Below are 288,358 nucleotides of genomic sequence, written 5' to 3'. Positions count from 1 at the left end.
ATTTTTGCGCGCTTCTTGGTGTTAGTTGTACGCATTGTTTTGAAAACGTGTTTTGCTAGGTCTGATGGTCACTATACTGCAATTTTAATGACATTTCTTGTACTACATCAAGATTTTATATTTTGGTGTATAAATACCAAAGATACGATTACAAGGAATGCCCAAGAGGGGAAGGAATTAATTCAGACATCCTGGAGCTGTGCACCTATGGTTATGTATGTACACGTGAGTTTTAGATGTTGCACCAATTAAAATGTGGCTGCCGTGGCCGGGAATCAAACTCGCGTGCCAGAGAAACACCACGTCTTAACAACCACTGCAGGTGAAGTATTTCAACGCACGTACATACTCGTTGATTCAAATGCGGATCAAAAAATTTCAACAATACCAACTTGTGGCCGCGATAACACGTGAAGTTGCCAAGAGTCTAGCTAGCTGGTCATCAAAGGTGATGGTGTCTCTAGTGTAAGAATACGAGCTATTATTAGCCGATGTGGCGTGAACTGCAGACGGTGACGTGCACTTTTAAACCCTTAATTTGTGCGTTTCAGTTAATGACGTGCTTGTACAGACTAGATTCTCCGTCTGATCGCTCGGAAACTAATAAACAAACTTTCTTCAGCGTCATAGACCGGGCCTGGTCACACACGCGCGGGACCTCCCTTCCTCCGTGACCTCGTGGGCGAGATCTCTTGCAGTGAGATGGGCGTATCCGTCGCTTCTGAATTCACATCTGAAATCTGGCCAGTCGATCCATTCTGAACATACAAACAGTGCAAAGAACCCGAGGACTAGGAGTCAGGAAAACAAAAGCAAGCGCTGTGTTTTCAGCGCTTGTCTGCGGTTTCCTTATGCCTCGTGTTTTTTTTTTCGCTGTTTGTATGTTCGTTGCCTGTCATGAAGGAGTGGGCCGGGGTCTACACAAGACCTTTTCCTGTTTGGCGTGTTGTTTTTTAGGATGTGTGCCACCCATCCCGATTTGAGGCTGCTGCATGCCTCTCGTGAATCCGAGACTATGCGGGTAGTTTTTATTTGCGTCAAGGCGAGAGCGATGACAAGTTTGTCCGTTTCTTTAGCTGTCGCTCGTGAAAAAGGCGCATTGGTCAGGTGTTCCCGTCCGGTTGTCACCACGGCCACCATGGCACTTTTGCCGTTGTAGAGGGCTGCGTCGGTGCACGCTGTGGTAGGAGATTGGGAATAAGAATTGTTTGGCGCATTCGCGCGTGCTGCCCTGCGGCGCTGATGGTAGTTCTGGTGCATATTTCTCGGGACTGGATGCACTTTAATGTATTTACCCCAAAATTTCTTCATGGCCTGTGACTGGGACTGGCACTGCGGAATCCACTTGAATTTGGGTAGCGTTTTGCGACCTGATCGTGTGTGGCCGAGCCATGCCCTCTGATTTGACGAGTGTCAAGTCTCACCGGTCAGGCGTGGCAGGTGGCGTTTAGAGGGATTTCATTCTCCCAACCTTCGAACTACTAGTAGACGGGCTAGAAGGAAGGAACGGCTCTAATCGGGCTCACTGACTATAGCAAAACTTTGGTAATAGCAACTTGCCAATGACACTTCAGGGAAAGGTGACAGCGATTGGATTCTAGTAAAGATAGTGGCTTAGTGAATTCATAAGCAGTGGTAGTGGTCGCTGGTACTCCGAGTATGCAGAAGGGTAGCACAAAGGCAGATAAGCTATTGAGGAACGCTGTCCTATTTCCCTCGCCTCAAACCAGTTGATCGCTCTTCTTTTTCTGTTGTGTTGCTTCCAACTGCCATACCTTATATGAATAGTTGTTTCAAAAACTATTGAATGCATAGGAAATATGCATTAGGTAAGTATTTACTAACTTCAGTGCGAAAAAACAATCTTATGCTAGAAACAAAACCGCTCAATGCGTGTATAAAGGACATTTTATGGCATTTATGTTGCCGTCACCCAAAAACTGTCCGGCTTTTTGTGAGCACATAAATTTTCTGAAAGGTTGAGAGAGAGAGTGTCGCAAAATTTAGAAATGCCAACGCCCACAAAAATGTCGAGGTTAGTCCGACCGACTCGACACTTTTCCGTTGACTCTAACCGTTCCCAGAACCGTTTCACTAACCATTTCCGGAACCGATTCCGAACGATTCCTTCGATTCTTCCCGGTTCGGGTTCAATTTCAAAATGGTAGAAAAAATACAACTTCGGTTCGGTTCCCGTTGCTGGCAAAAATTCGGTTTCGGTTCGGTTCTGGTTCCGGTTCGACACCCTGATGTGAACCCCATTGGCTAAAGTTGGCTTTCCTGCAGTGCGTTTTGGTGCGACATCGAAGAACATCAGTAAGGCATAAGAAGCTTCGCTTTCAATAGCTCCGCTTTACAAAATTAGCCGGGGATTACGATACTCCCTAATGCGATATTTGGTCGCAGAAGCAGTTCGCTGAGGCACCACCCACTCGTAGGTTCTCTCGACGGCACCTGCGATGAGCCTCTGCGTCGGCGGCGCGAAGTGCGCCTTAGGAAGAGACCGCGAACGGCGTCTTAAGCGAACGCACATCATAATCACGCGCACGCTCGCCTCCTGTTTTCGCCAAGAGTCGCGCCGTCCAGCGCCTTGTGCGAACACAGCATACTGCCCCATTTTCGGACCGCGCTGGCTCACGCCGCCACGGCGAACCGCCCTGCCCTCCCATTTTCGCGACACTCTCCTCCTTTGCTTTATTTCATCTATCGCTTTTTCTTTCACTAGCCATCGTTCCCTCAGTTACGCCGACAACGCGGCTCAGCCCGGAGACGGCCGCCAAAGAGCTGCGCCCTGAAACTGTTAGCAGGTGGGATGCGATCATTTCACACATCCGCCCCGCACCCGGGAAACTTTGTTCAGGTCACTTAAGGAAATGTAACTTTCTAAGATGGCCGACGAGTATCTTGATGGCGCGTGTTCGCCCTGCACGCGGACGCTGTGAAGCCCACTGAAGAAGACTGCATTTTATCAAAAGACTAGAGGGACATTGTACGTTTCCTCTTGGTTTTGTTGGATTTAAAAATGTGAATAAAACAGACATATCAGCAAAACCAAAAAAACGTTAAAAATTACCTTAACAATTAAAGTCTGTTATAATCAGCACCCGTATTTATATAAACCCTATAATTATCTCTAATAACCACGCTTAATGTCCTAAATTCCTATTCAACACTTTCCATTTCCGCGTATCCTCGTGTTTTCGTGATAAAGCAACGGGTAGATTCTAGTTCTCTCAGTATTTTATGCGCGCATTGTAATGACCTCAAGTTCGTCATTAGAAGCTTTTTGTAATCTTTAAGACATTTGGAAGTTTTCGTGCGTGCTTTCTGTGGAACAGTTTCCTTATACTGGAAAAGTAAGATACAGTTGCAAGTTTTTGGTGCCCCAAATCACACCGCAAATTACTCTTCCAAACCGGAAACCGTTACCACTCGGGCACGATTCCGCTCTGATAAACAAATACAGTCGACTCCCGTTATTACGAACTACACAGGGACCGCAAGAAATGTAGAACTAATTTAACTTACAATTTAAAAAACGCGCAAGAACAGTTGTCATTAGCCCTCAACACGCCTCTTTTCTTGATTTCCTTAAAAATCTCGACTTGCGTCGCCAAGTCGAGCGTACGACTCGGGTTTTCATGATATTTGAGACTTATCGCTAAAATTGGGTGCTGAAGGGTTCACCCCGCAGGCTTTGTGCACAACAAAGAAGTCGAGGACCTCAAAATAGAGAGATTCGTATACGCCATAGAGTTCTATACTACTATATACTAGAGGGAAATCTGGTGCCGCTGTATAGAGAAGCCGCACTTCAGCGAGCGTTCCGTCATGTACTGGGCAGGCACGTTCCACTTGTCCTTAGCATGGCTCAAGAACAAGCTGAAAAGTTAACCCTGGTTGCACAAAAAAAAACATAACTGTAAAATATTATTCAAATTCGTTTTGTTATTGCAAAATTGAAGCTGGAAAAACATTTATTTGTCCTAGCTTATTTAGGAGCTTCATGTCCGATGAACAATAAAAAAATGTTACCCTTTTTTTATTGATTTTACCTTCGACACAAAAACAAAGCCATTTGGCTAGCTAAGCCAAGCAAGCGAGGAACGTCACTCGCTGCAATGGCGCCGCCCACAACGGCCAGCGATTGCAGCACTTCATTTCCGTCTAGTATATATTATACTCGGTGACAACTTAAGAACGGCACCGGAAGTTGCCGCTGTGCCTTATCACCGCAGCCGGATGTTTCTCCGCGCGGCGCAAGTAGGGCGTTACTGGGAGTATTTTGAACATGTCGTGAGCCGTTCCCGTGATTTTCTGGACTTAATATGCTTATAAACGACTCCAGCGACGATAAACAAACTGCGTGAGACAAGGCAGACGATATCACGCATTCACAGCAAACCCCTTCCAAAACGCGCGCGCACTGACGTCACGGGTCCGGCGCTTTGGCGGAGTGATACACTACATGAGGTGGTGCCGTTCTTGAGTTGTAACCGAGTATAGCATGAAGTTCTATTGAGTACGCCCGGTGCCAATATCAACTGGCCTACCCACCGCGGTGGCTCAGTGGCTAAGGCGTTGTGCTGCTGAGCACGAGGTCGCGGGTTCGATTACCAGCCGCGGCGGCCGCTTTTCTAATGGAGGCGAAAATAAAAAAACGCCCATGTGTACGAGATTTCGGCGCACGTTAAAGATCCCCAGTTGGTGAAATTTAATCCGGAGCCCTCCTCTACGGCGCGCCTCATCGACTGCGTTGTGTCGGCGCGTTAAGCCCTACAATCAATCAACCAACATCAACTGGCCTGCCGCATTATCAACTGCGCGCTGCCTCCGTTTCGATGGCGCCGACATAGTAAAAAGCACGGCGTTGTATTGGCGCTTGAACTACTTTTTTAGGTTTATCAAGAAAGGAAAGCCACGTCGATGATTTTTATTCGAAATAACTTCGAATAAGAGATGTAATGGGCTATAGCTTCGAATTATCGGTCAGTTTCTTCCATTCGACTGCACGTAAAAATGCCGAAACGAGCACCTTACTTCCAATTAACGAAAAACTTGAATTAAGCGACTTCGAATTATCGAGAGTTGACTGGATACCCGAAGGGAATGCTTCGTAGCGTGTTATCGGGACCACGAGGCGAAGAAAATAGATCATGACAACTCGATGGCATGACAAAATTCTGAAGTGTTAAATATCGGTTCTTGCAATTTTATTTAATGTGACTAAGGAAAGAGCTGATTTTTAATTCAAGCAAACGTGGAAAAGTTCCATTCCAAATATTCCTGTCCCTAGCATTCGGGATCAACTAAGCGAATCTTTAACATTTTTGGTGATGCACTTCTTCCTCACCTGCACTACCATCTGCATATCCCACATCCCTTACTTGTATTTGTTTCAGCTATCCCATTGCCATCACGGCCACACATCAGCTGTTCAACCCTCAAGAAACTTCTTACTTGATTTAGCATAAGTATTCGTATATTATGCTGGCGCAACACGTAAAGTAAATTGCCATAACGTGCAATCTGAAATGCGGCTACAAAAGAAATGGTCACACGCCCCCCAAAGTCATGCTGATGTTCCTTTTGTTACATACTTCCAATTGTCACGGTTCGAGACCAAAAACAAATGTACCTGTCGATTGTTTCTCATTTAAACTGCGTGTGATCTATCCCCAACAACCTCATTCGCAGGTGTCAGGTTTCCGAAAACCATTATCTGGATAAATGCTTGAAACAACATTCTAGTTTCGCAAGAGAGAAAACCAGCAAAAATCTAGGCCTTCAATCCAATTTCGTTCAGTTTCACTTCCAGGCACCCCCTCGCTTTGCGAAGGTATTCAAAGATTTTATTAAAAATAAAAATGTGTTCATTCCCGTGTAATTTCGACGCTTCATATTTTTGACGGCGACATTTCTTTGTTTATCTGGTTGTACTCTGTGCTTAAGTTTAAAAAAAAAATCTCTTCAATTTTAAGGAAGCTTTCCGGAACAACGTAACTCAATATCCCCAGGTGTTGATGCATTCGCCTACGCTAGCCGTTGTGGCGTGGACGGTAACCTTCGACGCTTGCTTGCTGAGAAAAAAGTGCCTGTGAAGCACTGTGTCGCGCGTCCGTTCTTCTTCAAGATGCACCAATCTTATTGCCAAAGCACAACGGTAACATTTCAACGGTTCTTCGCAGCTTCTGTTATTTGAGGACGCACGCGTTACGACAAGGCTTTCTTGAAATTCCATCACCATTGCTTTCACCTTTGCATCGTCGTCCGTCGACAGGAAACCCAGCTGAGAGCGAAGCCACGATTCTTCGAAGGCAGAGACCCTCGAAAGAAGGATTGGCGCACAAGATGAACGAGGGCCAATGGTACGACAACGTATAGTGCCAGCTACCCTAAAACCACGAATATAAACTACAACCTAAATGTAAACGACCGAGTTCATAGGTGTGCCTATCCGCACTCCCACCGTCGACACAGCCCCATCTTTCATGCTAGACCTCCAGGATTATGCAGAAATATTCGTCACCTTAAGGACGCCGTAATGTCGATGGCTCGACCCGAGCGCCTTGTGTGAGAGAACGGGAGGCCTAAGCGAGTTTGTAGGTCGAACTGACGTCATGAATGACGTCAGGGCAGTGTAGTGTGTGGATGGGGAACTAGTGTACCCTGCAGCCGAAAAAAAGGCTGCTGAGATACGGAAAGTTCGCAAACGCCGTGTCACTGAATTCCACTGCCAGCTTAGCAAATCAGTCACGTCTAAGCTAGTTGGAAGGTCATTGTTGTCAAGCGAAACGTTTTACGTATCAAAACTTCTCTGGCTATCCTACCTGTTTTGGGAAGTATAAAAGAAGTTTGATTCCGCACCCACAAATTCTAATCTCGCATTGCCAAATGCCTTCCTCCACTTGCACACCAAACTTATTTTGCCACGATTTTTGACGTCGTTGATTCCTGGTTCAGTTGTTCTTTTTCTTTCTTTTATCTCTACTTTGCACCAGGAGTCCAGCACATCATCCGACTATGCAACCTCTCATACCACTTTTGCAACTTTTTTTTATCCTGCACCAAAATAAGGTTGTTTCGGGTAGAGATTAGAAATGACATCCCAACTGGCGTACAAAACTACCAAAAAGATATCGGTAGGATTCAAACCTTTTCGCTCATTCCGAATTTTCTGTGACTTCGTTTCCAAATACCTGCATATTACGACATAAAACGCCTGAAGGAGTTCAAAGCTTTCGCTCGCGATGAAATCTTTCGAGTGCCGAGCAACATTTAAAAATTCGCGCGCGCGTAGCAGCAATGAAAATAACTTCAGAATGGATCGGAGGTAGAGCACTCGCAAATTGCACGTCATGATATTATCCGCCGGGTTACCTTCCTCAAACTCAAAATAAATAGAAAATAACGACATCGGAGAAGTTCAGAGATAACTTCAGGAGTGTCAATATAAGTTGCGACTTCTCGTATTGTTTCATTATCGGACGTTTGCGTACTTTTTTTTATCTCAAAGGCTCTTTCGCGCTCTTGTAATGAACGAGTTGGTTTGAGCCGCACTCATCGCCGAGTGCATTCCCGACTCATCGAGGGCAATTGTATTCGCCGATTTTTAGACTTCTTTGCTCGCCCGGTCGCCCGCCCTTCATACGTCCAATTATCCTTCGTTTTTTTTTCCTTCGTCGTCGCGGTTTCTCTTTCAGCGCGAATGCGCATTCCTTCCAGTCGCAGGGCACAATCTCGTATTCTAATTTCATGCAAATTCTTTACGAGCTCTCCACGCCATTCAGGGACCCTAACGTCGGAAGCACGAAGCCCGGAACGCAGTGCGACGCGGAAACGCGCGTGCCCCGAGCGCAGTCAGCAACCACGTCCGCTGGGCTCAGGACGACGGCTGAGAGCAGAATAGTCGCTCTCGTCGAGAGTGGAGTTCACGAGGGCGAAGCGAAAAGAAATAAAAATAATAAACATAGACGCAGAATTTAAACTGGTGCCGGTGAACATTGCGTTTGAGGCGTCAGGGAACGGGCCGTTTCACGGGGACACCGCCGAAGTGCATTGAGTTAACAATGAGCGGGAAGAGTCAGCGCAAGAATGCAAACAACTTGCGCGTTCAGAAAGTTGTGCAAACTGAACTCACTGCTTTGCTCCCTTTCCCCGCACAGCTCGACGCTGCAAACGCTCCCTGACTGGCTTCGGTTGGTTGCTGAACGTGCATTTTTTATGCGTGTTTGGCGGCGAGAAAAACACTTCGTAGCAGCCCTTGCCGTCCTTTGTGTATCGTACAGTTTATTTGCCCCTTAAAGGAAGCAATGGGAGTGTAGGCCTACTCCGCCCGTGAAGAGTTATAGACGAACATGCTCCGATTCTTGCGTTTTAAAAGCTTTCAATTTTCGGTAGGTCCCGCGCATTACCGTGGCTGGCATAGATTACGAACTCGTAGTCGCCTTTGTGTTCTCCTGCAAGTGTTAGGCGATAAATAAATAGTTCCACGGCTCAATAATCCCGTCACGGTTTGCATTGCATAGCGCGTTAAGATGCTGTGTCACTTAAAACCGATGACGTTCAGAGATGCCGGATTGTAGTCGTTTTATTTATTTATTTATTTATTTATTTATTTATTTATTTATTTATTTTTTATTTATTTATTTATTTATTTATTTATTTATTTATTTATTTATTTATTTATTTATTTATTTATTTATTTATTTATTTATTTATTTATTTATTTATTTATTTATTTATTTATTTATTTGAATACTCACAGGCCCCTTGAGGAGTTACAGAGGGGTTGGATACAGGACATGAAAGTAGTAGCACTGCAGAAGTACACGCAAAACGTCATTACGGTACATATAACGAAGGTGTATTTTTGAATGACGCAGGGGGAGAAATGAATCTGAGAGTGCCTTCAAAGCGAATATCATTATAGGGGGTGGGGAGGTGGGTAAGGGAGAGTGAGGAGGCGTGCTGCGAGGAAAAGATAGGTGCGCTTTATGTGGACACGAAAAAAATAGTACATCTTCGGCTGCAGTTCTCCTTCGCCAAGAGACCGATTGTCATTACACAGATATAACGAAATAGATGCCGAAACAGGTTAGGATGTGGTATTTTTTCACCATCTCCACCTATTTACACAAGCACGCAGGCACACGAACACGCACACGCACGCGCACGCACACACACACAAACACACACACACGCACACACATGTTTTTCTTCCCATGCAAGAGTGAAATGTTACACAAACTTTGGGAAACCGGCGCGGTGGCTCAGTGGTTTATCTTCTGAGCACGAGGACGGGGGTTCGATTCCGGGCCGCGGCGGCCGCTTTTCGGATGGAGGCAAGAAGTGAAAACGCCCGGGTGTTAGAGATTTCCGCGCACGTTAAAGATTCCCAGGTGGTCAAAATTAATCCGGAGCCCTCCACTACGGTGCGCCTCATCGTCTGTGCAGCGCCGGTGCGTTAGACCTCATAATCAATCAATCAATTATTCAACCAAATCACCAATTTTAGGGAATTGTCAACTGATGCGTAGGAATTATTTCCAGAAACTCTGCTGCACATCCAACCAATTTAACGTCAGACTCACTACGGTACACGAATTCATTGCCGCGAAGACATTTTACCTTGGGAAGCTTACACAGTCGCGTCAATACTTTAACGCCACATACTCACCTAAAGAGACACATACACAGTTTTTCCCAAGTCAGCTTCCCTACCATACGGTAGCGCCCTGCAGGCAATTGTGTGACGTGTTTTAAAGAGTCTTGGCTGCTTAAACCTGAACATTTTGGCCTGCCTGCCTGCCTGCCTGCCTGCCTTTCTGCCTGCCTGCCTTTCTGCCTGCCTGCTTGCATGTCTGTATGTATGTGCACCCTTTGTCAAAATTTTGTGGCCCAATCCTAAACCTTCTCGACCACAAAAAATTCAAACAAGCGGCTTAACCTTTAAATGGGACAAAAATATTTTATGGCAGTAAGAAAGAAAGGTGTTTTCTCTAGCTTTCCTGCATAAAAAGTTTCAGCCTCGCTCGGGACGTAAGCTTGTACATTGAATTTTTTAAAGCTTGCGCGTTTCCAGCTTGGCCCACAAAGTTTTGACAAAGACTGTACGTATGTACGCATGTATGTATGTATGTACGTATGTACGCATGTATGTATGTATGTATGCATGCATGTATTTATGTATGTATGTATGTCTGTCTGTATGTATGTATGTATGTATGTATGTATGTATGTATGTATGTATGTATGTATGTATGTGTATGTGTATGTATGTATGTATGTATGTATGTATGTATGTATGTATGTATGTATGTATGTATGTATGTATGTATGCATGTATGCATGCATGTATGCATGCATGTATGCATGCATGTATGCATGCATGTATGCATGTATGTAATGATGTATGTATGTATGTATGTATGTATGTAAGTGTGTGGGTGTATGTTTGTATGTATGTACGTATGTATGTATGTATGCATGTATGTATGTATGTGTGTGAACGTGCGTACGTACGGACGTACGTTTGTATGTCCCTGGGTTCAGAGCCAAGACTTGACAGATACTTGAACGATAAGTTATATACGCGAAACTTTTCCAAGCAACTAAATATGGAATCTCACCAAATACATGCTTGCCAACATAGTTGAGCAAAAAGAAAACATCACGCGTATTTGAGGTAACATATCCATGCATAACGGGTGCTGGCAGTGTACGTTTACTTGAAAATACCTGTGCGCTTGTATTTCCGATAGAAACTAAAAAAGCAGGCGTTGAAACAACGTTCTGACACAAAAATAAAAAAGCGCTTTCACCCCAGCCTAAACATAGTGGCCTCTTTGCCCCAGTTGGCCTTGCGCAAAGAAAAATCCAACCATCATAAACATATTGGCGCGACATTGCAGGTCGAAGAGTAACGAAAGGTTCAGTAGACGGTTCCCGAGCAGTGAAACGCGGTAAAAAAGAATTGACCTGTAAAAACCTCCAGCGTGTTTATCGTGGGGGGAGCGAAACGTGAGGGGAAGAGTGTAAGGGGTGGGTGGGAAGAAAAAGAAGGCATTTAGATGGCAGAGGTGGCAGAAGAGAATCGTCTTTCGACGACATTTGCAGCGAAATAAGCAAATGCACGGCTGATTGGTTGTATGTTGTTTACATTTTCTAATTTTATACAGGGGAACCCCGCTGATACGTCCCCCAGACTTACGACTACCCGCTTCTTACAGCGGATAACCTTGGTCGCGGAAAACTGCCCATAGAAACAAGGTATTAAAAACCCCGATGATATGACGCTTGGGTGCACGCAGTACGCTTCTTACGACGGACTCTGGCGTGGATAAACCGGCGTTTTTCCCGTATTTTACACCGCTTCGCCACCTCGACCCGACCTTCTCTATTCTTAACCCCCGTTTGACGCTGCTTGATGAGCAAAGGTCCGCAGGCGGGCCTGACCTCTTGCTGAACAGACGCAAGCAAGCAGGCGGGTATTCGCGAGCGGGATTTAACCTGCGACGCCCCACGCGGCAGCAGCACGCCAACGCGCCAACCGCGATAAGTCGAAGTTCAGGTGGCAGGTGAACCGTAAATTTCAAGTTCCCATCGAGCCGCGGGCGAACGCGAAAACACATACGACTCAACCCCACGGCGATGACCGAACACCCGCTTTTCCAGCCCGTTCAGTCCAAGATTCTTCCTTTCACGACGCTCCCTCTCCCTATATCGCTGCTCTCTGCTTATCAGTGTCTTTCAAACACGATTGTCATTCCGCCTCTTTCTTTGCTAGAATGCCTCAATTCACGCCTGTCTGCCGCGAGGGTGGAGACATGTACACGTTGGCACCGCCATTTCGCGTTACTCGCTGGCCGCCGCAGCAGGTCACTGTAGCAAGACTGCGCTATAATTGTCGTTGCAACATGGTTTACTCACGAAGTTTTAATCATCTTATCTCTTTCGCGTTGCTGGGTCTTGTGGGAAGTGAAAACAGTTATGTGTTGAGCACTTCGACTAAATAGCGACTGCACGGGCCCGTTCAAAGGGTATCTCCACCATGTATGTCAATGTCGTTTTTCTTTCATCTCCGCCTTGTACTATGGTTCGTTTCGCGTGGCCTTGGCAATTTCACACTCGCATGTTGCTCTCTCAATTCGTTTGACCACGTCGTCCTTATGTCGCGCGCGCAAGGCTGGCGGGTTATACATAGGGCCTGACGGCACGGGTGTCACGTAGCGTGCAGCGCTTGGCTGGAGGGCTAGCGCTGGACGCCAAGGAGATGAGGGGGGCACAACATATGAGTCACTTTTTATAGACGATAGTCTTTCTTGGGCTACTTAAACCCAGAAATTTTGGTCTGTCTGTATGTCTGTCCGTCTGTCTGTCTGTAACTCGATTCAGCCACCCGGCCAAAGTAAAATTGATATACCGCAATAGTCTTATATACTCACAGCCAAATGTAAACGTCTAAGCCCGGTTTATATGTTCATACTTGTCAACTTTGTTTCACAAGAACAAGACATTACGCAAATATAAGACAGGAAATTAGTACACAAGGAATATCTACAGTGTTCCTTTATTAAAAAATTCATGGATGCTTGCTTTTTCGATAACAAATGATATTCTACATCTACTGCAGAAAACCGCCGCCTCCTGGCGGCGTATGAAAAATCACGCGGGAACAGCAACGAAAGGTTCCACTAGCTAGGTTCCACGTTCTCCTTGGAACGCACGTGGAGCACGGCCACGCGGTTCTATAAACCTTGTAGTCGGCCGCGTATACACTCACGCGCGTCTCCGCCGTACTGCAGCGCTGGCATCGAGGAACCCGGCCTGTAGCAGTGGAACGCGGTAAATTCAAATCGCCTTGCGCAAACCTTTATTGTGTTTACCTTCGGATGAGCGCGACGGTACAGGAACAGCATGAGAGGTGAGCGGGAAAGCAAAGGGGGGCATTTCCTTGGCAAATGTCTACAAAGACTATCGTCTTTTGACGAAATTTGCGACGAAAGGAGGAGATACGCGGCCAATTTTTTATACTTATAATTTAATCGTAAGGGTCGCAAATCACGCGAGAAAGCGCTAAATATCGTAGTTTAAATAAGTTCTTAGCCCAACTGTCGGGTGAGACCGTCTACAGGTCAGCCTTTACCCGCACCGCGGTCGTACGACACCCCGGTCATACCATGCTCTCGCGCGGTCCCTTAAAAGTCGTATTATCGGGGTTCCACTGTATCTGAAACAACGAGGCGAATAGGACGCGCATATTCACGCTTTTACATAACAGTTCCCTATCGAAGGAAATTGTTTAACTGGTCCTATTAAACGGAATTATGGAACAGGAACTCGTTCCGACGGGAACTCGTTCAGACGAAATTGACTCAGAAAGAAACCGCTTCAGATGAGAGCCCGTTTCAACCAGAGCAGTGTAAGTTGAACCTGTATGACCAACCAGTTTCAAAACCGTTAATGAGTAGTCTCATCAACAGGTCGACACTTTTTGCTTGTCTTGCGTTAGTCACTTTTTATTCATCATAATCATCAGAATGTGTTAGACAGCAATCTGACGAATATGCTCGTGTTTACAAGCAGAACACTGCAGTATGAGGGCGTTTTTTTTTGTAATCGACAAAGGCAACATGCTTTCTACTTTATTTTCTTCTGATGTGTCCAGGCACGCCAGGTAGAGTAAGCTTTTTGATAGTCTGTTGGGGACATCTTGTCCATTGCATGCGCTAAGGCGAAGTGGTCAAGCATCCCTGCAGAGCAAAATATGGTACAATGGAACCCCGCTGGTACGTCCCCCGGACGTACAACAACCCGCTTCTTACGACGGATCACGGCGTTCCCAGCAAAGTCTCCATAGAAACAATGCGTTAAAAACCTCGATGACATGACCCTCGGGTGCATGCAGTCCGCTTTATACGACGGACCCTGGTACGGATAAACCGGCGTTTTGCCCATATATTACCCCGCTCCGCCGCCTCTTCCCGACCCTTATTTATTCTGAACACCCGTTTGACGCTGCTTGATGTGCATAGCTCCGCATGTGGGCCAGACCACTTACTGAACAAACGCAAGCAAGCAGGCGGGTACTCGTGAGCGGGAGTTAACCTTCGATGGCCCCATGCGGCAGCAGTACGCCAACGCACCGGCCGCGAGAAGTCAGAAGTTCAGGTGGCAGGTGGGCAGTGATTTTGAAGTTTCCATTGACCCGCCGACGAATGCGAAAACATACGACGCAACCCCACGGCGATGACCGAATACCCGCTTTTCCTGCCCGCTCTCATCAAGTTCCTTATTTCACGACGCTCTCTCTCCCTATATTTTTGCTCACTGCTTAGTCTTCCAAAGCCGCATTGTCACAACGCTCCTTTCGTTGCTAGTGTGCCGCTATTCACGCGCGTCCGCCGCAAGGGTGGAGACCACAAGTGGAGACACGTACATACAAGTTGGCACCGCCATTTTGGGTCACTTGCTGGCTGCCACAGCAAGCACCGTAGCAAGACAACGCTATAATTTTCGCCGCAACGCGGTTTACTCGGCAAGTTTGAATTATCTTATGTATTTCATTTTGCCGTGTCTTGTGGGAAACAAAAGCAGCCACGCGTTGAGCACTTTGACCCAATAGCAACGTCACGGGACCATTGAAACGGTGTCTCTACTATGTACAGGAATGTCTTCTTTTTCATCTCCACCTTGTACTATCGTTAGTTTCGCTTAGCCTTGGCAGTTTCACACTCGCTTTTCCCTTCACAATTTGTCGGACCACATCGGCGTTATCTCGCTCACGCGAGGCGCGGGGCTGGCGAACTGCAAATAGTTCCGGACGGCACGTGTGTCGCGTAGCCCGCGGCGCTTAGCTGGCGAGCTAGCTCGGACGTCGTGAAGAGGAGGAGGGACAAACATGGGCGTTTCTTTTTTTAAAACTTTGGATTTCAGCTAAAGATACGCAAATCATGCGAGGACACGCTAAATATAGTAGTTTAAATAAGGTCTTAGCAAACCTGTCGCGTGAGACCGTCTACTAGGCCGGAATTTACCCGCACCCCGGTCGTATACGACACCCCGGTCATACGACACTTTTTCGCGGTCCCTTGAAAGTCGTAGTATCGGGGTTCCACTGTAATGCTCTTTTTATTCACCATTGTACGAATGAAACATCCACATGTTCTAGTTTGAATAACTGTGCCCGTATTCCGCACATAGAAGAGTTCACACTTCGTGCATACGGACATTAATTTGTAACGTGAACCCGGGAAGAAAGACAGCAAGCACGTCAAAAAAAGGCAAGAGCGGGAAGGCCCGGCGTAAGAAGATGTTTGCGGACGAATACATGCGCTTTGAAAGAAATTCAAGGGGGCAAAGCACCTGGTGAGGATCAGATAACAGCAGACCTCCTGAAGGATGGCGGGCAAATTTTACTAGAAAAACTGGTAAACCTGCATACGCAATATCTAATGACCGTGAGTGTACCGTAATCTTGGAAGAACGCGAACAACATCCTAATCCATTATAAAAATGACATGAAGGACTTGAACAATTACAGGCCGAGCAGCTTACTGTCAGTCGTCTACAAGGTACTTACCAAGGTAATCGCTAATAGAATTTCTGCCAGCTTAGATTTCAGTCAACCTAATGAACAACCAGGGTTTCGTAAAAGCTATTCAACAATAGACCATATTCAGAGATCAATCAGATGATAGAGAAATGCGCAGAGTATAATAAACCTCCATTATAGCCTTCATAGATTATCAGGAAGCATTTGACTCGGTCAAAACCTCAGCAGTCATGCAGGCATTGCGGGATCAGCGTGTATACGAGAATTACGTAACAATACTAGAGGATATCTACAGTAGGTGCACAGCTACCATAGTTCTCCATAAAAAGAGCAGTAAAATACCTATAATGAAGGGCGTCAGGCAAGGAGACGCAATGTCTGCAATGTTATTCGCAGCATGTTTCCAAGAGGTATTCAGAACATTTGATTGGGAAAAGGTGGGGGTAAGGGTTAATGGAGAATAGCCCAGTAACCCCAGATTTTCTGATGACGTTGCTTTTCTAAGTAACACGGGGCCGAATCGCAAAGCATGATGACTGCACTGGACAAGTAGAGTAGTATCGTGGGCCTGAAAATGAATATGCAGACAACTAATGTAACGCTTAATCGCCTCTGGAGAGCACAATGGTTGCAGGTGGCGAGGTAGTGTAAGTGGTAAGCGAATATATCTACTTAGGCCAGGTTGTGACCCCAGATCCCAACCATGAGGCGGAAACAATTCGAAGGATAAGAATGGGATGGAGTGCATTCGGCAGGCATTCTCAGATAATGAATGGCAGCCTACCATTGTCCCTGAAGAGGAAAGTGTTTAAACAGCTGCATCTTATCCGTACGCACCTACGGGGCAAAAAGTTGCAGGCTCTCTAAACGGGTTCAACCTAAATCGAAAACTATTCAGCGAGCAATTGAACGCACTGTGATAGGTGTAACTTTAAGGGACAAGAGAGCGGAGAGGGTCAGGGAACAAAGGCGCGTTAAGGACATATTGGTAGCAACTAAGAAGAAATGGGCGCGGGCAAGACGGGCATCTATGGGAGAGGCGTCGGTAGCCGATCGCGGAGGCCACGCGTAAACAGGCTGATGCTGCTTCTGCTGCTCTTGATGTTGATGATGACGATGTTGTTATTGATGATGATGACGACGACGATGACGACGATGATGATGATGATGACATGCACTCAAAGCCAAATCCTCTGAATGAGAAAAAACCTCTTGCCTGCAGCCCAACGCTTTTCTCGCCAAATCCTTAGCCAACGTAAGCTCGCTCCTGGGATGCATTCTTGCTTCGCCAATACCTTTGGCCTAAGAGGCTACTCCGGCGCACAAACTGCTCTCCAGACGCAACAATTTTTTCAGACGTATTTGAAACTGAAACTGAAACCTCTCATCGCACAACACCTCGCTTATTAGAATAAACCTGCCTTGACATTTACTCTTTCCATTTCACTAGAAAAGAAATTCGCAAAATGGTTGTATAAGCCTTTAAATTTATAGCATCACAGTTTACCCACATGCTCTAATTAAACCACACGGCTTAAACTTTTTCCGCACGTCACCCACTAACTGGTCCCTATCCTCCGCAAATTAAAACTTGGTCTCCCATCTGGTTTCTGAACGACGTGTCACAGATCACACAACCTACGCACTCTGTAAAACTCACGTACAATGTTTTACACTGTTCGCATTGGTACGTTTTGAAACGCCGTAAATAAGCCACGTAATTTAAACTTCGCTTTCCCGTCAGGGATGACATGCTTCACCTACCCTGCAAATTTTAAACCTCTCCACATTGATGTACTTTGAAAAAGCAGGCAACCATTTTACGCCTTTCTCTTTATAATGCCTCCAAATAAACAAAAAAGTGCATTTAATAATCTCCTCTCCCCCCCCCCCCCCAAAAAAAAAGAAAACAATTTACCACCATCAACACTGGCGTTGTTTATTTTATTTGTACAAATTAAAAGTTTATGCACCGTTTTTTTTAAAGCGTAGCTTCCTATGCCTAAATGATGGCGATGTTGTCCCAGAACGCACTGCAGAAAAGCGAACCTTCGCTGACGATGATGATCGTGAATGAAGTGAAAGATGGGTGAAAGGCGAACTTCTCTGTGTTCCAAAGCCAATGTCTTCAAAGTTCAAAATCCAAATCGTTCCTCCCTAAACGCGCTCCAATAATGTCAACTTACACAATGTGTTTCCATAAAGGCACATTAAGCGCCTTAAAAGAAGAAAAAAAACGCTTCCCGTGGTCGGAATCGAACCTGGGACCCTCGCGTTATGAAGCCGATGTCCATCCGATTGCGTCATTCCTTTATTTTTATCTACTGCATGAAAAACTGCACTTATTACAGCCTACAAAAGTTATGAGTCATCCCAGAAGATGCACATCACTGCAGCTAAAATAAGTCGTCCGTCAAAACTCCGCCAAGCAGACGCACCCGTCCAACAGATCCAGCCGTTCTGGTGGGTCATTTTGCGCCGCATAAATGCTCCGCACCAACGCAGCTTGCTCCCGAAAAATGGACTTCGTTGGGCGAGGGGGTTCCGCATGCCTGTCCGTCATGCGGCACTTCCACAAGCTATACAATCCCATCACAACAAATATGTCATAGGGCACTCCAGTAACATCTCGAAAAGGCAAGAACCGAATTGTATAAGAGGTAATGTCCATGTCCTTTTTAAGAGTTCGTTGCAACACATCCCAGAAAAACACCGCATCCCGGCACAAAACAAAACAATGTTCTCTGGTTTCAGGTTGACTGCATAAACGGCAATTGTCAGACCAAGGAATAGACATTCCTTTCTCGCGCAACCATGTTTTCACTGCTAGTTTTGATGTATGCAGTTAAAAGAAAAACGTTTTTGCATTTGAAGGACAACACATACGTGTGGCACGCTTCAAAACACTGTCCTTATGGTGGCCAATTTAAGGCTGGCGATAAACCATCACTGGAAACAGACTCTAATAAAGTGTTCGTCAAAGCCTTCCTGGAAAGCGTAAACGGATATTGCAGGAAAAACCTCGCAGTAAGGAAATGAAAAGTGTCGACCACCTACTTTAAAAAACCCCATAGCGGCTTCGTACTAACTTCACCAGTGGAGACAAGCAAAAACGGTAAATGAAAACTTATGCGCTGTTGAATAACATTTAGCAGAAATGGATGGTGCGTCACCTTACAGAAGAACAACCGAGATACAAGCTGGTGTACAAACAAATGTGTCAGCCCAGCACCCCCAGACACTAATGGAAGAAACAAATTGTCCCTGCGCATAGGTTCCCATTGAGACCCCCACACAAATTTCGCGAAAACTCTATGTAGAGCTTGTACTTTAGAACGCGCACAATGAAGTACTTGCAGCACATAAACAAGCTTTGCGACAAGAAAGACATTACAAACCAGCGCACAAGCAAACACAGAAAGTTCTCGCCCCATCCATGCCTGAGAGGCTCGCTTGACTCTTTGGAGTGCCAATGACCAATGCCGCCCGGTGTTGCGTATTTGGTGCAAAGGTACACCTAGGTATTGAAGTGCGTCCTTATCCCAAGTAATGCCAGCAAATAAGGAGGGCTTCGCACCCCATTCACCAAGCCAAAATCCCTTTGTTTTTGTTTTTTTCATATTCACAGCCGCTCCAGACGCGTCACAAAACTACCTGGTCAGATTAAGGGCTTCTTGAACGCTTTTTGTATCAACACAAAATTAGGCAATGTCATCCGCGTAAGCAAGGACCTTAACCTTGCGGGGTAGTGAGCAAAACCCCGTACTCTTTGACTCTGCTGAATACTAAGACACAGAGGTTCGTGGTATAAGACAAACAACAAGGGAGAAAGGGGGCAGCCCAGTTTAACGGACGACTTAATCGAAAAAAAATGTGTGGTGCACTGTTTGTAACAAAGCTGAATATCTTTTAACAATATATCCCCTAAATTTGCCGCTGTCGATAGTGCAAATAGAAAGTCATGAGAAACGCGATCAAATGCTTTTGAAAGGTCAATTTGGATAAGGGCCACCTGCTCTGCCGAATCAGACACACACACTCCAATATTGAACCAGCAACGTGTATGTTTGTTTAAATGCTCCTACCTCGAATACCCCAAGTTTGGTGAGGTCCTACTAAACTAGTGATGACAAGTTTGAGGTGCCTAGATAAAATTTTTGCAGAAATTTTATAATCTACATTGCGGAGAGATATTGGCCGATAGCCGTCAACCGATTTCAGCTTTTGTTCATCTTGCATTTTCAGAATTAAAACTGTGTGTCCTGAATAAAAGGTTATCGGCAAAACGTCATGGCCGTATGCTGATGTGAATATGTCTAACAGAACGGGAGCAAGGAAAGCAGAGAACTTTGATAAAACTTTCCACTCAAACCATCTGGCCCAGGGGCTTGTTTGTCTTAAGGTCAGAGATGGCAGCCTTTACTTCTTCGAGTGTAATAGGCCCAGAAATCAGAGCGCACTCATCGACTGTCAGCTTAGGCGGTAAATCAATTAGGGAGCTATATTCCTGCCCCCGATCCTATAGACTTGACCCCTCAAATAGTGTGCTGTAATGGTAATGGAAAGCACTAGCAATTTCAGCTGCTTCGGTGTACCTAATACCTTTATGTTGAATTTCAATTACTTCCTTTGCAAGTGCTGACTCCCGCTCATCACTTAGTGAACGACAACTGGGGTAGCTATCAAAGAATTTTTCAGTTCTCGACCGAATTAGAGCGTCATGGTATTTTTCGGTAACATATTGCTGAAGTTGTGCTTTAAAGGGGCCCTGAAAGGCGTTTTGAGCACACTAAATTGACTAGCGCAATCGTTAGATTGGGTCGTCAACATCATCTGTGCCAAGTATTACTCTTTTACGCGCAGCGGAAAGCTCACACTTTTGTTGCAAAGTTTTTCGCCTTTTTCTCACCCTTCCCTTCGTGTTTTTGGACGCCGCCATCTTCACATGTCACCCCGCTCGCATCCCTACGCCTCAGAGGCCAACCAGCGCCAGCGCACTCTACACACAAACAATGGGGACAACTAGACCACAGGTGACCTCGAACATTTCCCCCCCACAACCGTGTAATAACCCATCTGATGATATTCTAGTTTGGCAATGGAACTGCAGAGGACTTCGAACCAAAAGAGGGCTGCTTCTCCAACACCTGCAAAATGTTTCACGCAAGCCCGACGTAATACTCCTAAAGGAAACAATGACATCGGCACGTGTCCCTGGGTACCAAACATTTTAAACCGCGGACATACGGGACAACACATGCAAGATAGCCACACTAGTAAACAAATCACTAACGGCCACCGCGGTGCACGCGCACGCCGACGACAGCCTGCACACCGTAACAGTTGAAATTATACCGCAGCCTACGAAAAAACGGAGTAAGCCGCAGACAATATTAATAACAAACCTGTACAGTCCGCCGCGGGCGTATGGAGCAAACTTCAATCGAATATTTGAGAATATTCCAAATAAGCGCGTTGCGCACCTTATCGGGGGTGACTTCAACGCTCCGCATGCGGCATGGGGGTACAGCCGCATCACTGCGAAGGGACGTAAACTCGACGCGCTTGTCAACAAACACGGGTACACTCTGCTCAATGACATCTATCAACCTACCAGAGAAGGAAACTCGGCCGAAAAGGACACAACCCCTGATCTTACCCTGTTCAAAGGACAGTACACATGCCAGTGGAGCAACTCCCACGAGTCACTTACAAGTGACCACAATATTATCGAAACTCGCGTCCAAGTAGCCAACCTCAAGCGCCGGAGAAAACAAGTCAAGATTACAAACTGGCACAGCTTTCGCTCACAGCAAGCGGAAGAGTCACCAGTCAGTTTAGACGAATGGATAAACGAATTAAACGAGAGGCTCGTAAAATGTACCACCATTGTTCAGACAACAGAAGAGCACCCGGACATCGACCCTCATCTCTTTCATCTCTGGGAAGCCCGGAGGGGTCTCGTGAAGAGATGGAAGAAGAATAAGCACAACCGCAAGCTCAAAGCCAGAATAGCTAAACTATCTGTTGCAGCACAGCAATACGCTCAATCTCTCACACGAAACAACTGGCACTCACTGTGCGAACGTCTCAGTGGGAGACTTGGAATGCGCAGCACTTGGGCTCTCCTACGGGCTCTCATACAACCTAATGAGACGAAGGCGGATCAAACCAACGCCGTCCTCCGTATCTTGCATCAGCAGGGCGTACAGCCCGATGTGCTGCTCCAACAGCTCGTTGCCAAATACCTACCTGCCGCAGACGCGCCACGTTACAGTGACTACACTGGACTCCAGCCAGACGACCAAGAAATCGAAGCCGACATCACGGTAGCGGAAGTCCGGGCAGCGTTACAGCAGCTAAGGCGCAACACTACTCCAGGTCCCGACAAAATCACTTACAAATTACTCCGCAACCTAACGGACAAGGACTGCGAAACACTAACGGGGTATATCAACAGCGCCTGGCAGACAGGGCAACTCCCCCAAGCCTGGAAAACAGCGAAGGTAGTCCTCATCCCAAAGCCTGGGAAGAAGCTTAGCTTAGACAATCTCCGACCAATATCCCTCACGTCTTGCCTCGGCAAACTGATGGAGAAGATAGTACTCGACCGGCTCCACAGACATCTAGAATGCACGAAAGCCTTCCCTCACACATTAATTGGTTATCGAAAATCTATATCTACACAAGACTGTCTCCTGCAGCTCAAAGAGGACATCCTGGATGACCCTAGCTCAGCGCAGATGCGGGCAATACTGGCATTAGACCTATGTAAAGCTTTTGATAATGTCACACATGACCTCATCCTACAGAACCTAGAAAGCACGAATTGGGGCCAGAAAATGTACAATTGCATTAGAGATTTTCTTCGAGACCGCCGCATAACGCTCACCCTCGGACCTTATGAATTGAGCATCCAACAACCCCCAAACAGAGGCACACCGCAGGGCTCCATCCTGTCTCCAACGCTTTTCAATCTTGCAATGAAAGATCTGTCCAAAATGCTCGCCCGCATACGTGGCGTTAAACATGCCATTAATGCGGACGACATAACAATATGGACCAAGGAAGGATCCCCGGCTGAAATAGAGCAGGCGCTACAAGAAGCTGCTGATGCAACCGCAAGATACGCGACCCGGGGCGGCCTCTCTTGCTCACCCGAGAAATCCGAATTCTTGGTGGTCACGAAGCACACGGCGCATCAGAAACAAGAAGAACTGCACATCACCATAGAAGGCAGACCAATTCCCCAACGCTCTCACATCAGGGTTCTGGGTCTCACAATCCAGAGTAATGCCAAAGCAACTATGACCATTCGGAAGTTGCTAGATCAAGGGACACAGGTGATACAAATGCTACGCCGCATAGCCGGTCGGCACAGGGGAATGCGAGAGGCCGACCTTGTGCGACTCAGCGCAGCGCTCATTGACTCCCGTATATTGTATCACCTCCCATATCAAAATCCCACGAAAACAGAGCTCGAACGCATAAATGTAGTTCGAAGGAAGGCCTTAAAACAAGAGTGCCGCAATATACATCGACGCAAGCGCTCAAGGCCACCGGAGTCACCAACACACTGGAGAAGCTCCTAAGTGCGCAGCGCCTAGGACAGTTCCACCGACTCCATAGCACCGACCAAGGCAGGGCCATCCTGCAGGATCTTGGCTACTCTGCGGACCCACCATCATCCGCATCGCAGGAAAAAAGATGCCTCTCCCTTGAACACCGAGCAAGCATCACCATCGCTCCCCTGCCAAAGAACATGGATCCCGACCGGCATGCTGAACGGCGCCACATCAGGACCAACGTCCTCTCGAAAACGCTGCAGCGCCTCGGCCCCGTCAAGCACGTTTACTACGTTGACGCACATCCTGGGGAAGATGAGCCGGGAGGCATCACGGCTGTCGTCGGACCCCTCAACTACGAACTAGTCACGCTTGAACCAGATGTACATGATATAGACGACCTAGAAACTCGATCTATTGCACGAGCCATATACGCCGCTACCACCCATATAGTTCGTCCGCAAACACCCATCATCATCGTCACCGATTCGCAAGCCGCCTGCAGACAATTGATCAGAAATGATCTGCACCACCGCACAGCCCGCCTTATCAAAGACGCGCTCGACTACAAACCGTACAAGTTCCACATTATTTGGACTTCTGGGCACGAGGGTTTGGCAGGAAATGAGCGGGCACATACGCTCGCCCGAGCAACTATTTACCGGGCACCTGACCAGCTCTCATCAACCTCAAGCGGTACACAGCCGTCCTTAAGTGATGCACAGCCGTCTGTTAGCCCGCGCGAATACCTCGAGTCTTTTCGAGCGCAGCGCAAGGTACATCCCTCCCCCCATCGTACACTCACAAGGCGGCAGTCCGTCCTCCTCCGACAGATTCAGACAAACACATTACCCACTGAACATCTCACACATCGCTTTCGAAATTCACCCGGCACCCCTACTTGCTCGTTCTGCGGAGGTTACCCAAACATAGTCCACACAATATGGGCCTGTGATCGACATCCAAAGTTGACCCCCATCCCGAATCCAACTCTAGCATCCTGGGAGGCAAGTCTGGCTGACCCCAGCGCTGCGACACAGCTCCTGCTGACGTCCAGAGCGGAGGAAGCCATGGCCACGGCTTCCCAAGACGGCGCCCTGGACTAAGGGTGCTCAGAAAAATAAAGTTTACTTCCTTCGTTCCTTCACATGTCTACGTCATCGATTCCCAGATGTTCGTCATGAGCTAGACATCCTGCTATTGGGCGGCTTTTTCACGCACTTCCGGCAAAAAGATGAGTCGTCTGCTCAGCGTCGGCTCGCCGGCTGATCTGCCAGCGGAGTGCCGGAGTGCTTGGACATTTTACGACAAACAAAACAAGTGTAAGCAAACGCTCAACCGTTTGTATTGAATGCAACAGGGCCATAACACGACATGGATATTCTCTTACTTGAGTACGTTCCATCAAGAAAGCGTTGAAGCCCCGTGGGACTTCTTTCTTGCAATCGCTGAGAACGCCCTGAGCCTAATGCCCGGGTTTGACGCATACATTTTATTCAACTTCCAAACAATCCAGAGATGCGTTTCGAACGAACACAACGTCACAGCATGCGTTGCAAGTCCGAACCGCGATTGACAGACGATGGGTTGCCTCCTCCTGCCCCTCGTAAATTCGGCACTCACCTCGCGCGCGGTTTGCGGGGACGAACAGCAAGTCACTTAACTCTGGCGCACAAGCCGAGATGGCTTTTAGCCACGCACACTGCACATACCCCATGCGAGGTTGAGTCGTACGCCGCTCGAGAAAGATGATCCAGACCATGGGAAGCACTATCCACCCGCAGAAGCACAACGTCGCATTTCATCGCGAAACAAAGGCGTCCGGTCCACAACACACACCATCGCCTCCTGTAATGCCAAACGCATCTCGCACTTCCAAATGGGAGTGAGTAGTATGCCTGCAGTACCCATATGCCGCGAGATGGGGCCCCAAGCTGAACCGGGATCACGCAACCGTAACTGACTTCTAGAGCGGTTTGTGCCTTGTTGCCAGGGCAACCAATGTTTGATATTGTCAAAGAAATGGTGCTCGCTCCAGCTCTAGAAAGCTCAGAGCCGCGGCGGAGCATGTTTTGCCAACGTTGCCGCTCTCCACCACGCGTCGCCCCAAGCTGAACTGGCGTTTTGTGCACGGGTTCTGTATCGGTTTAAAATGTCTTTTTCACATGCCGCCGGCAGGAATTACCACCGCCACAAAATAAGACCCGGCACCAGCGGGGCCACATCTGATACGGCGCTTTTTGGAAAAACAGTGCGCTGTGCATCCAAGGGAGCGAGCGCACTATCCTCCCCGTGCGGCTGCGAGTTTGCCGCCGATAAAAAGTCACGTGCTGCCGATAGCAAAGTTCTGCCTACACCGCGAAAGGGCAAGGCCAGGCCGCCGCACACATGCGGCCAGATTTTTCGTTCGCTTTTCCAGCCTTGAGCGGAGTGCGGGATTCATGGTGTCAACAAAGCTTGCCCGTAGCAGACGGCAGTGTGAGCAGCGCAATAGCGGAAGTACGTCACCGCCGAGGAGCGCAGCATCATGGGAGGTAAGGCTCGCTTGCCGTCAACAGCGGAGAGTAAGTTGAAAGGAGGAGGAAACGCGGCGCGACGATAATGCGCGGTTTATGATTTACGATTTCTCAGCTAATACTCATCGCTTTAACAAAATTCTTGCGGCAGGAGATTGCTAATACATGGCTTTATTTGGTTACATGTACATCCACGCATCGGCGGAAGGTATTTCAGGACCCCTTTAACAATGCCAATTTCCTCTACACCTGATCCCGGACTGACCGCTTCGAGTTCATGAAGCCCAACTAATGTACGAGCTAGTACAAGACAGTTAACACACCAAGTAAACTCTAGCAGACAGCAAAGGGTAAGCACGTCAGTACAACAAAGATCGGCACCATTTCAAAACTCAGGCAAGCAAACGCACGCATCCAAAAGAGGCAGCCACTCCGGTGGATCACTCTGCGCAGCATAAACGCTCCGCAACTCCCGAAAAATGTACTTGGTTGCCCTAGGGGGTTCCGCATGCCGATCAGTCATGCGGCACATCCACAAGCTAGACAATCCTAGGAGAACAAAAACGCCATACGGCACCCGATTAGCGTCCTCAAATGGCAATAATCGAATGCTGCACGGGATGATGTCAATGTCCTGTTTTAGTGTCCGTTGCAACACCTCCCAATAAGACACGCCCGAATTAGTTCGAATTTTATACGCGGCCAATTTTTTTTTTTTTTTCAACGTCGCCGGAAAACATGGTTTTAAGGCTTTGGAGTTCTTGCGTTAGGAATTTTTTTTTTCAAAGGCGCACTTGACTCATATTCTCGTAACTGTGGCAAGACACGACGCGTAACAGGCCAAACATTCTGCGCTGATATGAAGTATTCTCTGAATTCTTTTTTCTTTCAAGACAAGGAGCAGGCGTTCCGTATACGTTTCGCACGATGCCGCAACACGGGGCGAAAATCCACAATTAATAACTTTTTTGAAAAAGCTTATGTAACCCACAGGTCTGAAACTTTGCCCCTTCATCACCCCTAACGATTCCCTTAGTGAACAAAATTGAAACACGGTATACGAGTTTGGTGCTCGCCCTGTTGGGGCTCTTCTGTCAGTGGATCATTTTTTTTTTATTTCCCAGGCCAGCGGAAATCACCCGGGGATGCTTTTCAGCGCCCCTGTAGTGGCAAGAACAGCTGCTTTCTGAAAAATAACAAAGAAAAGAAGATGTGCGCCTTGTACAAACGTACGACTCTTCCGTGAAATTATTCCATTTTTACGGCGTCTGAATTTGTTTCTGACACTGCTTCAGGTGCCTTTAAAGGGACCCTGCAACACTTCTTTCAACTTTTTTGGCATCTAAAATGCTTGCAGAATGTAGTCACCCAGTACTTAAATTAAGGGGTGAAAAAGTACCTCAGCCAAAAATAACTGCTCTATGCCCATCAGAAAACGTGTAAACTTCCTCAAAAAATTCTCAATTTCCCGGGCTTGACTTTCTTCGACGGCTCGAATTACGTCTCTAAGGCCATGTAGCGGCTGTTGGCCGGTTTTCCTAGAGTTGCAGAAATTAACGCTTTTCGATAGCAACTTTGAAAAAAAAAAGCCACGAAAACAAAGCAGAAATGGAAGGCGTACCTAATGCGACGAGCAAATCACGCAGTGCCATTCCGCGCTGGCGATAACTATAGCTTTCGCAGTGGTTCCAGACGCGGAGGAAACAGTGAAAGCGCTAATCGAAAGTGTTTCAGGGTCCGTTTAAGTCATATCATGCCGCGTTTCTAGTGTTAGGTCTAGAATGCATTTAGCAGTAACCAAGCTATCTTCGAACTTCTGGGCGCGGCAACACGTGCGGGTGCACATTCAGCATATATTTAAAACAAAGCCCACTTGTTAATAAATGGGTTTGATCTCAGGCCGTACGAGAATTCTGGGCAGGGCACCCTAACTACCCGTTCACTGTTGTAATTCGCGTTCTAAAACGTACACCCTAAAGCAAATACGTATCGCTGCCAACATTACTCGAAATGACGCTGAATTTATTGTTTATTGACCATTTTAGATACTATTTCTCGATTCATATAACATTTGTGAAATTCTGCTCGAGTGTTTCGAGCGCTCGACCGCGGGGCACAAAGGTGGAGTGAAGGGCGCTCCTGCTGACGACGTTTCCTGTCCCAGTAGGTGGTCGCGACGAATTTAGGTCGGTGGAGGGCTCGAAAAAGCCGTATAGCCCCTGGGCCCAGGTGTCCATCATTCGTACAGTGGTGGTGATCCCATGGTTGCTTAGCCACCGACCAGACGCCACAAGGAGCACAAGCAGCAGGAGGCCGACAATGATGAGGACCAGGTAGGCTAGCCACAGCTCGAGACACGTGTCCTTGCACCGCTTATGCTGTGGCAAGTGCTGGGCGCGCTCGGTGAGCTTGTGGCCAGCTGGCATATGTGCCCCGTACTGCGTGGAAGAACCGCGGGAAAGTCACAACTCACCCGTGTACCTCTCAAGGCTTGGCAATCGACTTTAGCTGGAGTGAGTGAGTGAGTGAGTGAGTGAGTGAGTGAGTGAGTGAGTGAGTGAGTGAGTGAGTGAGTGAGTGAGTGAGTGAGTGAGTGAGTGAGTGAGTGAGTGAGTGAGTGAGTGAGTGGGTGGGTGAGTGAGTGGGTGAGTGAGTGAGTGAGTGAGTGAGTGAGTGAGTGAGTGAGTGAGTGAGTGAGTGAGTGAGTGAGTGAGTGAGTGAGTGAGTGAGTGAGTGAGTGAGTGAGTGAGTGAGTGAGTGAGTGAGTGAGTGAGTGAGGTTTGTCGTGCCGATCGCCAGCAGCCTCTACTACTCTTATAGCTTGTGTGTGCCGCGATTCACCAAATATAACCACTCCCTTCTTGCCGCACCTAAAAAAATATAGACGCCGACAACAGTAAAAAAATAACACAAGCCGTTGCGCTTAAGACAGGCTTTTTTCTATTGCGCCTCTCCATCTGTTCCAGCGCCTTTTTGAACAGCAAATTTTGAGGGCTTTTTGTTTACATTGTTCATGACAGCATCCAGGCCACACGACAGGTAAAACAACGTTGCAGTCAGCCAGTAATGTATTGTGATATATCGCATTTCTTGCATCCAAACGGCCTTTAAACATCTACTTTATCCTGCCAATATCTCTCATACGCACAGATAAAAAACATTTCGAAAACGCTATATTTTGCATACGCAATGTTCACCTTGATGCGAGCACTATAAGAAATACATTAGAGGAGACTAAATTTCACGTGCGATTGACCGTTAAAACGGGACGCCTGAAAATATATTAAGGCCTTCCTAATTGATTCAATATTTTGGAAACATGCTAGAATTATCTCTTAAACGTGTTACTACCCAGTAAGCAAACTCTGAAGTCTCAGTTAACGCCCAAGGTTAGTAATACCTGCGCGAAAATTCCTTACGTAACAATCACATCTTCTTTGTTTTTTCTTTATTTGTTTTCGAGAGCATATCTTCGGGAGCATATCTTCAGGAAAAAGCTTTGACGTGGAAAAAAGCTGAGTGTACTATGTCAGAAGTATAACGTCCATTAAACTGCCTTCTTAGGTTTCAGTAAATGATTTATCCTACTTAATTGTGTATTGACAACACGTTAGTTTTTGGTGACTGTCCCACTGGGCGATGCGGTTCATGTGAGATTGGCACCGCGGGAATCAGGGTAGGAATTTGGCTGTCTCCTAGATACGCCGTAAAAAAATTCCGTATTTTTACGAAGCCTACGTAAGAAAACGTAAACTGCTTCCGCAATGTGGAAGAGAGTGGCCATAAAAAGACGTAAACAGTTTGCGTCTTTCAGAAAAACGAAATGAGTTTCCGTCATTCCGCAAAAATAGTGATGAAAACAAAATTGATTCTGGCTAAACTGAGGTAAGATATTAGCAGAACGTAAATGCGTGACCTGTAGTCGTGATGGAGACCTCCTAAATGTATTGTCGCGTAGCGAAAAACGGCGCAGTTGTCTACCAAACATCTGTAGACTTGTGAGTAGCTTCACTGCCTATAGGAAGTGAAGCTACTCACAAGTCTGCAGGCGTCTGGTGCTCTTACTGCAAATAACGCAGCTTAAGTGAAACAGACGCTGCTGAAACTATCCGTCGAATTGAAACGCAACCGCCAGAATAGCCAATCAAAACTGCAAAATATTCAAAAGAACTGAACACCTTTCAAAGCGTACATTTGGATGTAATACCGCTGGCCAAATAAACTGGAATAAAAATAATTGCCCCAGCCTCTCAACCTCACGTTTGACCTCTAAGAATTTCGTTGCACTTCTATAGGTCCAAGCCCATTCAAAGCTTCGCGGGAAATCAGGCTTTTAAGTGCGAATGCACTTTATAAGCGACCCCAAACCATCCACCGCCGGCGGCGGCGTCGGCGTCGGCGGCGGCGTCCGCAGTGCTCCTCTATATTTAAAAAAGAAACAGCATCCGGCGCCAGGTTTCGATCCGAGGACTTTGCGGCCGCAGCGCGACGCTCTACCGACCAAGCCACGGACACGACGCTGATATCAGTGTTAGTGACGCGCCTTATATCTTTAACGCATTCAAACTACGTCGTCAGCGGCGTGCGTTGGCGACTCAGCGGCGTTATAGCGGCTTGATAACTGCGTGGTGTACACGTGATACTACAAACCCGATGGAAGAGATGGAAGAGAAGGCGGCGAGGCGGTGGGCTGCGGGGGCCGAGCGCAAGCGCCGCAAGCGGGCCGACAACCGTGCATTCGCACTTTCACATTCTCCCCCTCGGGGAAATGCGGGAGAATTTTTTTCCAGTTACTTCCAAGACCTTGCGGGCAACACGTTATTCCGGCTTCGCCAATGTACCTTACGCAGTATCGCTCATTACCTCAGGAAATGGGATGACATAGAACTCCGCATGCGCAGACAGCTGCGGGGTTTGAGCAGGGTGAAATGGAGGTAGCTCTTCGGCACCAGGCACAGCCCCCGGCTGGTGTTCCGAGTAGTGCTTCTCAGTGGTCGGTGCTGCAGATACATGACTCGGAAGCAGAGGCCGGGCCGCAGTCACTGTTCCAACGCTGGAGGAGCGCGCTTTCAAAGGAATGTCGGCGGGGCATTTCGGCGCAGAAACGTTGGACACATGCGGCGAATGATGGGCTGGTGGTGGTTCCATAACCGAAATTGATCGGCGCCGCTGGTAGCCTTCCATGCTTCCCTGTCTGCCGGTCTCGCGTAGCTGGTGGTGTCTGCCCTGCCTAACGCGCGCGCGTGCGATTCTGACGATGATAATGGGTGCGAGATTGTGACAAAAATGTGGTGTTGTGTGTGTTGTGGTCACGGTTGTGGTCAGCGGTGTTAAAACGAAGCTTTCAATGTCTTACTGATTCGTCCGTGAGCGCCGAAAACGCACTGTGCGAAAGCAAAATCGATGGTGACGATTAAAATAGAAACATTTTTGAGAATAGGACTCTTGAACATAGAGCTCTCCTTGAGTGCCTCAAGAAAAAAAATGCTTCTCGTTGTGGTAACCGAACCTGGGTGCCACGCGCAATGAAGCCGACGTTTATCCGATTGCGCCATTCATAGACGGACGGAAAGCACAACTTTCTTAGCCTCAGTGACGGCGAGTGCCGCATCTTAAACGCACCGCAGGAGAACCAACTCGTTGATGGTGGTGGCAATTCAAAACGCTTGGAGACGGGGAGGAGGCAGCCTTTATTGTGGGGCAGGAAGACTCTACGTCAAGGGGGGGGGGATGGGAGTAGAAGGTGGGGTATTTGTAGCTTGGGACATCTTAAAGGCGGACAGTTCGACCCAAAACAGGTGGGCTCCTTGAGAAGGGTGGAGAGGCCGCGTGTGGGGAGCAGAGCAGGCTCACGACTCTGAACTGCTCGCGCTAGATCGCTTTTTAGAGAAACGTGTGCAATTAAAGCAAGCATAGAGGGTCCCAGTGTACGAGGATTCGTACACAGAACAGGATTTGCGTGCACTCAGCTTGCATTTAGAGCCTCATAAGGAACTATCGATGCCCGTTTCCTAAAGAGATACGTTTAAATGCGAAGCTTTCTCTCATGCCAGCTGAATCAAAGTCCGAAGCCAACGACCACGCAACAAACCCAGGAACTGACGAGTAACCAGAATCAAAACACATCACAGAACATATCATTGCATCGGGTCGCTCAGCATTTCTTGGGTTCGTTGCGTGGTCGTTGTGTTTGAACTTTGATTCAGTTTGCATGAGAAAGCTTCGCGTTCGACCATCTTTCTTCAGGAGAGGGTCTTTCATTTCTTTTCAGCGCCTTTTTTCGTTTCGCAGTGCACTGTAACCTACGAAGTAGTGTATAAAGTGCTTTGCATGTGACAGGGTATCTTTTCTCTTGAAAATTCGTGTCTGGGTTTCTGAAGCCTGTAAATCGAGGCTCCTAAAGAGCTAATGTGAAATCATTAGTGTACAGACAGCCAAATCATTAACTGGCGTGTGCGAGAGGTGACTTTCCGTGCGTCAGCGCCGTATGACGGAAGCCAAGCTGCAAACAAGTCGAGGTTAAATGCATGCTCAGAAACCACGCTCAGCTGCAGGCCCATCGTCTGCTAGGCTGTTCCTTGTTAAGATCGTCATACGGCGGAAAAACCGCGGCTCGCTCAGCTAGTTAAACATTCAGCCGACTGTACAATAGCGGAGTGCATATGCTGGAATTATAGGCGCCGCCATTGCGTTTTGTATCCCTGGTGACTCCTACGCCGCCGGTTGAGGCAGCGGCGTCAGTGCGGCGTGCTGAAGGAGGACGTCCAGGTTATTGAAGGCACGCGTCTTTTAAAGATCATCATCATCCTTTTCCATTTGCCCTTTTTTATTCTTCTCTCTCTCACTCTTGACTGAGAAAATTTTCCAATCTTCCTCAATATTGGCTCTTATGGATCTACGTACCCCCTAGCGAGATTACGTTTCCTTGTGGGTATACAAGCCCGGCATTTCGTGTGCGCTCCAGCACCACCTACTGCATGACTTGGAACACTCCCATTTTTTCTATGTAACTGCTAAAAGCACTCCGCTGTTCTGCGTCAGCAGCCTCGGAGTAGACTGATGGGTTTTGGAACAAACGCTCCGGTTTAGAGCCTCTGATAATATTGGTTCCCAAGACCTGTGATTTTTGCGCTGTAAAATGTTTTCCTAGTTCAATTCTGCGCACTCTTTTTTTTTTTATAAATAGAGGTTTGTTTGGTACCTTCTAGGTCATTCTAAAGATGGGGCGGGGCAGATCAACGCGTTTAATTAACTTTTTGCGTCGCGCCGGTAGTGCCAGGAGTGTGTACCAATCGAAATAAAAGATAGCTTTCCTCTATGTCCCAAATCAGCAATTCCGCGAAGAGGAAGATGGCTCGAGGGAGACATACGGGCTATCCACCACGTTTTTTTCTCGATGCGACGCACGCACCTTGAATACACGTTTAATCGGCTTAATCGCCCGTTGTCTTCCATCGTTGTTCTTTCCATGGGTGCTTCCGTCCTAGGAGTTTGTCACAGAGATGTTGTGATCGCCTTTCACTCCTTTGTTGCGGCGACGGGCCGGATGCCGTGCTAGACAGCTATGTCTTCATTCGTGATTTTTTTCCTGACAATTCTGTTATATCGAAGATTTATTTTTCTTCTCTCAGTCTTTTTCTCTTGCTTTACTTTTTGTTCTCTAAAAATGAACCGGGTCACAGCCTAACCATTGCAGGCAGTTTCTTGGCCATTCCTCCGCGTGGGTATGCGTCATGATTTAAGGGTCCGACCAACAAACCAACCAATCAACCAACCCGTGTGGGTACGTGTCATATAATGTGGCATATCCGCCGCAGACGAGGGTGAAGATACATGCTGACCAGCGGCTCACATCAACTGATGTACACTGTCCCGCTTTGTGTGCAGCTAACTAGCCCCGTAGTTTGGCAGGGTGCAACACCATGTATGGTTACGTTTGGAAGGCGTAACGTTGTGCTTATACGATGTGAGAAGCAACGTATACACTTATTGTGCGTAAATATGTGGGTACTGGTAGATGACGTTGGAGCTCAAATCGTAACGTCAGGCGAACATCTGTCCGCGTTCGCATCGCCCAGCAAAAAGGACATTTAGCGATAATGCTACCCGCTTAATTGCTACTTCAGTAATTAGCTTTGTAAAATTGCTAATTTAGGCCCGAGAACATATCCCTAACACCCGTTTCCAAATCGAATACTCCGACGCATTTACTACGTCCACCATTCCCTTCCAGAACCCTCCATCTCTCGGGACATTCAGAATGCATACTGGCCGAACACTGCCGGTGCCCTCGGTTCGATTGTCACCCATAGCAAAATCTCAGAATTCTGTTTCCAACTCAATTACCGCAGTTTTGTTGTTCTGCGGGGCAGGCCGTTTTGGGTCCATATCTTGGTCCCGACGGCTAATCATCTATCTACCACGCCACCAAATGATTCCGCACGAAACGCCTAACATGCGAAAGCAAAAGTGGTGCGGTGTGGTGTTCAAGCGTGGGCAGGTCTCTATCCATAAAGCGAGTCGTGGTACCAGAGGAAGTAGTGGGTAATTAGCGGGCGTTCGAAGCCATGCAATCACGGCACGCTGCAAATAATTCACAGTGTCTCTAATGTTATCCGTACTCTTTTTCCACATTCTCGCCCCTCGTTGACATACCTTCCTTTCCTCTTCCGATGTGACTATTTTACAGGCAGGTCTTATATTGACATGTGCATAATTTTTTTTTAATTTGATTAGTTAGCTTAATTAGCTTCGCTGCTTGTATGTTCGCTCGTTCGCCCGCGTTCTTCCACTCTTTTCATTTCCAGTGTACTGGCGCGGACGGTATATTTGCCGACGTATACCTACTAAGTGCTTCATCTTACGCGTTACAGACAGACGGATGGGCAGAAAGACAGACAAATAAACGGGCAGGTTCTGTAGGCACTAAGCCTAAGAATGCTTACACATTAGAAACTGTAATCTTGCGAAGAAGCCCGCAAACTGTTTCTTACTGCTTTTTTTTTTTGTAATGTCAAAAACCACAATACTTGTTGCAGTCTTCACTTTGCTGTCTGATTGAGTTTACATAATCAAACGCGGTTCGACACAGAATCACCTCTCACTAATACGACGGCATACGTTTCCCTAGAGTGCCGGATGGACGCCAAAAGAATTTGTGCCGCTCGCTTGAGATGGAGTAATACACTCCCCTGCGGACATGTTGGGAGTACAATTCAATCTTTCGGTCTTTGTCCCCGAAACTTCACCTGAATAGCATAGAAATCGATAAGTATACTTCAGCTAAGACGTTCGGGCACTTACGCAAGACAGTAGTAAAGAATGTCGTAATACGAGCTAAGAGTTCCCGTGCGCGAAAGCGCGGTATGCGATGAATCGCATCCCGTGCGAATGAATAATTGCCCTAGAGCAATAAGGCGGCTTATGGTACCAGACATGCGCTCGTATGTTCGCTTCTTTCTGTATCTGGCATAGCAAGCTCCGCAGAAGTAAAGAGAATGGTGAGATGAATGCTCTAAGACCCAGTCTTTCTTGCTGCGGTGATGCCTTACATTCCACGTACATGGTCCCTGAAATATAAAGTGTCACGGTCTTACCAAGGACACCTGAGCAACTATTTTTCACCGTTGAAAAGAATGCGAATTTAGGTTGAATTTTTTTTTCTCTGGGGGCGAAGCAGCTCAGGAAACAGCGAACGTACGCCCTTGTTCCAATGAAGTTTCTTGCCGCGAAATTTGTAGAATTCGCAGAATTCGCAGAATTCTGTACTTTCGCTGCCAGTGCGACTTGTATTTTTGCAAAAGTTTCGAACGGGCCGCTTGGATCCCCGGACGGTCTCAGAACTTGAAGAACTTGGTCATTATTACCGCATTCAAAGCTAAAGATAAATGGACTCCTCTTGCTAAAAAAAACCGCTTGGGATGCAGAGCGAGTCCCAACCGAACGGCATAACATTTCATAAGTTCCATAATGTAGACGTACCAAATATTACTTCTGTATTTTTAGTTGCCGCTAGTTTTGCTATTAATTCGTCTTATGTGTGGTGTTCAAGGTGATATTGGTGAAGACGGTTATAACGTTGGTTTTACGATTCCTCCAAGGAATCTACTATATTGTCTTATCCTTCATCTGAGCTAACACAACAGTTGCGAACATTTCCGATACGGAACCCGACCCGAGAAGCCCGATTTGCCAGAATTCGCTGATCATTGTGTGGTTTCGGTTACAGACCACATTCCCTTTGCGGCTAAGCGAAGGATCTCACGAATACTCTGTAGCGAATACTCTTTACTCTCTGAAGATAAGTAGTTCTTGGGGGGGGGGGGGGGGGGGGAATTCGTTGCTTAGACGAATATAACATCAGGTCGCGTTCCATTTTCTCGCGATAATTAGTTGGTTCCTCAAGAAGTTGTAAACAATTCCCACGTCCCGTCAAGGGTCTATAAATGGTCTTTTACGGGATGCGTACGGTTACAAGACAAAAAGGCTGTAACCCATGTTTTATTGAAACCACCCCGAAAGATATTATATGACGTTACAATGCTGAAACGACTACATTACCACGGGGACATTTTATCTCAGCAGATAGGTGCCAGTCGCACTTTCAATGTAGGCTATGATACAAATTTGGTCCTTCCAAGTTCCATTAGGAAAGTCAGTCGAGAGGAATGCTAAATCGCCAATTAGAAGCAAATGCATTTTGTCTCTTGCACTGGTTGGAAATATGCTCCTAAATAAGATAATGTCCAATTGCAATTAAGCGCATTCGACATTCATTGTGTTATACCCTTCCCCTCGTTCTCGAAATGTCCCCCTCTCAAAAATTCACCAGGAATTTTCGAGAGATGAACATTTTGAGAACAAGGGGGAAGGAGTTAGAGGGGAAGAAGGCAAAAAGTTTAGCAATTTGAAATTTTTATAGCAAATATTCAACAACTTTGGTCAAATACCGGGCAGTGTGGGGCTACCGCGTGGTGAAAAGTGGAAGCTCTTAAACAAAACAAGAAAGGGATAAGCGCAAGCATTGTCTCCGAGATTTGCATGCAGCTGGCAATCGAGACCTCAAGGCCGCCTGTTCAGACTCCTTCCTTTTCACGTAACCAGACGGCGGGAGATGCGGCCCGCTGCTCTGACGTTGCTCTCGCACATTGGCCGTTTTCAGGTCCTCGGGTGCACATTTCCAATCGGTCAGCCGGTACACGGGGCGGACTATTGAAGGCAGTGTGTGGAGAAGCGAAGCACTGGGCGGCATGCATTTACATCGCCACCCACTGTGGGGAGACCCCTGACCCTTTTCAGTGGTATTTCAGCGGCTTCACGTGAGCAGAGCTGGCTGCCGATGTTTTCATGCGACGCTCAGAGCATCTCTTGTCGGCGGCCCTGTCCTTCCTGCGTGCGTCCGTTGTCCGCAGCCACTCTCCCGCTCTCCTCTCCGATAGCGAACACTCTCTCGCGAGGGGCATTGGATTGGATTCGATTGGATTCCATTGGAGTGGCTTGGCTTGGCTCGGATTGAATTTGGATTGGATTGGATTGGATTAAAGTGGATTGTGTTGGATTGTGTTGCGTCATAGCCGCGGCAGACGCACTGGCGCCGGCGCGTGCCCAGGTGAGAGCGTGTGCGGCCCAGCGCGCTCTCACTCCGCCGGTGGGCGGCGCTGCGCGCGGTGCTGCGCATGTGCAGTACTCTCTCTCTCCGCGGTTTCCTCTCCTTCGGGCGCGCTGCGCATATATAGTGCCTAGAATATAACCGGTGTGCCGCTCTCCGACGGCCTTTCGGTCGACGGTTGCTCTCCGCTTGCGCTTGAACCCCCCTCAGCGTCGCATCACACCAGGGTTCCCGCGAGGGGAGGTGGGCGTTATTTTTTTCTTTTTTTTAAGACAGGAGAGCTCGTTTCCAGGTTGGCTGACCACAGTACGGCGACATAACTCCTGCTGACGTACAGGCGGTATCTATACAGGGAAAATATACAGGGAAAGCCTTGGTCAGTGCTTTCCAAAACACGTCCTGGACAAAGGGTGTTTTTTTGTAGCAAGCATTAGGAACGATGGTCGAGGGAGTGCAACGCACACCGACAACGCATGAACAACCCCTCTCTCTCCCTTGAGTTAGTCGAGCGAAATTTGCCCACATCCGATGAGCCAAGTGAGGGGCCAAAAAATGGTAAGGAGTGACTGTCAAAGATAGCACAGAGTGCCCGTTTCTCCTTACATCGTTACTTAAAAAAGTATTCCCTCCCGTTTCCGAGCCAATAACAACAAAATAAAAAGGTCTAGCTGCGCACGGAACAAATGTCATGCCAGCGGTCAGATGGGAGCTTGAAATGGCTGCCGTCAATGATGCTAGTAAACACCAAAGCCGGCGACCGAAAAACGAAGGGAGAAAAAGGTCTACTAGTGTCAATTTTGTCACTCGGACAGAAGAAAGCCCTCAATTACGTTCTCTCTCGAAACGGTGTCGGTCGAGTGCGTGAACGAGAGCCACCAATGTCTCATCCCAAAATTACGGGCTTGAGTTATGTACCGTATCGAGTACGACACGTAGAGGCTTGACGGCAGAAGAAAGCCGTTGACAACGTGGCACGGAGCCTCGCTCGGGCCACTGAGTAAAGCAAAACGGGCTCTCGCGCGCATACTTCTGCTGACTGCGGCAACTGGAAGAAGAAGATAGAAAGCCGTTCGGGTGTCGGTTACGTCACTTGAATGCAACATACCGTAACGTAGATGCAACATGCCATAACATACCGTAACATACCGGGCCCGAGAGGGGAAGATATTGAAATTAAATGACGTTGGTTAGCAGGGTAGCTGGGAAAAATTTGCTAGAGCTAGAGCTCTAGTTACTGACTCCAGTAAACTGCACGCGGTGGACCCAAGGTGCCTCTAGCTGCCGCTGTAGCTTTCTCCCCTCGGCCAACCCAGTTTACCAAAATAGAAACCAGAAGGTAACACGCAAGGAAAAACTAAGGACGAAGAATAAAAAAAGGAGGGAAGGAAGCGATTTAACAAATGAACGAAGGAAGGAAGGAAGAAAGGAAGGAAGGAAGGATGGCAAGAACGAACGAACGAAGGAGGAAAGGAGCAAATCTCATGTTGTAATGAACTCTACTGGAGTCTCAAAAAACGAAGAAAGCTGGAGTTTCGTCCGGCAAAAGGGCGAGTTTAAATTCTTGCGCTTTATCGGCTGACACCGATCTTATTTCGGAGTCAATTTGGCACACGAAGGAGTGTCTTCTGTCGCTTCACTTTGGCGGCTGTCACGCGTAGGTGCGAGCGTCCTGAATCACGATTCTCCTCAATTTCGTTTTGCTGCTTTTGTCCATGAGGTAATAGTGACAAATTGATTTTCAAAAAGTGCACGCCGGACTTTTTTTCACACGACACAATATGAAAGGCACAAAAGTAAAAAATATAATAAATATTCGAGTTTGACTGACACTCAACAATTTTTTTTGCCCGTGTTAAATTAAGGGCGCTTTTAGTCGTACTTGAAGACCAATGCTATGGCAGCAGCCAGCATGTCCGACCCATCAGAGACAGCCACGTGAGAAATTAATTAAATAAAACTAGAACTATTAACTAAAACTAACCAAGTAAAACTACTAATTGAACTAACAAATTCACCCATAGATTACCAGATATTCTGCCAAACTTCCTGCTCATTCATAGTGACGTATAAGGGGTCTTAGCAACCATTGCATGTTTTAATTAACGGCAGCTTCAGTAAAACGCCATTATCATACGCAATATTTTAATTATGATCAGCATCAGCATCATCATCAGCAGCAGCAGCCTACTGACGTCCACTTCAGGATGAAGGCCCCTCCCCTAGGCTTCCATACACTTCTATCCTGAGATGCCCCAATCCATTCCTTATCCCAGAATATGTCATCCATTGCGTTCTTCTACTACTTCTATCCCGTCATCCATTGCGTTCTTCTACTACTTCTATCCCTGCCTATGCGCGGACTGTTTTGCACAGATGACCAACCATTTTCAGTTTTTATATGCCCGGCCGAAGTCGACTTCTTCCCTTAACTTGGGCTATCATTTATTCCGCTCGAGTTTCCTCCCTAATTTAGCACACTCGTTTCTTGTCCCCAAGCGTTACCCCCATCATCCTTCATTTCTACAGCTCGTTCGGCTGACCTAAGTTTTCTACCAGCGTGTTTGTAAGGCGACAAGTGTATGCCTCGGAAGCAATCTCAAGCATTTGCCGTTGGAGAGAGAGAGAGAGAGAGAGAGAGAGAGAGAGAGAGAGAGAGAGAGAGAGAGAGAGAGAGAGAGAGAGAGAGAGAGAGAGAGAGAACTCTTTAATGCGGGCTGGAGAGGTCAGCTCTGCTAGCTGCAGTGCTTGCTACGCCCGATGGTGATGATTACAATGCAGTGAACTGAATGTGAAAGATTGGGAAGGCAACAATTCGAGAGGAAACAAAGGCTAAATAAAAATGGTGCGCAATAAAATGCAAGAAAAAACTCTAAAAAAGATAAGTATTTTAATTACCAAAGTAGCTTGCAAAATCATTCTGCGAACATAACTCCAGTTCACAAGAAGGAGGACGTCAAAGAGTTCGAGAAATACAGACGCGGCAGCCTACATTCTCTTGTTTAAAAAGGTACAGAGAGAGAGAGAGAGAGAGAGAGAGAAAGATAGAAAAAGAGAGAGAGAGAGAGAGAGAGAGAGAGAGAGAGAGAGAGAGAGAGAGAGAGAGAGAGAGAGGGGAGGGAGGGAGGGAGGGAGGGAGGGAGGGAGGGAGGGAGGGAGGGAGGGAGGGAGGAGGAGGAGAAAGTTTATTGAAACGAGAAATGATCAGCCTCAGAGACTGCCCTGTGACTGCCCACTGGGGCTAGGGAACGGCACACAAAGCAGGAAGGAATCGAATGAACATAGATGGTATAAAAAGTAAGGAGCCATGAAGACAAAATACAAGTTTGTTTTATTCGAAAGATTTCGTGTTTTATGGTGTCCCAAGCGCTTGCTCGGCAGCAAATGACGCCGTATTCGCTGAGAAATTAATCAATTTAGAATAAAACATTGATTTCCCGCCAAATTGTGTGTTTTGGTGACGTCTACAATGAAGTCATAACGGCGCGTATAAAAAAGAACTTCCACTGCGCCATTCGGCTCTGCAGCCTTGCTTGCCGTCAAACCTCCCAGATGGCGCTGGCATACTCAGCACTTCGCCGTTGCTTTGTTTTTGGCCGTATTTGGACCTGGCTTGTTTTTTTACGGTAGGAAGTAATCGCTTCGTGAAACCGGGGGTATGCTTGATAAACAGGCTCACGTAAGGCAACGTCGCTTACGCCAATCGACCAGCGTCGTATAAGACCACTCCAAAGCGTCGGACTGCTGTGCAGCTAAAGCGAGCATAGTGCGCCCAGTACCAACAGCAGTGCGCATCGGTACTTCTATGTTTACGTGGATTTTCGTAACTTTTGCTGTTTAACGCACCATTCTTACTGCTGTGAAATGGATATGCATTACATTTAGGCGCAAATAGCTCGTTCAGCAAGCTTATAAGAGCTGCCTAATTGCCGTTTGCTTTTGCCGGCCTCCGCCTATCGCATATCACTCTGGTATGACATCATATGTTCTGTTTCGGGTACTGAGTAGTGGGTCGCATGGCCATTCTTTTTTATCCTAATTATATGGCTTATTTGAGCGAAATCTACGTTATAAGTGGTATCAGTATGATTCTGACGAGGCAATTTTTCGAATGAACCAAACTTGAGTTTTGTCTTCATGGCTCCTTTAACAAAGTAATAATTAACCACAGAAGCAACACCCTACACATTTCGAACACCGAGTGAACAGCCTGGATTCAGAAAGGCCACCCAACAATTGATTCTATTCAAGTGATCATTCGTGTGCTTGCAATATACCCTAAATAAACCCCTTCGCATGGTGTCGATTGACCACAAAAAATTGGCCGCGTATCTGCTGCTTTCGTTGCAAATGTCGTCAAAAGACGATAGTCTTTATCGACTTTTGTCAAGCAAATGCCTCCCTTCGCTTTCACGCTCACCTATCATGTTGTTCCTCTTGCGTCGCGCTCCTCCCAAGGTAAAGACGCCAAAGGTTTGCTTAAATCATTTTAAATTTCCCGCGTTCCACTGCTCCAAACCGGGTGTCCCGATGGCAACGCTGCCGTACGGCGAAGACGCGCGTGAATCGAGGCGCCCTACTTCAACGTTTATAGAACCACGTTTCCCTACTCCACGTGCGTTGCCAGCAGAACGTGGAACCTATCTAGTGGAACCTTTCGTAACTGTTTCCGGTTGATTTCTTAAAATGGCGCCAGAAGCTATAGTGGCGCGGGCGACAGCAGGCGACGGCGGAGTGAATTTTTTTTCTGCAGTTGATGAAGTATTTAATTTCGCAAAAGTCAAGCATGTATGATTGTTTATAAAGGAACACTGCAAACATCATTTATTTATTAATTTCTTGTCTTATATTTGCGTAATGTCTTGTTCTTCTTCAACAATGTTGACAAGTATGAACATTACACCGGACTTAGACGGGCACATTTTGCTGTGACTATATAAGACTATTGCGCAGGCATTGGTTTACTCTGGCCGGGTGGCTGAATCGAGTCACAGACAGACAGACGGACAGACATACAGACAGACCAAAATTTCTGGGTTTAAGTAGCCCAAGAAAGACTATCGTCTTTAAAAGCGTTTCATTGTGTAAACGCCGCAGCCTGCAGGCAATATGCTCGTGTTAGAAATGCATTTAACAGCGTAGCTGTTAAAAGCGCGTGGAAGGAGAGCATATTGTCAACAGGCCTCCCAGGAACCGGTTCCCAGACCCACCAATAGTGGACGCAGTGTTCTCGCCGGGACAACTTCCTATCCCGCCCGCTAGGGGAGGGAGAGGGAAAGGAGCCTCCCACCGCTGGCGTTTAACTTTCGATTCCTTTGCGCGCGAGAGAGAGAGAGAGAGGGAGAAATAACGTTTATTGGCTGAAAAGACTAGCTAAAACATGGTCCTTACCAGTATGAGGTGGTAGGTCTGCTCAGTTCCGGCGGTGGCTACCGTCTTCCCCCACTTCACCAGATTATTCTGCTTCTCCGGATCCTCGTCGACGAGCAGTGCCTTTCGCTTTTCAGCAATATAGTGCTGACCAGTTGTGTGGGTGCTTGCATTATCTTGTGGTGTGGCAGTCGGTGTTGTTAAGGCGCGGTCACACTATAGGCCGAAACGACGGCGACGACAACGAGTCGCCAAACCACCGGACAACTGCCGAGTTGTCGGACCGCGTTGTCACACTACGCCGACGGCGACACAAACACGTCGGCCGATGGAAAGTCGCCGTAGTGTGACTGACTCGCCGACCGAAGACGCCAAGAAAACCGGTCACGCGACCGGTCGCAGACGCGCCGTCGGGAATCGACCGAGAAGCGGGAACTGCACCCCGACAACATTCGTGCCGCAGTGAATGCGGCACTATTTTGTTAGTTTCTGGAGTGTAATAAACTCAGCAAGGTCCATGAAGCCCACACAACTCAACACTAGCGCTAATGCAATCCGTATTTTGGCTTTGGATGCTTCGGCCGTGCTCGTCGGTGACGCCGCTATACCCCGGAGCTGCAAACTGCAAATGCGTGTGCGATCGGCTCGCCTATAGAAAATATAAGGTCAGTTTCGTGCAGTAGAAGAGTTACGTAGGGTAATTTGGGAATAAGAGATCAATATCGGCCAAGCTTTTTAACGTAAAACAAAAAACCAAAGTACGGCAAGCACTATCCCTGCAGTGCAAAATCGCAATCGCAGCCGGGCACACCTATTTTTGCGAGCGCTTTCGCGAAGCAGCAGAGTTGATGGCGATAAGCTATTGCGGGGGCTTCGCGGAGCCTTGCTACGCAAGCGCTATTTAAGAAATTTCAGTTTACCAGCCAGGAATTCTGTAAACCAGCTAATAAACACTGACGAATGACTCGAAGGATGGACCTCCATCAAGTACACCGGCTATTTTGCAGTGGGGCAGTATTTGTGCGGTGGCGCAGTGGTCTCGCGCGTCGTGCCCGTTCGATCAACGTTGCGGGTTCAATTCCCAGCGGGGACAAATTTTTTTTCAGGTTTTTTAAGGGACTTGGTTTGCGTATTATATTCGCGAACCATTTTCTGCGTTATTTTGAGAAGGAATTAGCTTTGTAATAAAAAATGTTCTTCGAAACAGCGAAATTTACAATTGCCGATTGGGAGTCGCTGATGATTGTCTTGATTTTTGTGGAGGCAACCATGGCTAGAGCAATGGCTGCCTCTTCTCCAACCATCGAGTCTCTCGTGCGGATAGAGCAGGAGGCGATGGTGTTACCCTGATTGTTGACCACCGGTATGACTATTGCCTCGCGACCAGCGTAATCGGCCGCGTCCGCGTAGCCAACGTTCTCGACTTTCGCCAAGCGTCTTTGCAGGGCACGGGCTCTGGCCTCTCGCCGCTCCTTTTTATGTGTAGGATGCATGTTACGCGGGAGCGGAGAGACCTGAATATTTTCTTTTATCGTTCGAAATTTCTCACGAGGACACATATCAAGGGAGGCGTCCGCAATCCTCATTTCTGGTATCCACTTCGAAAACCGGACAGTCAAGGTCAACTTAATTTGGACACCCGCCCACTCCGGCCTTGCAGGGAACGAGTCTGCGCACGAAGCCGCTCGAGGCTTTACCGACCGATCGGATGGCGCTTCCGATGCGGAACTCGTCCCCATGTCAGGCAGGGACAGGCTATTGTCGTACAGTGATATCATCGGTCATTATCGTTAACGCCGAGCCCGCTTCCCACCCACGCACCCATCCCTCAGTAAGCGGCATTCGGTGGTCTGGCGACTGCTACAGACCCACTCGTTTCCAAACCCACTTGTGTATAGCTATTGCTATATACCAAGGGCGCTACTCCCCCCAGTGTCATCGATGTCAGGAACGAGCGGACCTGGCGCACGTGCTATGGCAGTGTCTGCAGGCGATCACAAATGGCCGCACAATCAGAAACAGTGAGCAGTGGGAGACCGTGCTGCTCAGCTCCAGCCCGGAAGATCAACTCGGGGCCGTCCAGCAAGCTGAGGACGCTGCCAGAGCCCAAGGGCTCACGGCCGACTACTAATCAAGACAGCTGGCAAATTGAATAAAGTTTACTCTCTCTCTCTCTTTCTCTTTTCTCTCTCTCTCTCTCTCTCTCTCTCTCTCTCTCTCTCTCTCGAAACAGCCAGTGGCTTCTGGAGCCACAACAATTATGTTACTTTTATGGCGCTGCGTTTCTTGAAAGGCCTTCTCTTTCAGAGGAGGCTAAATTTCTGCTGACGTACGCACTATTTATACACATATTCTACGTTCTACAGAAGTCTTTACGCCAGGGGTTCATCCATCACATGCGCATTATTACTGCTGCGGCAGCAGCGAACACCGCTCTTTTTTTCTTCTTTGTCAGTGATCCAACATGAAGTTACAAGCAGCGCACACGCGAGTACGCACGAACGACTTCAGTCGCGGAAGCGGCGCGATGCGATGCTCCAAGTTTGACTGGAGAAACACAGACATCTCCGGCGGAGAGGCGAGGCGACGGAGTGGGTAGTCGCGCGGTCGTCGGCGTGGTGTGACATGAGCGTCGGCCGACAGCGTGCAGACACCGACGCCCCGGTGATTTCTCGCCGACGCAGATGGTTGGCCAACGGTCGGCGTCGGCGCGGTGTGACATGGCCGCCGACAGCTCGCCGACATGGTGTTGGGCGACCAAATCGGCCGATAGTCGGGTTAGTGTGACCGCGCCTTTAAGGGTGCTTGGCTATCCACAGGTGGGTCTGGGCGGCGGTCCTCGTAAGGACACTCCAGGATCATGGGATTATAGCAATTTTCCCAGCATTCGCACTGCAACAACCGTATCTCTGGCACGAGGAGTCCGTCCATGATTTCTCCGGAGCTGGCATTCGGTGGAACGCCGTTGATGACTCCTCTGCTTATGCATTCCGGTGTTTTCACATGGGCTTACACGGTGAATATGTTTTGTACAAGTTGCATGCGGCTGATTTCTCCCAGAAAGTCGAAACTCAGATCTTTCTTTGGCGTACTTGCAAGGATGAGGTTTTCGATGCGACTTGAATAAGAACATTGTCGTAGAATCCTTCGGCTTGGTTTTGCTTGCTCTTCCGATGGCGCTAGTAAGTTCAGCGAGGGCCCATTTGGAGAGATGAAGGTCGACTTGTGGCCGATAAATGATTTTCGTGTCGTCTACTGGCAATGGTGGCGTCCGGGAACGTTTCCGCTGCGTCGTTTCCGGGGCCGAGGGTTGGGATGTAGGTTGTGCTGCTGTGGTGCTCCTTGAACGGCGGCAGTCTTGTTTCCTTTCCTTTCGGTTACTTTCCCTTGATTCCCTAAATCGGTTCTTCTGCCGCTATTTTCATAGTTAGCCCACTTCGCTGGCGAGCCGCCTTCTTCGGTGGAGTGTGTGGGCCTAACGTTGTCCTCCTCGTTTTGTTCCTTGCTTTGCGCGTGCATCGCCACGTCGGATGCTTGGCTCATTGTGGACCAGTGAGAGCTTGCGTCAGCGACAAGCAGCTGCGGTTGGACCGGCTCGTGGAGCTCTTCGACAGCCGCATCTTGCCGATGAGAGCTTGCGCTGCTGCTCATGCGTGTGGTGCGAGTATGTTCCACTGGCTGCTCGAGCCGCTCTCCTCCGTGAGCCTTGGCACGTTCCTCGCGTGAGGCTTAGCGTGATGTGGTATTTAAACCGAAATCTCGGCGTAGATTGCACTCACTGCGGCAAACGTGGCCACGGGAGATTTCTTGTGACTGGTCGGTGTTCCTGACGCACAAATGAGAAAGGCGAATGGCTTTTTTCTGCTGACAAGCTGCAAACGCGAGAGCTCGTGTGAAGCAGGTTATTCCTCCACAGCCCCATAACGGGAGTCTCCATTCCTTTAAGCGCGCCGTAGAATTAGCGCGGCGACGGCGCTGCTGTAATCGGGCCAGCGCTCGTTGACGTTCGAGCCGACACAAGGGAACCACATCTCCGCTGTTTCAGCAGATTTTACGATGGGTGGAAGTGAGTGTTTTTTATTTTTTCTAAAATCCGCGGTTACGTTGGCAGGGGACGTCTGCTAGGCTGATAACGTATTTTCCCCGTTATTTCAACCTTATTTTTTTATTCCTTCCGAGTTTGCGAGCTTGCTGTCTATTTATTTAGTGCTTCTCTTATATCTTTCCCGTCTCTATTACAAAGCGTTTCTTTTCTAATTCTGAACAGGGAAATTCTCTTACACTCTTATTCTCATATACTCTTATTTATCTCGTCAGTAAGACACATGCCAAGGAGCCAACAAGAGCCAACTCGAGTCAATGCAAGTGACTGCGATCGCCTCGGGCGAACGCCCGTCCTCCGTAACGCCCACATCGGTCGAAGGAACTCAAGGACGTACTTTTTGAAGCCCTTTGTGCATCTTCTCGATCGAAGGAAACGTTGCGGTAATATCGCTGCGTCGTAAAGCTGCAGTCGTACTATTCAGGAATTTCTGTTCTTGGTTGTCATGCCTCAGTTTCTTATTCCCTACAGGCCACGGCCTGTCTCCCGGCGCGCCTCTGTGTGTGGCTGTCGACATCTGCGACGTCGAACAAGCTGCACGTCTGGAACATCCGCGGGCCTTCCTCGGGGGCGATAGCTTACATCATGCGTGACCGATTCAATACTGTTTCTGTTTTTTTTCTTTTTCTGAAGTCTAATGCATTGGATAGACTGGCTTTCTTGCAACAAAGCCTCCGGAAGCTAGCGATGAATTCTACAACGACGAACTGTTAGACAATACGTATGGGTTGCCGTCCTGTAATAAAAGTTTGCAAATAGAGAAAAAAAAAGCAATTCGAGAAAGAGACACAGCAATATGTTCTTCTCACAGTGTCATTATCGATCAAGGACTCTGTAATCGAGACAGGAAAGCTTTTCCTGGTCGTTCGCGAGCAGACGCCTGCAATCCCGACTGACGACCTTTTTCGATTCATTGCTCGTTTACATTTTCGTGCCTTCGGTGACGACATGTGATTCGGGCATTTTTAGGGCTTCCAACAGCAATGAAAGTTTGCTATCGATTTCTTCGCGATGCAAAACACGCTGCGTGCGCACGTAACATTAGATACCGTCGCCTATTCGGCTCATGTTACAGTACGATTCTAATTTCAAAACGCCCAAATCACTAGAAGAGCTTGCAATGACGATGTACACCGAAGACGTACTCCGAAGGGGTTTCTTGTTTCAGCGAAGACACACTAAAGGTCTCCGACAGGGCGCATGACGCAAGACAGAAAAAACCATCAAATCGACCACCCCCAGTCCTCTTCCCTCACAAATGATCCTTCCCAGAAGAAGCCCCGTGGGTGGCACTCTGGGTCGATGGGAAGCCCCATTAGGGTAATCGGTCCATGTCTCGTAGAGACTGGAAGGCAATCTAATGAATGGTGCGTATACAATCAAAACTGCGCCAGAGAGCCAGGTTGGTATTGTAGTAAGCTGACAGGGGGAACTGGAGAAGACACTATATGAGTAATTTGACAGCATTGGATGTTAGCAGACACCACCTATAAAATAATAGCACAAGTAAGCCAACTTTTTGCCGTGATTCACATACAGCGTCATCTGGCTGCGCCACGAAGACACCCGATGCGCACTAGTTTAACCAGTAGTATTTCACACACACACGCACACGCTCACACACACGCACGCACGCACGCACAGCAATAACAATGAGGCAGCAGGAACACGAGGAATGTAGACAGCGTGCATCTAACCTCCTTTCCGCCACAACGCGGCGCCAAGAAATTTGCAACGCTCCCTGCCGCGAAAACCCCTTCTTCCACACGTGTGCATAACCACAAAGGGCAGAATGTCCGCAAGCGAAGAGAACAAAACTGTACCATTACGCTGGGTTTCATTTATTTGTCATAACTAGCTAGTTCACAGTTAAGTTGCAAGCGTTACAGAACTCTCGTCTGTTGTCAATATAGGGTCATCTACCGGAGGGAGTATGGTTGCGGGAAACAACTGTAACTGTTTCATCGAAACTATCCCGGAAACATTTATGTGACAATGAGCCGCTAAGACGACTCTAACATTAATTACAGATAACGTAACATATATAACTGAACATAGTTATCCTCCAATAGAACTTCACTGGTCTTCTGTATTCACAGCAGCGGAAGAGCTCCAAATACGTTTTTTTTTTTTTATTTTTGTCTTCGTTTGCAGGGAAGGTGTACACAAAACCTATTTTTGATTTCGTAAGCTCAGTTCTATTATTTTTGTAATATTTTACATTATGTACTTCGTATTTTTTACAATTTTTGTTGGCCATTATCTATCTACGCTACTATAACGATTATCTCAGTTAACTGGCTTTATGGCTTTCTGTGCGAATGCCGGGGTTACACAACTGGGGTTGTGGGGACGCACGGCTAAGAATGCTACGTATTAAAATATAAAGATAAAGGTAAAGTGTGCTTGCCCGTTTATACATTGATTACGTAAAAAGGGCGGAGGAAATAAGTGCATCTTACGGGGACCCTGCAACCCTTGTTTCAACTTTTTTTTAATCATAAATGCTCGCAGAACGTGGCCAATTAACACATCCAGTGCTTATATTAGGGGGTCGCAAAGTACCTCAGCCAAACATTACTGCTCTGTGCCCATCAGATAACTTAAAAATTTCCTCAAAAGATTTTTCTTTCTTTCCCGGTCTTGGCGCTCCCCGACCGCTGGCATTACGTCATTAAAGCGGTGTAGCTACAGCTATTTAAAAAAAAACATCCCCCTCGCGAGGGGCACGATCAAATGCAGAGCATTTCCGCGGGGGGCACGCCTGCAAGTCGTATGGATTACGTATTGGTTGTTGTTGTAATTGTTGTCTTCCAGCGTAGACATTGTCGATGAAGTCGCTGGTGAAACGTGAAACGTGCCGTGAACCCCCTGCCGTGGCTGTGACGCAACGTGGAGCGGCTATGACGCAACGTGGCGCGGCTATGACGCAACATAATCCAACACAATCCACTTTAATCTAATCCCATCCAAATCCAAACCAATCCAAGCCAAGCCAAGCCAAGCCAATCCAATCCAATCCAATCCAATGCCCCTCGCAAGATATAGCGCCAAAATCGCGCCACCACACGAACACGTGATGTTGACGTCACGATCACGCCACAGATGTTAGCGACCGGAGCACGCGCGAACGACATATGTGGTTTAAGCGCGAACCGACCGCGGCGAGAGAGCGCGATGCGAGCGCCCCCACCTGTTCTTGCGCGCGAACCGACTGTTGATCAGCGCGAACCCAACGCGGCGAGAGAGGGTGTTGCGCACGTCCCCACCTGTTGTGCGCCCGAACCGAACGCGGCGAGAGAGGGCGTTGCGAGCGGAGAGAAGGCGAGGAGGACGCGGGGGAGAGGGCGCACCTGTGGCCGACGGTTGAACGAGTCAAGGATATAAGGCGTGTTCGTAACCTTCCATTCTGTGTCGGCTTTGTGGTGCAGTGGGTAGAGTACCATGTACCTTGCGTTCCGCCCGCAGAGTCGTTGGTTCGAAACCTGGCGCCGGTAAGTAGTATTTTTTTATATAGTGTAGGGGGAGCGATGCGGACTACGGACGCCAACGCGGGTGACATCGTGAGTTACTGAAATGCTCTGCATTTAAAAAAAATAGGCTGCCAAAGCAGCTGCAGAGAAACGTTTCCACCTAATCACCTTCGCACCTCGGAAACGTGAACAATTTTCCGGCTTAACTATTTTAAGAGCTACTTCACCAAAATACCCGCTGGTTAGATACGACTGATCGCATTTACTAGCGTGGCGCAGCTTTAACGGCGTGAAAATGTCTGTTTCCCCCTTATCAATCCTTATTGAGCGCCGTTAATAATCTTTTGACGTTCGTCACAAGCAATAGCGTGTGAAAGCGAGTGTGCTCTGATTTTGGTTTTAAAGATGGGCGGGGAAAGGCGCGAACGCCGATCCCCACTACCAAAAATTGCATGCCCCATCATCCCCTCTTTGGGGAAGTGGCGCGTCTCAGCCGACCGCAGTGCAATGGAAGGCCTCGACCCGGGGAGCCGGCCATCGTGACCACCGAATCTCCCTGCACCAAGTAAGTATGCCTGGCCCGACAGGAATTTAGAACGACCCCTCACAGGATCCGCAAAAGCGTGATGATGAGGCAGCTAAGTTTTTTTACATTCTGTTCTCCGTCGGTCCCTGTTTGCTAACCAAAACAAATGCACATGCAGCTTTAGATCGCAACACACATATTATTTCATACAAAAGTGTGCGGCTCTTAGGGTTTGATTACAGGGCCTAAATTAACACAATTTTCATTGCGCTGTGCCTACCCTGGCTCCACCACCTCCCTGTTGGCTGGAACGGCACGTGCATGTGGTGCGATTGAGTTCCCTCATTATCATCATGAGGATCCTATTTCCTTTGCTGCATCTTCTTCCTTCTGCTACTACGACTGAAGGGATTGGCCAACGACCAAGTTAACCCTACATATACGTCAGTGCCGTGATCGGAGCGTCCTACATTTATAATTGGCCTGCGCAATATCAGAACGAACACATATTTCTAACACATAACTCAAAGACTAAGGATGCAATGCACTCACGACGTATACTTAAGTCAGTGAGAGCAAGGAATTATCCGTGGATAGAGGTGCGAGCTCGACTCGAATTTTTTGTTCTCGGGGTTCAAATGCCAGACCCGAATTTAGCCCATTTTCTCTTCCACCCAAAAACTTTACTTTCATGCTCTTTGCACAGTCGGCCATTTTTAATGCCTTTTCTTGGTCGCGCCGACGGTGATGTCAGGCTGTCGGCCGGCCATGTCAACTAATATTTACGCAGAAACAATTATTGGTGGGCTTTATCTGACGGTAGAATCAGTGCCTTTGTTCGTTACTCTCCTCCCTAACAATTCCGAGAATTTATAAAGGGATGGAAGGGGCGGCCAGACACCTTGCTACGCCACTGCCACATTTTCTTCTAAGAAAGCTGCAAATTACACTAGATAAACAGTTTATGTATTACACCTATTGTTATGGTTTAGCGTAATGATATATTTGGAATGAATGACTGCCGACATTGTCAGTAGTGCGATTTTACTTTTTACCCGTTCTCGTCTCTTATTTTTTGCGCTAATTCGTTTTGTCAGTAAGTACGTCGTATATGTATTGTATCTACACCAGCTTGGGCCTAAACGGCCTGAAATCTGAACAGATAAACTGCGGGCCTTCGTTCGGCAGGAAACACAATTGGATGGTGATGATCATTATTATGATGAGAGTGATTGATTGATTGATTGATTGATTGATTGATTGATTGATTGATTGATTGATTGATTGATTGATTGATTGATTGATTGATTGATTGATTGATTGATTGATTGATTGATTGATTGATTGATTGATTGATTGATTGATTGATTGATTGATTGATTGAATGAGGTTAGGTGAGGTTGCATAACGTACTTACCGCTTGCCGAAATGAGTTTGCCCGCCGAATGTCAACTTCAATGGTGGGGTTGATATAAAGGTGAGAGTGAAAAAGATGATTCGGGCTTGACTTAACCTCGTAGTGGGTAACTTCATTTGCCATCTACCCACTGCTGGCGTACTGACGGCCCCCCAGTGGGCCAGTCCATGGATGAGCCAGCACCAACCATGTAAAGCTCTGCATCTGCTCAAAAATACGCAAGTGGCACAGTTAACAAAGCCCACACATTTAATCATCATTATATTGTCGGGGTTGTGATAAAACACCTTTACTGAGATAACAAGCAAGAGGAGGGCAGCGGATGTGGTCAGTTTCGTCTGTCCACGAGGCCGCGGGTCTGCGCCGCCTCTATGCTCCGGCGCCACGCTGGTCAGCCTAGACTCCCACTGCTCAAGTAGGGTTGGGGGGGGGGGGGGGTTCAGTGGAGGCATGAATGCACAAGGTGGCAGATTGTGGGTGGGGCGCCACACTGTGGGCAGTTGGAGGAGAAAAAGAATGGGGAGATGTGGGACACGGCAGTATGATTGTGGAAAATTTGTCTGTAGACGCCGATATACGCGTGCTTGGTGGTTGTAGTGGTGGTGGTGGTTGCATGGCGTGGGGGAGGGTATGACCTTCTGGTGTTTGCGAAAATCGGTCAAAAAAGCTTAAAAACCAAAAATAACACTATTGAGAAAGTAATAGAATTGAGCTAACAAAGTCAAAAGTTATGTTTTACACCGCTCTTATGTTTTTACACGAAAGTTGTTTTGTTTTACTCGAAAGCACAAATAAAAAAAGCTTTGAGAAAGAGACCCAGACACAAATAAAAAAATCATTAACAAGCATCAACTGTGTAACGCCCGGCATCTGCAGAAAAACGCGTATTTGGCATAGTTAAAAGGCCAAATGCCCATATTAGTTTAACTGGCTAAAACTGGTCGACGACAATTTCAGAAAACAGGAAAATAAAAAAAAAACGAGAATGGACACCCGGAAGGTTCCCGTGGAAGAGTAGACTGTTCACTTGTGCGCGGCGCGCTATATCCAAATGTGGCAAACGCACATTAGTTTTATTGTAGTGTCTGTTATCCCGGCAACCGCGAGAATTTCCGTCCGCATTTCTCACGTCAGTCGCCTCTCGTCGGCTAAGCACGCTACGTGGAGGTTCAATGGGATAAATATTCCTTACAAAGCCGTGTTTGCAGCTCTCCCTGTAACCCTGTGGTATAGTACTTAGTTTTAAACCAGAAGGCTCAGTTCGAATCCCACAATGCCCTTGTTTTTTTAGCTTTCGCAATTTCCCGGTCATCGTGATTTTGATAATACTTTTTTTACTCTGGTTTTTACTATATCAAGAGATCGACGCACAGGGCTTCTAGAATGGGTTGAATTACGTTTGATGTAGGTTGTGTTCTGTGTCGTTTGGCTGGGTTAGATTAGGTTTGTTGCAATTGGGCTGGATTTGGGTAGGTTATGACGCGTTAGGTTAGTTACACTAGGTTCGGTGAGGTTATGTTATGTTAGGTTACGTTTGGACGTAATATTATTCAGCAAATTTCAGGCCAGCCAGCTTTTATGGGAACTGCCGGAAGAATTTCTCTGAAGTAATTCTCACGGCTGCCGTGAGATTAGAGGCAGGCTAGTTTCATTACTGTTTGAATGATCTCCAAGACGCAGCTTCCATCCTAACCGAAAAAAAAATGATCAAGAAAGCCGCCTTCCGTATTATTTTCAACTGCGTGATTTTTAAAGGAGCCGTAAACACCAAACGCATGTTTGGTTCATTCGAAATATTGCTTCGTTAGAGTCATACTGACACCACCTTTAACACCCACTTCGCTCAAATAAGCTATATAATTGGGTAAAAAGGAAGTGGCCATGCGATCCACTTGCTCATTTCCCGCAAAACAACCTGCGGGAAATGAGCTACCAGACAGCTCTGCGATTGGCGGAGACCGGCGAAAGCAAACGAAAATTAAGCAGAACTTATAAGCTTGCCGAACGAGCTATTTGCACTTAAATGTAGGGCGTATTCTTTTTATAGCAGTAAGAACGGGGGGATAAACAGTGGAAGTTACGAAAGCTCGCGTAAGCATTGAAGTACCCATGTGTACTGTTGTTGGCACTGCGCGCACTATGCTTGTTTTAGCTGCACAGCAGTCCGCCGCTTTCGAGTTGTCTTACACGCACTGGCCGATTCTCGTAAGCGACTTTGTCTTGCGTCACCCTGGTTGTCAAGGATATTCCATGTTTCCCGAAACGATTAGTTTCAACAGTAACAAAAACAAGCCAGATGCAAATACGGTCAACGAACCAAGATATGGCAGACAATGGTCCGCGCATGAGTATGGTAGCGCCATCTGGGAAGACTGATGGCAAGCAGCGCTGCAGCCAAATCACTCAGTGCCAGTTCCTGACGTCCCGAAAACGCAAGATTTGGCGGGAGAATCGAAATTTTAACCTAAATTGATTTATTTCTCATTGAATACGGCATCGTTTGCTGCCAGACAAGCGCTAGCAACACTTAATACACGAAATCTTTCGAATAAAACAAACTTGTCTTTTGTCATCACGCTCCTTTAAGTGCGGCTGACCTGCACCGTTATAAACAAAACTTTCGATTTCTAGTACAGCGCGTTCGTCGGCTGATCTCCGAAGGAGCTTCACAGGTCGCGGTTTCATAAAGACATGATCTAAGTTAAATCTGGCTGATGTCTCTCATAGCAAACCACGCTTTGCGAATGTCTTCCCCACGGCATCTTGGACTAATCATGCCTCTCACTGGGTGGAGGCTCCGAGAACATCTTCCTTCTCACCAGTATAACAAATGTTTGTCTCTCTCTCGCCTCCACCCCCCCCCCCCCCTCTTCCCATCCCACCGCCTATATATTAGTGTTATTGTTCAAGGTCCAGATTCCCCAAAGCACCATCTCCCCTCCCACGCCTTGCATTGACAAGCCACCCCACTTTGTTGCCCGCTTGCTTAACCCGCCCAGATGTCTATTACCTTGGGAAGAGAGGGGGGGGGGGGAGGGGGGTATTTCGACTGGTCGTATACCAGATCAAAATACGACATACTTTCACGACTCCTACTGTCTGGCTTCTCTAAAGAAAAAAAAACGCAAACAGCTTCTGAAAAAATTTCTTGCAGTTAACTTACGACAACCCTCCGCCAGTTTTTCCTGTTTTTTTAGCTGAACCATTGAGTAGCGCTTTGCTCAACGCACCTTCGCTTTTTTATTCAATTCAGCTCTTTGAAAGCTGTAACTTATATTCGATAACCTACGCCGATAATCCTTATGTGTGTTTTGTGTATTTTCTTTTGCCTAGGATTTCTTGAGGTATTCCCTAGGTTGGCCGCATGGCTGAAATATAACGCAACAAAAAGGATCCATTCGGCTGTCCATTATTGTGAAAAACGATCTGCGAAACATGGGTTCCTTTTGAGGCAAAGAGGGAAATCGAACATGCGACTCCAGAGGTTGAGAAAAAATTTAGAGCCGCTCTATAAGATGGATGACCCGAGAAGCCATGTTGGTGGATAACCATATTGAGTTGTGTATTGGGCTTTACTATATTGATCGAATAAAGGTACACACGGCCAACTTTCCTGCATTCCCGGTAGGTTTTGTTTTGGGATAGTTTTCGTAAAACAAGAGTTAAAGCCGTTTTCTGTAACTTTACTCCCTCCGTAGACGGCCAGGTATTGACAGCACGCGGGAATTCTGTAAAGTTTACAACTTCACTCAGAATGAACTAGGACAGGTAAATGAAACTAGGCGCAATAGTACAGTCGTCTTAGCAGCCAGTGCCAAGAAGACATTGCTAGAAAAAGTTTAAGGACTGTGTTCCAGGGGCTATTGCAGACTGAGGAGAACAACTGAAGCTAAATTTTGATGGTTTGATTCTCGAGGGCGCTGTTATAAATGTAAAAAAAAAATTAAACCCATTTCCACCCGGTGTGAAATCTACTGCACTGCGGAGCTGTGGTCCTCTTGTGGCGGCTCTAACGTCAACGAGCGCTTGCCTGAGAGCAGCAGTGCCGTCGCAGCGCAAATTCTACGCTTCGCGTAAACAAATCGGAAGCTAAGCGTCAGCGGCGGGAGGCTCCCTCCCCTCTTCCTCCTTTAGAGAGAGGGAAAGGACTTAATCATTTCCTGCCCCTGTGAAAGCACCACGCCCTCTATCGGAGGGTCTAATAACCTGATCCTACCCCCACGTGACGCAGAACATTCAGCAGGCGGACGAAAAAGCTTTATCAGCAACAGATCCGCTGTTGAAAGAAACGTGTACTCGGCAGGTTCATTAGGGTTGGCTTTACACTCAGAACAGCTTTGATATTAACAGCGAAGCTGTTGAGCAAATCGTTTGTGTATGGTGTCCGCAGTTGCAAAATTTAAAGCCGTTCCACTCAATGTGAACACTGTCGGAAATGCAGAGCAGTGATTAGCTATAATGGGCTGTAGCGCCGTTGTCCGCTCACTGCTACCACGCAATTTCATTCAAATTTCCCGCCTTCGGAGTGCTAGCGCGCTCCCAGTTGCGTCAGTCCTGTTCTTTTTGTGCTTGCTTTTCCTCCCGCACGTGCCGGCGTTGGACTGCCACTTTTTCTCGCTTACTATCGTAAAAACCAACCCAGGAGGAGGAGGAGGAGTAAACATTTATTGAGCAAAAGGGCGGGAGTGAGGGGTGGTGGTCAGCTTCCTACGTCCAGGAGGCCGCGAGCCTTTGCTGATTCCAGGGCCCGTTGCACAAGCGCTTTTTGGCGCTCCGGTGCCGAGCTGGTCAGCGCAGACTCCCACTGCTCAGGGGAAGGGGAGGGGACGGGGTCAGGGTTGCGTGGGCAGGAGTAGACGAGGTGATAGGTTGTGAGAGGAGTGTCGCAATGCGAGCAGTTGTAGGGGTATGTGGATGGAGATATGTGTGCGAGGATGGTGTGGTTGTAGAAGGTGTCAGTTTGTAGTCGGCGGTAGATATGTGCCCCGTAGTTAGATAACGTGTGGTGGGGGGGAGGATATGTTCTTCTCGTGTGGGTGTAATGTGACAAGAGTGAGCTGTAGCTGTTGTCGAGGGGTGCCAGGTGGGTAGCTCCACTCTCCGTGCCCCTCAGGGTAGCTTGCATTGAGGATGGGAATGCCCGGGAGTGGAGTTCTCGGGCGGAAGCGTGTGCCACTTCGTTCCCAGCAAGACCCGAGTGACCAGGAGTCCAGACAATGGATACTTCTATGTCTTCAGGCAATCGCTGTAGGATCGGGATGGCCTGGGGTGGTGCCAGCCCAGCTTGGTACATTCGGCAGGCTTCCTGACAGTCCGAGATGATGGTAAGATAGGGTTGATTGTGGTGAGTGGTGGTTGCATGGGCTATAGCTAGAGCTTCTGCCGATCTTGTGGATAAATCAAAGTACGTTGCTGCAGTGGCAATTTCTCCTTCGGAATCGACCGTGACCAGGGTGGTGCCGGGTATCTTGGGATTCTGAGCGATATCCGTGTATCGGGTATGACAGTCGTCTGCATATTTCTTCGTAAGCTGGCGGACCCTTGCCTCACGGCGGCCTCGATTAAAGGCTGGGTGCATATGCTTGGGAATGGGAGCAACCTTGAGTTTCTTGCGTATGTGTAGTGGGATTCGTTGAGGTAAGTCGTTGGTGGTTGGGCTTGGTCTTCCGATGTCATGAAGCACCTTCCTCCCTGTAGGAGTAAGTGTTAGGCGATGAAGTTGTGAATTTCGCTGGGCTTCAATTAGCTCTTGAAGAGTGTTGTGTAGCCCCAACCGGAGTAGTTTTTCATTGGAGGTGTATATGGGGAGGCCTAAGGCCGTTTTGTATGTTTTCCGTATGAGGACGTCCAGCTTGCTGATCTCTTGAGGTTTGAGTTCAATAAAGGGAGTCGCATATGTTATCCGGCTAAGTAGAAGGGCTTGTACCAATCGGCATGTGTCAGTTTCGGTGAGACCATGCTTTTGGCCTCTTATTCGGCGTATGAGGTGAGTAAGTTGGGTCACGGTTCTGTGAAGTTGCGGTAACAGGGCCGAACCCGAACCATCATGGTGGAAAGGCACGCCAAGAATTCTAAGTGTTCGCACTTTGGGAACGGGCTGCCCGAAAATTGTGACGTCTGGGTCCGGAGTGCGAGGGGGTGGGCGTCCTCGCGTTCTTGCCCTGAGGATGAGGAGTGCTGATTTAGAAGGCTCACATGTCAGTCCCCTTGGTTGAAGGTATGAAATAGTTTCATCCACTGCCTGTTGGAGGGCGTCCTGCTGCTCCCCGCTGGAACCTTCGACTGTCCAGAGGGTTAAATCGTCGGCATAGAATGCATGCTTGAGATTTGCTATTGCATTAAGTTTTTCGGGAAGTGCCAGTAGCGCAATATTAAAAAGTAGAGGGGAAATTACAGAGCCCTGGGGCGTGCCTTTGGCAGGCGTATTAAATGTAGGTGACACAAGCTGCCCACGTTTGATGGTGGCTGTACGGTTGCCAAGGAAGGCTTTCACATAGTTGAAAGCCTTGGATCCGCAGTGAGTCTGGTTAAGATTTTCGAGGATAGCTTGATGGGTGACGTTATCGAATGCACCCTTGACGTCGAGTGCCAGTATTGCTTTTGGGGTGGAACGGCTAAGATGATCAATGACCTGTTCCTTCAGTTGCAGGAGTACATCTTGAGCGGAGAGTTTCTGCCGAAATCCGAACATTGTTAGAGGATATAAGTTTTGTTCTTCAAGAAAGTTGACCAATCGTTGATGCACGAGGTGCTCGAAAAGCTTGCCTACGCATGAGGTCAGAGATATTGGCCGTAGTGACGTAGGCGAGATGGGTTTGTTCGGTTTCGGTATAAGCGTTATATCAGAGTGCCTCCACTGTGCCGGTAGCGTGCCCTCGTCCCAATGGCAATTGAAGAGCTCAAGTATCGATTCCAGTGTTTCGTGATCCAGGTTGCGAAGAATGCGGTCAGTGATTCGATCCCTGCCGGGTGTGGTGTTCCGAGTGAGATTAGCAAGGATTGATTGCAGTTCTTCAAATGTGAAAGGAGCATCAAGTTCTTGATTTGGTCGGCCTGTGTAACACAGTGTTGGGGGAGCTGGCTGGGTTGTGGGAGTTCCAAACAGGTTGTTGCGGATAGTTCGAAGTAGCTCTCTGGGGTGGAGGTCACAGTTTCTTATTAGTTGCTGTATCTTGTGGTTGACTTGAGTCCGAGAGCTGGAGCTGTCCAGGAGATGGCGAAGAAGGTGCCAGGTTTTTTTGGTGCTTAGGGTGCCTTTGAGTTTGTCACAGAACGAGTGCCAATTTTGTCTTTGTAAGGTGACGGCATATTCTTGCGCTTGTTGGTTGAGGAGGGCTATACGTTTCTTAAGCGTTCTATTGTGTTTCTGGTGCTTCCATCTCTTTGTCAAGCTCCTTCGCGCTTCCCATATGTTTAGGAGGTGTGTGTCTGCAGCTGGCGTGTCCTCAGTAAGAGCGATTTCTTGCGTGTATTTTTGCACCCGCTGCTCCAATGCCTGTGCCCATTCGGTTAGGTCTGTTTGTATGGGCGGGAGCGGGGTGATATCCTCGCGGAAAGCGGACCAGTTTGTTAGTTTGGCTACTCCTATTTTTGTGATTTTCTTCTTCATGTATAGTCGCAGAGAGATAATGTGATGGTCGCTCCCTAATGTTTCCGGCAGGCATAACCATTGCACATTTCGGCAATTTCTCGTGAAACTCAGGTCGGGGATAGTATCTCGGTTTACGCTGTTGCCAATTCTGGTCGGAACGGTGAGATCGTTTTGAAGCGTAAGGTGGTGGTTTTGTGTGGCGTGCAGTAATTGCGTTCCTTTTTTTGAGGCGTGCACGTACCCCCATGCATAGTGCGGGGCATTGAAGTCACCAACCAGGAGGAAAGGCTCGTTTTTCGTCTTCTGTGTGGCTTCGTGGATTAAGGCGTCAATTGCGTGAAGACTACCGTTGGGAGGGCTGTATATGTTAAGTATGTATGTACTTGGACAGGAGGGTTGTGCAGATATGAGTTCCACAAATGTGTTGGGTATTTCTTGGCTTAGCTGGTGCGGTTGGGCGGCGTGCGCGTTGTGAACAAAGATAGCTGTCCGATGTTGCGCGTCCTGTGTGAATGCGGCGTAGTATGGAAGGCGTGGAGTCGGGGTGTTCGTTTCTTGAAGTGCAATAATGTCCGGAAATGAAGATGCAGCGAGGAGGGCCAGTTGACTTCGTTTGCTATTCAAGGAGCGACAGTTCCATTGGTAAACGGTGATTGCATCGCCACTGTCCTTAGTCATGGTAAGGGTGATGTTTCATCTTTTTTGAAGGGTGGCTAGAGTGAATAGTTTCGTAGAGGCTTTGGATGGATTTTTCTAGCTTATTTTGCCGATCGGCGAGCCCTTTGAGGCTTTCGCAGAGTGGAGCGATGTTTGCTGCGTGCGAGTCAGTAATTTTCTTCACAATCTGTGCGATTTTGTCGTCAATTACAGCGTGGATTTGCGCGGGTTCGAGTGTGTTGGTTGGTGGACACGGAAGGGGAGACGTGATGATAGCGTTAATTTTCGTCGTAATTTCTGTTAGTTGGCGTTGAAACTCTTTTTGTTGTTGTTGGAGTTGAGTTATGGCGTGGGCATAGGAGGGGGACGTGTGGTCTGGTTGTGAGGGAGGTGGGAAATCATGGGACCTGCGAGCAGTGGGAGCATTTGAAACTGCATCTGACCAGCTCACCTGTGGTGGGGTTATCGGGCAGTCCTTAGGCCGGGTGGTTGTGGAGACGGGCGGTAGAGCTGGATACTCGTTGGCGTAAAACTTGGGTTGTTGCTTCTTTTGCTGGGCAGAGGATTGCTTGGGCTTCGTTGTTGCAGGTGTCGGGAGATGTCGTCTTGGGCAGTCTTTCCCCGCCGTGACGTGAGGTTCTTCGCAGAGTTTGCAACGGGGTGTGCAGAGGTGGTCTTCCTGGGGGTCCGAGAGGCCGCAGACCGGGCAATGGGGCTTTTCCGGATGCGGGCAGATGTCTTGGCGGTGCCCGACGTCTCCGCACCGCTTGCAAACTTGAATGGTGCGTCGATATGGACGGCAGCGTATGAGCTCACAGTTCACTTTTACATAGTATGGGACGCGTGTGCCGTTGAATGTGAGGAGGGCTGATTTGGTACGGCCCATTAGCCTAGCGTGGATGAGGTACGGGCGATTGTTCTCGGTGTATTCCAGGAGCTTCTCCGGAGTGATGTCGTCCGGCAGGCCGTGAATGACGCCACGGGACGTGCCCGGTGGAGGCTTCATGTAGGCGGTGATGTCATAGTTGACGTTGCGGAGAGGGATGCTTGTCAGTTGTGAGAGCCTGTCAGCGACGTAGGGGTCAGGTGTACCGATGACGAAGAGATTGTTTGCCGGTTGCACTTGGGTAGTAATTAAAGCTCGGAACTGTTTTTCTGGAATCCCGCTGGCCAGAATGAGCGCCTGGGAAAGCTCTTGGTTGGTCCAATCATGAACGCGGGGGCCGTTGAGTGGCCGGAAGACTGTGACATAGTGGTTAGCAGGAATGCGTGGCGGCGGAATGGCGCGCGTCGGCGGAGTAGGCTTTGGAGAAGTGGTAATGCTTGCCTGTTTGTCGGTGCGCTTGCTTTTGTTGCGGGAGGATACGACCTGTAGCCATGGGTTTGGTGGGTGGATGGCGCGGCCGCTTAGGGCGTCATATTCCATCGGTGCGGCGCTTGTTGAGGGCGGTGGTTCTGCTTGCGCGGCGCAGTCGACTGTTGTAGCTTGGGGAGGCCGAGAATCGCCTTCTCGAGCGGCATTTTCGTCTCCTAGCACGAGCGGAGTCGGTTGTGAGTGCAGCTGTGAGGCTTGCATGGTCGGGCTGCGCCGTCGTGGCGGGAGAACTGCTGTGCTCGCTAGGCCTGACGGTGAGGCCTAGCAGCGAGCCGGCGTGGTCGGTCGTTCAGGCGGCTGTAGTTTCGCCCCCCGATTGTCCTGGGGGGCAATTCCGCTGTCCTGCGATTCCTCTGGACGTCAGGAATCCGTTGCTCCGTGTGGCGTCGTGGTCGTTGGACAGCAGTCGCGTCTTGAAAGACAAAAAGCGGAAGCCGAAACAGTGCACGTCCTACTGTGTCGGTCCCCTGGTGGCGAATCCAAAACCAACCCAACGAGCGTTTTTACCTAAATGGACGCGGACGCTGCCGGTTAATTACGTATATTTTGCCTCAAATCTACCTACAGTTTTCTTTACGCTAAACAACGGGGAGGTTGATAACAAGCACCAGCGAGTTCGCGAGTTTTGAACGCTTTGGGCTATATAAACCGCTTGGCTTTCGAAGCCTCTGGGTTACGCCACGACGACAGCCGCTACGACGGAACACCGTGGTGCTCTAGAGCTACGACGACAAAGCGAGCCCCTAAAGGGCTCTGCACTCAAAATACCAAGAAAATGCCGAGCGCTCGTGCACGCCTGCCTCGAGCACACGTTCGTCAAGCTAAGCAAGCGAGATTGGTCAACATTGGCCAGAAAAAAGCTCCAGCGTTCGCAACTCTTGCTCGGAACGAGAAAGACACGTCATAGCGTACGTTCCTCCTTCGTTCGTCGTCGTGTCGTCGTGCGCATGCGCTCTGGCTTTAAGAACAATCACCAGCAGCCGAAACGTAATGAAAGAAGAGGACACGCTGAGGATTACCCAAGCCCTACTAATGAGCAGGGTAGCCTACAGCCTACCCTTCCACATTCGAAAGGGCAACCACCTGAAAAAGATCAATGCGACAATTAGAGCACCTTATAAAACTGCACTCGGCCTACCCATCTACACAGCTAACCAAAGCTGTACGATCTCGGAGTGTGCAACACTTTTGAAGAAATAAGGGATGCACAGACAGTGAGAAGAATACAAACAAAAACATTTTCACACAAATCAAGGCTGGCGCTTATATTCCCCGATAGAGTTAGTGTAGACTGTTTTCGATGTAACAAAAAAGCCACCCTTTTCCTCGCCGTATGGAACTGCTCAGTTATATGGGAAACCGAGAACAATACACCTCATTCGCTAGAAACATGGGAGGTTACTCTGGCTAGCGAGGCCTTGGAAGACCAGTGCCAGCTTTGTGCACAAGCTTCTGGGGCACTGGAAAAAGGACTGCACACACGTTTCTCCCCTAAATCCGCACCCCACACTCAATAAAATTTTACTTAACTAAACTAAAGGCGAACTACTAGGCAAAAACAGCCTTTCTCGTCTCTATTGCTTTAGCTTTCAGTGCTTATTTAAGCGTAACCTGAAAAACTCGCAATATTTTCTCAACCGGAAAGTCAAATTATTGTTCCACATTTGGAGCGATTGTCGCAAGTTTTGTACATAATATTCGAATGTTTGAAGAACTACTTCTTCAGTGCTCTAGGCTGGCAGTTAAGAAACAAATTCTATCACTAAATTCAACAAAATCGAACCACAAAGATTGTCGCCTCCTGGTTAGCCTTCAATTACGTGAATATGCCCAACGAGGCCAAGTCTAGCGAAGAAAATCCCGGGCCTTCTCCACTAACGTGAAGCCTGCGGAGGGGCGAAGCATCCAGTATATATGTTCAAATATTGTAAGAATCTCTCTTGCCACACAGCACGCGCTGATTGGGCGCCGTAGAAGCGCCGTTGGGAGTAGCAATCGCGTGCTTGCTGAGGCGGTGGAGCCCTCTCTTGCGTAGAACTGGATTTAAGCAATTAAATGAGAGTCAGACTGTCCCTAAGTTGTCTTCGTGTTACACGCCGCAGCATAGTAAGAAGTATGCTCGGCAGGATAAAACCTGGCGTTTGAAACCAATTTCGAGACGTAATTTCATAAATTAATGTTATTATTGTAACTGAATTCTAATTATTCATGTATTGAAAATTAGTTTAAGTTATGTTAGTTTATTCTGAACCGGTTTTATCCAATCCTAACTTGTTGTTTGACCATCGTTTGACAACTTGATTTACCGTGACGACATGGGACGACGTCAGGAGACGCCGACAGCCCGAGCCGCTGAGGTGCTTCGCCCCTGAAAGCAAAGAGAACGGGCGTCCAATGACGGAGTCATATGCAGCTGTTCAGGAACTCCGCCACTTGCGTTTCGTACTTTCGCCCTGCGGCGACCAGCTTGTGACATTGAGCTCGCCTGCAGTCAAGGAACCGTGAAGTGGTACGGCTGCACGCATGAACTTTCTGCTTAGGACTATCGCGGTAATGCCGTATTTTATATACCCATGACTATAGTAGCGTGTACTATGGTCGTTAAAACGGCTGTCTTGCTTAACTTGAACTACAAAATACACTCGCTGTCATTTTCGCTGTCGACGTCAGACGTTAGTATTCCCCTAGGGCTTGTGGCCAAAAATGGCGTGGACGACTCGGCCACAGAACCGAAGGTTATTTTGTGATGGCAAAGAATTTTGGAGCAAGCGAACCGTCGGTGGAAGCCTGCAGCAAGCCCGGAGGCCTCTCTTCGAGAGCGCCAGCTCACTCCAGTCGCACTTAGCTTCTTCACCAACTCCCTCCTGTGAAAAGAACCTCCTTCCACCCCGCCTTCTGTATTGCCGACGCATTCTTCTGAAAAAAACCTCTTCGCGCACTTCGCTTCTCTCGCCAACCTTCTCCTCTTTTCGTGGGTGACCTATCCGGGCCAAGAATGCCAAAGGGAGCATATGGAAAGTATTTCAAAAACGCCAACGGGGGCATGTGGGAAGCCGTCCGCATCTCTTTCGTGTGAAAGTGAAGAAATAAATGCGCCCAGGGTGGGCCACCAACACACAGGATTTGGGGATAGCACGTCCGATGCGTCGTGAAAGTAGGGCGGCGGGGACATCTGATTTTTCTTTACTTTTTGTTTTACTTATTTGTATGTCAGCGCGCCTTAGGCTATGTTCAGACTACCGACGCAAAAGCCGTATCGTGATATATGGACGTAAAAAAACGGCGTGTTAGGCAGTTCTGTTGGCTGAAATGTTAAATGGCGTCATTCATTAAAGTTATTAGGACACTTGCGGCAACAGTCTGAACCCTGCCTTACAAGTGCGCCTAAGGGGTGTAGCCAGCGCCCCTACTACAAAACGGGGAATGTGAGGGAGCTTCATTTTAACGTTAAAGATTTTACTAGCGATTGACTAGCGATTTTAACATCAAGGCTTTGACTATTCCTAGGCTTTGACTAGGACTAGCGATCGTCCTGTCTGCTTCTTTGTTCGTCCGTGCATTTTCTCGCTGGTAATATGTTTTCACTTCAACCCCCTGGCCGTGAGTAAAGTTTTTACGCCAGGTCAGGAACATTCGAGCGGCCAGACCACCGGAGCCGAGTCCCGAGCAATGCATATAGTTTAACATAATTGATACTGAAAGGCCCATTATGTACGTCTTATAACAAATATTTTTGTATTCGACGTTTGATTTCTCTCTGGCGGTGAACTATAGAAATATCACAGCATGAAAAAGTCGAATTATAGATCCATGACTACACAAATATTCGAGAACAATAACATTAAGTATGCCCCATTATGGAACAAAAGAAAAAAACCTCAACGTATAAGTATCCTACTCATAATAATTTGAAATTAACTCTTGATTCAATCCCGGCAGTTGTTCAATGTGGAATAGGTGTGGCGAGTTCATTATACATCTAAAACATCAGACATATACTGATGCTCTCGGTCACTTTTTTCTGGCTCTAATATCAGAACAACCGAGCGATATAATCGGGAATCAAGTCCGTCATTCAGCGAACAATGAATTATTTTCCTTCAATTCCACTCATAACCGTTATTGTGCTCCTAACGTTTATTCGCTAATCCCGTTATGCTTTCTGGTACAAGGAAGAACTTTTATTTCCATAGCCCACTTTACAAATCTGCCATTTTTTTATGGACTAGCCCCAACGCCGTTTTTTTTTCCACGCTGTCCACGCCTTTTGAAGGGCACGTCAGCCCGTACTTGTACACCGACTTCTCATTGCTTCGTTTCTCATTTCCCATCTTCTCATTGCTTCTGCACAAGGGAAATCTCATCACCTCGAACGGGAGGGCCGGAATAAGCCGTCCGCATCTCATATCCTTGTTCCGCCGTGGCTTGTCCAGCTATTTCCCCATCCGACGTGACAGCGATTAATTTCTCGCGCGGTATGGGTGACAGCACGCTATAATGGCATCGCCATCTGGGAATGCCTCAGCCCTCCTTCCTTTCGTATATATGAAAGCGCCGCAATGAACGAGAATCCAAGCGGAAAAGCGAATCCAAAAAGCAGTTGCGGTTGCCAGGACAAGGATGTATAAAGAAACACGACACGCTGATCTTGGGCCGGAGCATACCGGGACAAATAAGCAAGGCACAATGTTCGTTGAGGCTGAATACTCCATCTCTTAAATGACTCCTTTTTTCCTGCTTTTGTCTTCGTAGCCATACATTTCCGCACATGTCGAGAACCATCCGGAGCCTGACAGAAGAGGCGGTGGATGGTCTGCGCCCCTGCATCCGCTATAGTGCGTTCCTTGACTATAGCATCTTTGCGCGCTAACGGCCTGGAGTTCGGCGAGGGCATATGCCGTCCATTTAGGAGGAAACGTAAATGGTCAGGACATACTTTCCTTTATTTTGACAGCAAGAGCTTTCCCCGCATAATTATAGGGGGTAATTCCGTAGAATGTAGGTATGGGGCGTACGCTGTCTGCCTAAGCCTTATCACGACAGCGCGAACACGCGCAGTGCTCTTGGATATTATCACGCTCTTGCCTATATAACGACATGCCAATAAACCCTCCTTTCATTCTTTTTCCTGTCATCATGTAGTTGCCTCGATCTTTTACGAGCCGCACGTCGCTAACAATACATGGTGTTAAAAGTGAGATTGGAGCAACGACAACGATGGAACTGCTGAAGGCTCCGCCACCCTTGCAACTGACCCGCCAACCTCTCCGAGCAACGGAAACGCTTAAACAGAAGTTTGACCTGTTTCTCGTGGCGACCACAACGAAACAGCAACCTCGGAGTGAAGCGGCAACAGCGGCGCTTCTCCTGAGCGAGGCGGGTGACGACGCCTTGGACGTGTTCAACACCTTCACGTTTGCAGCACAGGAATGCAAGGAAAACTACGCAACCGTTGTATAGTAGTTCGAGTCCTACTGTTCCGAGGTGAGCAACGAAGTGCATGAACTATATGTGTTCCGCTCGAGGAAGCAGGCAGACGGAGAACCGCTGGAAATTTTTTTTCGAGATCTCAAGAAGCAAGCTGGGCAGTGCAGAAGAAGAATTTGCAGTGAAGAATTTGCAGTGAAGAATTTGCCGTGAAGAATCTGCAGTGAAGAATGGCAGTGCAGAAGGCAGAAGAATTTTGCAAGGTGGCCGAATCTGTGAAGCAAAGAAACGAGGTCTGGAACGCTACGCACAGCAATATAGATACTGTTGCAGGGCCCACATCCGTACCAAAAAGCAAAAACGCCCGGGATAGCAACACTCACTACCGCTGCAAAAAGTGCGACCGGCGGCACAGACCACGGTAGTGCCCGCCATACGGAAAGAAATACAACGTGTGCAACTTGCTTCACCATTTTGCTGTGTGCTGTTCAGGAACGTCTAAACGTGCCGATGTCAGCAAAGACGACTTTGATGATAACTTCGCCATCCTTGAGGTCGGCGTTGGGAAGGGAGAAAGCAAAGTCTGGATGGTAGAAGCTGAGGTTGCGGGCAAACAGGTCTCTTTCAAAGTAGACACCGGGTCACAGGACAGCCTTCTCCCATTTTCAGTGTACAGGAAAACACGGGCTGCCGAGCATCTGACTGCTACCAGCTCTGTGCTACGGGCCTACAACGGAGGCGTCATAGCGCACTTCAGAGCAAATTCGCAGAAAGTGACCATTGGCAATACTTCCACCACAGGGCAGTTCCTTGTCGTCAGAAATGGTCGTCAAGCCATACTAGGACTGGCTGCGAGTGAATCCCGGAACCTTTTTCAACGCACAGTGGCCAGTTAGGTGCTTAAGAGTATGGGCCATTGAAAAATTTCAAGCACCTTTTCCAGGGTTTAGGATGCCTGAAGGAACCGCGCAGCATGGTCTTGCAACCAACAGCTGTTCCTGCCGTGCTGGTTGGACCACATGTGGTCCAATCAGCGCGGCGTATCCCCCTGTCCCTGCGGGAGCCTCGCCAGGACAAGCTACAAAGACTGGAGCGAGAGCACATCATCGTCAAAGAAAACGAGCCCACGGACTGGGTAAGCCCCTTGGTCACTGTCAAGAAAAAGGACGGCAGAATTCAGATTTGCATGGACCCGAGAAAAATTAACGAGCACATCAAAAGAGAGCCCTACCAGCTTCCGATCCGTGAGGACACGGAAGGGAATTTGGCGGGGCCACTGTGTTTAGTAGCTTCGACGCGAATTCAGGCTTTCACCAGATTGCACTTCACCAACAGACATCCAAAATATGCACTTTTGCTACTCCATTTGGTAGGTACCGTTACCTCCGATTGCCATTCGGCATCGCCTCAGCGCCCGAAGTTTTCCAAAAACCGACGATTCAAGTATTTGAGGGTCTTCCCGGTGTCCATGTGTACATCGATGACGTGTTGGTGTGGGGAGGAAACCAGGCAGAACATGATCAGAAACTGTTGGCAGTCTTGAAGGCGGCCGAAAGGGCAGGTTTAACGTTCAACGCAAAAAAGTGCAAGTTTGGCGTTACAGAAATAGTTTCTTAACGATATAATAGGGCGTGAAGGCATATCGCCAAACCACAAGCTTGTAAAAAGCGTGCTTGAAACGCCGGAGCCCAAAAACAAATGCGACGTTCATCGCATGCTCGGTGTTCTGAAGTAGTTTGCCAAGTACGTGTCATGCTTGTCGGAGCGGACTGCGCTTCTGCGTGCGTTTATCAAACAGCGCCGCGCGGTGTTTGAGTGGACTGACAACCACCGGAAAGAGTGAAGAACCATTTCGCAAATCCTAAGCACGACACCCGTGCTTCCTATTTTTGATCTGCGGAATCAGTCCAAGATAACGTACGACGCATCAAAATATAGCGTGGGCGTAGCGCTTTTGCAGTGTCACAATGGCATATGCATCACGCAGTTGTGAATCACCTATGCAGTTGCCTATGCATCACGTGCGCTAACGCAAACTGAACAGCGTTACGCGCAGATTGAAAGAGACCCTCAGCATTTCCTTCGGCTGCTAGAAGTTTCACCAATTCATGTACGGTCACAAAATCGTAATTGAAACTGACCATAAACCACCCCTGTCCATTGCTTCGAAAGGTATTTGTGGCCAACCCACCTTCAGAGGTTCTTCGTGAGGCTTTTGAAATACGATTTCCTATTCCAGAGCGTACCATGAAAACCCCTCATCCTGTCTGATATGCTGTCGAGGTCGTCACCGGCTACTCTGGACGACAGCGCCGGTGCCCCGGATGACGTGGAGCTGCACGCTGTGCAAATCCTGGGCTACTTGGTCATGTATGCATGCGCCAGAAGCTTGTGCACGATACTGTTCGTGACTGCTATCTGAGCACGGTAATATCCAACCTGTCAAATGGTGAGAGCGTGCAGAGGGAACTGAAGCCATTTTCCTCGGAGCTTTCCATCGTGAACGTAATACAGCTAAAAGGAACACAAGTGGTCTTACCAAAAAGCATGCGAAGTGAAATCCTAGGACGAATTCATGCTGGGCACCTCTGATTGCAGAAATGCAAAGTGAGAGCACGGCGTCTGGTTTTTCGGCCTGTGCTCGGCAACGGCATCTCCCGGATGGTTCACAGTTGCTCTATTTGTCGGACGTTTTCACACAATCAACCGAAAGAATCATTCATGATGCGCCCAGTCCCATTGTGCGCATGGTTTTATGTTGGTGTGGACATTTTATTCGTTTGGGGGCAGTTCGTACATCGCAGCGTATGACGCGCATTCAAACTTCTCCGAAGTCCAGCAACTACGGGACACAACTGCAAGCACATCGATTGCGGCACTCGGCGCCATGTTCGCCAGGTACGGCGTGCCTCTCGAGGTTTGCACAGACAACGGGCCGCAGTTTTCGCGCTACGAATTTGCAGAACTCGCAAGAAAATGCTACTTCAGTTATGTCACGTCAAGTCCGCAGTACCCACAGTCCAATGGTCTGGCAGAGAAAGGTGTACAGATGGTGAAGCGCCTCCTAAAGAAAAGTGAAGACTCGGGCGAAGACTTTTGGCTAGGCCTCCTTGCCTACCGTTCTACGCCACTTGAGGATGGCAGATCACCCAGAGAACTTCAAGGTAGGCGCCTCAGATATAATGTACCAGACTTCGGCGACGTGGTCTACGGCGGTCAACAAGCATCGCCAGACCGGCAGCGGGAAACCTTTATCACACTTGGATAAAGGGTCGCTCGTAAGGCTTAGGAACGCAACATGGTCACCGAAAGGAACTGTAGCTAGAAGAACTTCTCCGAGGTCTTATGAGGGGCAAACGGAAGATGGTGGTGTGTTTAGACGTAACAGACGGCACTTCCTTCAGGCATGAACAGTGTGCAGCAGGCGCAAGTGATGATGACGACTACGTCTGTCGACTCTAGTGCACCTGCATCGAGCAGCGAGCGCCTTTGGTGTTACAGTGCCTACACCGTCGCAGCAACAGCCGTCATCCGCCGATGGCGCGGACCCTCCACGGACCCCTCAACCAGTGCTGGCAACCCCTCCAAGACCAACACAGGTGCCGAGGAGGTCGAGGCGAGCATTCAAGCCACCAAAGCGGCTTCGTTAAGATGATGACTTTAACCAGCTAACGTGAACTGTTGGGATTCTGTATTCCCCCCGGAAGATGTATCGGGTATGCGCTGTCTGCTTAAGCCTTATCACGACAGTGCGAACACGCGCAGTGCTCTTGGATGTTGTCACGCTCTTGCCTATACTGTATAACGACATGCCAATAAACCCTCCTTTCATTCTTGTTCCTGTCATCATGTAGTTGTCTCGATCTTTTACGAGCCGCACGTCGCTAACAATACTGGTATTTTTCTCGGCGAGTTTCTGTCCCGCGTGTGTATGTCGTTGTGTGTGCGCTGTCACGTCGGCAACGCTTGCCTGTCCGTCCCTGGTGCCACTGCGCCTGCGCTACCATGCGCACACCTGAAAGACAAAATTCTTAGGACATTACGCGAAGTTCGCCCAACCGAACCCGGGCCTCCCTTCATTTGAGCCGCAAGTAATAACCTCTCGATCAGCCACGAGCCCACGCGGATAGTACGCAATAATATCGTTGTCACAGCCGAAGGGGTAGGAGTGAAGTTTATCGCTGCTGCTTGTGGATGTCGGTGAAGAGGGAAAAATTAACCCTAGAATGGCAATGCCAGTACCAGACTACACAGACTTTGTCAGACGTTTCTAGGCCATGCTGTGATGACTGCCATCCCTGTAGCATGAAAGAAAAAGCATCTAGAAGACGACAGCGACACGTCTCAGCTCCTGCGTGTGTCGCGTTCTGTGCGCTCGGAGCCTGTGGCCTCTTCGCCAGTGAGCTTGAAACGTTCAGCGTTTTTCCTTACGCCTGGTATTTCTCGATTCGCTCACAGCAGCTCACAGTTTTGAAAAATCGGCAACTACGCCAAGCACAATACTACAAAATATACCACCCGCCAGTTCACTTCAACCCATGCGTGCCGTGATAAGTGTTTCGCGCTGTCTCTATTCGCACCTATGCGTGAGATTTGACATTTTTTTGCTCTTCGCTTGCATTATTTCCTATTCTCACTAACTAGAACTGAGATGAGTTGCCCTTCTGTTCGAATTAACAAACTTTTACTCTGATTGATTGATTGTAGGGTATAACGCACCGACGCAACGCAGGCGATGAGGCGCACCGTAGTGGAGGGCTCCGGATTCATTTTGACCACCTGGGGATCTTTAACGCGCGTTGAAATCTCGAACACATGGGCGTTTTTGCTTTTCTGCTTCGCCAGAAAAGCGGCCTCCGAGGCCGGGAATCGATCCCGCGTCCTCGTGTTCAGCAGCACAATGCCTTAGCAACTGAGCCATCGCGGCGGTATTTATATAAATTGCCCGCACATATTAGCGCAGGGTATTAAGTTACCCGCGTTTCGTCCGATCACTTTAGCATACCGGTATTTTTAGAGCAGTCTACGGCCGCGGCCGATGTTGCAAATCTTGATAATCCCGAGGCCCAGCGCACAGTTTAATCGAAAAACGGCGTCGGTGCTTGCGCGTCGTTTAATGCGAGAGTGGGGCTCTGATGCTCTGAATACCGCATGTTACATTACTTCCATGAGATGATTGATTAAAAAATTCCCCATTAGCTGAGCGGGCCTTCGGGCTCCAGATTAACCTGCAGAGATGATCTTGTGGTTGAATTTAAACATCAAGGTTAGAAGACTGTGCGCTTTTCCCAAGCAATGTCTCGCTTACCCGAAAAGTATTTTTCCGTTGCGATAAACGCCGCCCGCGAGGTGTCTTCCCCTTTGCCAGGGAAGATGTAAATTCCTTCTTAACAAACTTAGCCAGTGTTCTTCTGAACCTTGGCGTCGAAATAAAAGAAACATAATGTGACGAAAACCCGGAGTTATGGTTCTAACAAACTAAAATTAGCTTGTATAGAAGCAGTTCACCAGGCTGTTCTAAAAGTAGGCGTTCAGCCTTGTCGGTACGACTTGTTAAGGGAAAAAAAATTTGGAAACAAGTCCTATGCCGCCTCCCTGCGTGAGACTTCGAATGTGTGTCATTGAACTTTAGAATTTTGCTCTGACGAGCATTTCTAGCATTGAGGTGAGGTAATGATGAGATCGAGGATGACAAAAGGTTCAACAGAATGCACCTCCTCCCCCTCTTATTATCTGCTACGACTGCACTAATTCTCCTTCCATTCTTTTTTACCGCGCTCTTTATCAGGCCACTGTATCCCCTCCCCCATCACTCTCTTTCGGCTTTGCACGCTGAGAAGGTTTTCGCAGTGACGAAGTTTGCAAATAGACAACGTGAAGGGCTTTCGCCTTTATTAAAACGGCGCGAAAGAGTTGCTGATGATACAGCAGATCTAAGCCAAATAAAGCGACCGAACGAGGCAAAGCTTTCTACCCAAAAATTAGTCAGACAATAGAAAATTCCTCGCTCCAGAGTCACGAAGGAGCGCCCAATAAAGTGAGACTAACTTGCCGTAGTCCGCTGTCTCTATAGAAAAGTTGACTCACCGCAATCCTTTGGCTCAAACTGTAGTCTTTCGCGATGTCATCACATTCCGGGAGGGGACCCCATCCTAGACGTGACAGGAATTTGCCGCACGGACATCCGCCCACGCCTCCCTTCTCACGTGGCCCGGCGAAAGGGTGCCAACTTGCGAACGTGACCCGATCGGCGCTTATCCGAACCTGGTTGTTAGCTTATCCAAGTGCACGGTGCGCCAAAAGAAGGGATTTCCTTGGCAATCGCGCTTTTATTGGCGCTCGGCGGACCCAGGGGAGAAACTTCGTGGATGAGCAAACAACTCATCGAGCCCCTTCCGAATATATTGGGAAACAGGGAAGACAACGATTTTTTTGAAGCGCTGGCCAACCTGGCAAAATATGGCCATGCCATTAGCGGCCACTCTGGCAACGGGCAAAGTTGCGTGGTCGTTCAAGAAATGTGTTGCGCAGCTTCTATCGATGCCTTCGGCAGGATGCGGTCTTCTTTCCGTTTGGGTCTAATCATGCCTAATGGTGCCTGCGAACGGTGCCCGCAGGTGGCGCCACCCCCGGTCCGGTCGCTTGTCGCGCGTTAGTGTAACGATCCAAGGTGAATTATTGCCGAAACGCACTACTCGAATACCGAGCGTTGCGGCTATATATGACTTCTGTAAACGAGGCACCCAGGATTTCGTACACTCCTGTGATTCCAGTCATACCATCGTTTTGTCGTCGTCTGTCCAACGGTAATGGTGCACTCGCACCAAACTAGGGCAGCCGCCTCAGACCTATTCCAATAAACAAAAGACACGGGCATACACAGGGGGATTTACTAAATATATAGCTAGTGCTAGAGTTATGTCTATAATTCTTGATTTTATTGACATTATTTATCCATTATATTATCGACATTATCGACCATCTTGATAATAATCTGCCCCAGGTGATAACCGTAGGATACGCACATGACACACACCAGCGCCGCTAGTTTTGTTTCTTTTGCTTTGAAGCACTAACTTGAGGAGGCACCGCGCGACATATGGTCCTCGAAATATCCAAATCTTGGAGTGGCCTAGAAAACCGGGCTAGTTGGTACAGATTCATCTTCACAGCGCAAAGAATAACGGGACAAAGCTTGTCCTCTCAGCGCCTGTCCACTGTGTTCCTACTCTTTGTCCCGTTATTTTTTTGCGTTGTGAAGATGAATCCAAATCACCATAACCACATAGGTTGACGTACGAATATGTGCCTCCATTTACCAGGAAAAACTCTAAATGCTCTAAAAACTCTAACAACCAGGAAAAACTAAATGCTACAGGAAAAACTCTAAAGCTGTCGTTATCGCCAGCACAGGTCGGCGCTGCGTGATTTGCTCGCCCCGATAGATACGACTTCTAGTCTCTGCTTTGCCCTTGCGTCGATTTCTTTTAGAGTTGCTGTCAAATGAGTTTATTTCTCAACCAGAAGAAAAGCATCCAGTAGCTCCGATACGGCTTGAATGGCGTCACTTAAGCCTGCAAAGAATTTAAAGGGGCTCTGGAACACTTCCGATAAATGTTTTCACTCTTTACTTCGCCCCTGGAAGCATTGTGAAAGCTATTGTTGTCGCGAGAACGGAAGGGCACACCGTAATTTTCGTGTCGCAGCAGATCCGCTTCCCGTTTATTCTTTCCTTTGTGGCTTTTTTTTTAAGTGGCTATCGAATGCGTTCATTGGCGCAACTGAAAGAGAGCCGGCCAACGTCCGCCAACCGCTGCAATTGCGTAATTCGAGCGCTCGAAGAACACCAAGCCCCGGAAAGAGAGAAAATTGTCTTGAGCACGTTTCTAAGTTACCTGACGGTCACAGGGCAGTACATTATGGCCGAGGGACTTCGTCCCCACCTATTCTATGTACTGGATATGTTTCCTGACTACGTTCTGAAAGCATTTAGGACATTGAAAAGTTTTAAAGAAAGTGTTGCAGGGCCCCTTTCAGGACCAAAAAAGTGAGAAGAATCGTTTCAGCGAGCTGCTAAGCTATCTAATGTGCGTCGAGCAGTAATATTTGGCTCGGATACTTCGTGGTCACCTAACCATCGTACTGAACGTGCTGGTTGACACCGCCATTCCATGGCGTTGCTTACCCAGACCAAATTCCCGCGCAAACGACCCTTACCCACCCGAGGGATAGGGCATTCTCCAAAAAGAGCCTGGCGAACCTATTGTTTAGCCTGAGTCATTAGAAAGCGCTGGTGGCGCTAAATCTTACATCATACCGGTTTCTTGAGCTAAGGGCGTTGTAGTTGATCCAGCAGGCAGTGTAACTCTTTTTTAAGAGCGTCTTGCCGGGCCCTTTCAATAAGAGTGGCCCTTCAACTGGCCTTCCTCGAGCTGCTTTTTGGATGTGGCATTCAATTTTAACTGTAGACCGGCACTAATAAACAGCTAGAGACGGACACATCTAATGAAGATACGTCTTTACGACGCACATCTAACACTTGCCACATACGGAGAAATGTTCTCGGTAAGAGCCTCAACTCACACATGCACAGCCTCAAACGTTTCATTCACAGATGATTCATGGGAATCATGGAGACAAATGCTTCAATAAAGCCATTGCTAAGGCGGGAGAACAAATATGCCAGGTTTAAGGCAACTTGCGCTTAGATTCGAAGAATGTAGACATGTTCGACGGCTGGTTTCCAGCGCTCACTGAATGTAATCAATGGGCATGTCATGCCCAGTCATCCCCAGTCACTTAGGCATCCCCAGGGGAGAATTCAGGGACATGTATAGTTCATTTCCCAGAGAAAAAATATAGACCCCGACATATCCAGGTGGAAACATCACCCGCTGATTTGAATTGCTGGGACAATGGATGGGTTTACATCAATCAATCAATCAATCAATCAATCAATCAATCAATCAATCAATCAATCAATCAATCAATCAAAAAATCTTTATTTCAGAAACAAACTGGAAATGCTAGAAAGAATGGGAAACATGCTGCATATTTTTTTCCCTGTAAATTGCTTCCATCGGCCTGATGGTCTGCTTCAGAATAAGTTGCTGATGTCAGTGGAAGTGACAGTTCTACTGCAGTACTGTCGGTGACCCATTCATAACGGCTAGTTGTTGGGCAGAATAGCTTGCTTGCTCGGTGGTTACCCGCCGATGCTTCACGTGGGAAACCTTTGCATGCAAAACACACTGAGTGAGAGGAGAAATCGCATCGATCAGTCCTCTAAGTGTTCTTGATCCTGTCTTTGCTTGTTCAAGGACAAGCCGTTCGGGGTTAATGTTTGTGCAGACGGTCTTGAAAGCGAACTGAAGAGGGGATTCGCTGGTCGGTTAACATGTCGGGTACGTCTTGTGCTCGGAGTAAGATAGGTCGAATTGAGTTAGATAATTGAATTAGTAGTTCTGTCGCTTGGCCGCTAGCTGTTGTTAAAGCTCTTGATTTTTAGTGCGGAGTTGCTGCTCGTGGCTCCGAACTTGCGGTATATCTGCCCGTAGGGCAGAAAGGTCATAAGAGATGGCCCCCGCGTCTACTTTTTTTGGGGACATCGTTTGTTGTCTCAACGAAGATCGATGTCGTCGACTGATCCGTTTAAGTGACACGAACTGGATCTGCCCGGAATACCCCACGAGTGCCATCCTTCTGTGAATGTTCAGCCGGGTGTTTTAAGATTCTGCTAGCGTAGGTGGGGTCCGGTGCAGTGCGTCTACATACTATGGAAGCCCGCAGTATATTTCAGGTTCATATACTTCACTCTCGCCCTGTGGTTTTTCCGCAAAGGTTGCACTTCACGCAGCGTGGCATCGGACCATAAGACAAACATTTGTAAAGAAAACTATAGTGGCCCGTAATATTTACCTATTATGCAGTGAATGCAAAGGGATTAGTGCGTAGCCTAGTGTTTCTGAGCGTTCCCATGCCATCAAAGTTTTCTCTTAAGAGTGCGCTGTGGACGCAAACGAGAGACCGCAGTTCCATTTCGACGTCTCCTCTGGGTTGGCCTTCAGTGCGTCCCAGTCAGAGGGCCAACCCAATACGTTTCGCGTCTTCCCGTTCTGCTTTCTTCGTCGCTAGCAATTTCACAAGAAGTTTCTCGGTTGCTGCCTCTCTCTTGGCTCCTTTCGCCGCGATTCTTTGCTCTCAGAACTCGTCGACGATCGATTGCCGTGCTCGAGCACGTTTTCGAACTTGATGTAAAGTCCCGTTTCCTCTCGTCCTGGTCGCCCTCATGATCATAATCGCCCCTGTTGTCCGTTTCCTTGCGTAATTATGGCCAAAAAAGACCAAGCGAAAGCAAAGAAAAACACGCAAATTCGATGTAGCAGTAAACACGACGATGATAACTATCACCAGGCTTTCGCCTTCAAGTCACGTAAGCAGATTTAAGTGCCCCGAGAAATTTTTTATCAGTCGATGAGCCACTTATAATTGCTTTCGGATCGAAACCAGTCGCTTGGGTTGATGTGCAGTAGTTTTGATGGTGGCCTTTTAACATATAACGGTTTTGTAAATTATGGGTGTATCAAACATAACTGCGCGTTTAGGGCGCCCATAACATTGACACGCAAGTATTTTAGCCTGTTCACACCTTAATCATGCAAAAAGTCTCCTCCTTTGACGCATCGGGTTCTAGTGTTGTAACTCTCATGGTGGCGTTGGTTTTGTGTGATGTAAGCATAATTTTCTCTGGCACACATTGCTGGACGCCTTTGGGCTGGAATGTGTTTCCCGTGCTGCTGAAAGTGCGCTCCGGCATGACGCGCGGATTCACCGTGCCTGGCGCATGTATGGAACCACGTGTCTCTGACGTCAGAGTTGCTACTTAAACCGCTGTGAAATAAACGGAGGGACTGTTCATGATTCCCCATCGCCTGGACTGCCGTCGCCTCCTTTCTTTCGCCGATCACAAGCTGATAGCGGCGAGCGCTGTCGGAATAAGAAATTGACGGAATAAGAAAACTGACGAGGCAGGAAGGAGTGAAAAGGCATGTGTTTCGCCATCGATCGTAATGTAAATGAAATTACCAGTCACATCATGTTGGTATGAAACTAGTTCATCTAAATAAGATTGTGGGGACAGCCGCAACAATTACTTGCGCATTCATGTATATCGGGCACGTTGAGCTTGATGAGCGGCCTAAACACGAGTAGTTTCCTCATTACAGGACGGATCTACTGTAATCCGTTGAGGCGGTTGCGGGTTTGTTTGGGCTTGCGTCTTGTTGTGAAAGCCGAGAAAACTGTAGATGTGTCTCCCTACGTACGGGCACCGTTTCGTTTCGTGGACTAGACGACGATTAAAGGCCAACTGCACTCCAATTTCACCTCGACCTCGACCTACCCTCGACACGAGTGGTAGCCCATTGAAACGTATCATTAATCAGTCAGAAGCATTAAAAAAAGTCTGACGAGTACTGCACAAACTGGTTTTGCACTGTTCCTCTCGGTACCACTTCCAAGGATCGCTGATTTAACTAAGTTTCTTGCTTTGAGTTCAGATACTGGCAGCTCGCAGTTAATTAGGAAGGCATGCCGTCACCACTCCTTTTTCTGTTAGCATTAATCATCCTACCGTTGTTTGTACAAGGTATACGAGTGCAGCAATGGAAGCACTTTTTGCTTTTCGTAGTGTTTTCCCTGGCATGCCAAGATGTCCCCGACGGCTATTCTCGGAAGAGACGTAGGTGGGTTAGTAGTCGCGACAGGTGGTTCAAAGCCGTCGTGGCGATGGAAAGGAGTGTTTTCATCCGCATGCTTGAATGAGACCCGAGCGATGCCTTGTTTTGTCAGTCATGCAATTAAGTAGTTTTCTAAAACTCAACTAAGCGTTGTCTGAAGTAGTCACTCTCGTTATAGACCATCTGAAATGGGAGGGCGGGGGATCGGTGAAGATGAGCGCTGTTCCCCCGATGGGACAAACGATGATCGAAAATGGCAGCATCTCCACTCTGTGGATGATGGCGAGGGTGCGGAGTACGGGGACTCGAAATGACATCCAAGATGCGCCCCGAGTGACATCTGATTCCCCCCTCCCCTCCCTACCATCATTCGATTTGAGCCGCGAGTTGCACTTTGATTATTCCCTAAACGAAACTGCAACTCACGGCTCAAATCGAATTTCGCTTGAGCGGGTTCGATTCCCGGCCGCGGCGGCCGCTTTTCTGATGGAGGCGAAAAGCAAAAACGCCCGTGTGTACGAGATTTCGGCGCACGATAAAGATCCCCAGGTGGTCAAAATTAATCCGGAGCCCTCCACTACGGCGCGCCTCATCGCCTGCGTTGCGTCGGCGCGTTAAACCCCACAATCAATCAATCAATTTCGCTTGATTTTCGCTTGATGGTGGTGTGCGTACGGATGGACGCGGATGGACATTGGGAGGCCCTAAAGACTCCGCACCGTTACAGGCGAGGGAGTAAGCCGTTTGACGCTCGGGTACTAACTCGCGGTCGTAGCAGAATGGGTAAGACGACTGACATTAACTCTGTCTGGTCTACCACACACGGGCTCGAATTCTGCCGGTTCCTGTGTGATTTTTTTTCGATGGTAAATGCTATGCGCACGGACGCGCACGGACATTGTGCGGTCATAAGGTACTCCGCACCAAAAAGCTGTGCCGCCAGCTACGCTGCACCTGCCGGCGGATAGCGTAAACAGCCATGACGCGCCTCTGATATTCCAGCAGACGGAATCTTATTCCTCTGGCCAACAACGCTTATGGAGAACCGTTCGAGCTCTGCTGCGCACGCTTCAACCACGTGCTGCCCAGTGAGCGCGTAGAGCTTGCGCGCAGACTTTCTCCCGAGCTGCTGACCGTCCGGCCGCTCGGCTGCCACGTCACTACAACACTACAATGGCCGCGCTCTCCTGGGTTTCGGTTTCAAAATCGCCCATTTTCGCTGACCGCTTGGGGCGTCCATGCGCGTATTTCAGCTGCTGTATTTTGAATGTTGCTTTCTTTTTAAGCAGACTATGCAGAAATAGGTTTTTCAAGAGGTCGAAGTTTTGGGTGCAGTTGAAGTGGAGAGTGACAAGGCTTCGTATACCGCTTGAGCACAAACAGCGACTTTAAAGGGGCGGAGGTGCCAGGAATGGTAGTCATGGCTTATGTTCGTTATTCAAAACGCGGTGGTGACATAGTAGCACATTCCTACAGCTACAGCTGCAACACCGACAGCCGGTGGGTGCGGCGATTGAGTCACCGTCGTCATCGACGTTGCGCGGCTTAGGCTTAGCACCTGAGCCGGCTGTTATTTTCCTCTGTAACAAGGTGGGTGGTGTTCCGTGGTCGTCAAATAGATGAGACTGCAGCAATCGTGTGAGCCCGTTGACACCAACATGAAGTGTTGCTGAATTGCTGAAACAATTCTTAGGAGTCGAATTGGGGGAATCGACCTGGCTGCCACCGTCTGTTGCGGACAAAAAACGTGAAAATTAAGAGAACTATTACGTACACGATTGACCACTTTGCCCATTGAAACAAGCAGAGTTTGTTTGGGCTGTACTTGCTCAATTCTCGTCAAATATAAGCCTAACTTGGAGGTTCAGTGCCTAACCAAAATAGTGCCCGTGGTTACGCCTCTGCACAGATGAAACGCTCAAGTATGTTCAACTGTAGATTCAACTCCCCGATGCTGACTTTTAACTCCTGGCATACTGCTAACCGACTCCCCGTTTTCTTTCAACTCTACCCGCGGGTCACAAGAAAATTTCGGCAAGTAACAAGGTTTATGAAACCAGCGGGCAATTTTAAAATCCCTCCTTTTATATGCAAATTCCTCAGTAATGAACTAATCGTTTCCGCCGGGCAAAATTGCACCCTATGTATAATCTGCTCAAATAAAGGGAAATGGATTGTAGTCTTTGCGGGTTTTTTAATGTTTGTCGTCAGTATTACACTCCTGCAAGAAGTGCATGCATGTGCAGCTTTCCCGCTCATGGCAGTCCTTTCAACAGTGATTACTCTGTAATTTTTTAGCGAAACGAAAAGTTCTTTTGCACAGCTAATATTTGGGGTGAATACTTGCTTTGTGCACAGTTTCAAGTCGCGCACGTTGCGCGACTGGGTTCCTGAGCCATGGGAACTATCCCATAGAAATGCATGGGGAGTTAAATTCGACAGCAAATTACACAACCAAATAGTCAGAAAGCTGAAATCTTCTTTCAGCGTTTTAATCTTCACGTTGGCTTCTAGCTTTATGCCAAATATCATTTTCCTACAGTGGTTTTGCTTGGTACCCGAGAGGTTGTAATTTTGAGCGAGAAAGCTGGGTATGGACACATTTTGGCACAGCGCAAACTCTTCGTGCCTATCCCGAGGTCCCTTCTGAAGGTCCTGAGGTTCCATCTGCGCGGGAAGAGGACTCGACGGCATCGCCTGTGCCACAGTTGTAAATGCATGGCGAGGAGATAGGTGCCAGCTCCATATACGCCTCGAGCGCGGCCTGTAGGGGCTAAGGTCCCTAAAATTACTAAGGTAGCGCCATCTTTAGATCTCGCCGCCTTTCGCCCTCGCCCGCGCCCTTCTCTTACTTCGTTTTTTGCCATTTTCTTTTTCGCCGGCGAACGCCGCGCGCCATTGGCCAAGGGAAAAGTCACGTGGATTTTTTTTTTTTTTTGCTCCGCCGCCGGGTCGCCTCGCCGATGCCTCGCCGGCTGGGACATTGCGCAACGCCGCCGCTGCGACGCCATTGCTGGCTTCCAAGCCACCGTCGCCACCGTGCTTCAGTACCGGAATTAGCTGCTCGCTTCGAACTTCGAAAAAATGTCGCACCGGTGTCGTTTTAGGTTGCTTCTCGGTGTCGATGTGTTGTGCCTTAGGCAGCGCGAATATCGTCAGGCAGGGCACAAGACTTCGTTATTCCGTCCGGGAAACGCGACGCAGAAAGGAGAAAAGTTTGGTTGCATAGATTTGAACGGGCATACTTCAGGCCGACGCTACCATCACTCTTTTGCGAGGTAAGTTTCTGAATGCTTGTTCTTGCTCTGTTAAATTGTGCGCGAGCTTGAGCGGTCACTTACGAAGAAATGCGTATTCCCTTCGCGACCGTCGTCCACGCTTTGTTCTGAGTAGGCATTGCGCGCAGCGCCGAGTTCGTCCCGTCGTAAGCTTTGGTTTGGATAAGAGGCCGTGTATTTGTCATGTGCGCGCTTAACTTCCAGCATCAATATCAGCGGCGTAGCATGTTCAGTCAGTTGTCGTAAGGGTTTCGTGACGCGAGAATTGTTCACCTGAATTCATGCTTGTTTTGGCCGACGGCAGCTTGCGTCTGACCATGTATCGTGTGCGTCCCGAGTGCGTGTACGCTCTTTTTGGCGTGAAGTCATGTTTTGTGTGTTAGCTACCCGGGTGGTATTATAATCCCGTTGTTATGACATCGGAGTGATTTGCTGCGTAATATGGGCTTGGTCGGTGCGGCGCAAATTGAGGCTGTTGCGAGAAAAAAAAATTGCGGCTAGGTAAAACAATTTAAGGTCAGCTAATATAGTGACCGCGCCGTTGACGTACGTTTGATGCGCAATTTCTGTTATCGCTTTATTAAATTCGCGCACGTTTGAATGAGCACTTTAAATGCATATTCGCACCGTAACGGCTGTACGCCCTTTCTTCCGTGTATGCACAGAGGAACGTTAATTACGACTTACGTTTGCATTACACGTGATGCCGTACATTTGCAGTGTGCGCGCTTACTTCATCTTAGTAGTCAATGGCGCAGCGTATCGAGTCATTGCGATTTGAACCAAAACACACTGGGCGACTATATTATTTTCAGCAGACGTATTTTTGTCCAGCAAAGCGCTTGCTAAACGGGTTTAGTGTAGCGAGTTGAGCGGACGCGGCACTGAGCAGATGCGCGAACACGAATTTGACCATGCTACGGTAGAACAGTCACTAACCCCCTTCTGCAATGCATTATTGCCTATATTTGCGGAGTGTTTGTGGCGCATCTCAAACTCGGTGGCGACATTTCTTTTCCCTTCTCAATAGGATTATTTCACGGATCAATTTGAGCAACGGATATTGGAGAAGCTTGGCGTTAAAAAAACTAAACCCAAATGCCACTCCCAACATTTTTTCTCACGGGAAGCCACGTCAGCAGCACAAGCCACCTGCACGACGTCATTACGGACGTTTGTTCCAATAAAATATCCATTTGCTGGCACCAATTCATTTTTGTGATTTATTGTTTTCTCTTGATAATCATCGTGACATTGGTCCTCTTTCGAATTTCTTTCGGGTGTATCCCTGTGTTAGTGCAATGTACAAATCTGCCAGAATATATCCCAGCACAAAACAATTCTGTCCAGGCGCCTCCATTAATAACGGCTGTAAACGACCGCGCCCGGTGAAAAAACGTATTGCATGATTAATTAACTGCAGTAACTAGTTACATAATTTGTACCTAGAGGGACTGTAATTTCAGTTTACCCGATCGATTGATCGCAGTCTTCTCTGGCGCGTATTCCCAGAATTACAAGTCTGCGTTTTTCACTAGGTTCGCACATGAACGTACGGCCGCGAGTGTAGTTTAGTGTATCCGGCTGCGAAGTCGGGGAAGCAGGGGCTTTTCACGTTGCTGTACGTGCACACACGCACAACAGCATGTGTATGTTTTTAGTCTACTCACAGCAGCCTATAACGACATGAAGGTGAAGGAAACATTTCTACAAAAACGGCAAAGAACTCTAAACTGCGCGTAATTAAGGTAGGCTGTAGGTCGTTAGTAAAAGCGGGCGCAGAGTGAACGCCGCTGAGGATACACAATTATCGCAAGAAAGGCGAGTGCAAGGACGCCAGCGCAGCGCTCGAACTACGGCATTTGCGAATGAAGCGCACTGTATACTGCCGCGAACCGTGCGCAAGACCTCTGTGCAGTGATTGCACGACCACAGTCACGCGAATGCAAGAACGGAACTACCGTAACAGAGCAGTTTGAAATGTCCACGCTCGATCCTTTCGCATTCACGAGCTATCCTGAGGTGTTACAGAATGCCGCACACGTAAACAAAAACCGCGCTGTGCGTATGCGCCAGCGGCATCCGCCCCGCAAATATCCCCTTGTAGACAAAAATATAAAACAAAACACTATCACTCAGTGCCTGTTGGTAAAACGGGGCTCTAGAAATCCTATAAATGCTACCAAAGAGCGATTTCGGCGCGAAAACAAGAGCAAACTGCAGCGAGCGCCCTGAAGCGTAGCGAGGGCGTCTGCTCTCAAGTGGCCAACAAATATGGCGGCCCCGCCGCGGAGTTAAAGGGACGGCGGCGCCGCGGGTGAGGGGAGAGAAAAAAGAGGAGGGCAGCGGAGAAGGAGGGAGCAGTTGGCGCTACCTTAGTTCTTTCAGGGACCTTAGTAGGGGCGCCACTGAAATCCTCCCAGCGGCCCGTTTCGAAAGCAGGCGCGGGAGTCCGCGCCCCGCTCCCCCATGCCGCCGCTGCTTTTGCGGCACGTTCACGACTGAGATTTACCGTTTGTGGGCGTTTGAAATTCAGGTTTGTGTGGAGCAGTCACTCTGTTCGCAAATGGGGTGTGTTTACGAGAGTGTAAATGTTTCCGACGCGATCTTAGTGTGGTATTTTCGGTGTTTATAAGCGCCAGGTGTGTGTCACAGGCCAGCGTCGCGGAACCGGCGTATGATGGAGCCGATTGTAGTTACACTGACCTGAGTTTACTAGCCGTGTCTCCGTAACCACCGGTTCCTCAGATGTTCATGCTACGGCTATACACTACGATTTAAATAGGTTTTGTGCGCTTACATAATCAGCGGAGCACTCATACGTGACAGCACACCAGTCACGTTTGCCAATATTATACCTCAGATATTGATCACCACCATTTACAAGCCAGTCTGTGTTAATTTCTGGAATATTCAACAAAAGTACGATGGACAATGCATAATTATACTCGGGGATCAGCCCACGACAGAGTCGTCTTGTCGTGAGGTGCGCGCCCGCAGACCTTCATCTGCTACATATATCCTCTGCGAGCTGCGCGGAGACGGGCTTACAATATAATCCGCATCCGCGACTAAATGCTTCTTCGAAATATCGTCATATGGCACAGGGAGCCTGCTGAATAAACCAGAAACTGAAATCAGAGGTCCTTATCACATACCACACTCTTCCAACGACACATTTCATCGCTTGTTGAACAGCCTACCCTGTATACTTCCAAAAATGCGTCCGCCGTACGATCAGCTCTTCGTTGAAGTAGAAAAACAAAAGGAAAGTGAACGCGAGATTTATGTGTGGGATTACTAAAACGTTCATTGCTTGATTCCGCTCCGCATTTGTACACGGGGTCCCCTCCCCGCCCCCCCCCCCCCCCCCCCCCGATTTCTCGCGCAATAGCAGTGCATTTCGCGTATAGTTGGTCTAGTGAAACTTACCTGGCTTAAGTTTAGACGAACGTCTTTAGCATGCCAGAAGCTGCACTGTTTTGTTTTTTTTTTTCATTACCGTTAGAGCTGTTATGTTTCTAAATTCCGCATTGGCACAGCATTTATTTTTCTGTGGTTTTATTTCCTTAGTTCTTGCTATATGGCGTGTGTGGGCACATATTTAACGATGCACAGGCTTGGAATATACTTTACATTTTCGCATGGTTTATATTCTTATAAAAGGCATAAGTTATTGGCCGGGATTGGGTAATCACATCCCCGAAACTTATTTTTCTGCGGCGTATATATGCGAAACGAAGCCGCATTCGTTGTCCACGCTGCAAAATGAAGCCAACCTCTCATTGTGCCAGTATCAGGTCTAAACGAGGCGTCAGTAGAATTCATTTGTGCCTGATGTTTTGAAGGTGACATGGGTGATATGTTGCTGCCATCGCCGACGCCCGGAAGAGCGGCGACGACGCGCGCAGAACCGCGTCCCCGGGTAGCTCTTGCAGGCGATTGCGTACTCTACGAAGACGCAGCTGCTTTTTAAGTGACCTAAACGTACTCTTTGATTATAGATGTCATCGTAACAAGGTTTTTTTAGGGCGCGGAAAGGCGATAAGAAGCGAAACAGAACCAAAACACTGCACGAGCCCCTATCAGTCACGCAGCGCAAATCCCGTCAACGCCGCGGAGAAGCGGCGGCAGGCGGCGCAGCGATCGCGAAGCTCGAGGCGTATAGGCGAGTACAATATCGCCCTACTTGGCCGCGATCCGTCTTCAAAAGTGCCCTATTTTTAAAGCTGCCCCAATTTTTCCGCTTACTCGCGGCACCATTTAACTAGGCTTTATTGGACCCCCGCTTGCATGGCGCCGCAATTTGAGAGCTGATAGCCTTCCCAGAGGCAAGTGATGGCGAACATCCGTGGCTGAAAACTTTTCGACAAGACGAAGTTAAGCGAATTCCGTCATCAATAGCGGGAATTATATCAGAAAAAGTTTTACCGGCATCAGATGAATACGTAAGAGAGGGGCCCGCAAAATTACCGCTTGTCTTTACTTCGTTTCCTTTGCCCGGAACTCTAAGATTAAACTCTGTTCAGTTATTGCTGCTACGTGCGGGTGATGAGGAACAGGCAAAAGGAGGAATAAGGATCGAAAGCAGCCCCTACCAACGTCCGAACGGTTTTAAGTACGTTTAAAACAAATTTTAGGGACAAGGAAGATGGAAGACTTTGTGAAACTTCGCTTCCTCTTTCTTTATTTATCCAAGAACGCGCGACCGAATAGCCCACCGAGTCAGTTCTTCAGTTTTAATGCATGTACGTGTGCGCGCATATAAAGTGGCGAAAAACCCCCTTACCATTGATCGGAACTCGCGACCTTCGAATATATAAGGGCGAGATGCTGATGACAATACAGATGAGGCCGATGACATTGGTAGATGGGACAACAGTCATAAGTAGCCAGCCACAGTGACTAAGTGGATAAACGTTGTACTGCTGAGCCCAGGGACGCGGGTTCGATTCCCGGCCGCAGCGCCCACTTTTCAGATGGAGGCGAAAAGCGAAAACACCCGTGTGTTCGAGATTTCGGCGCACGTTAAAGATCCCCAGGTGGTCAATAGTAATCCGGAGCCCTCCACTACGGCGCGCCTCATTGCCTGTGTAGCGTCGCGCGCTAAAAACTCATGTTCAATTAACAGTCATAATTATTCTTATGAGATTTGTAACGGCTGTATATATATATATTTTTTTTTTTTTTGCTATCGGCAAGCCCAATCTGGCGGATGACAACAGATCTGTTGGCTAAAATAGAGCGGGAGCTCCTAACTTCAAATTTCAATCATTTGAATTTATGGATAATTCAAACTCTACGATGTGGCCCTGCCAAGCTCTGTGCAAGCCCATGTATAATAAAACCGGTTAGTTGAAACGCCCGTAGGTTCCGCCACAGATAATTGGAAGCACGCGCCAGCGCACCGGTGGCTTCGCGCCCGCCACCAGGCCACTGAATAGCACCCGCTGCTTGCACATGAGGCAGCCTCGCCTCCGGAACGCAGACAAGAACGGAAAGAGGAGGCAAAATAGGGTGAAACCAATTCTAAGCACGTCGCGGAGATTTTGGAAGACGTCTCCTTTGCAAACTATGTCGATGTGGATGCGACGATTGCAGTGGCGTGTACTGCGCTTACAGGTGGGGACATAATTTCTCAGGCCACAAGCGCAGAACTTGTCCCTGCTAGTGACGACGAGGAGGAAGACGAAGCACCAGTACGGCCATTCGCTAGGAAGTCTTGGTCGTATTGTATGCCACGAGTCTATGTCTCAGTTTTGAACAAGGCGAATCGGACGTCCTCGAACACGTTTGCTCGCGAGAGCAAAATGTGCTTGCTGCGGCCTTCAAGAACATAAGGCAGATTGCAACCGCGGACTTTTTCAAGTGCCGAATGATTGACATGCCGTACTGCTTTCCAATCTCACAGTATGGTTTTTATTCTTCCCGTTCATTACTTTGCACTTCTGTTATTCCGGACTGAGATGGGTTCCCCTTGCGGTTCGAAATTGCGAGATTTTACTGTACCTAGCGTATTGTAGGCAAGGCTTTTGACATTTCTTTTTTTACTTCTTGCGATAGATGGCCCTTTTTGATACCATGCGCTGTGGACGGTGAAAAACGACGATGGATTTTTTGATCAAAGAGTCATGCAACACTTTCGCATTAAAAAAGGGCAACAGTAAGATCGGAGGCACTTCTGCATGTACTGACGATACCCTACTCTGACACGATTTCGCATAAACTTGTTTGCGAAGATGCATTGCATATGCATTACCAAACATCCTCAACAAGCGGTGTGAAGGAGTGCTGCACCGACTGCACCTGAATGTAGCGTTTATTCAGAGTTTTAAGTTTAACACAGGTTGGCACAATTCCCCCCGCGCCGTACTTTGCGCTACGCGTGAGACTGTAAATCATTTGTTGTGCGTCTGCCCTCGATTCGTTGCTGCGCGCAAAACTGCAGCGAGCTCCTTGTCTTGTGTACGTGATGCAGGCAGGCTCAAACTTTGTCATTTTCTTGGGTCCTGGGCCAAAAGTGCTGACAGTACCTTGGGCACAAAAGTTCTGCTCCGGTTCCTGCGAGACTCTGAACTGGACAAATCTCTAGACAGATACAGACAGCGCAAGTACCTCACGATATGTACTTTTTCGCGTTGTGGTGTTCACCTATTTATTTTTCTTGGGTTGGCGTTTTTAATTTTTGTTTCGCACCGTTAACTTTGCAATTTGATTCAGAGCTTATATTACCGACTTTCTTTTCAAAGTATTTTTCTAATGTCCGTACTCTGCTAGCAGCATTCCTTTGTTTCTCATTTTTAACGTTTCTTGTATGTCTTCTTCCTGCCGTTCCCTTAACGTCTAATATTCCCCATTCATCATTGTGGTCACCCCCATCTGGCGTAGCAAGCCTTGTCACTAGCAGGGCTAGAGCTACTAAAGCGTAGCTTAATTAGTGGCTCTAAGCAGGAAAGAGCTCTCTCTCTCTCTCTCTTTCTCTCCCGTTGGGAGTCTGCTTCCGACTTCCTCGATAATATCTTTCCTCCCTTGTACTTCCACCTCTCTTGCCCACTGCAACGCTTGCATTGTTTCGGAGTTTTTGTGATTTTCCTCGCTTAGTGCTATCGCGGGCCAACAGTAGCACCTGATCGTGTCTCTCCTGGTAGGCTTGCCACCACGGTTACTCCACACGGACTCCACCGACTAAATGGGTGACAGGCGGAAAGTGTATCCAAGAGGGGACGCTCCGGTGCCCACCGGAATCGATTCAGTTTCCTTGTTAGCCGGAGCGTTCGCGGAAATAGTCGAATCCAGAGGTAGGAAAGAAACAGACACTGCAGACAGGCAGACAGGCAAACTGACGGGAAAGCGGGAAGACAGCTGGTTCGGTACCGCTCTGGTGCACACGGTCTCTTGTTCAGGGGCAAGAAAGAGGTAAGGGTGGGGAATCAATTCGGGAACTTCGCCAAACTTTACCGCGACATTTATCTGCGTTGACGGGCGCTCTCCCTCGGCACGTTCTGCCTCGTGGTTCTACCGGTTTCGCTGACGGGTAAGAATCTAAAAGGGGCGAGCATGGCAGATTTCTTCCCGCTGAATAATGAGGATTCTGCGCAAGGTACGCGAGGAACTCCTTCTGATTGTGCGCGATAAAGAAATGAACATTCGCAGAGGACTAAAGCTGGCAACTGGCACGAGAGATTGTGTACTTTTATGGCTGCCTTATTTGCTGTTTGTGTAACAGGTCACTGCGGTTGGCTTTCCCTCACGGCCACTACTGCTAGCGCATTCTCAAGATTTCTTTGCGTGAAGGAGTCAAGACAGAACAAAATACACATTTTAGCCAAAGCGCTTAGCAGATTTTTAAGGGTGACGTTGAAGACGCACCTCTTATTTGCTCGTTTACTATTATTTTTTGTACTCAGGTAATGTGCGCGTAAATCTTAACGTGGTTCACTTCATCCAGAGTTTTTTTTTTCTTTAAAGGCTGCAGTGCATGTTCCCTGCTAACGTGTTATTAAACGCTGCACAGAGGCTTTATTCGGAGTAAATGGGACGCATCTCTAATTCGATGCCAGGGTAAAGTTTCAAAATAGTGCAATGATTATGATTTTCAACAAAATTTACTAAATCCGAATTTTCGCGCTGTTTGCATACGTTACACGAAGCGTGTACAAAACTTGACATCTTTCCTGAAAGAGCAAAACGCGGCAGCGATTTCAAATTTTCAGGAGATATAGTGCAAGCGCGAGGAAATTTTCAGGTGTGTGAATAAGCTACGAATTTGGAAAATAAGAAATATACGAGCACAAGTGCTTAAACCAGTTATGCACGCGTTTTTTATCGTTCTGGAAGAAATAAATTATGCACCGCATTTACATTTGTAGGGAATAGAGCGAATGTCAGAATAAGTGTAGCGGTTATATTCTTGCAAGATAACTACGCTTCCGACAGAAATTAGTATATCCGTGTTTTAAGGCCATTTACAAGCCTTATGTTTGCAAACTCATGAAAGAACTAAATGAGGCCGACGGTAAAATTTGCTGCTAATATTGGCCCATTACGAGTGATATGTAGGCAAAGTTTCAAGAGCGTGACATAGATGTTGTTTTGGGCGCAAACTCCCTTTATGCGGCAGATTCAAGGAACTAAGATATATTTACACTCAGTACAATGCTGTACACTGTGTGAATCTGGACAACATAGTTACCAATAACCGAAAATGTTCGTCATCCTGTTTCAAAGAAAGACGAATGCCAACGTAGCCGTAGCCATCCTCATTTTCTTCAATTCTTCGAACCATCCCGGAACACGAAAGGTTGGTGGGAGATGCCTTAAGCCAGGCCACGTGTACAATGTTCATATACGGCCGAAGGTATGACGGTATTTCAAAGGTTCCGTCGGTCAGCTGTTACCTGTGCAACACACCGTAAGTTCCATTGTAGTAAGAAAGTAATTATGCAAATAAGCCTGCATGGCCCTTGGGTGACCGCAGCAGCACCAATGAGCCACGCCAGAACTATCGGCCTAGGAATGGCGGAGATCCTAAAAGGACTTTTGAAAGGCCTATGACGATGTTCGGCGTGTTTCAACCACCTAACGAGCCAGGTCCCAGGTGATGGCGTAACTGGCGTAAAGGATAGGTGAGGCTACGACAGGCGAGACTACGCTATCTCAGGGAAAAGTGGGTTACCTTCCAAATAGTTTGTAGAGGGAGCCGTAACCAACCGTTTCGTGGGGAGAGGAATAGTCGGTGAACGTGACGAATGGGAAGGCAGATTGCGGTGATCGGTAAAATATTACATTGAAAGTACCTGCGTTTTAACCTTTCTGCAAAGCCACTTTTATTCGGATGTTAAACTGTAGTCAATTGAAGCTTAGTGCAGGGGAATTAAGGTTGTCGGCAGGGACTTCAGACAGGAAATCCCGGCCCTCGACGGTGTCGACGTGCCTATGACGTGGTATACGGTTATAAAGAAGGAAGTCTCTGATGCTGCAGCGCAGCTTGTACGAAGAATTTTACGTGTCGTGGTGCGTGATTCGTGACAAGAGCGACCACGTTTGCACTACATTAATGAAGACAAAGGCTCAAGAGAACCAGAACAACGCGAGAAATGGCCCATGGGATATAGGAAAGGGGTTGAAGAAGACCATTGGGCAGTTAACTTGGGGCCTTTCGTCGCTGGCACTGGTCGCAAGCTGTAACACACCGGTCCACGGAACGGTACAAGCCATGCCAAAAAGAACGTTGTCGAATGCGGTCACACATGCGCGCCACGTCTAGGTGGCCAGCAGAAGTAAGTGGATGGACAGGAAGTTGTCGAAGGACAACAGAGCATAGGTGACTAGATATAACGGGCGACAGATCAGAGCCACCGTAACGAAATTTACGATGTTATAAAACGCCATCTTGAAGTACACAGTGCCCGGAGGATCGACCAAGGCAATCGGAGCGGAGGCGGTCAATGATCAGGCGTGAGGGAGCATCATGGTATTGTTCGACACCGACCTGCAGGAGCGTCTACATAGAAAAAACACAACAATCCGTGTCATTCCAAGCAATGTCTACAGGAACCACTGAATGATGAGATATCGAGTTATCGATAACTCGATATCTCATCAGCCGGTGGTTCCTGTAGACATACAAACCCTGCGATTTTCACTGGGATGATCATCCCAGTGAAAATGGCCCGGTTTGTATGAATCTGAAAATGCGTTTTCTGGTAAACGTAAAACTCCGTGTCCAAGACCGCCTGTGGGACCTTTCAGCGACTGGAACCAGAAGAGGACATGGTGGTGCATGGCTACCGTAGAACATCCGGCCGAAGAGATAAGGATGAAACTTTTCTACAACCCACACTAAAGCAAGACATTGGAGTTTCGGGATGATATAGTTTCTCTCACCGACAGAAAAGACGGGGCTGGCGTATACAATTTCGCAGCTTACGCAAGTCTGGTGCTGTACTACCTGAGTCCGCTCCTATGACGTGGCGGCTGGCTTCAGTAGTACAGAAAAGTCCAAGTGGGCCCGAATTGGTCTCGCGTGAGCCTGTTAAAAAGTATGAAGAAGACCTAGACCTGCGCGGCGTAATAACACAAAGTACAGTTGCAATTCACTGCAAATGACTTTCGAACGCAGGGCAGAAAACGAGGTACCACAAGTGTGTGGACCACTTAAAGCCGTGAAAAAGGATATCCATCATGGTTTCTAGCGCGGCGGCCGCATTGCGTTGCTCAAAGGCATCACCTTAAACTTATGAAGACAATCGGGTGCAGTAAAGGTTGTTATTTTGCGGTTCAATCATTCCACAATGATTTACCAATGTCCGCAACACAGGTCTAACGAAGAAAAATGGTTTTCACAGGGGAGTCTACCGAAGGTGTCGTCAATGTTGAAGAGGGGATACCCGTAGTTTATTAAGAAACTACGCGGTTCCGCGTAGTTACACGGTTCAGGCGACGGTAATCACCACAAGATACCCCCAGGTTCTTTTTTTTTTTTTTTCCAGTGTGTAGTTCCCTGTTGTGCTGATTACCGAACCTCGAACCGCATAAGGTCCCCACAGGTTTTTTTTTCTTCTTCTTCTATCAGCGCCGCGACGCCCGAGGGCTAAAAGGAGGCTCGGTGATGTTTTAGGGGGTATATCGTCGGCTTCGTGTTTTGTAATTCGTCATTCTCCAGCCAACGCGTTTGGGCGCGTGATGAATAGGACGCACTTGACAATAGGGCAATAGGACTTAGGAAATAGGAAATAGGACTTCATAATAGGGCGGAATAGGACAACCGGTGTGGCCACGGTGTTAAACGTCAGTAGTATCGCTAAAACGCACCATGCTTAAGTTTTACAGAGTAAACACAGATTGTTGCTCCGGTATCGTGAAAAAAGTTGATTTGACTCCAAGTTTTATTCTACAAGGCATGGATGGCCATGTAGACGGTGGCGTGAGAGCAAATTATCTGATGTGGGCGTCAATTATAGGCTTTCATCAAAATTAGTAAAGCAAAAAGCTTGATGGCATTATAACGAGCGTTCTACTTATGATGTTCCGAAGTTTTTAAATAAAAAATGAAAGCTCTTTCTCAGGACAAAGATGGTTAAAACGCGAAGCTCTTTTCCCATGGCACCTGAGTCAAAGTCAAAGACCGAAATCCAAACTGCTTTGAGGTTGTCGGAATGGCGTAATCGCATAGACGTCGGCTTCACAACTCGAGGGGCACAGTTTCGATACCCATCCACGGAAAGCGTTTTTTTCTTTAGGCGCTTGATGTGCCTTCTCTTATCATCATCATCATCATCATCTTCATCATTGTTTTGTGAAACCCATCGTGCGAATTTCGCTTTCCCGCAATGCGTTTTGGCACGACATCGAACGCCTCCAGTGATGCACAAAAAAGGGCCCATCTCCCCGCGAGGGGGACACGAGTAAATGCGTCGCATAGGGGTGGGTGTATTGCGTTAACGTTTAGTGTTTGGGGAGTCGGTGGTAGTGAATGCGTTGTATCAGCAGCTTCTTGACGTAGTTTGAATGAGTCAAGGATATAAGGCGCGTTCGTAGCCTTTCATTCTGTGTCGGTTTTGTGGCGCAGTGGGAAGAGCACCATGTACCTCGCGTTCCGCCCACAGGTAGTGAATGCGTTGTATCAGCAGCTTCTTGACGTAGGTTGAATGAGTCAAGGATATAAGGCGCGTTCGTAGCCTTCCATTCTGTGTCGGCTTTGTGGCGCAGTGGGTAGAGCACCATGTACCTTGCGTTCCGCCCGCAGGGTCGTGGGATCGAAACCAGGCGCCGGTAAGTATTTTTTTTATATAGTGTAGGGGGAGGGGTGCGGACCTGTTGTTGAGAGCGAGGAGGGTAGCGTGATGCGGGAGAGGAGGAGTCGGGGAGAGGGCGCACCTGGAACGGCTGTTGCGGACGCCGAGGCACGCCGACAACGCCGGGTGACATCGCGAGTTAAAGAAATGCTCTGCATTTAAAAGCTGCGCTTTAATGCATATGGACCGAACCCACAGTAGCAGAAAACGGGGAAAGGGGGTGGGTTCTGTGGGCGAAGTTTGATATTTTGATAATCCAACAAAGTGCTTCAATGAGGAATATTACTAAACTCGTATTTTCGCCCCACTTAAAGACATCATGTGGTGAATACTATACACTGTAAAAACAATCCGTAATTTTACGGACAAATTATGGACCAGATGACCGTAATAAAACAGAGCCGTATTCCGTTTGATGCAGAACAAAGAAAACACCCGTAATTTAACGGAAGTTCGCTGCCGTCCCTCTGTATACGGAGGCTCTCTCCGTTACACGTCAAACGGAATCTTTTTCTGCTTTGTAAAATACGGGCGTTTCCTCTGTATGATGCAGAACAGAAACAGATCAGTTAATAACTGCAAGAAATATATTGTCGTGTTGATCATCAGGAATCGATCGAGAAGCGAAAACTGCGCCCCGACAACATTCGTGGCGTAATGAATGCGGCTCTGTTTCGTTAGTGTCTACAGTGTAGTGAGGACCATGAGGCCCATACCGCTCAACACGAGCGCTGTATCTTGTCTTTACGACGCTCCGGCGACGTCGCTGGCCCGGGCCTGCAAACTGCACATGCGTGTGTGACCGGCACACTTGTAGAAAATATGAGGTCATTTGCGTGCAGAAGCAGAGTTACGGAAGGTAATTTAGTTCTTAAGGAATCAATATCGGCCGAAGTATTTAGCCTAAAGCATAAAAACAAAGCACAGCAAGCACAATTCATGCCGTGCGAAATCGCAGTCGCAGCCAGTCACACACATTTTTGCGAGCGCTTTCTCGAAACAGCGGAGTTGATGGCGATCAACTATTGTGGGGGCTTCGCGGAACCTTACTGCGCAAGCGCTATTTAAGAAATCGCACTTTATCAGGCAGGAAATCTGTAAGCCAGCTAGTAAACACCGATGTATGGCACACGCAGGGTGGGCATCAATGTAGTATACAGGTTGTTCGGCACAAGTGCAGCGTTCTTGCGGTGGTGCAGTGGTCTGGAGCGTCGTGGCCCATCGATCAGCGTCGCGGGTTCGATTCCTCGTCGAAGTATTTTTTTTTCTTCGCTGATGGTTCTATCAATTACGGAAAGACGTGCTTTTTGAAACGGAGTGTTTGTTTTGTTACGGCCTTTTCGTACTACGGAATGTCCGTTCTTAAAATTATTTCCGTTGTCTAAATTACGGAAATGTGTCCGGCAACATTTTACAAGCAGCTTTCTCCGTAAAATTGGCTATTTTTTTACAGTGTATGAAAGCCTGCACGCAAAGTGGGACAGGTCGTACATCATGCTTGGGCGAAGCTTGCAGTGCCTGTGTCAGTTATGTGTTTCGGAACGAAGTAATAATTCCAACCTTCGCAGCATCGTAAATCGCATGTTTTACGATCGAAGCGCGTCAATTGCTGTCGCGGAAAATCTGTCGCGCAAAGATACCGCTGGAAAACTTCCTGTGGTCCCAACGTTCAACTTTCAGGGCGTAGGCGACATGTTATGGTTTACGTGAGCACAATGTTGTTATTTGTGAGGGTTAATTTCAGGCTCTCACGCTGACTGCTTCTCGTACGTACGTGTGAGCACGCGTAAGGGCATGCGCGCGTACGTGTACGCTCGCCTGTGCGTGTACGTGTGCGTGCGTGCATGTGCGTTTATTTATTTTTTCGTCCTGAAGTGCAAGTCAAGCAGTTTGGTGCGCCTGCGCCATTCAGCCGTGTAGGTGCTCTCTCATACACACATTACGACATCGATCGATAGTTCTCGACCCCCTTCAAGCCCACGAGGATCGACCTCTCGAGTTGAGTGCCTGTCTAAGAAAGGAAGGCACTTCCTCCGGACCCTTATTTCGACGCAAGCGCCAAAGAAAGAGTAGAAAACGCCTTTCCGGAATTACGTGGCTCTTCCGCCGAAAATGTACTCACGAGAATCCTGCGAGATACCGACCACGCATTGCAAAACACTTCGTGGTTTCGTAAGGTTTCGTAAAGTTTTGTCAAGCCTCGAACAAAAAAAAAAGTGCTGTTCAAGCCCGGTCTAGCTGAATTTGGCTACAGTGTACCTCGCATGACCATGTGTTCATTGAAGTAGAAAGGTATAAAACGTTCACAGCCTGCGTAGGAGCAGTTTTCCTCCATAAAACAAGAAGGTTTGTTAATCTACTTTCCCCTTAGCTTCATTTCTTTGTTCCTAAGGTATAGCGCCACTTTTTTGTGGACACACTGTAACAGCCTGCCTCTATGAAACCGCTTCGGGCCCACACTTTGTTTAGAAAGCCTTTGCAAACATTGAAGTTTCTGTCTCTGCCTCCTCCTTTATTCCGTTGCGTATCTACGTTTTCAAAAAAATAATTCACCTAACACAGGAAAAGGTACCTTAGCGCCGACAGAGAGTAAACAAAGCTTTCTTCGCTGACGAACGCCCGTTCGTGGGAGACAACGTACCGGCGAATGAGGAGCCCGTGCTCTCTTTGTCTAGTGCCGTACTGTTAAGCCGTCAACACTGACACCACAGGCCGCCAAACCGAGCAGCCGTTGCAGTTCCACTCAAGGAGCGCCAGCATCGACCCATTCTTTTCAGCGCATGGAACATTGTAATGCATAACGTGATTCTGCGCGACCTTCTTCCGCACTGCTGGCTGCTGTTGCCCAGCTGCTGAGGCAATATTGTGCTGCCGAGCACGTTGGGCTGAAAATTGAAACAACTACGTGAACGAGAATCCGGGGCGCGTTAATGTTTAAAGCCGTGCTTTTTTTTTTTTTATTTCGAGCAACACACTTTTTAAAGCGACGCTTTATTTGTCTTTCCCGCGGCCTTTCCAGGGGCTGCTGCTGCTGTTCCACTAGCGGAAGGCGCCGCTTCCGGCAGGCGGCTCCTCCTCGCCGGCTCCTCCGGTGACGAGAAAGGGCATCGTGGGTTCTTCACAAGACCACCAGGTGGCGCGCTGGTCTCCGCATTCATTCATTCATTCATTTATTCATTCATTCATTCATTCATTCATTCATTCATTCATTCATTCATTCATTCACATGCGTCCAAAGAGCACGTGAGCACGCGCCTGAAGAAGTACTCAAAAACGTTTCCGCAGCGTCTACGGAATCCAGTCCAGAAAGAAGTGTCAAGGCAACCAGGAACGTCTTCGCTAACAGCGAATCGTGGCGCTGGAAGCGAATGTATGCTGAGTATGCTGGCTCGAATATACGTGAGTCAAGGCAACAACGCGTGGCAGCAATGAAAGACGACGAGCGTCGTCAGATCTACGCCGAGAAGCGACGAGCGAACAGAAATGTCACACGCACTCACGTATCAACCCTGTTTTGCCGTGGCTCCCATGCAATAATTTCAAACGGTGCTACTTGAACTCCATTGTGCTGTTCGGAACACTGATATTAGTGACGGTGTAAACATCATTGAAAGCTCCGCTTTACGTTAATCTCCACATGTCCGTGGAATTCAGCAATTTCGTGTGTGTTTTCGTAAACTTTAGGACCGCATGAGCTACCAAACCAGAAATTGAGCTTGTAATGCAAGTAGTTATTGATTTACACACATGTTATACCTAGGTCATCAGTCAAATAAAACTTTTTTTCGCGCAAACAAAAAGTTTGCGGCTTTCTGTAAATATTAGGCAACCAGGGCATACAAACAAAAATAACTCTGGTAGTGTTTATAGTATTTTTAGATTTTCAGACGCGCCGTCAAGCAAAGAGGTTGCTTTTTCCCCACTCACCCCGTGGTCACCCTTGTCTTCCCTGCAACCCCTCCTTCTCTCTTGTGTTCAGCTTCCAGTAAAAAATGAATTGGGGGAGTGCCTATCAAGAGCGGCTCCTGTAAAACTAGCCGTTTTAGCTTGGTTTCCGCTGTGCTAGGGGAATTTTGCGTTTGGTCTTTTATTCAGGACACAGCTCCGATAGAGAGATTGCCGTGGCGCAAACTACTCCGTGGTATCGACAATATTCTAACAATGGACGCAGCTCAGGTGAACCTTCGGCGCGTGAAATATCAAGTAGCGCTTTCAGCGTCCATAGCTCTATCGCACACAACAGCAGAGCTCGGCTTTGCCGAAGAGAATGGGCGTTTTTCCTGGCTTTTTCTACGGCAGGTTCCCAGCTCCTCGTATCCGCCATTTCTACCTCCCTCTCCTTCTCTCTCCTGTAAAACGACGCCTGCTGCGGGGCTGATAAACGCTTCCTCTCTTATTTAAAAGCTTTCAAGCACCTGGAAAGCTACGTTACCGGTAGCATACAACGCGATCCCTGATTTTCTCCCTGCTGCAGATACCTTTATTAGTATCTGGTTTAGTTCGTAGCGATTTTTTTAAATGCACCATTAGAATGCTGATTTTATCAAGGCCGCTGAAAGGAACCCCGCCTATACGCCTCGAGCGCGGCCTGTAGGGGCGCCACTGAAATCCCCCTAGCGGCCCGTTTCAAAAGCAGGCGCGGGAGTCCCCGGCCCGCTCCCCCCTATCGCCGTTGCTTTTGGGGCTCGTTCAAGACAGCGATTTACCGTTTGTCCGCATTCGAAATACCGAATAACATGGAGCAGGCACTCTGTTTGCAAGCGTGGTGTGTTCACGAGAGTTTAAACGTTTATGACGCGATCTTAGTGAGATCTATATGAGCGCCGGGTGTGTGTCACAGGCCGGCGTCCAGAAGCCAGCATTTGCATGCAGCTGATTGCAATTACGCTGCCCTGAAATTTAGTGGCAGTGTCTCCGTAAGCAGTGTTTCCTCCGATGGTCATGTTGCGGCCATACACACTATGATGTAAATCGACTTTGTGCACTTACAAAATCCAGCGGAGCACTAGTACTCATACCTGACAGCACGCAAGTTACGCCTGCCAATATCACATATCAGATATTGATCAGTACCATGAACAGGCCAATGCGGCATAAATTTCACAAACATTGTACCAAAGAAGTACGATGGATAATGCAAAATTACGCTCCGGAGTCAGTACACGACGACAAATTTAATGCTGGGTCGTCTTGTACCGAGGTGAGCGCTCGCAAAGGTTCATCTGTTACATTTATCCTCCACGAGAAGCGCGCAGATGGCCTTATAGAGTCATCCGCGTCCGTGACCAAACTCTTCTTCGAAACATCGCCATATGACACAGGGAGACTGCAGAATCTAGCATAAACCGAAATCAGAGACCCTTATCAGATACGACACTTTTCCAACGAGCCCGTGTGTACGAGATTTCGGCGCTCGTTAAGGATCTCCAGGTGGTCAAAATTAATCCGGAGCCCTGCACTACGGCCTGCCTCATCGTCTCCGTTGCGTCGGCGCGTTAAACCCTGCAATCAATCAATCAATCAATCAATCAACTCTTCCAACAACACCTCGTATCGCTTGTGAACTGCCTACCCTGTATTCTTCAAAAAATGCGTCCGCCGAGTGATCAGCCGTTTGTTGAAGGCGAAAAACAAACGAAAGGTGAACACGCAGCTTGTGTGTGTGATTACTGAAACGTTCATTCGTTGATTTCGCTCCGCATTTGTAAACAACGATAATTGAGCGTCCTACTCCTCCTCCAACCCCCCCCCCCTTTTTCTAGCGAAATTTCAGTGCATTTCGCATCTAGTTGGTCTGGTGAATACTACCTTTCTTAAACAAACGTCTTTAGCATTTCAGAAGCTGCACTCAGTTTTTTTTTTTTCATTCCCGTACGACTATTCTATTTATTCCTGACTTGCATACCATTCATTTCCCCGTGGTTTCATTAACTTATACCCTGGTTCTTACTATAAGGCATGAGCGGGCACATATCTGACAATGCACAGCCTTTGAGTGTACTTAACATTTTCGCGTGGCTTATATTCCCATAAAAGGCACAAGTTTTTGTCAGCTATTGGGTTATCACATCCCCGAAACATATTTTTCTACGACGTACATATTCGACGTACATATTCGCATTTGTTGTCTGCGCTGCAAAACGAGCCAACCTCTTACAGTGCCAATATCAGGTCTAAACGAGGCGACAATAAATAGAATTCACTTATGCTGACGTGTTCGAAGGTGACAGCGGTGATATGCTGCTGCCGTCGCCGACGCCCGCAAGAGCGGCCAAGAAGAGCGCAGAACCGCCTCCCCGGGTAGCTCTTGTTGGCGTTAGAGCGCTCTACCAAGACGCAGCTGTTTTTTTTAAGTGCCCTAAACGAGCAGTTAGCTTACAGACGTCACCATAACAAGTTGTTTAGTGCGCGTAAAGGCAAAGAGAAGCGAAAGAGAACCAAAACACTGCATGACCACCTATCAGCCACGCAGCGCTAATCCCGCAAACGCCGCGGAGAAGCGGCGGCAGGCGGAGCAGCGATCGCGAATCTCGAGGCGTATAGGCCTCCTACGCTGGATTTTTGGCGACGTGCAGCGCCCCTAGCGGCCGACGCCTCTGGGTAGTACAAAAGCAGACGACCCTCGCCGCCCTCCATGTGTTTTCAATTACTAGCCAGATTGAAAGTTGTTTGTGGCGCTTGGTGGCATGTATAAATGACTGCATACTGTATGAAATAGCCCTTAAAGTAGTTGAAGAGGCTAAACAAAATAATATCCGCTAAAAGAAGCCGATTTGTCGGCTTTCTTTTGAGCGAGCTGCGGTGGTCGCGGCGTGGGACAGTATCGCCAGGTCGGGTGGTTTAACTGTTTGACGACAGTTACAGTTTTTTCTTCTTGCGTGCGTTCGACAAAGGAAAGTCACGAGTAGCATAAACACGGAACGCTGCTCATCCTATATCCTGAGGTAACTGCAAAAGGTTGCTTCAGCGGGAGCATGCAAGCGAACGCAAGAATTGTGCAGCCGACTCAGCTGACACTGCTGGCCTTGCACCGCCTTTGAAACGAGTGGAAATTTTGTTTCGTTTTTTCGCAAACTAAATTCTTCTTGCGTAACGTTTTACGCCGCACGATTTACGAACGGCAGGGTACATGTATACTAGCGAGTAGGTGGGGCAATAGCGCCAAATACACAAATTAAACGCTGTTAAAGGACGCAAAACATGCACCAAATCACACGCCCGCTGCCTGCAGAGATGTGTACTTCTATAACATCACATAACACAGCCGCATACACGGCGCGGGGCCCCGAATATTTACATACGATCATCACTGACTGTGTTGGTTTTCTAGTGCAGGGGTCGTCGAATCTGAACGCCGAGACGCCAGTTCTGACTTCAAATGGAGATAGACAGCGAGACAAGAACAGAGAATTGGCGTCCTCCAGTTGAATTGCCCCCCTATCTTCACACTTCGCCAGATTATTGTCAAATATTATTAGAAACTCGCCGAATTTTTTCTCTTCGCATTCAACGCCCCCCTACCCGATTTGCCTCCCACCCGATTTGCCGTCCAGCCCTCCGCCGTGTCGGCTGCATGAAACGCGGCCGTTGCTCGCCCTCATTCTAGGCTATCAAGTGCGAACTGGGAATGTATTCTGCAAGAGCGTAATTAAATAGAGTGAGAGCAAACAAGGAAAGCGAGCGGCCTCTTAGTTCGCCCGACCACTTTGTTTTACGGCGACTAATTTCGGAATCGGGAACAGATTTCACGCTTCTGACGCTCGCTGAATTTTGTCACTGAGACACGCAACAAAACGGCAAGCTAACGCTGCACCATGTATTCGTAATGGCGCCGCAAACGAGCACTGTTTAATGAAAGTGCACGCATAGTGTGCAGGTACGCAAAAGAGCGGCGCACCGCAGCAGGCGAGCCTGCGGTCCGCCGGACTCGCTGGCTTTTTAAAGCGCGATCATCGCCGATTGCGTCACTCTTCTTTTTTGATCGGCTGTTTTTGAGAAGTCTTTGTCACCTGGAGTATTAGTTTAAACTAGAAATTTCACTTAAAATTTCACTTCGTACGACCATCGATCGGTGAACCTGCGAGTAGCAGACGCCATCACGGTCGCTTCACTTTCGTCGGCGCTGTAAACGTGTTTAGCGCTGCAAAGCTTTTTTACCTAATGCCAAGTTGATCGCTGAAATAGATCGGACGCGTCGGGGATGAGCTGGTGACCACGTCGCAAAATAATCGGGAGCGTCGAGCTCATTTTGCTTCTGTCAACACGGGATCCTATGGGACCCGCGCAGCTTTGAACTACCCGGAAGTACTGCCCGGAAGCCGCTTGTGCAGCGCCCCCTTGGCAGCGCAGGAGGCCTATAGCGGTTGTACTGATGGTGAGACGTCACACAACCACATAAAAAGGCCCGAACTTTAAAGAACTCGGGAAAGGCAGAAAAATTTGATAGTTTTGAACTTGTCAGGTGTGCGTAGAGCTGAAGTATTTAGCGCTATTATTTGGAGTTGACCTAATTTAAGAACTGGTTGTTACGTCTGTAGCCGCGGAAGCGATCGCATGGGCTATGTTAAACTCGGCAGCGCAGACCGAACCATATGCTACGCCGTTATCGATATGTGTGCGGTCACTGTAAGCAGCGGGAGGAGGAGGAGGAGGAGGAGGAGGAGGAGGAGGAGGAGGAGGAGGAGGAGGAGGAGGAGGAATCACTTTATTGAGCCTTAGGCTGGTTTACGGAGGATAAGCGAACATCAGCTACTGTAGTACCGGTCGGTGTTAGATCACGTTTCTTCCTTACACCTGGAATTTGTTGTTACATACGAGGCTGCATCATACCCCAAAGCGGGATTCGTGGCCTCGTCGCGGGATTGCAGTTGAATGGCATGTCCGTGATGCGGGAAGCTACACCGCATTCGAGCGCCGCACGGGATCGATTAGCTGGTATACCCACAAGATCTGGAAGTCGAGTGGGGTGTTTCGTACACGGCCTCAGCGTGCCAGCTGTCGCGGGGTTCTAGTGAGCAAACAACCTGTTGGTCATGCGTGGGCAAGCGGTGGGCCATCAGTACCTTGTGGGTCCTGTGACCCTGGTCGGTAACACCGCCGTAGCCTTCGCTGCATTCCTACGCTACGCATAAAACAGCGTGCCTGCACAGATGGCCGAACCGGGCAGTACTGCGCAGCGCCAGGAACTTTTCTGCAAGCAAGAATTAATTGCCGGCGGTCTCTAATTCATGTTGGACAGAATTAGGGGGTCTCTCGAACTTTGCCCTCTCTTCCATCAATCATGCAGGTGCCTTTGGAACAAAGCTGTCACGGACCTTTTTTATGGGACACGGAGGATAGACAACTTTTACCCTTGCTCGGATCCTTTTCCTCAGCAGGCGAACCCCTTTGCTTCCTGTGCTCAGCAGGCAACTCTTTTTGCGTCTTAGGAACAGAGACGCGCGCTCATATTTCTTGCTGACTCGGAAATCTTACGATGGTGTTGACTTCGCACACAGGATGGTTTTTGTAGCGACAGCTGCAATTGTCGTATTCTCGTCGTTTCGCTGTGGCCGGTGGCCGCCCCGCGAGCTGAACGGTTGCCTAGCAACGACGGCATCTGGCAGTGCCGCTCGCCACGCCATCTGGCATGACGTCATAGAAGTAGCCGGTGAAACGGCGTTGCAAGAACAGAGGAGGAGCCGGTGTTACGTCGTGTATTAGAAGGGGTGGCTCGGTGGGATTCGTCGTCAGATATGTACAATGAGTCGCAGAGACTGAAAGAAGCCAGGCTTCGTCGTCGGAACGAAACCAAGAAGAGGGAGCGAGCCGAGGAGACGGAAGAAGAACTAGCCGCACGCCTCGAGAATAATCGTAACCGTACAGAGACCCAAGCTAAATAATACCATGAACCGTACCTCTCGTTACGCACACCCAGGCATAACTGAGTTAAGCCACAGCCGTTATTTACACTAGGTGTACGGCTAGCGCCCACGCTATAAAACACTGTGCTGTTTCCATTTGGCGTCTACTTCAAGTTAGGCAGTGATGATGAAGACAGCGATTACCAATCGACTGCCAGTTATTCCTTTACCAACTAGCGAACAGGACCAGCTGTCATCACACCACTGGCTGCTGAATTTTTCTTTCTCTGGCTGATTTGGCTGACAAAACAGACTAGAAAAGACAAACGAACATGCAGACAGACTAGCCCAAAGAAGACTGCTGTCTTCAATGTGAAAAAGAATTGTACCATTTTTACGCTTCCTTCTTTTGGTGTCTACCTCAAAGCAGGGGTAATGTTAAGATGACCGTGGCTTTAGGAACCCGTGGGTTATCAAACATGTTCTCTTGGAGACAGCTTCTACTTTCAACCACCGAAGTTTTTGCAACTTACTTGAATTTGAGGTTGGCCTTAAAGGGGCTCTGCAACACTTTCGATAAACACTTTCACTCTGTTTACTTCTTTCGTGGGAGCGCTGCGAAAGCTAGCGTTATTTCCAGCAAAGAGGGGCGCTTCTTGATTTGCTTGTCGCAGCAGATCCGCTTTCCGGTTCATCGTTTGATATTGTGGAGATTTCAGAGGTGCTCGAATGCGTTTATTGCTTTAAGTAAAAGGAAGCTGGCCAACAACCACGAATGGCGTAATTCGAGCGCTCAAACAACACCGAAGGTAGATCTTTGGAGCAAGTTTCTACGTCATCTGATAGGCGTAAGGCAGTAATTCGTGGCTTACGCACTCCGTGACCTCTTTATTCTAAGTTCTGGAAGCCCTTCTGGCCTGTGTTGTGAAAAAAAAAAAAGATTGATTTTAAAGTGTTGCGATGTCCCTTTCATACATCACCACACAGTTTAAAGCCCACATACGATTTGAAGGGACCTCAAAGAAGAACGATATGTGTTTGATGCAACTTGTATTTCATGAGTCTATACTACATGACGGCTTATGCGCGCGCTGGCACAATTAACAGTGGAGGCGATACAGCATTAGAGAGAGTTCCGAAATGTTACAACATGAAGCTTCTTGAAAAGTGCAGGGAAATAAAACTCGAATCTCTTGTCGCAAATTTTCAAACACACGACAGATAATTGTTTTCTCCTATTCTTTTATTTTTAATTTTTTGCCGCAGACTTTTCACACGGTGGGCAGTATGAAACCGGTCAGTTTGCTTTTCTTAAATGATCGCTTGATAGGGAAGCCGACAAAGCGCGAATGTACGGCATTAATCGCAGGGACCCCTTCACACAGGTGTTTGCGAAGCAGTAGTGCTACGCCGGTGAGGTGAGAACAGAACAACCATGTCGCAAAGCATGCCCGAAGGATTCCTGCAATACTTAAACCTGATATTACGATAACAATTGTGCTATATAAAACCACGGCAGGCAAAAATAAAACGTGTACTGCACATAAAAAGAAAAAAATGGCGCAGCTCGAACTAGTGGTGCAAGGCTGGAGAAAGAGCAGAGCTGGCAGCCCCTCCCCCTTCAGCGGAAACACAGCTGTTGCACCGCACATGTATTTCGGAACTTGCCGCTTAACTTTATTTATGACTGGCAGGCCCGGATCATTTTGTCCGCAGCCTACCACGTCTTTCCCAAAGTGGACCGCGATAGCACGCGCTAGAACCCGCGGCAACCGGCTTCGCGTACTCGGCGGCTGTACCGCGAACTCGGCGGCAGTGCTCCCCAATTCAGGCACGAATGCACATGAACTGGCAGTTGTAGAAGGGCGCACGAGAGATCACGCCAGAAAAGCTGGGTACAACGTTATCGAAAGTCGAGCAGGCCGACACAGGGCGCTCCTCACAAGGCGCACTCTCACGTGCACTCGGTGTTTTTTTTTTGCGAGCTCATCACGTGCCGCAAGCCCACGCGGAAGCCTGGGCGACGCCGGGAGCTCCTCACGAGGTGTTCGCTCACGTACGTGCGCACCGCTGGTCTGAGTTTTCTGATAATGCTGGACGGCGGTACTAAAAGCCTAAACCGTTCTGCTGTTAAAAAACAGCAGCAAAAGATATTAAATCCGGAGCTTGCTACTGGCCGTACGTTCGCCGTTGCAGGAAAAAATGTCAAGACAATGCGGACGGCTCGTGGGCGCGTGCCTCGCGGTGACCGCCGAGTTCCCGGCTCCCGCAGTGGCTTTAGCAAAAAAAAAAAAAAAAAGCTCCGGTGCTGATGCTAAAGATGAAAAGACACCCTGCTTGGGAGAGGTCACGGCGGCCTCCAAATTCGGTAGAAGCCATTATGGATAATTCAAGACATGGCTACGAGTGCGCCACCACTCCTCCCCGAGACGCCTTGCGAATCCCGCTACCACGGCCTTGAGTCGATGACAAAGAGCTGATGGAAGTCTGAAATGCTGAGGATCACTTTGCATCCATCACTCACCGCGAAGAAGACGATTTGTTCCATGCTTATGACGACGATTACTAACACCGCAACTATGCAAATAAACAATGACACTGAAACCTAACTCTGTGTCCCACAATGCTCACCTACAACAGCTTCGCCATTCAAGTTTAGCGCGTGAGTAAGCTTCCCTGAATGTTTTCCGATTGAACCAGGTAACCAAGTCAGGAGCTCCAAACGAACATCACGCAAGTGCTGTTTCTGCGCCTCGAGTGGCTGCACCACACACTGGGCATAAAGTAGTACCCTCAAGCGAGAAGTAAGCTAATCGGAAAGAGGCAACTTCAGTAGCGTAGCTCGTGATGGGAACAACCAAATAGGAGCAGTTTATTTATTTATTTATTTATTTATTTATTTATTTATTTATTTATTTATTTATTTATTTATTTATTTATTTATTTATTTATTTATTTATTTATTTATTTATTTATTTATTTATTTATTTATTTATTTATCTATTTATTCTATGCTTTATTACAAGTTTACTATAATTTACTATATACTTTGACTTTCATACCGATGCCACTTGGGACCCCACCACGAATACTGCCGGATTAGCGGCCATTCACTCGACATTTCAAGCCGCCTGTAAACAAGAATATCCAACAACGGCATCGTCTACCCACCTCCAACTCAAAGCGATATTACTGGCTGTCCGACAACTTGAAATTTCTCACTGGCCTACCAACCAGCCTCATGCAACTATCTTCACAGCCAGCCAGGAAGCATTCCGCGCATTGCGCCGGGTGCCTTATCAGAATTCTATCTGTGCGTCCATCAAGATGCATTGCCGAAGGCTACATTGCACAACAGGACTACAAATTCGGGTAGACTGGGTGCCACGGCACTGCGTTAACTCCTCCAAGGAGGCCGCGCGCGCCCTGGCAAGCGATGTTCTTTCCACCCGCTCCCACCCAGTTTTGCCTCATCACGACCCCAACTTGGACCCCTTTGAAGCCCGTGCCACCTACCAGCGATGTGCTAGAGCTAGACTCCGCGGCCACATCCCTGCCAATGACTACCCGTTACATACAGGACTGCCACGTGGCCTTCAGGTTCTAATCCACAAGGCTCGTGCTAGGGCGGCGCTTACAGAGGACATCCTTTTCAAGTGGCGTTCTTACATACCAAAAAAAAGGGCGGCCACCCGTTCTCCCAGGCGCTACCGCAAGCGATTCACCTCCGCCGGCCATGACACCACCCGCGTGCGTGACGTGCTCTTTAGGAGCCACACCGACCATTGAACATCTCCTTTGGACGTGTCCGGGACTGCACGCGCCGAGCACGTCTTGCAAACACAGCAGCGTTACGTGTTTGACGGACTGGCTCTACCCACCCGCAGCCACAGCCAAGCTGGTGTTTGCCTCCTTGTGGGACTTCGCTCTCGCTACTGGCGTTCATCTGAGAATGTAAAGTTTTCCCGAACTGACACCACCCTCCCCCCCCCCCCCCACCCCCCACATAGGCCGAGTCGCCATCCTTGTGTCAATAAAGTTTCATTTATTTATTTATTTATTTATTTATTTATTTATTTATTTATTTATTTATTTATTTATTTATTTATTTATTTATTTATTTATTTATTCAGGTACACTGCACAAGATAAATACAAGGCAAGCTCGCAAACAGTGTTATACAATATTATTTCAGCAATCTCCAGTTCGTACACGAATTAATCATAGGAGAGAGAGTGCGTTGAGCCAGGGAGAGAATTCCATTTTTCTATTGTATAGGAAAATATACTGTACTTGAAAATCTTACTGCGGACAAACTACGGGGTAACGTTGAGGGGGTGGCAACTACGCGTAGTGGACGGTTCAGCGAGGATGACGTAATGATTATCAGAGAGGCCACAGTGCGAGTTGATAACACGATAAAGAAACTTCAATGAATCGGCGTTGCGACGCGCAGCTAAAGGTGCTAGCCCTAAGAAATAAAGTTCATTAGTTCGTGAAGATTCTGAATCAACGCGACGACAGATAAAGCGAACGGCTTTCTTTTGTACAGATACAATCTGGTTTCTTCCGCATTGCTTATGCGGTCCTTCACCGGGCATAAAAGATGGCTCGACCATCTATTTTCTGAGCTTGCATGCAAAACCGCTTCAGACGCTCCATAACTAAAATAAGGCACAGAAGACCGAAATTGTTCGTGTTATTTTGTTTTTCCTTCCGGCCATGCAGCCTCTACTAAGGTCTTTCTTTCAGCTCAGGGAAAATTCGGAGTTTTTTTGGGGTACTCGCTCCAGCGTAAAGCTCAAAAGAGACCACAGCAGTGGTCTCTTCTATAGCGGTCAAATACCGATCTATAGTCCGTTGGTGGTGTCCGTTCTATGACGAGTATTAGTGCGTCAAGGCACGTCGACCCGGCCCTATCGATCTTTGACGGCTGACGTCAGTGCTTTGCCTTCCGGGTCTCTCCAGAAAAATATACGCAGTCACTCTAGGGGAAGAGTGAGGGAAAGGTGACCCGCAACCTACCGCCGCCGGCGCAAAAACGTGTTCTTTTCTTCCGGTGTCTTTCTGAGGCGCCCCCGTAAGCGCAGAAAAACTGACCTCTAGTTCCTGAAACAAGAACGGTAGAATTGAATTAGCTGCAAAGTTCCCGTGTTGGGTCATATGTATTTATGACTGTGTGATGTTTACATGTGCGCGAGTGTGTGTGCGTGTGCATATTCGGGCCTGCCTGCGTGCCCGCGCGTGCGTGCGCGGGCGTGTGCATGTACGCGTGCTTGCATACATTCGTGCGTGCGTGCGTGCGCGCGTGTGTGCGCGTGTGTGTATGTGCGGTCGCGCACGCACGTTGTATACACTAATGCGGTGAAGTGTTCCCGTAGACCCACTGGATGTGCAATTCGACAGCTGATCCTCTTAGAATAGGCGGAATCTGAGCTAGTTGGATCATACTTGAATTAATGCTGGTCAGCCTAAATTTAACTGGGTACGCAGACAATGACAAGAAACGAAGCACAAGCGCTGATTGATCCTCGCTGATCCTCAAGCTGATTTAAGCTGATCCTCGACCGATATTTGAATCATTACCTTGTCTGCTTGCCTTGCTTTATTGTAGGTCAACTTTATTATAGAAAGGGCAAAGTGTCTAAAGCCGTAGGTATAGATTATTAGCACGCTTCCTTTAATTTGACTTCGATACAGAAATCACCCATTGCACAAGTAGACAATTCTTCGGAAGTACCACGCATTCTTATTGTTTTCTTTAGAAAACAATAAGAATGCTGCCTAATCAAAATGTTCATCCCCGTGAAAAAATATTTTCAATGCTTATATCCCGTCTTGCCAGTTGGTATTGGGGCGTATCTAAATGGTCAAATTCCAAGAATTATAACATATCAAGTAGCGTGAAAATCTATATTAGTTTGGCAGAACCCATAGTATGGGGCCAGATTTTAATCTTTTCTATAGCCAAATTTCCCGCATACGAACTTTACTCCAGGATAAGGCTGCCGAAAACACTCCTGCAAATTCTCTTTTTAGAAACAGGCTCCGTGAAATTAAATACAGCAGTCAGCTGGCGTAAAGATGTTCACCCTGCAGGAAACAAAAAAAAAACATAATGTACTTTGCTTACGCGCACGACAACTTTGAACGTCAGTACATAATCACAGAGCGCGAAGCAAATCTGAGGAAGCATATGCTGTTGCATGTAAGGTGTTGAGTCATGCTGTCAACAAGTTTACTGCGGCGGAGCCAACTTTCCCGTCCGCTACACGGACAGCCCCTACCAATTACTGCGCCATCGAACTCTGTCTTCACAGTGACCATATCGTGTAAGTTTAGGTTGAGCTGGACAACTATTTGTACTTTTCTACCCGTTTTTGTTTTGCAGGCATGCCACTAGTTTGATAACTCATGGAAGAAGGTGTCTCACCTTCTCTATCTCTACTCTATCTTTATCTCTATCTCTATCTCCATCTCCACTGCTTGCCTTTATCCCCGTTTTTGATATCAGAGCAGGCCATGCCAGACTGCGCGTTGGCGTGTGTGGCCAAACACGTAGTGCCTTCTAACCAGCATGTTTCGCCACGCAGAATCTGCGTGTATAAAAATAAGCCCACCGTTCCTGCGGGAGGCCTTCGAATCGCAGTACTTCCATTGGTTCACATCACGCCCTTTTTGATCAGTCTGAGCCCCCATTATGGTGTTGGTACATGCTTCTTGATAAACATACGGTCTTTTTGAAGCAACATCCGAAGAAATGTAGACGAACGATTTCTCAACCACCATTAAAACCGTTTGGGATTAATCTCGGGTGCTTAACCATTCGAATGCTCTGCCACTCGGATGCTTAGCCATTTGCTATTGACTAGGACATGTCAGGACAGACTCCCCGCGAAAATAGCAACGAAATGCCGAGCCTCAAAATACTTCTTTCAAAAAGTTAGGCTGAAACTTTTTTCTCACATTTTTCTTTCTGAATCCTCTTCACGACCAGAGAACCTTCACGTTGCCTTAGTTCAAATGGAAGGCTACACTAATTCAGTATGGCAGAAATCGGGCGTTGTGGCCAAAGGATGGCAGAAACAAAACGGCTGACAGATGTCACACAAAATGACCGACGAATGCCACACCAAATGAATGTCATTTCGAACACACAATCGATGCCTCGTGCCCTACAATATCATGTCATAACGGTATTTTAATGTTGCGCTATTTTGCGCGTTTGGTATTCACTGATTCAACGTTTTGCTCCCTGGGTTACTTTTAAACACTTATTTGACCGACGAACTTGCCCAAACTGAGCGTGTCGACAACACGGCAATTTTACTTCGAACGCAGCTTTCTTTGTCCGCTGCCCACGCTGGCGTGTTCCACGTAGTGTTGCTTGCGGGCCTCAGCTAATTAAGCCTCCCAGATCACTGAAAGGTTTTTACCAGCAGGTGAATCTGGAGCCATGAGGAGTCTACCAGTCTCGTTAGTTGCAAAACACATGTTAAGGCTAAATGTGGTAGCTCTTTTTTTTTTCTTTTTTTCCTGATTAAGAGAGTGGCGCATGAGTGTGATCCACAAACAAATACGGTTAGACGTAAAGCGAATATTCCTAACTACAGTTCCAAAAACTGAGCGAAAACTTATTTCTAGCTTTTTACGTTCTAATGATTAATAAAAGCGGAGTCAGCAACATGAACACCGCCTCCGAGTTTTGTCTATCAGCTTAGAGGTGCTTCCACTTCTGGCAACGACGCCTGTCATCGCTCGCCCCAAACAGCGCCATGCAACAAAAAAAAAACAAAATGTATTTTGCGCAAAGCGAGAGATGTTGTAACCTGCAAGGCGATACGTCGCGGCTCTATTTAATGAATTCAGTTTTTAGAAGGCAGACCTTTCCTGGCTCAAGGTTCAGCGGGCAAGAAAATAAGGTTGCCGAAGCGTACAAACTTACCGATTCTTAGAGACATTCTATCCGCTGTTACGAGAGAAAAAAGGAGGTGTGTTTAGCGGTAAAGAATTTGATCCTTCACGCTGAATTGATCTGCGCTTTGTGTGAAAGAAACTCTTGATGCGTACGGGCCGATTGAACTGAAGGTATCACAAACAGATCATCAGGTAAGCATAAAGAAAAGTTCAATGCAGATAAAATTTCATCAAAGTGGAAGATGTTAAAAATTGAGCTTTTTTTGTGTGTGTCATGGACGAAAGAAGACGGTTCTGGCACAGTGCACACGACGCCCTCAAACGGAGTGATGCCTCTACATCCGTCTTAGCAGTATATGAGGCGTCTTTTTTTTTCGAAATGAGGCAGATCCAGAAACCGAAACAAAGTCAGATAAAACTGTAGTGACGAGAAAAATTCGGCAACTTTCCCTTAAAAAAAGAGGTGTCCAAAAAACAGGTAAGGAACGACCTGCAAACGTGTACGCAGGTCGTAGTTCGTTCCAAAATGAGCCTTATCCTGCTTTTTCACGGATCATAATCAGCCAAATTCGTTTGTAATGAGAGTTTGCTTTTGGCTTTAGTGTTCAGACTGTTTCGTGGGTGTTTTCAGAAGTTTTTTTTTTTTTTTTTTTGAGCTGGCGTATCCTGAATTAAGACGGCAATTTGGAGGTAGGCGAAAGATCTGTCCCCAGATGTCAACGCCGAAGTGAACGGAAAAAGTGAACGAAATGAAACTGAGAGATGTGACAAAAATCATTTCATCTCGTGTACCCCGTTCCTACGGAATAACTAACTCTGGTGATAGTTATTTTTGACTGCCATATCCACCATTTTAGTCCTTAACTAAATAGCCACCGCTTACGAGCCCTAGCAAATTTCCCCCTCCCTCTCTGAGGGTAGGAAGCACTCCATTAAGCTGAAGAAGATACGGGCAGCCTTTTTGTGGAGTATTTTGGAAAGTCATGGCAAGGCAATGAAGAGATTGCTTACTTTGTCAGGGCATTCAGGAGTGCCCCAAAAAAAAAATTCCGAGGGAAGAATTCGGAAAGAGCTGCTAATGGGGCCAAGAGGACTCACCTGCTCTCCATGTATAGTTCTAATGTTCTTGAAGCTCTGTTTAGTGCCTTTTCCGCCAAAACTCAATCGCACCGTTCTTAAAGGGGTACTGACACCAATTTTCGGTGCTAATATTATTGTACAGTTCGCTTCCTTTACCCGACAGAATACCCTGACTGAAATATGAGCGGCCTGCGACGCGAAGAACATACTTTATTTCATAGAGTTTCATACTAATAGTAATATATACAAGAGGGAAATCTGTCGCTGCAGTCGCGGGCCTCCGTGGGCGGCGCCATTGCCTCTGGCGACGTTCCCCGCCTACTTGGCTTAGCTAGCCATATGGCTTCTGTCTTGTCTCGAAGCCGAAATCAACAAAAACGGGCAAATTTTTTTTCTTATTCCTCGTGCATGAAGCTGCTACATAATCACTGACAAATTAATCTTTTTGGAGGTTCAGTATTATAATAACAAAACAAATTTGATGAACATTCTACAGTTTTCTTTTTGCTTTTCTGCAGCCAGAGCAAACTGTTCAACCTGTTCATGAGCCATGCCAAGCACAAGTGGAACGTGCCTGCCCGGTACATGACGGAACGCTCACTGGAGCACGGCTCCCCTAGACAGTGGCGCCAGATTTCCCTCTTGTATATATTAGTATGAAACTCCATGCTTTATTTGGGTCTCATTTATAGCGCCGACGGAACAGCACGGGGAGCGGCACTCAGCAACTGGATATCAGCGTGACATTATCCCGTGGTAGCCAAAAGAAGTGACGCGGACAGCGCTCGTCAAAAACTCATGACATCACTTCACGTTCGCGGCCCTGCGAGCGGCGACTGGGCGCCGGCGCATTCACAAATGGGTCGTAGCCTGAGTTGCTGGCATAATCGCCAGAAAGGCACTGTTGGCAAAAATAAAGTTCCACACAGTGGAAAGGAAACGATAGTATAGCCCAGAATCGCAATAGAAGTCGCCCTCAAGGCTATTATTGAAAGCGGTCATCGTATATTCGCCGCAGTGGTAGGCCTAGCACCTTCAGGCAGCTCATCCGTTCAGCTCCGGCGGCGGCGCGGTCGAAACAACGCTCCCACCGGCCTCCGCAGTGTTTTGACGTCCGCATAAAGCGGTGATTTCATGCCGGGATTCTGTCATATGCGCCTTTTGGGCTGGAAGCGCGGGGAATTGAAACAAACGATTTTCAGGCCGTTCAATGTAATTAATTATCGCGCGATGAAGTATTTGAAGTGCTGTGTCGGGTTCACCAGACCATTAAGCATCGAAAACAGCAATAAAAATGGAACATAAAATTTTCGTGTCAGTACTCCTTTAAAAGTCAATTTAAATAAAGTTTCCATAAGAATGCCGCAACAGCTTGAGTGCTTCAATTCAATACGAACCAAATCCAAATATATCATGCCAATAATACATAAATTCGCCGCACAATTTTTAATTAGTTGTGGCCATAAATTTTCCCTAGCTGACATGTAAAACATATCCTATAATAGGTTTGACAGCGCTGCATTTAGGTCCGATAAAAAACCCGATTTTTTTCTGAAATTCGCTTTAAGTGGATTTGGTTCATTTCGAAAAAAAAAACGCCTCATATATAGGGGTCATGCAATAGTCGAAGCACATTGCATGGTGGTCACGTACAAGGAAGCGATGTTAAACTCTGGAGTGATGACACCGACATTTCGTCTAGCAATACTCACGTGGGCAGTTTCAGAAGCTACCCCGCTACCACGTTAAACAGTGAAGTTCCAGTCCTACCCGCCACGGTGGCTCAGCGGCTAAGGCGTTGTGCTTCTGAGCCCAAGGACGAACGCTCCATCCCGGCTGCGGCGGCTGCTTTTTTGACGGAGGCAAAAAGCGAAAACGCCCGTGTGTTCCAGATTTCGGCGCTCGCTAAAGATCCGCAGATGCGGAAAATTAATCTGGCGCCCTACACTACGGTTTGCCTCACAGCCAAGGTATATACCTTCAGCGCGTACCCGCCGCGGTGGCTCAGTGGCTATGGTGTTGCGCTGCTGAGAACGAGGTCGCGGGTTCGATTCCCAGCCGCGGCGGCCGCTTTTCTGATGGAGGCGAAAAGCAAAAACGCCCGTGTGTACGAGATTTCGGCGCACATTAAAGATCCCCAGGTGGTCAAAATTAATCTGGAGCCCTCCACTACGGCGCGCCTCATCGCCTGCGTTGCGTCGGCGCGTTAAACCCTACAATCAATCAATCAAATCAATACGTTCAGCGCGTGAAACCCCACAATCAATCTGAGTTCCAATCCTACCCTTCGCTGGCGTATACAAGACAAATGTAGGGCGGGATGTTAATCCGAATACCGGCGTTCAAAGAGCCCCCCACTATCTCCGCACCTTGTGCAGGGAAAGAAATGAAGCGGAGGAGAAGAGATGCTCCCCGGGTGAGACGTCACCCCTTACCCTCGGATACCGCTCTTTATGCTTTACCTATGCAGCTGCATGGCCACGGCCTCTTTTACTTTCTCGTGCATTTATTGCTCTTGGGCAAAAAAAAAAAAAAAAAAAAAACGGGCGCCGTTTTGAAGCGACACGGTACTTGCATGCAAATTCATGTATTCTTCTGGGGTTGTGGGGTCACTTGCAGCGGCGGCAAAAGGTGGGAAATCACACGGGGTATCCCCGGGGCAGCACGTGCATCCACGGCGCAAAGCGACGGGGGTGAGTGCGCGTCACCTCAGTACCACGCCGCCTCAACACGACGGCCGTCTTTTAGAGAATAGGGATCCCCTAGAGTAGTGGTTTGTTCAACTTTGCCACTGTAAACACGGCGCATTTGAGACTTTTGTGACGCTCGGTTTGCGAATCCACCCGCTCATGAAGAAATTGTAGTCGTCCAATCACTTTCGACTTTGCGGCTGTTGTAGAATGATAATGCCTATTTTGCAAACAAGAAATTCGAAGTGGCCAACGTCTTCGGCGCGCTGCCAAAAATAGACGCACGCGCAGCACGGTCGATTTTCAACAGAAGAAAAGGATCTTGAGGGCAGAAGACATTCTGTTTTTTTTTTGTACGTACGGGCCATGTAAACATCCCTTTCTGTAGGCATTCAACTGAGGGATGGGTTGGGACCACGGTGGGCATGTTCCGAACGTGCTTCACGGGCGGCAAAAGCTCTAATATCGTACCTCTGAAACACACGTCTTGACCAGAGAATGTAAATGACTGAACTCATCCGTGCACATCATCTTCTTTAGCATTTGCACCATCTTAATTACCATGGTCACATTATTCATCTAGCGTAGCAAGCCAGGCATCTCAGCTCGGCTAACGTTGCCAGATTTCATTGAACATCTCTCTCTCTCTCTCTTATCATTAACACGCAACGCGCAATCAGGGGGTTAACACAAAATAGCTGAAGCCGTGGCAGTACTGCTAGAACCGGAAGTGACCAGAGAACTGCGGTGATTTCACCGGCCGTCTGATCGGACCGAAAAGATGGCGTTTGGACGCGATTACGCTCCAACTGGCTGTCACTGAAGAAACTTTTCTGGGCGCGTAGCACAAGTTATACCTCCCTGTTTCGCAAAGCTTCGTCTAGCCCTCACCATAAGGTACTACACAAGCCATCTGTCTAAATTGACTAATGCGCTTCTGTACGGTGAAACTCTAGGAGTGAGTGCACTTTGGACCATTTATATATTGGTCCGGTTGGATCCGTATCACGAAAAAAAAGCAGAAAACCCGAGTAGCCCTTTTCATAGTTCGTCTTCAGATGTTCTCTGCTTAAAGTTATTGACCCATAGAAAGACTACACTGTAAAGAAAGATGAATCATGCATTCTCGGCGCTTTTGGACACAGATGCATTCAACTGAGTGAAATATGAGCATTGAGAAACACGCCGCACCGTTCGCGCCTGAGTGCAACTTGAACGTGAGCCACACCTGTCAAATCTTTTACAAATGGTCTTTAGGAGCTTTGCCTAAGACGTGGAATTTCTTCTCTTTTTTCCCGAGCACAATCCAAGCAAAACGTGCCTAAAGATATGATATAAATACACGTCGAATGCACGCCTAGGGGCTTTAGTGAACCTTGAACTGGACTTGTACATTGCTGGCTGAATTTCGGTCTGAACTGAAATAGGCTGAATGAAAAAGAAAAATAATTGATTGATAGGCTTTATAGAGAATAAAGGAAGAATCCCTGGTGGGAAATCAAATAAAATGGCAGCATCTCCCCTCCGTGGATGATGGCGAGGGTGCGGAGTACGGGGACTCGAAATGACATCCAAGTTGCGCCCCGAGTGACATCCGATTTGCGCCCAGACCGTCATTCGATTTGAGCCGTGAGTTGCACCTTGATTATTCTGTAAATGAAACTGCAACTCACGGTTCAAATAGAATTTGCCTTGATTTTGGCTTTACGGTGGTGTGCGCACGGATGGACGCGGACGGATATTGGGAGGTCCTAAGGTACTCCGCACGACTGAAACTAACTCTGTCTGCTCTACCAGACACAGGCTCGAATCCTGCCGGCACCTGTGTGCTTTTTTGCGATTGTAAATGCTATACGAACGGACGCGAACGGACATTGTGGGGTCCTAAAGTACTCCGCACCTAATAGCAAGGCGCGTTCATTAAAAAAAAAAAGGTGTATGAAATATTAGAGTCATGTTCAGTTCGTATGTGGTGTGCTTGAGTTCCTAGAAAGACACACTGAAGATCGCTATAACTTTTGTATAGTTGCGCATTCATCTGAATAATTAAGACGACACTTTACACAGAGTATTTTTTTAGAAAAATTTATAATGCTTTAGGTAGCGAGGTTTCATGCACGTGCCCTTGCACATTATCATGTAGGGCATGGGAAACGACGAGGTGACCTCAACTCCCGCCCCAAAAAAGGGAGGCCATGTCTGTATGACTTTATAATGATTAGGGTCAGCCTCTGATTGACAGAAGGAACATTTACAGTGAGAATCAGAATGTGGGTGGCAGTTGCTAGCGTAGACTTTATTAGCAAAGATATCTACTTGCCCACTCGAACAATTGAGTGAAGGAGGGAATCCTGATGGTGGTGTGTCAGTAAGCCGTTTCGTACTGCAGTCCTGAAATAGTCGGTAGTGCCGGGGCCAAATGAAAAAAAAAAAAAAAAAACGTACCCGAAACATTTTACGGCATCCCATTTGCGCGTGAACCATAATTTATTTGCCAATCGTCCTTTCTAGGACATAGCTCAATGTTTTCATGCTTCAAAAAATACGCACATTGTTGCAGGCCGTCCAGTTGTCTTATTATACCACGAAACAAATCTAGTATCAGGCCCCAAGCTTGCCTGATGAATTATTGCCAGAGTGCTAGAGGGGCATCGCGCACCAGGTACGCAAATGGCAGAACCCCCCCCCCCCCCCCCCTCTCGTTCGCAAATCTTTCGTACCGAACAAAACGAAATCACGCAAATAAAGTCACGCAAAAAATCACACAATCGATTTTGTTTATTGCAAAATTATTAATTATTAAATTACTCGGCAGGTTGACAAGTCCTCCATTATCGCTAACAACACAAAAAAGTTGCCGGAATTGGCTACTAACAGTCAAACATGTCGATAAAAAAAATCAAACAGAAGAGAAGCGCTGTAAGAACGTTTACTTATTAGCAGATAATTCTCGGAATATCTGGGCAATTTTATCACTCCTGCATCCTTACCCCCAACATCTTCCCCAAATAACCTCATAACCTCTTCCAGCCCTCTCGTCCCATCGTCTCCTTGAACTCAGGACACTACATTCAATTGTACAATTGCAAGGCAAATTGTGCCGGCGTAGACTAGAAGAGTAAGCTGTGAGTGTGACGAACCTGCAATAAGACAACAATTAACACCTGCTAAAGGCGATTTGTCATTGGAGATAATTCGCACGTAAGCAGGCGACAAAATACTGTTCTGAGTCCTTTGCTTCAGATATCTAAACAAGAAAATTTCGCCTGAAACCCGCCACATTGCATGACAGTCATGCGGCACGTGTGTCCTCTTTTGTTGGCGCAGGCGCGCACACACGCACAGGCACATTCACACACACGCACACGTACGCAGGTGCTTTGGAACCTGTTGGGATCTTCGAAGGTTGAAGGTGTTGTTTATTGTCTCTTTTTCATTTTCACCTAATACATGCATGGATGTCTGGATTCTTAGTCTATTGGCTAGTAATGGATCCATTGAAAACATATCACAAAGGGATCCGGGACTTGTGCTACGTACAATCACATGCAGTATGTACATTGTCAATTAAAAGCAGGGGTAGTAATAGAAAAGACGTATTCATAATTAATTTACAGTGCTAAAAATAAACGCTCGGCTCTATGCATGCAAATGAAACTATGAGTAAGACAGCTGTGTCTAGTTCACATTGCAACACACACACACACAACAGACCACGCGTCAGGGATGAAGTACATCGTCAGTGGTAAAAAGCTAGATATGATTGTTATCCCTCAGACAGCAGCAGTGAAAATCGTCCATATTGCAAAATTGCAAGTCGATACAATTTTCACTTTTTTTTCTTACCTTATGTTCATCGAAGAAGCTACATGCCGTAGCACTAGGAATTTGCGAGATAAAGCACCTGTCAAGAGAATGTCCTCCGCCGGTAGCACCCAGAAGCATGCGCCGTCGTCTAGCTGGCTGTTGTCGTCCCGTGCCGCAGCCTTCCCGGAGCACGGAGACAATCGATAGCGCGGTTTGGTCCCCCGAAGAGTTTCTCTAAATCGCACACATTTCTCAGAAACACATGCCCCGAAGACAGCGAATGGTTCTGACAGCATTCTTCGTTACACCCTGCACTACAGTAGCTATACTTGCTATTTTGACATGTCTTACACACGATAGTCGCTACTCAAAGTAGAGACAGCTTTCTCACGTTTTTTCCTAGGGGCAGTGGTTCTGTCTCTTGCCAAACAAGTTTTCTTCTCATTTGCAGCGGAACTACTGCAGCCGTAATCGACCTCATTATTCTTTCCTGAGATTTTCTCTTGAGTGTACTGTCAACGACGCGAGATTCCGTTCCCCTGTGTGTACACACCCGGAATTGCCAGTGCTAACACAGAGCCATCTGCTGGTTCGCTTGGCACACTTTTATGCCAAGCTTAACCACCACCTCGGTTCTGCCTTTGTAGCGTCGAGGAAGGACCACCGGTATTGGAACGACCGCAACAATTTCAAACCTTAGCAGTGCTGCATTTCCTTTAAGTGCAGACCACTTTAGGGGCTCGCGTTGTCGTAGCTCGCTCACTGGACCCAAGTAGAGGCCGACGGCCTTCCCTCGTAGCGGCTGTCGTCGCGGCGTCCCGCAGAGGCTTCGAAAGCCAAGCGGTTTATATAGTCATAAGCGTTCGAAAATCATGAACCGCTGGCGCTTGTCATGACTCATACATCTCCCCGTTGCTTAGCGCAAAGAAAACTGCAGGAACATTCGAGGCAAAATATACGTATTTTATCGGCAGCGTCCGCGTTTATTTAGTTAGGAACGCTCGTTGGGTTGGTTTTTATGATAGTAAGCGAAAAAATTGGCCGCGTATCTGCTCCTTTCGTTGCAAATGTCGTCAAAAGACGATAGTCTTTGTAGGAGTTTGCCAAGGAAATGCCCCCCTTCGCTTTCTCGCTCACCTCTCATGCTGTTCCTGTACCGTCGCGCTTATCCCGAAGTAAAGACACTAAAGGTTTGCTGAAGACGATTTGAATTTACCGCGTTCCACTGCTACAGGCTGGGTTCCGCGATGCCAGCTCTGCAGTACGGCGGAGACGCGCGTGAATGGAGGCGGCCGACTACAAGGTTTATAGAACCGCGTGGCCGTGCTCCACGTGCGTTCCAAGCAGAACGTGGAACCTAGTGGAACCTTTCGTTGCTGTTGCCGCGTGATTTTTCATATGCCGCCAGGAGGCGGCGGTTTTCTGCAGTAGATGTAGAATATCATTTGTTATCTAAAAACCAAGCATCCATGAATTTTTTAATAAAAGAACACTGTAAATATCCCTTGTGTACTAATTTCCTGTCTTATATTTGCGTAATGCCTTGTTCTTGTTCAACAAAGTTGACAAGTATGAACATATAAACCGGGCTTAGACGTTTACATTTGGCTGTGAGTATATAAGACTATTACCCGCCGCGGTGGCTCAGTGGCTAAGGCGTTGCGCTGCTGAGCACGAGGTCGCGGGTTCGATTCCCGGCCGCGGCGGTCGCTTTTCTGATGGAGGCGAAAAGCAAAAACGCCCGTGTGTACGAGATTTCGGCGCACGTTAAAGATCCCCAGGTGGTCAAAATTAATCCGGAGCCCTCCACTACGGCGCGCCTCATCGCCTGCGTTGCGTCGGCGCGTGAAACCCCACAATCAATCAATCATATAAGACTATTGCGCAGTAAGCATTTTACTTTGGCCGGGTGGCTGAATCGAGTTACAGACAGACAGACATACAGACAGACGAAAATTTCTGGGTTTAAGTAGCCCAAGAAAGACTATCGTCTTTAAGAAAGTGGCAGTGCAACGCCAGCACCCGCGGGAGGAAAAGCAAGCACAAAAATAAAACAACTCCCGCTGCAGTTTCAGGTAGGGGGTACGAGAACACTGCGAAGGCGGGAAATTTGAAATGCGTAGGACAAACCTCCGTTGAATTCATAAGGAAATAAATGAGACAGGGCGGCAAAGAGCATGATGGGTGGTAAGACTGAGCGGATAACGGCGCCACTGCCCATAATGGCGAATCACTTCTCAGCACTACCGACAGCTTTCCCATTGAGTGGAACAGCTTTCATTTTTTCTTATAACTCGTGATTTTTTAGTGTAAAATGTTATTTCGATTCTACACATTATTTTCGTATATCAAGTGGTTTGTCTTCTTTTAGGCCGGTTAAGAGCTTGTGAGCTTGATATCAACGCTTTTAATGAATGTTATGATGAGGCGCGCCGTAGTGGGGGGCTCCGGATTAATTTGAACCACCTGGGGATCTTTATAACGTGCGCCAAAATCTCGAGCCAACGGGCGTTTTTGCTTTTCGCCTCCATCAGAAAAGCGGCCGTCGTGGCTGAGAATCGAACAAGCGTCCTTGGGCTCAGCAGCACGACGCCGTAGCCACTGAGCCACCGCGGCAGGTTCGAGGGAGGGGAAGTTATTTAGAGAGATTGACACCTGCTGCATCCGTTGCGCATAAGCATCGTGCATCGGCAATAGCTATACCATTCTCCAGGAAAGATGCATCTATACTTGCATCCAGCGTGGCATGGAACATGCAGCGTACAGCCTGGGATGACGTATCACGTCATTACGCGCCGTTATCTTTCATCGATCCCAATTGCAAATTTAAAATGCCACCAGGACTCTCCAAGCGGGTACAAGCAATTCTACATCGCATGCGGTTGAATGTCGCATACACGCACAACTTCCTCTTTAAGATAAAACAGGCTACGTCGCCACTCTGCCTACACTGTGATGTGCGAGAAACCCTGCAGCACCTGCTCTGTGAATGTGCTCGATTCAGTGCTCAAAGAGTGTCCCTCGCAGTGGCTTTGGGACTGCCGCTTTCCGTGGACATCAGCTAAAGGACGTTTTAGGACCATGGGCTTGTCCCAAACGTGATTTACGGGCTACCAAAGCTCTGATAGAGTACCTGCTACACACGGGTCTAGACCATTCGCTCTGAATAACTCGCCGTTTCTGTGCGCATCAAGTTCTTGAACATCATCGCCATCATCTTCATCACGTCATCAACTGGCGTAGCAAGTTAGGCATTTTAGCCCAGCTAACATCGCCAGACTTCATTAAAGATCGCTCTCTCTGTCTCTCTGACACCTGCCGCCGCGGTTGGTTCAGTCATTTAGCTACGGAGTGCGACTTCGCAGGGGTGGATTTTGGGCCACAGCGGCGGTTTTTGCTACGCAAAAAGGAAAACCAACCGACATTTCGCCAGAAGTTGAAATTTTCCAAGGGGTCACAGTTATCGTAGTCATCCGCTTAACGGCTCAGGTTTCCCGAGAGACTCCTACAGCTCAGGCGTAGCTTCGCCGAGTCAGGCCTAAACTCGAAATTAAACAGATGCTCTGACGTCGCAACTTGTCGTAAGGGTCAGCGCTGTGCTGTGTTGAAGGGAAACTAAAACGAAATTTCTGCGCGGTGGATATGCGTGAAGGTAGTCGAGAGCTTTGCTTTGCGAGACTAAAACAGCACCAATTAAAATAAAACACCTGGTCAGCAGATTTTTAATGCATATAAAACGTTCCTTATCTGAGAGAACAACCTACGTAAACCATTGATATGTGACGGCAAAACAACGGTGTACATAACTTGCGCAGATTTTTTCGTTGTCTCGTTTCCCTTTCACGGCGGCAGTCGATATCGACATAGGTAGGGGAAAAAAGAAGCCTTCGTCTTTTCTTCTTGTAAGTAAAATCACACGGAACTCTGTGTACTCGTGTGTTTCTTTAACTAACACGCCTACAGTGGCCATCTAGCAATGCCTAAAAGCCTAAACATTTAATAGACTGCCTTCATTCTTTGGGCTCGTTCAACTGGCAAGCTTTTACTGTTCTAACAGCGTCATCACACACGCCCAAATAAAATAAGGAAAGCGCAGTTTTATATATTCTTGAACATATATGTGACGAATCCTTGAAACATAAAAAATTAAATAAAACAAACTTATCAACAACATCCTGTCATTAAGCTAAACTAACCCTGTAACCTAGATAGCAGAAGCCCAACTGAGATGTTGTGTTTCTGGTTTCGCGAAAAACACGAAACACGTCAGTTCAAATTTTCTGTGTTCTTTGAAAGCACGTCATCAGTAATTTATTGCAATAAAGCGTTTAGGAACTTTGGGCCATTGGCCTCTTTTCTTTTCTGATTTCTTCTGCCCGTGGTGACACCACCATCTGCCGCTCAGCAAGCTACCAATTCATACAGCCCTTCAGGCGCTTGTCCCTCGCAGGTCCGTCGAGGTATATATCCATCTTTCGTGACAGCAACTGATTTCCGGCCGAATGCGCGCGGCACTCAAAAAACAAAATCGCGATCTCGGAATAGCGCCGCCTCCCGTTATTCATGCGATGTAAGAGCACTGGTGCAGAATAACCGAACAAAGAACAAAAAAAAACAAGGCAATCTGGGAAAGTAATCAAGATAAAAAAAAACCTGATCTCGTATCAAGGACAGGATCCTGTCCACACCAGTCCTGAATGATGCCTGTGGCCGGCGAGTGCTTCGCCTCTTTCGACTTTTTATTCCCGCCCGTTGTCTTATTGGCGGATATCCGCCGACAAGCTTTCACCCGTCGTTTTAGGCTCCACTGGATCGCCCCGATAGCGCAGTCGCTGGTCGTTCCGTCATCACGTGCCAATATATGCGGTTAGTGTGAAGTGTGCCGTGAAATTCCCCCGCACTAACCATAAGCGGAATGGCGAAAATTTGGGACCGGACCATTGATATTAGAGCTAGTGCTCTTATCAGAATCCCCACTGCGCAGAGGAGCATTCGTAATAAAGGAGAAATAACTCGCTGGAATTATTAATTTTTATTATGGCGGAAGAATGAACTGCGTGATGCTCGCCTTGTTCGCGTTCGCATCTGGTCCCCGAAAGGCGTTCTCGAGCTGCTCGATACATCGACAATCATGCGTCCCTACCGCGACATTTCACTTTCTTGCTGAGCTGTCGCAGCAAGTTTCTTGTTTCTGCCGTTGTGGGCACTTCTCGAGGCTCCTTGTCGTCCGCGTGATCAGCTGCGTTGTCCACTGCTATGTCAACGATGCAGGCATCGGACAGCATCCCGCTAACGGGGACATCGCGGAGACAACGAGCGCAACAACGGGGTACAGTGCGTACTCCACGTAAATTTGCCGTTTACAACCGCGTTCGGCGCGTGGAGACGGAGTGGCGCTGGCAACCACCCCCAAGCGCAGGAAAATATTACCTGAAAAGAAATACCCGAGAACGTGGAGGGGAGCACAGGCCCGTCGGGAGCGTAGTAGTCATCGCACCAGACACGTATTCTGGTGGTCGTGGGTTATAATCCCCCCGCGGGCGTGTCCCTCTCCACCTTGTGTGTTTCCTTCAAAAGTCTGTACATGTTTCAACGATAATACATGACCAACCACACATTCCCCTCCACTTTCCTTAGCTTTCTTGACCGCCTAGCCTTAATTCTGCATTAATTCAACGAGCCTCTCATTTCCTATTGTGATTCGCTACACACATGTATATATATATATATATATATATATATATATATATATATATATATATATATATATATATATATATATATATATATAAGGTTAGTAGAGACAGAGAAAGGGAGTCCTCTCCCTGAAACGTCAGTAAACTTATTTTTATTTTCTAAGTCTTTCTCGTTTGTCTCTGTCTCTACTAACCTTATTTTTTTCGCGCTCTGTGTGAGTTTTTATCTTTTCAGTCTATATATATATATATATATATATATATATATATATATATATATATATATATATATATTGTAGCAGAGTTAGTGGCCGTTAGCAGGCGCGCCAGTGTGGCCAAAGGGGTGTGTGCTCAACTGAACCGAGGCTGACTGTCGGGTGGCGTCAATCCCCCAACTGGGTATATGTGCAAGGCTCAGTCATCGGAGCAGCCCCACCGAGAACAATTTTGCTGATTGCTGAGAGACCTGCGCGTGGACTCCCGAGCTAGCTCGGCCTCTGGTACAACCAGCCCCCGTTACCACGGTCTAGCCGTGTGCTAATAAACCCCATTAGAATATCTATATATATATATATATATATATATATATATATATATATATATATATATATATATATATATATATAGGGAGTAGTAGAACTTTGAAGATGGTAGAGAACACAAGAGAAGAAAAACTTCGAACAAGGTAAAAGCACGATTGTGGCCTACGTTTCAGCAAAGAGAACTTGCTTTCAGTTCTCTTTGCTGAAACGTAGGCCACAATCGTGCTTTTACCTTGTTCGAAGTTTTTCTTCTCTTATATATATATATATATATATATATATATATATATATATATATATATATATATATATATATATATATATATATATATATATATATATGCCAAAGAAAACGCAGTTGAATTCAAGGACAAGGACTTTATTGGAGCGAACTTGTGCTCCCCCAATAACTCAAAGAATACAAAGGCGGCGGAGCAGCAATCACCTAAGTGACGTACGCAAGCGACCGTCGGCGATCGGAATTCCGCGACGTCTGCTCTGCAGGCTTTTATCTTTCGGCGCGAGTGTTTCTCGAACCGTCGATAGTGCAGGAAACAAAATACCTGAACATAAATACCCCAGAAAGTGGAGGGGGAAAATAGCCCCGCCGGCAGCGTAGTGGTCATCGCACCAGACCGGTATTCTGGAGGTCTGGGCTCGGATCCCACCTGGCGGGCATTTTTTTTCTCCACTTTCTTTCTTTCGAAATTCTTTATCTGTTGCAATGACCCACAACATCCGCCCATTTGCTTTCCGAGGTTTTCTTCACTGCCAACCCTTATTTCTGTATTATTTCAACGAGCCCCTCATTTCCTATTCTGATTCGCTATATATATATATATATATATATATATATATATATATATATATATATATATATATATATATATATATATAATATATATATATATATATATATATATATATAACTATATACATATATATATATATATATAAATATATATATATATATATTGTGTACACATGTGTGTGTGTGTGTGGACGCAATGGACACAAACAAGCTTATGAGGATGATGATGATATACATATAAAGCGGAAGCGCAGCAAAGCAGAAGCTGCAAGAGCGGTTAGAGGCCCATCCGCGACTAAAGCTATGAGGACGGCCGCCGACTGGATGCGAAGGAAGAACAAGCGGAGAGCTCGCTCTGGGGCAAAATACGCATGAAAACCTGAGAGATGGAGGCAATTTCATTACAAGTGGCGCAGCCGACATGCCTTCAAGCACCGAGGAGAGCCAGCCTCCCGACCTGCTCGCCCTCGCAGCGATCGAGCCACAGGGACGGACCTCAACGGCGTCCAAGGCCTGGCCCGCCTTCAAGCCCTGCTGCCCGAGTACATCGGTTGGGCCGCGGTCCCAGCATGAGCGCCGAACGGGAAGAACGCCGAGCACCCAAACGAGCGAGCCTTGCGCGCGGCCTTTTCCAGTGGTGGACATCTTCTGGACTCGCCGCTGCTTCCGCCGTTCGCGCCGGAATTCGTGCGGACTTAGGGTTCTCCTCTGAGAGTGACCAAAGTTTCCCGATGGCGACCAGTGCTGCGCATGGCTGTTACCATTCTTGGGCTGTCCAGGTTTTCACAAAGGTGTGCCGGCGGCTTACCGACGTCCTGACCACCCCGGAATATGGGGTCCGTGGCAGCGCGCTTTCATCCCCTGCCAACGCGGACGTCCCGGTGTTTCTTGGATTTCAGGACACTGTTCGCTGGGTATAGCTCACTGACAGCCTTGCTGCCTGCGACGCGTGGCCCGAGTACATCCAATATCATTCACTGAAGACAAGCTGGAGCGGGGCGTTGATCGTAACGTTTGGTAATTTCTGAGGTACCTATGACGCCCGCTACATGGAGCTGCGCAGCCCGTATCAAGAAGGAGGAGAGGACATCATGGGCAACATCTATGCCAAGCTCGGCCTCCTCGTAGACTGCGGCCTCCACTGGCTGTCTCTTGCAGAGAGGCAATATGTCACAGATGGCCTTGCTTACCCCTCCAGGCTGCAATCCTCACATGGCAGCCACCAGATTTGAGCCTGGAAGCCTTCATCCTCCTGTCTGCAGAACTTCAACGGAGCACCACCCGGAAGGCAAAAGGGCTTCACTTGCAAACCCCGACGCAGACCCTGGGAGAGATTCCAGGCCCTGGTTCCGAAATGAGTGATATGGCGGTGGAAATGGAGGAGGCAACGAGCAAGGTGACCCAAAAAACTGAAAAATGAGCCCCGTGTGTTGATTCTCCATACCAAGCCTGTAACAGGTCGATGATTTTCACCACGCCGACACAGACCTCCCTCGTCAGCGAGCCACCTTCGACTCACGCACCTCCGCAGAAGAGTCTCCGGAGAGCTGGCCACCACCGCCGTTCGACCGATGCTCGCCGGAAGGCCAGCGAAAACTGATAGATGGAACGGACATCGTCAACGAGAGGGGCATTGCTAAGCGCTCGGTTCTCTCTCATTCAGTGACCGAAAGTCCGCCTGTGCAGAGGCCACATGTTTCCGCTCTCACAGATATCACGACGCTCCCGGACCTCACGGAACCCGGAAACTGCACCTAGGATAGTGGGATTCCCGGAACATCATTGGAGTGCTCCAGCTCCATCGAGATGGCGGCGTAAGGCCACGTTCCCCTCATCACATCATGCGACTTCGACTACCGCAATGAGCATTTTTTGTGCTTACCAGAACCCGATATGACGGTCGGGACCAATGTTCGAACAAGAAACAAAACCGCTAACGTCCTTCAAGTATCTGTTAAAGAACAAGCCGTCGCCTCAGTTCAACCCGATGAAGCTGAACACAAAGACGTGCCAGAGAAAGCCAACAACCAGGTAGCGTCAAACATCCAAACAGACGACGAAAGGTATAAAGAGCACAAGGATGCTCGTGTCGCTGACAAGGCTGCTTCAGCGACTGTGGTCCAAGGCGACAATAAAAAGGTCACCGAACGCGACAATGCCAGCCTACACAACTCTCTATAAGTACAGCATGCCACGTGTCTTTGGCACACAAAACATGATTTTCCCGCAAATCACCAAGGCCATGGAGCAAAGCGCAAAGAAAGACTTGAACCGAGCAGTAAAAAACAACCACCGAACAACCACACATGCCCACCGAGAAGAAACGTAGAGCGACGCTGGAGTCGAAGTAATGTCCAACGCAAAGAGCTCGTTGGTGCTCGCCAACGCAGTGTGTCCAAGTGCAGCGGCGTGAATCCTAGCAGAGCAGAATCTTCAAGTGCGGTTAGCGCCCAACCCGGAACCCTATAGCTATAAGCACGGCCGCCGACTGGAAGCGAAGGAACAAAAAGCGGGGCGCTCGTTGTTTTGGAGCAGAACAAACATAGGAGCAAGCCTGAGAGACGTAGTTTCATTGCTATATATATATATATATATATATATATATATATATATATATATATATATATATATATATATATATATATATACTTGAGAAAATGGTAGACGCACGATTAAAAACAAAAATAGTGGTTTACTGACGTTTCGACTGCGGGACCAGTCTTCATGTTACTCAAGATGAAGACTGGTCCCGCAGTCGAAACGTCAGTAAACCACTGTTTTTGTTTTTAATCGTGCGTCTACCATTTTCTCAAGTATTTTTTCTGGCCCCTCGAGAAGTTTTCTTTTACTGCCTATATATATATATATATATATATATATATATATATATATATATATAGACTGAAAAGATAAAAACTCACACAGAGCGCGAAAAAAATAAGGTTAGTAGAGACAGAGACAAACGAGAAAGACTTAGAAAATAAAAATAGGTTTACTGACGTTTCAGGGAGAGGACTCCCTTTCTTCAGAGTCCAGGGAGAGGACTCCCTCCCACTCTGAAGAAAGGGAGTCCTCTCCCTGAAACGTCAGTAAACCTATTTTTATTTTCTAAGTCTTTCTCGTTTGTCTCTGTCTCTACTAACCTTATATATATATATATATATATATATATATATAACACAGAAATAAGGATTGGCAGTCATGAAGACCTCGGAAAGCAAAGGGGAGGTTGTGGTAGGCCATTGAAACAGATCAAGAATTTGGAAAGAAAGAAAGAAAGCGAAGAAAAAATGCCCGCCAGGTGGGATCCGAACCCACGACCTCCAGAATACCGGTATTCTGGAGGTCGTGGGTTCGGATCCCACCTGGCGGGCATTTTTTCTTCGCTTTCTTTCTTTCTTTCCAAATTCTTGATCTGTTTCAATGGCCTACCACAACCTCCCTTTGCTTTCCGAGGTCTTCATGACTGCCAATCCTTATTTCTGTGTTATTTCTACGAGTCCCTCATTTCCTATTCTGATTCGCTACATGCATAGCGAGGGCCTCTGTTCTGGCAGTCTTGGTGCCATAGGGAGCTTAAGAGGGTTCAACGCTGGTTGACCACTCTCGACATGTCGTAGACACTCGAGTCACGGCGCGGGGATTAAAAAGAAGGTCCCCTTCACCCCGAGAAGTCAGAGTGGCGCTGGCTACCACCCCCAAGCACAGGAACAAAATTACATTGACATAAATACCCCAGAAAGCGGGGGAGAAAATCGCCCCGCCGGTAGCGTAGTGGTTATCGCACCAGTCCGGTATTCTGGAGGTCGTGGGTTCGGATCCCACCTGGCGGGCATTTTTTCTTCGCTTTCTTTCTTTCTTTCCAAATTCTTGATCTGTTTCAATGGCCTACCACAACCTCCCCTTTGCTTTCCGAGGTCTTCATGACTGCCAATCCTTATTTCTGTGTTATTTCTACGAGTCCCTCATTTCCTATTCTGATTCGCTATATATATATATATATATATATATATATATATATATATATATATATATATATATATATATATATATATATATATATATATATATATATATATATATATATATATATATATATATATATATATATATATATATATATATATATATATTGCCACGGAACTGTTGACGAGCCGCATCAGCGGGTCGTGCAAGCCGAAGCGAAGACGAAAAGGACGCCCAGGGAGGCAGACTGGCACAAGCTGCGCTGGTACCCTCTGCTTTGGATATTCGCATTAGACTGATTCTTGAGAATAGATTGCTTTTATGCACAGTGTAAAAATAGTTCGCATCTACCTCGTAACATCGGTTTGGTGGAGGTTGCTGTTCCCGTCCCTGTGCCTTTCAACAGCGCAGCAACACCACACCACGGATCTTCACAGTGGGCGACACATTCGTCGATGCACAATGCCTCCTGCCAACGAGTCCACACCCGTTGCGCCCCTCACCATCGTTTGTCAGCCCCGTGACCTGGGCTTTTTCACCGGTGAGACTGACCCCGACGTGTAAGAACGGATACGCATGTTCGAATGTGCCAGCACCCATAATAGGTGGGATGGCACAATCATGCTGGCTAACCTGCCTTATCATCTAAAAAAATTCCCTCGCACTTCCCCGATGGGGAGAGCGTGTAAGTGCGAATGCACGGGTGTTGATTGCGCGATTACGGTGGATATCGTGATCTTGGAGTGGAGAGGAGGCGCCCAACACCCGCAGTCACTGAGCGGAGAGAGGAGGAGGAGAGTAGCGCCCGCCGTTACGGCGAGGGCTACACGAGCGCCCTCACGCGTCGGAATGCGGAGCGCCCGCTACGCGAGCGAGAGCTCTCCCGCCCGAAGTGGAGAGGAGGCGACCAACACCCGCAGTCACTGAGCGGAGAGAGGAGAAGGAGAGTAGCGCGCGGCCATCTCCCCCCGTTGCTAGGGAAGACGAGGAGGAAGACGAGGAGCGCGCGCACCCGCAGCTGTTGCTATGCGGACGACGGCGGCGGACGATTCAGGCTCGCTTAAGAAGTGCATTCGCACTTAAAAAACACAGCCTAATCCTGGTATGCGACCAATGAACACACGTTGACCAACTGGGACGTTTGCAAAGAAAGATGCGCGAAATATTTCGCAGACCCGTCGGTAGCCAGCTTGCCGTACGCCAACAGCTCGCTTCGCGCACCCAGTCCTCCACTGAACCGTACATTACGTATATACACGATGTTTTGGCCCTCTGCCCAAAGGTTGAGCCCCAAATGTCGGAAGCCGACAAGGTAGGCCACGTCCTTAAAGGCATTGCAGATGACGCCTTCTATCTGCTGATGTGTGAGGATGCCATTACCGCAGACGTCATTCTTGAGGAATGCCGACGCTTTGAGGAAGCGAAGTGCCGCCGCATTGCCCATCAGTTTACTCGGCTGCCTCACGGCGGCAACGTCGTCGTGTCAAGATGTGGCGCTGCCACCACGCACACCGCTGTCGTCTAACACTGAGGCTCAGACTGGGAGCCTGACGAAAATTGTACGCCTTGAGATCGAGGCTATGGCTCCAGTCGCTCCGCACTGCGCGCATGACCGAAACGGCACCACGATTTCCCTCATCCAAGCCGTCGTTAGAGACGAGATCACGTCCCTGGTCGTTCACTCGGTTTGTGCCTTGGGACGCCAAGATCCCAGCGACGGCTTCCTTACACCTTTCTTCCGTACTGATGTCCCGCAGCGCTCCGATGTTCCACCGCGCTACCGACGGCGCAACCCTGGGGAATGGAGAACAGCCAATGACCGCCCCATCTGTTTGAACTGCCATCGCGTTGGTCACGTCGCCCATTATTGCCGCAGCAGCTGGTCGCAATTTCCCCGCCAATGGTTTCCCGAGAACAGCTACGCCGACGACTACACTAGCCGTTTTCCTCCACGTCCTCAGCAGCCCTTCGCAGCCGACAAAACATGGCGCAACCGTTCCAGCCGCTCGCCGTCACCTCAACGTCGCCAGTCGCGTTCGCCACCGCCCCGCCGCCTGACACCGCCGCCAACTTTCTCAACCACCCTTTAGGAAAACTAGCCAATGCAGCTCCCAGAGGTGATGCTGCATTAACGACACAGCATGCAAATGCTCTGTTGACTTTCACTCCAAGACCCAATTTGATAGATGTCCACGTTGACGGGGTTCGCGTTTCTGCTTTAGTCGACACAGGCGCCAATATTTCGGTTATGAGTTCGAACCTTCGCCTCACTCTTCGGAAAGGTATGACGCCCGTGATATGCCGTGCCGTACGAGTCCCCGACGGAGGGACGACCACCGTAGCTGGAATGTGTACCGCCGACGTCGTAATTGCCGGACATGATGCCTTTGTCTTGTTCACCGTCTCGGACTCATACCCTTACGACATAATATTCGGAATGGACTTTCTGACGGACCTCGCCGCCCTCATTGAACGCGTCCCCGGCGTTTCACGTCTTGAGCTGCCCACAGCACCCCTTGATGCTATCACGCCCCTTACCGGCTTTTCGGCAGGTACCCATAGATGAAGTGTACGATGGATTGACCGGGAACGTCACGACGAAGAGACGAAGTAGACAATTACACATTCCGCCATGTTTGCCCACCTTTGAAGAAGTTGAAGCACATCGTGCGACACAGCCGTGTTCGCGCCAAGATGGCTGACAAACATTAAATCATCGCTTCATCAATCATGGTTGGCCTCATCGTTATTCGACCACGTAACTATATATATACTACATAACTATATATATATATATATATATATATATATATATGTATATATATATATATATATATATATATATATATATATATATATATATATATATATATATATATATATATATATATATATATATATATATATATTAACTTTATTGGAAAAGGCTGCTGTGCAGGCGACAATCGATGCTGGGAAAACCGCGCAGTGCGAGAGGGCCGCGTAGCTCCAGACGATGGCGATGTGAAGTGACTCTGTTTATGATGATGATTACTCTGTTCACATAGGTCAACAGGAACCATACTGGGTAATTGGCGACCCTTATACTTTGGTTTGGTTGGCATGGCTTATTTCTTCACTATATATATATATATATATATATATATATATATATATATATATATATATATATTGTAATGAACCAACGTGCGACTCTCAAGACGCCATGTGTATTCTGTCCTTGAACGAGCTTTGCGCTTCTTTCCAGTCGGCCGCCGTTCTCTTCGCTCTGTAGGCGGAATTACCACTGACCGCACTTGCAGCTTTTTTTGGCAAAGCTTCGCGCCTGTACATTCGGCCACACTGCAAAGAGGCGCACCAAGAACCTGTTTGTGTGGTCTGCTGGCTCTGGCTCGATGGTAAACCGACGAACAGATGAAAAGCCTGTTGTATGATTTTTTTCGATGAATGCTTCTCACGGCTCGTTTCAGGTCTTCCTTTCCAGTTTCTGACGGGCTAAGATTTGTTCCGTTGACTGGGAATCTACGATGACTTCCGGAATAGTGTCCTGTACGCTCAAGAGGCGCGTCATACGGTTCTGGCAGTAGCTTTCCGTGAGCCTGGTTTTTCTTCTATTGTAGATCTGGTCATTGTTTTTTTTTTTTTTTTTGCTCAGCAACTCAGAATTTGCTTCAGCGTCCTTGCCTCTGGCAGGTTCGTCGTGGTCTGCTGCAACAACTTTCGCTGAAACGTGCTCGTCTGCGACAAGTGCATCATTGCGTGCTTCACGCTTGTCGTCACCTGGTTGAAGGCTTGGTGCATCGTGGTTGCTGGTTTCCGATAGCACGCCTTTGCGCTCAGCCTGCTCGGGCTGAATTGCAACGTCAGATTCTTCCTTACAGAGATCTCAGAAGTGTCAGGGGATGAGTTGCTTGGAGGTTTGTTCTTGATTGTCATTTTGCGAGCGAATGAGGGCAGCATGAGCTGCCTGGGATAGTTCGTGTCACACGTCGTGGTGAACGAAATAGGACCTTCCGTCACCTCCTTGTAGTTGAAGAGTTCCAAGGGACTTCCGAGCCTCACGCTACCCTGTATATGGGTTTTGGTCTGCAACGTGCACAAAGTGGTACGACCCGTCCTCGGTTTGTTTACTCGGCGGGATAGGTGTGAGCGCCGTGTGCAGAAGACAGTGAAGCTAAAGGACGACAAAGCACTAGCCAAGCAAGGTAGAGGAACGAGATTCTAAACCGTTAATGTTTCCTCGGGCACATGCTTGGTTAAGTGAATGGACAATAAGGTGATCACTTTCGCTTCAAACCACATCTGTGAGGAACCATTCGGGCAGTTCCGAAGATAGTCGAAAAAGGAGAAGGTGTACAAGGACATTCCTCGCCCACAGTTGTGGAGGACTACAAACCGAGCCTGCGGCGACTGGTCAGTCGCCGCAGGCTCGCTTTGTCCCCAGAACTCTCGGGCCTTCCTAACAACGTGCCCCGGAGTCAACCTCCGGTGTCAACACCTCAACCTCAATCTCGATCGCCTCCGGTGATAGCCACCTCTCAGGTGATATTCCGTCAGCCCTTCACCCGAACGCGTTTCATGGTGAGGTGTTCGAAGATATTGAAGACTGGCTCACGCACTTTGAGCGTGTTGCCGATTTAAACCGATCGAATGATCGCGAGTAGATGCGACAAGTCTACTACTCGCTAGACCACGGTGCTCGCACATGGTACGAGAATCACGAGAGGAGATTGCGGACTTTGAACGACTTCCGTGAGGAGCACCAGGAAACCTTTCCGAACACCGACCGACGACACCAAGCGCTGCGTTTGCTGGAGTCGCGTTTTCAAAAGCCCAACGAGAGCGTCGCCATGTTTTCAGAGGACATGGTTCGCCTTTTCCGCCGCGCTGATCCAGCCATGTCTGAGCCAAAAAAACTCCGATACCTTATGCATGGAGTCAAGGAGCAGCTGTTTGCTGGGCTTGTTAAAACTCACCACGCACGGTGCAGGATTTTATCAAGGAGGCCACCGCTATCGAGCGGGCTGCGCAGGCGCGTAGCCGACAATATGCCCGAATTACAACCAGAAGTCGCGCCGATATTGCTAGTATGGCCTGTGATGAGAGCTCCTTGCGGAACCTAATACGGTCAATTCTGCGCGAAGAGCTAAATAATCTTGGTATTTTGTCCCAGCAGTCGGCTCCTTCTCTGGCCAGGATATTGCCCGAGGAGATACACCAAGTGTTCTCACCACCCGATCCGCCGACGCAACATTTCCCTACAAGCTACGCCGTGCCTATTCTTCAGCAAGCTCCGACACTGCCTACTCCAGCACCCCGCCACGTCGCCAGCAACCCTTGCCGGAACAACCTTGGCCCGCACAGAAACCTGCTGCCCCGCCACGTCACCAGCCACCCATGCCGGTACATCCTTGGTCCACACAGGAACCTGCTGTACGTCCGCCAGTACGAAAGGACTTGTGGTGCAGGGCAGACGGGCGGCCGTTGTGCTACCACTGTGGTGAACCTGACCACATACAGCGACGCTGCCCCTACAGCGGCCTGCCGAAATCGCCAATTATCTAGCCGCACAAAACGCTACGTTTCCCGATAGTCGTCGATCACGCTCGCCGTCTCCCGCAGCCGACTTCTCGCTGACCCGTCCTAACCATCGACAAAGCCGTCCGGGGAGGATTTCCAACCCCCGCAGGCAAAATTAGGCGAAGCAACCTCCAGAGGCAAGGTTGCTGAAGACGGCAACTGTAAAGACCTTCAAGCGACGCTGACGACGACTCAATATATAGCGACGAAGACCCAACGAAGTACCGACATATTACCGCCCCAATGCAAGTACTCGACGACTACGCCACTAAATACTGACAGAGTCGACCTTCGTATTACCATCGACGGGCATGAGGTGACCGCGTTACTCGACGCCCGCGCGGAATATTCGATCATTCGCCAAGAACCTGCCGACCGTTAACGGAAGGTCAAGACTCCGTGGGATGGCCCACAGTTTCGATCTGCGGGGGGTCACCTCATGACGCCAGTTGGGAAGTGTACAGCACGGATTGGTTTGGAGGGCGCTGACTTCGTTGGTACTTTCGTCGTTCTTCCGCGGTGCTGCAAGGACCTGATCTTGGGTATGGATTTTCTGCGCGAGTACAATGCCGTTATAGATATTGGAGAGCGCCTGGTGAGACTATCCACAAGCCTGCCTCACGAACAGCTTACCGACCAGCGCCGTTTGTCACTTCGTATCGCTGATGAAGACGTGAGCCTGCCACCGCGATCCTGCGCATTCGTTCCAATAGCGTGCGATGATCCCTGCGTGGATTGTGTGTTAAGCATGGCAATCCCCTATTTAAGGTGTGCACCGGTTATTGCACTTGGTACAATCTCCAAGTGATGGATACGGGCCGTGTTCCCTGGTTAGCGGGCTAGCACGAATACGACGACATAAACGCGTGCCCAGGGCCCCGTGCGCTTTATTCGGTCAGCCATTTTCTCTGAGATTTGACGTGCTTCTCTCGCCTTTCCATTTTAGACGCCGCGTCTAATAAATCGGTGCAACACCATACAGCCTATTTTGCCTGCGTCTATCAGGCCACAACAATATATATATATATATATATATATATATATATATATATATATATATATATATATATATATATATATATATATATATATATATATATATATATATATATATATATATATATAAGAGAAGAAAAACTTCGAACAAGGTAAAAACACGATTGTGGCCTACGTTTCAGCAAAGAGAACTTGCTTTCCTCAGGGCAATCTCTCGCCTGGCAGGCAGGGTTTATATAGGGGTAGGACCCCAGGTGAAAGGAGAGGGAAAGATGGAAGGGAAATTGAGCAAGCTGATTGGTTTCGGAGTGTGTCGGGGGAGAGATTGAGGGGCCAATAAGGTTGTCTAGTTTAAGCCGCGAAGTAGGTCACACGGAAGTCAGCTGATGGTTGATATTCGTGGAAGTTTTGGACAGAAAGGATGAGAGGGTGCTTATTGAACCGCCGCGGGGTATAGGGAATATATATATATATATATATATATATATATATATATATATATATATATATATATATATATATATATATATATATATATATATATATATATATATATATATATATATATATATATATATATATATATATATATATATCAGTGTGTTGAACCAAAAAAAATGCCGGTTCGGTTACGGATCGGGTTAAGACGAAATCATTTCGTTCCGGTTCAGTTCCGGTTCGACAAAATCATGTACCGAACCGGTTCGCGAACCGGTTCGGGAGCTTGAACCGGTTCGCGAACCGGTTCGATAAGTTGAATTATCACAGAAATTAGAAAAAAAAAACATTTAGCAGTTTAAAACGACAGTCAAATCAAAATACAAACGAAAATTCAAAATGCCGCTGTTCCCCAAGGGCAGTGGCGCGATTGCAAAGCAAACTTTAAACAGTTATAAGATATTAGAAAAACAGATGAACTGGCGACGATTTACCACCTACTTTCTCGCCCAGACCTTATGTTGTCTTAGCAACTATTCATAAAGCCACCGCCAATAGATATGACGGTGGGATATATTTTCTGCCCTTTCCTTTATTGTTGAAATCGCAATCGTCGCTATGGAATCGCCCATCACGCTAACCTTGAAGCCTTAAATTTAGGCCTGCTTACTGGTGCGTTCAAATCCCAGCGCTAATACCAATGGCGCACAATTTTTATATTTGTAACAAAACCGAAAAATCCCACAACAGGCACATACATTCTACCAATTAATTAGATTATTTGGTTACCCTGAATAATTATTTGTTAGCCACATTTTCGTTAAAAGTAAGATTTAGTTAACGCTCAGTCACTGCATTATTGCTCTGACCACTGCAATTTCTTTTGCGATAGCTATACTGGATGTGTGCATTACAATCAGTATGTCATAAAACCGCCTGACCGCCGGGCATCGTTCCGTGTGCTACATTGCGGAATCTTATAACAGGTTATGCTGTCAGAAAATGAAAGGGAAATTTGACGCGCGGAGCATGAGATGGGACTTTTTCGGGTCGACGCTCTTTAATTCGTCCACAGAAGTACTCCCCTCCGGAACGAATAGCAGTAGAAGTAATGTAGCGAGTTGGGCAGTCAGTACAAGTGCACCTTCGAAAAAAAAAAACAGATCTGAAAGAGACAAAACTGCATCAGCAGCAAACGGCTAAGCCACTGAGTAGCTCCTGCGGCCACACTTGTCAAGTATTAACAATTTGCAGGTGTCGGACCTTTTAAAGAAAATACGAAATGCAAAAAGTTTCCACACATTGGGTGTTGGTTTTCGCTGTTGCGCTGGGGAGCACTCCTACAGCCTGATTGCTTCAATAAAGTCGCAGCTAGGGAAGGGCAAAGTCGTTTTATATCCCCTGCAAGCTGCCGAGAATGACATTTCGTTTGATCAGCTTGCACTACGCTCGCCCTTCCAGCAGCAACAGACCATTGCTACATTGGTGTTCATTCATTTCCCCTGTTGTTACATAGAGCGTGATAGTGTTCCATTGTCCGGAGGAAAAAGTGCGCGAGCACATACGAAGTTGATGGTACGGGAAAGAAAAAAAGGCGGGAATTGCATTGACCGTGCAATATGAACAACGGAGAGTCGAACCGTTTCGGCATAAACCGGTAGCCGTTATTTCTTTTTTAGGTTCAGTTCCGGCCAAAGGTAGCTTAAGAGGGTTCAACGCTGGTCAACCACTCTCGACATGTTGTAGACACTCGAGTCACGGCCCGGGGGTTAAAAAGAAGGTCCCCTTCACCCCGAAGAGTCCGAGTGGCGCTGGCAACCACCCCCAAGTGCAGGAAACAAAAATACCTTAACATAAATACCCGAGAAAGTGGTGGGAAAACAGCCCCGCCGGTAGAGTAGTGGTTATCGCACCGGACCGGTTTTCTGGAGTTCGTGAGTTCGGATCCCACACGGCGGGCATTTTTTCTTCACTTACTTTCTTTCTTTCCAAATTCTTAATCTGTTTCAATGATCTACCACATCCTCCCCTTTGCTTTCCGAGGTTTTCTCGACTGCCAACCCTTATTTCTGTGTTATATATATATATATATATATATATATAGACTGAAAAGATAAAAACTCACACAGAGCGCGAAAAAAATAAGGTTAGTAGAGACAGAGACAAACGAGAAAGACTTAGAAAATAAAAATAAGTTTACTGACGTTTCAGGGAGAGGACTCCCTTTCTTCAGACTCTGAAGAAAGGGAGTCCTCTCCCTGAAACGTCAGTAAACTTATTTTTATTTTCTAAGTCTTTCTCGTTTGTCTCTGTCTCTACTAACCTTATATATATATATATATATATATATATATATATATATATATATATATATATATATATATATATATATATATATATATATATATATCGTGTTACGCGTGCGTGCGTATGCGAGTGTGTGATCGAGCGTGTGAATGAATTACCAACTGAGTTTTCAAATTTGATGCACACGGCCCCCACAGCAGGGAATCAAGCTTGTTTTTTTTTTATTATTGCGATAGTATACACGATGGCCCAAAGAATACGTTATACATATAGGTTAACTCCCGTTTCTCGAAGAAACGCAAGGAGGGAGTGGTGGTGGGGTTCCCATATCCATCGACGGAGGTCAGGTGGCCTGCCTGGGTGGAGGGTTGAGTAAGAATCAAGCTTGTCATTCTTAGTCTCTTTACCTTACCTTACCTCCCTCTGTCGGTCTCGTTCTCTCTAGAGCAATTTGCCTGGAATGCCGACGATCGGGAGTTCCTTCTTTTCTTTTTTTAAGGGGGGGGGGGGGTGGAGGCTTGACGAATTTCGAGTTTTCCTCTTGTCCATGAACATACACGCGCTAATATCCTCGCCCCAGTAATAAATCTGGGCCCAGACAATCAAATCTGGGCCCAAGCAATCAAAGCGAGTCCGAAGCACACTGCGCAAGATAGCACGCAGAAGCAGCAAAAAATATTGTCGTTCTTCTGCCGAAGAAAGTGAATGAGCGCAAAAGCAGCAACTGAATTATTCTAACGCCGTGAATGATCCTATGCTGGACGATAAATACGGTGTTATGGCAGGTCGTAAAATAGGTGCCGCAACGGCACTCGGTACAAGGTCAGCGCACGCACGCGTGGCCGCAATTAGTGTTTATACTTCTGCGCGTGCGCAAAACTGCCATCTTCACGATAGTCTTTCAAGGATATGCAAGGATAGTCTTTCAAGGATAAGGATACGCAAAGATAAGCACTTCCGCACTCATTGCGGCGCAGTCGTCTTGTTCTGATACCCAAATAATCCCGGAGAAACTCAGTCCCAAATACTTCCGATTTCCACCCCACTGCAGTCCTCCCTTTTGACAACAAATTAGTCTCCCGGTTCTGGCAGCCCGACTCGACATGACCCGTAGCGGTGATGTTGTTCCGCACTAGACGCGTGCTTTCAAGGGGAGCTCTGTCACGCATGTCCGGCGGTAGTTCAGCTCAACGTCAGGAGTTATTTCGATCAACCAGGAGCGCCACGTGCTTTACAAGCATAGAAAAAGTCGCCCATTTCGTGCTTTCTTGTCAATGAGTCAATAAATATTCCTGGCGTGCTTTGTAGGTGCAAGCATAATGGCGACAAGAATCGGTTTATTGACAGTGATCCTCTCAGGGCACCTGTCACCTTCAGCGGCAAATTACCTTGAGTATGTATATGAGAATGTTGTTAGGCCTATATCCAGCCTTAAGTAACCCTTACGTTAAGCCTAACGACGCACAGAGAAACTTCCAACTCGTTGTACGTCAAGCTGTGAGTTCCGGGTGATGGATGTTGCCGCTTGTCGTTTCGCGTTTGTATTCGCATGGGTTGTTGTTTGGCATGTCTTCGTGCATCATACCACATCCTAAGCACCTTTTACTACTGCGTCACGATTGTTCATCAGTTTGGGTGATGTTGATGATGATGAATAAACTTTTATTGAACCCCAATCCGACACCGTGTATGGAGGCAGACCAGTGGGGAGACTCTTTAGTCCAGGAGTCCCTGGCTCTGGCTGGCCGTCCGGGCCCGTCTCACCAGGTTAAGCTAGGAGCCGCGTTCGGAAGCTGGACAGTTGCGCCGCCCACTCTGAAGAGGAGGGGTCTGCATTGGGAGGGAGGACTGGTGCGTGGGCGCATTCGCATATAATGGGGTAAAGAAAACCTCTTTCGGGGAAAACCTTGCAATGTGGTTAGTGAGGCGTAGGGAAGATCAAATGTCAAAGGGTATTGTGAGGGAAGGTCCCGGTTTGAAGTACACAGAGAGTGATTTTGTCAGCCTTTGTTAGAGAGGGGTAAGGTGGAGGGAAGGGGCGGAGAGAGAGCTTGTAATGTGTGGGAATGTCGCTGTAGGTAAGTATAGAATAGAATAGAATAGAATAGAACTTAATTTCACATCATTTGCATGACGCAGCAGACCTGCGGAAAAAACTGCAAGAAGTCAGCTTGACGGGGCCACAGGCCCCTTTCATTGTCATGCTACATAAAATTGAACCAAGTAATAAAACAGCATCTTTTCGCAATTAAGAAAAGCACAAAAGATCACTGTACACATAGCGTTAGGCACGCTGCCAGAAAAGGATGACTACGAGATTTCTGTTTTACATATCTGGGGCTGATAGCACGCGAGCAGAAAATTAGCACATTGACACAAATCAACAAATTATTTAGCACAATGAACAATCAACACAACTATAGCCCAAATAGACGAATTAGCCAATAATAAATTAAAAAATAGGCAAGAAAAGGCATGTACTACATTCAGGGGGGCAGGAGGGGGTCGGGGGCAATGGCCCGGTGTATCACTGATCGGCCGGCATTGTGCGCCGCTTCATTGTCGGACAACATACAATGTCCAGGAGTCCATAGAATGTGGCACTCCTCGGGAAGGTCAGTAGAGCGCTCAATGATGCGTCGGGCAGTGCGAGGAAGTAGACCTTTTAGGAGTAGACCTTTTAGGAGACCTTTTAGGAAAGTACGCGATTCTTTTTTTTTTCTTTTTTGTTTTTGCCGATGCAGTTTAGGAAGACAAAGCTGAAGCGCAAGTCCCATCTCTCCCCGCGGTTCCACTCGTCCCAACTTCTGCTGCTTCGCTTTACCGACGTTTACAGACATTGCAAGAGGCGGCCGAATTCACTGTGCAGCGTGCACTTGTCCGAGTACTTGTGTGTTCGTGTTGCGCGCACTAAATTGCCGAGCGGCAAGTACTTAGCTCCCCACTCCTCCTCTTCTTAAACCCTGCCATCAATCAATCATCGACGCCCATACGGTGACAGATGCAAGCCGGGCAAAAGTAACACCTATAATAAGCTATCGATAGCAGTGGCTGTAAATATAATCCGAGGGAAACATGTCAAGAAAATATTGGTTTCATTATAACGATCAACATAAAGGAGGCACCAGGAGTATACGCGGCGCTCTTGATCAATCTTTAAAATCAATTTTCAAGAAACGTGCTGGTTGTGATCGACCGGTCTTACGAAGTACCAGCACCCCAGGTAATAATCGGTCACAGTGAAGCCGCTGCCTTTGAAATAAGCAGCTTGAGGACAGCTATCAAAATACTTCTTGTCCTTTTCTTTGTTGCAGCTTTTTGTCTGCTCTCTCTCGCTTCCAATCTCGAGCGCATGTCCTCGACTATTGCTCAAGAACCTGCCGGATTTCTTCGGGGCAAACTATTTTTTCAGTCGACTTCGACATTGTTAGGATTGCGGTCCCAGCAACCTAAACTACACAACACAATTTCTTCGTATGCCTCAACAGTTCGTCATTTCGTGTTCACGCAACAGCCGTCCAAAACCTGCACTGCAACGTCTTTTCAACTATCCCATCCACTAACCTGCTTATTTCGCCGCTTCTTTCCCAACTCTCCTCGATCCTATTCCTGGAAGGCATTGAAGATCTGTCCTTCCACAAACTACACGAAGCTGAACCCCATCCACTAATCTGCTGATCTCTCCGCTTCTTTCTCAACTCTCCTCGACGCTATTTCGAGAAGGCAGTGAAGGTTTGCCCATCTGCAAAATACACGAAGCTGAAACAACAGAAGAACTGCTTAAAGAACCTGCTGCGGCTGCAGACGTGTACTCGTTCAAGCTCAGGTTTTCGGCACTCAGGTTTCCAATCTACGGGTAACTAAAATGTGATGGAACGCGAAGGTAGCCGGTCGCACCTCAGTACTCAAAGTTCAGCCACAATACAATTCCTCGGGGAAAGGGCACCGCGTGGAATATGAAACTACATCTACCGGTGCGCAACGCATGGAGCGCGACGAAATACGACGCTTCCATCCGTTGCTCGATAAGGACTCCTTTTGCGCCAGAAATGCGAAGCAAGTTCGCTAGCGCCGGCTTAACTGTCAGGAGAATGGCGCAGAACTACATTGACTGCGTATGAGGAAAAGCTAAAAGGGAAAATGGAACTGGCCTAGTCTATAATATTTGAAAATAAACAGCGTCGCGCATGAATGTGTCGACTGCTTAGCGAGGCACTCAGCAGTAAGCCTGCGCGCGGGGGGGCCGTGACATTCTTGAGCAAGCCTCGTGGGAGACGAGTTGCTTTTGGCACGACGGCCCTCTGGCGATAGAGTCGCGGATGGGATGTTTGCAAAACAACGAACAAGCGCAATGACAGGTGGTAACGGCCGTGGAGATGCGCATAATGGAGCCTTATCGAATTTCAGTCCCGACCCGCTTACAAGCAGGACCGCACTCGAACTCGCTGACAGTATAGCTGTCGCGTTGGAGGGCCTTAATCTCCTTACGCGCACGTACGAGACACCTGGGGACGACGGTGTCCGGCCACTGTTGGTTTCCCCGTTCTGGTTACCGCGTCGGATCCGCAGGCGATAATGAAAACATGCTAAAGAGTGTTTGATAATTCTGGAGTCTGCCTGGAAGCGGTGTCGGTGTGTTTCGCTGTTTGACACGGATAGCTCGGTGATGTAGTCAGCGTTAAGTCGTCCTTACCTTCAGAGAGTTAGAACTTGGGAAATGTGCCTTAAGCGGGTGACCGGATGCTTCCATCCGGTTGTCGCCGCCTGTGTTGGAGCGCCTGACGTGCCGACGTTTCGTGACGATCGCGCCTTTTCATCAAGCGGCCGTGGTTTAGGGGACGGAGGCCGTGCGTAAGCGATAGCAACACTACGACGCTGTAGTGTATATACTCTGAACGCCTTCTACTACACAGCGAGCACTTTAGAATAACAATATTTTGGTTTGGGCTTTGATGCAAGCTCTAAAACTGTGTGATTTCATTTTTGGAGCTTCAATTTATTGTCAAGAATAGAAAATCAAACAAATAAAGGTGTGTAGAATTTTCCCGCGTGGAACAAGGTCGGCAGCAGTAGCAAGACATTGCGGCAGCAAGGTTTAAAGATGAACGTGTTTACACACCCGACACAATTTTGTGGGTGTCATGTCAAGTGTATGCAAGCTGAAACGGGCAAAGTTGAAAAATTTAAATTTTGGAAGTTTAAGGCGCCGAATTTACACTTGGGCTATGAAGCGCGCCGTAGTGGAGGGCTTCGGATTAGTTGTGAACACTTCAGGATCTTTTACGTGCGCCGAAATCTGGACGCACGGGCTTTCTTGCTTTTCCCCTCCATCTTAAAAGCAGCCAGTGCGGCCAACAATAGAACACAAACGGAAAAAGTAAACACAGCAAACAAAAACACGCCATCTGTCTATTCAAATATAAACGTTGCCTATCTCTTGGTAGCACTGATACAGAGCTGCGAAATGAGAACGTTCATGACACTACCATTATCTGAAGGAAACGTCGTAGGTACGGAAACCGAGCCCCGGGACGCGGGGTGGGTGGGCAAGGGGCTTAACTAATAGTCTCCGCCGACGCCCCTGAGAACACAGCATTGGGTGTATTTTAAGAATTAATGAAAGGGTGAAAGGGGAAGAATAAGACCCCAAATTCCCGCGCGCTCTCACGGTTCCATGCACATGCCTACAAAAACATGCCTCGAGACGCTTAAAGGGACCCTGAAACAATTTATTCAACCTATTTTGCTAAATCTTAAATGCTTGCAGAACGTAGTCAACAAACGCATTTAATACTTAAAAGAGGGAGTCGCAAAGTACCTCAGCCAAAAATTACAACTCTACGCCCATCAGGTAACTTGGAAACCTGCTCAAAAGACTTTTCTCTTCTCCGAATATTGGCGTTGTTTGAGCGCTCAAATTACGTCATTAAAACATTTTTGTTGCTATTGACAGCACCCTTTATATTGCAGCACTAAACTCACACGATATTCCCTTTACAAGGATCCTGCAACCCTTCTTTCAACTTTTTTTGAACGCTTAAATGCTTCCAGAACGTAGTCATCCAAAGCAACTAGTACTTAGATTAGGGGGTCGCAAAGTACCTCAGCCAAAAATTACTGTTCTATGCCCATCAGATAACTTGTAAACTCGCTCAAGAGATTCTGCTCTCTTTCCCGGTCTTGACGTTCTTCGACGGCTCGAATTACGTCACAGGCCATGTAGCGGCTGTTGGCCGGTTTTCCTTGAGTTGCAGCAATGAACGCTTTTCGATAGAAACTTTAAAGAAAAAAATTGCGCCAATCCACCCCGTGAATGTGGTTGGAAAGCAAAGCTGTAAACGGCACCCATAACGATTACCACTGCGACGTCACTTAAATTCACTCACATCGCTCTACAAATAGTAAAACTAGAGAGAAGTGAAATGCACTTAACCACACCATTTATTACTTCAAAGAGATATTCTTGCTAAGGTTAAATCAATGCATGAACGGTGTTTGGTTGAGTTGTATTGGTGTAGCCCAAGAGTGGAAACTTTTTTTATAAAATAAAAGTAAGCTCCAACCCGGTGTTAGACGATCTGACTTCTCCATCTCTGCGACGCAACGGAGGCGACGAGATTTGCGGCAGAGAAGGAGGAGGTGGTGGAAGAAATACTTCTGTTCAGATTTCTGAACGGCACAGAGTGCAGCCCTGGGGAGTGAATCCTTCTGTGGGGCCCATAGGCAGTCCGCGCGGCCTGTGTTCTCTCCACCCGCTGAAGCTGGGTAGGTAGAGAGGGCTTGGACAGCAGCATCTCCCATTGCTCCTGTTGGGTAGTTGACGGAAAGAGAGGAGGGTGCTCAGGGCTAAAGTCGCACACCCCGATTACGGGGCGGAGTGTTTTTACTTCTGAGCAAAATTTATATTCAGCGTCGTAGCGATTCGGATGCATTAAGTGAAGAAGCGTAGGCTGTGGGAAGGAGCCCGGATTGTATGAGCCGTACGGTAGTTTGTTGTTCTCTGGAAAGGTCAGGGTAAGGCGAAGGTACGGTCTCATTCGGAAGGCGATAATGCTGGGTTATCTCCCTGAACGTGACAAGCGGGTGAGTGTCCCCGTGCAGCTCTATAGCACGGGAGGTAAAAGCGCCGGCTTGTTGGGTGGGCGTATTTGCTGCCCTCCATTGAGGCGTGAGGGGTGTCCAGATTAGCTGAATGGAACCATTTGGGGAGTGGTTTTTTAGCACGTGCAGTGCAGGTCAGGACACCCAACCCAACTGGTAATTCCAGTAGGCTTGATGGGAATCGGTGACTACCCTCCAAACCCCTGGTTGAGTGAGAGCCAAGGTGATGGCTGCCTCTTTTGCTGCCGTCATTTCTTGGGTCTTAAGCGAGGTACACGCAAGGAGGTTGGTTCTGGAGGTAGCCACGATGATGGCGTATTGCTGCCCTCGATGTTTGAAGGCGTCTGTGTAGATAACTGCATGATCCCCACCGAGGGTGTTGTTTAGCGCTTGAGCCCGTGCTTTTCGGTGACCCTCGTCATGTGAGGGCTAAATATTTCTAAGAAAAGGGAGCATCTTTAGTTTTAGTCGCCAAGAGTCTGGGAGTACATCAAGCGGAGTGACATTCTGGGCTGCCCAGCCAATCTGGTGAAGCATGCGGTTACCCACCGCAGTTCTGAGTCAGACCTTATGGTTAGAAAGATGGCCTTCTACCAGCTCTTCCACCGTGTTGTGGAGCCCCGTGCTAAGCAGCCTCTGTGTGGACGCACTCATGAGAAGACCAATGGCCTGCTCGACCGCCTTTCTAATCATTATATAAAGCATCTCTATGTCTTCCTTGTCGAGAAGACTTGGCGTAAGTGACTCTCGAGAGGACAAAAGCTTCAATTAATCGAAAGGTACCGGATTCCTTTAGGCCTCGTTTCTTGGTGGCAACTCGCCTGATCATGTGTATGATATGAATAATGCTGTTTTTGAGGTGCTGCAAGGAGACGACTCTCTTGGTGTTAGCCTCGAGATGTAGGCCCAGGATCTTGATTCTGGGGCTTGGAGTGATGGCCTGGCCATCAAAGAGTATTTGAATATATTCCTTGATTTGGCGTGAGGGCGGACGACATGGAGCTTTGATTTTTTACGTGACCACTGGAGGCCACAGGCTTTAGCACATTGCCGTACTAGAAGTGAGATGACATGCATTTGTGTGAGCTTCCTTTATTTTTGTAACTCTTAGCACGTGAGCAAGGTGCGCACAGGGCCGCTAGACGAGCGTGAGTGTTAGCGTGACGCTTTCACGTGGCATTCAGCGAGAACGCAGGGGGTAAACCCGTAAATGTGCTTGGTGAGTACACCACATGTCTTCCCCGTCTTCGCGTGGGCTCGTAGCTAAATCGGTGAGACAACGGGCTCTCGCTTTGTTAGTCTATTAGTTCTAGGTTCGGTTCCCGGTGGTGCCCGTAAATTCTTTTATTTGTTCGCTGGAGTTTTCTGGTGACACCAACGGTCGCGAAAGAACCCGTGGGGGGTAGAGGTAAACAGCTTTGCTTTAAAAGCCACAAAAACAAAACAGAAATGGAAGGCGTATCTGGTGTGACGAACAAATCACGCGATGCCGCTCAGTGCTGGCGATAACTATAGCTTTGGCAGTGGTTTCAGACGCGAAGGAAAAAGCGAAAGCGATTATCGAAAGTGTTACACGATCCCATTAAAAAGAAAGCCACAAGAGCAAACCAGGAACGGAAGGCGCATAGTTCTGCTGTTACGAGCAAATCACGCAGTGCCGCTCCGTGCTGGCAGTGCCGCTAATGCTTTCACAATGTTTAAAGAGCCGAAGGAAAGAGTGAAAGCGTTTATCGACAGTGTTGCAGAGTCTTTTTAGAGTCTGCTCCCGTGTCTAGAATGTGAAAGCTATTACGGCTTTCCCTGGCGCTACTTATCAACGACTCCTTTGACACAGACAGGAAAGACTTTGCCGCGTAATTGTGAGTCTTGTCATTCCTGAAAAGGCAGATATTGTCTTAGAGTTCCTTGACAACGTAAAATATCGTCCTAGTTTTTTGACCATGTTCATAACGTCTTTCGGAGCCCCTTTAGTGAGGCTGCCGTTGTTTCGTCTCTTTTTCCTTCTTGAAAGGTGTGGTACCCGGCATCATTTGGCTCAAACTTCTGTGACGATGTGTCACACCGCTTCGGGCGGGACCTGCAGCTCCGAACGGGCGGGCGCACCTGCGTCCCGCGCACAGCTCACAAAAGAGGCAGACAAACGATGCCAGTTGTAAATCGTGACTCGAGCACCGGCGGCCACCGAAGCTGCTCGTTACGTCCCCAAGGAGACTTTAGACCCCCCCAGGGATTTGGCCGCTAGTTGAGCACCGCTCATGTTTTATTGAGGCTACGCGGATCGCAGAAGCGGCTTTTGACCAAAAGAAAAACAGACAAAAGTGAGCATTTTTTTCTAGGGTATCACAATTTCGTGCGGCCATTAAAAAAAAAGGCGGCGGCCGAAATTGCGCTAAGTTAGGTTAGGAGAGGGGTATAACGTCTGGCTCGCCGTGTCGTCGTTCTCGATGACACGGACTTCTCGTTATGGCGTACCGGTCGTAACGACGACCACACATAGCCGTGGTTGCGCAGTTGTTGGCTCGGTTGCGTCGTTCCGGATGAATTACTGCCAACCCGTGGCGTCACATACGAGACATACAAGGTTTCTTGTACATCTGCTGGAGACAAAGTGCCGCCTTTTGAGCAGGCGTTTTTCTGCCTCAACAGCCCCAGGACCGTGACCAGCCTCTCTCTCTCTCTCTCTCTCTCTCTCTCTCTGAAAATGTGGGGAAAGAAAATTGATATACACCACGCCTTTTGAGCAGACGTTTTTCTGCCTCAACAGCGCCGGGACCGTGAGCAGCTCTCTCTCTCTCTCTCTCTCTCTCTCTCTCTCTCTCTCTCTCTCTCTCTCTCTCTCTCTCTCTCTCTCTCTCTCTCTCTCTCTCTCTCGGAAAATGTGGGGAAATAAAATTGATATACACCACCTATGCAACCACGTTCCAGCTTCTCAACTCAGCGCAGTTCTTTCAGGGCTGAATATATTCCCGGTCAGCTTTTACTGGTGACGATAGCGCGCTTTGCGTGCAGTTTACAAGGCGGTACTGCCAAATTTCGGAGATGTAGAGAGTACTAGCTGTAACTCAACTGGAAGCAACTTTTACGGCAAACTGCACAGGAATTACTGAACGTTATTAAAATCATTTCCATGTCGTTTTTTACGTAAGTGCTTGCTCTATGCGAAATTTCATTTCTTGTGCCATGACTTCACTGCGTTCCGGCCTATTCGTAAGAATAGCTGGGTTTGTGCTTTCATTGACCGCTGTTCCTTATTTTAATGGTTTCCATCCTACGATATTGTTTATTTCTCGAGCACTGACCTTGTTTTATTGCTCTTTTGTTTAATCAAATGCAGAACTTTTCCGCACATATACCGCGCTGAAACGGCCAAATTAAGTACCTTTCTTTCGTGCTTTTCAGACCAACAGCTGTCTAAATGGCTATGGATCCCTCCACTGCGTGTTCCAGATAAGTTAACCATATTTACGGTCGGTAAAGCCATCTCTGTTTTTTTCTCGCTCCTTGAACTGAACAAAGCAACATATATTCTACCCAAAGAGCATAAACCGTTTGTCCGCGGGCTTATTATACGACGCGCGGTGGGGGAAAACGGTTTTACGTTGAATACCGCGTGCCCAGTGGGAAACCCCGCCAACCAAGTGTTTTTTTACTTATATGAAGGTCGTTTAGAGAGCGATCATAAAGCGAAGCTTGCAATATTTCGTGAGTTTTTTTGTTATTATTATTGCCGTACCAAACGCGGAAATGAAAGTTACCCTACTGCAGTTTCCCAAGCGACATTACCATCCCAGCGGAAAGTGATAGCTTTCTCTTTGCGTAAAAATGGATCGGCCGCTTTCCGTAAGCCAACTACACCTACCCGCCGCGGTAAAGGCACGGGACTGGTGCGACCATTGTCCACTGACCTTCTGTCTGGCACTGTAAAGTTTTATGATGTTTCTGTCTTCTTTCTCCGCATTAATAAGCCTACAGTGGCTGTTACGAAGCTTTTTTTAGCTGCCCTAATGAGGGAATGTACTGTTATCATGACGATCTTCAGCCATTGACATTAAATTTGGCGCTCTCTCCTCTGATGTCTTTGTATTTCCTTTTTTTACACAGAAGCTGTTCGGGGTACGTTCATTAGTGGGTATTTTTCATGTCACCATCGTCATTCTTCTAGACATAATACGCTTTGCGGCAAAGCCAACTATTTTGAGAACCCTTTAGAACTCTCAATCTAATGTAGATATCTTGGAAAAAAATTAGCAGCGGCTTAGCTCGGCTATGTTAGGATATACCTAGCGTAAGCTAAGGTTCAGGTGGTTATTCTTAGGTTCCCTGGTTGTCTATGATTAGCTGATTATTATGGTTACTGCTGCTAAAACGATTTCCAATCCAATCCAATCCAGCCATTAGGGTAGGTATTGGTATCCGTATAGGCGACATCTGTTCTTTGTACATAAATATTTTCGTGCGCTTGACTTCAGGCTTGTCGGCAGCCGGGATGGATGTAACTCATGTTTCACCAGAACTATCCTTAAATCAATTGTATGACGCTTCACTGCACTACATGTCCATGCGAAGTTTTATCCCATCTCGTGTGCAGTTTTATTACAAATAACATCACGCCACCGTGATTCCCGCAGCAGCAGCAGCGCCAGGTTCGCGAATGTCGTTTTCAAACAGACAGCCTTATGTTTTTGAGCTATGAAAAAGCTGTAGTACTTCCGAGCTACTGCGGTACTAAAGATACTCACTCTTACGCTAAATTGCTAATAAAAAACAAACACGTGTTGTTGTTTGCACTCGCTTGCTTTTGTTATTGTGTGGACACTGGAATGGTAAATACTCTTGTCAAGCAAAATTGTCGAATTGAAATTCCTACTGTATTTATATTCCATTTTTCAATATGAATTTCACCGGTATTTTAACAGCATCGTTCTCCAACGTGTGAGATAAGATCAATGTCAGTCATTTTTTTGTGTATTGGTGACGCCCTCGTAACTGCACCAATTCTGCGAATCCTACGCCTTAAATTTTTCTATCAAATAGTTACTGGACAGTATGCTATTGACACCTCCAACATCTTTCACTTTTCAACTGGTTACGATACAAGACGCCGACCCGCGCTAACAGTCACACCACTCAATCCACGCAACAACTGCTTAAAATACTCATACTTCACAAGAACCATTGTCAATTGGAACAACCTCTCTAACAATACGGTAACCGAAAAATCACTATCTGCTTTCGAGTCGCACCTGCTCACATGATGCATCTTCTGTTTTCTGTATATTTTTGCGTATGTTTGCGTGTGTGTTTTGCCGTGAAAGTTGCACATGTAAATTATGTTTCTCCCACCCTGCTAAGATCTTGAATACAGATCGCAGTATTAATAAATAAATAAATAAATAAAAATTTCAGGCGTCTTCAAAGGCCAAACAGGACGCCAGCAAACCTCTTAGTCGGCTGTCTAGAAGGACTGGTAATTACCTTGCTCTTTTTACGCGCTATGTTTGAGTTCCACCATCCGCAGCAACTACTAGACAATGCTTTTAACCATCCACCGGCTTACAAACCCCTCCCCTTCCTCTCCTTCTTCACTGCGCAACCCCTATTTTCAAGAAGTTCAGGTTGCAGGCCGGCCTTAAACAATTTGAAACTAGGCAGCTAATCATGAAAACGGCAATTTTCTGCGTCCACCTTTGATCTCGGAGCCGCGACTGCACTTCCAATGCGGTTTCTATTGCGAAACGTCGCTTGTATTATTTTCTAGTGCAAGCCGTGGGCTCCCTTAGATGGAATTCTATGTAAAGGTGGGTTATTTGAGCAAGGCCGCCAAGAAATCTTTTTGTACGCTTTCCAATCGAATTGTCGGCCGTCTTGTAAGACGGTTTCAAGCCGGCCTGGTTGGAGCGGTTCAAGGGAAGCTAGCTGTCTGATTAGCAAAGCAATTATCCGAACGCAGCCGCACCACTGTGTCTAAATACACAACACAAGGTAATTACATCGCTGTTCGGTAATAAAGTTTGGTCTCTCGTCTTTTTCCTTCGGTTTCCGTCCTCACACAGACTTTTTTCTTTCCATCCGACATGGTATTCTCGAAGCTTTGCTTTCAAAAGTCGCGGCTAACTCAGTTGAGACCTGCTGTTCAATTGAAACAGAACGATCGTTACTTTTGAAGATGGCTAGTCTCTCCTAATTTCTTTGTGTAAGCAATAAATTAGTGCTGTTCTTCCAAAACGTATACTCTTCTATGTGGAGTTATCATGGCTTGGTACCTCCCTGTCTTAGTTGCAAGAAAGTAGCGGTGTATCCAGCAATGCGGCTCGTATTTGCAATGATGGCCCGTTGCAAGGACGTATCAGTTCCGCATGATTGTAAACGCTCGTACACTTATTTGACCGCCTCGTAAACAATATGTCTGGTAGATGCCACAAACGGAAAATCAGCTTCTCAGGTAAATTAAGTGCCCAGTATGTTTGTTGGGCTCCGAGCCTATTTATTTATTTATTTATTTATTTATTTATTTATTTATTTATTTATTTATTTATTTTTAGATGCGACGGCATCTCATTCACTCGCCTTGTCCCTCCATACGGCGTTGTCGTTGTCCGTCCACACCCCTCCCCCATTCTCCTCGCCGCACGAGCTGCGCTCTCCGCCGCTCACCCCCTCTCCTCTCCGATAGCGAATTCTCTCTCGCGTGGGGCATTGGATTGGATTCGATTGGATTGGCTTGGCTTGGCTTGGCTTGGCTTGGATAGGATTGGATTGGATTGGATGTGGATTTGGATTGAATTGAATTGGATTGGATTGGATTGGATTGGATTAAAGTGGATTGTGTTGAATTGTGTTGCGTTATAGCCGCGCCACGTTGCGTCATAGCCGCGGCAGGGGGTTCACGGCACGTTTCACGCGATGGGAGAATCAACCTAACGGAAACAACAACGGAACCGCCTATGCGTCGCATCTATGCAGGGGTTCCCGCGAGGGGAGGTGGGAGTAATTTTTATTTGAATTCTTTCCATCCCCGAAAGCTTTAAAGAAAGTAGTAGCTGTTATACAACAAGTTTGACTGAAATGTTACAAATGTTGCAAAATGGAGAGTTTGAAGGAAGGAAGGGAAAAAAAGGGTAAAAGAAAGGCAGGAATGTTAACCAGGCTATGGCCTAGTTTGCTATCCCGCACTTTGGAAAGGGGAACAACGGGAAACAAGAAAGAAACATAACAAAGGGGAAAAGTAAGGACACAGCGTTGAGAGGCATGCCGAGCGTTACGGCGCTATAGACAATAGAGTTTCGTTGACTTCATTGTACAAGTCCGTCGTTTTTAGGAAGCCCCGGAGCAATTTTGTTGCCTTGCGCGTAGATGACGGGAAAGGCAAGTGGCCCAGGATTTTCTCCTCAGAAAACGGCCGCCGATAGTCTAGCTTACGTAAAGTTGAGGATGGCTGTCTTCTTTCCAATGAAAAACCCGGACGCTCGCATAGAACATACATAGCCTATGTTCTCCGGTTTGTCACAGACTTCACACGCCTCACTGTCTGCCATTCCTATCAAATAGGAGTAAGCATCTGTGACTGCGACTAAAAGCGAGAGACCGCGAAGAACGGTTGCATCAGACCATGGAAGGCCTAATGAAAGAGGACACTGAAGATGCGGGTCCAGGGCATTACTACGAGTGCTAGTGAAATCTTAAGTGGTCTATCTGGCTATAGTGGTCTCCCGGAAAAGTTTGCGGAGAGCCCTAGCTGCGCGCGTCCTAAATAACGGAATGGATATGGTCTCCGTTTTTAGATGCAAAGCATCTCTTAGTCGACCCTGCGTCGTCCCTGCGGCGTCCAGCGTCCCCACCTCTCCTACTCGTCCCTCTTTCCACGCCAGCTGTGGTAACGCCTCTCTCCTCCTCGCCGCTCGGCTCGTCTCGTGGAGCGGCGGCGGCTCCTCCTCGCCGCGCGGCTCGTCTCGTGCCGGCTCAGGAAGACACCGGCAACACTGTCGCTCCAGGAGCCCTAACCAGCCGTGACAACGCCGCTCTCCTCCTCACCGCTCGGCTCGTCTCGTGCCAGCCCAGGAAGACACCGGCAACACTGTCGCTCCAGGAGCCATCTCATGGTCGGGGCTATGTCCATCCCTTGTTGTTGCGCCGTCCACACCCCCACTGCGCATGCGTGTCTCTCCTCTATTCCCCTCTCCTCCAGCTGTATAAAAGCAGGTGCACGCGCTGCGCGGCGTTCAGTCTGCTCCGAGACACCGCCTGCGCCGGTTCTGCTCCGGTGTGGAACCTACACGGAACCCCCATGTTTTGCATCACCACATAGTTCCCTTCGGGGAGATGGTGTAATTTTTTTCGTGTACCAAGCGGGCGGCAGCGTCCGCACTTTCGTTGCCGACAATGTCGCAGTAACTGGGACGCCACGGGAAGACAATGTAATGATCCGCTTGAGCAGCATGGTCATACAGTAGTCTTAGCTCGGTCAGCAGCTGTTCAAAAGGTCCCCGGCACAGGGTGAACTGGAGCAATCGAAGCGCAGGCTTTGCCCGCCTTCGGCATGAGGTTTGCTCAATGGCGTGAAGGGCGAAACGGATGGCGGTAAGTTGAACGTTGCAGGGTCGCCGGAAAGGCGGTTGCAGTCCTGTCCTTGCCTGTTCTTGGAACGAAGGAGTTACTTTAATGATTTGTTCGACAAAATCGCACATCCACTATAAAAGTATGATCGAAAGTAAGGGAAATATAAGACGGGGAAGAGAAAGTATGCTCTTTTGAGGATGAATTGTAATGATATATTTTGTGAAAAAGCGAAGGGCGAGAACATTTGCAACGGAAAGATAAGTCTGTTACGTTCAGTTTTTTTTTCATGGCTGTGACACTGACATGACGTGGATAATTACGCAAAATAAAACGTGGTGCGCGATTTTGAACGGCTTGGAGAGTAAGAGTGAGTGTGACTTGACTGGGGTTCTAGATGGCGCATGCATATTCCAGCTTACAGCGCACTAACGGTTTGTAAAGGTTTAGTTTCGCTGACATGGGCACAGAAGAAAAGTTGCGTCGCAAATAGTCGAGCATGCGGTTAGCATTCTTAGTAACGTATTCAACAGGCTTCTGCCAATAAAGGTGGTTAGTTACATTAAGTCCAATATACTTCTTATTTTGACTACCTGAGGATCTTTAAACTTTCACCGAAATCTCGACATTTGGGCGTTTTTGTTTTTAACTTACACCTGAAAAAAATCCCGGTCATCAGTCTCACATTACGTCATCGCTGCGGGAAATCATTTTTTTAACTTCGATAGCATAGATTTGGGGAGATGTGGAGCGATTTATATGCAAATGCTATTGTTTTTTATTTGTATCAGCTTACACTTCCGATTTCAAGCCTTCTTCTTCTGAAATACCGACCACAACACGCACAAAACTTTAGGGGCACCTAATGAACTCTTATGGACTTCTATCTGCACTATTCGTCGACGCGTGTGTCGATGAGTTATGTCGCCGAGTATAGCGTCGCTCCGGAATTTCGCTGATGTGGAGCTGCAACGTTATATTACCGAATATAACGTTGCTGCTTATGAGATCGCTACAAAGCTCGCCGGGCTCTCTTTACAGCTACTCACTATACATTTCGTGTGATTGGAAACTTCGTGTGTGAACGTCGTTTCGTTGCAACACTTCACTTCGTAAGCTTGGCTGCTTTACGATGGTCTGGTACCTCGTCGGCATCACACTGGTACCTCCGGCCATGCTTTCCTGTTTGGGTTGATGCATATCAGCTGAAACAAGATGCGGGCGACTGAACGTCGATCGATGAGGACTCCATAGCGTTGGAAGTTGGATCATTCTGATCATACGATGAATTTTTATGCCTCAGGTTTAAATTACAAGCCTTAGGCCAGCTTGCGCCATCTATGAATCGATCGCGAAGCAGCCCCTGTCGGAGCCATGCGAATGACGCGCCGCAGCCAATGACAATTTTCGTGCTGTCTGACAAGATGTCTACCGTCCTCATTTCATAATTATAGTCTTGAATGGATGCCTCCCGTGCAGCAATGTTTTCGTGTCAATAAAATCGAAAGTAATCAAATGATAAAGCTTTTTTTCCGGTCACCACACACCGACTCTTTTTAGGCCTCCTCGTCACTGAGAATACACTCGAGTATAATTTTGCTTTTCATACTTTTCCGTTTCGCAACAGTTTGCGAAGAAGCCATTCGCCGGAGCTGTACTATTTAGCCCTCTTTCTATTGAAGACGCCGTTCTAATCTTAACTGCCTCACCTCACAAACGCTTGAACAAAAAGTAGAGTTTCTTGGGGATTCTCTTTGCTCTACGTATGCCCTTCGTACCAAAAAAGATGGTGCTGGGCGCTACTATTTGGGGAACGCCATGGGGAGAAAATAAATGTGGGTTAATATTTAGGTGTTTTCTGCGTGCACTAAATATGAGATAAGTATGCGTTGCACATCAATCGCACGAAGCTTAGTAAACATGCTGCGTGTCTACGTTTGCTCCTTGTGCGCCTGAAAGCGTGATTTGAAGGAAATTTTTGTACGCTAATTTTACGCGTGCGTTCTCGCCATTCCATAGCGCCTGACGCTAGCGAAGGCTGAAGAGCGTTGCGACGTAATGTTTGCAAAGCGTCACAAGGATTGCACGGTGGGCTTGTCGTATACGCATACAGCATTTGCTTCGTTTGTTTGGTTCGAAGATGCTCGCGGAAGACTCTTTCCGCAAACAAGAATATCTGCACAATACACTGTCATCGTTTCTTGCTGTAAATATACAAGCGGTTACGTAGGACTGGGAGGCAGGTTCTAAGCGCCTTTTTCCATTAAAACAACAAGTGATGACAGCACCAGGCGTTTGTGTTGTTCAGCAGAATGTCCCTCGGCGATCTCCGTAGGGTACGAACAGCAGTATAAGACAAGCTAACCGAGTAAGTAAAGTGATGGCATGCGAGCGTCGCATCGCAGCGAGTATATTCAGCATTGTTCTTCGTAACCGAGGAACAACTAGGCTGCGGAATTAGTTGTGGCGAAGCCCAACGCTGCGCTGCAAAACAAGCCCAACGTGTCAGATGTAGTCTCTATTAGTTGATTAAGCTTTGTAAACCAGTTATCGCCGCGCCAACATTGGCCTCCTCAGCGTACCTTCCATCACGGACACTTCCGCCGTGCTCTGTGGAATTCACCCAATCTTCTAGAGCGATAAATGCAAACCCACCGCGGTGGCTCAGTGGCTAAGGCGTTGTGCTGCTGAGCACGAGGTCGCGGGTGCGATTCCCGGCCGCGGCGGCCGCGTTTCTGATGGAGGCGAAAAGCAAAAACGCCCGTGTGTACGATATTTCGGCGCACGTTAAAGATCCCCAGGTGGTCGAAATTAATCCGGAGCCCTCCACTACGGCGCGCCACATTGCCTGCGTTGCGGCGGCGCGTTAAACCCTACAATCAATCGATCAATAAATGCAAGCTGTTTCTTGCTAGCTCCACAATCATACTTCTTATATAGCTTTCGCTCGTATATTGGTTCCCGCGAATTGTTCGAAACCGCCATCACTTTGTCGGGAAATTTGCTCAGTACCCTACGCAATCGCTGCCAAGTTGTGCGCCCAAATGTTAGGAGACGCTTTGTACTACCGTGATAAATTGAAATACGAACAACGGAGCGCGTGGCTTTCAGTACATGCTGCGCACCCTGGTGACGGGCCGCGCATGCGCAGAGCGAATAAGTTACGAGAGTTCGTGTCCAACCTTGATATGGTTTTCGTTTGTCTTTCCGCCGCCTTGGGGGCCCGCTCACACGAGCGTTATCTAACTTTGTTGCTGCGCTGAGTGAAAACGCCGCACGCAGCTATATTCCTTCATTTTTTTTATTTAGTGCTGAGCGCTCAACAGACGATGGAAAGACAATGGTCTTTCTATATCAAGGTTGGTCACGAACTCTCGTGATCTTTTCGCACTGCGGATTACGCCAGGATGCGCAGCATGTACTGAAAGTCACGCGCTCCGTTGTTCGTAGTTCAATTTACCGCGATAGCACACAATCCTCACTTCATTATACGTCATTCAAATTCTTTAAAAACATTTCTCGCCGCTTTTTTCGTCCTATAATTGCCATCGCGTCTTCGTCAGGCCCTGCCTTACCATTTACCGTAAAAATGTCCGCTAATTCGCCCTCGTTGGAACAAAGTAGCCGAAGTCCTGTTAATGCTAAAGTCAACTTGTACCTGCTCGTACGTGCCTTTTCCACTCATTTAAGTGGAACAATACTCTCGATAACTCTATTTGAGCTACGCAATACTTAGAGCACGGCGTTTGATGTGAGGTTTTTAAGCCCTCCACATTAGCTTTCCAGAGTACCAGGCACGTCTTGCAAACAGCATTTACTCGACTCGGTCGGGAGCAGCGGAGGCGGCGGTGGTTTTACTTGGAATGCTTTCGTAATAACGGCGTTTCCCGCTTCGTAATGTCAAAGTGCATGCGTTCTCTCTGACAGGAGTAGCTTTAAATTCAGAACGAGCAGAAGGGGTGTCAGGTTCTTCGTGGAAACAGCGATAAAATGTAATTTACGGGATGTTTAAATTTCAACTAACATTTAAGGTTTGTTGCGAAGCATACTAAACATGCACATTTGAGAGGCAACATTCGTAATAAACATGCACTGAGAAATTACTTTAAAAATTGTTCAAGCAAAACGTGTGCCGTTCATATACACTATGACGAAGTTGATTAACACGGAAAACTGGGCGTGTTGGTACATAATCTAGGCAGAACAGCGCAAGAAAGACAAAGACAGGGATAGATACACGACAAGGACTGCGCTGAACTATCGACTACGAAAAATCAACTATTGAGTTAATAGTTCAGCGCAAGTCCTTGTCGTGTATCACTCTCTGTCTTTGCCTTTTTTGTGCTGTTTTGCCTGGGTCACATATGGCGAAGCTTTTGAGATACAAGTACGTATGATGGAATTCAAACCTTTACGTTTCAAAAGCTAATGTCTGCAAGCCTCTTAATCAATGACAGCAATATCGTTTACAATGTACACCTCTGGGGAACTCGACAAAACCATTTACCAAATAGGACGTTTCAGGAACACTGCAAAACCTTTTGGGGAGCGCTCAAGATTTTGTCGGTGAATCGTCGTCAGAAGTTAGTGCCTATTCGTTACGCCTGATAACTCCTATGTTTTTGGAACCTTGTAGACCAGCCTCCGAAAAGATAAATTGCCCGCAAAGCAAGCTTTTCATTTCAAACGCAGCTGTTCGAAAGTACTTTGCATAGAAGTCAACAATTTAGGAGTGATCAGTCTTGAAAGAGTAGCGATTACTCGGAAAGCGGAACTACTTATCGACCTTTAGAGCATAGTACAAAATACACTTCACGCAAGCTTTTGTTCCTCGGTACTATAGCAAATTAAAGACTGGTACTTCTAATGCACTGCGCTAACCAACCTTATGCGGGACGCGCATGCAATGTCCCTCGCTAATCCCGCCCAGAATAAATGCCATCGCTTGAAGAAATAATTCACGTATGATGAATAAGAATTCCTTCCTTTCTCAATCAATAAACAGATTAGATGTTAAAAATACAGGAATGAAGCAGCATTTCAGTGATACTGCGCAGAAGGCGACACAAAAATTCCATAAAACAAGACGACCGCGTGCCGTGACATAGTTGTCCACATTTGCACCAACGCTGTGACCTCAAAGCCCACTAGTGCTTGAGTTCCTTTGTCTAATCTGAGTGTTCCTACTGGTTGAAGGGACAATTTTATATTGTAGAAATGACATAGGTTCAATGTGTCACTCAATATAAAGTTTCAAGCTATCCACGATACATGATGCGTCAACAAGCCTGTAAAGCGACAGTGCGAGAAAGAGCATAAATATTCGCTAGTTCGTACGGTCGTTCATTCGTTCATTTGCTCACTCGTTCGTTCGTTTGATCGTTCATTCGTTCGTTCTGTTTGGTGGTTCATTTGTTTGTTTCTTTGTTTTTTTGTTAATTTGCTTGCTTGCTTGATTGATTGCTTGATTGATTGCTTGATTGATTGCTTGATTGATTGATTGATTTATTGATTGATTGATTGATTGACTGATTGATTGATTGATTGATTGATTGATTGATTGATTGATTGATTGATTGATTGATTGATTGATTGATTGATTGATTGATTGATTGGTTGATTGATTGATTTTTTACTTATTACATTGTTTGTTTGCTTGCTTGCTTGCTTGCTTGTTTGTTTGTTTGTTTGTTTGTTTGTCTGTTTGTTTGTTTTCTTGTTTGTCTGTTTGTTTGTTTTGCCAAGATGTTATTTATAGTCGAACCAACCGTACCACAACGGATGACGTGCTCATTCAATCGAATTAACTATTGAAAACCTTCACTTGGCATCTGGATCCTTGGGTGAGCGATGGCTTCTTGGTGAATTCGCACTGCTTCACTGTTCAGCAGCGCGTATGTTCTTAAGGCGGGACACGCGTTTCAACTGTCACTGCTTTACATCACGCACTCATAAAGAACATTTTTCTGTACATTTAACAACATATGTGCCGTAGTCAAGAAAAACATCGAAGTTATCGGCAGTATATGCATGCCGGCTCGCGGTCGATAGAGCATTTTCGAAAGCCTCTTTGGAAGCGTGCCACTGGAGCATAGAAAGCGCCGAAAGAGACGCGTCTATCCAAGTTTCAAAGGCCGAACTTCACAGTTTCGAACGTGGCAAAGCATTTTTGTCGAGAGTATTGGGGGCTTTGCGTGCATCCGCTGCAACATGAAAGAAAATACAAGACTCCACGTGGTGAATGAGGCGAATGACGTCACGGAACCAATCTTGCGTTGCTTCGCAACCGCGGGTATTTTCGCACCTCATTTTGGCAGACTACATTTTGATTGCTATCAGTGCCGGCTGTTACCTGCGTGTGGTCGACTGCTTTTCCCGCTCTTACCACTTTCTGCGAGCATCTAACTCGTGTAGCTGTCTGACTGGAAGAAACGCCCGTCAGTTCGCGGCCGAAAAAGCGCCCGTGAATGCCGCTTTGAAGGCAACCTACCCGGGCACAGAACAGTTCCAAAGTAGCCAATAAAAAACGCGGACTCGAAGCAGTCACAAATGAACAGCGTAGCAAAAAATAAAGAGGGCCTATCGCGCCCACCAGAGGCTTTTCATAAGCTTGGCGGCTCTGAATGAGAGAGAGAGAGAGAGAGAGAGAGAGAGAGAGAGAGAGAGAGAGAGAGAGAGAGAGAGAGAGAGAGAGATTTTTATTAGAAGAAAGCAGAGTCTGAATGTGAAATTCCAATCTGTTGAATCTTTGAGTGCCCATTTCTTTTTTTTTTTTTTTCATTGCGTGTTTTTCGACTGACCGCTTGGGAGATCTATCGTTTTGTCGTTTTGAAAATGTTGTTTATTTAGAGTATTTACAGTATGACACCGTATTTACAGTCACTGTACGGGAACCACAGCAAGCCACTAGTAGCAGTTGCCCAACAGAGACAGTTCGACCTCTTCCTCGTTGTCTGCAAGACTACCCAACCACCATGCGACAATGCATCTTCTCGGCTGCTGCGAAATGCCGCAAGGTTTTTCCACTACACAATCCCCGTGGCAAGAGGCACCGTCCGGTTGCTTACTCCGTATGAGTAGTGCAAGCCTTATTATTCGCTTGAAGGCGAATGATGGGCTTTCATGCGAAAAACGTGGACACTGTCCGCCGGCTGACTTGTTTCTGGCGATGGCTACGGTAGAGCGGGGAAAATTTCGTAAGTTGCGGTCGTTACTTGGCGGATGAGTGTGTGAGGCCCAATGTACGGAGGCATAACGGGCTGCGCGGCCAGACGGCGTCAACAAAGGAACGAGAGAACTAGGTGAATAAGCCGTAGAGGGACGTCTAAGCTACCTGCGAATCGAAGAGCCGCACGCGAGCGACATGGCGTGCTGCCTTCGCTCTGCCCATTGCGTCGCTGGCGTATGCGATGAAGGCCTTGCAATATCATGAAGAAGGTTGCCCGTGAGGAAGGTTGTTTCGCGGCGGTCTTATAAATAGAAAGGGGAATATCAGGCCGTACTGTGACAGCAAGACTTATAAGTAAATGCCACAGTTAAAACTCTGAAGGACAGACGTTTTTTTGTAGAATGTTTTTTTTTTTTTTTTTTTTGGTGGAGGGGGGTTGTTATAAGGGCACTAAAGCAATTGTTTTTCTCGTTTTTTTCTATCTTTATGCCTAAAAATTGAATTTCGGGGTGCATTCCAGCAGTTCAAATCTTCAGGTCCCAGAGTACAAGTAATTTAGTTATTACAAAAAAGCAAAATATTTCTATAGTGTCCTGCAACACACATTTCAATAGGCGTCTGCATCCAAACAGGTGAAGAAAACGTGCTACTTTTAAAGGAAGTGTTTTCCCTAGAAAGCCAGTGCATTAACTTTGGCATTTCAAAGTACGAATGTGACAAACATAAATTTAACACGGAGTTTCATAGAACCCAAAGCCCGTATGAATTAAGAACAAACTTAATTGCGAAACCGTATTCAAGGACATGTTATGGGGAGCAGCGATTGGCGTCTCAAATACCCGGGTTACTGAATCAGTACCCTGAGATCTTAGATCTCTTACATACCGATGCTTCAAAACACAGTTTTAAAAAAACTATAAAAGCTCTCTTCCTTGCGGAAAATTGATTTAGCAGTGTACTGTTTTGTCTGGCTTTATACCGAATGAAAACCTCCAAACTGTGGGGTCAACTGTCCTTTGTGATTTCTGTTCTGGTTGAATTTTGACTTGTTGGTGTAAGCTACTTTGCTTTTACTGTAAAACAATCACTATCATGATATATTATCTCCATTGTCCGAAAAATGAACTCCTTATTGCGTGTATCTTTTTAAAGGGATTTCTCGGTGTGCTACTGTTGTGGTGTATCGACATGTTTTGTGCGTAGTTGAGCAATTTGCTTTCGTTTGTCAATATTTTTTATGCTCACAGTTAGTGCACTGCATGATGGGTTGCCTCCAGTTGTTGAATGGGCGTCGTGGCCCCGTCAGGCGTTAATTCTGCCTATAGCCACGCCACCCAAGACAAAGATGTAATGACGACTGTCTTGAATAAATGAAATGAAATGAAAAAAAAAGTTAGTGATTTTTTTCCTCTCGCGGGTCGCCATGAACCTTAAATCAGGTAATGCGCATGACTAATGAGCAGGACGTATACAAAAGCTCAGAGAACGCAAAGAACGGAATGCGCACAGGATCGTTCCATTGAGACACATGCGCCGTTCGTGTGTCTCAAATGTAGCGCTGGCAAATCACCAACGGCGCCATTTGTGCCTTCTTTCACGCTGAAGACATCACCCCTCCTGGTAGCAGTAGCGCAGATGTCCTTGTTTCCATTTCAGTGCCATACCAGCGCAACGCAAGCCTTACTCTACGGTGGGAGTAAGGTGAAATAATTTTCAATCAAGAGCAATTTTGTTTGACAGAGGCATCTTTTTATGGCATGACCGGGCTCCTGGGGCCTTCTAGAACGAGTTCACCACACAACTCGCTTCGTTCCTCGGCACCAGTCACTTGTTTCCTCCAAAACAATTATCCGAAGATTTGCGTGACTGGACGGATACATCTCCAGTCGGCCATGCGTAATACGCACATCGGTTTGATTCAGTCTTCCAACTAGTTTTTTTTTTATTTCTTGTTATATTTAAACACTATAATACGCACCGAAGTGGTCCTGCATTTATTTCTTGTTTTATTTCGCGGGATATTGTTTTTTTTTTTTATACCACAAAATTACGGGAAGCGAAGATCAGTACCATTTTTCGGTTTAAGGTGTACAAGAAAAACGTTTTTCGCCATTAAAATTTTTAACCATCTTATACCTCAGTTGCTGATACCCGCAGAGCCTAACTTACGCTCAAGATTGGTTATCCCTGAGGCGGCAAATAAAAATATCAGTGCTTCGCTAAAATAACTTTCGCCAAACGTTTTGCTGTGGTTCTTACCACGACGCGCTATGGCTTCTCACTATCACGGCGAGAAGTACGTACGCGTCAGTTAGGGCTCTGAACAGCAGTTTCGCCCAAACAGACACGCTCTTTGCCTACACGTTTTCTCTGGCTTTACCCCTCACTGCTCCTACAGACAAATTACTGCAATTAGGCCTGCACAACACTTGGGAGGAATTGGCTGAAGCGCACCAAACTAGCTGATTGGAACGCCTAAAACTCACCAAGACGGGAAAACACACCCAATGAAAATTGGGTTAAGTCCCAACACACAATAATGCTAAGCAACGCATTCCTCTACATGCTAGAGAGAACATCACGGTCGCCCCGATACCAAGAAACATGCATCCGATCCACAACAAAGCACGACGTGAGGCAAGAGTCAAAGCTGTTCGAACTGTATACGGAAAACGGCCTGATCGTATACGCAGGCGCATCAGTATACACCAGTAGATCAGCCCACGCCATCAGCATAGTTAATAACCAGGGACTGGAACTAGGTTCTCTTTCTATACTTACCAAGGACATCAACATTGCTGAAGAAGCAGCCGTTGTCCTTGCAGCTACCACTGGCAAAGAGCATGTCACCGTTATATCAGACTCACAGACTGCGTGTCGTTACTTCCAACTTGAACGCACTTTATCAGCAGCAGCGAAAAATCTATCTACCTAAACTGATTTTCCCAAATTCATCATCATATGGACACCGGCTCCTTCATCACTGGAAGGAAATGGGGTGGCTCATGCCGCAGTCTGAGCTCATACACACCGGGTGCCTCCTTCTGGCATGTCAACCAGTCCTTCCGTGAGCCCAACACTAGAAATAACCTCCAGAAGGTACACTGACATCCCGGCCCACTACCGCTTGGGACGAAGAACCTTTTCGCCTCCACATCTCAACACATCTCGCAAAGACACTGTCATCTACATACAGCTACAGACTAACTCCTTTCTACATGGTACATTACTACACTCAATGCATCCGACATTATACACATACACTTGTAAATTCTGCATAGAGCTATGCACTCTCTATTGCATGGTATGGGAGTGCCGCCACACACCATCCCTTTCCTCGAATCCAATCCATCATTTCAGCAGTGGGAACGTCGGTTGCCCAGCTCCAACCCAGATTACCGACAACAGCTGGTAGACCGGGGGAGACAGGCCGCCAAGACCCAGGGCTTCCTGAACTAGGCAGGTCACCACCTGGCGGTCAACCCAAGAACATTGACCGCTCGATTAAGTGTTTATTCCTTCTCCTTCTTGAGCCACTTGTAGCTATAGCTTTAAGCGCAGTTTTCTTTTTCTTTCATCATTGCCCTAACAACAGCACCTGTTGTTCTCATTAATGATTTTTGTTCATTTATTCATTATTATTGTTCTGACGAATTCCTAACAGTTGTTCTGTGATTCTAATCCCCGCGATGACGAAGTTTTCAAAGCACTTTGACGCGTTAACGAAGCAAGCGTGGGACTTGATCTATGAGCACCGTTTTACGGCGATACGGAAAGAAGGAGAGCGCCAGGTCGACCCTCTTTGCTTAGAAGCACTTAGCGAACTTTTCTGTCTGTGTTTGCTGGTCGACAAGGCACAAACACTTTCCAGACGCTGCCGCCAAGCCAACCAACGACTAAGGCCCCCACTTTCGCTAATTTGAAATGCAGAACCTCCCCGCGAGTTCATCAGGCCACCCTTCTAAGAGGCAAACAAGAAGAAAATAAAAAAAAACTGTGCCCTCTTCATACCAGCAATAAAACATAACAAAATCAAGTGAACTCGAGTCATCCGAGGGCTTTCAGAGCTCCTTGAGCACCTTCTTTTTTTTCTGCCTTTTTTAATACTTGTTCTATGAGGTCTAGTTGGCATTGACTGGAGCTTCGCTGGTTATATTTATTTGGTGTCACACGGGAAAGCACCAGGTCTTCTGGCTTTCCCAATATTATCAGGCCTTTGAACGTGCCGTAATTACAAATCACAACATAATGTTCGTGTTAACTTTAAACACTGAAGCAAACTCCATTTAGATATTATTTTCCCGATATGATGGCATGTGCTCAGCCGGAACTACTGTGATTTCGCGACGGACGTTGAAGGCAAAAGAAGCCAACTACAAATTCAAGGGACCCGGCAACACTTCTTTCAACTTTTTTTGAAATCTTCAATGCTTGCAGAACGCAGTCACCTAACAAACCCGTTACTTACATTAGGGGGTCGCGAAATACCTCAGCCAAAAATTAGTTCTATGCCCATGAGATAACACCCGCTCAAAAGATGTTTCTATTTTTCCCACTCTTGACGTTCTTTGACGGCTCGAATTACGTTGCTAAGGACGTGTAGCGGCTGTTGGCCGGTTTTCCTTCAGTTGCAGAAATCAACGCTTTTCGATAGCAACTTAACAAAGAGCCAAAAAAAAAGCAGAAATGGAAGGCGTACCTGGTGCGACGAGCAAATCACGCAGTGCCGCTCCGTGCTGGCGATAACTATAGCTTTCGCAGTGGCTCCAGACGCGAAGGAAAGAGTGAAAGCGCTAATAGAAAGTGCTGCAGGGTCCCTTTAAGCCGACATGCAGCGTACGGTAGAGGAAACGACGCCATAACCCGATGTTTAGGTACTGCACACCACTCTAAATGGTTCTCCGAGGTGCTTTTTTATAATGTTACTCACGTATTTAGCGACGTAAAAAAAAGGGCGAGGGGAGAAGGGAGCTCGGCGGAATATTTAAGGTTCTACCAATTCTGGCGTCATCGCAAATGTGATCGAGGATCATAGAACCTAGTTATACCTTAATTCAATGGGATATGCCTCTCTTGCTCTCAGAGCAAAAGCAACTCTGAAGCTATATTGACACCCGCCTCTCTGGTAGGGAGCGCCATACCAGAGGGCCAAATGCCAATTGGGAGGAGATTCGAATCACAAACCTGCGGCAGCCTTCAGCCCAAAAGGTGCGCTGTAAAAAAAGAGCTGGTTGTTACGCATACATAAACTTGAAGGTTGAAAAGAAGCAGGCAGGCTGCAGACTCATACCATCACTGCACCATCTCTGAGCCAGACAGGCGCAATTGATACACACCCCGTTGCGAAAAGCTCACAATATGTTGTTTACCTTCCGCTTCAGACGGACACTTGGAACGTTTCGGAAATAAACGCCGACAACGAGGTTCTAGGCACGTGTGTTTCTTTGCTCTGAATCTCGAAAAGCGCGGAAGTTTTGCGACCAGCTTGACGATTTTTGCTGAACGCCATCACATGGTTTGCACTTGCGACTCTCGTTCCCAATAGCGTTCCCCACTTGCGACACGTCGCGCGGCGGTCCGCAACGACGAATGTCACACGATGATGCGTTGTTTACAGTTGCGGCCAAGGTGCAGCGGTGCTCTTCCTCGGTTTGTACCATGCACTACCGTGCTTACAAAAAACAGCTGTACTCTAAGATAAAAATATATGACACTAGCGTGACATGAACGGTAATAAATCAGTGTAAAACACGTCCTACTAACCTCAAACACGCCGAAAGCATTACGGGTTCCGGGAAGGGTAATCCAACATATACACATCCGACTGACTCTTTTCAACATAATATTGCAGGCTGACATTTACCAGTTTACAATCATGCCAGAACATTCGCGCCACGGCCCGCAAAGGCTGTTTCTTTTCCTAGACGCAGGAGTTCTGGCCGCGTGGAACCCCATGCGTTTACTTTTCTCATCGAATACTCGCCGACAGAAGTTCGAAAAGGCTGGAAGTCAGTCTGCCGTTTCACCATTCACCTAGCTATCCTTGAGGTTGCTTGCTTCTGTAATGCAAAAGGTTTTTGCGCCTCGGTAAATGCGACAGTGTTCACTGATTCGATCAAGTCAGTACGCTGAATCCACCGGCCGAAGAACTGTAAGGCACGGTAGATCGCCTTCCTGGTGGAGACTGGCCGCCATTTGCATCCCCAAATGTAAGAAAACTTTTGGTTTTTGGTTAATGTGTTACGTCAGCCGATTCTGTGGCTATGATTGGCCAACTGGTTTGCGGGGGCAGTGCGCGTAGGAGATCGATCGGCTGCGATGTCGCAAAGCGACGAAAATCGACGTCCTGCTCCAAAGCGTTGAAGCACTACGTCTGCGTCTCACAAGTGGGAACGTACCTAAGACCAAGCACGGCCAAACCACCTTCAACGGATTGCTACGCGGTTGCATAGCAAATAAGACGCACGATGGTTAAGGATGATGAACGATCTATTTACAATACGTACATGACGGCCTGAACCCAGCCAAAGTCCAGACATCGTGTTTGCGTATCTTTCTTCGCTTTGGTTTTTTCCTCTCACAACACAATTACGTTAGCAAGCCGACTGACACACACCACGTTCTGCGCAGGTGGTGTTACATGTTCACAGCGCAGTCAGACGATACACCAGAAGAGGGCAACATGAGCGCTTAACCTGTTTAATCGCGTATCATCAAGTTCATGGGTCAAGGGACACGCACTTTTCTACATCTGTTACGTTTTCAATCCACAGTTTTCGGAATTTTGTGAAGCGGGTACCTTAGCCCCTCCAATATTCCCAGTTCATGGCCGATGCCCCAAGTGGGTATGGGCCACAAAAAAGGAACAGCAAAAACAACAACGAATTTTGTTCGAACGCTGGCAACCTGCGGAGATGGCGGCTAGTGCCGTTGAAGGAAGAAGACGACAGCTGCTACGGCCAGGTTTGCAATGCATTCTCCTGGAAACAATGCATTGGCCTTGGGCCGAGGTACTCAAGTTGCTTCATCTTATGACTCCGGAACTTACAAGGTCGTACTTCCCTGTCTGTCTTCTGGTAACACCGTTCTAAGCTCCGCGTTCTTGCGAGCTGACCTTTCTGGCCGACCGTACCGTGTCCCAGACTTTCGTGATGCCTTGCTTGCCATTCTAGACACCAAGGACATTCTCGCTCGTGGTCAATATCAGATGAGTCACTTGTGGCTTGCGCATGCGTCAACGGTGGAGCGAAACAAAAGCTAGTAGAGCGAGATGAAATTGCGGTCAAAGCCCTCAAATTCCTGGTCATTGATCCTGACGGAAGGAATATCAAAATGAAGCTTATTTGGCTTTCCCCTCACATTGAGCAACGGCGAATTGCAGAAGCGCTGGAACCGTATGGCGCAGTTCAGTACATCACAAGAGAAATGTGGCGTTGTGATGGCATGGAGTCACGCCAGATGAGCAATAAAGAGACGTGTCATTCACGCTGAAGGAGGGAGTCTCTGTCAACTTGCTGCCGCACCTAGTGGACATCTATGGTCAACAGTCTGTGATCTTGACTCCTGGGCGTCCGCCACTCTGCTTGCGCTGTAATATGGTAGGCCACATATGGAGGCAGTGCAAGACTACACGTTGCAACAAATGCCACCATTATGGTCACTTGTCAGCAGCGTGTGTGCAAACCAATGCAGACAAGCGCTGTTCGGGTCTTGAAGCGGAAGATGACGCTGCTGCATCTCACATCATAGATACAAGTGAGGTCGTGGATTCTTCAGGGGAAGGTGTTGCGGAGCAGTGGCGAGAAGATAAGGCTCCTGTGGTTTCCACACGGGATGCGTTCCGTTTGGTACCACCTGAGGATCAAGGAGTGGGCGCCAACGTTGCGGTCTTGTGTGCAGCATGGGCCGGGTCACCACTTTACCGGGATCGACCACCGTCGACGAAGAATGAAGAAATTAAACTTGACACTGGTACCAAAAAGCGACCTGCACCTCTTGACGAAGTGGAGGCTTCGGGTGAAAAACCAGAGGTAATGGAGATAAAGCAGTTCTTGTCAGGGATGCTTCGAATCCTGTTCCTGCTTCTTTGGCGATGCCATCCACGGCTTTGACGCCGGGTGCCACGTCCGCCTCTGGTACAGGCCTGATGAGCTCAGAGGCTCCTCTAGTTGCCTACCCTGCATCGTCATCAGGGGCAGCTTTGGCTGTCTCCCCGGCTGCGGAATGTGCAACTACTGGTTGCCGTCTTGCTGCCGGGCCTCCATATCCTGACGGAACTGTGGGTAGGCGAAGTATAGACGGTACATTGCGGTAGGGCTTCAGTGTGAGCTCTCTTTCCTGTCAGTTTGGAACGTTAAATGTCCGTGGCTTACGTAACAAGAGGCGTCAAGACCAGCTTCTTCACTTAATGCGGAATCGGAAGCTTGACGTATTGGCCAATGAAAAAAACCAAAATGGAGTCGGATTAAGGGACTGCGGAAGCTCTAGCTCCATTTCAATCAGAGTACGAAGTGTGCGTTAGCCATGCGAAAGGGTTATCTGCTGGGTGCATGCTCCTTCTGAACAAGCGCCTCCAATGCGGTGTAGAATTTGTATCCAGCGATCGGGAGAAACGCCTAATCGTATGTGACTTAATGACTGCGGGCTATTCATGGAGGTTTCTTGTCATTTATGCACCATCTCAACCTCGTGAACGAGAAGAATATTTCCTCTAATTACAGACTCATCTGGGTATTCAGTGCCCCTTAATGGTCTTAGGTTACTTTAACTGTGTGTAAACCATGTGACAGGTCACGTGAGCACCAACGATCGGGGTTCAGTGCAATAACATAGGAAAACATTGCTCGTGACTTTCACCCGTCTGACATCGGAGGAAATGTTCGACTACAAAATCGTTTTACACATTTTCAGGAGCCTCTCGCGCTAGGTTTAATTGTATTTGTTTCCTTAGATACCCTACCGCGTGTCCGTGCATCCAGTATTTTTTAGCGACCATTGCCTTGTATCTGCTGCGCATGGTAGACAACAGTGTCAGAGTCGTCGCCTGCACTGAATTTAAAATTTAATAATTCTTTACTATCCCATGAGCCTTTTCTAAATCGTGTGCCAGAAATTAAGCAATATGCAAGAAAGCGCTATGATCTGTCTATACTGGCACGGTGGGAATTATTTAAGAAGTAAAAGTCACTGGTTTTAAAGAGGCTACAGTAATAGCGTTTGAGAAGAAAAACAACATGAATCTCTTAAATAAATTGTTGAGAGAACTTTATGAAGTTGAAAAGCGATTTCCTGGTCCATATATGAATGAAATTCCGAAATGTGAAGGCGCAGCTACAGGCGTTTGATGTTGAGAATCACCGAGGAGCACTAGTGCGGGCGAGATCACAGCGCTTTGCTGAAGTGAAACCGTGTCGCCGGTCTCTAAGTGATGAGCGCCGTCATTTTCTGTCTAGACAATTACTTGAAATTGAGTATAAAGGAAAAATTGCTGATGAACCAATGGGATAATGATGGCCTTCGCCGATTATTATAGAACTCTAACCCAAGCTCCCATAAAACCGGTGAGCGAGGAGTCCATTGACAAATTCATTAGTTTGCTGCTCGAATTAAACCAGGAAAAGCGTGAATCTATTGACCAGGAGATTGATATTCAAGAATTGGTGTCTAGCATTGAATCATAGGCGAAAGGCAAATCCTCAGGACCTGATGTTCTCACTCCCGAATTTTACCAGACATTCTATTCTCTGCTGGCTCCATTTTTACTTGAGGTTTACCGCGAGCTTTACAAGACTGGATATCTTCCGCCTACCCTGTACGAAGGCCACACTGTTCTAGTCCCGAAAAGTGTGATCCCGACAAACTGCGTAAAGTAGAAGGATATCGTCCAACTTCTTTATGTTATGTAAATTATAAACTACTCGCTAAGATTTTGGCCAACCGTGTTCAAAATGCAATTGAGCTCCTAGTTTGTGACATCAGACATCTGGAATCCGTGGGCGATCTATTAAAATTAACATTCATACCACGAGGTCTACGCTTGAGTGTGTTTCGGGTACTTCAGCCCAAATAGCCTTAGTGCAACTAGATTTGGCAAAGGCTTTCGATCGTGTTTTTGAACGCGTTGATCGTGTTTTGAGCATTTGAACGCAGGATCTTGGCTTACCGAAGGTATTCAAATATTTTATGCCAATGGCTCTACACGGGTGGTAGTCAACAATCAACTAACGCAACCAATCCAGCTTCTTTAATTGGTTCGTCAAGGGTGCCCTTTATCGCCACTCTTGTTGTTAGATGCGAAGGCATCTCATTCACCCGCCTTGTCCCTGCATCCCGCGTCGGCGTCGTCGTCGTTGGCGTCCGCCCCTCCCCCATTCTCCTCGCCGTGCGAGCTGCGCTCTCCGCCGCTCACCCCCTCTCCTCTCCGATAGCGAACACTCTCTCGCGAGGGGCATTGGATTGGATTCGATTGGATTGGCTTGACTTGGCTTGGCTTGGCTTGGATTGGATTGGATTGGATTGGATTGGATTGGATTTGGATTGGATTGGATTAAAGTGGATTGTGTTGGATTGTGTTGCGTCATAGCCGCGGCAGGCGCACTGGCGCCGGCGCGTCCCCTCACCGTTATGCGCGCTATAAAACGCGGTGCCTGCGCCGCTCCGCTCCATCGTTCCAGCGCCGTTCCTCCGCTGTCCAACGCTGCAACGTGAACCCCCTATGCGTCGCATCTACACAGGGGTTCCCGCGAGGGGAGGTGGGAGTTTTTTCTTATACCTGGAACCACTATGTATGCGCATAATACAGGACATTGTTGTTAGAGGGTTTACGCTATCGTCCTTATAAGTGAAAATCTTAGCATATGCCAATGATGTCGCTTTATTTTGTACTGACAAGGAAAGCGTTGAGAATTCTCTTGCCATTACACAAGAATTTGGCGAGGTTTCAAGTGCGGCCCTGAATTTTGAGAAAAGCTGTGGATTTTGGTGATGGTGGTGGTGGTGGTGGTGGTGCAACATTTATTCAATTCAATTCAATTCAATTCAAATTTATTCATTTATGTAGTTACATGTCACGTTGCAAGGAGAGGTGTCAAAAAGCCAGCACAGGCGCTGGTTTGACGAGGACTCTACCCCGTGTGCACACGTCGACGGCAGCGCAGCACTGCCGTTCTCTAATTACAAAGCAAGTGTCATATGTTAAAAAAATGAAAAAAATGAACAGAAACAATTTTAACCTCAGTCGACCAACCAAGTACGAAAAACAGAAAAAAGACAGATGAAACAAAAAATGAGCAGAAAATTCAAATAAAAGAGGTTCACGCTTGAAAACCCTCAGTCCAGGACCCCTGCTGGGACAATGGGGAACGACACCCGATTGCTTCGCCGGAATCAATTGGAATAGTGACCTGACGTATTTAGGAGTACCCCTCTCGAAGTTTCAAAATACTGACTCGCATTGGTCGGATCAGGCGTTGAAGGTACAGCGCCAATTGAATGGCTGGTGGGGACCACAGCTGTTTATCTTTTCTCGTGCTCGGGCGTGTAACGCGTTTCTTGTGACCCGTCGTCTTTACGTCCTACAGGTGTCCTACAGGTCCTACACGTGTTACATTGCTCTCGACTCAGAATACAGGCTTTTCCACAAGTTGGGCTAGTTGTTGCATAATTGAAAACTTCAAAGCGCACAAATAACGGGGACAGACAGGAGGGACACACACAAAGCGCTTGTGTGTGTCGTTCCCGTCTGTCCCCATTATTTGTCCGCTTTGAAGTTTTCAATACACGCTTTTTACCGGATTTTCGCAACCTTCATTTGGTGTTCGCGTAGTGAGCCAATGCGTTGCGATAACCTTTTTTTTTCGGTTGTGCGAGGGGGGTCTTGCGCTTGTTCATCTTTTTGTTTAGCAGCTTGCTTCTCGTTCTCAATCCGATTCTACTTTCAAGATGTCCAACCTTGGTTTTTGAAAGCTGTACTGCAGACACGTCTTGCAGATTTTCTCCTGATATTGTGGTGTCGTCGGTGTCCCTGGAAGCAGTCCAAAGTCTGCGGGGTTTCGTCAAAGAAGTGGTTGGCACGTTTCGCTTCTTACAGGATCGATTTAGCGTTGAGTATTTAATGCTTCGCACGAGTCTATTTCCGATGCCCTGGTTTCTGGGCTTTTTCCCATGTCTTTATATCGTGTTCCTAACCTCCAATGTCCGTACCAGGATGACTTCAATAAACCGTGTAAAATATGTCTCCCGCCAAGTGTTAAAACATTTTTCTTTAAATTACACACAGGTACCCTACCTGCCAGAGCTTGGATGAAAGACCTGGGTCTGTTTATAGTTTGGTAGACAGACTGTCGGCTCTGTTATCAAGCAGAGACAATTAATCATTGTTTTGTAGATTGCAGAAATGCTGTCTTTTTCTGGGACACTTTGCACCGAACGCTCAGTAAAGACATGGATATTACGCCCTTCTCAATCCGATTTTCGCCATTCGGCTATCCTGGTGAGCCACCCTATGAGATGTCTGTGTTGATTGGTTTCTACAGTCTGCGGCGATGTCGCTAATCTGATAGGCATGCTGAGCCACCAAGATCAACCAAGTCATATTTCCGAGAAACTGTGGCATTTGTGTAAAAATCTCTTGACCAACCACCTGAGTGGTTGCCTCTTGAACGCCGCCTGTGTGTGTTTGCCTGAATTGGTATTTTTTTTGTGCTTTTCCTAACTTTATTGTATTCTTCTGTTTGCTTGAATTTGTAGTCCTCGTACTCGCACGTTTGAGCGTATTCTCCCATGGGATAAAAAAAACGTGCGGAGATGGCGCAGTGGTACCGCACTCTGCTGTAACTGTGCAGGCTCCAGTTCGAATCCCGTGAGATCACACATGTGTTCTTTATTTGCTCTTTACAGTGGCAGCCATTTTCTGGACAAAGCAACAACAATATCGGTTAAGGAGCCACTGTCTCCACCCTGACTGACATAGTTGCTTCTCTATAAACCTCCGAGTAATGTTTCAAAAATTGCGTACACGCGTTGTTCTGACAAGCCTTAGCGGTTTATAACATGTCTTGCTTGACAATGAACACATGAGCGTGGAGAAATAGCAGCAATTGATTAGGACGATGAAAAAAGCTGTGGTTGATTCCTCTGTCATAGGAATCAGCCACACGAAAGTGAAATGTGCAGCAAAATCTGCAGCTGAGCATAATTTGCGGGTCGGCAGCTATCTTGTGGGTGTGGTTGGCGAGCGACGTCGTGCTGGCGGGTCGCTTCGGAAAGGTGTACTGGCGTCACTTCCATGACCGATATGACGTCAGAGAACTCTTGGCGTATCCCTGCATAAAACACTTTTGTGATAAAATATTCAACCCGAAAACGAACAACCCGAAGTATAACGTACTCTTTTGTACTAAAGGATGCTTCCCCGCAAGAAGACCCTGTGTGCAGGGGTGCACCCTTTATAGACTGCTTGCTACGTTGTACTGGCGTCACTTATGTGACGGATTCAGTGAGATCTTCGTGAATCCCGGAATAATACCCTTTCGTGCTAAATTGAGGCGTCGTGGGCACCTATGTTAGACGGGAGCCCCAACTGCTTGGCTCCTGAGCTGATAAAGACAAACCTAACCACTACTTCATGCCGATGCCATGGCTGATGACGGCTACCACGGCTTGATTCCTCACAAGTTGTAACGTATAGGTTTCATTCCACTGAACAGCGCACACTCTACAAACAGGCTGGCTGTTTGCGATGCAATTGAAGTTCTACTCGTGTAGAAAGGGACTTTTTCACAGTTTCCCGCGTGCGCAGGGTACCTGCTATATATTTTGCATCTAAACGCGTCTTCTTTTATGGCTCCGCTGTTACTTATGTTACTACGGTTTGTTTTAGTGAATTCTCCCCCTTCACCAAAGTCCGCCTCAGATTACAGAGACCAAAAGATAAAAGAAAGAGAACTGGAAATGGTTCAAAGGCCGCGTTTTCGCAAGGACACAGGCGGCGGCGACATTGTGCTTCGCATGCTCTTGTCGTTTTCTTCTAGCACACGCAAGGCCCCTTTTGTATTTGGGCTGACCACAAGACATCTCAATTTCTGGCGAGGCCTACCACTATAAATATGAAATGCTACACCACGCCGGGTCGAACCCATGTTTCTGCCGTCCATTCCGCGCCTAAGTTGTCACCCACAAAGCGGCGGACGAGTCTCGTAGCAAACACACTACATGGCCTGTCTCGAGCACATTCTTTATCCTGCAAGTCGTCGCAGAAAATTTTTTGACCACTTGGAAGCATCCAGTTGCGCCTGGGCAGAACTGCTTTCAAGTGATATGACTTTTTTTCTTTTCCGTTATAGTCTCAGATTGCTGTTTTTGCAGCGTCGTTTGACTCTGGAAACGACTTCGCGTTCGAGTAACCATAGAATTCCCAGACACAAACAAATGGGGGTAGAGGGATTCATGTGGCGCCCGGGATATGGCGGTATTTTGAAATGGTCGTGATCGATCTTTCTGTCTCGACTTTCCCCGCCACTCTTCTTTTTCCGATGACCGAAGCCCGTACTGAAGTGTTCGTGTGCGCCGTCTCTATCAATTGCGGTTGATAGCTCGATATCGCCATGCGGGCGCCGGCGGCACAGAGTGGGCAAAATTAAATTCTATCAGTTTGCCTTGGCAAGCCACTCATCTTGGAGGTCGAAGCGCTCGAACAACAGTGACAAAAGGTCCCTGTTGTTCGAGCGCTTCCACCTTCAAGATGAACAGCTACCAACTAGCCCAATTGTCCGTTCTACTACAATGGTGGGCCACTTTTTCTGATATACTATACGCGGTGCTAACCAGCGCAATGAACCGGCCTAGCGGCAGAGATGACGTAAACAAACGCCCGACACATCCGCGATGTTCTGGCTGAGTGACGGCGCAAGTCTTTCTATTTGTGGTGTAAATATTCTACATAACAAATGCCGAGAGCGGTCGTGATATCCGTTGAGATACTGCGAGCGCGAACGTGGCGGTTCCCTCGGCTTTTGGGGGGGGGGGGGGGGGGGTTCCCGTTAGTAGGAAGGAAATGAATCCAATATAAAGGGTTCATATCTGCTGCTCTTGCGTACTCTTATTTTCCTGCAGCACATTATTCACCCAAAATGCGGGGTTTCTCGACGCGGTCGACAACACTTTATTTCATCTCCCTTGTTTCTTTTCCCGTGCGTGGGAAAAAAAATATATGAGAAATGAAGACGGACTGACTGCTGTAACCCTGTGAAAATAAATATTGCGGGATAAAAGGCTATAACAATAAAAAAGAAAATATTTTACAAAGTATTGGTAGAAAGTTGTTCGAACAAAACTGAACTTGTCCAATTTTTTTGAGCGTGCGTTCCCGTAGCTACCATAACCACTGATTCGCCAGGCATCGTAATCATTCTCACGAACTGTTTTCGTAGCGAAATTCACTACATGAAGCCGCAACTGTTTCGTTTATTAACGACGACAGTCTTTCTTGGGCTACTTAAACGCAGACATTTTGGTCTGCTTGTATGTCTGTCTGTCTGTCTGTCTGTGACTCGATTCAGCCACCCGGCCAAAGTGAAACTGAAGCTGCGCAGTAGTCTTATATACTCACCGCCACTTGTAAACGTCTACGTTCAGTGTCAATGTTCAGACTTGCCAACATTGTTGAACAAGAACAAGACATTATGCAAATATAAGGCAGAAAATCAATACATAAGTAATATTTGCAGTGTTCCTTTATAAACTTTTATAGATGCTTGGTTTTTGTGATGGCAAATGAAATACTAACTCAACTGCAGAAAACCGTCGCCTTCTATTGCCTGAGCTCCTGGCGGCATTAAGAAATCATACGGAAAGAGCAACGAAAGGTTCCACTACATAGGTTCCACGTTCCGCTTGGAACGCTCGTGAAGTAGGGCAACGTGGTTCTATTAACTTTGTAGTAGAGTGCCTTGATTCCCGCGCGTCTCCGCCGTACGCAGCGCTGGCATCGAGGCACCCGACTTCGAGCAGTGGAACGCGGTAAATTTAAATTGACTTGAGCATGCCTCTAGCGTGTTATCTTGGGAGGAGCGAGACGGGAGGGAAACAGCATGAGAAGTGAGCGGGAAAAAGAAAGGAGGAATTTACTTGGCAGGGACGCCATTCGACTATCATCTTTCGTCGACATTCGCAACGAAAGGAGCAGACACGCGGCCAATTTTTGCCAGCATGTCTTCGAGGTTTTATGTACAATATTTGTATGCCCTGGAGGTGAAGTACTATTAAGTCATCATTGTTTGCAGATTTCGCCTGTCTGATAAACGGCCTTTTCTTTCACGTTAATGAGAACTATAAAGACTGGTACTGTCAGACACGTGACGGATTATGCGGTTTAGCCTTGAAAATATTCAAAACCACCAGAAAACCACGGCGAGGACTGCGCGAGAGCCCTGTGCCGGAGTTTGTGTCTACCGCCTACCCTCTGCGTAACGTGTTCTGAAGAAGATGGCTCCGAGACGTGCTGGTCGACGAAGTGTCAACATTTGCATGGCAGTAGGATAGAAACGACTTTAATAGTAAAGCGGTTCTAACTTATCATAGAAGTCAGGTGTGGGGCAACTTGAATTCTGGAGAACCACGGGGCCGGTAGGGGTGAGCGTAATGCGAGCTCGTTGGCTGGTGTGCGGAGCTTCGGAAAGTTCCAAGTGGCAATTACGTAGGCCAATTGAAGGGGCGCATTGGTGGCAGTGAAGGCTGGTAGGCCTGGTTTTCTTGTTGGCTCGACAGATGGCAGCATTGAACTTGGAGGGCTCTTAGGTTCAGAGTTGAACGCAGGGATTTCCATAAGTGAGTCCGCTGAGTAGCGGTGCTTGTACTAGGCTGCACGTGTGTTGTTCTTTGAGGCCATGTTAATGCATGCAGAGAAGGGAGGCGAGGTAATGAAGGTGTGGTATTGTGTAGGGTGGTGGGTATGAGCGCTAACCCACATTCGTCTGCGTGGAAGCTTACTGCCAGGATTCGCAAGCTCTTGAATTGTGGGATGGATTTCTGTTAGGTCATGGCCTTATGGTCCGGTGTAGGATCTGGGCGTATTCGATAGGTGCGTGCACTAAGAACGACAAGGGCCGAATTTCAGTGGAGAGAGGTGAGCCCACGTGGTGCGAGGCACTTGAAGGCGGTGTCTAACCCTTGTTACAACACCAAATGTAATAAAATAAAGAGGGCCAGAAATATTACAAAGAATATGCCCTGCTCACTGCACTAGCCGTAGCGCTGACGAAATAATACTAAAAAAAAAACAAAGTAAAACGCAACGAAATATAATATTGAAGCAAATGTAATGTGAAAATTGACTTACACGAAACTTAGCCCTTGATTGTGAAAACGGTTACTGACGCCATTCTACAAGAATACAGGTAGATAACCTCGTCCAATTGTCTCGTTGCCCTTGAGTTCATCTATCGCGACAGAAGTTTAATACGTCGCTATATGCCAATGTGTTAATACGGCTTAGTACAAGACTCCAGCAAATGTCCGCCAGTCTAGTTACCAAGAATCAGGTCCTAAGTCAAGGTTCTCCAGTTTCATTCCTGAAGGAATCAATCAGTGACGTCAGGGGACCCCAAAACACGCAGGTGGGGCGCTGAGACGCCATACGTACTTCCATTTCTACATAAAACGTTGCCAAAAGTCTGTTCACTAGTCTGAAAATGAGCATGCCTACGCGCTTGCGAAACAATGACGCCAACGGCCTGCAAAATTCGTAAGCTGCGAGACTGCGGCAGGAGCTTAAGCTAATGGCCTTTCTTCCACGCTAATGCCAAGCACCTCTAGTTCCCCGTTCTAGCCTGGCGCCCTGATGTGAAGAACGCCAGGTAGAAGAATATTAGGGGATAATTTAACCCTTTTGGCCCTGGCGTCGTCATTTGACGACACAACGCATAATATTCTCTAGTACCTTAAGAACAAAACGAAAACTGCTAGCTTTCTGGGTGAGGGTTGTTGAAGGATGCCTCTAGCGATAGACATCACCGTTGTTGAGTTTTCGCAGGGCTGGATGATATGAAACAGAAGAAGCTTCAGTGGACAGAGGGTATGACGACCGGGCGGGCAAGGAAACCGAAATTCCGGTTTGTCAAAATGCCTACAAATCTGTAAATACTTGGATTACCAGCTTTATATTTTTTTCTGTAAGGTCAGGGTGTCAGGTTTTACGAAAAAAAGAAAAATTCTTTGTTTTTTACAAACTAAAAATTTTTAATTGCCTAATGACCTAATTAATTGTCGGGCCTGTAAATTAATAAATACTTGCACTATTAGCGTAATTTTTTATTTATGTGCTTCTGAGGTCCAAAGCTCCACGAAAACAAGCAGAAAAACAATTTTTGCTTGAAATAAAAAATCCAGGGCTCAATTGGTTAAGCCCTCGTCGCGTAGAAGTAATCAGATACCCGCTGTGCATAGATGTACGGTAAACTTCAATGCTTTAGAACAGATGTCAGTGATTCTTCGGTTGCTTACGTTTTCTAAGTGACTTTAGCGTGTTCAATACTGCCGCATTACTTAAAACTTTTGTTTTTTGTATTTCCCTGCAGTAACGTGGCTCACACATAGTGCAGCTGTTAACTGACCGAGGAAATAATAAACTTTTATTCAGTTTGAAATATGGGGATACATTGTTGCCGTTCCCCTGAGGTGTTGTCCTAACAGGACTCCGTTTGCTGTCGCTAAAGCGGGATTCACACGACGGAGAAACCCTCTCACGGAGGCGGACGGATATGTGACGTCAACAGCACGTGACCGGATTATCCGGCCTGGCGGCGCATCCACACGTGCGGAGCTACGCGGAGTGACAAGCAGACGACAGCGCCGAAGAACAGGTTCCATTCCCCGCCGAAGGCCACCGCGGTCGAGCGAAAACATGCGGAGGCATTTTCTTTCGCAGAGCCTCCGCGGGCTAACCCCACCGAGGGGCGGAGCCTAAAACCGGTCACGTGAGCGGGTCTCGTGGGCCAAAAAGAGAGGGTTTCTCCGTCGTGTGAATCCCGCTTAACCGGCGCGCCCGCGCAGTTAGTAGTCGATGGCCTGGCGGTAGTGAACAGAACTAATAAGCCTTTAAGTAGTACAAAGTTATCGTCGTTCAAGCGCATATTTTATGGATTACCTGGAGATTTCGACGCCTGCTATTGTTACAAAAATACTGAGGTTTCCCCTCAACCAGTTAGGGACATTATGACGCTGCGCATGCGTCATTTTCTTCCCACAGCGCGCGATAAACACGCGCCCACCGAAGGACGTCTGTAATCACTATCCACGCACTGATGTTCTGTGATTACAATGCTCGTTATTTGCATATGTACTCAGCTCGGGGCACTGAAGCGTACCAGAAGCGTCCGTTTACGAAGACTGCACTATTTAAGGTTTACCTGCGCAGAGTTTGATACCATATTATGGGTGACCACTATTGGTCGCCTTCTTTTGATATTTCATTAAAAATTTTTGCTGCCAGAAGAAGCATTAAAGAAGATCGTCCGCTAAATGGGCAAGTTGTTTTTGTCTATGAATATTTTAATGCAATAGCTAGAAGCCTCTCGACGGCAGTTCTTCAGTTTTATGAGCTTTGTGTGTCGATTTTTGTATCGATTATTGCTCTTCCGAAATTGTACGTCGATTACTGTTTGTCCCACTGCGGCATCTGTTTATAACTATGTTGTAGTTTTTTGTGGTGGCTCCTTCTGTAAACAACATTCGTGTCGTTGTTAGGATACCCACTGAGCCACAGTTACAATCCTATCAGCTTACACAAAGAACCAATGATGTTCGAAGAGCCTTCTTTGCTTCATATTTTCCTGCTAAGTAAGTATACGACTAGGTCGCAATATTTACCGCTTCCACTTCTCTTTTTTCAGGCCCACCGCTTAGGAACTGGAACATCCCTGTACAAGACGGCGGAACGGCTTTCCTTACCAAAACTACTTGACAGCATGCCGTTGAGCCGTCCTCAACTCTGCTTCGTTTTGTCCTTGGTAAGCTGCTTCGCAAAGATACCATTTGAACACAAAGCACAGAGTACGGTAGTATAAGAGCATCCCATGCGAGGCACTTTTTGCGCAGCGAGGTACCAGGCATGTCTCTTTCCGCTTAGCTGTGCTCTCGGAAAACATCCCGTTTAGTAATAACAGCTTAGCTAACGTCACCTTCACGTGGCGGGTGCTTTTTTTTTTTTTGTTTAGGGCCTCTTTACTCACAGATATACATGCGATGGTTGACGCGCGGATATGTTGAAAGCGACAACACTTAAGTAAAGCCTCTTCAAAACGGCTCCAGCCTTTTTTTTTTCGTACTTTGCACTATGCAATCTAACGGTGGCCTATATTCTCATTGAAAGAACAGTATTTTTGCATGGTTAAAGCGTCACTGCTGTTAAACAGCACTTTTTTGTGCAAAATTGGTAAGCGCGAGCTTTGCTTAGCGTGTAGTAACAGCTTTATTAGAATTTCCAGTTTGTGTTTAACCGCACGAACACGAATCCCCTTGCGGTTATGCACTTTAGCTGAGAACATCACAGCGTATGGCAGTTTTATTAGTCGCTTTGGCAAGCCCGATAAAAGAAATATTCATCGTCTTCAAAATCTAATACCCCATTTTAAACAAACGTCGCTTCGATTTCAAAGTGCCTTCAAAAATGCACACTGTTTTTGTCAACACAGCAGTCACGGGAAGACTGGTATACACAAAAAAAAAATCAAATCCTCTTTCTTCAGAGAAAGATCGCAAAACGTGAAGCCTTCTCTCACGCAACCTGACTCAAAGTGAAAGTCCAAAATCCGAACTGCTTCGACCGTGTCGGAATTGCGCATGTGTAACTTGTTTTTTATCAGCAAATTCTGGTATGTTCTACAAGTACTGCACTGTTCACGAACGAATGTACAGGCCTTGCACCGCGTCTTTGCAGTGTTTATCTGGGATTCAGCATGGGAGCGAACGAGCCGCACGAACCTGTTTCGGCGCCTGCGTCTGGGGGGCCTTTCCTTATCACATTTGTTTTTGAGACAAGTTGTTAATCGTTTTTTGTTCCTTCGAGATGTGAGGGACCCTTTTCTGCGCACTGCATGCCAATTGAAGCTGTCTAGGGCGCTACCCAACTTCGTTGTCACGTCTGCGTATTTTTCTGTTGGCGGAACTAGAGGTTACTTCAGTGAAGTGGTACAGGCCACTAAGTTTCTATGTGCCCGCTTCAGTCTCGAGTATCTATCTAGTGTGACACGGAAGAGATTGTATAATGATCTGGTTGATACAGTACTACCTATTCCACTGTATAGAGTAATGTATCGAGCAGAGCCAGGACAGGATGTCCTAAAGCGTGTGAAAAGAATGGCTGTGCCCCCATGGGTTAAGACCTTCTTCTTCAAACTACACGCTCGAGTCTTGCCTGTAAAAACGTGGAAGAAAAAGAAAGGTTTGTACGTTCCATGGGGGGTCGACTGCTACCCGTGTAAAACGTCCGAGACGGTCGAACATGTGTTTTTGGAGTGTTTGGACGGCGTCTTTTTTTGGGGCATGCTGCAGCGAACCCTAAAAAGGGATTTCCCACTGGACGCTCACGGAATCAGGTTTTTACCAATCTAGAGCGACAATGGTGCACCTTACGACCTCGTAATGGGTCTTGCTCTGCCCGGAATGTAGAAATCACGTATGTCCATACGCCATCGTGACGTTGACGCGAAGCGTGCTAAAGAATACTTCGCCGAGTCTATGAGGATGATAATTGAAGTTTGGAGAGCTCAGCTCCATCCGCCTGACTGGCTGCCTGTGATGGAGGCGCTCACAAACCTGAAGAAATTTTAACCGTCTTTCTGCTAGCAAGCTGTCGGCTAGCAGTTTTATCATTGTAGCGTTTGTTTTTGGTTCTGTTTGTTGGTGCATGTTTTTGTCAAAGCAAGGCAATAAAGAAAAAAAAAGTGCCGGAATTGCGCAATCGGATAGACGTCGGCTACATAACGCGAGGAACCCAGGTTCGACTCCGATCACAGGAAGCGTTTTTTTTTTTTTTTTTTGAGGCGCTTGATCTGCCTTCGCGTAACATCATTGCTTTCTGAAATCAACTGTGTATGGTATTCCTGCATTGAGTTTTTGCGCGGACGACCGACGCCCTCAGCGAGGCATAGAAAGGTGCGGCTTAAAAACTGTATATGGCACACCGTCCAGAGCCTTACTTCGGTAGTTCGGGGCTGCCACATTGTCTTGCAATAACCAGCCGCACGACGCAAAATTGCACCAGATAAAATGGCAGAATAGAAAATTTGTAATTTACACACAGCCGACAGCACAGTTTTACAGCACGGGTATCATCAGGCGCACAATGGGTAAACACTCACACCACCCTTTGTCTACGCAGCTTTTTTCCGAAAAAATAACGATAGGTAAGGTTCTAATCTTACTCCAGTCTTGTATATAATTTATATCAGCGAGAGCTATAGATCAGTTTGCCTATTACAACTCAGCTTCTTGTTGATAATCCTACTTAGAGTTCAAAGATCAATAATGTCATGAAGTATATATTAGCACCTGACAAAACTAAATTAGGCTAAACGAATTTTGATTGATTGTAGGGTTTAACGCGCCAAGGCAACGCAAGCGATGAGGCGTGCCGTAGTGGGCGGCTCCGGATTAATTTTGGCCACCTGGGGATGTTTAAAGTGCGCCGAAATCTCGTAAACACGGGCGTTTTTTTTTTTTTTTTTTTTTGCCTCCTTTAGAAAAGCGGCCGCCGCTGCCCGAAATAAATTTTATGGCATCCAACACTTTAGAGGAAATCATCGAAGCGCAGCACGCGGCTCAGACTGCCAGGTTGTCGTCTTCGCCCGTTGGCAGAGAGATTCTGGCGGTTCTGGGCTGTAATCCATCCCTAGAGGAGGAGCGCAAGGATGGCCTTACTAAGGAGCAGAGAGCCGTTATAACTATCTCCCCGTTTCCCTGCAACGTGCACCCGCAGCGCAATGCTGGCAGGCGAAGGGCCAGAGGCGAGGCCCTACAAAAACAAGTTCGCGGCGACCCGCACTCCGCGTGCTTTGTGGACGCCGCACAGTACAGGTGGTCAGCAAACTTCTCGGCAGTCGTGGTGGATCACAGTGGCACAGTTCTCAATTCTGCGTCTTTCAGGAACACCACTCCGGCTAGAGCCGAGCAGGCCGCGGTGGCTCTTGCTTTACTTGACGGCAGCCGGCATCGAATATACACAAATTCCCGCGCGGCAGTTAGGGCCTTTGCATCAGGTTCCGTTTCGGGCGAGGTCGCTCGCATCCTAGGAAATAAGGTCATCTCCTCACACACCATCACCTGGTTTCCCGATCACCTAGGGTCGCACTTGTCCTGTGTAGCTAACCGCAACGAGGCCGCCCACACCCGCGCGCGCGAGATAACCCACCGCGCCGGGTCGGACGGAGGCGGTTCCTCGGGGATTGGTTGGGAGGTCTTCAGAGACACTTAATTCACGTTCAACGAGATTATTCAGCACTATAAGCTGGGCAGGCGAACGTTTCCTCTTCCGCACGAGAAACTCTCGAGGCCGCAGGCAGCCACGCTCCGAATGTTGCAGACCAGGTCCTACTCGGACACTTTTGAACCGGACTGCCGGGATTGTGGCGAACGTAGCAATTTAGATCACATGCTCTGGCGGTGTCCCTCACTTCGGGGCCCTGAACGCATAACCGAGGAAGAGTGGCGCTCCGAATCGGAGAGCCCCGATCACCAGCTAATGGCCGTCCAGAGGGCCCACGACGTGGCGGTGAGGCTTGGCCTCACCCATATACAGATGAGAGCGGCCCGCCGCGCTGCCGCCCTGAACGGCGGCGGTGCTCCTCAGGACCTTCAATAGAGTTCATTGCCTGTTGTGGTCTCTCTACCTCGCAATATGCATAGCCCTAGCATTGCACAAGGCAGGCATTCATGCACACTGCGAGGAACCACCGCGGGTTCGAGCTAATTGAGCACGCTCACGATACTGAAACGCCGTCGCGCCAAAGGGCGACAAAGGAATATGCCCAGGATACGGAGGGAAGACGTTTATTTTATACTAACGTTCTAGTCACATATTTTACAGTCCCAATTACACAATTTACAGTACAGGTACGTACTTCCCGTTAGGTGAAAGGGGCGATGGGGCGCCACGCGCAAGTGCGCACGTTTCGTCGGCGCAGAGCCAGTGGGCTCTTCTGTCAGGGCAAATTCCTGGGTGCGCGCACGTTGTGCGCGCGCGCATCGCCGTGCTGGCCAGATCGGCTCGCAGCAGCGAGGGAGACGGGGCCCATTCGCTCACAGGCGCGTACTGCACGGCGTGATCGTCGAGTGGTAGGTACGGCCTTACTATATGCAAGCGTAGGGGCGACAGGAGCAGCCTTAGGCACGGGCCGCAGCCGGAAGGGCTGGTGGGCTTTCGCCGGCGCCACCGAGTTGCAGCCGGCTGGTAAAGAAAGCGTCACATACCTTCGGCCAACGCCTTCGGCGTCCTGGAAGCGTCTCCCCGAACGGACCCCCGCGCAGGGCGCGCGTTCGCGTCCAAGCGAGAGTCGGGTTCGGGCCTCGTTCAAACGGACCAATGAGGTGAGGTTAGCTCCGCTACCAGGGCGGAGCGCCCGCTGCGTGACAGTGTTTTATCGCCGCAACGGTCTCTGCAGGCTTCACCTCACGCAAGAGTTTGAGAGACGGCTCGGCTCTACACAGAGGCGCCAAGACGAGCCGGAATTTCGGAGGAGGGGAAAAGCGCCGCGTGATGGCACAAACCCAGTGATCGCGCAATGGCCTGGGCGTCAGGATCCCCACACTCCCCTCTCCTTAAATGCCCTCGCCGGTCTGAAAAGAGTTGACCGGCCATCGCCCAGGCATGCAAAAGACGGCAAAGAGTAGAAAAGAATGCATGCACAGGGCAGTCTCAGTCCCCAGCCCATACAAAATATTTACAAACTACACTACCAACACTACCCCCCCTCCAGCACGAATGATACACACAAGAAAACTACACGCGACACTGAGCTACATATTGCATAGTAATGGGTTACACATGCAAACACAAAATGAAGCTATTGATATTTACAATGATTACAGTTATCGCGATACTATAATAAGAACAATAATGCTAATAATATATACATGCAGTGCGATACTATGCTACATAGGGTTACAAAAAGAGAGTACACTACGACTATAAAGAATCAGGGCTAAAGAAAAGACACAGGCATGCTAGAAACTACGAAAATTACATCATGTGCAAAAATGCCGACGAGTCCGTTTCGTGGGTCTCGCCAATGTCCGGCAATTGGGAGCGCAAAAGGTTCTCGGCGAAACGTCTGTTGTGGCCCAGAAGGCGTGATAATGGCTCCGAGTGCCGGAACAAGCTCACCCCTATGTCGACACAGCAGCGGGCCCGCACCGACACACGGGTAAGCTGGCTTGTGAGAACCGCGTCCCGACGCAAGGGGGAAGCGCCTACCCTCTCGGGCCAGTGACTTCTTGTGACCAAAGGGGTACCGGCCATGAGGGGATGCAGCTGAACCGTACGCCGCCAGGTATGATGACCAAGATGGCGCTGCTCAGGTGTAGACCTCGCGTGGCACTCGATGGGTGCCCCGCCAAGGAGCGACGAGCGGCGCTGGTGGTGGCTGCCGCCCAGCGCGAGCGAGGCAGCTGCCGGACGGCAGCCGTGGTTCCGATGACGCATGGTGCGGTTCCGATGACACCGCCATATTGTCCGCATCTGGAGAGGGCACCTACGCCGCAACTCGCAACTGGCCGCCAGCGCCGCCCTCGTCGGTGCAGGGCAGCCCGGCCACGTGCGCCTACTGAAGGCGGTCAAGTTCACGACGCGGGAACCCTTTCTCAATCCGTCGGTTTCTCTGCCCGCGAACACCACATGACGGAGGGCGCACCGGACGAAGCAGAAGCCACTCGCGGAATGCACCGTTGGGTTCGCTGAAGCCGGCAGCAGCACACACCACACGCACTCACGAGTACCCGCACAACATGCGCGTCACAGTGTTCGTGCCGCCGGGGCCAAGTTCCTTCGCCACAACGCGGTGCGCCCCACTCGTAGCGTACGCCCGGCCCGCGTTTTCCAGGAAAACACAACCTCCCGTTGGCATTGAGTATATGGTCCCCCAAAGTCTGGCCTGCTCTCCCAACCGCACACAGTTCACGCAACGGCCTCCAGTACGCGCTGCTCGCCCCGAATACCGGGGCCGTGGACGGCCGAAATCCGACACCTTCAAAACAAGCCCATAACTCTCGACCCTGGCTGCGCGCGAAAGCCAATGACAGTCTTCGAAGGGCACTCCCGCGACCGACCTAGCCGCCGCTTTTCGGCATTCGCTCTTTCTTCAAGACTGCGCCCGAGTAAAAAAAACAGAAGAGAAGTAAACTAGCCCTGCTCACTGCTAAACTGGATAAAAAAAAGAAAAGAAACGTACACAGCACTTCGTCCCGCATGCGCAGACTAAGGGGGTTCCTGTACCAAATAAATAAAGTTAAAGCACTGGAAAAAGAAAACACTACATCATGCACCGACAACACACACACACATAAAAAAGAAAACAACCCTAACGCCTTCAACGAGGCTAACACGCGAACCGTACCGAACCCAGAAACTAAGCCAACAAAATGGGTTCATGCTACATCACGCGGTACAACGCTCAAAATACTAAGCGGTACACTTCCTCACCCTGTGCATTAAACCAGTGCTCTAAACAATAACAAAACAAATTAGGACAAGATACATTATGTGCAGTCATCAACGCCCAAATGGGGACACACTAATACAGACAATGCCACGTACCATGCACACGCTTACAAACCGAGTAAAAAGATAAAACATGCGCTTACAGCTTTGCTGGAGGGGAGAGACAACTGACCACACAGATTGGGCTGGGGCGGCCGGGGCGGCCGCGCTGACTGAGACTGAGAGAAGCGAAGTCAGCACGGGGGCGAAAGCGCCTGCCGTTTAGTGTGCTATGATCACTGAGGCGACCTCTTGTGACGTTATATTGATGAGCCGGCCGAGAGAAGCCTGGATTAACGTGGGTGCCGTGTCATTACCGCGCAGAGCCACTGTGCTCAAGCGCCAAATAGTCAGCCCGTTACACCATATAAGTAAAGCTCTGCTTGCTTCTCGGCAAAGGTCCCTTCAAGTCGCAAGCAACTACCTGCCATGGACGCACACTGTCAAATGGCTTCACAATTCCAGGCGGCTTCCCACCGTGCGCCCTCGCCGTTTGACAGACATGGCAGGACCGGCAACAGCGAAAATGTCTTGCCTCGTCCCGGGCCAGGTCACGGAGCGACTCAGTTTACCAAAACTTTGGAGCCGCCTAAATGCCCGGCGAATGGTTCGTCATGAGCTTAGCGCAGAAGTGCGCAACTCAGACTTAGGGGGTTACCACATTGAATGGTTCAATTGCCTCATCATCGGCGGCTACGTAGTTAAGCACGAGTCCTTCACCGTCCAGCAGAAATGAGTCCCCCGGGGCGTCGGCGACACACGCTGACTTCAGCCCCCCTCCCGCGCCTGCTACAAGACAAGTAGCATCTCGGCGCACGCCCGCAGCAGGACAAGCTACGTCTCGGCGTCCAAAAAAAAATCAAATAAAAAAAATTGTCTCCCAGAGACCGTCGCAAATCCGGCGACAAAACGGGTCATTCTGCTAGCCGGCTACTAGCTCTTTTGGGCTCAATACAACCGCCTTGCAACGGGCATCGCTTCCCCCTGATTTTACAGCCGAGGCCCGTCCGCTTTCCCGCGGCATGGAGTTCGCGAAAAGCGCCTGCCCCTCTCTGCGGGGTGTCCGCGCGTCCTTTCTCAACTCTGGGTCCTCTTCCTCCCCTCAACGGCTGTCAATTTCGCCTCCTTTACGGGCACACGCTTTTGCGCCGCCGGCTAAAGTCACACTTGGACAATAAATCTCGATGAATTACGAAGCACGAGATAGCGCGTCAACTACCATGTTCGTGCTCTACTCTCAGGGGACGGCAACAAGCATATATCTCGCGTGCACTACTCCGAGTGGCGGCTGTGGCCTTTCTCCCGGAATACGTATACCGCCGCTCCAGTGGGGCGCGGTTGCACCGTCGCACTGCCCAGTGGGGCTGCGTTAACGAGGGGTGCACGCACACTCGCCTACGGAGGGGCAGTCGGCTCGTCCCCGTAGCAGCTAACGCTAGCGGATAAGCATTAAGACTGATTCCGGTTGCGTACTCAGCTTAATTAGCGGCCAAAGGCTAATGAGCCAATGGCCCCACGTTGGGCGCCAGTTTGTGGTCTCTCTACCTCACAATATGCATAATCCTATCATTGCACAAGGCAGGCATTCATGCACACTGCGAGGAACCACCGCGGGTTCGAGCTAATTGAGCACGCTCACGATACTGAAACGCCGTCGCGCCAAAGGGCGACAAAGGAATATGCCCAGGATACGGAGGGAAGACGTTTATTTTATACTAACGTTCTAGTCACATATTTTACAGTCCCAATTACACAATTTACAGTACAGGTACGTACTTCCCGTTAGGTGAAAGGGGCGATGGGGCGCCACGCGCAAGTGCGCACGTTTCGTCGGCGCAGAGCCAGTGGGCTCTTCTGTCAGGGCAAATTCCTGGGTGCGCGCACGTTGTGCGCGCGCGCATCGCCGTGCTGGCCAGATCGGCTCGCAGCAGCGAGGGAGACGGGGCCCATTCGCTCACAGGCGCGTACTGCACGGCGTGATCGTCGAGTGGTAGGTACGGCCTTACTATATGCAAGCGTAGGGGCGACAGGAGCAGCCTTAGGCACGGGCCGCAGCCGGAAGGGCTGGTGGGCTTTCGCCGGCGCCACCGAGTTGCAGCCGGCTGGTAAAGAAAGCGTCACATACCTTCGGCCAACGCCTTCGGCGTCCTGGAAGCGTCTCCCCGAACGGACCCCCGCGCAGGGCGCGCGTTCGCGTCCAAGCGAGAGTCGGGTTCGGGCCTCGTTCAAACGGACCAATGAGGTGAGGTTAGCTCCGCTACCAGGGCGGAGCGCCCGCTGCGTGACAGTGTTTTATCGCCGCAACGGTCTCTGCAGGCTTCACCTCACGCAAGAGTTTGAGAGACGGCTCGGCTCTACACAGAGGCGCCAAGACGAGCCGGAATTTCGGAGGAGAGAGGGGAAAAGCGCCGCGTGATGGCACAAACCCAGTGATCGCGCAATGGCCTGGGCGTCAGGATCCCCACACTGTCTGTCTGTCTTCAGGCGTTGTGCAAGAATTGAGTCATAACGTTCACTTCGAAAGAAATTCCCCTTACTGTTTTACAGAAAATATCTCATATGAAGAAACAAAACCGCACACGAACATGCGATACCATGCGGATTATTTTGCATTAATCTTTAAACTAAAACTAACTTTGAAAAACGAAGTACCTTAGCGCAACCTGGCAACTTACGGGCAGCTTATGAGTCGTAGTCGCAACGTGAGCTTATATGCCAGTTAAAAAAACCGGAGAACTCCTTCCTTCAATGCTACGCAATTGTGAAAGCCAAGAGCGAGAAAAGGGTGCATCCAGCTTGTTAGCGACCTCGTTGGCACGACTCGTACGAAGTCCAAGATGGCGCCGAAAAGGATCCCTGCGGACGGAAAAAAAAAAGACGGGCTGCTTTCTGGGTTCAGGCTTCTTGAGGGAATTAGCTGCGGCTCGTCGGCCGTTTGTTCCAAGGGATCAGAAGTAAAAAAATTAAACACACCGGCGTGCGGACGACGTTCGGACACAAATTTCAAAAAAATGCGGATGGCCACAAGCAGACCCATACATAATCAGCTTATGTGTATCACCCCGACCTGTGCAAGCGCCTGACGCGATTTAAGGGCCCTGGTCGGCTGACGCGAAGGGAAAAAAATATGCGAATAGAAGTGAAGCTTGTGCTCGAGCTCCCGTCGCGTGAACGGCGGTGCCGCGCGCTCCGCTGCCTCGTCCCAAATTCGGCACGGACACCGAGTAAGATTATTCGCGCTCAAACCAACGACGGCGGCGCATCCCATTACGCAACTCACTTCGGGGAGCACAGCGCGCGCAGCCTAAAGCGTATTGCCGCCATTACGGCAGACTGGTTAAATACCCCCTTAAGGGGTCGCCCATGCATGATGCGAAAATTGTGTCACCATAATTCCAGGTCACGAAACCCGTGCTCCGAATATGTTCGTCTTTTTTTTTTCGACCCCTTGACGAGCGTCTTTTTTCGTTGTTGTTCACTACGAGAGCGCTCAACGTTCTGTTCGTCTTGCACGATTCCACTCGCCGATTGGCTAGCGTTCTTAGTGACGTCACCTTCGCAATCTGCACGGGCGGCAGGCGCAGGTTGTCCGGCATAAGCTTTGCCTAAGTTAACCCAAGGTTGGCGCAAACCGTAAGATAAACACACTTTGAGGGTTGTAAGACATTGAAATACATAAAAAAAAAACGTTGCGTGCAACTCTTTTTGAGGCCATATCGTTATCGTAGAGGCTGTTGCAAGTGGTGCCTATAGTGTTTGCGCCTGCATGGCTTGACATGAATAAAATTTTATTTATGTCCAATGTTCGAAATAGCTAGATGAAGGTTCCTGACTGATACTAAGGGCCGCATTCTGAGTCTTTCCTCCACTCCAGGTGTCTCCGCGGCTTGGCTGAGTAAAGGACACCACGATAGATTTACAAGCGATAATAACTTTCAAGGATCCCTTCGACTGGAGGCTAGCGGAAGAGGGGTTCAAAATTCCGGTGTAAGTAATGAAACACCTGACTACGTGTGGTAAATTACAAAGTTCATAAATTAAAGTTCCACATATTGTCCCCTGCAGAGAATACCTTGCATCGGAAATTTATCGCTGCTACAGTCCCGGTCTCTCGTAGCATGTACACCATTTGTCAAAATTCTGTGGCAAATCCTAAGCCTTCTCGACCACAAAGAAATCAAAGAATCGGCTGTACCTTAAAATGTGACAAAAATATTTTAAGGCAGTAAGAAAGAAGGGTGTTTTCTCAAGCTTCCCTGCATAAAAACTTTCAGCCTCACTCGGGACGAAACCGTGTACATTGAATGATTTGCAGCCTGCGGGTTTCCTGCTTGGCCCACAAAATTTTGACAAAGACTGTACATTTCAGCGTGGGAGCGGACTTGTTTGGCTGCCAGAGGACCTTGCGAAAAAACTAAACTTGATCCAGTTAGATTTTTCGCTGGTTTTTGAAGCAGAGCATCCGCATTGCCTCGACCAACCCTAAAATTGTTGAGTTGGAAGTATAAAAAACGAGACACAAAACAAACAAAACAAAAATATCGGGTACCACGGACGTACCGGTAACCAGGAAGTGGCAACCACCGCTAATTTGTCTTGTCTTCCATTCTACGTTTCCTCACGACGCAGCATCAAACGAATGACTACAGCACTCAAAAAGGGACCAGAGTGCGTGTGCGTCCCCGCCCCTATTTCTCTTTTAACAGAGAAGCTGTTTAGCAAATCGTTATTTTTCGTGTCCGCGGTTAAAAATACCAACAAATTGCCGAGTGCGCACACGTGAGCCCGGCAACGTCAGCGCGGGCCTCGCGGAAACCACCCGGCAGTTACCAAAACCAAGGAAATGCCTAGCACTCGTGGGTGGCTGCCTCACGACGACCGCCCAGTGAACTCTGCGCTCGTTTGTCAAGCCAAGAATACGAGAATACCCACTTAGAGAGACTGGCAAAAAAAAAAACTCCAGCGTTCGCAGTAATCATAGCAACACTTGCTCGGAACGAGAAAGATACGTCAGAGCGTACTCCCCTCTAAGGTGGTGTCGAATTATTATCATTACCCAAAAAATGAAGGAAGCTTACACGTATTCAACCTCCCCTCTCTTTCATCCCCTGAGTATTTCTCTTCTCTCCCAGTGCTTCGTATCAAACCGGGCTCTACGTTTGACCAACCTCTCCGCCTTTCCGTTCGTTTCTCTCCTTGCGCCGTGAATTCAAAATACTGAAAGCCAATTTGCCCGAGCACCAATGGTAACACTTCTTTCTTGCGCGTAACCATTAGCGGAGAGCGCTCAGAGGGATCGCTTCCCATTTTTTACAGCGGAGCTGTCATAAGCTAACTACCCCGTTTCATTGCGTCGGTAAAACGATAAAATCGGTCCTCATACTCCTCATTTCGGCACACCCTCTCCCTTCGCTGCTTCAGAATTTGACTTAAAAAGGCATACACATTTCCCCTGGAAAGGCGTTATTTCAACAATGCAAGCGAAGCTGACTTTTAAAATATAGGTGTGCTCTGGGGTTTTGCAATGTGGCTTTCCCACATTGTGGGTTGCGCAGTGAAGCCTACTCAGAGCCACTCTGAACGCTTTCCCGGCGCGTCGGCGAAGTTTGAGCGGGAGGAGTATGTGGCCAACCAGTAACCAACAGACAGCTCCTCTGGTCATCTACCTCCATAGAGTGGAGTGTCACAGAATTTTAACTGCGAAGCCCTTCTTAGTCGGGCCTACTCCTGCTTCCACCGCCGTCCTCCGTCCGCAGCCTAGCAACGGAGCTAGCTACCGTGCCTAGCAACGGCGCCGGATTTCCGACGCGTGAGGGCGCTCGCATAGCGCCTCCTCTCCCCCCTCGCCTACTCTCCGAAAGCCCCTTTACTACTCTCCAGCTCGCAACACCCTCTCTCGGCGCGCCAGCCAGGCCACTACACTATATAAAAAAAAACAGCATCCGGCGCCAGGTTTTGATCCGAGGACTTTGCGGCCCCAGCGCGACGCTCTACCGACTACGCCACGGACGCGACGCTGACATCAGTGTTAGTAACGCGCCTTATATCTTTAACGCACTTTAGCGACCACAAGGCGGTCGTAATGACCGTCGCATACAACGACAACACAAACAAGTGCTGAAATAAATACTGTCGTTTCACTTTACTTTGCGTGTGTGAGTGTGTGTGCGTGATTACATTCCCTCTCGAACATCTCTCGAACATACACGTTAATTCACCAAGATTTCCGCAGAGGGACAAACGAGGCGTGTTAAGCCGAACGTGATCACGAGGGGGTGTTAATGTAACTAACGGGCAAAATGCCACCAAACTTCAACAAACTCCCCCTCATAGCATCACCCCGTGCTTCGCACTTCCTCATACTCCCCTTCGGGGAAATGCGGGGGAATTTTTTTTTGTCTTTTACGAAGTCGCTGCTATTGGGATTAAGTAAGTAGGTTTTACACTGTCGGTTGCTTCTGTGCAGCTCGTGACCGGAGGCGTGCACTGTGCGACGGCGTCTCGTGGACGTTCTTGGCACGAGAAGGCTCCCGGCACGTGCCGCATGGAGACCCAGAAGTACCTGGCGCCCGCACGCTTCAACCTACTAACCTGCGCCCGCTGCTACAAGTACATGGCGGCCGCGGCCTTCAAGAACGGCTCCAGACTTGCGTAAGCCAGCATCGTCTCATTGGGCAGCGTGAACAGTTCTTGCGAGTGCTGCTGTCAGGCCACCGGGACAGTGTCCAGAATGAACTTCTTGTAATACAGCAAGTGTTTCGATGTTCGCTATTTGCGATGCTCGTAGACTCAAAGCAACTGTCGAATATCTCTAGCGGTTCTTGTACGCAGTGACTGCACGAAATACAGCAGCTCGCAGTAAACAGCTTTAATGTAACTTTTTGACTTTCTGAGAAAAGGGCCGTGGCATTGCTCCAATACTCCAGCACTCACACCACCCCTCGTCCGACCTTGCTTTTTTTAGTGAGCAGTACTTAAGCGCCCGTAACTGGGGTTTCGCGGTGTAAACGGTTTTGTAACCGAACAAACGAAGGAAACACTGAATACAGAAGGAAAACGGAGGAGGAAAGTGTGGCGAAAGTGTGAGGGGGAGGGTGGAATGCCGAGGTGGAACGAGACGCTGCCCGGCGGCGACGCGCTACGCGATAACTGAGACAACGAAGACGCCACCGAATATGAGCCCGTAGGAGAGCGGAGGATGAAAGTATAGCGAAAGCGTGAGGGGACGGCAGTACGTCGCGGCAGCGCCACAGAAGCCCATCACGCGCTGTGTGATGCACGCACATCGTTCCTTCCGCGTCCTCCGCGTTGCGTGGCTCATCCGAACCACGTGACATTTGCGCGGGAGGTTCAAACACGATTTACAACAGCATGTTCGACGGCGGCGACGTGCTTCGAGATAACGGCAGGGTAGCGCGCAAAGCCGTACGTTCACTGATCACGCGATTACTTACGCAGCAGCTGCGCGCAGTGACCGAGAATACTGCAGTTCGCGCTGCACACAAACATCGCATTAGTGAGTATAGTAATCGTCAGCCATTTCTTCTACCTTTTCTACATTCTATTTATACAGGTGCTCGGCCTATTCCGTCAGAATCCGGAAAGATTTGGCGTTTCTTGAATCTACGCCTATCAGGGATCAGCTATTCCACTAATTGAGCCGCTAATAGGCACCGCTATAAAACTGCTGTCCCACTTCGTGGTTTTCTGGAAGCTTGTACAAGCTAAACAGCCTATCTGCATTGGACCAGGCACCACCCCGTTTTGTTCGTCACACCTCCCGGTAGGAAGCATACTCCATCTTTCCATGGGCTGAAGCATACACACCCGCAACTGCAGCTGTCTTCGATAGTTCTCTCAAAAACAGCCTTATTTGAGCCGCAAGACCTGGACGAGCGTAATGGAGCCCCAAACGGATGTTGTACGTGATACTTTTTCTTCTTGCCTTTTTTTTTGTTATCTCCAGATTCGAATTCCAGTAGAAATAACGCAGCACGTCCCTTCTTGCTACGTGATACTCCGGTCACGTAAGACGGCGGCACGTAGGCCGTGCGCTAACACGAACATAAGAGCGTTGGAACCCTATTTATCAACGGAAGCCGAAGAGCCCAACATGTTCTATTCATTCTAGTCACCTCATTCTAGACGACACCGTGCCTCTGTTGCCGTATGCCTTCCTGTTCGGAGACAGGGACGAAGATTTAGTTAGGAGACAGAGTGGTGCCTAAGGAATGCCAGGGTGCCGGAGAGACCGGCAGTGGCGTGCGGTGGTAATTAATTGTGTCAATGGGAGCTTCATAGTCACATGGGTACTGGATTCCAACCGCGGTAAAAAATAAAACTTGGCCCAAATAATTAACCTCCATAATTTTTTCGCTGTGTCTAAAGGTACGTCGGACGTACCCGCAAAATTTCTTAAAGATACGTCGGACGTACTCGCAATATTTCTTAAAGATACGTCGGACGTACCCGCAAAATTTCTTAAAGATACGTCGGACGTACCCGCAAGATTTCTTAAAGATACGTCGGACGTACAGGGCCCAGAGTGGCTCGAAAGCGGCGTTGCTCGAAACTAGCGTGGTTATCTTGAACCAGCAACGGCAAAACCATCACGCGTTTGCTGTATAAAAGCCAAGAATCTAACGATGCCTAACCTGACGCAGAATGTATTTTTTTTCTCGTGTTCTCTAGTGTCCTCGTGTTCCCCCCTCATATGTTTCTGCTGCCCTAACGAGATGGACGCGAAATCACGCGTCGCGCGAGCGTCGGCGTCGTTCGGCGTCAACGCGCGGGCCCGCAGGAGACCGGCGAGGTCGCGCGCCAGTCACTGCGTCGGCGGGCGTTGCTGGACACGTATGCCATCCTGTTGAAGTCGTTTATGAGCAGTTATTGTCGCTTCTTGAACTGCAATTATCAAGACTTTAGCTTTAGCAAAAAAAAAATGACTTGGCGTCTTTATTTATTGCTGGCGGGCAAATATTGAAATGCGGCGAAATGTATCTCGAGCCATACGGTCAAATCAGAACAAAATAAGATCGAATGATAAACGAAGACGCACCTAGCACAACTGCTTTAGTTGCTACTTGATTTAACCTTCATGTTGCGTACCGACTGCACGTTCATGAATTCAAATTGTAAGCAAAACAAATTTCAGCGCTGCCTTATACGGAGGTTACCGTCGAACGTCATTTGTAGGTTCAAAGGCAGGGTACTCTGGCACCCTGTCTGTACCCTGTAAAAAAAAACTGATCAAACCCTCGCCACAAAAAAAAACAAAAAAAAACCGCTTTTGCTAGGATTCGAACTACGGACTTTCAAAACACAAGCCCGGCTCTCAACCGCTCGACCACGCGAGGAGACGACGAGGCTTGAAGAATTCGGTGTACCAACTGAGTCTGCCCAGTTAAAGGAGGCGATGATCGGGTGTGCGTTCTTTTGGTCGTATTTCAGATATTTGAGCAGTGGTAACGCTTGCTTCTTGCGCACCGATCTTGGAGCCGAGGACAATAATGCTAGTGCTTCAAGCGATGTAACTACAGCTCCCTTATTTGAGTAAAAAAAAACTATCGCACATCCCCGGTCTCCCCTGCGCAAGCCACGGGAGCTACGAATGGAATGGAATGCGCCAGAATTCTGGCGTTGATAACGCTTGCTCGTCATGCACCGATCTTGCTGACAAGCCACATTATTCTAATAATGGATGCGATGTAACCAGAGCTCCCTCATTTAACTCACACAAAGCTATCGCAGATCCCCGATCTCCCCGATGAAAGCTGAACAAGCCACAAATGGATGAGCGCTTGCGAGCAGAAATAGCTTGCAATTTGTCTCAAGGCAACCGATTACCGTAAGTTAAAAAGAAATTGATTGTTTTCTGCTGAAAGGAACGACCCCAAACCAGGCGAAGACGGACGCTGCCGCTCGCTTTCCGATGCTCTCTTGCGCTGCGTCGACGCCGATATCTGCGCGCGTAGACATCGGCGTCGCTCGAGTTTCAGCTCGCGTCGCCATGCATTTCTGGTGACGCGACGTCGAAGCGAGAAAACGCTAAACGTACGCTGCATGTTTGGGCCGAGTGAAACCAAATACACCGACGTACTTAAAAAAGTTTCGCGGATACGTCCGAAGTATCTTTAAAAGATCTTGCGGGTACGTCCGACGTATCTTTAAGAAATCTTGCGGGTACGTCCGACGTATCTTTAAGAAATGCTGCGGGTACGTCCGACGTATCTTTAAGAAATGCTGCGGGTACGTCCGACGTACCTTTAGACACAGCGTAATTTTTTATGCAAACTAGACAGGCTCAGGAGGTTCGAATACGATGCCTAACCTGACGCAGAATGTATTTTTTTTCTCGTGTTCTCTAGTGTCCTAGTGTTCCCCCCTCATATGTTTCTGCTGCCCTAACGAGATGGACGCGAAATCACGCGTCGCGCGAGCGTCGGCGTCGTTCGGCGTCAACGCGCGGGCCCGTATGCTTTGTTTCAAGGCTCTCAGTAAACGTGGAAAAAAGACCCACAGGTGTTGCGTTTTCTAAACACTCGTCGTATAAATATGCGATTTGATTATCCAATTATTGATTATTCTGCCTAAAGGCGCTTTCAGAAAGTTGTTGACTTCCAAGCCCTACTGCGACAATTGTTGTTTTGTAGAAACAGTTGAACTTACATTATAATATGCGGCCTGCATGACACCAAGATCGTGCTTCTTTGAGGACACCAAGTGACTATAACAAGGTCTTGTAACTCTGAAGACTATTCTATAGGAACATGGAATTCCCCATCAAAGTAGCGCCAGACTCTTAAAAGTTTGTTTTCCTATTTGGAGGACACCGGACACATTTCAAAATTGTAAGTTCTGTGACGCAATTTAAAAAATACTTCGTCAAGCTCGCCAAGCCACGCCATGACGAGCTTGACGAAGTATTTTTGTTTGCTGCCCACCTCTTTGTGGAGCTTTTTTCTCCCTAAATCGCCAATTGTCAGCAGAAAAGCATGTAGGCGATTGTACATGCCAGCAAACCTCTGTCTGTTCAATATAAAGAGCCCTCTCAGGGCACCTGGAAACATCAGGAAATAACAAAAGATCGCGTACCTAAATCGAACCTCCATGAAAATGAACATATCTGTGCCCCAAGCACTGAACGTACTGAGTACTTGAGACATAAAATGTATTAGGAAACAAAATTAAGTCAAAGCGGTGTTCGAGACTTCTTACTTTATGCGCTGCCATTCGCACACACGCAGCACATTGTGTGCATACCGTTTACAGACATTCAGACTAACATCCCTGCATATAATAATCAGCCAAACGATAATAATGAACTACGAGGTAACCTAGCCCTTTTTATGATGTAGTGGATCGAAAGAATTTGCCTCATTGAGTGCACCTACGCGTTTCGCTGTGATTACAGTTTTCTTTTACCCGTGCATGGCGGCAACCAACCAGATGCATTGGAACTACACTGCTGACTTTACCTTTACTAAAGAAGATAGTGTTTCTTGGGCTACTTAGGGGCGAAACGTTTGGTTGGTCTATCTAGCCGTTCCTCGATTCAGTTTCCCAGCCAAGAGTTGCAGCAATTCGTCAAAAAGAAGTACTACATGCAGGCGGAACCAACCCAAACTACTAAATCAGCTGGCATAAGTCATACATGTGCCCTTATTTAGCGCAAAGGAAAGTTCAGGCACATTTGACGCACAATGTAAACGCATATTCTGGAGTTCCCTAGCTCTTTAAGTTAAGAATACACGATGTTCCGCATCTTACAATAGCAAGTGAAAAAAAAATGCCGCAGGTTGCAGCTGTGGTGCAGGGCTGGAAAAACAGCGCAGCTGCGGGGAGACCTAGCTTCTTCCCGTTTTTAAAAGTTTAGCTACCTTTTTCTGGGCTTTCCTAAGTTTTCATAGGTTTTGCGATGTTCTTGCTATGCTAGGCTAAGTGTTGAGCAGTGAGGCCAAGTTCAGTTGGATTTTACAATGCCGTTCCGGTCGGTTCCCCACACGTACACCGGATCCCTGGGGAAAAGAAGCTAGGTCGTCCCCCAGCTCCGTTCTTCCTCCAGCCCTGCACCAGTGATGCAACCTGCGCGAATTTTTTTTTTTTTTTTTTTGCGTTTCCTAGCCCAAGAAGACAATCACCTTTGAAATGGCAGAGTAATGGGTGCGAATATGCATATTCCCATTGTGCTTCCACTACAGCAGGTGGGAAGAAGGAAGGAAGAATGTAGAAGGAAGGCAGGAAAGTCAACTTGGCTAGAGTCTAGTTTGCTGTCCTGCACGTGAGAAAGGAAAAAATAGGCAAAAAAGTAAAGGTAAAGAATGAAGAAAAGTTAGAAAAGACAGGTATGCCCAGCGCTGAAGCACTAAACGTTCAAGTTCACTGAGCGCGAGGTCGCGGGTTCGATTTTCGGCCGTGGCGGCCGCTTTTCTGATGGAGGCGAAAAGCAAAAGCGCCCGTGTGTACGAGATTTCGGTGCACATTAAAGATCCCCAGGTGGCCGAAATTAATCCGGAGCTCTCCACTACGGCGCGCCTCATCGCCTGCGTTGCGTCGGCGCATTAAGCCCTACAATCAATCAATCAACGTTCAAGTTCAGTGATTGCCACTGGAGGCTTTCAGTCTATAGGCGTATAAAGCAGGCGGCGTAAAAGCAGGCGTAAAAGTCGGCTTCACTGTTATAATACCCTATCTGCGGTGGTGCACCGTTTGCAGGCGGCGCAGTTTCTAGTTTTTTTTTTTTTTTTTTTCATGGTATATTTTGTTTTGCTAATGCCACCGGACCAAGATCCAGCTTAAACCACTCCGCTGTTAAAACAAAGCAGTAAAAATGGCGCAGAAAGGCTTCAAGTCGTGCGAGATGAAATTAAGCAAAAAAAGAGCAGCAGATCTCGCGCTGTACCGGGCGCGCAAATGACAAACCTGTCCGCCTAGACGCACCCCACAAGCGCCATCTACTGGCTCACTTGTAACACTCTTTCTATTCTCCTGAGCAACTGCTAAACAGTCTTCGTTGTTCGGCCTCTGAGCCCTAGTAGCGGTAGAGTCGTGGGTTTTCATGCTAACGGCCTGGGGTCGAGCCCCAATGACTGTTTAAAGCGACAGTCTTCCTCGGGCTACTTAAACGTAAAAATTTTGGTCTATCTCTATGTCTCTCTGTCTGTCCGTCTGTCATTAACTCAGTCGTCCGGCGAAAAGTAAAAAATACTTAACGAAACATATAAATCGTCAAAACAATTCCAAACTTCTCAATCTGGTGGCAATGTTCGTGCTATTCAACCTAGTTGAGAGAAAAGAAACATTAGGCGCACTTGAGGCAAAACATTAATATTTAAGTGATATTTATAGTGTTCTTTTAATTAAAAGTACAGGCGTGAACACTGTTAAAGGTAACACGGCAGCGAGTTCGCCACAAACAGCGCAGCTGGATACATTGCGTAACCATAGCCGGCGGCAGGCAGTTAACTACACCTCTGGCAATTACTGCGCGCTGCCGCGACATTACCGCGGCGCCACTGGTGTTTAAGCCTCCTCTGTGTTTACAGAAGAATATCCTCTTTCGACTTCATATGCAGCCAGGTGAGTAGACACGCGGCCAATTCGTTTTCAAATGCAGTACAGTGTAGCCCATTTATAACGAACCCACTTACAGCGATATAGCGGTTATAACGAAGTGATCTTGATTTCCCGTCCCAATTATAGCGGTCTTATAATAGTCCCGATATAGCGAAAAAGCGGTTATAGCGAAGAAATTTCAGATTCCCGCTTACTTCGTTATAACAGGGCTACACTGTATTTCTTTTTTTTTTTTTTTGCTGCAACATGTTCTTTGAGGTCAAGTCTACGCATTCTTGTCGAAAATAAGGATAGTTTGGCATATTTACGTCGGTTTAGCCTACTAACGCGTTTATTAGTTCTTCGATTCTTCTAGAATGACGCGAAAAATGGGCGAACGTAACGTGCGTCTAGGCGTCCATGTTTGTTAAATACGCGTTCCTGGCAGAAAAAAATAAATAAATATAAAGAAAAATATGCGCCCTGTACCAGAAGGTAGCCTATGAGAAGTGCGAAGGCAGGAAAATTAAATTGCATTGACCAAGCCCCCCCATTTGATTTATCACGAGAGGAGCGAGAGGGGAAGAGTGGAGAGCGGAGAATGAGTTATGTGGCAGAAACTGCAGATTATTACTGTCTCTAGACGACTTTTACAGTGAAGCAAGCCGACACACCGCAAGTTTTAACAGCGTTGCTGTTTAAACTGGTGGTTGGGCCGGCGAACGTGCGCAGGACAACCTCGCCGAGCGATTACGTCATCGCGCGCGCCGGCAACGCTTTTCCGCAGCGTTACCGCATCCGCGCTCGGGCGGGACTCGTGTCACCACCTGTCGGAGGCGCAATATAACTGGTACAAGCAGGGCTTTGGAAATCCGTCGCGGGGTGGCTCGCTCTATCGCTTGTTGCGACGAGTGGTGCAGTTTTTACGGTGCAAAGAACGGAATTAATGCCGAAATGAAAGAAGGCAAGAGGCCAAGAAGCGGTAACAATAATCAACTTCGTAATTACCGCCCCAGACGCCACACCACACAAACCGAATGGTGCACGCCACCGAACGAGCTCAAAAATTTTGAGGAACAGGTCGTCCCGCTGCGCCTTCCGCTACTCTTGGAGCTGCACCGCAATGCCGGTTGGCACGCGTACATTCTACATTCTTTAATGACCGAGGGTTCATTGTTCTTTGGGGGCTTACGACGACACCACGCAGATAATTTGACCCATCGCTCGTAACTTAACCACGCAGAAAACATGCTCTAGTCTCCAAGCATAACCATGCATAAACTTAGCCGAACCAAGAATAAGATATGTGAGGCCGCCAGCCTTGCTGTTTGTCCAGTCTTCGTGCCACTAGGGTGCAGCTGACTCAATTTTTTTTCATGTATGAGTTCAGTGAAGCCTATAGGCACACGTCGAAGGATGACTCAACGTTGGGTTCCAGTTTGCCGTTGTCTGCTTCCCCGTTGGGCGAGAGGAGCAGAGGCGGTCGGAGTGAGAAGCTCAGCGCGCGTTAAATGTGCGCATGTCCAGAAACCACCTCAGAATAGATTCGTGCACCCTTTCTTTTAGGAGACGCCCCTTAGGGGCCTAAACTTGTTGTCGTGTCCTGTCCTCGTCGTCGTAATCGTCGTTTCATGTAGTCACGGTACCGAAACGCCAGAAAACCCGCTTACGCCTCGCCCTATAGAACGCAACGCCCGCTAAATAACACCAGGACACTCGGTTGCACCTCGTGCTGGAGAGCTTCGTAACGCGTACTAAAAAAACACAGGGACACTCATTTACTCCTCGCGCTAGAAAGCTTCGTGCTTCAAAGACACCAGACTTTTACAGCAAAGCTGTATACCTCTACCCCCCAACGGTTTCATCTCCGTTGGCAAAAACGCCAAGGCGCCACGAATACACTTATAAACTCCATGCTTCGCCCCTCCACAGGTGTCACGCTAGTGGAGATGGATCCGGGATTTTTTCGTTTTATAAATTATTTCTAAAGCACGCGCTATGAAGCCGCTAGCGGCTCGAGATCTCTTTCTTCGAGGTTTATTATTGCGTGAGAAATGGATGGGGCATGACAGCAAAATTTTCAGCCTTCGATCAGTGGACAGAGTGACGAAAGAATAGAGAACGACAGAGCGCCTGCAAAGCAGTGTGACTTCGAGCTGGGCCCTGAAGCGGCTACAGGAATTGGCATTGGTGGCGCTACTGCCCTGCACGACGCGTCCCGCCACCGCTTGTCGTCGTTGTAAAATTTAGTGCTAAGCGATGGCAGCACCGAGTTGGGGCATAAGGGGAGAATATCGCAATTACGGCGACGAAATGCCCATACTGATGAACTGCCAAAGAAGCGGCAGGCAGCTAACGTCGCTGCTAAGGCGACCAAACGTGCCCATTAAGTCAATTATAAAGCAAAGCACGGCTGTCACGGTGAGCGAGAGGCGTGCGAGAAACGCCGTCTTGCGACTTCTAAAGACGAAACAAGAAGTTCGCATTTGGTCAAGCCTGAAGTTCGTTTGAGGTGGGGGGGGGGGGGGGCGGAGGTGCTCACGCATTTTTAAACATCCACCAATGAACCTTACATTAATTGCTTTGTTACAGCGGAAGCTTTCTTAGTGAGCCCAATGGCGTCCTGTCAAAAAAATAATGCCTTTCCCCATAGACCGGTTGGTCCACCGAAGAGCTCCGATAAGATCTCTGAACACACGGCGCTCTTTACGAAGGGACGGTAAATTTCTCTCACACAGGCACCTCATGGAACCCATCCCAGCCAATTGGAATTCAAGCAATTTAAGTGCCGCGTTCCTGCGAAGGTGACTTTTGTGCTGAGTTAGGAGTTTAATGCTGTCGCATTCAAATGACCATTAAACGATCCAGAAATGGCCCAATCGAACTTTGTGCGGCGGTTCTCTTTTTTTTTTATCGGCGATTAGTAATGCTATAAATGTAATTAGCATGAACGAAATGAACCTAGTGTCGAAGCATGACTGAGAAGTAATCTTTTTTAACTTTGTGAAGATTCTGAGTGTGCTAAACGCTGGAAAGGATCATGTTCATTGAGTGTCTGCGAAATAGCGGAATGAAAGGCAAAAAAAAAAAAACGGCTGTGCACGTACCCGAAAACTTCTTTCTGCACCAGAAGAGCTACAGGAAAGCGAAACAAATTCACGCGATAACGTGACAGGTTTACGAATTACATCAAAACTAAGAAGAAGAATAACATTACCTCCGTTGAATATCGCTTTGGAGTAAGCAAGAAATTTCTATTCATGGACTGCGAGAAATGTCAGAACAACAATTTAGTGCAGAAATAAAAGTAATACATCTTTGAAAAGGGTGAAATTTAGGGTTCTGCGGGATTGAGCCAACAGCTTAGCTTTAATGTCAAAGAATTGGTATACGGAGTCCGTGTGTTCCAGTTACTTTACTTGCCAACGAGGCTCTGTGCCGTAAAGGATTCGGTACAAATTTTGATAGACCGGGTTTCCTCAATGCTAACAACAATCCTGATCACACGAAGGTACTTGCTTGTTTCACCATCATCTAAAATTCAGCCGCCCTATATAAAAAGCCCACCTCACTGAAGCATCCGACTTTCACAAAAAGAACGGCGATATTCTCAGCAATCCGCGATCATTTATTACCGCGAATGACAAAAAAAGACCGTTCCAATGTAGCGGCATAGTAATTTTTCAAGAACGCAGCGTAAGGGTAGTACACACGCGACATGGTGAATAAGAGTTGTAATGACGGTCGAAGCCATTAAGCAACAACCATCCGTGCACGTCGGGAGCTCAGACTACGGAAAGGCTAAAAATAACGACTTGTAAGCATCTTTCGGAAAATTGCTCAAAGAACGCGAACCATATTTTGGCTCTATCGCGTGACGACAGTCTGCCGTGACGAAGGTTATTCTTCTCCGTTTCACGCAAGGAGAGTCAGTAGAGTGCGAACGGCACCAGCTTATCTCGGCGAATCGCACATGCACGCTTGCTCTGTAAAAGCATGTATTTAGAGTACGCCTGCATTTACCACCACGCAATTTTCCACCGTAAAAGAAACGCCCGTCGCAGACTGGGGATGAAAGGTAGTAGTCCTAAATTAAATTTTGACTGCTGATGAAATATTTCTAGAGGCAAGGCATGGTGAAATACGCTTTTGCCGCAGGCTCGTAAGAATGGCAATTATGGCCAATCTTCGAAGCAATGTTCACGGCAGCGTGAAGTTTGACGATTGCAACGCCACTGTCGCCTGCCGGTAACTGCGCGAAAGGTCATCCGGCTTAGCGGTTTCTATACACAACTTCTTTCAACAACACCTATACCTCAGCCGATATGCGGCGGCGTTCCGTGGTCAATCAGGAAATTTAATTGAACTTGTACTTGTAAAGTATGTTCCATTACCCTAAATTCTAAAGGTAAGTTGAAGTCTGATATTATAAAAACCACTAGAAGTGTTGGCGTCACTCGAAGCCAGTGATCGCCTCTGGTCGGCTCAACCCATGACCCCGAAAGAAAAAATCTGCAGGAATCCTGAGAATTCTCTACTAATGCGTAGCACTCTTACGCCGCTTGTCTATGGTGCGAGTTCTTTACAGCCAAATACGGCTATGAGTAGCAAAAGACGTTGTATAATTATTCTTTTTCAGTTTTATCTTGTTCCTTTTTGCCAATGATGTGATGATGATGATTATGAATAAACGTTTATTGAATCCCAATCCGACTGCGTGTGTGGAGGCCGACCAGTGGGGACTCCTTATTCCAGGACTCCCCGTTGTGACGTAAATTTATACCATTATAGCAATCAAGTGCCTTTACTTCGCTAATTATGTTTTTTTTTTTCGAAGACGCAAAGTGTAGTGCAGGGTTTGTTCATTCTCGCTTTTTTTTATTCGTATTTACAGCTTTCTTTAGCGGACCTTTTTGTGTAGATGTATGAGACGCATATTTTATATTTTGTCAGAATATTCTTCTAAAAAAGTTATTTCCTCTGTTTCTCTTATTTTTTAGTTTTTCGACATTTTGTTCTACGAATTACCTCCATGGATTTACGCGCTATTATAACGATTTAGGGTGTTGGTTCGACCAAATGTGCGTTTTTGCGGTAATTCAGGGCGTTACACGGTCCTGGATGGGCGGGGTACTAAGCAAGGAATACCACGCATTAATAAGCCAGCTAATTAGAACGAGGACAAGATAACGACAGCACGATGCTTGGCTTGCGACTGATTCATTATCTTTCCTCCTCGAAAGTCAAGGTGGCCGTCCCGGAGAGTATGTAGAAACTTCAAATGTTCACGCAACTACAAGCAAGTCCACATCTTGGATCGTAGAAAGCGAAATTCGAGCGAGCACGTGTTCGTTAACCCACAATGAAAACAAAAAAAAATTGCGTGGGCCCTATTGCCTGTGGGTAAGGTGTCATGTAGGTGACGAAAATAACAGGCGAAAGAGGGGGTGAAGGTGGTGGCTTAATTTACTGTACATTCGTGATGGCCTGGGTAAGCTGGAGTGTCCTTTCTATAATAAATCATTTGTAAGTCATCTGTCTCGTTCTTGTTATATGCCTAGTTTTACTATCCGCGGCGGGATATTTCTGCTTCGGTTTCCTGTTTCTGGTTCGCTGCTCTATAATTACACGAATTATACTTGCGCGCATAGGGACCTTCACAGCGAGTTCGTGGTTCTGATCTTTCCCCTTGAGTGCCGATTGTGTACGATGAGTGCAAACATTCTCCAAAACCAAGTATCCCGACAGCGGAATAGGTGAGGAATTCACCCATGTCCGCTTCTGTCAAGTATGTACCAACAAGTATGTATGTACCAACAAGTATGTACCATTTTCTGTCAAGTATGTACCAACAAGATCTCACCACCACGCTTTTTCAGTTCACCTATAGCCCTACACTTTTTTTAATTTGGGGAGAAACTAAAAGCGCGAAAAAAAATGAAGGCAGCTCACACTAACACGTAATACTTGCAGGTAACGAAACTGTACGCAAGCTTCATGACCATCACGAAGGTTTTTAAGTTCGCGATTGTAGCCAATCTGCTTCTTCTTTGCTGCCGCAACGACCTTAACTCCATCATTGTTGCTATAAGTATGAGCCTCTTTCATTTTTTCTTTCTTTGGAAGTGATAATCATTGGACATCTCCGTGGAGAGCAGTACGCTGTAACGTGTCTTTTTCGCTCCGGGCAAGTGTTACCACGATTACGGCGAACGATACAATTTTTTTGGCGGGGGAGGGGGAGAGGGCAATCTTGGCTAATCTCTTTAAGTGGGTATGCTTGGCTTAAAAAACGTGCGTCGGGGACGCTGGGCGGTCAACGCGAGGCACGTACACACGAATGTCCAGCATTTTCTTGGTTTTTTTTTTACTGCCGGGCCGTCTCCGCGAAGAACGTGTTCACGTGCGCGCGCACGGCATTTTTCTGTGTATTTTTAACTGCGAACAGGAAAAATTACAATTTTTTTTATTAACAGCCTCGCTGTTAATACATGAAACGTTGCCAATGCCCCGCGCATTACGCACTTCAGTGATCAACGCCACTCGTTATACTCAATGATCCTCAAACGTCGAGGGGATCACAAAACAGGTATTCATGGTCACGCATAAATTTAGGATTCATTCAGTTCTGAGTGTGACATTATTTGCACGCATTTAGCGACGCAAGTAGCGAGCGAGCTAGAATATCTCGTTCGCGCAATGGCAACCTAGGTCGGGGAGAGAACGCAACATCGGAGGTTAACACGGAAGCATTAAGGTTAGCTATATACAGCTTCGCGGTATTTAACTACACTCCGGTCGTGGTTGATGTGCGTCCATCTACACGTTGCGTAGACACAAACAAATTTTCGTCCCCAGTTGTACTTCACCGTGAAGTTGTAAGTATTGTGGAATTCCTGTCTGCTGTCACACATGGGCTTCTTGACGGGAGTGAAACGGGCGGCCCCATGTTTGTTCCCTAAGAATAAAACTGTAGTCCTACCAAGTTTCATTCACCTAGTTAGCTAGGAAGTGTGCTGAATTGCAAAATACAAAGGAGTTTTGTTCTCTGTTGTCCTTGGACTGCACCCCGGTCAACGTATATCGTCGCTCGAGATTCGCTGCTCGTATTTCTTCACAGTGTGGAAGGGCTGATGATATTTTTCACTTATATCGACATTGAGACGCGGCCGCTGATAGCAGCCTTCTTCCCTTGGCGACTGGGCCTGTACGTGCAGGTACTGCCGTGGTGGCAGGCTTTGCCGTGGCGGCTGCGCTGGTAGCGCCGAGTGCTTCCTGCCTTATGGGAACGGCAGTGATTCGCCCATCCTGGAGTCCTTTCAAAAGAAGCTGTTTGCGGACCGCTGGGAGACCTGCTGTCGCTCCGCACGTCGCTGCTGCCGCGACATGCTCCAAGACGACCTGACCGAGCCGCCAGACGCCAACGGTGAGTGCGGGAGCGGGCGTCAGCCTGCTGGATCAGTAGTGCTCCGAATGTCTAGTGTACTGATGTTAGGCCTGACGGCGAATACAGTTTTGTAAAGCCCCGCACAGATTATGGGCATTTGCGTTTAGCCAAGGTCAAGTTAAATATATCCTAAAAGGCTGATTTTTCGGAAAGTTCTGATTCCCTTGGCAGGAACCGTATTGTACATCCGTTTGAACGCGTTCAACATTTTCTCATGCAGTTCTGTGTAACGTGTTTCATTTACTCCAACCTTTCGCACCATCTGACAGCTCCGTTATCAAGAGAAACGTTTAGTTCTCCCTTCGTTGAGAACACTCCCAGTTTATCTCTCTAGACATTGCGTTGCCGCTAGACTATTATGCAGATAACTCCGATTGGGATGGTAAATTTACTAAAAGGGTCCCAGAAATGTTTAAGCAAAACGACCACTCTGCTCTAAGTGCATAAATGTCCCCGCCGAACCGGAGTTCGAAGGCCACTGGAGTGTCGAAGATAGGGAACTTGCCACAGACAGAATCCAGTGGACATGTCCCAGCCTGTTGCTGGCTGTAAAAATGCGCCGTGACCATGTCAAGGCGCCGTAAAAGCTACCCTGGCACAAATAAGAAGTGAAAAAAGCGACCTACAGAGGCGAGATGGTAATCTAGTTGCCGGCATCTTAAACATCTGACAGTTCATCGAGCTGTCCGCAACAAGAAATAACACCAAACAAGGAAAAAAATGTCAACCAAACAAAAGCAACTCTAAACAAAGAAAATGAAGAACTAAAGCTACCGACGCGAACAGGAAAGACACAAGTTACATTCAGGAACTCCCTAGCCCCAGGACGCGTTTGGTGAAGCGTTGCAAGCGGTAAAGACGAAGCGAAACAGCACGGGGGCCAACCATATCTATGTTATCTACGGTGTGTCTTACTGTTGCTGTAGGCACCTAAGCGCTGAGTTTTCGGCTGTGTCTCGAGCTGTTTTTCGCCATGAATCTGAATCTGAACCAGCTAGCCCCACTTGCCACCGTACTATACGCACATGTTTGAATCGTTATGGCAAATGCAGGAATTTGCCCACGTACATGAGAGCACTCAATTTATAATACAAAAATTAAAGCAGTTCTACTCACCGTGCAAGCTGTGAAGTCCGTAGTATAGTCACTTATCTAGTGACACTAGTCCGGAAAAGTGATGCGCCTGAGGGGCTGTGGCGCTCTCTCTTGACTACTTTCTGTATTAGCCTGGCGTTCAAGTACTCAACAGAGGGCGCCGCAGTCCCTCAAAATGCCTATAAAGAGACACTGTATTGAGTTTTTAATAATTGGGGGTAATTAATGCGTTATTCATATTTTTTCTCCTTATTTTGTAGTATTATGTACTTATTTCTGGCTTAGCAACGGCTGCCTTCGGGGCAACGGGGGAGCGCAAAGATCAACCCAACACTTCGCTTAATGAGCAACGTGTGCCTGTGTGGCCAAATGGAATTGACATCGGCTTCGTAACAAGAGGGACACGTGGGACACAGGTTTGGTCTAGACAAAGGAAGGCGGTGAATTTTTCCAAGCCTCTGGTTTGGGTGCGTAACTTGGCGTTACGCATTACTATGGTGACTAGATATTCTGACCACAGACAAGCTGCGACGACAAGCCGGGCCCCTAAATTGCTCCATTCTCGTAGCATGCTTTACGAGTACGCACATCGGTGAAGCTGTCTCCCAAGCTGGCACCTTCATTGTGCCGGCAACCACTGCCTAAACGTTGCTGTTCACAGGGGGGATGAAAAGGCGCATGGCCTCAACTGAAACTGCTAGATATCACTGAATAACACACAACTAAAACTTTTTCTACAGCGAGCGACGCATTCGCGTCATACGACTTCGACGCTTGTTCCCACCACGATGATCAGCCATTTTTGCGACGCCCCTACTGAAAAACAGAAAAAAGTAAAGCCGTCTCACTCAACGTGAATTTTGCCGGATGTGCAGAGCAGTGATTCGCCATAATGGGCTGTGGCGCCATTATGCGCTCACTGCTACCACCCATCATGCTCTTCGCCTCCCTGTCTCACTCCTTTCCTGATGAATTGAACGGGGTTTTTCCAATGAAATTAAAATTTCCCGCCTTCGCAGTGCTCGCGTGCCCCCTGCCTGGAACAGCGCAAATGGGAGTTCAGTTTTTTTTTTTTTTTGCTTGCTTTCATGTCGCACGTGCAGACGTCTTCGCAGTTTGGAATGCGTGGTTTTGGCGGCCACTTTTAAAGACGATGGTCTTTCTTGGGCTACTCAAACCCAGAACTTTTGGTCTGTCATACTGTATGTCTGTCTGTCAGTATGTCTGTATGTCTGTCTGTCTGTCCATCTGTCTGTCTGTAACTCGATTCAGCTACCCGGCCAAAGTAAAATTGATATTGCGCAATCGTCTTTTATACTCACAGCCAAATGTAAACGTATAAGCCCGGTTTATATGTACATACTTGTCAACTTTGTTGAACAAGAACAAGACAGTACGCAAATATAAGATAGGAAATTAGTACACAAGGGATATTTACAGTGTTCCTTGATTAAAAATTTTATGGATGCTTGGTTTTTCGATAACAATTGATACTCTACATCTACTGCAAAAAACCGCCGCCTCCTGGCGGCATATGAAAAATCACGCGGCAACAGCAACGAAATGTTCCACTAACTAGGTTCCATGTTCTGCTTGGAACGCACGTGGAGCACGGCCACACGGTTCTATAAACCTTGTAGTCGGCCGCCTCCATTCACGCGCGTCTCCGCCGTACTGCAGCGCTGGCATCGAGAAACCCGGCCTGTAGCAGTGGAACGCGGTAAATTCAAATCGCCTTGCGCAGACGTTAAGTGTGTTTACCTTGGGATGAGCGCGACGGTACAGGAACAGCATGAGAGGTGAGCGGGAAAGCAAAGGGGGCATTTCCTTGGCAAATTTCTACAAAGACTATCGTCTTTTGACGACATTTGCAATTAAAGGAGCAGATACGCGGCCAACTTTTTTTTGCTTGCTATGTACAAACCATTCCGCGAACGTTCCTAACTAAATGGACGCGGGGGCTGCCGGTTATATCCACAGATTTTGTCTCGAATGTACCTGCAATTTTTTTACGCTAAGCAATGGGTAGATGTATGAAAAACGCCAGCGGTTCAGGAATTTTGATCGGTTATGACAATATAAACCGTATGCTTTTTGAAGCCTCTGTTTTACGGCGTTACGGTACGCCGTGGGGCTCTACTTGGGTCCGTTATCTCGCTGCGCCGCCTGATTCCGGCAGTCGCTTGACATCGAACAGCGTGACAGCGGATGAGATGCGACGAAAAAGCGAGCCCCCATAGTTCTCTGCACTTAAAATGAGGCAATATGTAGCGGTTGGCCACTGCATCCCCATTTCTGTGTTGTTGACTGCGCTTGCGTTTCCCTTTTCCTGTTTTGCCCCTATCGTTTTCTCTCCGCCTCCATTTTTTCTGGAAATTCATCCGGCTTTCTCCCACCCCCAGAACGACACCCCACGTACCCCCCTTGGTCCATTTCATTTGATTCGGGGGAACATGGCTTGAAATCCGCGCAATTTCTTTCACAGGCCTTACATGTTTAAAAGTTCTTGCGTTATACCAGCGCGAATAGGCAGTTTACATACGCTCTGAATGCCTTGATTCTGAAAATTAATTCTTTAAAATATGTCGTACGAATATTTTGTAGCATACTAACCCACGTCCCACTTTGCTGCGGCTTTTGTGACCAATAGGTCGAGCTGTACCTTCCCATCGTTAAGATTTATAGCTGTCATATCTAACTGGCCAGTTTAACACGAGATTAATTCCACAGTCATGTGTCAATGGGTTTGAATTCTCTACGCAACACAGCGAGTTGGATATGTGCTGAAGTATAGACCATGTCCTGTGACATCATCCCGAAGCAAACAATGAGTTTGAAGTTTCTGCTTCCAAGGGCAGTGCAATGCGCTCTTGAAAACACTCGGACGTACAATTCAAGCCTGGCCCAGAAATTATATATATACCAGCATACCGTCGAGCTAGCTATACTACCTTAATGGCGCAGTAGATTATTGCTCACGAATGGATGGATGTATTTTACATCCCTAATAACAAAGAATTCCAGTGTACTTTGGGTGTTATCGTGCGCTTAGACATTTCATCATATTTTCTCGATTAATTGCTGTTTTATGGCCTCATCACAGGAAGCATAAAGCAGGTTGAGTTATAGGATGTGAACACAAGCAATTACAGGGAAAAAATGCCCATCAAGCACTCTTTGTCCTGTCCCCTACATCCGTGTAAGCGAACTTTCGCTCCTGCTGCATCCCATCTACCCAGGGGAAAATACCAGCGCCTTAACCAGGTTTCCAAAGATATTTAGTCTTCGTCTCATTGGGAGTAATCCTAGCTATATTGCGCCTTGCATAATATCATTGATGGTTCTATTGATTAGGACAACGCAAAGTACTACTCCATAAGATTGTTGCGCAACCTTGCTTTTTTTTTTTAATTTCATTAAGCAGTAAGAATTGGCGTTACTGTATAGCTTTATTGCTTTGCTTCCCAGTACACGGCCGCTGAGTTATAGTTGTGTAATTATGCTCCTGTTTCGTAAAGTAACTACGAGAGCCCGATATTTGTTTGGCACGCTCTGTGAATGCCAGGATAACTTTATTGATACGAAAGCATTACCTGACGCGGTAGATCAAAAATCCGAAGTCCTCGGAGTCGTAACCGAGACATGGAAAAGAAATGGGCCGCAAAGGATAAAAGAACTTATAAAAGTAAAGTAACTGAATTGTGATAGAAACTGGCTACAATATTTTGGTCCAGATGGGCATCGAAGCCTTGGACTCCAGAATTCGAGGCAAGCGCGCATCTCCAACACCACCAGACTTATTTCTGGTTGTCACTGCGTCGAAAACTACCCCTGAAAGCTTTTAAACCACGCATGATAAAATACACGATATTTACTGAAACACGCTTTAAATGCCGGGTAGACACTCGCACGCCCGCGCGCACATCACATTTCGTGACAACAGCTGCGGTTGACGTTTCCCCGAGGAAGCAGTCGGGTTCGTGGAATGCGAAAAAGAGAATTTCGGCCTGAGCAAACCGGCGCGCAAGGTAGCGTGCGAACACGCAACTTGCAAAGCCGCAGTCCAGCCTGCTACGAGCATGTAAGCTTCGGAACAGAGAACCATGCAACAAAGACTACCTGCAATTACCCGAGAAAAAGAATAACATAGCACCTGCGGCAGCCCTGGGAAGTACGCATACATTTCGAATAGCAGACAAAAGAAAACCTAAGCTTGTTTAGATTTTTTTAGTGCTCTCCAACGCCACTGCATTGACTACAGCTGCATTTGATCCCCGCTCATAAACAGGCAAATATGGCGCGCAGGGATCGCCGAGCATTGGAAGGTCGTTACCTTTAAAGCCTGTCCCGGTTTGTATAAGGGGGGAATACAAGGAAATAGGAGCAACGCGGTCAGCCTCTGATCCACGCGGCGTCATCTGGGTGCCAGGTTTGAAAGATTTGCGCTTTTTCTGGTCTTCCACATGTTTGAGAGTATGGCTTGCCATAAGCTCGGATGTCTGCTCAGTGGAGCGACACTGGACATGTATATTCCGTTCTTCCTCGCTTGCATTTTTGGTTGGTCGTTATCGATAAGGACGTGCGTTTTAAAGCGGAGTGTGCAGTTAAGCGCAAGGCTATACGGTTAAACACAGATGTAATGAAGTTGACAAAAGTTGGCAATTTCTCGTTGCATCCAGGTTTTCGGTACATGCAGGATTTGAGTTAAAGCTCGCCAGAATGAAGCAGAAACGAAGCCAAAATGCTAGACATCAGAGAAGGTGAACTTACCCTTCGTGTATTCATTTCCCAGCGAAATGCTGCGTGACGTGCGACTCCTGCTTTCGCAATAGCTTAGGCATTACACGGCGCCACAAAGAAGCAAGGTAACTTACCCCCGTATTAACAAAACGTATCTAAAGTATCACTTTTGCCTTTTGACCCTTTTCGGCGCCTTAACGCGTTGCAAGAACCAAACGTATGCTGAAAGGGTGCCTTTTTGCGAACTCGATGCTCTTTACCGCACTCAAGGTGGTTCGGAGGGTGCTAGCTAGGATACTATACCAGGCGGCAACGTCCTTCTTTCTCGCCAACGGAGACGACCTTTAAAACTGTGAGTTTTTTTTTTCGTTTTTTTTTTTTTTGAAAATACAACTTTTCGTTTTCTAGCAGCAGCACTCGTCCCCAGCGAACCGATACCACAGATAGAAGTGGAGACGCGCGACTACACGCCGACAGGACGGCCTAGCACCTCAAAACCTAAGCCTGGAACTGCAACCGCGCTTACGCGTGGAAACGCACGGTAATTGCCACGGGATGGTGCTAACCCTCCCGTTCATCCTAATCATCATCATCATCATGACGAATTGAGTGTTTAGGCGATTCCAGACGTTTTCATTGCTGCTGGCTCCTTACGGCAGGGCTAGTATTCGCTAAATTAGTTTCTCCGGTCGATTTTCAGTAAAAGTGCAAAATAAAAACGATGATTGATCAGCTCGCCGGCTTCGTTACATCAAGATTAATCGCCGCGACGTTTCGTTGGGGGTGAATATTGGGAATTTAAAAACTTTGTTAAATACAGGAATTGTTACACAGAGGTTCCTTACATCCAGGTTTAACTGTAGTAGGCTTTTTCGTTTTCCCCTTCGACAGGAACATTCAGAAAATCAAAAGAATGCGTTTTGCGTGGTGTGCGCTGAGAATCGACATTCGCTTCCAACTTGCCTTCGGAGCGGTGTTAAAAGTTGCAACTAAAGAAATATGCCACGTGGCTTCATTCGATCTCACAGCAGGCCCTCCTCCAAACATCCCGACGGAGCCGCACACGCCGCACGGAGCTTCTAAATCCGGCAGCCACGCGTGGAGAAGCACGCATCGATGTCTGTGTGCTCCGTGGTTCTTATTTCTCTGTATTCCCCGCGTACACGAGCTTGCGAACATATTCATTCCCGTCGAAGTCACCCAAATAAAATCCCTCTCAGAAAGGCATCGCACTTTATGCCGTAGAACTTTCGCGATATAACGTATGCCTTGCGCTCTGAAAAAAAACGAAATCCTGCCGTTCTAACAAAAGCACGCACGCGCTCTTTCAAGGCCGTAGGAGCGAGAATGCATGGGGATGCAATACGGAAGGGTCACAGGGAGCTCCCTCGAGAGTAACAGTACAGAGCGGTTTTTGAGTGGAGCGGACGGCAGATGTGACGACAGTCTCCTCTTTTTGCGAGGAGAAAGGGGTTGAATGAAACAAATAGGACGGAGAGGAATACCTCGTAACGAGGAGCTTAAGTTTATTTGCGTGGACATTTTCTTGACACTCCGGTCCTTGTCGATACATTTTAAGGAGCTATTATCGTTCTTTCATTTTGTATATCGACTACCCAATCTATTGTCCTCTCTATTTCAGTGACCGGTATGTCTTTTCTTTACCTAACTGCCTACACCAGTGGTTCTCAGCCGTGACTGCCCCGGGGACTTCTTTTGGGCTTGGGATAGTGATGGTGGACCCCATGATGTAGCGTATGTTGATCGGTGCCATAATGTCAAACAATTTGTACTTGAATCTATAATTGTTCAAAACACCTATATGCTGCCTTTTATGGGTCTGTTTGTTTGTTTGTTTGTTTGTTTGTTTGTTTGTTTGTTTGTTTTCTCATAGCTGGCGTGTTGTGTAAAAATCAGATGTTAACATATGAGCTGCGCGGAGAAGCTAAACGTGCATGTAATGCGGTGGAGCCACCTTTTTGCATTGAAAGAAAATGCTGGCAAAAATCGAGAAAAAAAAATGGCGGGGGAAAAGTTTTGAGGGAAGCTTCGTGGACCCCCTTTGAGAACCACTGCCCTACAGAATTGTGCTGGGGTGCAAAAATCTTTGCAGTACCACAGTGTTGTCTACGAACTCCTACTCTCCCCGCGTACCATTTAGTAATTCCGGCGCAGTTCCATAAGAGTTGAAAAACCGACAACCGTGAGGGCTGCGGTGCGCGCGTCTAACTCAATATTCATAAACTTTAAGAGGTTGCAAATGAGCGAGCGACTTTTCTTGGTCTCCGTTTTCTTCGTCGCAGGTGGACTCCACTGTCCTGCTACGTGGGACGGGTGGACCTGCTACAAGAACACACCCGCCGGGACGACCGTGCTGAAGCCGTGTCCCACGTACGCCTACTTCATCACCGAGAAGCCCCACTGCATCAGTAAGGCGTGCCACCCCTGTTCCCGTTTATCTCCTTAGCACGTCATCCAAGCATACACCGACCCCGTGCAGCACTGTTGAAGCTTGAGACTTGTGCACAGCGGTTCGCAATCCGCAGGCGAAAATGCAGCTAAACCTGGATGTAACGAACCTGTATGTAACGAATTCATGTATTTAACGAAGTTTTTCGATTCCCCATTGCCAGCCCCATTGAAACTCATACGTTTGCGACCTCTATGTGTCGAAGGCGTTGCGACGGTTAACTTTGACGTAACGAATCCGCCACGCTGATGAGCTATTGTTTTTTGCACTTTTTCTGAAAAATCGACTGGAGAAATGCGCTAATTTAGCGAGCTTTTCCCGTACCGCAAACTACCGTTCATTTCCAGTGTGAGTGCAGGTTCGGTAACGTGCTAGGCCTGTTTGTCAGCGTGTACAGTCGCGCGTCTCTACTGCCATCTATGGTGTCGCTTCGGCGGTGATGAGTTCTGCAGCCAGAAAACGAGATGTTTTGCGTTTTCGAGACAAGCTCGCCGTTTTAAATGCCGTCTCCGCCGGCGAGAAAGAAGAATGTCGCCGCCAGGTACAGTACCCCAGCTAGTACCCTCTTCCCAATTTTTTAGTGCGGCAAATAGCATCTAGTTCGCTAACGGCGCCCTTTCAGCAAAAGTTTGGTCCTTGACACGTGTAAGGCAAAGAGAAGCGTCAGAAGGCAAAAGTGATACTTAAGTTACGTTTGGTGATACGGGGGTAAGTGACCTTGCGTATTTGGAGTGCCGTGTAGTCACTAAGTTCGTGGGAAAGCAGGAGGCGCGAATCACCCAGTTTTTCACTCAACTAAAACCTTTAATGGTGAGGTCACCATCAGCGATGTCTAGCAGTTTGCTTTCGCCTCTGCTTCATTCACGCGAGCCGTAACTCCAAACCTGCTTGTAACTAAAACCTGCATGCAACGAAAAATTGCGATTTTTCGTCAACATCGTTATATCCAGGCTTGACTGTAGTCCAAGGGCGCCTCGTATACGCTCCCTGATCACGGCAGCAAACGACGCAAGAGCGCCGAGGATTACATTGTGTGGGTGAATGCGTTCATTCGTGCCCATTGGTGCTCCTTTTTATCGCAATTGTCTTGTATTACGACTCTACCTTCACCAGCACTGCACGCAGTTGCTGACACGGGCAACTTCTTGCACTTGCACGCGTGCCTCTTTGACGTATTCGCATAAATTCCAAACCCACCGACTTGTTTGGCTTCGATATTAGTTCAGCTACGACGAATAACTGCGATTTAGAGCATAAAATCGCGCTTTCATTTTTGCGCTTCGTGACGTGGTGACAACGCCCACGGTTTCAAAATACAGTCGAACACGGATATATCGAACACGGGTATATCGAATTATTGTCTATATCGAACTCATAAATTATCCCCTTGAAAATTCTGTATAAAAGTGTAGGAATTCGTACGTTTATATCGAACCGTATTTTTCCCGACATTGGGTATATCGAACACCGCGCGAGCTGGAAGGTGCTCTTCGGTGGTCGCTGCACCCCCGATTGAGGTTGAGGAGGATGTAGATGAATGCGCGGGCATGGCGAAGACTGGCTCGCGGAACTAATCCCCCCTACCGGAAAGAATTTGCGCTTGCCCAGTCGGGCCCCGCTACCGGCCGCCGTAGCGTTAGCGGATGGAGCGCGGTATGCTAAATCTCTCTAGGCACACAAGCCCCAACGCTGGGAAAATGTGAAAATTTTGACAGTGCGAGTTAGCGATGCCCCGACTGCGCACGTCCTTTTTTTCGGCTGCGTACGTTCCCCGGCTTGCCGAAAAAGAGTTTTTTTTTCTCTCTCTGGATGTCGTCTCTGGAAAGGGAAGAGGAAACGGAGGCGCGCGAGGCCTCTCCTTCTTTTGCATTTTGCTGCTGTTGCTGCTGTTTGGCGAGTTGTCCCGTACCTTTGGGAGATCACTGTTTCTCTCAGAGATGACCATCGCGAGCACTTTGTTGGAGTCCGTTCAGAGAGCCTTGGAATTGTTACCTTCAAAGTCCTTGTGGTACGCGCGCGCTGTTCTTCTTTTGCGTGCGTGTTGTGCATGGTGTGCGAAGGCGCAGCGTACTGCTGGAATTTTCTAGTTGTGCAGCCTCGAGAAGATCGAGACCAGCGTCTTTAATTTCATTTCCACGACGAAGAAGCAGGCCAAGATCAGCGATTTTTTTTTCACGGAAATAAAGCGTCCTGTTGCGTCGTGAGTGCGGAATTAGTTGTCATTCTTGAATGTGACGATCGGTAAGTGATCGTCCGACATAAGTGACGTCTCAGAGCCCATATTTTTTATATCGAATTTTTTATATATCGAACTATATCGCGATCCCCTTGGAGTTCGATATATCCGTGTTCGACTGTATACGCTCTTCAACTGAAAACACTTGCGAGCCGCCCCAGATCCTATGAGCTTTGGGGAAGCGTTTTAGAAATGCCAGGTGTCTATTACATGCACCCGTGCGTGTAATAGACAAAAGGCAATGGGCATGCACTTATTTTGTCTTTAGGATGACCTGACGGGCTCGCATTTGCATTACTCTCTATGGCATTGGCTTAATAAAGCGTTAGAGGATTTCAACTTTACATAGAAGATTACGTTACACCGTCACGAGGTGCTGGTTTTACCCTCTGTGCATTGTAAAGCTACTATTGTTCCGTGCCATGTCTGAAATTTAGAATTAACGAACACCACAGTTATATGGCTAACAAACGAACATGCTGTGCTTTTCCAAGAATTTCACAGCATACAAATTCTTGATGATTTCAAAAGTTCGTAGATTTTGACGAGAGCTGCATGGCTGCTTTGGTAAAGACGGAAGGGAAAAAGAGACAAAAAAGACGTTGTTTCAAAAATTTAACAAGAATGAAAAACAGTGAAACATCTCAATAAAAATCTAATGACTGCTGAGTCAAACGCATATTTTGAAATGTTTAGCAAGGTTTTTGGAAAAAGAGCTTGAGCATCGCGCATTTCTTAGCAATATTAAAAAAAAAAACAGACGTCCTCTGAGGTTGCAATAAATTCCCTTTATAGACCCTTTGCAAAAAGGCGGACAACACTGAGAATTCAGCGGTGGTAACACTGGTGGTGAACGCGACGACGCCATTAGAAAGGAAGCAGGTCGTAGCAGCGCCGTTGCGGTGGCACGTTTTCGCCCACGGCTTCACGAGTCTGTTGCCCCACGACGCGTATGCAATTACGTGGACAGTGGACGGTAGCTACTCCATAGAAACTCTGTGCTCGCAACCTTTTCGCTTCCTTTCTAATGGCGGCGCAGCGGGTGCACAGTGTTGCCAGAGTGGCTTGCTGCTTTTCCGCCAACGATTTGGCCATTTTGCAAAGGGTCTATTGTCGCGATTCCTGAAGGGCAAAACGACGCCCACCCTGCGCCTCGTTTTGGGCTTCTTTCGGGCCCTTCCCCAGCTGTGGGACACTAAGACGCGCTGCGTGATTTTTGCGGTTCCTCAGCCACCACCCCCTCGACTTCCGCAATGAGGATTATACATGCATTTGCACGCCTGCAGTAGCGCATCACTTCAAAATCACGGCTGTCGGCTCCAGGACGCTTTCTTTAGCGCGTGCAACAAAAATGAAGAACAACAAAAAAATTCATGTGACTCCAAGAAGTGAATCATGACGAGTGGGCGAAGCACTGGGGATCGTTCTTACCGTAAATCACCCGTGGCATTGCCCACTCACGCATGTAAATGAGTGACAACGCGTGTGTACAGTCTATACAATTCCAATCCAATCCAATTCGATACAATTCAATTTAATTCAATCCAATCCATCTCAATCCAATCCAATGCAATGCTCCTCGCGCATGCGCAACACTGTGTACACAGACGCCAAGCCCCGGACAAAGCGAAGTCCTAAGGTGCTTCGCCCCTAATAAACCCAGTTCCAGCCAGTGTGAAACCTACTGAAACAGCGGATGCGTGGATCTCTTTTGTAGTCTTGAATGTCAACGGGCGCTCGCCCGAGAACGCCAGCGCCGTCGTCGCGTAAATTCTGCGGTTAGCGTGAACAAATGCGCAGCTAAACGTCAGCGGCGGGAAAGAGAGGAACCCACCCGTGCGAGACCACTGCGCCCTTTGTTGGCGGATCAGGGAACCAGTCCCGACCCTTCTCATGACGCACGACCTACAGCACACGGGAGAAAAGGCTCGACCTGCAGTAGCTCCTCTGTTAATACCACGCTTACATCACTAAGCCTGTTAGCCTTGGCACGTGCGTTAGAAAAAGCACAAAAACTGTGGTTGATTTCTCTGTCATAGGAATCGGTAAAACACGAAAGTGAAATGTGCAGCGAAATCTGTAGCTGAGCATGATTTGCGGGTCGCTGGCTGTCTTGTGGGTGTGCTTGGCGAGCGACGTCCTTCTGGCGGGTCGCTTCGGCAAAGGTGTACTGACGTCATTTCCGTGACGGATATGACGTCAGTGAAATCTTGGTGTATAGCCGGCATAAAACACTTTCGTCTTAAAATATAAACTCTAAAACGAACAAACCCAAGTATAACGTACTCGTTAGTACTAAAGGTTCTTTCCCGCATGAAGACCCTGTGTGCAGGGGTGCACCCTTTACAGGCCGCTTGCTCCGTTGTGCTGGCGTCATTTCCGGGACGGATATGACGTCAGTGAAATCTTTGCGAATCCGGGAATAAAACACTTTCGTGTTAAAAAATGGCTGGTGACTACGATACTCCCTAATACGATACTTGGGCGCAGCAGCAGTGCGCTGAGGCAGCACTCACTCGTTGGTTCTCTCGGCGGCCGCAATGATAAGCCTCTGCGTCGGCGGCGCGAAGTTTGTCTCAGAAAGGGATCGAGAACTGCGTCTTAAGTGAACGCACATCCTATATTCACGCGCACGCCCCCCTCACGTTTTCGTCAAGCGTCGCGCCGTCGAGCGCCTCGTACGGGCACAGCATACTGCCCCCTCCCGTCCCCCGTCACACACTTTCGGGGAGCGCTGGCTCGTGCCACCGCGGCGAAGCGCCTTCCCCTCCAAATTTCGCGACACTCTCCTCCTTTGCTTTCTTTCATCGTTCGCTTTTTTTTCTTTCACTCGTAGGTCTTGCCATCGTTCACTCGATTGCGCCGGCAACGCGGCCCAGCCCACAGACGGCCGTGAAAAGGCTGCGCCCTAAAACGCAAAGAAAAGGACTGCACCCTCGACACGTTCACGAGTGCGTATAGCAAAAACGAAGCCCAAACAAAATCGCTTGCATAAGCAACTATAAGGTGGTCTTCAGCTTCTGCGGGGGCAGTGTCGCAACAGAGCGGATAGTGATTCTGTAACAAGGAGCCGATATGAGTCCGATGTCGAGCTTGCACGCTCAACGTCAAAATTGGCGGACAACTGGTGGACTAACCTAGCCAAAAGAAAGGCTTTTCCGCTCCGTCTCATAAAATCGATCCTGTGCAACTTCTTCGCATGGAGAGGCCACGAGAGAGAACTTTTATTCTTTAGTTGGATGCAAATTTTAATGTTTGAATAAAAATATATTCAAGGCGGCCCTCAATGCCATTGTGAAAACAAGCAATTAGGTTCCACATTTTCTTCAAAATGTTCTATAAATATTGTTTTCTCCCAGCCAGCCGCAGATATCAAATGGCAGTACTCTGGAAATCCCCTTCTCTTTTTAACGGTCCTCGTAGGCCACACTTGCCTATCTTGTTCGCTGTATATTTGTGTTAAAATGCTCTGAAAGATTCTGCTCGAGATTGCGGCCGCTTTCGTTGTAAGTGAGATTCTCGTGACTTTTTCTTCGTTTTTTATACTTTTCGGGAACTGGCAGCCGAGTTTAGCCAGAGGCCTGCATGCCAAAATGTGGGACGCTATTGTTGGGCCTAGATGAAAATTCACGTCGCTTAGTTGGCGTGAGAGCGGTGACGTGCTTGTGAAATGAATAATCGGTTTTCATTAATCCCCGCGTTCTTTGGGGGGGGGGGACAAAAGGGGACCTATTGAAATCTCCCTCCTTGTACTGCGTGCGCCGCTGAAAGGTCGTTCCCGAAAAATTTGATCCGAGGCGCCCGCATAATGGCTGTCTAAAAGGGCCACAATGCATTATAACATATACGTTGGGGTAAACAGCCTACGAAGACGATGACGGAAGACTTTGAAGACTTCAGCCTAATGCGTTCCAAACGCTCCAAAATCAGGTATCCGCTTTCGTGTCAAGACCGCTTTCTATAAAACAATAGAAATAAAAAAGCTTCACAAATGAGCGAATTTCTGTAAATGCCATGTGGCGCTGCCTATTACGTGAGAAATTACGCTGATCGTAGAACCCAGGTTGTCTTTAGACGGGCTCGAATCTACTAAGACGTTTTTCTCGAGGTGGTTTCAATAAATGTTGCCTAGCACCGGCAACGCACATATATAGGTGTAGAAATTCGGCACTTATCGAGCAATTTAGGAGAACGTATGGACGCCAAGCATATGGAGAACATGCGGAAACACTTTTGGGTAGCCTTAAGTTTTATGACTAAGTGCAAGACTAGTATTTACTGTTGGCTTAGCATATCAAACGCCGATACTTTTCCTTTGCCTGGGTTATAAATTGGCGCCACCGTGGGTGGAAAATATCAACTACACATAATAACAGCATAGCATACAACAACGTCTTAGTACATTGTTCTCCGCTTTGTGAACGCTTCATCATTTCAATTAGGGCTCAACGAGAAAAATCCGTATATCCGTCTTTGACGCGTGATGCGCAATACTTTCGCTGCCTATTGGAATGCGTATAATTAAAGCCTTTTGGGCCTTTATACCTCAAATATCAGGCACCGTATATTGCACTAAAAATCTCTCTTTAGCCATGCATTTGTGTGTAGCAGTGAAGCCGAGCTTCACTACGGCGAAGCGAGAAGGTCGACAACAGGTTGTTGAAGATCGCACACAGGTGTATCGCTGTCGTAGTCCCCGTACCTCGTGCGAGCATCATTTAGTACATAGTAGATTACCTGGCCCCAGCGCATTTTTAGTGGCCAATCTCAACGAAAGGTTAAACGCTCCGAAATCTTTCCTTGCGGGTTATTCAGTTTGTCGAGCATATGAATTGAAAATTATGGGGCGTGTTTCCGCTGTCAGCTGTGAAAGTAGACTGGCAATCGTTCCTCCGCAAGTTAGCTTTACTTGAGTTTCAGTTTCAGTTTTGTAGTGAGAGCTACAATGGCCTTACTCTCGCCGTTTTGCTGTGGCCGGTGGCCGCAGCGCGAGCTGAGCGTTCCCTAGGAACCGCCGTAGAGTTCCTGTATATAGCTCCCCTAGGCGATATACAGGAACTCTAAACCGCCGCAGCTGGCAGCGCCGCTCGCGGCGCCATCTGGCATGACGTCAGAGAAGGACCCGGTGAAACCTCGTTGCAACAACAGACGAGGAGCCGGGGTTGCATCGTACACACTAATCTTTTTGACACCCTTTTAGCCAAAAAGGGTGTAGCATAAGTGGAAAAAGGTGTTGGGAGGCCTTTACACCTTTTTTCTTGAATCTCAACACCCTTTTCCTAGCTCTACACCCTTTTTGTGTGAAAAAAAGGGTGTTGATTCACTTCAACACCCTTGGTTTTTCTTAGGGTTTTGAAAGGGTGTGGAAAAGGTGTTCAGGTGTTCATTGAATAAGGCCATGCTTGGATGCATAATAGCACTGTAAACAAGAAGACATCCCCTCATATACTCCTCTACTGGCAAGAAATTTTCAAACGCAAAAAAAATCATTGCTCATATGTTTCTATATGCGGTGGACCTCATGCCCCAAGTTTAGCTTTGGCACGGGAAACACCAATTTGAACCTTCAAAATTAAAAAAGACTATAGTCGTGTGGCGAAAAGGGTGTTTACCGACTGTAACATGCTTGGCTTTCTGTAGGTTGTTGAAACGGTGTGAAATAGGTGTTCAGTTGCAAAAAAAGAACAGCGCAGCTTGGGGTCGACATAGTTTCTTCCGGTGTTGCTAAGCTTTGTTATGTTTGCCAAGCTTTGCAATGTTCTTGCTAAGCTAGGATGACCGCTGAGGGGTGAGGCCAAGTTTAACCGGATTTTACAAGGCTGTTCCAGTGTGTGTGCCCCCCCCCCTCCCCCTACTGTCAGGGGATCCAAGGGGGAAACAAGCTAGGTCGGCCCCCAGCTACGTTGTTTCTCCAGCCTTGCACTACTATTGCAAACTGCGCCAATTTTTTTGCCTTTTAGAATCCAAAAAAGACTAGTGCCTTTGAAATGGTATAGTGAGAGGTGCGCATACGCATACGCCCTTTGTGCTCACACTCTAACAAGCTCGAAAGCCGACTTCACTGTTGTAATACCCTATCTGCAGTGGTGCACCCTTTACAGGTGCCGCAGTTCTTTTTCTTTGTATGTTTTTGCTTACGCCACCGAAACTACCTCAAGCTTAAAGAGCTTCACTGGCAAATAAATTATGCCGATTCATATTGCTTTAAACATCGTGAGGAACAAAACACCCCCCCGCTTGTAGAAAATGTTCAGTCCACAGGTACAAAATGCCTCCAAAGTTGGAGGTCGCTTCACCTTTTTTCTTAGTTGGCGGTCTCTTACACCCTTTTTCTAACACCATTTTTTACGCCATTTTTCTTAGTTTCGAACACCATAATTTGTAGCTTTACACCCTTCTCGGAAAAAGGGTGTTGAAATAATGAATACTTCTTTTGAATGGTGTTGAGGTGGCGGAGAAGATTTGTTTGGTATTTAAAAAATTTCTATAAGTTATGGAACACAAAAACTACCTCATGATTCAAATCCGCGTATTGATTTGTATGTTCTCATAATAAAACCCATACTTCCAAAATTAGCACTAAAATATGTTTTTTTGCGACAAGGACACCGACTCGATCGTAAGCGTCGTAACCGTCTAGAACCAAGCTAAACAATAACATTGACCGTACCTCTCACTACGCACTCCGAGGCATAATTGAGTTAAGTCACAACCATTTTTTTTTGTATTACTTTCAACGGTTTTCCGATACGATCCCGTTAACACACCGACGAGGTTCCCAGGGTTTGCATTGCGGCTTTTTGGGTCAATGGCATTCCTGAATGTTTTGGCCGATGACTACATACATAAAAACCAAATAGGTATGCATATATGAGTACAATACGGTTATTGGTATAGAAACAATGCGTACTGCAGGCGATGACTCATTTCAAACAAACTTGGGATAATATAAGCAACTTGTAAGGAAACTCACTGTAACATAAATGTTTCAGCAGGCCTGTATTCGACGAGTAGCAACAGGTAACAGTTACGGTACGCTCGGTGAGGGCAAAAGTGAAAGAACATTTGATAACTCGGTACTCGCCGGTTAGGCTTTTGGGCTTGAGATGCTTAAGTAGGACTGGAAAGGCGCAAAGAGCCATTAAAATATGAATGATAGAAGTAACGCTTAGAGATAGGAAACAAGCGTCTTGGATTAGGGAGCAAACTGGTGGAAAATATCCTAGTTGAGCTGAACAACTGGAGTTGTTTATCTCAACAAACAATTCTGCATCAGTCAAGCTGTCTTTAACAGCTCTTTGTCAAGGAATTCTAGTAGGTCTTCTAGAAAACAAAAATGAAGGAAGCTCACACTAAAGCGTAAGACTTGACTAGCGAAGCTGTACGCAACCTTCACGACCGTCACGACGGTTCAAGTCCACGATCGCAGCCGATTTGCTTCTTTTTCGCTGCCGCAACGACCTTTGCTCCACCATTGTTGCTATAAGTGTGAGCTTCTTTCATTTTTTGGAAGTGATAATCCCCGCACATCACCTTTTAGGGGCGTACGCTATGACGTGTCTTTCTCGTTCCGAGCAAGTGTTGCCACGACTACGGCGAACGCTGGAGATTTTTTATTGGTCAGTCTTGACCAGTCTCCCTACGTGGGTATGCTTGGCTTGACAAACGCGCGCCGGGGACGCTGGGCGGTCGCCGCGAGGCACGCACACACGAGCGCTCGGCATTTTCTTATTGGCTTGGCAATGCGCAGGCGACGCTGGGTTGTCGTCGCGAGGCACGCACACACGAGCGCCGGGCATTTTCTTGGTAGTGGTAACCGCCGCGCGGTCGCCGCGAGGCTCGGGCTCACGTGCGTGCGCTGGGCAGTGCCTTGGAATGTTTAACTGCGGACACGAAAAATTACAATTTGCTAAACAGCTTAGATGCTAAAATTGAACTGAATTGAAAATTGAATTGAGTAGCGCCGAACATGCGAGGCGGAGAATTGGCAACGAAGTGGCTACCGAAAGATGGTTCTTGAAGTCGGAGATGGATAGTTCGATTGAAGGGTGAAATACTGGGTAGCAACTTGGTAGCTTGGTAGTAAATTTGGTAGCAAAGAATGTGTTCGGACAGCGCAGGATAGAGGAGTTGAAAGTCGATGAGAGAGGCCTTCATTCGGCGGTAAACATATACGGGCTGATGATAGTGATGATTATGGTGATGACGACTATGATGATGGGGATGGTGGTGGCGGTGGTGATGGTAGTGATTGTTATGATGATTGTCGTGATGATGATGGCGATTATAATGATTATATTGAGGACTACGATGGTGATTTTAGGGAATGATGCCGATAACAAGGACGCGAAGCGTATATCCGTTTCCTAGTCAGTACAGCCAGCCGTCACCTGAGTTTGATTATGAGGGTTATATCACAGCATAAACATACCTAAACCATACAAAACTACCCGAAGTGAAATAAATAACAGCCAAAATGAACCTGCATTGGTTGAAAACCACGGTGTAGAATAGCCGAAACCGACATAAAACAGGAAAACTCGCAAAAACCTACAAGAAGCAGTAGCTGAAACTGACCAAAAGGCAACGAAAATACCCGAAATCCCATTTATATTGCATAAAGATGTCATAAATAGATTATATGCCTGATAATAAATGATAATAATGAAATATGACAAACCCTTCACAAAGGAAAAAAAAGAGGTACCGCGATTTGATTCCGGGTTATGATGTTTGCTTTGCAGGAGCGGAACTACTACACCACGAGACCAAGCGATTCTGAGTGATTAAATTGAGGGCCACATTAATATGGACATAGCTTCAAACATGCGCCTAGATGGCGCCATGCGTCGCTTGGCTGTGCTGACTAGGAAACACCTCTACGCGGATGCGGATTATTATGATGATTATTACGATTGTAGTGGTGGTGACGGAAGTGGTTATTCAGCGTTATAAAGTGGAGGAGAACGTAAACTCAGAAACCACTACTGCACCCTATTAAGAAATGAAAATCTAAGGCAGGCTACGCGTTGTCTGCAAGGCTAGAACAACGCATATTAGTACGTCGCGGTTGGCAGCGTCAGCTAAGCCCCTCACTCGCTCAGATGAGCCATCTGGCGCGCCTAATTAAAACGAGAATCTTAATGAGGAGCTGTCCACACATTGTCTCTATTATTTTCTTAATTGTCTTTTTTGCATTATATGAAGTTAATGCAGAAGGCGCTTAAATTACCCTCCCCTACCCCCGCCTATATTAAGTACATAATGTTCTTAGCCCGGTCCATTTCTTCGAGTCAGCTAGCTTTAAGGTTTTGCTTTGTCCTTCTTGTTTTGGGTGAGACTTCTGGTTTAAGTTAAAGTGCCTGAGGTCCACCGAGAAGCATGAATTATGCCATTGCTTGTTATACAGTGCGCTCTGAGTTTGTGTTTCATTTTCTAACAGACTTCACTGTCTGGGTGCCCAGCTGATCTTAGGGAGTGTACTTTTATAATAGATGCGTTTTTTATATTTTATTCAACGTCGCAGCATTGCAAATACTTACCGTTTATATTAATCTTGCTTATAATTTCCCGTACGTTCTTTTGCTTCGCATCCACCGTTAAATTCAGAACTATAGAACTGCACATTGAAGTAGAATCTACACACCGGTACACAAATGCGCACCCACTATATATATATATATATATATATATATATATATATATATATATATATATATATATAACCATGTATCAGTTTGTTCATTTATTGTTTGTTTTTACTGCCCGGCCACGCCCGGCGCTGTTATCTGTGCGCCAAGCGAAGCGCGTCTTCCATTCTTTATTTTTATGCCGCACGGGCTATCTCATTCAGATAAGCAGAGTGTTTCGCCCTAATGTCACTCACCCAGAATAATCTCCTTTGATCTACAATATTCTGGATGTAATTCAACGGTTCCAGAAACACTCGCGCCGAAAGATAAAAGCCTGCAGAGCAGACGCCGCGACATTCGAATCGCCGACGCTCGCTTGAGAACGTCACTTTGTTGACTGCTGCTTCACCACCTGTGTATTCTTTGAGTTGTTAGGGGAGCACCAGTTCGCTCCAATAAACGTGTTTTCCTTGTAGACAACTCGTCGTCTTTGACTTCGTGACATCTGGTAAGGTGCGGGGTACATTCACCCAAACCCTCTGCAAGTCGCCAAGCAAGTCCCACTCGTACCAGCCGCCGACAGCAAGGCCTCCCTCCCGAGCTCGGTCTACTACCGGTGAAAGTGAAGAAGGAAGACGTCGCAACCAGCACCATGGTCAAGCAAGCGATTCCTCCCGTCGTTCTGTACCAACCTCGGGAGCTCCCATCATTCCGAGGATCTCGTGGTGAAGACCCGGAAGAGTGGCTTGAGAAGCTGGAGCCCGTCCGAAGTTTCAAGAGATCGGATGATGAAGAAACCCTGAGGCAAGTGTTTTTCTACCTCGGAGACTCGGCTCAAGTCTGGTTTCAAAATCACGAGAGCTAGCTAACATCATAGATCATGTTCGAAGCGGAATTTTTGAAGACATTCACAACTGTTGTGTGGAAAGAACGAGCTGACCTATTGTTGCAGACGCGAATCCAACACCCCAACGAAGCTGTTGTAGTGTTCGTTGAGGAGATGAAGATTCTGCTCCGACGAGCTGACCCCGAAGTAGCAGAAGAGAAGAAGGTGCGCTTTCTTATGCGGGTAGTTAAACAAGAGCTCTTCGCTGGACTCATTCGCAGCCCCCCCAAAACCGTCGCTGAGTTCGTGACCGAGGCTTTGATGATCGAGAGGACCATGGACATGCGTTCGAGGCAGTACGATCGACCAATCAACGCGTTTTTGGCGAACCCCGTCAACGCCCCTGGATTCGCGACGGAAGACTTCCGGGAAACGATCCGCGCCGTCGTTCGTGAAGAACTCAGGAAGCTTTTCCCAACCACGCCGCAACCCCAAGTCGCCTCCCTGACAGACGTAATCCGAGAAGTCCAACACGCACTGGGGAATTCTACGCCGTCGGAAGCACCCGGCGAACCGCAAGCGATGACCTACTCCGCGGCTGTTCATCGACCCCGACCTGCTCCAACCCGTCGTCAAGAAGCCCCGCCGTACCGCCATCCACTGTCGCCCGCAGCCCAAAACCAGACAATGAGGAAGAAGGACGTATGGCGAACCCCCGATAATCGTCCGCTGTGCTATTACTGCGGAGAAGCCGACCACATCTACCGTCGTTGTTCTCCGTCAATGCCCCACGCCCCCGACCCGGCCAGCGCCCTACTGAGATCGAAGAATACCTCTCCAACACAAACCGAGGACCAGCCCGCTTCTACCGTTCACCCTCACCCTACCCGTACCAGAAACCGAACCACCGTAGCACTGCTGACTTCTCACGCGGAGGGTCCCCCAGCCCACGCGGGGGAAACTAAAAGCAGCAACTTCTGGAGGTAAAGTTGCCCGACCGCGGAAAAATGAAAACCCTCCAACAACGCAGCGACTCGCAGAAGACCATGATCCATGACATGCTGTCAGCCCGACGACCCGATCGAACCCTGACGTGACTCCCAAACACGACGACAGCAAAACGGCACGACGCGTACCCGACATGACCGAACCTGCCGGTGAGAATACGACGAAGACGACGACGCATAGTGCCCGGCCGTCAACACGTACAAGCAGAGATACGACGCCACGGCGCACCCGGAACTCGAGGAAGGCAGCGTCCGACGTTCAGCTGTCCATCGACGGCTTTCGTGTAGACGCCCTCATAGACACGGGAGCCGACTACTCAGTAATGAGCGGACCATTTGCGTCTAAGCTGAAGAAAGTTATAACCAGATGGAAGGGTCCGCACATACGCACAGTAAGAGACCACCTCGTGACGCCAACTGGAACGTGCACATCGCGCGTCACCATAGACGGCACAACGTGCCCTGCGGCGTTCGTCATTTTGCCTAACTGCTCCCGTGACGTAATTGTTGGAATAGACTTTTTGACGGACAACAGTGCAATAATTGATCTACAGGCCAAGTCTATACCATTTTTCTCCGATCACTGCATGACGCCGGAACCGAACCCCGAACACCGTGCTGCTGTACGGATCGCCGACGATCATGTCACCCTGCCACCCCTAGCAAGCTTGATGATCAGCGTCTACTCTGAAGATGCGGTTTCTGACGTCGACGCTATCGTGGAGAGTAACCAAAGGTTGCTCCTCGACCGCGGTGTCTCCGTCGCAAGAGGCATTGCGCGCTTTAAGCAACGCCAATCCCACGTTTTGGTCACTAATTTCAGCGAGGAATACCGGCATTTAAACAGGGGCACCCGCAGCGGTGGCTCAGTGGCTAAGGCGTTGCGCTGCTGAGCCCGAGGTCGCGGGTTCGATTCCCGGCCGCGGCGGCCGCTTTTCTGATGGAGGCGAAAAGCAAAAACGGCCGTGTGTACGAGATTTCGGCGCACGTTAAAGATCCCCAGGTGGCCAAAATTAATCCGTAGCCCTCCACTATGGTGCGCCTCATCGTCTGCGTTGCGTCGGCGCGTTAAACCCTACAATCAATCAATCATTTAAACAGGGGCGCGGCAATTGCGTTCCTCGAAGAAACGCAAGAAGCAAGTGACGTGATCGCGGTTGCCGACTTTGAACGCGCATCCGAAGATACCTTCAAGCTTCCGAATCCCTTCGACGTGAATCCCGCGTTACCGCAAGAAGAACGGAAGAAATTATTGGATTTTCTGCGTCGCTACAGAGATTGTTTTTCGTCGAACTCAAAACTACGTCAGGCACCTCTAGCGAAGCACCAAATAATAACCGAAGCTGGAGCCCGACGCACCCAACAGTCACCGTACCGCGTCTCTTCACACGAGCGGGAAGCCATCCGGACTCAAGTCGACCACACGCTCGGCGACGACATTATACAGCCGTCGAAAAGCCCCTGGGCTGCGCCAGTCGTACTCGTGAAGAAAAAGACGGCACATTAAGGTTCTGCGTTGACTGCCGGCGACTGAACAAAATCACCAAAAAGGACGTGTACCCCTCCCCCGTATCGACGACGCCCTCAACCACCTCTGCATACGCGAAGTACTTCTCATCGATGGATATGAAGACCGGATAGTGGCAAATTGAAGTGGACGAAAGAGACCGAGGGAAGAGTGCATTGATAACCCTGGCCGCGGCCTATACGAATGACAAGGGCCGTGACAAGAGCGCTGGAAATTGCTGGAAGACATCGTCTTGTTGCCACTCACCCCACCATCCCTTGCCCCTTTTTTTACCGGAACTAGTTTTATTCTTCCATTCATTAGGCGTAACAATAACCAGGACACCATTGCCTTGCCAATGTACTATAGCAAGTAAAAAAAATTCGAATCTTAAAATATGGTTTTTTGTGTGTATGTATAAAAGTAAAACATTAAAGAAGGTCAAAATATGTTCTTCCGTTATTTTAGCCTTCATATTGTGTTCAAATAAAATGTTCTTACAGTCGCAGCAAGACGCGTATCTGGAAACGCAAGACATATTTTATATCGCATGTACGCTGCAAGAATGGTATATTCTGCGCGCGGCCAGAAGCAACTTCACTATTTCAATATCGGTGCCCGCTTCTTTCATCAAGTGACACGAATAGGGAGGGCGTCGATCGTGTTGTAACTGATCTTAGAAGTAAAAGTCCGTCGGCTATGACAAAGCCGATAGTACGTAAAAAATAACAATCCACGCATGACACTCACCGCGCAGTAACCACAACCAATGGTCGAACTGTTTCGTCGTGAACCGGTAACCGTTATTTATTTTTTCGGTTCAGTACCGTTTTGACACCCATCAGATATATATATATATATATATATATATATATATATATATATATATATATATATATATATATATATATGCGTGTGTGTGTGTGGTAAGTAAAGTCCTCTTCCTGAAACGTCAATAAACTTTTATTTTTGTAATGTTTTTCTTGCTGTCTTTGTCTTTACTAACCACATTTTCTCGTGCTTTTTGAGTTTTTTTCCTTTCCAGATTATATACTTACGTGTATGTGTATACATATATATATATATATATATATATATATATATATATATATATATATATATATATATATATATATATATAGTATAAGTAAAGAGTCGGATACACAGCAAGAACAATAACAAACAATGTTTACTTACGTAGCGGCAATGGGACTTGCCTTCATCAGAGTAAAGTTACATGATTATGGTGTCGCAAACATTGAACACATTTCTTATATAGGTTTGCATAAAACTGTAAGAAGGAATGGAAAATGTTTCGCAAATGGAGAGTGTGCATACAGTCAGGCTACGCCTACGTTACAACATCAACCAACAAACAACAAAAAAAAAGGGGGGGGGGGGGCAAGAGAGAGAAAAAGGGGTCGTGTTAACAATGCAGCGTTCAAGGTTGCACCATGACGGGTCAACGTATGCCGCGCGGGCTGCAAGTTTCGATTCTTCTGCTCTCCAAACATTCCTTAGGCTTATTCTTGAACTTAACAATTTTGAGTTCGACGGAGTTCATTACGTGCAAGTCAGCGGAACGTCAATGGGAACTCGAATCGGACCTAACTACGCTAATATCTTTATGGCTCACCTCGAATCAAACTTTCTTGACACCCAAAATTTAAAGCCAATGTACTATAAAAGGTATATTGATGACATATTCATGATCTGGCAACACGGTGAGGCGGAACTCCTCACCTTCATTGAGGCATTTAATCTAGCCCATCCTAGTATTTCCCTTGCTCATTCCTATTCGGAACACAGTGTAAACTTTCTGGACGTCACCGTTACTACCTTCCAAGGTCGGCTTCAAACTAAACTGTATAGAAAACCGACAGACACGCGGCAGTATTTGCACTTCCGAAGTAGCCATGTCAGACACTGCAAGACAGCAATACCTTACAGCCAAGCCCACCGATTTAGGAGAATTTGCTCAAACCAAGCCTACTTTGACTCAAACTGTCGAGAACTCAAGACCTCCCTCCTGAATAAAAAATACCCGGAAAAAGTTATCGACGACGCTATTGTGCGAGCCAACCAATTAGACCGCAACGAAATCTGCAAGAAAAAAGCCCCGAACGGGAACCCGCAAACTAACTTAGTTTTAACCCACTCATCCTCCGCTCCAAGAGTGTCAACCGTGCTAAAAAAACATCACAATATCCTAATGCAAAGTGACCGCTTAAAAAGCATATTCCCCGAACCACCACGCGTTGTCTACCGGCGTAATAAGAATTTAGGGGACTTTCTTACTAACTCTCGTATCAACCGACCGGCAACTACTGGCTGCATGCCCTGCAATAAACCCCGATGTAAAGTATGCCCACACATGACCACTACACAGCGCGCCACCAGCACGGCTTCAGACTACTACGTAAATATAAAAGGTAACTTTAACTGTGACTCCGCTAATGTCGTATATCTTCTAGAGTGCACTGTTTGTAGGCAACAATATATCGGCCAAACTGAAACGCCCTTCCGAATACGGTTCAATAATCACCGCTCTCATGCAAAAAGCTGCCCTTATTTGCCCCTGTCAAGACATGTGAACAGTCCCGGGCATGCATTTGATCATCTTAAAGCAACGATTTTAGAATCCGCCTTCAAAACGCACCACGACCGCGAGGTTCGGGAATCTTATCTCATTTATAAGTTTGGGTCAGCCACACTTGGAATTAATGAAAGTTACGGAAAACTAACGTGCTTATCCCTCGAATAAACTTAGCGGCTTCATAATTTTTATAACTATGTTCATTATTCCTACCCTCGAGTTTGCCATCAGAATTCGCAGAAACTCTCCTAATACAGCAGCTTTGTTAGCTTAATGCGGCTCAACAATGCCATTTGTCCGGGAGAAGGAGGCCTCGTTCCCACCACCACTTAAGAATGTTTAACTCTTTGTGATCTATTCATGTTTAACCTTTTGTGACCCTACCTATTTCCTGTTCGATTGCTAGCTTCTGTGAAATGCTCTTTTGTGCCCCCTATCTATTCTCTTCATCCGCTGGGGGCACACCCATCTTCGCTTCCCCTAGAACCAGTCTCCCCAGCCACTGAATACCTTGCTGTATACTCTTCCCTTTCTTTACAAACCGCGGTTGACCATTTTCCCCCATTGTCTGAACTTGCAGCCCGCGCGGCATACGTTGACCCGTCATGGTGCAACCTTGAACGCTGCATTGTTAACACGACCCCTTTTTCTCTCTCTTGCCCCCCCCCCCTTTTTTTTTTTTTTGTTGTTTGTTGGTTGATGTTGTAACGTAGGCGTAGCCTGACTGTATGCACACTCTCCATTTGCGAAACATTTTCCATTCCTTCTTACAGTTTTATGCAAACCTATATAAGAAATGTGTTCAATGTTTGCGACACCATAATCATGTAACTTTACTCTGATGAAGGCAAGTCCCATTGCCGCTACCTAAGTAAACATTGTTTGTTATTGTTCTTGCTGTGTATCCGACTCTTTACTTATACTATTTCTGCGCGCTTTGTGAGTTTATCTTTCTCTAGATTTATATATATATATATATATATATATATATATATATATATATATATATATATATATATATATATATATATATATATATATATATATATATATATATATATATATATATACAGATAGGTCAGCAGTCTACGACGCCAAAGGAGGCATAGGGGTGTGGTTAGGCTCTTTTCTTTTTTACTACGGTTAATGAAGTGAACATTTTTTTAATATACAGAAGAAAGAAAGAAAAACACGCGCCCAGAGTGGGGACCGAACCCACGCCTTTCGATTACATGTCGAATGCCTTACCAATTCGGCTATCTGGGCGACTGTGTTCTCCTTCACTTTCTGGGCTATTTATATTTACTAGAAGTGTATCTGACACTTGAGGGTGGTAGCCAGCGCCAGGCGTGGGTTCGGTCCCCACTCTGGGCGCGTGTTTTTCTTTCTTTCTTCTGTATATTAAAAAAATGTTCACTTCATTAACCGTAGTAAAAAAGAAAAGAGCCTAACCACACCCCTATGCCTCCTTTGGCGTCGTAGACTGCTGACCTATCTGTATTTCCTCAACGAGCCCCTCATTTCCTTACTATATATATATATATATATATATATATATATATATATATATATATATAGTAACAACCATGTCCCTCTCAGTAACGTGACTTCCCAATGCGTTCATAACCGACCCACTTCTACGTCATACTTCCCAGGTGCATTCATTAGAGTTCTCGCGGCTACTAGCTTTCCTTTCTGCGTGTGTGTGTATATATATGTACGCATGTATGTTCGTGCATAGATGTATTATTACATACATACATACATACATACATACATACATACATACATACATACATACATACATACATACATACATACATACATACATACATACATGTATGTATGCATATATGCATGTATGCACGTATATATGCGTATATGACAAGACTTGTGAGCGAGTTTCTTTATAGTTAACGAAAAAGGAAATGTGGCACTAAACGAAGCGGACGAAGACAAGATGCGACTGACACGACAGATCTGTATCTCTCGTATCTCTCGTATATTTTCTTCGTCCACGTCTGTTTAGCGCCAAGTTTCTTTTTCTTTAAGTATGCATTTACACATGCATACATATCTGTATGTGTATGGGCATGTATGCACGTACATATGTATGCCTGCATGTGCGCACGTCTGTATGCATGTGTATGTGCGTTGTATGTTGCATGCATGAATGCACGGTGCGCGCATGTATTTGTGGTGTGTGTGCATGTAAGTGCACTGGAGCGCACACCCACCTGATGTGTGCAGGCGTCACACGTTACGGATGCAGCCCTCCCAGACTATATACAGCTGGCACTTTAAAAACTCTGACTCCTTTGAAGACCACTCAACCCACTACGCTGCCGCTTGTTTCGTGTCAGCGTCGCTTGTACTGCTTCGAGACTATGTAAGATGTAAGGTCGCGGCCCTTCTAACAGAATTCATGATTTCATTGAGTGTTTTGGATGGCAAGGAATGCCTTATGCTAAGCGCAGCCCAAACTCGATGCCCGCTGATTTTTCGTTCATTCATGCTGATGGCAGCGTTTCTTGTAAGCCATCGCTTTATAGAAAATAAATAATTCAAAAACGCCGCGCGCACTTGGCTTTCAAAACAGCCGGCATCATTCAACGATGTTAGCTGCGAAAAAAAAACTTGTTCCCCGTCTCGATGTGTGCTAGAAATTACGTACGGTGCATTAAAATAAGCACTGAGCTAACCACTTCTAAGGCTGATTCGCAGCGATGGTGCCAATTGTGTATAGAGAAGGAAGAAGTTGGCCTCGGCTGAAAGGCCCCCCTGCAGCAAGACAATGAGCGTCAGCACTCTTGTCAGTGAAGCAGGTAGCCTTTTATAAAGGTGGTTAGAAATGGCGCCTCCGCACCGCTGCACGCTATAATAACATAAACAAATTAAACATGTCAGCCCTGAATACTGTGCACGCAAGACGAAGCTTTCTCTCTAGATCTGCCTCTTATTACGCCACCAAAGCTGGTATTCACTGCCATTTACGCACATATCCACTATATTCTATTAGTTTTCCACTGTTTCCTGACATTTCAATCTCTTCGTTCATAAATGTGCTTCGAATCAACCACGGACCGCACCTTATACTGTTTGTCCCCAACTGTTCTGGTTCCCCGCTGGCAGAGATGTCCACTTATATTCTCCACGTCAAATATCACTTCCATTAACCTGTCACTTTTTCTCTTTGTTTGCTTTTTTGTAAGATGACGGTCACATTAAAATTCAGTGCATGAGCGTCATGGGGCGAAACTTTTGAGACGAAATATCTTTTAATACACGTAATACCATGCATTGTACGCCGCTTCCTCCGCAGTCGCTTAAATACTGCGAAGACGTGGACTTAATAAATCGCGGAGATTTTCGGGACCACCAGCGCATAGGGTGTACACACTGTCTTATTTTGCAGTTCGTCGTAATCTGGCCTCAATGGCTGCCGTTGTTCTTCCACAAGTAAACTAGTAACGCGATCTCTGACGGCGCGGTCACGAATACCTAACTTGAAGTGATTGCCTTTAGTGTAGGCGAGCGAGACAGGTCCCGCTCATAAGCGCTGCTCTAAGCGAGATCAGCCATTGACAGCTCTTTCTTCGAGAGATTAAGGTGTCAGGCTAGACGCACGCACGAGCTTAACCAGAGTAAGCTTCTTACTCTCCCTACGCAATTATGCAAAATGAGCGATGGGCCAGCGCCAACATTCGTTTCCTTGTGGAGTTTACTCTCTTTAAGCGATCTCTTCCGCTACTTTTTTTTAGCTAATGCGAGGTGCGTAACGTACTGCTCCTAAACTTCCTTCTTGGAAACTCTAAACTAGGTCCCCGTTAAACCCCTATGAACAGTTGCTGCATCAGCCCTGCTTAAAAACGAGATGCGAAAGAGTTGTTGCGTTTGTTTTTTTTTTTAACCTAGTTTTTTTTTTTAATCAGGGCGAGGCGTTGGAAAAAGGACGTCACCAGAAACCAAAAACTCCCTTTCATCGCGCAAAGCAGATTTTTTTTTTAATTCTAAGTAGTAGGAAAGAAGTGTTACGACACAAAGCTACGCGAAACAAAACAGAAAGCAGGATGTGTCCGCAGGCATAAGCTTCAGGCTGTTCTCGCCTAAATGAAAAATCTTCCGTCAGCTTGACACTAGCGGGATAGAAGCGAGTGTCTTCAATAGCTTCGTGAATCCTTCGAAGCACGGAAAAAAAGGCGAAAAAAATGAACCTCTCTGTTTGGAATTTTAGAAAGTATAAGGTAAGGAGACAAAATCCCCGTTATTGTCAGCTGGCATGGGCTTAGTATGGTCAATACTCCGCTTTGAGTCAAGTCTATATTACTTTTTTGAACTGTTGGCTCAAAGAAAACGTATTCATCTTCGCAATGCCTCAAGTGCTGATACTTATTTGGAGCTTCCGTTTACAAAACGATATTTGAAGGTGATTCTATGCAAAAGGTAGCTGAGATCCTTCGCCCGTACCTGGAAACTTCGAAAGCGGTAGCATCTTAGATATGAGCCCAATTTTCTGTCTGCTTGCTGTGAATCCTATCTGCTTTAAAACACAGGAGAAAAGTTACAAACTTGTGCCAAAAAAAACAAACATGATTTTACCTGCGTGCGTTTTATGAGTAAACACACCGAGAGCTGCACGTTTGACTTGTTTGTAGACGAGGCTTTGTGCCAAAGATTTCCGCGTCCTCATAAAGCGCACAGGGCTAAAACGATGCGAACAAATATTAGTTCATTACTTGGATCGCAACAGACTTCTGAAATTCATGTGCGTCCACATGAGCCCCGGATGCGCGAGGTCGGTGTCATACGCTAAGCGTCTCTTAGCACCCAGCAATCCTCTCGGCCGAATGGGAAGGCCAACTTGAGTTCTACTTTTGATGTGTTGCAGTATCGATACCTGTGTTCCTGTCGTGAGCTTGGCGTGTAGAAAAGGTTACCACAATCATTGCGACCGTCATTTTTGTCCAAAGGAGAAAAGGTGGTAAATGTACCTTTTTTTTTTTTGACAGAACCCGCCCGATCGTACCTAAATTTGTCGTGATCTTGGTTTTTTCTCTTACGCAGAGATGTCCAAGAAGACCTGCTGGGAGAATGGCACCTGGTTCTACAGCCAAGAATACGGCAAAGAGTACACAATCTACGACTGCGGCTCTCTCGAGGTATGTGTTAACGCTTGATAGTCACAGAGCCCTATCGTCTGCTTCAGTGCCGTGTAGAATTTTTGTGGGCTGTTGGTTAGTCTCGAAGAAGGAGCATTTTCCGGTAATACAATATAGGCCAGTTTTTTTTTCTTACCAATCGCCAGTTGTCGCCACACCAGATGGATTCTCCACAACGAGAGCTCTAGCCATCAATTTAGTGTCTGTCTGTCTGTCTGTCTGTCTGTCTGTCTGTCTGTCTGTCTGTCTGTCTGTCTGTCTGTCTGTCTGTCTGTCTGTCGGTCGGTCGGTCGGTCGGTCGGTCGGTCGGTCGGTCGGTCGGTCGGTCGGTCGGTCGGTTGGTCGGTCGGTCGATGTGCGCTCATTGGTGTAAGCGAGTGCTCGTGTGTATTCGCTTGCATGTACGTGGGTGGGAGTGTGCGTGTGAGTGTCCACGTTTGCTACGCCCGCGCCCCTAAAACACGGCAAATAACGGAACGGAGACGCTCGCCATAGAACGAACGGATCCCAGCCTCGACATGCCCTACCAGCTGCCTTCCTCCGACTGAAATTAGCTCGTCTTCGGTTGTAGCAGTAGGAAAAGTAAAGACGAGCTCAGGTCGTCCACAGCAGGCAGGAAGATAGAGGCATTTAATGATGTGCACACTAAACATCAAGGCTCCTTACTGATTCGCGCGTTGCATATTCTATGGCATTTCCTTTTTAGGTTCCCTATAAAAAGAATGCTGCGGGTAACTAGAAAAAAAGGCTTACGTTTAGCCCCTCAAAATCCTTTTGGCGTAAAACAAGATATTGCGACTATTTTGCGAGCATTTAAAATGGCCAAAGTGGAGTTTACAGTATGACTCGAATATAGAGATGAGAGGATCATAAAGACAGGTGTATAGCTATTTCTAACTCTGGTTTTACTTGGGTCGTTCTACAATGATCACTCGGTTGGTTTCGTCGACTGGCTGCAGCTTTTCTTTAAAAAACAACACGGGAGGCGTCTGAAGCGCAGCACCGCGGAACGATTGCTTCTGACGATTGGAACCTAATAAGCTTGTACAGAGAGTGGTTTTGACGGTGCGGCTGACGATTGAAAATAAAAACTACGAGGCCACTGCCTGTGCCTCCCTATGTGCCATTGCATTTCTTTTTAAGCGCGGGCATCAAGAGTTGACCAAAGTGTGCTTACCGCTCCGTTTCGCTCGCTCTGATAGAGCGCCACTCAGTACGAACGTCAGCGTCAGACGTCCTGCAGTTTTGCTTCGTTTTACAGCAATGCTTGTATAGGATCGATTCCAGCGTTCTTTCGCGACGACTGCCGCAATTCGTAAGCTAAAAAAAAAACAATCGTCCCTGTCTCCGTCGAAAAAGGAGATTATCCGTAAATCCAGAAGTAAATAATCATAATTGTTTACTTGCCACATACAATACCACCAGCAGCACTGCATGATAGCTACGGGCACGAAAACACCAAAACGCTGATAAACATTTTGCAGAAAAGTAAACTTTTAGAGCGCTTTGCAACAAGTTTTATAGGGAAAGCTATCTCGCTCACTTAAATGAGAGTGTAACCGAAACTATTGTTTCGCGTATTCATAATCATAACACTGATGCTTTTGTTAGTCACATGACTCCGTGGAGTAAAAGAGATAAAGAAGTCATCGAAGCCCGCTAGAAAAAATAACTTGCAAAAAGGCACCCTCTGTGAGCGAGTGTCTTTAATCTTTAACCCGAAATCTGATTGATTGTAGGGTTTAACGCACCGACGCAAAGCAGGCGATGAGGCGCGCCGTAGTGGAGGGTTAACCCCAAAATCTTTAACTGCAGATCTGACGTCATAACAGGAATGAAACAAGTGTGCCTGGAAAGGATATACAGTGGAACCCCGTTCATACGTTTCTCACTGGACCGGGAAAACCAAACGTAACAACCACGACAACGCAGCAGTGAGGAAACCTTCGAAAATGAACGAAAACACTGTAGCTCTGACTTGCAACCATGTATTTCTGCAACTTAGGCTTTCGAACCTAAAAAAAAAAAAAAACTCGAGAATGTAGGATTGCCGCTTTTTGCGATCGCTGGAAAATACCACGCGTGGCAATGCAAGGTCCCAAGTGATGCCGATTCTCTTCCGCGCTGGCTGCTTTTAGTGCTCTCTTCCGCGCTGGCTGCGTTTAGTACATAAAGCTTTTCCTGAAGGGAAAGAACCTCCCGTTTTCGCGACGCCATCATGGCACGGCAAAGTTCGCGGTTGCAAGTTCAGCGGTGTTCTCAAAGCTTGAAGCGTACAATGACGACGAGAGCGCTTGCTAGTCACGCGGTGGTGCTTTTATGGCAAACCCGCACTTCCACCATTCGGAAGTTCCATTCGGAACTTCCGATGTAAGCGCAGTGATGATGGTGATAGCATAGAGTAACATAGGGCCATCTAGTGGTGACGAATTGCACCCACGGGCGGCTTCATGCAGTCCGCTCCGTAGCCAAGCCTGGCCAAGGCTCGTCAAACGTCAAAATGGCGGCCCGCGCATGTTGCCCGAGCTACCCGAGCTAAGCACTATACCCGGGCGGGTTCGAAGTGTCAGATTGCGACGGATGATTTGGGAACGTACTCTTAGCCACAACGTAACAGTGAAAATTTAATACGTAGCGCTCTGTGTGAGCTACGTGACTCAAGTGCAGTGCAGTGAAGCAGCGGTTAGTGCAAAGCTGGTGTATCCTGCTGCAGAAGACAGGGTGAAAAGAGCGGAGAAGGCTCGTTACGGTCTCGAGTTTGCGGCTAATCAAACACCACGTGGAGATTCACAGGTCAAACATGTTTTAGATGTGAAAACTAGAATAATTCTTCCAACATTATCATCAAATAAAAAGACAGGTGTGCTCATGTTGTTTCCACAGAGACTATTTGCATTGTTCTTTAACCCTTTTTTCACCATTTTTCTTTCCCGGTACGGGTTCCGTTGGTGCCAATCAACGCTGCAGTATCACCGCTCCATGACCATCCTTTCGATCGTGCTCCATTCGCTCTCTATTATTGTCCTCGTACCCGCCATCTTCATCTTCTCCTCTTACAAGTAGGTGTGCTTTCTCTCATGCATGCGTGGTACTTTCATTGCCTTCGCGGGGAGCAGCGTTCTTGTGTTTTCATTGTAAAGCGGAAGCAAGGAGTTGTTGATCATTTTACGCCAAATTGAAATTGGAAGTCGTTTTACTAACCGGAATGCGAGTGGTAGTGCTAGATCGTGTGGAGCGCCGCTTGGCATTGCACGATAATAGACGCGCGCTTCTAACGCTTGCGCCAGCTGCGCCGCACAAAGGCTATCCGGGTGTTGCCTAGTGACGGTGTTTTCTTGCTCGCGCGGCATTCTTTCCCTACACGACCTTGACTGAGATGCTTCAGGCTCCAACAGAACGGCGTTGATTCACTTTGATTGCCGAATTCCATACACCTACGAACGAATCTTCGAAATGAAGGCGTATACGCCCACGCGTAATGACAAGAAAGTAAACCGTTGACCCCCCTTAAGCTGTTGCTCACAACGCCTGCGCATATTGTCATCCGCTGGAACTCAGCCGGTATAACGCATGTGTTCAGAGACGAATCTGCACTGTTGGCAGCCTCCTCCCCACCCGCTTTCGCCCCAAACGTCAGAAAGGTCTGTGGTTATTTTTTTTCTTCTATTAGTTGCTGACGATCCGACTAGGAAAGTGTCATTTTGACGTCATTGCCCTTGGCTTTCAGTGAAAAGATTCCAGTTTTGTTAAGAATCGCTTTCTTTAAAACGGATGTGGTGGGAACAAATAAGGCCATCAGGTCACCACCATTATGTCAACGAGATTAATAGAAAATGGTTAAGGTATACTCATTCGAGGGAGAAGAAAGAGTTATATTCATCTACCTCTTCAAGCATTTCCTATTTTAGGCTAAAGATTGGACGTTCTGCATGTCAGTTTACCATTACTTTCGATTTTTTCCTAATCATCTTTAATCAAGCGACGGAGCTTTCCGAGCAATGTTCCGGGAGAGTACTTTGCAGGCTCAGGCTCATTGAACAAGACAATGTCGACCGCAAATCTCAAGTGGTTAAAATATCCACCATTCCCTCGTATGCCGGAATTTTCCTAATCAATCCAGCTCTCTAATTCACTTCTTGGCAGGCTGTAAACAATTGTGGATATATAGTGCATTCTTGCCTAGCACCCTTACCGATATGAAAATGCAATATACTGTTGAGATAAACTACTTTATCTCAACCAACTTGCAGTACCAAAGTATTAACCAAACACGGTGCATTTGGTGACAGAAAATATATTAATTCGAGTTAAATTACCATAATAATCATTTTGAAACATTCTACGTCATCGGGCAACCACCACAAACTTTTGAACATCGCACCTACGTAAGTTCCAACATCATACGTGTGCATTTGCACAAGGACGACAGTGTGAGCTTCCCCTGGTTTCTGTAACCAACGTAAGATAAGCCCACTATGGTCCAAGCTGAAGACCTGCCTTAAAACCATGTCTAATAACCATTCACTTGTATAACCATCATGTACGACCGTCTTCGCGTCGCGCTCGCAGGCAGCTTCAGGTTCACCGAATACTTCTGCACAAGAACTTCTGCGTCGCCATGGCGCTGTACGACATCAGCGTCATCCTGGTCGACTCGCTTTTCATCCTGGACCACGTCAACGAAGAGAAGAACATACGGGTCGAGCAGAACCCGGTAATGGAGCCGCCTTCGCTTTCTCTCACCTTACGACCCGCTTCGTTTGTGCACTCGTACTCTCTCGCCGGTTCTACTTAAATACTTAATACTTAAATGGACCCTGCAGCACTTACCATCGACTACTTGGAATGCATTTTGTAGTAAGGAATATTGTCCCAACAATCTCCACCCGCAAAAATTGTGAAAATCCGTTCGCTATCGCCGAAACTACAAGCGTTAAGAAGTCGCGCATAATGGCTCCCTTTAAACTCAACCGCGGACAACGCGCCGAAAGCTGCCCGCTGTCTCCCGGAGAGGCAACGGCTCGCGGCGTTCTCCTCTGCGGCCTTCGACATATCACAGGCCATGAAGTCTTCTCCTTTTCTCCACAACGTGGAGGGGTCTATTTCCTGTCTGATGGCACAAAAAAAAGCAGGCATGGCTGCCTGCTCGCAAGAAACGCTCAGGCTGGTAGGTCGTTTTTGACGCAATAAGCATTTGTTGTCCAGGGGTCTACTTGGAAGGGGAGGAGTGAGTCCGTCACTCAAACCACTCGCCCACTCAAAGCACAAAAGAAACGCCAAACCTATACGCGTACAGATTCAGACATAGAAGAGGTTGGTACACAGCGCCGACGACGCCGGATCGTCACAGGAAATGCGAAAAGTAAGCCGCGAAGCTCACCAGCGACAGCCAATAGGACAGCCGTGGCCGCAATGACGTCGTTAAGGCCATGCCAGGGGTGACTAATAAGAAAAATTGACGAGAGCGCGGTTGGTTATTTCGTGTCTTTTACAGCGGATTTGCGCGCTCACCGGTTCACGTGCGGGTGTAATATTTGGATGAGGTATTTTCGGCAGTGTAATCTAAACGTCGCGCAGGTTTACTTGCACTGCTCAAAGAGTGTTGCAGGGTCCCTTTAAACACTGGTCTTGAGGATGCATTTTCATTTCAGTTCATTTATTAAAGCGAGACTTTCTACGGCTCACACGTACATCAATCGCCGCAAGAAAAAAAAACCTTCCTGTGGTCCAAATCGACCCTGGGTCCCTCGCGTTACGAAGCAGACGTGTATCAGATAGCGCCGTTCCGACGTGGTCGAAACATTTTGGGTTTTTAGACCTTTTACTATGGCTTAGCTTGCATGGGAGAAAGCTGTGCCTTTTAACCGTCTTTCTCTTAAGAAAAAGGCTGTGCTTCTTTTCCATTAGTAATGGCCGACGGAAGTGCATAAGGGGGAAGGAGGGGGCAACAAAGTACATCGCCATGACCGAGATATGCAAAACTTCGCTTTAACGTCGGGTTCGAATCATTGAGTTTCGTACTAATATATACTAGAGGGAAGTCTGCCGCCACTGTCTAGCGGAGCCGCGCGTCGGCGAGCGTTCCGTCATGCACCCGGCAGGCACGTTTCACTTGGCCTTGGCATATGGTTCATGAACAGGCTGAAAAGTTGGCTCTGGCTGCAAAAAAGCAACAGTGTTACTGTAGAAGGTTCATCAAATTTGTGTTGTTAATATAAAATTGAACCTACAAAAGATTAATTTGTCAGTGATTATGTAGAAGCTTTATGCACGATGAACGAGAAAAAAATGTTACCCTTTTTTGTTGATTTTGGCTTCGAGACAAAAAGGAAGCCATATGGCTAGCTAAGCCAAGTAGGCGAGGAACGTCGCTAGCGGCAATGGCGCCGTCCACGGCAGCCCGCGACTGCAACGACAGATTTCCCTCCAGTATATATTAGTGTGAGACCCTATGGTTCGAATGGACCAATCGGATAGGCGTCGGCTTCATAACGCGAGATATTCAGGTTCGATTCCGGCCATGGGAAGCGTATTTTCGTGAGGTACTTGGTTTTTATTTGGTACACCATCACGAGCTTGATGTGCGTTTGCGAAAACCCATTTTCTAAAGGTGGCTTTCCTGCAGTGCGTTTTGGCGTAACTACATCGCCATCAGTAAGGCCTAGAAAGCTTCGCTTTAAAAACATCGCAGCATTAAGAACGCACGGCTGTGACTTCACAAGCGATTCTATCTAATTCTTCTTTCTTTCCGTTCCCCCTCATTCCGTTCGGTACGCACACCAGCTGACTGCGTGCTCTGATACAGGTGTTTTTTTTTTTGCCTATTTTGTATGGAAATTCACTACCTTCTGCTCTACTTTTTATAACCTCGTAAGTCCTCATGCTTGTGCATAGCCAACGTAAGTTGGTTGGGAAAAGTGCTGCGATGTTACCATTAGTTTTGCATGTGCACTCGCGATTTGTACGCTTGAATTCACGCTCAATGACATTACTCGTAGCGTTTGCACAGTGTACGCGTTCTATTGCGTCGAACAAAGACACGTAGAGCAAGGTAAGGCCAGAAACGCCCTTCGGAACACCGTTTCGGAACCCGTTAACGAACCCCTCCGCGTGCTCTCCATAATCCGGCGTAATTTTAGGCTAGATGCTCAGTGGGCGTTTAACATCCGCGATTCAACATTGAGGCTACTCGACCCCCTGATATACGACGCTTGCTAAAATCGCGATCTATCTTTGCAGTTTTCCCTTAGATCTGGTGATTTACCAAGGTCACCCCCCTGGTTACCCCTATGGCAGAAAACTCCCCGAACTAGCGCACTATTGGCTTAATGTGTCGATGCGAGCTAGTTGGTACTTCATCATGGGAACAGGTTAAGCGCCAGGCACAACTGGAGGCACAACAGGCCCATTTCCTGTCTGTTTTCCTTCCTCCAGTTGTGCCTGGCGCTTAACCTGTTCCCATGATGTACTATTGGCGTCTAGCTGGAGTCGTTATTCATGCCCATCTCTGGAAAACGAGTGTGCGATTGCGCGATCTTCTCACATCATGTTGCAGGACCTGTGCAAGGTTCTGTACACCTTCTCCCGCTACTTCCGGCTGTGCCAGTACGCGTGGATGTTCTGCGAGGGCTTCTACCTGCACAGGCTGATCGCGTCGGCCTTCGCGGAGCAGAAGTCGCTGCTAATCTTCTACGTCGTCGGATGGGGTGAGATATTAGCGTCGGACCATAGTCTTGATTTCTTTTCTCTGCACCATCTGTTCCTCTTCTGTTCCGCTTCATGCTTTAGAGGGTAAAACAAAAAATTACTCCCACCTCCCCTCGCGGGAACCCCTGTGTAGATGCGACGCATAGGGGGTTCCGTTGTTGTTTCCGTTAGGTTGATTCTCCCATCGCGTGAAACGTGCCGTGAACCCCCTGCCGCGGCTATGACGCAACGTGGCGCGGCTATGACGCAACACAATCCAACACAATCCACATTAATCCAATCCAATCCAAATCCAATCCAAGCCAAGCCAAGCCAAGCCAATCGAATCCAATCCAATGCACCTCGCGAGAGAGAGAGAGAGAAAATACTTTATTGTCACACATCCGGCATGCGGGATCCCCTCCGGCCGCGCAGGGCGCGGGGGGTCACCCTACCTTACGCTACTCTTATAGTCCTAAGAGTTCACGTCGGGCCTAGGACCTAAGGCTTTGGTGCGCCCCTACCCCGCTCGGACTACTCGGGCGGTCGCCCTTTCGTCTCTGCAGGGCCAGGGCAGCCTCGAGCTGCTGGACGGCCCTCCTTTGGTCACTCGGGTCCGCGGACCCCACGCACTGTCTCACTCGCGGCGGTAACGTCTGACCGTCCGCGCGCACTGCGTCACAACCCCACATCAGGTGGGCCAGGGTGGCCGTCGCTCGCGCACAAACACTGCACATTTCGCTCGCAAAGAGCTTGGGGCACACGTGGCGCGCGAGCGCCGGGGTTAGCACCGTCTCGGTGTGGAGTTGGCGCAGTCCCACCGCCTCTCGCCGGGTCAGGTCCCGGTGCGGGGGCGGAAAGTCGGTATCCTCGCATGGCATCGGGAACAGAGGTGCACCTCGCGAGAGAGTGTTCGCTATCGGAGAGGAGAGGCGGTGAGCGGCGGAGAGCGCAGCTCGCGTGGCGAGGAGAATGGTGGAGGGGTGTGGACGGACAACAACGCCGAATGGAGGGACAAGGCGAGTGAATGAGATGCCGTCGCATCTAAAAACAAAATGGCAGAAACTTCCAAGTAGCAACGTTTGTTAATATATGCTTAAACCGCTCTGCTATACACCAAGCCCCTTTAAACTTGGTTTCGCTACTAAGCAAAAATGCATCCTTGGGAAAGCATTTTTTCAAGCGCCGCGTAAGCAGTCTGATATCAAAATAGGAAATCCCCAAGGTCATCTTATACAATACATGCAGAGACCTCGTGTATCCATAAAAAGGGACATCTCCCCGCGAGGGGGACTCGAGTAAATGCGTCGCATAGGGGGTGGGTGTATTGCGTTAACGTTTAGTGTTTGGGGAGTTGGTGGTAGTGAATGCGTCGTATCAGCAGCTTCTTGACGTAGTTTGAATGAGTCAAGGATATAAGGCGCGTTCGTAGCCTTTGATTCTGTGTCGGTTTTGTGGCGCAGTGGGAAGAGCACCATGTACCTCGCGTTCCGCCCACAGGTAGTGAATGCGTTGTATCAGCAGCTTCTTGACGTAGTTTGAATGAGTCAAGGTTATAAGGTGCGTTCGTAGCCTTTCATTCTGTGTCGGTTTTGTGGCGCAGTGGGAAGAGCACCATGTACCTTGCGTTCCGCCCGCAGGGTCGTGGGATCGAAACCAGGCGCCGATAAGTATTATTTTTTTTATATAGTGTAGTGGGAGGGGTGCGGACCTGTTGTCGAGAGCGAGGAGGGTAGCGTGATGCGGAAGAGGAGGAGTGGGGGAGAGGGCGCACCTGCGCGCTGAGATGTTGCGGACGGACGGCGGACGCTACGTGTGTGTTAAAGAAATGCTCTGCATTTAAAAAACGGTGCTTAGCGAACACACTTAAAGTTGTCTTCACTACCATATACAAATGCGTTGCCTGGAGACATTCTTCCGGGCGGCGCATAAGCAATTCTATACCAAAGTGGGAAGGCTTAGAGGCTGTTTATGCAGTACCTCTAAAAACCCCGTGCATCCTGAAAAACGCTATAAATCGAGTCCCCACAAAGTCGGCGTCACAAACCGGAACGAACTTTCCTGCAACGTACTGCCGTAACAATGTCTGAAAAAAAAACCAATTTTTTCGGCTTTTTACACTGATGGCCCAAACATTTTGAGGTTTTTCGACTTAACGTTAATCCGCAAATTTTTAGTCAGAATGCGTTTTCTTCATTAATTGATTCATTCGTTCTTTTAAACATCAGGCCTGCTCTGTCGTTTCTAAAATCGAGGATAAAACGAACAGAAGTAAAAATATTAAACTGACTCTAAACCCTTCGGAAAATTACACACACAAGTGAAGCGCACTTGTGTGCGCTTTATTTGTGTGTGTAATTCTTCGTCCTTGTCCCGCCTAGCGCCAGCAATGTTCCGAGTCAAAAACCAATTAGCCCTATTTCAAGCTCTGGTTTAAACCCTTGTTCACTTGACAAGCACGACTAAGTTCGAAAACAAAGGAAATGCAACACACGAGAAGGTAAAACAGGAACAACGCAAAATTCGACACTTCGTCATCGCTCACACAATACAACCGCAACACATCAACAAACATACATATCAGACCATTCCCTATTTAATGCTACAGAAAACGGCGTCTTTAACACCTTCGAGAAGGAAGTTATTGACGTTAAGGTACAAGTAAGGGTGGTAACCAATTTGAATCTGTTATTGATTGCCCCAGTTATTATTCTATTTTCAAACTAAGAGCGCTACGGCAATAACATCTATCAGTCAAGGAAATAACAAACTCCAACTATTTTGCCTAAACCACCAAAGCAACTTTCCGAAGCAATACGCAGTGTTCGCCGACTCTCAGCTTAGCCCAAGGTATGTCTCAGCGCATGAAATATGCATTGCGGGTGCTACTGCGTGTGCGTAAGACGAACTTAAATAATCCGTATAGGAGCTTTTAGCCGACCTACACGCAAAATGCCTGCGAGGAACGTTATCCTCATTTTCAATTTGCTATACTGCCTCCTAGATTGTTCCGTCTAATAGTCCGGGCCCCAGTCGATCACCTACGTCTACTTTTTTTTTTCGTAAAGTAAAGTTCCGTCCTGAAACTTCACGAAACAGATTTGTCAGTGCGAGAAAAGATTTTTTTTTTACTTTGGGCTCACCTCCTTTTGTTGCAAAGCTTTTTTTAGCACTATTATGTTAGAACTTTCTTTCTTTTTTTTTATCCCCTGGTCATAACTCTAACGAAACTGAGGAAAACTTCGTCGCTTAGATATTGATTTGTGTCTCGGGGCACCGAGAATTTTGTGCTCCGCCGTCACCCACAAACAACCGCAAAAAAAAAAAACATTACTCAGACGACGAAGATGATCAACACAGGCGAGTACAAAGCACCGGATTTCTACTTTATTTGCTTCTTACCTTACAGCATGTCACTTCGTACGTCTTACGTATACGTAAGCCCAAAATCTGCTGCGGTTTTGTAGTTGCCTGAGCCTGCCAACTTTGTGATCGACTATCCTAGGTGGTGAAGGCGACCACCGGACGTCGTTGGTTGAACCACACCCTCTACGTGCCATTCATCAAGACCGCTCTTCCAGAGTGGAGAACTCGTTATCCAAAGTTAGCCGGTCGTTCGCAATGTGAGCCGACGTTTCTAGAGAGATCTTTTTTTGTGTGTGTGTTCTCTTAAAAATCGGGGAGCAGCGCGATTTCATTCGCGCGGTAAAAAGACGCGCCACGATGCTGTTAGGGAAAGTTTTAGGGGGGAAAAAAGTGAATCACCTCGTCTCCTTTTTCCCGGGCTATGCGAGAACATATTTCGACGTTTGTTGATGAGTACATTTCGAGGATTTTTTTCATTTGCTCGTGGATCACATTTCCTGTCGGCCTGCTCTGCACTCCATTTCAGTAGCAGCAGCAGGGGCTACGGTCAAGTGATAAACCTTGGTAATATATTTCAACAAATTCACAGTCGCAGCAGGAAAAAAAACAAATTGGCGACTTCGCAAATGGACACGAAACGAGTGCGAAGAAGACGTGAGCTTCCCTAACCAATCCTGTGCAACGCGACACTCCAAACGAGGCACATCACGGCCCAGCTGCTCCTGCAGGAAATTCGCAAAGCAGAGAACACCAAACCTTTCCACAATGGCCTTAGCAGCGTAGAGTGTGAATCTGGTCTCCCTGCCTCCCTCCTTCCCTCTACCTCTTTTTCTCTTTAGCCTTTTTCTCCAAGAGTTCTCTGTTTCAATAGAAATGCTCCCGCCCTATTTCTTCGGTTCGATTGCGTGCGTGTACGCTGGCCTTTGAAGTGCTGCGCTGCGACACGGATGTTTCCAATGGCCCCTTTCTTGTTTTTTTTCCCCGCTGCCCGCTGCTGCAAGGCATTATGCAAGCCCAGTTGCTGGCACCACTAGGAAATAAAGCACTCATCGCGGGTGACAATTCGCTGCAGCCGACTCTGGCTGGAATCCTCGTACTGATTGCAGTCCCCGGTACTTGTTCTTTTGTTTAAAAACTTTGTTTAGAAACATGCACGAGCAGAAAAGCACTATAGGTACGCTAGCTGAAACTGATCAGGTCGGCCATCAAGGTCGGCTCCAAACACAGTCCGAAAAATGTGGGCCCAAAGCATCCCCATTGCCGCCCCGCTTTCGTCATGAGGCATGCTGAAGCCGTAGCCACGTCACCGACGAATACGGAGTACGTGTAGACGAGCGTAAAGGCCGATTTGGTCAGAGCATGCGATCGCTCGAGTACCACGTTCGGCGTCACGATCGAGCTGAGACCACGCTCATCGATACGCCTCAAGCTGACCCTTCGCTTCATGTTTCCGGGTCGTGGGACGTATTCCAGTGATAACAACGGCCACAGCGATCTTCGTTTGCACGAACTCGCATACCGGCTGCTATTCGAGCCTTGCATATTACGGCACAATCTCTCTGACATCCGTGGTTGAACTCGTCGAGTAAGCCTGCCGGGTGGCTGAAACGAAAGGGCACCTTGTGACCCTCGGTTGGGTGTCCGCGCTCGTGAACATCGAAGGCAACGGGAAGGCGGACGAAGCGGCGCAAGAGTTTCTGATCGCGCCAACTTGAACGTCCTTCCGCAGCGAATAACGCCCTCTTTGTCACAAGCGCCGCCGATATACGCCCGGGCCGGGTCTTACGAGTGGCGGCTTCCGGCCGACGAAAAGAACTTTACGAGCACGTTCCGCCTCACTGCAGCCCCCTTCTTCTCAGACTTTCCAGGGCGGTGCGGGTGTTGATGCGATGACTTCGTTTAGGTTTTGCCCTCACACCAGATGTGATAGGGCGGTGCCAGCCCTACAGGTACAAAACAATGACTAGCGATCTTTATCCGGCTGGAACATTTCAATCCCGTACCAACCCCCTCAGGCTGAACCTCCACCTTCACTCCGCTTCCCTAACTGCCGTCTAGCTGGCTGCCCAGCCCGTTCCCCTTATTTTGGAGTGCAGCGTGCATGCCGGTCCCAGGAACCGGCATCTTGACAGACCACTCGCTCCTTTATACTTGCGACGCCTGGGTATGGCCAGTAGGACAATCCGGTAGGCCTGATGACAAGCCGGTAGGCCTGATGACAACCGGACAGTACTGGACTCCGTCGTGACTTTCGCAGGGGAGTCGGGTCTTTTGAACGGCCTGCAACCCCGCCCCTTTTAACTTTTTTTATATACAGGCCAACGATAGAGAAGTCTCGTGCAATGAACATTCAATCATCACCATCATTTAAAAACGGTATAAAAAACATCGCTCGTTAAAAAAAACACCGTCACCCATTTGCTTCGAGCAGGACCAGGGAGTTGCAGAAGTACACTTTTGAAAAATAATCGTGTTTTAGAGCTCCCATTTTTCCCATGTAACGTTTTTGAGCTCTTAAGGCTAAAATACAATGATGTTTGCTGCTCAATATCTCAAATGGCGTCATGTTCAATATTTTCCCTCAAAGGCTCAACAACACCGCCTGCCATCGGTCATCAGTGTGGGAAGAGATTCTGCAAAGGGACGCTGGAAACAGTAATCAAATGAAGGCGTGAAAGTTACCCTGGCGAATAAAATTCTACCAAGGATTCGTGCGCGCCTTTCTTAATGTTTACCACGCCTAGTAGAAGCGTTCAGTTCATGGTTATATGACCCAGGGAGAAGCCGGACATTCTCGAAGGTGGTTGCGGCCTGTTAATTTATGCTAATGGGAGTGAGGAAGAGCGTAGATTGTAGTCTAAGAATCTTACTAGAAAAAGGATTGGCGAAGGATCTGAAGGCTGTTATCGTGTGTCGGAAAACGGTTTCGAGACGGCGTAGGGTAGGTCCAAACAAAGATCGACGAAGACAACGCTGGGCGGGAGGCGCCAGCCAACTGTCTTCCTCCTTTATCATCTGACCCGGTGTATGTGGGCAGCGCCAGTTATACCCTCAGTGATACAAAAAGCCCTCCAGCGTCCTAAGACGCATTGTTGAAGTAGGTGACCGCTTAGGTTCACAGCAGATCCATAAGACGATAAGTTGTTCAACCAGAACATGGTAAAGACATATATTGGCTTCAGACGACACCACTGGCTACCTTAATCTGCCATCCTTTGCTATAACCATTATGACTGTCGAACACCTGCGCTGTCGGTTGTAGTTGTGAGGAGTTGTGAGCTCGCGCTTCGTGGCATAAGATGACAGAGTCAATTGATACGCTTGCGTATGAAGTCTTTAGTAGCGGCCATCAGAATTTCCAAAAGTTCGGCTCCCTTTAGGGGCCTTGGGAAACCTTCAAGGAGTGTTTGTTTTCTAGGTTTTTTCTGTAGTATCGTTAAAGGGGCCATGAAGACAAAATGCAAGCTTGGTTTATTCGAAAATTGCCTCGTCAGAATAACACTGACACCACTTTTAACACGAACTTCACCAAAATAAGCTGTATAATAAGGAAAAAAGAGAACGGTCATGCGACCCATTAGCTCATTTCCCGTACTCGAACTTATGACGTATGGGCTGTTGTGCGATTGGCTGAAGTCGTCAAAAGCAAATGCAAGCTTGCAGAACAGGCTATTCGCGCTTAAATACAATGCATATTATTTTATAACAGTAAGAATGGCGTGGTAAACAGTGGAAGTTACGGACGCACAAGTAAACATAAAAGCACCAGTGCATACTTCTCGCACTATGCCGGTTATGGCTGCACAGCCGTCCGGCGTGTTCAAGTTACATTGGCCAACTAGCATAAGCGACATGGTCTTCTGTGAACTTACTGAGCATACCCAATGTTTCGCGAAACGTTCGCTATCAACCCTAACAATAACAAGCCGGGTACAACTACGGTCAAAAACAAACGAGTGCGGGCAAAAGTCCTGAGCAGTATTGTGCACTGTGCCGTCTGGGAGGACGAACGGTATATATAAATGGGGCAACAAAATACTCTTGGCCATTTGCTGCAGCCCTAGTCACCGTACTAGCAATCCTTTCAAGTACCTGCCCTGGCTACGTCATCGCTGACGTCGCGAAACACATAATTTAGCGGGAGAACCAAACTTTTGGCTTAACTCGCTTATTTTTTTAGTGAAGAATGCGTCGTTTGCTGCTTACAAGCGCAACAAGCGCTTACAAGCGCAAAACAACAAATCTTTCGAATAGAACAAACTTGTATTTTGTATTCAAGTTTAAAGGTACCACTTAGAAAAAACAGCGCCAAAAAACGATACGACAGGGAGTAAAGACAAACACTGCGCTGAACTGCCAACTAAGGTTTATTTAGAGGAACAATGAATATATACTAGAATCAAAAACAAGGAGGAGAGAAGGAAACCATAACACAAGCACACAAAAAATGGAAGTTGATTGTGGAAATGAAAGCAGCCACGTGTAATGCGTTGATCATGATCCTAAGTATCTTATCTCTCTGTCATACAACTCGATAGAGGGTGTTCTCACGCACCTATCTCCCATTGTGTGGATGACGAAAGCCTCGTGAATCTTCCTCGTGCGCTGCTCGCGATACCGCTTCAGGATGACGGTGCGGTCAATTAAATGCTGGTGGGGATATCTTGCATTGCTGGCACTTTGCACAGTGTGCAAAGTGCTGAACAACATATCTGAAGTGCTGCAGTTATGGCCCAAGTGTGGGTGCAGTGGTTTCCCGTCCCGTTGCTCCCAAGCCGTATACAGGGTGTCCCAGCTATCACGCACCAAGATGAAAAAAATAGCAATTGCCTTACTCGAAGAAAACCTAGTGCATAATGTTTCTAGTGCAGTGGACTATCGGGCAGTAATTTTTTTTCGTTATGAGATTTAGATAATTAATTTTAATTAATTATCTAACTCGACAAATACTGTCCTAATCATCAAGGTGTCCAGAGGCACTTGTGGGTACGGACGAGAGGAACCTAACTGCGGTTGTTTTCGGCGTAGAACTAATTGCGTACTCATTTATTCTGGCTGATAAAGAAACCCCGCGAAATATGAAAAATACCACGTGACAGCGCTCCCACCTGCATCGTAAAGTAGCGCCCTCTAACAAGCTGATTGAAAGCAACTGCTTTGCCTGTCACATGCCCGAAAGGACAGTGCATCCCCTTGATAGTGGCACGGAAGGTGCAGCAACAAGAAGTTTTGGCGGCTTAGGAGCGGTTTGTTCCTGTCAATTATGCACCGCTCTTCTCTTTCTTACGGCCGAGATCCTCTTGATAAAAAAAGGCCCTGGCTAAAGCAGTCGACGCGCTGCTGTAACCAAAGTCGCAACGCGAAAAACAATGAAATAGACATACAATATTTATCCCGGCTCTGCTCCCAACACATAGAAAGCGTGCACGCGCGCTAATATTTCGTGGAAGTAACATGCTTCAGCCCAAAGCCAAATTACAATGAGGGCCTTATTTTTCGGGTATACGTGCTTTGTAAAACACTTTTACGACAAAAATAAAACAAAAAAAACAGACGGGGAATCCACCCACGTACACTCTAGAAAAAAGGCAAAAACATCGTGTTGAATAAATTTAACGCATACCATTTAAAACGTGCCGATTTGGCCATAGGTAGGCCTGCACAAAACAAGGCAATACATAAGATTTTAGTGTTTCTTAATAATTGGCGCATTCGTTTGCACTGGTTGTCGTTAGCTACCGCCTAGAGGGCGTGTTCGAACAGGTCTCCTTCTGCAGCTACGCAGTACTGAACTCGCTTAATCACATCTTCAGTGGCTTTCTTGATGATGGACGGAGGAATTGTTCTGCAGACATCCGCTATCTTGGCCTTGAGCTCATCAGATGTCTTCGTCTCGGTCATGTAAACACGATCTTTCACGTTGCCCCAAAGAAAGAAATCCAGTGGAGAAAGATCGGGTGACCTAGCCGGCCAATGTATATAGATATAGGCCCGTTCCGTCCAATTCATTGTGCTTGGAAAGTCGCATCAAGCCAGTTTCGTGCTCGACTGCTGCTGTGTGCTGGCGCCCCGTCTTGCTGATACCACATCTGTAAAAGACGTGACAGCGGGACTTCGCTGAGGCACCGATCAACCGTTCCTTCAAGGGTTTGGTCGAAGAAGATAAAGCCTATTATAGTACCGGCGTAAATTCCGCACCACACATTGAATGACCACTGGTACTGGTGCCGATACCCAGTGTGGATTGGAGTCGCTCCAATAGTGTGCATTGTGCAGATTTACCTGGCCGTTTCTGCAAAAATTGGCTTCATCTGTCCACATTACGTTGCTAAGAAAGTCTGGTGACTCTTCAGATTTCGTGAGGATCCAATTTGAAAAAGCCAGACGATTCCGAAAGTCCCCGTCTTCCAAGCATTGGTGCAGGCTAACGTGGCGCGGGTGAAAGTCCGAGTCGTTTAGAATCCTCCAGACTGTCGACTTGGAAATTGGTGCCTGGGCGGCTACGTCTCGCACGCTAGCTTGAGGGTTTGCAGCCATAAATGCAAGAACATCCGTGCGTAGGCTTGTGCTCACAGACGGAGTCCTCTGCCGCTGTTGTTGAAAAGAGCCGGTTTCTCTCAAGATTTCGTAATTTCTGATGATGGTCGATGCGCTGGGTTTACCGCCAAACTTCCGCGACTGGTCAATGTTTGCGGCCTTTCTCTTATTGCCATTTGCCGCTCCCAAGGTAAGGATCATGTTGGCCTTCTGCTCATTACAAAAACGCATTGCGACTGGGGCACTGCAAAACGCCCCTTTATACTTTCGAGCTTATTTTGTCAATTCTTTTTTGTTGGGACAGGTTCTGAGGCGACAAAACGAACCATCCATGCACTCGATCAACGCTAAGATAGCCGCTATCACATCTCATTTTGAAATAGCATTACACGCGACGCGTTGCTTCCGCTGGGGCAGATGACGCAGATAAAGCAAACGCTGGTTCGCGATTTTTTCTTTCTTTCTTTCATTTATTCCATTCTGGCTCACTAAGAGAAACGTTGTTCGAGGGCGCTACTTTACAATGCAGGTGGGAGCACCGTCACGCGGTATTTTTCATATTTCGCGGAGTTTCTTTATCAGTCAGAATAAATAAGTACGCAATTAGTTCTTCGCTGAAAATACCGCAGTTAGATTCCTCTCGTCCGTACCCACAAGTGGCTCATTGACACCTTGATGATTAGGACAGTATTTTTCGAGTTAGATAATTAATTAAAATTGTTTATCTAAATCTCATTAACGAAATAATTACTACCCGCTAGCGCTAGTCCATTGCATTAGAAACATTATCCACTAGGTTTTCTTCGAGTAAGGCAATTGCTCTTTTTTTTAATCTTGGTGCATGATAGCTGGGACACCCTGTATACCGCCACCGAAACCCAGGCAAGTTTATTTCTTTGGTAGCGGAAATTACTCTCGCATTTATGAAGCGCTTGAATCAAACATATATAGTTTCTCAAAACAAAGCAGCACTGTAGCTGTGGCTGAGTTATAGCTCCTGTTTAAAAAACCAATTTTAGAGCTCAATGACTTGCATATATGCAAGTCATTGAGCTCTAAAATTCTTTCTGTGAAACATCGAAAGAAAAACCTTGTTTTGATAAACCCATAAAGGTTCTACTTAATAAGAGTAATCGTATATTCAAACGGCTTAGAGAAAAGTCCGATCCACTGCAATTTTCGAAGCTTCGACAACTTGGTTCCGAAATCAAGGGGAAAATCACAGGACGAAAAAAGCGGTATATTACTCTCTTGGTTCTAGAATTAAAGAAAATCTAAAGAAACTTTCGTAACTAGTTAAATCAAACAGCAAAGACAATGTTGGTACCCCTCCGTTAATCCACAATAGTGCAACCGTTACTAATGGTAGAGATAAATGAAGTTCTTTTAACAATTACTTTGTTTCTGTGTATTCCACGCTAGTACCCCAACAACTTCCAGTCTTCTGGAGCAATGCACTTGATGATATGCCGGATATTGCTATTCACTACGTCGGAATAGTCAACATTCTCAAAAAAATAAAACCACACTCGGCACCGGGTACAGATAAGATACCCAATTTTGTTTTAGAATCCTGCGCATATATCATTTCAAGGTTTCTAGAAGTACAGTATCACAAATCTCCTTGAAATCTAGAATTACCTGGAGACTGGAAGATGGGCGGCATTGTTCAGATTCACAAAAGCAGGCCCCGTGACAGCGTCATAAAATTATACTCCTATATCTTTAACATCTGCGTGTTGAAAAACTCTGATGATGGTGATTGATTGTTGGGTTTAACGCGCCGACGCAACGCAGGCGATGAGGCGAGCCGTAGTGGAGGGCTCCGGGTTAATTTTGACCACCTGGGGATCTCTAATGTGCGCCAAAATCTCGTACACACGGGCGTTTTTGCTTTTCGCCTCCATCAGAAAAGCGGCCGCCACGGCCGGGAATCGAACTCGCGACCTCGTGCTCAGCAGCGCAACCCCTTAGCCACTGAGCCACCGCGGCGGGTGTTGCAAAACCCCGGAGCACATAATTTACACTAACATCTTTACCCACATTCAAAACAACAGTTTCTTTGGTCCTTATCAACACGGGTTTAGACCGGGTCATTCATGCGTAACTCAGTTAGTTGAATTTACCCACGACATATTTCATCATTTGACAAAAGTTTACAAACAGACTGTACACTATTAGATTTCCAGAAAGCATTTGACAAAGTGTCCCATGCTCTCTTACTTCATAAGCTTTCACTCTTTGGTTTACCAGATAAAATCCTTTAGTGGCTTAAAAACTACTTGACAGGTCATTCAGAAATAGTAATAATTAATGGCGCAGACCCAGAATATGCATGCGTATCTTCTGGCGTTCCGCAGGGTTCTGTCTTAGGTACTATTTTATTTCTGATATATATAAATGACATTGATATAGGAATCACATCTCGAATATCCAGCTGTATGCAGACGATTGCGTCCCCAGAAATTAATAAAGAATCTGGCCGAGTAGCACTCGAAACAGACCTAAATAAAATTTCTTCCTGATGCGACAGGTGACTTATGTCCCTGAACATCTCAAAATGTAAGCATATTTGTTTCACCCGCAAGCGACAATCAATCCGTACACAGTATTACTTGAACGGCTCCCCATTATCACAAAACAAGTGAAGCAAAATACTTAGGTGTCACGTTTTCCATCGATCTGACATGGAATTGTAACGTTCAAAGCATCACTTTAAAAGCAGGGCGAGAACCTAATTTCCTTAAACGGAACATTAGGCACGTGCCACTAGATGCCAAGAGAGAATTTTACCTAAGCAACGTTCGCCCAATTCTCAAATACGCGTCTGTTGTGTGGGACCCGCATACACAAATTCTTGTCGATAGCTTAGAAGCGATACAGAAAAGTGCTGCCCGATTCATAATCGACATTTGCTCCTTTCCAAGCAGCGTCACACACAAAAAAGGGCCCAAATGTTTGGAAGATCTTTCACTACGCCGAGTTGTTTTCCGCCTTTCTTTCCTTTGAGACACTGTCTTCAATCGCACACCACTAAACAAAGAGACTGGTCTACAATCGCCGACATACATATCCGGGCACCGCGACCACTTACTTAAGATAAAAGAAAGATGCGCGCGCACAACCACATACCAAAACTCATTTTTCCCCGTACAATACGGGCATGGAACCTGCTTCCTACTAATTAAAGTTGCTTCTGATGTAACGTTCCCCACTGTTCTTCAAGAATATGTTTGCCGATAAAAGTGTACTCGCCATTTGAAACTTTCTTTGCTGTTCATGCTTTGCAATGTTAGCCAGCGTGCTGTGTTAATGAATGTATCATGTTACCTGGGCGAAACTTTGTTCTTTAGTGCTGTCTCATGTCCTCCCTCAAAGTGTACCACATGTATGTTTAGTATCGTACTCACGGTCTGAAGTGTGTGCCTTACTAATGGAAACCTTGTATGTTTTCTTACAATTGATTTTTTTTCCTTTCCACCATTTTAAGAGCGTTCGATCTTGCATTTCATATCGGTTACCTGTCCTCCCTACTATAATGTCCAAGGGGCGAAATAGGTATGTAAATAAATAAATAAACAGCATAGTATCTGTCCTGTTTAGAATTATATATGGTCCATTTTCCGCTGCAGCATTAGCACAATGATGCTATAGTGCTTCGGAAGCTATACAGGTACCATTTAAACGCGTAAAACGCGTTTTGAGCTTGTTTTGTTTTTGTTACTCAAAACAATTCATAAACAGCGTACACCTTTCTGATTTTTTTTCACAACAAGAATGCCCCCTTCCAAGTTGAGGGAATTGCACCCCCTGCTGTGATATGAACTCCCGTTCCCATCGTCATATCGTCATTGGGGCTCGCCTTGTCGTCGTAGCTCTCTCGCTGGACCCAAGTTGAACCACACGGCGTTCCGTCGTCGCGGCGTGACCAAGAGGCTTCGAAATCCAAGCGGTTTATATAGTCATAAGCGTTCGAAACTCTTGAACCGCTGGCGCTTGTCATACATCTCCCCGTTGTTTAGCGCAAAGAAAACTGTAGGTACATTTGAGGCAAAATATACGTAATTAACTGGCAGCGCCCCGTTCCTTTAGTTAGGAAGACTCGTTGGGTTGGTTTTTACGATAGTAAGCGGGAAAAAGTGGCAGTGCACGCCGGAACGTGCGCGAGGAAAAGCAAGCACAAAAATAACAGAACTACCGCTGACGCAGTTTCAGGCAGGGGGCGCGCGAGCACTGCGAAAGCGGGAAATTTGAATTGCATTGGGTGGTAGCAGTGAGCGGATAGCGGCGCTACAGGCCATTGTGGCGAATCACTTCTCTGCACTTCCGACAGCTTTCACATTGAGTGGAACGGCTTTATTTATTTATTTTTCATTTCGTTCTCTCCTTCTCCTTTACACCCAGGATGCCCTGCCATCTTCGTCACCATAAGTGCAGCGCTCAGAGCCTTGAGAGTGGGACACCCGTAAGTAAAACCGCCACGGTTGATTGCACTCTCTTTCTACTGCCAAAGTATGCTATTTCGTGTGAACGTACAGTGTACCCGTTAAAACATTTTATCTGCATTCACATTTGGCGAGCACTACTGTATTGTGCATGGTAGCTATCTGCCCTGCTTTCATAAGCACCGCAGGTTCGCTGCCCGCTCAATGAGTAGCTGTCGCTGGAGACCAATCTGTTGTGTATTGTGGTGCCGAAGACCAATAGTGCCCTTTTTTGACGCCACTTGGAACCCACCTTTATTTGCACGTCGCCGTGCGTAATGGTCTTACCTTGCTGCAACTTTTCCTCAACGCAGTTGCTGGATGGACAACGTGGGAGGATACAACTGGATAACTCTCGCCCCTGGCCTTTTCTGCCTCTTTGTGAGTGTAATTATTCTTTCAAATACCTCCAAATCGCGTGACGAGAAGGCACGCATTGTTGCCATGCGTAGAGTTGAAAATGTAAAGACTGTAACGTATGTCATATTGTCTTATGTCTGGGCATCTGCCCGCTGAACGTTGAATTAAAAAAAACTAGCTTGACAAAAAATCGCATGCTAATACATGCTTTGAACATGCTAATACACGCTAATACATGCTAATACATGCTAATACATGCGGAGTGCTTCGAACAACACACTTAACAGAGGTGCGAAAGGGTAAACATTAAAGAAATCTTTGCAACTTTAATGCTTAAGTGAAACATTGCTGAACTGGAGGAGGGCATTACAGCCGAGCCGCGCCGAACGCGTTTATTGCATCTACGTCGAATTTTTCGTGCGCCTAAGACGTTGTGGGAGCAGGTTTTGGGCTTATGAATAAAGCGTCGGCAAAAAAGTAGGCCAATACTTCGCGTTTAAAGCCGGCCATACCGCATGTTATAGCCGCGTAGATGACTTCACGCAGAACGACGTGCGAATCCTACACATATAAAAGGAACAATTCTAGGGCAGTGAAACAAGGTGGTATGGTAGTTATACAGCCTATCGCCCAAACCTTTAGGACGACTTGTATGTTCGGTGCTTTTTGAATTCGTCCAAAACTCGTGAGCATCGGCCCATAGCGCCATTCACTGCGTAACTCGTCACGGAGACCCGGTTCTTAAGGCGTAGTGAGCCTGAAGCCACCGCTTTGACTTCCGGCCATAGGATAACCAAGGCGAAGGCGTTATATCTATATCTGTCACATATGGAAGGCGTTAGGTACATGAAATCATTGTGAGGTTCACAGAATCACACAAAAAAAATATCGGAGCGCATGCAGGGAAAGGAAAACAGCAGCTCCCGAAGAGGGTAGGCCGCAGCAGACCGTGAAATACGAGCGAGCCGTCTTCAGAGGTGAAGGGTACCCACGGAACGAACGGGGGGCCCCTGGAGAGGGCGAAAGAGCGGAACGAGCTTCGGAAGAGGCTGTCCAGAGGGCTGTTTATATGGTGACGATTGCGGCAACAAGATTCAGCATAAAGTTCAACAGATCAACAGGGGATTCGAATAGGCATTGGAGTTCATATTCAAGTTTTTTTCTTAGTCGGCACGAAGTGAGAAAAAAAAACGTCAGTGTGTGCAGTATATGGGTGCGAGTTAAAAACTACCAGCACATTAAATTAATAGGTAGCCTTCAACTAAGGCGCGCTTCATAACTCGTGTGTATACAAATTGAGCGCTTAAAACCACGCATTTATTTTCCAATTTTTGCGGCGGCGGCTACTAAGGCCAGCCCCCTTTTGTGGTCTTCGTGAAAGTGTCACGCAAATAAGGAGCGTTCTGGCTCCCCGGGTGCTCCGAAGCGGCCTCTAGAATGCGATGGAGAGTAAGCCGGCGCTCCAGAACGTCCCTGGGAGCAGAACAGAGAGTGAGCGCCTTTCGTTTAACCAGGGTCCTTCAAGGGGCTCTCACTTAAGGGGGACTCACCTGTTAACATTGCTATGGGACTTTTCACTTCATGACCCAAGGACTTGAAAACCATCGTGCACCGATACAAAAAGTTTTACACATGCATAAAAACGTGCACAACTTCTGTACTGAAATAAAAAAAATCAAACTCTCGCATGTTTGACCGCTAGTGCCATCTAATGAAATTTAGGTAAACTAAAATGCATTCCTTGTTTTGTTTTGTTTTTTCAGTAAAGATCTGCTATATTTCTAAAAGAAACAAACTGCAGACCGTCAGGAACATTGCCATAGATTTGTAAAACCTTTTGTATTAGTACACGACGATTTTTAAGCCCGTGGGTCACTAAGTAATGTGTCCCATAGGAATGTGATCAGATGAGTCCTTCTTAACGTTTCGAACACAACCCTCGCGCCGCACCCTGAGTAGCTCCGTGCGGTGGCGTGGCGCCCGCTTTCCGCGCGCGGTTGTCTGCTGGGTAAAATAAGTGCGGCGAAACGAGGCTTGCATTCTGTGAGATGCTGCAAACATAACACCGACTTTCGGCCGACGTTCTTCACAATAGGGAGCTCTTCGTCCTTCCCCTCACACGGGGCGGAGAGGCACGTGCACGACCGGTGTTCTTTGTTTACTGTGCACATGCTTCAAACATTAAACAGCGGCAATGAAGACTAAGATTGGCGGTAGCTGTAGATAATGGAGGTAGTAACTCCGCATTAACCGCTCGGAAGTAATCACGTGCGTAGGAAACAAGATTGCACGGCTAATTAAGTGAGAAAACTAAATATCTACTGTAATGATATCTCGTGTCAATCCATTCTGACGTGAGTTATTATTACGTTGGGGATATGAAAATTAATTGCAAGCCGCTGCCATGCCTGCGGCGGCGTCCCTGACAAAATGGACAGGCATTGGGGAGGGCCCGCGGGGCTTAGCGTGCCCAGCACTAATTGCGCTGTGCGCATACTGCCCACCGAAATACTGTGCAGACGTGAAAATTAAGCAACTGAGAGAAGGAACTGCCCAACCCACACTATGAACACACTCTTTGGACACATTAAGGGTATCCAGAAAACTCCCTAGCCCCGACGCTCACCACCCGAAGCTACGGCTGGGTAGACAGCGCGATTTCTCTCTCTCTCTCTCTCTCTCTCTCTCTCTCTCTCTCTCTCTCTCTCTCTCTCTCTCTCTCTCTCTCTCTCTCTCTCTCTCTCTCTCTCTCTCTCTCTTACACACACACAAACACGCACACACATAGTGATGGAAGGCACAGTCATGCACACGCACACCCGCCAACGCACCTTCGCACGAGGCGTCCACAAAGCAACAAGCGAAGGTCACACATCCTCTGGAGCGCTACCGCTTCTCCCTGTCACTCCCCAAATGCCCCCAAAACCATCTCGTTCCGCATTACCTAACGTAACTGAGGACCAGTGGAAAAATGACGGTGTCCTAAACGCGCGCAGTAAATAAAGAAAAGGAAAAGACTAGCGGAGAGTCAACTCCCGCACTGTCGCTGCCACGCGCACCTACTTATATTTTCGCAAGCACAAGGGAGCGGATACACATAACAGCCCGCGCTGGTTGATATACGCAGGGCCATATAAATTATTGCAGCAGCGCCGGCCTGGAGCAAAATGAAGCCGTGGGTGACGCGGTGGTGCTTCCGCGAAATGCATGCGCGCCTGCGTTATATTTACGCACGCGCGACGCGGGCGGGGGCATCCAGTGTCGCACTCGTGGCCAAAACAGATAGGCCGCCCTGGTTCCCTGTGCCCTGTCCCTGTGGGACAAAGAAGATAAGAGGCCGCCAGGCGGACATTCAATAACTCTCCCGATCCCGAAACACTGCAGGAGCTTTGTTGATTCTGAGGCTGCTATATATGTTCACGCCAGCGAGGAGGAAAGCGGCGTTCCCGGGGAACCTTTGCGCGTAACGTGAGAGCGCGCTGGTGGGCGTCGCGGTGGGAGTTGCTCCTAATGCAACAAATGCGCGAATCATATATATATATATATATATATATATATATATATATATATATATATATATATATATATATATATATATATATATATATATATATATATATATATATATATATATATATATATATATAGATATATATATATATAGATATATATATATATATATATATATATATATATATATATATATATATATATATATATATATATATATATATATATATATATATATATATATATATATATATATATATATATATATATATATATATATATATATATATATATATATATATCTGTTGCTGCGCTTTTTTCCCGGAAAGGCTTTCATCAGAATGCTCGAATAAATGGCTTCAGTGTCACGCGCGTAAGAAATGACACTCGGATGCGAAGGTTTTTATATTTTCAGCGCTAGTTTTGCGCGTTTGATGACTGAGTGGTTGCTGATGGGTTACATTACCCTCTTCTTTGCTATTAGTAAAAAAAAACCGGGGCAGGCGAATTGCACGATGCGATGAAGTCAAAGCTATACAGAACCGCGACTGTACCTCTCTCGCTCACTATCGAATTTTCAACTCCTTCATCTGCATTCCTTTAGAGGTCATCTCTGCTATTAGCACTTCATGTTGTCGGGCAACGTAAGGGCACGCTTTTAAGTGTCATGGTATACAGGAGGAGGCGCGAAAAAGTGCAACGGTGGTGACGCTGATGTGTTATTGGCTGGTGATGATGACAACGGCGTTTCCCTCTTCATCGTCTTCTTTCTTCGTTTTCGACAGCTCCACCCACAGTGAATTAAAGGCGATTATACACAGAGGCAGAACCCACGCAGAAGTAGTTAATTGAGTATGACTCTTGCACGCATTTTATTTCCATCAGAGGCAACAAACAGGATGGAGGGGAAAACGGGACCAGTTGCTATTTGACATATGTTGAAACAAACTTTTGGTGTGAGCTATCGGAAGGTAGTTGTGCCCATCAAAGACAACTATACCCCCAAATCTTGGCTTTGCTGGTCTTTGCGCTGTAGAGATGACGCACAAATCGATTTTGTCGATGAATATAGTAGCGATTGAGACCACGACCGATTCTACAAAAAACCTAACGAAAACTAATTTTTATTACCAAAAAGTATGCATCTCGCCTCAAGCACTCACCGTAATACGACGCATGCACAAGCTATCCACCATCTACATCGTGTGGACAATGCCGGCCAAGCTCACCTATACCAGGGAATCAGGGGGTACATCGCTTCCAGCAAACCAACTACCCGGGAATGCCCAAAAGCAGAACCCTCAGCAACCTCCCATCCCAAAGCCGTTATAAAGATATCCGCTCCCATTACCTACAGAATTGCCTCATCTACCCCTTCCCTCGTCCATCTCTCGACACCAACGACGCATGCCTTTGGGGAAGACTAGTGTCACTATAGATAAGGTTGCAGAGCAGGGGCGGTATTCCCGTGTTTTGTCCCTTTTGTGTCCCTTTCAAAGTGTCCCTTTTGAGCGAGCCCTGACTGGCTAAAAGCGAACACCCGGATGTGACGCCATGCAAGCACGGCGGAGCTATGAGCCGTGGCTACTCGGAGCAGACGATTTGGAGCAGACGATTTTTCGTCGCAGTTCGCTCGCGGAACAATAAACACATAAAAGATACTCTGATACGGTTTAACTTCTTTAAAATGCGTTTGCAAGAACAGTTACGCTATTTGAATAAAAGGCCCACTGCTTAACCGGAAGTACGCCACGATGAAAGGGACGCAAAAGGGACGTTTTCGAAAGGGACAGTTACGATAGTTACGAGAATACCGCCCCAGTATCGGCACTCTTTTGTCCTATTGTTTCGTGTCGCCGCCGTGATCATTGGTCAGATCGCATCACGTGGCACTTGTTCACACTGCACCGGTTCATGGGCGCAGCCATTATGTTGCTTATGCGCTTTCTGTCGCTCAACTGTGGTGCTCTCAGCTTGTCCTCCTTGCTCTGCGGCTGCGCGCTACTGGCGTTATTCCCAATGCGAATCGAAGATAACGCGCTTCGTAGCATTTCAGCTGCAGAAGTGTGCTCGAAGATGCCGTATTGCTGCATCTTCGGCAGTGTTATCTACAAATGACCTCATCCAAGTAAGCGGTGAGACCGCAGGAGCGGCAATCTCGCAAAACTGGTGAACGACAAAATGGCCGCCCGGCGTTGCTCACTTGCGTGCCTCGGTGACAGTACTCTGTATCTTATTTAATTATCTAGTGACACTAGGGAAGACTACAAACCCAAAAATACTAGAACACAACTGTTCTACACAACATATCAGCAACCATGTACCCCTACGAACGCCCATCCTGTAAAACCTCCAGCACCACTTTTACCACGTAGAATGGGCTTGCCCTACCACCCACACCCCATCCCTTCCCTTCCCTGGAGCTGTGGGTTTGCGAGCTGAACAGCTGCCTTCCAGAGACGCATATAGGCTAACCTCGAGTTTAGAGCAAGAGCCATCCATGGCTTGAGGCTTTCCGGACTAGGATGACCACCCACAACACCATTATCCGCTCTAATAAGCATTTATAAATAAGAGGCCACTACTCTTTGATACAGGTTCAAAGTGATCGCACTACCTCACTCCCGAAAAACATTTCACGTATTTCACTGACAAGAGCACCCAGAAAATCAGATAACGAAAAGTCTGCCCTTACAGGAGCAGCTCTGTAGATCGCATAATTTATCTTAAGCAGCTGTTCCTAAACGGGGGCCCGAGGACTACAATGGGTCCGTAAAAGCACCTCAGGGGGTCCACGTGTCCCTCCGCGAGTCCCACTGCGATACCAGTCCTTCCTCTATTTTGCCAAACCTTGCCGCCAACGCAATGCGTGGCTTAGCGCTTGGGGCGTCTCTGCCCTGTCTATCGTCCCGTCTGCGCAAGTATTCATAGTGATCACCACGCACCAACATATCCGAACCTTTTCCCTTCTGAGGTGGCTTTGCCACATGGCATGTATGTTTGGCTTCTCGGGTGGCGCCCGTTTTAAGGTAAGCTTTAAAGCTTTGATGTAAGGTAAGCTTCAAGGTAACCCTACTATTGTGCGAAGAAACCACACGCACGAGAAACGGGCACAGAAATTCGTGTTTGAGCGACTTTAGTTTCAGGAGTAAATTGTTTGACTTTATGACAGGCATCAATGGAACCACCTTCCCGGACAAGTTGCTGGCATCCAAGATAACGACCGCTTCCGTGGTGCATTATTGACAATGTGACACAAGGTGTTAAGTGAACATGTACAGTTGTTGTTGCTGCTGCACTTTGTTTTATTTCTTTGTTGTATTGCTCCCCCTAGAAGAGTCCCCACTCCCTTCTGCAATGATCTTGGCCCTGAAGCTAAATAAATAAAAAATAAGTAAAAATACATGATAGCGGGATCCCTCAACACCTAATCCGGCCTGGAAGAAGTCCCCGGCGCGCCAATAGATGAGAACTGCCGAACTAAAGGAGGGTTGCAATAATTGCAGTGCTGTTGAAAGAGAAAGGGCGCCCCACACGGACCATATCACGAATTACTATAAAGGCTATTCTCCCCCCGAAGTTTTCTCTCTTTTTTTCGTCTCGCATTGCTGTCCCTTCTTTGTCTATTGTGTCGTCTAAAGGGTAACAGCCACTTCAGAATTCAGGCTGACGTCCTCGTCCCCTTTTTTTCCCCCTTGTTATTACAGGCCAACTTTGTCTTCCTCTGCAACATCATCCGAGTCCTTGTGACGAAGCTGAGTACGCACTCCAACGAACCTAGCCAATTTCGGTAAGAAATATGCACAAGTTCTCCCAAGTGTGGCACGTGTCCTTGAGATGTCCCAGTGTCTATCACGTGCACAACTCACTCCGGTACAAGCCGAAAAACGAAATCGGTGTGTCTTAAGCTAGTCTGAATATTTCCCTATACCTCCGCTACCCACATCACGTTAAAGGGGCACTGACACAAAAATTTTGCATCTTGTTTTTTCGTTGCGGTTAGTAGCTGTTGACCTATACTCATCACGTGTGGAAACCCCATCTGCTTCAGCGTGCGACGGTTGTTTACTTAGACACGTTTTTAATGCAGCCAGTCGCAGTTTTCGTTTCAGCGGGCGCCGGAATCGTGGAATTTTGTATAAACAAAGCTGTCCACATGACCATCGGACGGATATCACAGAACAGAGCTACCGTAGCACTGTCGAATACGCGTCGCCGGCAGTTTCTGCGAATGCCCATGCGTACTGATCTCGTCAGCCGCTTAATTGAAAAGCGACCGTGGACGATGCAGGCGCTGCGAGTGCAAATTGCTGCCGCGGCTCGAGACAGTGGGTGTTAGGCCTAAAGTTACCGTTTTATGTCTAACGTCGTAAAATTCATCGCCATCTTGGCGTACAGTGCACATGTGTCGCAATAAGGTAGCGAATAGGGCGAGTTGGAAAAGGCTCATGATGGTCAGCGCAAACGAAAACACGGAAGAGTGGGGACGACACAAGCTCTGTTCAGTTGTTAGACAGTGCTTGTGTCGTTCCCTCTCTTGTTTGGTGTTTTCGTTAGCGCTGACCATCATGTACAATGGGTATGATGTTGCTTTTCACGTCGTTAAGCTTAACGTTAGGGCTGCCAAACATCGTCAGCCACAGTAACGCAGAGTAAAAGGGGGAAAAAAAAAACAGACAGGGAAAAGGACGATGATGATGACGCTTTTACGTCCACATCTTAAGCCACACACGCGTAGATGTCCTCTGAAACTCGAATCACGCTTGCAGAGAGTGGCGCGTGCCCGCAGTGAGGGCCGCGAGTTAGATCGACGGTTCATAGGGAGGCTACGGCCGAATACTAAACACCGGGCATGCCATATCTTGTTTCGGTGAAGCCTGTTGTTTGTTCCCCAACCAGACTTCGTATAGTATGGTGTAACTAAATCAAGGGTAGCCTATAACGCTATTCGGGTTGTTATTTTCCACCGGACCAGGCAGTACTACAAACCCGGGCATCTGCTATGGGGTTGCCTTCTTGAAGGAAGAGGAGGAGGTAGCCTTTATTGTGGCAGGAAGACTCTACGTCAAGTGGGGGAAGGGGAAGTACGTCAAGTGGGGGAAGGGGAAATAGAAGGTGGGGGGTTTGTAACTTGGGACGTCTTAAATGTGTACAGTTCGACCCAAAACAGGTGGGCTCCTTAAGAATGCTGAAGAGGATGCGTGGGGTGAGGAGAGCAGGCTCACGACTCTAGACTGCTCGCGCTAGACCGCTTTTTAGGGAAAAGTGTGCAATTAAAGCCAGCATGGAGGGTTCCAGTGTACGAGGGTCGATGTAAAGAGAGGTTGTCGCGATGTACAGTTTTGAAAGCAAGAAAAAACGCATTTCCGCTTTTCATTGACTACGCCCCCTGCGGCTTTCTCTTAACATGTTTTTAATCTTTCAGTTGAGATTCTTATAAGCCATGTCCATGGTGTCATGCAGGAAAGCCGTACGAGCAGTGCTGGTGCTGTTCCCACTGTTCGGAATGCATTTCCTAATGACAGTGTATCGAAGCCCAGCCAACTGCGGTGCCTGGGAGGTGTACCAGTACATCAGCAAGGCATCAGACGGTCTTCAGGTAGGACAGAGAGTAACGAGATTTTTTTCGGCCCTTTTTGTTCAACGTTAATTTACGTAATCCTTAAGAAAAAGACCCTCGGTTCTCTGTGCCCTATACAGTCGCCAGACACGCGATATGTGCTAGAACAGTACTTGAGAGTGAAACGTAAGGATGCATGATGCAAGCAATACTAAGGACATTTTTAATCGAAGCAGCGCTAGGTACCCTACCCCGTAAAGTCGCCAACGATGTCTGTCAATCGAGTTCAAAAGGCGATAGAGTGCCGCGAAGCCAAGAAAGTTCGTTGCTATGGGACTTCGTTCTGAATGAGCATGAAGTCTATCAACCGAAATCACCAATAAAAGTGGAGCCATTGGCAAAACAGAGGGCATAAAACTTATCACAATTGGTAAATGTCGAGGCTTAGCTTGTCTAAATCACAAAAAGCGCATACATCGCATAAATAAATGTTGAAAGTATGAATAACACGTAAAAACAGCCCGATTACCCGCGAACGTTTTGCACGTCCAATGAAAGTGCACAACCGTATGCAAAAACTGTGGCTGATTTCATAGGAATCGGTACAACACAAAAGTGAATTGTGCAGCGAAATCTGCAGCTGAGCATGATTTGCGGGTCGGCGGCTGTCTTGTGGGTGTGCTTGGCGAGTGACATCCTGCTGGTGGATCACATCGGCAAAGGTGTACTGGCGTCGTTTCCGTGACGGATATGACGTCAGTGAAATATTGGGGCATAAAACACTTTCGTGTTAAAATATAAAACCCGAAAGCGAACAACCCGAAGTATACGTACTCTTTAGTTCTAAAGGTTGATTCCCCACAAGAAGACCCTGTGTGCAGGGGTGCACCCTTTACAGGCCGCTTGCTTCGTTGTACTGGCGTCATTTCCGTGACGGATCTGACGTCAGTGAAATCTTCGTGTAACCCGGAATAGTGCTAAAACTAAGTCCTTGGGTTAGTAATCCATAGCACGCATGTTCGCTACGCCCTCTGTTTCAGGAAACAAAATAGTATTTGGGTGCGTCGCAGGGGGCTAATTGATTATGCTCGAAACTTGGATGCATTCATGCCCTGAGAATTTCGTTAGAAATTGGCAATCTTTCTGGAGTGGTTGTAGAACTGCGCCGTGCAACGCTGCCATTTAACTTCTTTGTTTTCTCTTTCAGGGCTTCTTTGTAGCTGTGATATTCTGCTATTTCAACGGAGAGGTGAGTACACAAAGATTAACTTTTACATCAGCCAAACATTAGATAATTTAGAGCGACAGTAACGCGAGATCCTCGTACGTTTGAATTCCTCGTTGCAAGTGCATGCATGCTCAATTCTAAAACAACGAAAGACAAAAAGCTCCTAAAAACAAGCTGACGGGTTCTTGTTTCTGAAAAATGTGACACCAACAGCCAGCAACAAATTCGAACTAATAAAATCACTGAGGAGAAGCTCAATGATAAACTTAATTCTTGCGTCCAAAACCAGGAGAGAGAAACAGCCACACGCCGTCATTTTCACATCTTTCAGAATTGTCCGTGGAAGTATAGTTACCAGGTGGTACAAAGACGATCCAACATAAGCATTTTTTGTTCATCATAAAGTTGCCGGGCATTATAAGCATTCAGTGGCCGGAAATAGTTAAATGTTGTATCTACCAATTAATATTCCTCAACGCCCGTTTCTGATCGGTTGTGACGCTATGTCCTGCCAAGCTTCTGCTTAGCCGTAGTAATTCAGTATTAATTAGTCCAAGCTCGCACTATTATCGCGTTTGCGCAGGCCGCCACGCTGCAAGTCGTTGAGATTAATCACGCGGCATGCGCTCTTCCGCTAATATTTAATTGCGCAGGCCGTCAAACCACTGGGCGCGAGGGCCACGTCAACAAATATCAGTGCACAGTGAACAGACCAGCGACCATCGCGCAATCAAAGGGTCACAGCATGCCAAACAGGAATGGCACTCGTCGATATTTCAGCGTTGCAGTGCATTGGCAAAGGGCCTCTGTCGCGGAGGGCCGCGGCTGAAGGGGTCGCAGCCCTCCGCGAAAGTTTTGGGTTCGAGGGGTGGTGGTGAGAACGACGGCACTTAATTACTCAGTCGTTTATACAGTGACGACTACTGGCAATTATTTTTTTCTCTCGCAAGTGATGCGCCGACTAAGCTTGCGTGAATTCGACATTTGCTCTCCATGCAACGGCCCCGAAGCAAAACAAAAATTACGCCCATCTTCCCGCGAGGGAACCCTGGTGTGATGCGACGCATCGGGGGGTTCAATTGGTGTTTCCGTTGGAGTGATTCTCTAAATCGGGTGAAACGTGTTGTGACGCGAAGTCGAACGAGAGCGAGCGCTGACTGAACCGCCGCAGCGCGCTACCCGCTTTATATTCACAGCGCCTGAAGGAGAGGAGACAGCGGAGGAGAGTCGCGCATGCGCGCACTTGCGCGACGGGAGCGGAGCGAAGCGAGCGAAGCGCGCGCACGCAGCTGTTGTTTATGATAATGAGACGGGGTGAGAGTGTTGCGCACAGCTGTCGGAGAGAAGAGCGGAGGAGAGTCGCGCATGCGCAGGTGGCGTGCGGACGCCGCCGACGCCGACGCAGGAGGGACATGCCTCAGAGCAAGAGATGCGTCGCATCTAAAATTTAACGCAACAAGAAAGTAAAGTAAATTACACGCCCAATGAATTCCAAAGGTTTTGAATATTAAATCTCCTTGTTTTCGTTTTTGCTTTGTTTGTACTCTTTCATTGTGCCATATCAGTTTTGTTGTAAAACACGCAGACAGTAATACCCAGATGCTGTAATTTTTACATCTCTCCAAAAACAATTCTTTGTATGTTCTTCGACCCCGTTGTTTTCCATTGCGGGGAGGGGGGGAGGGGGAGCGGGTTATTTCCTTTGAAACAAAGTCCTGTGTGCTGCAGTGGTTCCCGCCCACAGCAAAAGCATAGTAGGGACAAACTTGGAAGCTTGGCCACGTACGGCCGCTCGATGGAAAGTAGGTCTTTCCATCGAGCGGCCGTGGCTTGGCGAATCAAAATACGTTCGCCTTGTCACATAAAAATAAAGACAGGGCACATGTACGGACTTAATACTGGTGTTTTAATCATATGTGCTATTTTAACCCCAGCTACTGAAGACATCTAGGGCCGTGTTCTCCGAAATGCGGGCTGTCGTTTTGAAACGACGTAGTATTGGCGTGCAAGACTCATCGTTTCCTTGATCGTGAGTTCTGTGGGCTGGCCGGACAATGAACAAAACGAGGGGCTACCCTCCTTTCAATAATTTTTGCTGGGGTATATTTTTCCATACCACAGCAGTAAAATGGTACATTTGTACAAGCTGTGTTGTACTTTATACTTCACTATAGTTTTCCACTAGCGGTAGTACCCGGCGGTGCCCGGGTGGGCCATTATATAAAGGACAGCAATTGGCATTTGTTAGTCGCCATATCAGGCTACTTCATTGGGAAGTGGTAAACACTCGGGAGCGCCTGCCTGCTGTCAGAACATAGGCTCGTACTGAAGGCGCGACGTGGTAATGTGAAACGACTGGTGCTCGTGTTTTACTCCAACTCTCGCTAAACAAACTGCACCAAGATGGCGCTTTTTAGCGAACGAGTCAGTGAGTGAAAGAGGTTTTATTGAGTCGGCGAAGTGGGAGTGGTTCCCAATTTCAGAAAGCCATGTGATGAGTGGGCAGCCTTCGCTCTGGAGGAAGTATTGTCTGGGCATCCAGATCGCTGTTAGGCACCAGGTTCTCCCACAGCTCAAGGTTTGGAAAAGTGGACGGAAGAAGGAGGAGCTTGGTTTGCTTGCACTCTTAATAAGATATGAAGATTGCCAGGTTGCAACCACAACTTGAATTCCGAAGGAGACTGCGCTGGGAACACATGATGGAGGCCGGCTGAGTGAGGGGTATTCTTCCTCGTAGGAAGTGCTATCTCAGAAGATATGAATTATGTTCATCGGTACAGTTTTATCATAAGTAACATGGGCTCCCTACGGGAGGCGCGAGGTTGCAGGAAGTCCCAGCAGATGCCGAGGGCTAACTTCTCGCTTTTTACTGGTACATCTTCTCTTTTACATTTATGATATATGACACCTGCTCCTACGGGAGTCGCATAGTTGCTGAAAGTGTCAACAGATCGCGACTGCTAAGCGAACGCGGGAAACCTCAACTGAATTTTACGTCCAAAAGAATGCAGATTAAAAAATCTCGCTGGCCTTCTTATCCGCATGTTAGGACAAAATCCTGAAAGTGGTTTTTGGACAATTAAATGGGAAGCATTTTAAAGAAAAAACGAATGGGAGATATCATCTGGCTGGGTGGTTATTTACGAAAGTGTAAAAACACAGTGTTTTCCCGAAATCCCGCTGGCCTCTATTGGGAGTGTGTCATTGAAAAATCTTGTATAACAGTGTTGAGATACGTGAGTAAGTTGCCTATCCCAACGAAAATCAGTTCGATATCTCAGATGGCGGGCGGTAAAAAAATTAATATCTGAAAAACTATTTTACCGCTTTTCACTCTCTCCATGGTGGAATTTTTAAAATTTTAAGAAATGTTGACCTCGAACACCGTAATCAGAATGTGCCCTTGCAATCTGTAGCCGTTTGAAAGAGCAGTTTGGCTAGACGTGTACATAACCTGTCAGGCCTTTTTCGCTCATCAGCCGTGTCATTTGTAAAAAACAATTTCACCCTTTTAGCGGCGTCGCAGAGCGACATCCTTAAAAACGGTTCTGTGTATTTGTATGAGTAACATATTCTAGCAAAAATCAGTTGGATTACTGAATCGGTGAAAGATTTATTTGAGAATCTTTAGGAACACCGTTTTAGTTCCGGAATGCGGAATCACCTCGCTGGTGTAGGTTAGGGCGAAATCCAAAAACTACTTTTTAGGTATTCTTAAGGGCTACTTATATCAGCAAAAAGCGCTTTGATATGTGAATGGGTGACCGAGAAAATCGCGAATTCGCGAAACCACAATTCCGCCCTTTTATTCGGTTAGGAGGGCAATGTCTGAAAAACCCGCCTTAGTGAGCACCTATTCAATGACGCAAATAAACTCGTGAAATTCCAAGTCTCTAGGTCTAACAGTTTTGGCTGGGCGTTGATGAGTCAGTCAGTCAGTCAGTCGGGCACTTCTCTTTATAGGTATAGATTGGCCGAACTCCGAAGGACTGCACAATAGCGGCCCCATCAGGACAGTTTAATTAAAGTTACGGTACAAATCCTTATAGGGAAGCAGAATTTCGCGTCCATCCGTCATTTTAGTTCCAAAGTCGTGCGGGAAAGCCGCCCGTCACGCATGTCGGAGCAGCCGCGCGGCGCGCCGTTTGCAGCGGCGGAACGAAGTCGACGCGTGCGTGCGCTGCCGGCTGCGCCGGCCGCTACGCGGAACAGCCGCAGCCGCTGACTTGCGCGCAACACGAAAACGAGTTCGGTGCGCAGCGGGCTCCCTGTCACCGTGGAACCGGCTGCGCGGCGGCTCTTGGAAATCAGACGCGCAACTCCGGCGAAGCTTCTACAGGAACAGTTTCGTCGTTTGCGTCGCCGCCACCGCATAATTCTTCTTGCCACTGCCAACTATTTTTGTTACGGACCTGATCGCCTATGGCAGAACAGAATCGTGATTCGCGCGCATATCAGGATGGCGGAGTATAGTGAAGTGTTGAACTGGTATAGACTAGGGCGCAGGACTATGCCCCCGCCTCACCCGGGCCTGACCCGAAGCGAGGCAGTGACGTTCCGGCAACTGCAGACTGGGTAGCTACCCACGCCGGTGCTCATGAAACACGAGTGCTCTAGCGTATATGTGAGTGACTTGTGTCGCGTGTGTGAATCGGAAAGGGCTACTGCGGCCCACATTTTGTGGGGCTGTGAACAAAATCCGAGGAAGGCACGGACAGTGACGACGATACCGCCGTGGCTTGCGGCCGCTGCGGGAAGCGACCAACGGGAAGAGCAGACACGGGCCGTCCAGTGGATTTCAGCTGCGCTCGAAAAGCAGCGCCCGAGCGAAAGCGCCAGGTGCTCGCTACCACCCCAGCACAGGGGCAGGCGTGGGTGCCAGAAGAAGGAGGGAGTAGCGAGGGCTGCTGGCCGAGTAAAGGACGCCACGACGAGATGATGTGTGGCCGCATCGCGATGACCCTCCCCTCGTGGGGCTAGGATTGTCGTCCGCCGGATAATCAAATAAAGTCTTTTCACTCACTCACTTCAATTCAAAAGTGCGTACAAGCTGAAAACGCCGACATGAGCCCAAGTGCTCTGAGGACTTGCTCGGAATCGGTGCATGTACATACACTGTCCTCCGGCGCACGTTAGAACACCCAGGTTGCCTACTTACCCAACTCGGACGTTCTTTCCTCTCTCTCCTCGACAGATCCAGGGCCAGATCACGCGGTCGATCGAGCTCGTGAAGTTGGAGTCTTCTCTGGCCAGGGCGAGCGTCCGGCGGCGCTCGACGCGCACCCAAGTCCTAGCATGCTGATGAGACCTCCACGGGTCCCTCGCCCCGTCCTCTCCCTCGCCGGGTCCCCAACCGCTGATACATGGCGCGCTCGGCCTCGCGTCTGTTGCTGCGCCACGTAATGCCTTGTAAGTATATAAAGCAGACTTCGCCCCAACACCCTAACCCTTCGTTTCTATTCTTGACCTTTCTATAACAGTCCATGTCTGATGGCTCGCTACAAGCCAGAATTTGAACGCACATGGTGAACAGTGGCGGTCCCAAGGGTGAGGGGGCGAAGGGTGCGATCCCCCCCCCCCCCTTCCCGCCAAAAAGGTCATCAGCATCTTATTTTGTTTTAAGCATTCCACTTGCGCGAGGTTAAATCCCACTTGTGCAAGGTCGCAAATGTGTTGCCACCGTCAGCCGTTGCACCGCCTAAGGGGCACCAAAAACCACTGTGTCGATAAGTGATTTGTGCGCAAGCGGGTTACACCACATACGCGCACACGCCTGCATGGTTATCACCTCCTCTGCAGAACTGGCGCAGGAGCGGTTCTTTATCCCCCCCCCCCCAAAAAAAAAAAAATCTCTGGGACCGCTACTGGTGGTGAAGCATTGTAATGAGATCCAGTGAACGACTGCCTCTAGCGAGATAAAAGATGCGATCGCAGAGTCTAAACACGGCGGTCACGGGGAGCGAAAAGATAAGAGCGCTAACTTCTTCTCGTGAGACTTGTTCGGTCGAGGTACCACCACTTCGTCTTTTTTGAGGAGCCGCATTGCGACCGGCCTGTTGAAGGTGGCACGAAATGGCAGGTTCGGTTCCCAGCACGATGGCCGTTTTTTTATTTTTTTGCGATGGCAAAAACCAAATTTAAAACACCCGGGTGTTGAGATTTCGGCGCACGTTAAAAGTCCCCAGGCGGTATAGACTAATCCGTTGCCTGGGATTAGTTTATACCGCCTGGGTGGGTATGCCGAGACACGGCGCAAGATGTATGTAGAAGCAACAAGGATGAGATAAGGGAATTTAGTGGCCATGGTTGGGTTTATTATTATTATTATTATTATTCTAGGCACAATATAAGTACACATATCAAAATGTGGAGGCTTGAGGACTTCTCATTTGTGAATTTTGTCCATACGCTGAAAATTGATGGTCTCCGCTTGGTCTGTCGCAGGAGACAATCTTTTGGATCCTATAGCCATAGGCAGCTACGCTGTAGTGCACGCTGATGGCTGAAAGACTATCTTCTGGATTCGAACCATCGATAGCTTCGCTGTAGTGCACATTGGTAGCTGAGAAACTTGCATAGCAAAAAATTAGCAAAAGCAGCGTCTGCACATTTAGAGCGTGGACACGCACTGGCAGAAGAGCACTAAAGGTGACAACGAAGTACAAAACTGGAACCATGAACGGGCTGTCAGAGGCCATCAACAAAAAGAAAAATATGAACGCGGAACGGGCGGTTGGGTGGGCAAAACAGCCAATGGAAGTGTAAAAACCAATGAATGTCTACAAATCAGAGCGAGCATTGAATAGGCATCGCAAAGTAACGACGAATATATACCGCCCTAAATAGTAGAGGGAACGTCTCAATCACTTCGTTTTTTAGAGTGAAGCTCGTATAGGTGAATTCCATGCATTTTTCAAGTCTGCGAACACAACTCCTGAAGCTTTACGTGCCGTTGAAGCAAGACTCGTTCTCTGTAGGGCACGAGGCGTTGTAAAGCGAACGTCCCGGTCCTTTTGAGTAGATTAGTTATCAATAGGCGCCAGTTCAGTCAAAATAAAAGTGTGTTAGCGTGTGAATCACCGCCGTCAACGCTCGAGAAAATTTGCTCACACTTCACACCTAAATTTTGTGCCTTCTCTACGTCAAGTGCTTTTTTTTTTTTCAAGAAATGTTCGCGTCCTACACCTTCACAGAATAGAATGCCTCATTCTTCGAATGATTTAAGTGTGCCAGCATTGTGAAAATGAGCAATTTGTAGTCTCGGAAACACCACGGCAGAGTCATCGACACGTTCCTCACAACAACCACAGCCAGTTTTTGCAGCCTTAGTTCAGAAAAAAATAATTATTAGCAAGGGGGCAAATCACTTGCACAGGCAAGATTACATTTGCCGTCACACTAATTCAAGAAGGCAGCCTTTAGCCACCATCATTCTTACCTTTCAAACCGGGAATGATCCAAATCATGGTCCCCACTTGCACCAAAACGAAGCGTTGGTACTATTTGCCTCTTACTCACTGGCCTGGCAGGCATGAGAAGCAACAGGGAGCAGTATTCCAATCTCTTGATGCCACAATTTAACTTACGCAGAGTCCGCCTTTTGTATTCCTTTATAGCCCATGCTTTTACTTAGTGTGAACCACTGGGCGAATTTTAATGTTTTTTGAAAGACACCAGCTTTAGCTATGTACATATTTGAGTTCTTTAAAAAATGGTTTTAATATTCACAACACCTTGAATAACATCTTTTAACCTTCACTTACCTATTTTACCCTGTGTTTGGTTTGGTGCATTATAAATTATAATCGAAAGGTTGCTGTGCCAAAAAACCACATCATCACTCCCCCCCCCCCCCGCCCTCCCCTCACAGCCAGTTTTCTAGCCTTCACAACAACTGCAAGCCCTCCACCATCCCCACGAATGCTATCCATTTAGAATTACTGTGGGTATTCGGAGTGACTGAGACCAGCATATGTACTGTCTTGTTGCTCCTGCGCAGGTTCTGAACTGGCGTCCATACCACCCCTGGCGGCTGCACACAGGGAACTTCTCAATCAGATGGGAAATGCACGATCACCATCACACGTCCTCGCCAACTCACCTCCTGAACGATCAGGTGTCCACTCGAGCTGAGCGACAGCCCCGGTAGGCAGTAAGGCAGCACTGCAGCCCCTTTCAGGACTCAGCGGCGACCATCAAGGCGATAACACCACTTTGGCGTCATCAAGACCGTGCACACTACCTCTTGACACTTCACGATACGCTGCTCGGTTTGTTCTCCACCAAATGCGAATAACTTTTGGCCTCCAGCCAGCTGCCAACTGTTCCAATGTCATGTCATTCGTGACTACACTGTTCGTGATCCTGGATGTGCTTATTGTGCCGAAGTAACCTGGGCTCAACAAGAAGTGTGTGAAAGATATTTACTGCGACCATCTATACTGGAGTTCGTTCTAAAGAGTTCGTCCACCTGCTGTGTCCGGCCCCTCAGTGGGACTCATTTAAATCAATGTGTGAGCTCGCAGGATTTGTACATCTCTTCTAAAATGGCTCTGCAGAACACTCAGCGTTCGCGAAGTTGCTCCCCGAACACTCAAGATATTACTAGTTTTGTGCGGGTGCCCTTCTTTCCCTTGCAGCTGCGACCAACCTACCATGACTGGCAAGCTCACGATATATGTTAACAGATTTCACACACCAGGAGAATGAACAATGAAAACAAAGTGCTTTTATGTTCCAGTTGCTTCTTTCATGTGCCTATATTTGATTATTAGGATGCCTGTGCAATTTAAAGTGACCATATTCTTCACACCCCAAAGCGGGACAGGTGGGGTGTGGGTGGGAGGTGTAGGGAAGAACGTAGCACATAGCTTAAATTACAAATTGCAGTTTGTATAACTACACCTGCACTATGCGGTCTTCGTGGTCCTTGAGGATTTTCCCTGGCCATTACCTACCTGATGCTTCTTGCTTGAATGAATTGCCCTCAACAGTCCACCTTTGCTGATGTGTCTGTAGTACCACTCGCACATCATGTGCAGATTCCCCTTCATTTCTTTGAGTGGAGTCAAATGAAGGTGCGCCTTCTCTGCAGTCCACATCTTATTCATCAAGGAAAACTCCCTTTCTACTGGTGCATATGTACCTGGCAAGCACATGGCATACTTGACGATTGCCTTGATATCGTTGCAAGGCTCGAGCTGCTGAAGCACGTCAACCCACCATTCTTCAAACGCAAAAGAGTGTGCTGAACGGATTGTTGGTACACTATAACCAAGAAAACAGCTCAGACATTGGGATTAAAGAAGAAACACACAACGCACGCGCTGTGTTGCGCGTTTCTTGCTTAGTCGCATCGTCTGCGCTGTTTTCTTGAAGTTCTTCAAACGGTTTCTTTTGGCTCTTCCATTCCTCCAGCTTTTCATTCGTGACACAGGGCTTGATACCAGTCTTCATACTTTTGGCCGAAGGCAGGACAACACACCGTCCCACAAGCAGGCTGCCAGGAAAGCGGGACCACAGCCGCAAAACTAGGACATGCCCTGCATAAATCGGGACGTCTGGTCACTTCACTGTACATCAACGGCTTCCTATTCATGCATTCTTGTGTCTTATTCATGCCAGCCACCATATGGTATATGCATTGTTCCAGCTCCCAGCTGCAATTAATGCAATTTCCAAGGAAAAGCCGCTCCTAATATGGGGAGTATTGTCGGGTACGTGACGATGGCTCAATCACTGCTCGAAAGAATATTGCCACAGCTGAAGTTCATTTGAAGAGCGAGTGTTCTACTATAGTGGTCAATCCCGCCATAGAGCACAAGCGGGTATGCGTGCTGGCTCGGAGAAGAGAAGTCTCGTTCCTCCTATGCCTGTTGGCTGCGTCGCCATTGTTGTGATTGAGTTCTCTCATGTCCTCGTTAAAATGGCTACTCACCCGTAGTGGCTCTCAGCTTCGCGCTACAGTAACATGGGTGCAATCGCTCGGGAACTTAAACCAGAACTGTTTTACACAAAAAAGAAGCTCCGTGTCAATGGATTAATGGGCTCTTCACAATATTAGGATTACAGATAACAAAGTAGCATTGCTGAACAAACGCTTTTCGGACTGGTATTTGGGATAGAAAAAATTGCACAAGTCAACCAGCACAGCTTGTGAAAAGTTCACATTGTAAAAATATGACACTACTCGTGTACGGTCTAGTTAATTTCTGCTTCACGCATCACCTGCAAGCACACAATTTGAGATGTCGTACACCACTAAACAATTACTATGGGACCCTACAGCCCTCCCTTAGTGATTCGAGAATGCTTGACCATCACTTCTCACCGAGTTTTCCACTGGAAAATTTAGTGTTGCCCAGTGCATGTCAACGAAACATGCAAGAACTCGATTTTTAGAAATGGGCTTCAATTCACACAAAGGAAAGCCAGCCCAATCACACTACACTACACAGCCCAATCACAAAGACCAATCGCACTAAGCATCTATAGTCGGCTTGACTACAGGAACATGCCGTGCTGAAAATGTTTCTCTCTTCGTTTTATAGAGACCATTCTGGAGAGAGAATTCTACAGTTGCCTCTATCGATTACTTTTATTTTCGTATTTTTTCCCTTTTCCCACTCTCCCCCATCCCCTTCAGGGTCTTATGCATCCTCCAATAAACAGCCAATTAATCAATCAATCTCTTTCGTTACCGGACCGTTTGAAAATCGTTCAATTTAAATGGTACCTTGGGAGCCCCTTTTCATAGCGTTCCAGGCATTTCTGAAGCAAGTAAAGCAATTTCGCGTTAACTCTAAAAATGCCCTTTCAAAATGTTTTGCTTTTATCTTAGCAACAAAAACTTGATTTCTGACACGCATTTGCGTCACCTGGGTGTGGAAAAGGAACGTGGTCATCGCGCGTCACTGCTACCCAAGAATAATGCGCGTCACTCGTAATTACTCTGCACCAGCGTTTAGTTTTTGTTATCAGGGCACGAACAGTGAATCATTTGAGTCGTCAGATTTACACTCTGACAGTAATATAATCCCAGAAATCGGCTGAAAATATCAAGCAGTGCCTATTTGCAATGTTAATTTCTGATTTTAGGCAGTTTTATTGCCTTTGCGCACGTTGTTCTAAGTTATGTTGTTGTTCTACTTACCACAGGACTATTCCCGAACAATTTACAACAGTTTCGATTTTGTTTCTGCATCGCGAAATTCATACTTGGCACTACTACGCAGTTATCCAACTTCAAGCCTACCTGGCATGGCGCCTTGAGCGTCTGCAATTGATGCTCGAAAAAAGCATGCCGCTCCTGAATTCACCCCACCCTAACCCAATTTCTGCAAAAAGAATTTCCTATGCAAGTCAAAAGATAACAAGTCGTCAGATATCAGTTCCCACGAGTAGAGCACTTCAAACCGGCCTTGCACACCTCCAGCTGTTCGCCTGCCAGTTTCTTTTCCATGCAACGGTATCTCAGGTCTATTGTTGCTTCTTGGCTGAACTCTCTATTCGGACGGAGTCTCCAATAAGTTTTGTACTGTTTTTTTTTTTTTTTTCAAAAATGTTAGGTGGCGCTGCAATGCATGAAGCTAGTAGTGCTCATCTCTTTCAATGCGCTGTGAGCAGGTCCATGGCTGAGGGTTAGATAAAGCGTTTAATACTTGTTGAAGCAAGTTACACGTCTTCTCTCATCGGAGCCATTGTCCTTTTTCCGGCCGCAGGAGCTGCTCAATTTAAAGGGTAGGGGGGGAGAAGGGGGAGGCCTTGGCGTACGTGACTCAAGGCTCGTTCGCATGGCGCGAAGCAGTTCGAGTGTCCGTGAACATGAGACCGCAAATGCATTACGCGCACATGGAGTGGCAGGCACGAGTTCTCACATCACTACACGGACACATACACTTCACACCTGTCTGGCCTACGTGACTGGATGCACGTAGTGATGACCGCGAGTGTTCTGAGGCACAGAAATATGTTACGGCGTTGTATCACACACATGGAGTGGCAGTCACGAGTTCGCACATCACTGTACACGGAGATGCAGGCGCGACTTCTCACAGCGCAACAATTAAAATTTGCTAAACAGCTGCTAACACCTGAAGTCAGCCAAAGTTTGCAAAGCACAATTTTAGCGCATTGCACGTCACTCCTACAAGCAGAGCTACAAGAGTCAGAAGACGATAATAAACTGCAAGTTTATATTTTGAGAGGTAACAGACAGTGAACGTCAACAAGCATCAACCACAGAGTTTCGTTTTCAACTCCATGCATGTTTTTCCTTATCGCGTGCTTTCCCCGAATACTGTGCTGGCCGTAAATGCAAAGTCAGTCATTGACAAGATATTTTACGTCACCTGAAGGAAGAGGGGGGGGGGGGGGGGGGGGCAAAGTGGTGCTTCTGATAATGTCAAAGCGCCAGATTTCTTCCAGGGAACCACCCAAACTTGCACATTTTGAAATGGAGGTTGGGCTTCACCGCAGGGCATGGGCACCATGCGTGCTAACATTTTTTGTTGTCAGACTGTTTCCTTCCCAGTCAACATTTTTTTTTCTAGGACGTGTTTTTGAAATGTTTTCCCACAAAATGCCTATTTGAAATATTTTCTAGTATTGGTGGTTTGTTATACACAAGCTCTTTTTTTGTCGTCTTCTTCGACATGACAGAAATTTTGATTTTGACATTTTTTTTCATAACTGTGATGCAGGAACACATTTAAAATGGCGTTATAGAAAAGGGCGTTAAATCATCTGCTTTTAGTGCTCCTCCAATTCGTGCCTAATCAATTTTTTAGCAAAAAAAAGTTTTCTTCGACCCTAAAAATCTGTTAATTTTCCCGTGGTAACTAAAGAGGTGGTGTGCAGACAAAGCCACCCTACAACACATCATATGGGCATGCCCACAGAAACCTCGTTCACCTAACAGAGCATTAAACATCAGGACTCGGGAGCAATGGGAGGTCGCCTTGCTCAGCTCTCACCCCGACTTACAACTACTCGCCCAGCTGGCGGAAGATGCCGCTAGGGCCCACGGGCTCATGGCCGCCATTTAACGGGGAAGGCTAGGTGACTTCCTTCCGGTCACCCCCTTCCTTCTACCAGTTTGGGCTCAAATAAAGTTCCTCTCTCTCTCAACTGACTGTGGCACAGCAGCTGGCACCAAAAAAAAAAATGCAAATGTGACAAATCCAAAGTGATGAATGCAAAGGCACGTAGTGCCTGCGGCCTTACAGCTAAGCAAATGCCAACTTCCACAGCCGCTCATATATCAGATGAAACCGAAACCATAACCCCACTGAAAGTGATAAAACTGTTGCAGCCATGTTTTCAGGAAGGGGGTTCATGGCAACCCTATCTCACAGCTCAATTCGGGCTCTGTTCGGTGCAGGATGGCGCAGGTAAAAGTAGAAAAGTTTGGCGCTCCAAGACTCCGCTGTTTCACCCCTGAATATTTTTAAAGTGTCGCCGGAGTCATTGAGGGTGCTCTGAAGATATGGCAATGGCGTCGACATTGCACGGGCACAGAACCGCCACATTTCCAGAGATTTGACAAGCCTGCACACGAATTTTCGAATATTAGAAACACTTATTCCAGGGGCAACTTTATTCGTCAAATTTTAGTATTGAAAGTAA

The 288,358-nt window shown here is 47.5% G+C and overlaps 1 protein-coding gene and 1 non-coding gene across 2 annotated transcripts; one reads left to right on the top strand and one right to left on the bottom strand.

The window, feature by feature from the left end:
- Positions 1-50,597: 50,597 nt before the first annotated feature.
- LOC144171219 (U1 spliceosomal RNA) lies at positions 50,598-50,760 on the bottom strand. Its single transcript, XR_013322893.1, has one exon. It is a non-coding gene; the product is annotated as a U1 spliceosomal RNA (small nuclear RNA).
- Positions 50,761-97,510: 46,750 nt separating this feature from the next.
- On the top strand, positions 97,511-283,464 carry LOC144167563 (calcitonin receptor-like). The gene is made up of 16 exons (XM_077696790.1): positions 97,511-97,625; positions 182,873-182,989; positions 196,199-196,383; positions 210,504-210,712; positions 218,872-218,997; positions 241,907-242,001; positions 244,969-245,060; positions 246,571-246,715; positions 249,557-249,707; positions 263,995-264,055; positions 264,389-264,455; positions 271,652-271,734; positions 273,408-273,543; positions 274,712-274,753; positions 279,927-280,141; positions 282,732-283,464. Exons 2-15 carry the CDS (start codon positions 182,948-182,950, stop codon positions 280,032-280,034), a joined length of 1,542 nt encoding a protein of 513 aa, XP_077552916.1. The 5' UTR covers positions 97,511-97,625; positions 182,873-182,947; the 3' UTR covers positions 280,035-280,141; positions 282,732-283,464.
- Positions 283,465-288,358: the final 4,894 nt, after the last annotated feature.

This window comes from Haemaphysalis longicornis, unplaced genomic scaffold (genome assembly GCF_048455015.1).
Source record: "Haemaphysalis longicornis isolate Haplotype H1 unplaced genomic scaffold, Haemaphysalis longicornis Haplotype H1 scaffold_2, whole genome shotgun sequence".
In the NCBI taxonomy this organism is placed as follows: domain Eukaryota; kingdom Metazoa; phylum Arthropoda; class Arachnida; order Ixodida; family Ixodidae; genus Haemaphysalis; species Haemaphysalis longicornis.
This window is presented reverse-complemented; position numbering and strand designations above follow the sequence as displayed.

Bases quoted from the DNA above. Each gene is read 5' to 3' on its own strand.
- LOC144167563 (XM_077696790.1), top strand. From the start codon at position 182,948: ATGCCGTTGAGCCGTCCTCAACTCTGCTTCGTTTTGTCCTTG. The intron at 242,002-244,968 runs GTATGTGTTAAC...TCAACGCTGCAG, and splicing joins ACGACTGCGGCTCTCTCGAG to TATCACCGCTCCATGACCAT. The intron at 264,056-264,388 runs GTAAGTAAAACC...TCCTCAACGCAG, and splicing joins GCCTTGAGAGTGGGACACCC to TTGCTGGATGGACAACGTGG.